The sequence below is a fragment of the Gopherus evgoodei genome, chromosome 5, assembly GCF_007399415.2.
Source record: "Gopherus evgoodei ecotype Sinaloan lineage chromosome 5, rGopEvg1_v1.p, whole genome shotgun sequence".
In the NCBI taxonomy this organism is placed as follows: Eukaryota; Metazoa; Chordata; order Testudines; family Testudinidae; genus Gopherus; species Gopherus evgoodei.
In genome coordinates this window covers 36,120,343-36,399,781 of record NC_044326.1, presented here as the reverse complement: position 1 = coordinate 36,399,781, position 279,439 = coordinate 36,120,343, and the positions used below count along the sequence as shown (strand labels likewise).

The window sequence follows — 279,439 nt, the reverse complement described above, 5'->3', positions numbered from 1 at the left end:
TGCAGGGCACTAATATATTAACTAGTGTTTAGTGATTGGCGCATGCAAGAAGTGTGAAGGGTAAATATGAAAGTTTCACAAGGGCGTGAGTAAAATGGAATAGTTTCAATATTGTCCTCCCTTCTGATGTTCTGCTATGTTGTAATGCTGGGGTCTGATCTGCACTGTAAATCTACTTAGTCACTGCTCTAGTGAAAATCAGCATGATTACTATCCATGTGAGAAGTACACACCTTAGCTTCCCTTGTTATGGAGCATGTAGACTAAAATAGTGAAGGGAGGGCTACAACTCACAGAATATTCCCTATAAAAATACATTGCATGAGTTGATATGTACAGTAAAATACCACCCAGCCACATGGACAAAAAATTTATAGCAACTGACATTTAGTATGGCTAGAAATTCCTGCTGAATAGAAGCAAATCCCTGTCAGTGACACATTGAGGATAATATGGAGCACAACGTTGCTGCTTACTTACAACACCTATATGGAAATATGGACTGAGATTTTCTTCTGATTTCCTTATGCTGTTAAGCCACAATATTCATATCTAGCACCCATTTGCTGACACACCTACTGAATCATGTGGATTTGTTCTCAGTATTATTCATTAACCATTCATTTTTTTCTAGTAATGTATGGATCACTATGGCCAAGTGCTTCCGTGTGAGTCAAGGGAAAGTTTCCTAAGAAGCAGGAAGTGGAAGAAAGCTGCTGTTTTTTGGTCACTGGTACTACAGGCTTATTTAGGCTCAGTGACGAAAAACAGGAGGGTGTAACTTTGTCAATAGAAGGAGTGGACAGTGCCCTAACTAGTTCTTCAGTGCATCTTCTTCTTCCAACTATCATCACTTTTGCTTTGCCTGGCCTGAGTTTGAACCAGCTGCTCCTCATTGAGGAGTGAGCTATTGAACACATTGTGAAGTCTTAGTGGTGACACTGGTGGCATCTGTAGAGAATGCGATATGGTTGGCTGTCAACAGTGCACATTACTGGCCACAAAGTCTGCGGCATCTCACCATTTTTTAATTGTTCTCATGAAGCCCAATTAAGGGGAAATAGTATGGCTCTCTGTGGGAGGGATCCCTCAAGGAAGAAGAGCATTTACCCATTACCATTCTCTGGGTTTTGCTGAAAAGGAATTGTGATAGTGTGCCATCTGTTCCAATCAAACAGGCGGATTATCAGGATCTTTGTGATCTACTCTGTTGGAGGCTGATGAGAGGTGCAGTAGTATAAGCATGAAGATGAGATCTGGTCTAGTTTGGTGTTTTCTGCCTTTGTTTGTTCCATTCAGATTCAGGTGAATTTTTCAGGAAAATATAGGGGCTATCCACAGCAGTTGGTGTTTGGGTTTGAGGTTTGAACTATGATGTCTGGACTGATTAGTCAGCTCATTATGTGAAATCGCTCTGCCTCAGACTGCCCTATTGTCCCCAGGTTTCATGGGACTGTGCCACTTTGACCCACAATTGCCTCCACCCCCTTGCCCAGTTGAAACAGCTCCTATTCCACAGGGCTGGCTGGGCTCAGTTTAGATCCTGGTGCATAGGTTTGGCCCAACCTCTCTGACAGGGGTCGGGGGTGGCCAGGCCAAATTTGAGAGAATGGCCCTGTGACCCCATGCATCAGGGTCCAGGTTATAATACCTGGATCCCAGCCAGTCCCACAGGACAGGAGCTGCAAGAGTTGCCCCTGGGGAGGGGACGTGGAGAGTGCCGGCCTGGGTCCAACACTACATTGTGTGGGCCTGAGTCCAACCACCCTTTTCCCAGACTTCCTAGTGCCCCCAAAGTGTGGCTGCTTTAGCCTTTAGTTTATGGTGCAATGTGGGAAAACTTGATTGTCTATCGAACTTGACTATCCCAAGGACAAAGAAAGTCAGTCCATGGGATTGTAGGATACTTTTGGATGACTCACAGTCCACAAATCCAATAGGGCTGTGTTATCACTATAAAACAATAGGGCTTGAACCCTGGCTTGACTCAGGCTCTTACCCTCCACCTGAGCCCTTGGTTAACATGATTTGTGTGTAGACAGAATGGGAGTTAGGCTTGAGCCTGAGTTTGAACCCTGGGCTTACACTGCAGTGTAGACATACCCTTAGTTCCTCAAGAGCTTTTTCCTGAAGTAATGTGAGGTCTGTCCCCATCAATAAATTCAATCTTTTCCCCAAGAGAATCTTTTGAAAATTGTGATTGTTTTATGGACATTTCCTCTGTATTGTGCACATTTATTTTTACAAATATTCATTTCTTGCATGCACTATTCCCCCCAGGGAAAGGATGAGAAAGCGAATGAATGAGAACATGACACATAGTCACATTGCTTAATGCACTTCTGCAAAGTGCTCTGATACTCTACTGTGATGAGTGCAGTATAAGAACCTATCTAGACAAAGCTAGAAACAGTCATTTACCATTTCCTTCCATGGTTCCAATATGGAAATCAAGGAGAGAAATAAGCAGTGGAGTGTTTAACTTCCCCTGGATTTAAAATGTACTGAGTTTAATGCTCTGTTCTAGATATGAATAATTATCAGGACACAGTGGAAAGTGGAGAAAGAAGGTAAACCTCCCAAATAATCCTGGTGAGAAGAAAGGTCCACTTGAAAGTGACAACAAAGGAGCCAAAAGCTCAGAGGTGAATGATGAACAATATGGTCCAGATGAGGAGACAGAAGAAAGAGGAGTACAGCAATATGCAGAGAGAAGAGCAGTAATGTGAAGTCCCTTGATGAAGCTTCATTCTAAGAGTCTTTAGATCCCCCTGCAGCACCTGTCTGAAGTTAAGTGTTTGCTTAAATGCTTTGCCAAAGTGAAGCTTCAGTGAACTTTCATAACGGATTTGAAAATTGTCCACATGAGGTGGACAGTACAGGGATGGGGTTTACAAACTCCACACTAAGGCAGAGACAAAGGAAGGGCTGGAGCAATACTGGCTCATGGAGGCCCTGCCCCCTCAGACATTGTTGAGCATGGTCCTGGGAGAATAGCAGGATAAAAGGAGCATCAGGAACCCCAGGTGGGGGGCCGTTTCCTGGAGGAGCACTGTTCTGCAGCAACAGGAGAGGGAAGTTCTCCTAAAGGTACCTGACTGTGATTCTTCCCCCCACCCGTCCCCCAGATGCTCCCCAGGAGAGAGGAGGAACTGTGAGCTAGGATTTGAATAGGCAATAGGCATCAGCCCTAGACTGGGGTTTGGAAGTAAAGACTAATGCCACTGCGTGCATGCCCCAGACTGAGATGCAGTGGTGGTAGGAAGTGGCCCAGGGAAGAGCAAGCAAACAGGCTGGACAAACTTAGGCCAGTGCATGCTGTTTCATTTGCAGGGCCCAGGGCATGGACCTGCTGCAAAGAGAGGGCCCAGGTCCCTTTTCCCACCCCAGAGCTATGCCTATAACCTCAAGAAGGACAGGACGAGGAGTTACCACCAAAGGTCACTCCAGCTACCACCTCATCCAATGGTCAGGGATACCTTGAACAAACAGAAAGGCTTAGGGTTGCCAACTTTCTAAAATAGCACAAAACCGAACACCCTTGCCTCACCTTACCCCTCTTTTTCCCCGAGCCCCACCTCTACCGCATCACTTCATAGGCCCTGTTCCCCGCTCACTCTATCCCATAGAAACTTGCCAGAAAATGTCCACGTCCACAAAAGACAGGTGCAAAGTACTTTACTTAGGAAGGAAAAATCAAATGCACAACTACAAAACAGAATAACTGGCTAGGTAATAGTACCACTGAAAAAGGATAATAAATTGAATATGAGTCAACAATGTGTTGCGGTTGCCAAAAAAAAAAAAGGCTAATATAGTTCTGGGATGGATTAACAGGAGTGTCTTATGTAAGACAGAGGAGGTAATTGTCCTGCTCTGCTTGGCACTGGAGAGGCCTCAGTTGGAGTACTTGTCCAATTCTGGGCACTGCACTTTAAGAAAGAAGTGGACAGAGAAGCGCAACAAAAACAATAAAAGGTTTAGAAAACCTGACCTGTGGAGAAAAGTTAAAAAGAAGTCGGCCTATTTAGTCTTGAGAACAGAAGACTAAGGGGGGTACTGGATAACAGTATGCTAACACGTTGAGGCCTGTTATAAAGGAGATGGTGATCAATTGCTCTCCAGGTCCACCGAAAGCAGAACAAGAAGTGCTAGGCTCAATCTGTAGCAAGTGAGATTTAGGTTAGCTATTACGTAAAACTTTCTAACTATAGAAAGTAGAAACTACAGAGGGCAGTTAAGCTCTGGAATAGGCTTCCAAGGGAGGTTGTGGAATCCCCAGCATTAGAGGTTTTAAAGAACAGGTTGCACAAACACCTGTCAGGGATGTTCTAGACTTAACTTAGTCCTGCCTCAGCACTGAGTACTGAACTAGATGACCTCTCATAGTCCCTTCCAGCATGCCTCTTACGCAGCATGTTTAATGCTGTGAAAATCTATGTTGGTGCACATTCCTCCTAAGATTTCCTTTGTTGTACCTACGCTGATGCACAACCCCATATCCTTTACAGTTTGCTGTTTCAAACTAGAGCTCTTCGACTCAGAACTATTTTTCCTTTGGCAACCACTGCATATAAGTAAATGTATATATTTTAAACATCTCTTTATTTTTTTATTCAATGCACTGCACTCTACTAGAGCAAGATGAACATTCATGCCAGGTTACAAAGCCAATGGTACAGAATCCCAAAAGATTGTATAAATTCTTTGAATTTAAAAAAATAATTTTTAGGAACCTTGTGCCTCAACAGTTACTCTTCACAGAAAATTCACAACCGGTTAGAAAAATAGAATTCAACATCCTTGTGCATTATAGACATAATAGGAATATATTTAGCTACATTGTAATCTTTATTTTAAGGACTCACCTCCTGCATTAGCAGCAAATCGCAATGTAACTTTAACAATGGAGCCACTAACATGCCTCCATAGTATGAAGTATACATAGTTACAAATATAATTTTTAAAAGCTATGTTACAAAATATACAGTATGTCCTTTTTACATTATAGATAAACATTGCATAGTTTTCAAATATGTAATGTAAACAACTCAATCACATAAAGACATTTACGATATAACTTATGAAAATGCTGTACACTAGAACAATTATAAATTAAGTGTAAATAGCAATTATTAGAGTCTGGGAAGGAATATGCTGGGACATGTGCTATCAACTTTTAAGTAAATGTCTCCACTGAAATCCATGAGTTCTGCCTGAAAATAAAGGCACATGACACAATGTATATAAAGAGTGAAGAAGGCTAAACAAGAACTGAATGTGGGACAGGAGAATAGTTACAACAAAGAAGCCTAGAGCACTGATATGTCAAAACATAATTCCTCCAGTTCCTTTGTAGCAACTGCTTTTCCTAACTACCCCTGGTGTTTTGATGGAGAGCTTGTTATGCTTTTATTTAAAACAGTAAAACAAAGAGTCACTCTGTTAACTGAATAAGGAGAAGCAGGAAACGTCTTCTATTTCAAAGTTAGTCAATGAAAAAATCTTACAGAATTTCACAAGAACGTCTAGATATTATTCTAATAAGTCAAAAAGCTGAGAGTAGGAAATGCACATAAGCCTATAAAGACATGTGAGAGCACATTAGAAATGTGAGGGGCAGACTAGAGATCTTGTTCATATGAGAAGAGTTGTTCAAAGACAACGAAGTTCAACAAACATTAACATCAAGAAAACAAAAAAAGGAATAAGCCGAAACGGATGGCTGGTCCTAACTCTGAGTTCTCTACTGAGATCCAGGGGAGCAGAGTTAGGCCAACAGTGAGTCCTTTTGAAAATTCTATCTGGGCTAATAGATACAAATCACAACTATGCTTAGCATCTTGTCACTGGCTCACAGGAGCAGAAAAAATCCAAAGCTCAGTCTGAATACAATTTAATATAAAATGAAAAAGCAGACTTTACACAACTTATAAACATGTCAATTTAAAAATGTGAAGAACTTATTTTCACCCTCAAAATGTACATATTTACATTATAACTGAGTTCTGCCTACTAAATTACATAACATTAAGAAAATAGCAAACTTGTTCAGAAGTAAATCTATTTTAGCAGCACTGAGTAGCTATGCTACAGTGAAGAGTCTTGTCAGCATTTCCATTGTAAGTTTCATTTATAACTCAGCTATATAAACTAAAAATTAGCATAGAGCCAGGGCTGTGGTTTTTCCACCCCTCACAACTGTCAACCTTCATACATTCCAACCCTCACCCACTATATCTCCCATGATTTGGTCATTTTTAAATTCTATAAAGCCAACAAAAGTGTACTGATTTTTGAAGGCTTTGCAGTACTCAGAAATGGCTCATTCTGAAATGTTGCAGTTTGTTGTCAGTCCATGATGTGGACTAATCTGCACAGGCATTTACTAAAACATTAATACCCACAGAGAATGAGGACAAGGGACTTCCCACCATGTGATGTCCGATTACTTTACCTGTGGATGTTTATTAGAGATTTGGATTCCTAATATGCACATGCATAATAATGACAAATTCATCCAGGCACTATGCTGATTCCAACCAAGACTGACACAGGCCATGCCGTAAATGGTTACAGTTAACACACATGTTCTCTACAGTTGGTGTTAACAGCTTTCCTTAAGAATGTGTGATCTTAGCATAAGCCCTGCAGTCGGCATAATGCTGAATTCCAAATGTCCTTGCTTTTATTGCTCTAAATCCAACCGTTACTGCTATTTTAAAAGGCTGTTTTGTAGTTTACTAAAGAGTTTCCAGCAAGCCCTTCAGTAGGCACTCAATCCTTAACTGATTTATACTTTCAAACGACAAGTGCACCAGCAATTTAAAATAGTTACATGTTAGCCTTTAGTTAGAAGTCACAAAATACAGCATCTAAGCTCTCTAACATTACAGGAAATGAATATATGAAAACATTTTCATTTTTCTGAGTTTTTGCCTCTTCCAAAAACTTTGTGGTATCATCAGGTGAGTGTAGTTAAATATCCCTCTAATTCAGAGAGAATGTTCTGCACATTACAGCATGTTTTTTTAAGTTCATATGTCTCAATTCACTGGAGCCATTCTGTTAATGGGACTGCATATCAACATTTATATGTTTGGTACTACTGGCCTTGAATTAACATATAGTAGATCCTCCAGATAAAAATCCATCCTTAGCTTTTTACCTGATCTTAGACTTTCTGGGAACCCTGTAGAATTTTTTCTACTGCATTCCTTGATGAGTAGTATTCCACTGGATACAAGAACCTAACAGAGTTTTCATTCATTCCTCAGTATACTGCCCAAACTGATTTTCAAGAGATTGATTGTCTTATACTGTATCTTTGCTATTACAGATTGATCCCCTCCTAAAAGGCTGTGTTGTCTGAGTAGGTTTTCTCAACACCAGCCGCTGGTTGTGTCTTTGTAATACAATTTTCTTCATCCGCCAATTCAACCGTGTTATCATAAACTGCCACAGCCTTTTCCTGCTTGTCTTTGGCCAGCTCATCTTCCGTGTTGCCTTTGCAGCATTTGCAGCACTTGTTGCAGAAGCAGTATCTCCCACAGAAGGAAAGTGCAGAAGTTATCACATTATCCCATGGCTTCAAGGAGTGCATCCACCTGGGAAGGAAATCCCAGTTTTGGAGCTTTGTAGGCAGGATATTTGGCCGTTTGGACTGCAGAACATTAATCACAATCACCACAATCAAAGCAAGTAGGATGGGACCACAAATGCCCAGAAGGACCTGCCAGCCAGCTACCGACAAACCAAACACAGCCAACGGGATCAGGAGGAAGCAGACGATCAGATAAAAAACAGCAAACCATCTGTACTTGGCTGTTACGTTCCCCAAGCCCTTTGCGAGGCGGATTGGTAACCGGGTGAAAGGTATTGGGTACCACAGAATAATTCCAGAAATATTGAAAAAAAAATGACACAAAGCAATCTGAAAGCAAGCACATTTTAAGCAGTTAGTTAAAGTGCCTTTAAATACTGTGACCCAAATATCAACAAACCTATGATCTTCCTCAGAGTCTGTATTGTCTTCCCTCACTCCCCTCTTACTCTATTATCACACTTAAGAGTTATGTTTAGTTTTAGGTTATACGGTCTTGTCTGTGTCCTGGGAAGCACTATGAACACTTTGGGTACTACATAATTAATAATGATCAACAATCAGGATAATATTTGGAAAATATCCAGACTTCTGTGTATTTTTGATCAGTCATCAACATAAGACAACTAAGTTACATCTGACTTGGCCTGAGGGTCTGATTCCTTACTCTCACACTAGCAAAATTCCCAGGGAAACCAAGGAGCCTACAACAAGAGTATTAAAAGGTCATTAAAAGTGTACAATGGACAGCACATCCACATGCACAATGATACACAGAGCTGGCCAGAGAAGCTCGGTGAGAACCTGATTCTGTTGGAATATGTGGTTTCGTCAGCATCAAAATGCTTAATGAAACTGGGTATATTTTGCCATAATATCATTGGGGGTGGGGGGAAAGTTTTCAACAAATGTCCCATTTAGACATTTTTGGAACAAAACATTTTGATTTTTTGCATTGAAATTACTTTTCATATCTAAATTTTTTTACTTAAATAAAGACATGTAAAAAGTTGAAATCAAAAGGAAACATTTTTCAATGACCCAAAATATTATTTTGAATTTCCCATTGTGGACAATTTGGAAATTTTGGGTGTTTGCTCTGATTTGGAACAAAGTCAAAGCTCAATATCTCCAAATCCTTCACAAAACAGTACTCCCATCCTCCACACAGCTCTGCTGAGTAGTTCTACCATGTAGCCCTTCACCCCTGTGCTAACAAAGCCAGCCAGCTCAAACAATAAGCAATTTCTGTTAATCAACTGAAAAAGATACAAGTCCATATCAATGACAAAGGCACACAACTCTAATTTTTTTAATGTAAAAAATGTGTGCTTACAAGGAAATAAGATGCTGCCTTAGACTCCAGCAGTCTAATAAGTCAATAAGGACAAATGCAAAGCACTCCACTTAGGAAGGAACAATCACATATACAAAATGAGAAATGACTGCCTAGGAAGGAGTACTGCAGAAAGGGATCTGGGGGTCATAGTGGACCGCAAACTAAATATGAGTCAAGAGTGTAACACTGTTACAAAAAAAGCAAACAACATTCTGTGTTATATTAGCAGAAGTATTGTAAGCAAGACTACATGCATCCGATGAAGTGGGTATTCATCCATGAAAGCTCATGCTCCAAAATGTCTGTTAGTCTATAAGGTGCCACAGGACCCTTTGCTGCTTTTACAGATCCAGACTAACACGGCTACCCCTCTGATACAAGACATGAGAAGTAATTCTTCCACTCTACTCCGTGCTGATTAGGACTCAGCTGGAGAATTGTGTCCAGTTCTGGGTGCCACATTTCAGGAAAGAAGTGGACAAACTGGAGAAAGTCTAGAGAAGAGTAACAAACATGATTAAAGATCTAGAAAACATGACCTAAGAGAGAAGATTGAAAAAATTGTGTTTGTTTAGTCTGGAGATGAGAAGACTGAGAGGGGACGTGATAACAGTTTTCAAGTACATAAAAGGTTGTTACAAGGAGGAGGGAGAAAAACTGTTCTTCTTAAACCTCTGAGGATAGGACAAGAAGAAATGGGCTTAAATTGCCGCAAGGGTGATTTAGGTTGGACATTAGGAAAAACTTTAGGAAAAACCTACAATGTGACAGTCTCCATTCCAAATGAGCACATGGAATGGAAACTTTCACACTGTATTTGAAAGAAAAACTTAGAGTTTAATGATCTAAAATTAGGAGATCAGATAATTTCTATTCCAGAATACTGAAAGAACTGGCACATGAAATTGCTAGTCCAGTAGCAAATATTTTTAATAAATCTGTGTATTTGGCAGTAGTACCATATGACTGGAGAATAGCTAGCATTGTTCCGCTATTTAAGAAAGGGAAAATAACTGATCCGGGCAATTACAGAGCTATTAGTCTAACCTAAATGGTATGCAAGGCTTTAGAACAAATTACGAAGGAAAGGATAATAAAATTCATGGAGGTAAATGGAAAAGGGAGGTAACACAACATGGCTTTACCAAAAATAAAGTGTGCCAGACTAACCTGATTTATTTCTTTGAGAAGAGAACTGATTTTTTAGATAAGGGACATGCAGCAGTTTTAATACACTTAGACATCAGTAAAGCATCTGACATGGTACCACATGGAAAATTGTTAGTTAAGTTAGAGACGATAAGGATTAGTACAAGGAACTGGCTAAAGGAGAGAAGGCAATGGGTTGTGCTGAAAGGAGAAATATCAGACTGCAGAGAGGTTACTAGTGGAGTTCCTCAAGGATTGGTGTTGGGGCCAATATTATTTAATATTTTTATTAATGACTTTGGTACAAAAAGTAGGAATGTGCTAATAAAATTTGCTGTTGAAACAAAGGTGGGAGGTATTGGCAATATCTGAATATTATACAGGAAGATCTTGAAGACTGGAGTGATAGAAATGGGATGGAATTCAATAGTACAAAGTGCAAGGTAGGATTCAATAATAAGAATTTCTGTTATAAATTCAGAGTTTATCAGTTAGAAGCAACAGACACTAAGTGTATTGCTTGATCATAGGATAATTATGAGCCACCACCAAGATGTGGCTGCAAAAAAGGCAGGTGCAATGCTAGGCTGTGTTATGCAAGACATTTCCAGTAGCGATAGAGAAGTATTAATGTCATTGTACAAAGTACAGGTGAAACCTCATCTGGAATACTGTGTAAAACTCATGTAAAACCATGTTCAAGAAAAAAATAATTCAAACTGGAACAGGTGCAAAGAAGAGCTACTAAGATGATTGGGATATGGAGGACCTTCTATGAGATGAGAATGGAAGTGCTTGGCTTGATTGGCCTAGCAAAATGAAGTCTGAGAGGGGGTAAACACCAGGGAGCATGAAAAACTATTAAATTTAAAGGACAAGGCTGGGACAAGAACATATGGGTTATAAGCTGGCCACGAACAAATTAAGGCCGGAAATTTAAAGGTTTCTAACCATCAAAGAGATGAGATTCTGGAACAGCCTCACAATAGGCGTTATGGGGCAAAACATTTAATTAGTTTTGAGAGATGGATAAATTTATGAGTAGGATTGTATGCTGGGATTGCTCGTGATGGTGGGGGGTAAGGCTCAACAGCCCTGAGGGTCCCTTCCAGTTTATGTCTTCAGTCAGTCACCTGAAGGGGTGACCTCAATGTATTCTGAGGTTTTTTTCTTCTTCCTCTGAAGCGTCAGAGATGGGACACTGGACAGATGGTGCTTTAAGGTGGCACTGAGCATTCTCTCACTCAGGTGCTTGCTCACATGCTCAGGCTCTAGCTGATTGCAACATGTGGGGTTGGGAAAGAATTTTCCCCCAGGTCAGAGGGTGACTTTGTGGGGGTTTCACCTGCAGAGAGGTTACTAGTGGAGTTCCTTTGCAGCATGGGGTGCACTTAACATGCTGGGATCATCTAGATATGTCTTGCTCAATCAATTCCCTGCCATGGTGAGGGCTTCCGGCACTGATACACCTCAGTCTCCCCCCTTCTCTGCCTGTGCCACATAATAATTTAGTCTCTTGTGGGCTACAGAACTTTCATCTAATTTTGATTGTTGGGCTTAGTGTGGCGGTGTTGGATGATATTAATGGTCTGTGATACACAGGAAGTCACCCGAGGGCCAGGTCTACACTAACAACTTAAGTCAACCCAGTTGTGTCACTCAGGAGTGTGAAAAATCCACAAGTAAGTCAGCCTAACCGCCCCCTGTTGACTGTGTTAGGCTGACAGAATAATTCTTCTGTTAACCTAATTAACGCCCCTCAGGGAGGCAGCAATGGGAGAAACCCTTCTATTGCAGCTGCGAGTGTCTATGCTGTAGAGGTTTAAGAGTGATATAACCTACATGATCTGGTGGTCCCTTCTGGCCAAAACATGTTTGGCATATCTGGCATGTAAATATCTTGCGATGCCGGCTACAACAGTGCCATGAGAATGCTTGTTCTCACTTTCAAGTAACATTGTAAACAAGAAGGGGGCAGCGTTATCTTCTGCAAATGTAAACAAACTTGTTTGTCTGAGTGATTGGCTGAATAAGAATAGGACTTGGTGGATTTGCAGGCTCTAAAATTTTGCATTGTTTTATTTTTGAATGCAGTTTTTTTTTTACATAATTCTATATTTGTAAGTTCAACTTTCATGTAAAGAGATTGCATTACAGTACTTGTATTAGATGAATTGAAAAATACTATTTCTTTTGTTTTTTACTGTGCAAATACTTGTAATCAATAATAAATATAAAGTGAGCACTCTACACTTTGTATTCTGTGTTGTAATTGAAATCGATGTATTTGAAAATGTAGAAAACATCCAAAACTATTTAAAGAAATGGTATTCTATTGTTGTTTACTAGTGTGATTAATTGCGATTAATTTTTTAATCGCTTGACAGCCCTAATTCAAACATATGGTTTTGTTTTTTAAACGATGTCATAAAATGATTATTTAACATGATATCAACTTAACTGGACTTAGCCCAGCTTGAGATTGCAGCTGCTTTATCTTGTGCAGAGGCAATAAAATGACTACTGTTGTTATTTCCCTATTTTCCAAGCATGTCAATAACCCTTTCAGTTTATTAGAGTTATTGAAATGCATTGATACTTGATGTAGAAAGGTAAATTCAGACATCACCATATACCTGGAAAATCATTTACCTTTTTAAAAAATAGGTTCCCAAACCTAGGCTCCTAAAATCAGCGGTGTGCTTTTCACAAGGGCTGAGCCAATAATGAAGTCAATGGGAGCTACTCAGTGTTCAGCATTTTTGAGAACAGGCCATCAGTGTAGATGTCTACATTCTGACTTTAGAACCTAACTTCAGACTCTAATTTCTGAAAATCTATAACAGAATCAAGCCAATCTCAGGAAAGCCATTGTCAATTCTGTGAACATATAATGTATCTTTTTGCGCTGGTCTCAGTATTTGAAACTGATGCGTGACCCTTAATAACCTGAAGAGCTCAGGTTTGAAAGGCAATAGTCTGGTACTAATGTGGGATATTTTATACCAGCATGATTAGAGCTATATCCTTCTTACGCCTTAATCCTCCTTACTCTGGCAAAATTCTCACTGACTTCAATCTGTAAGTAATAATAAGCATGATTTATACTGACCTGTAATGAATATCTTAATGTACTGCCTGGACTTGCTAAAGCCGCAAGTATAGCAGTCGTGGTCGTACCAATGTTAGACCCTAACGTAAGTGGGTAAGCACGCTCAATACTTATAACACCAATACCTAAAAGAAGAAAATAGGACTGAATATTTTGGACTGAAAAATATAAAATACGAGGCTTTAGAAATGGAACACCAAAGAACTTACCAACGAGCGGCGTAATAGCAGATGTGAAAACAGAACTGCTTTGAACAATGAACGTCATACCAGCTCCAACAAGCATCGCCAGGTATCCGGTTACCCAAGAAAAAGGATATGGAAAATCTGAAAAAGAAAAAAGGGAAGGCACGATTTTTAGAGTCACAAAATATTTATGCTCTATGTAATACAGCTGTGAAAATATTATTATTATTTCTTATTTATTAGATGTTAAAGCTACTTGGGGCAATGACCATTTTTTGTTCTATGTTAGTACAGCACCTAGGACAGCGAGGCCCTGGTCTTTGAGTAGGGCTCCTAGGTGCTACCACAGTGCAAATAATAATAAAAGCATTTACATGGAGATCAACACAACAATGTGTAGGCGCCTTTCAAGTTATAAACTGAAATAACAAGGCCTACGGTTTCCAAATTTCAGTTGCCTCAATTTTGGCAGCTTCAGATGCCTTCAGTGAGCCTGTTTTTCAAAAAGCACTGAGAGCCCATCCTGTGAAAAATCGGGTCTCTTTAATGTGTCTCAAGCTGGGCACCTCAAAATCACTAATAACTTTTGAAAATATAGACCTAAAGACCCCAATTAGAGAGCTAATGCACCATGTTTCCCTGAAGCCTGCAGTTTTGATAGTCAGCTATGAAATCAGGACTTAATCAGTTGGGAAGAAGTGAAATAAGAAACCCAAGAAACTGACAAGTTCCAAATTAGATGTAAACATGGGAACTGACTAATTTTTTTCCTGAGCCGCTGCTGCCCTCTACCCCAGAGGAAGGAAGGGCCAGCAGCAAATCCTGTCTGTTTAACCTTCTCCCCATGCAGAGCACCATCTCTTCTTCCTCAGTCAGACCTCTGTCAGGGCTGCCTCCCACTGCTGGTGAGGCCCACCTCTCTCCTCAATCTAGGAAGCAAAAGGGGATGGTGGCAAAAGCTGCACCTGGGCGAATGACCTAGCACAGGGGTAGGCAACCTATGGCATGTGTGCCAAAGGCGGCACGCAAGCTGATTTTCAGCGGCACTCACACTGCCCGAGTCCTGGCCACCGGTCCAAGGGGCTCTGCATTTTAATTTAATTTTAAATGAAGCTTCTTAAACATTTTAAAAACCTTATTTACTTTGCATACAACAATAGTTTAGTTATATATTATAGACTTAGAGAAAGAGACCTTTTAAAAATGTTAAAATGTATTACTGGAACGCAAAACCTTAAATTAGAGTGAATAAATGAAGACTTGGCACACCACTTCTGAAAGTATCAGAGGGGTGGCCATGTTAGTCTGGATCTGTAAAAGCAGCAAAGAGTCCTGTGGCACCTTATAGACTAACAGCCATTTTGGAGCATGAGCTTTCCTGGGTGAATACCCTCTTCGTTGGATGCATGCACTTCTGAAAGGTTGCTGACCCCTGACCTAGCACAAAGTGGCTTTTTAATGAGACAGGTGGTCATAGAGATTGAAGCTGGCTGCTCAGTCAGGAGAGGGAAAGGGAATTATCCCTTTTTTCAGCTAGCTCTAACAGTAACATGAGGTGAAGGCCCCGTGCCAGAGGAAGCTGTCAGCACTTCAGTGGTATTTACTAAGGATATACATCTAGTAACCCCTAGGATTCTTACAGCTAATGATTATACAGTACATCAAAAACAGAGTCTGGACTTTGGTTCCTACGGCTTAATCAGCCACACTTCACAAGTGAAACATTCACTCATTGATTTATAAAAAGAAATGAAAGAAACACACTGACAAGTTGAAATATTATCCTAGAATTTCAGCTTATATTACTTCACTCGTGCCATCGCTTCAGCTCAGTCAGTGCAAAGTGTCAATTAATGTGTTTATTGCCACAGTTATTCATAGTTAAATAGAAACAACACATAGTTACCGGTATTGAGCGTCTTCTTGATAACTGAGGCCACTTGTCCTTTAAGCACAGAATTCAGTAACTTAACTATCAGCACCAAACAGGTGCACAAAATTATCAAAGACCCTGCAAGCAGGATGAGACCGACAGCAAGATCAGCAAGATTTGTTCCTACGAAGAGATGCTGGCCTAAAAAGGAAAAAGAAAGTCAAAGTAAGACTAGCCAGAATTGTATTTCTGTCACTAGGCCATACTACTGTTCTTCCATAAATAGGCACAGTGGCATCAATGTCAAAGGTAGCAAAAAATCCTTACCTCATTGTCTGCCCAGTATGGGTGTTTTAGGGGTGGGGGGGATCTGCTATGGACATGGCTGTAAGATATCTAGCATCCCCACACAAAGGGGCAGACAGAGACAGAAACATGTCCATGTATGGGCAGTCAATCTCCATGCAACTTTGCGCAAGGGAGCGATACGCAAAGGCAGGAGCAAATCTTAGTATGTTCTTCATGGCAAGATGAGTGTGTCACCCCTTCTCTGCCAAATGGTACTCACATGCCAATGAAGATGATCAATCAAAATATCCAAGAAATCACTCTTGTAAAGTAACCCTAGGAACCTGTCACTGGACTTGTAAGGTGTGAAGTGACATGGAAAACCTGTCCTGATTTTAGGGCTCCTAGCAAGAGATCTATGTGGGGTCTGAATGATGCAATGTTACCAAAAGGAAATTGGTCAATAACTCCAGAGGAGAGGGTCTGAATGTATGCAGCTGTCAAACTTCATTTTGCTTGTATCCCTTTATAATGATCTGTTGTTCACTTCACACAAAATAAGTATCTAAAACCCATAACTTACAAATAAGTGGTATTTCTACTTACATTTTTTAATATTTTCTGTGAGAGACACATTTTTGATGGTCCACGTCAAGTTTCCATCAGTCCAGCAAAGGTCAGGGGATGTGCAGTTTTCTGAGACCGGAATGGTGACATTCTGCATTGTCTAGATATTGCCATGCAAAACAGACAATTTAATCAACTACATCCTTTGCATTAAAAACTAACATGCACGGGTTTTCAAGAACTGCAACAAAGCATTCATATAATAAATGAAGAATGGTGAACAGGGCTAAGCTCAGTCTATATATAACTAATGGCACCCCACCAATGAAGAGGCAGACTTGCTTGTATTTTGAAAAAAGGCTGAGACTTCATTCAAGTTAATTAAAGTAATATGGTGGGGTGGGAAGGCTGTAGAATTCTTTGACAATCCCTATCCATCTCACTGCTTCCTTGAATCAAAGAAACTTATCTCCACTAGGGTCCTTAATTGAAAGTAGTGCAGGCAGTGCTGCCTATTGGATAGAGCACTTGATTAGGACTCAGGACACCTGGTTCTACTGCCACCTTTTCTTGTTGGGTGACCTTGGGCAAGTCACTTCACCTCTCTATGACTCAGTTTCTCCATCTGTAGAATGGAGATAATGCTACTGATGTCCTTTATAAAGCACTTTGAGATCTACTGATGAAAAGTGCTATAGAAGAACTAATTACTATTAGTGGGGACCTGTACTGGACCCCACACTTGTTCACCAACCACAACCTCGCCTGTGAGGAGGGAAGTGACAAGTTCAGTCTCTTGCCGTGCTGTCTGTGGTTTGCCAAGGCAGTCATGTTCTGCTATTTCAAAGCAGTAACCTCGAGTAGATCAGACTCAGCTCTAGTGGATGCAAACAGGATTCTTCATTCAGGGTGGCAGGCACACGCAGACCCTGATTCTTCAGTTCACAGAGAAACAGTGTTATATAATACAAGGTCTGCAAATCCTAGCCAGATTAAGAAACCATGGAATGGATTGTTTGCTAAATTGTACAGCCCAAGAAAGTGGTTACCAGCCAGTTAGACTTTGAACTCTGACTTTCTGAGCCACTGACATTGTGACTGTTACCAGTCCACAGACAAGTTTTTCCTTTTCTGTTATCTCTCACTTTGTTGCCCCTACAGCCAGTGACAAATTGTCTGTACCTATGCTTGTAAGGGGTTTATTAAAACAATTTTCTAACATTGTGTGTTTAAATGTACCAATTTAACAATATTTTTGAATGACAGCACAGTAGGGGTTCGTGTAGATGTGTAATCTCTTCTTTCCTTTCCTTCATATGAATTTTTATTCATCAGAGACACCGGACTAAGCTTGCAATTTAATAAATACAAGAGAACTTATTGTCTAGGATTTATAGTAGTCTCTGAAACCAGGGGTTATTGTAAGTAAAGCATGAAACCTTACAATGTTTAATGAATCTCCTGCAAATTCAGCAGCAATTACTGCCCATTTATTGCCAAATGCTACTTACTGTATTATTACAACATTACCACTCTCAGCAGAGCTTCTGAAATAGCCACTGGCAAAAGCAAAACCAACCATTTAGTATTAGAGCCAAGCAATATGCTGTTGTTGTAGGACCTGATTCTAATATAATTTCATTGAGAAGTATCTTATTCCCCAGCCCGTCCCACTGGTTTCAATGAGATTACTCAAGGAGTAATCAGAATCTAGCCTTTAGAATATATGTTTAAAGAGGTGTGCATGGTCAACTTTTTAATGGACCAGAACCTGCTCCTCTTACTCATGCTGAGCAGTACCTTACTCTGAAAATAGTCTCACTGAAATCTAGTACGGTAGTTCTCAGAGGAAGTAAGGATGACAGAATCTAGCCCATTATAAACTGATATTGGGCTGTATTCTATTAAACAAATGGGATTTGAGTGCAAAAATCAAAAGGGAAACATGATCTACTGGTTTTTACGGGGTCATTGCTTTGCAGAAGGGACTATAGAGAATCTAACACAACTCTTATCTTAAGAACTATTTTTAGAGCATTTTGCACTGGTGAAAGATGGTAGATTGATAGTCCTGCTAAGTGACATTTTGTATTTGTCAACAGAAAAGTTACTATATGGGCAGGGACAGTGCAAGCTTCCCACACTGCCCTGTCAATACACCTCAGCCCTGATCTGGAGTTACCAAATCTGTCCGAATAGCTATTCAATATTTGGCCTCTCTGCTGAGACGGTTTGTTTAGTTTGTTTTTAAATTTAATTGTTTCCTTGAGTTGCAGTTCTAGAACAACAAATGTATCCATGCACATCAAACTGTATGTATTTCATTATATCCCTCTTCCCACATGCTCCATGTAATCACCTATCTTCTTAGTGGGAATTTTCAAAGACGTGTTTGACAGTTGTGTGGCCAAATCTCATTGAATATTAATGAGAAGTGAGTGCCTAACTCCATTAGGCTCATCTGAAAATTCCAACACTAGATTTTAAATTCTTCAGAGCTGGAATTGTGTCTTCTTATGCATTTGGGGCCGCTGACTTGGAGACTTTGGGCATTACTGTAATACATATGAGAAGTGATAACATTCTCATTAAGAGCACCAAGGGATCTTTAACAGACCAGTTTTTATTTAAATGAAGCACGGAACAAGATCCATATCCTGTAGTCTTTAATCTAGCAAAATGGATATGGATGTTAACTTCTGAAAGAAATTCCTTTAATTGGGAGTTTTGCCTGAGTTATGAATTCTGGTTAAGCTCCAAGTCAGGTTGGTCACAAAGCAGTTTTCCAAGAATACTAAAATAGGCAAAAGACTGCACTAATGCACATCAGAATAAACTAGTTCTGTATTGGTTTGTCAGATCAACTCACTGGAATCCTGCCATACTGCAGTGGTCTCATGCTTGAATATTTAGCTTTGCTATTTATATCTTCACCTCAGTGTTTTATGTCAGGGGCACTATTCTGTTCTGCTGAAATTCATGCTTCATTGCAGATGACTTTCACCTCTTTTTGTTAATTATTTTTACTGTAGTAGCACCAAAAGTCCCCAGTCATAGGGACCCATGGTGCTTGGCATTGTGCAAACACCTAATAAGAGACAGACCATGCCCTGAAGAGCTTACAATATAAATGGACAAGACAAAAAAGGGGTGGGAGGAAGGTATTATTATTATCATCGCTGTGTTGCACATATTTTCCACATGCAGGAAGTCTGCAGCAGCACCAGAAATTTAAAATAATAGTGGATTTAGGAGGGTTTTCTTTTTCTTTTTGATTCAAGACAATCACAATGACAAATCAAAAGGTGTACAGCATTGTTCAATGTCAGACACACTAGGCCAAATTCATACTTAGTACAAATCCTTAGACTTCAGTAGAGGTACAAGAATGTTAGACATTGTTCATTTATTTTATGCAACAAATAAAACTAATCACAAAATAATCTCACAAACTGCATATATTAGAATACCTTACCCAACTACTGTAAATAACATTAGTAGTAACAGAAAAATATCTTTTTTGTGCTGTGGATGTATTTATAATACTGTCAAACTATTTCCTTCTATATGAAGGAGTGATAGTTAAGTGACAATATCTTTCCTTAAGAGCACAAAAGCTATTTTAACACAATACTTACCACATTTGTTTTAGTTTTGCACCAAGTTTTTACCAGGGATTTGTTTTTTGCTCCTTCCTCATTTGTAGCAATTGCATTTATTACTGATTTATCAAGCTAAAAGAGAAGAAACAAATAGAACACAGTAATTCCAGTCTGTAGTTTGGATCTGTAAAATTAGAGCCAAGCCTGCTCATCTAACTCCTCCAAGTAGTCCCACCAATAGGTCTGCTAACATGAGTAAAGCAAACATGACCTTAGAAGTGGCCTGATCTCCTGCCCAACAAGAAATACAAACAGGGGTTTATCTCCTGGAAAAATAATCTTCTTTATAATCTGAAACATGCATCCTTTGCCCCATGTACTAGACCAAATCAGCCATCAGCTACCCCTCATTTAAACAAACACACATGGTTGATTTCATATAAACTCAACTTCTCCACGTATCAATTTCCCTGTTCACTCTATTTTTCATCAATTGCCTAACTCCCAAACAACCTTCCCACAAGTGCCTGCCTTGGGTGTCAGCATTAAATTGACAATTTTTTCTGAAATATTTGAAACATGCATCTAATACATAAGATTTCAGGAAATGTGAAACAAAAACATAAAATAAAATAAAAAATGAGCTTTTCTGTCATGAGTCCAGTAATACTAACATGCAGCCTGGCAGCCTCAGAGCAGTTTGATTAACTGAAGATGAATCAAGCAAGAGGCCTCATTAAAGTGAGAGCTTACCTGGATGATAAGCTTTGTAAAAGGATCTGTGATGACTTTTAGCAGCTCAGGAGCATCTTCGCCACTCTCAAGATTAAAGGACTCAACTATAACATTAGTGAGACGATAAAGATAACCAGACACTACTTCCAGGGGCAACAACACAAACACTGAGAGCCAGTTAAAGAAATCATGGACTGTAGCTCCAGCAAAGGCCCTGCAAAAAGAAATTTAAAAAGATGATTTGCAGTTTGAATAACACATACAGATAAAGGATGTAATCATATGGGTTGGAAAGGAGCCTGCACTGAGGCAGGAATGATTTCATTTTTGGGGCCACAATCTGCCATCCTGTCTCACAGTGCACAGAATCTTACATGCAATTGACAAAATGGACCCTGAGGAATTAAAACATCAAAGGAGAACTGACAAATGAAGCAATTCTCCCTGAAAGAGGGGTGTCATGTCTTGCCTTAACTATTTCCAGTGAAAGTCACTGCATAATCTCTATTAGCTCATTCCATCACTCAACTCTAGTTATACTGTTTTCCCCTAATACTTAGCCTGACTTTTTCCTGCTGTAGTTAAAACCTTTCTTCCTATCCTTACCCAGCAGTGTGAATTATGTATCCCTATCCTCTTTATAGCAATCCTGTAAATATTTGCAAACAATTACTGTAGATTTCCCTTCCCGGCTTTCTTTTCTGCAGACTGAACATTTACAGTTTTTTCCCCATAGGTCTTCTTTTCCAAGTCTTTAATCATTTATTAATCTCCTTTAATTCTCTCCAGTTTGTCTATATATGTTTTAAAATGTGGTTCCTAATACTAAAAACCTAATGCTGTAAGCCAAGGAAACATGTTTTCCAAATGTTAATCTGTTTGATACCTTAGGTATGCAATATTGCTTGAGGGTAGAATATTAGTGGAAGTTGGAACATTAGAATTGGACAATGGAAATGGAAGTCAAATCCTAGTGAGGCAAATAGAAAGGAGCACAAACACTGTCAGCTTAAGTACAAGAGTGTAATAAGAAAAGCCAAAGAGGAGTTTGAAGAACGGCTAGCCAAAAACTCCAAAGGTAATAACAAAATGTTTTTTAAGTACATCAGAAGCAGGAAGCCTGCTAAACAACCAGTGGGGCCCCTTGATGATCAAGATATAAAAGGAGCTCTTAAAGATGATAAAGTCATTGCGGAGAAACTAAATGGATTCTTGGCTTCAGTCTTCACGGCTGAGGATGTTAGGGAGATTCCTAAACCTGAGCCAGCTTTTGTAGGTGACAAATCTGAGGAACTGTCACAGATTGAAGTGTCACTAGAGGAGGTTTTGGAATTAATTGATAAACTCAACCTTAACAAGTCACCGGGACCAGATGGCATTCATCCAAGAGTTCTGAAAGAACTCAAATGTGAAGTTGCAGAACTATTAACTAATGTTTGTAACCTGTCCTTTAAATCAGCTTCGGTACCCAGTGACTGGAAGTTAGCTAATGTAACACCAATATTTAAAAAGGGCTCTAGAGGTGATCCCGGCAATTACAGACCGGTAACGTCGGTACAGGGCAAATTAGTCGAAACAATAGTTAAGAATAAAATTGCCAGACACATAGAAAAACATAAACTGTTGAGCAATAGTCAACATGGTTTCTGTAAAGGGAAATCGTGTCTTGCTAATCTATTAGAGTTATTTGAAGGGGTCAACAAACATGTGGACAAGGGGGATCCAGTGGACATAGTGTACTTAGATTTCCAGAAAGCCTTTGACAAGGTCCCTCACCAAAGGCTCTCAAGTAAATTAAGCTGTCATGGGATAAAAGGGAAGGTCCTTCCATGGATTGAGAACTGGTTAAAAGACAGGGAACAAAGGGTAGGAATTAATGGTAAATTCTCAGAATGGAGAGGGGTAACTAGTGGTGTTCCCCAAGGGTCAGTCCTAGGACCAATTCTATTCAATTTATTCATAAATGATCTGGAGAAAGGGGTAAACAGTGAGGTGGCAAAGTTTGCAGATGATACTAAACTATTCAAGATAGTTAAGACCAAAGCAGATTGTGAAGAACTTCAAAAAGATCTCACAAAACTAAGTGATTGGGCAACAAAATGGCAAATGAAATTTAATGTGGATAAATGTAAAGTGATGCACATTGGAAAAAATAACCCCAACTATACATACAATATGATGGGGGCTAATTTAGCTACAATGAGTCAGGAAAAAGATCTTGGCGTCATCGTGGATAGTTCTCTGAAGATGTCCAAGCAGTGCGCAGAGGCGGTCAAAAAAGCAAACAGGATGTTAGGAATCATTAAAAAGGGGATAGAGAATAAGACTGAGAATATATTATTGCCCTTATATAAATCCATGGTATGCCCACATCTCGAATACTGTGTACAGATATGGTCTCCTCACCTCAAAAAAGATATTCTAGTACTAGAAAAGGTTCAGAAAAGGGCAACTAAAATGATTAGGGGTTTGGAGAGGGCCCCTTTTGAGGAAAGATTAAAGAGGCTAGGCCTCTTCAGCTTGAAAAAGAGGAGACTAAGGGGGGATATGATAGAGATATATAAAATCATGAGTGATGTGGAGAAAGTGGATAAGGACAAGTTATTTACTTATTCCCATAATACAAGAACTAGGGGTCACCAAATGAAATTAATAGGTAGCAGGTTTAAAACAAATAAAAGAAAGTTCTTCTTCACACAGCGCACAGTTAACTTGTGGAACTCCTTACCTGAGGAGGTTGTGAAGGCTGGGACTATAACAATGTTTAAAAGGGAACTGGATAAATTCATGGTGGCTAAGTCCATAAATGGCTATTAGCCAGGAAGGGTAAAGAATGGTGTCCCTAGCCTCAATTCATCAGAGGATGGAGATGGATGGCAGGAGAGAGATCACTTGATCATTGCCTGTTAGCTTCACTCCCTCTGAGGAACCTGGCATTGGCCACTGTCGGTAGACAGATACTGGGCTAGATGGACCTTTGGTCTGACCCGGTACGGCCGTTCTTATGTTCTTATGTACGATGCAGCCACACAGTGAGTATTATTTGGACTGCTAGCAGGCACTTGTCATTTTTTTATTCTTTTTTTGAAATATGAATGTATCGATCCATTTCATCCACCACAAAAGCGATGTGAACAGTAAGGTTATTAACAGAGATATGATTATTAAAAATTATATTATGAAGCAACTTTTTCAATTTACTTTAGCAACTAAAGTTTCTCCCTTTTATACATTATTTAGCTCTAACAAACTATTTGGTAGGTGATGTGTATGTCGTTGACAAAGACTGGTAAGATTCAGAGGGACAACACATAGAAATATGTTTTGGGTAAATGTATTTCACGCATCTGGTTATATGCACATATTCATTATTATTTGTACTGAATGACAAGGTGCTAAAGTCTCACTCCCACCCCATTTTTACTGCTCTCTATCAGTAAGCTAGCAGAGTACCTTTGTAGTGTCAAGATAGTAATCCACAAACCGGTAATGGATACAGTCAGTGGTTAGAATGTTTCACTTTCCTCATTTTACCATATCTTACTTACTGTGGAGTTGACAGACGTTGAAAAAAACCATAAGGAGAGTAAACAACAGGTAGAAAACATTTTATCTACTGTGCAGACAAAGTTTTTCTTTGCCCGTTATAGAGATACGGTGAAATGAGGGTAGAAAAGCAGGCACTCTTCAAATTCCACTTGCTGGAAAGATTTTACTAGCTCCTGTGACATTCCTGATCTCTAAAAAGGAGGATTCTATTAAGCAAGAGTAGAATCTCTTAGAACTGTGGAACTTTTCAATGGAACCACTATGCCTCTTTTCAGATGTATTTTCAATTAGACTACCCTATGTCTAGGTTGTACTGTACTTTATAGTGGCACATAGCTGATGAACAAAGGACATGGTACTTACTGTACTACCAAAGCTGACTGCTTTATGAAGCAGAAAGCTACATAATTGCCATGTAATTATGTATGATGACTAGGCAGGACACAGCCTATTGAGGTCTATCACAAAATTCCCCTTGATTTAAGTGAGACAGGATTACATTTTCAAGATTGTTGACTAAATGTTGATTTATTTTAATTAGTTTATATCCAAGAATATAACTGAAACTGCACAATAACTCATTAAATGTAGCTTTAGAAAAGTACTTTCACCTTTCCAAATTATAAAACATCCCTTTGGACAATTAAACTGTAAGGTGGCTACTGTGGTGATAAGAACACAAAAGAAAGCCTGCTAGAGGAGGTGAAAATAGGCTCTGAAGGGCTAAGATTAAAGCACAATACCTTCTAAATTCATTCCTGTCTCCAGCTTGCATGAGTGCCACAATTGTGTTTGTGACTGAGGTACCAATATTTGCCCCCATTATGATAGGAATAGCAGCCTTTACACTCAGCACTATAAAGTAAAAAAGGAGCATTAAGAGAAAATCAATTCTTCAGCACACATTTTACATTCATCCTATAGAAGTCAATGGGAGCTCTCCCACTGACTTCAATGGGATCAGGATTTGTCCTGTTAAGTAACTGTAATCAAGCACTATAATCTAAACAAGTTATTTTATTAAAGCACCTTGAGAACGTGCTACATGATTAGTCTGATTATTCGAAGGTCATGCTCTGCATCTGCAGCATACTGGTTTTCTGCCACTGCCACAAGATGTGAAAGTAGTAGAAATTCTGTCATATCTTAAGCATTATCCCACATGCAACTCTCACAGAACTAAACCTCAGAAGAAAACCAGTTACAGTAACTTTGTTGGTAGAACGAAGTATGCAAGTGCTGCTGAAGTTAACAAATCTAGTGTCAGTGAACCAAACAAATTTTACACAGTTGCGGGGTCGGGTGGGAGGGCTGGTTTTCTATGCTATGTGTCCATTTTTAATTGCTGTCCATTTCTTATTTTGTATCAGGATGAAATAACAGTGAGGTTGTTTTCCTGCAGTCCCTTTCCTCATTTCCAATGTTTTTATACCTGGAGGTAAAAAGTGCTGAATGTAAATGTCTGAGGGTGATCTGCACTAGCTTATTGTAAGCAGACTTACATGTAGAAGACACCATGCTGACTATAATGGATGAGGAAGTGCTAGAGCTCTGCACCATGACTGTCACCAAAACTCCAATCACCAAACCAGCAACAGGATTTGACAGCACAGATCCATCTCGAAAAATGTCCCCTGCTGCTTTACCTGTGTAAAGGAATTATTTTAGTGAGAAAGTGCTGTGTATAGTCGATAGTAAATAAGACAGCATTTTGTGAAAGATAGTAAAAACAATATGCATGTGGCCATGCCTGTCAGTCTAAAGTGATATAACCCAGGGATCCAAGTTCAGATCCTGAACATAGTTTCTAGCCTTCTGAGTGATCAGGGAAAGCAACAAAGAATCCTGTGTCACCTTATAGACTAACAGACGTTTTGGAGCATGAGCTTTCTTGGGTGAATACCCACTTCCTCAGATGCATGTAATGGAAATTTCCAGGGGCAGGTATATATATGCTAGCAAGCAAGCTAGAGATAACGAGGTCAGTTCAATCAGGGAGGATGAGGCCCTGTTCTAGCAGTTGAGCTGTGAAAACCAAGAGAGGAGAAACTGGTTCTGTAATTGGCAAGCCATTCACAGTCTTTGTTCAAATTTGACACCATCAGCTCAGGATTGAACAAAGACTGTGAATGGCTTGCCAATTACAGAACCAGTTTCTCTTCTCTTGGTTTTCACACCTCAACTGCTAGAACAGGGCCTTATCCTCCCTGATTGAACTGACCTCGTTATCTCTAGCTTGCTTGCTAGCATATATATACCTGCCCCTGGAAATTTCCACTACGTGCATCTGAGGAAGTGGGTATTCACCCACGAAAGCTCATGCTCCAAAACGTCTGTTAGTCTATAAGGTGCCACAGGATTCTTTGCTGCTTTTACAGATCCAGACTAACACGGCTACCCCTCTGATACTTGAGTGATCAGGGAACACCTTACATTTTTCTCTTTCCTTTGGTTGACTGAAAAATCAGCAACGTTGATGGGCCCCAGAGAGAACTGTATCTAGCCTACTTTGTCTGAGGGAAGGCCATCAAAATTGGGAAAGGGATTGAGGTTTGGGAGAGAAACCCCTGAGGGAAAAAAAAGATTAATAGCTTTATAGACTCTAAGGTCAGACGGGACCATCATGATCATCGTACAAAGATGTAGTTAGTCTTAGGGGGATCTTCAAAAGGAGCAGCTGTCTGAGGCACAGATATGGGTAGAGTACTGATAGGTCCAAATCCCTCTATATTTTGCCTTACTTTCAGCATGACCCTGTGGTGGTGGCGGCAGTTACCTGAGCCTGGGGCACAGGAAAACTGGGATCATGAGAGCTTTCAATAAGCATCCAGTTTTAAATCTCTCCACAGTAAAAAGGTTTTCACATATTGAAGATAACATAACTACACCTGTGTATTTAACAATCACTAAAATGAAAGGGACTTCCAAAATAAACTGGGATCACCAATCTCTAATGTCAACACCACTCTGGAATTTTGGAAATAAAGGCATCCTGCAACAAAGGGAGATCAACATTCAATCACAGAGGCCTCCCTCTGTATATTTAAATGAGATGAGTTCTCGAGGTTGATATTCTTTAATTAGTTACTTTATTTTGAATTGAATTAGATTCAACAGCCCACCCAAAGCCTAACCTGATACTTCATAAGAGTTTTCATACCTCCTACTAACTGGAAGGCAGAGCTCAGTATATCCAAGGAACACACAAAGAAGTAGAGTAGTCCAAGCAAGGCAATAAACTTTGCTATCGCTGTGAGTACACTGATGATTTTTCCTTTGTTATCCAGGTCTGCAAAACATAAGTGTTTGTGTATCAAATATTTACGTATTTGGCACTTCTTTTTGAACTATTTAGCACTTCTAGCAAGTCTCCCATCCATAGTCCATGGAGTCAAGGATACTGTTGTGAGCTCTGTGGATGATAAACCCAAAGGAATGCTCTTGTTAATAAAATTTTAACTACAGCATCACTGCACATAAAAGCTTTTCATATACTTTAAAGATTCAGTGAAGTTTGAAATTCATCCTTTTTTTTTTTACTGTTCACTTTTAGGTTTTTACCACATATAATGGGGTTAATGAAAGGCTGATATTAACATACTGCTTGACAGCTTTCATCCACAGCTCTCACAGTGCTTTAAAATGGCGGGTAAATGGTATTACAATCTCATCACCCACAGGATCTGAGGAAATATTATAGCCCCATTTTACCAATGGGGAAACTGAAGCAGAATGGTTAACACCAACATTTTAAAACCTGTGTGCCTAAGAGGAGGATTTTAAATTCATTTCTCCAGAAACTAACATTTGAGAAGAAATGGCTAAGATAAAGAGCACAGAAGATGAGAAGAAATAAAGACATGTAGATAAGTTGCGTATTGACAGGTTGTACCTCCCCACTTGACCCCAGTGTCCTGAAGCACTGGCATACTCCAAGGGTCTTCTTCTTGCCCTGGCTCATCTATCAAGGCAATGTTGGAATGTGCAGGCTGAAGTCCACCTTTACTTCGAAGTGAACCCACATTGTCTGTTGAAATAAAACACAAACAAACCAAATTGATTACTTGCCATCTTTCTCCATAGCACAACTGTAAGGTTTTTATAGCCGTGTAAATTATATGGGAGCAGATATTTACCTTTTGTTTTTTCTCCACCTTTTTCAGACATGGCCTTGTCTTGCTTAGAGGAGTCTTCAGTATAGTTATTGGGTTGAGAGTTTTCCAACTCAGGCCAAGGAGCCATGATCTGACACTAAAAAAATACATAGATTAATGTCAGAGTCTGATGAAAACACTCTTCACTGTATGACAAGAGAAAGGATTACCTCTAAAAACAACAGAGAGAAAACAACTCATCCTTGAACTCTGTTCTTTTTTAACCTTATTGAATTAATGCATTTTATTTGTGAAACCATATTTTAGCTTTACTTGTGAAACTTAGGCCAATACAAGCTATACTGTTATGAGCTGCATAAAAGCTTGTTATGATTTGAATTAAAAACTTGTTCAAGCTGATGTGTGAACATGCCCGTCATTTAAGAGGTTGTAAGAGACAGCTGAGGAGTCACACCTAAAACAAGATCTAACAGAGTCTGCCCAGAAACGAACACCATGGGGGCAAGAGGTTCCTCTGGGTATTGTGACTGGGGAGGTATGAGAGAGTGAGGGAAGGTAGAACACACAGAAACTGAGACCGCACAAGAACAAAGAGAGACAGAGGCAAAAAGCAAGAAAGCCAAGCAGTAGCCTGTGAGCACGGTGTGACCCTGGGTAAAACTAGAGAGAGAGCTTTTGGATCTGTTGGCTCAAGAGGCTTGGAGCTGTAATCTAAAAAACTGCTCCTTTTGTTCTTGGTTCCTCCTGTGTTTGGAGAAACAGGACTTAGTCTCTTTTACCCAATCTTGTTTATTTACAAGTAATGTACTATCGGACTCCATCAATTTCTACTTCCAACTGGAAAATCCCAAGGGCCCCAAAATTTGACTAGTCACTTGGCTCAAAAAGGGGCAACACTGGTGTTAGCCTTGGGATCCAATTTCCAAGGAGAAAGAGTGTGAGCTGGTATTTCTGCTAAACCAAGATGGAAGGGCCGTCCTTAGGTATACACCGCATATGCAGCTGCATAGGGCACCTGAAAATTTGGGACACCCCTGGGTCTTAATGTCCACCCTCCCGCCTGTTCCTATCCCTATTCTGACCCTTCCCACAGGTTCCCACCACAGCTGGCTGCTGCAGCCTGGGGAGTCTTTCTCGGGAGAGGATCTAGTACTTAAAAGTGAAAAAGCCTTCAGCCTGCCAGACCTATTAGCACAACATTGAAACTGTTAAAGAGCCATTCAAGTGGTGATGAAGCCATTTAATAGGCATTTGCCAACCTCCAGGTATATACTGTCAGTTTCTGAATTTAATGACAAAAACAGTTGTGCATGACTGTAATATTTACCCAGAACATGTTAGTCTACAGGACCTTAGTTTAAAATTTGCTTTAAAAATATTTCATTAGTGTGTTGCTGAAGATTATAAAATCACATCACTAAAAAATCCTTGCATAGATTTTTAGATGCACAATCTGGGTATTCATCTTTAGCCTTAAATGCTTGGATCTTCAGACATATAGTTTTCTAAATAAATCCTTCAAAAGGCCACCCTTATCTAAAATACACATGCGAATCCAGGCAGCTATCAGGCATAGGGGCAGCAGTTTAATAATACTGCATAGGCCCCATAAATCCTCAGGACGGCCCTGCAAGATGGAACAAATACTGGGGATGCTTGCAGAAATCAGAAGTGGCCAGCTGAACTTAAAACAAGACCTGAAACAGGAGCTGGAAGCTTCACAAATGGAATTGAAGCAGCACCTGGAGGTTCACCAGAAAGGGCTCAGAGATGACTTGCAGACAGAAATGAAACCTCTGTGGGAGCAAAAACTACAAAGGGTCCGGAGAGATTGATCTGGACATGTCCATGCTGGAATAGTGATGAGGTGACCAGCAATCTGACTGGCATAGATCAGCAGTTCTTCAGTGAAATAGTGGAAGCTAAGCAAACTTTAGACAAGCTTCAATTTGCCAACCAAGACGAGCTGCAGCAAGGACTTATGGAGCTAAAAATTCACCTCTGGAAGGAAATCAAAGGGTCACAGACCAGTGGAAGGCAGCAGCGTGGAGAGGAATTGAGCTACCGAGCACACTTTGTTAAGATTGGACATTTACAACAGTTTTCTACCCTGTTTGTAACCTACAGAGGCCTAGGAGGAGAGGTCAGGCTGTCCCAGCTCAAATAAGGCAAAATCTTTGATAAAAAAAAACTTCCGGGGAGGTTTTTTTGGCCCAGTTTAACCTTATAATTGAATGGCTGGGAGGAAGGATAAAGAGGAGGGTTACTAGCAGCAAGCTTGGGGGGCCCAGCTCTGATTGTGCTGCAGAAATTACCCAGACCTTTGACCTGTTGTTTGGATCTAGCCATTACCAGAGCTGGCCAGGGCACAGCTAGGAGCTGGAAGGAGAGGGAATGAACCTTCACCTGAACTGGGAGAGTACGTGTAGAGACTTGTGTTCTTGGCATACCAGATACTACAGAGACCTTCCAGGATACACTGGCATTGGACCAATGTATAGATGTTCAGCTGGACTTGGACTTGCCAATCAAGATCAGCAAAAGGAGACCAAAGACCCTCCAAGAGGCTGTGAAATTTTCCCGTTGAACTTGAAGCTTTTCTTTCAGTAGTGCACCAGAAGAGAAAGCAGCTGCTAGTGACCAAGATGGAAACTGATTGTCATGAGCCCTGTAAGTACAGCTCTGTATCCAATATGTATGATGAAAGAGGGAATTTAAATTTGGTAGATGACAATATTGAATGATTAGAACAAATGATAAACGTGGTTTGTAAAAAGAAGAAATTGCCAATAATGCAAAAATAGGTCAGTTAAATTCTGCTACTGTGCCAAAATTGGCCCAAAAAGAAGGATTATTATAAATTTAAGGCAGGTCTAAAGTGTCTAGTGAAAGCCTTTCTCCTGGACTGGGAAACAGGTGACACCAAGTTGAAGGAGCAAAGCTTATGGAGATACAAAGATCAGACCCAGAGTTTTGGTTTAATAGCCCAGATCTAAGCAATAGTAAGAGGAGTTTGGCTATCGAGTACATATTACGATCTGTGTTGTGTATAGGGATAGTTGACACAGACTCAAATATAATGGTTATTAGACCAGACATGCTAAAAAGGCTACCCAACTCCCCAGACAGTAACAGATGCTTAGAGCTTTCTAGAGAACTGCTCCTCTTACAGAAAGTTCATTTGTGGGTTTCCAACTATTGCAAAACCACTGCATAGATTGGGTGAGAAAAGGAAACAATTTCAATGGTCAGCAAAGTGTGATGTAGCATTTTCAGAAGTGAAAAGCCTCTTGTGATGGTGCCTTGCTTGGCCTAGCCATGTTTCAAAACCCCCTTTGGAAACTGGACACAGATACTAGTGCTTATGATTGGAGGAAAATATTGACACAAGAATACAATGGACTTGAGCGGGTGGTAACTTATTATAGCAAAAATCTAAGTTCCCCAGAGCAAAATTACTGCACTGACCAAAAGGAACTCCGGCAGTGGTTAAATCTACAGAACGTTTTTCTCACTGTTTGTATGGGAGGAAGTTTATGGTCAGGACCAACCAATGCTTCCCTGCAATGGCTCTTTAGATCCACGAATTCTAAGGGACAGCTTGTCAGGTGGTTGGAAAACCTGCAGTGCTAAGATTTCAAAATCACATGCAGATGTGGCCATAGGCATAGTAATGTTCCTGCCTTGTCCAGGCAGACTTGTTGGGACACTAATTTGAAAACACTGCCCCAAGTGGGAGAGCAAGGAATTAGTTGCTCAGTGGAACAGGTCTGCCTCTCTTCCTCTATTTGCAGAAGTGCTCAGTGTTCCCGGTTTATCCTCTGGAACAATGGGGATAGGGTTGCCAGAATGGAACCCAGAACAAACTAAAAACTTACCAGAGAGAGGATTCTGATCTCATGATAGTGTATAATTAGAAAATCAACTATCAAACACAGCCACCCTGGAATATGGTCTCCTCCCACAGTAGCACCATTAAAGCTTCCTAATCATTGGGAATTTAAATACTGCTGGACATTTTGGATTTGCAAAATCTTAGCCAAGCTAAAAGAAAATTTCTGTTGAGTAAAATGAAGGCAGGACATAAAAAGTCAGTGCAGGAAATGTGATGCTTGCTTTACAAAGAAGGGTCCCCCTAAAACTGGGAGAGCCCCTTTGCAGCAGTATCTTGTGGGAGGCACCAGTGCAGAGCATTGCCATTGATGCTCTTACGCTGTTGCTTGAGGCAGAGGCTGGCAATCAATATTTGCTGGTAGCTATAGATTATTTTTAAAATGACCTGAGGTATATCATTAAGAAATCAAGAGACTGTGATAGTAGCAGAGGTCTTAGTGAAGGTATTCACAAGATTTGGGACCTCAAGTGAGTTACAGAGCAAGGGAGTAACTTGGAATCCAAAGGTTTTCAACAGGCTTGTGAGATTCTAGGCATCCACAAAAGCACACTCACAATCTGATGGGACAGTGGAGAGGTCAATAGGACTTTTGAGGTTCAGCTGGCTACATCTGTAGAGCACCACCAAAGGGACTGAGCCCAGCATATTCCATTCATTTCGATGTTATATAAAACAGCAATGAGAGTACAAAGTGTTCCCCAGGTTTGGGCATGAGCTATGGACCCCAGAAAACCTCTAGTATGAAGTTCCTGAAAAGGAACAAAGGGAATGGAACCCAAAACTGAAAAAGCTAACACTTTTGCTGGGGAAAATTTGAGGATAGCCTCTGATAAAATGAAAAGCCTCTGTGACATCATGGCATATAGACAATATTTTAGAAGCAAGGACGTGGTCTGGTTTCACATTCCTAGAAGAAAGAAAGGTAGGACCCCTAAGCTAGATAAACCTTGGGATGGACCCTATACAGTACTGTCCCAAATAAACAAAGTGGTATACAAAATAGAGTTGGGTCCCAGGACTAAACCCAAAGTTATCCAGAAGGACCATCAAGGGCAGTATCAGAGAGATAGGATTTCAGCATGGTTGCTTTCCAAATTGGAGAATGTAACTGTGGATGCTGAGGCTGGGAATGTTGTGACAGTAATGAGTTCCAGCCCCAGACAGAATGAGCAGGAACTGTCATAGACAGCAGTTCCACAGAAACAACAGACACACCTCAGGAGCACACTGAAAGGAAATCCAGGGAGAAAAAAGTCCCCAAACAGATTTGGGTGGGAATAAAATTATTTTATGTTGGTGAAGTGAAATTACTCTGACAGAAAGACACTGTAAATAGTTAAGCTTGGGTTTAGTCCTGGGACCCAACTGCATCCTGTATGCCACTTCATTTATTTGGGACACTCCTGTTCAGGGCCCATCTCAAGGGTATGTAAATAGCTACGTTTGTATCGTTTGTAATCATTTGTGTTAAATTATTCATTTTCTTTCTGTTTGGGATGGGTTATTGGGTATCACCATTTTAGGCCTCATTGGGAGGATGAGTAAAATGGAGCTGAGGAGTGTTATGAGCTGTGTGAATTCTTGTTATGGGCTGAGTTAAAACCTCATTCAAACTGATGTGTGAACATACTCTTCATTTAAAAGTGTTGTAGAGACATTTATAGGCCACACCTAAAACAAGGCCCAATAAAGTCTGCCCAGAAATTAGTACCATGTGGACTGGGGTATTCCATGGGGTATTGTAACCATGTGTTTGTGTGCAAAAGGGTGAGGGAAGGCACAAGACACAGAAACGGAGAACTCGAAAGAGAAGCAGAGGCAAAAAGCAAGAAAGCAAAGCAATAGCCGGTGAGCACAGTGTGACCTGGGAAAAGCTAGAGAGAAACCGTCAGGTTTGTTGGCTAATGAGGCTTGGAGCAGTTTGCTAAGGAACTTCTTTTGTTCTTGGTTCCTCCTGCAATCAGAGAAGGAGGACTTTGTAAATTCCTTGTAAATAAACAGGATTGCACAACAAGAATACCAGACTCCATCAATTTCTACGTCCAACTGGAACAGCCCCAAGACTCAAAATTTGACTAGTGGCTTGGGATGAAAAAGAAGTAAACAAAATGATTTCCTCCTTCTGTTTGTAAATGTGTTTAGTTTTGGCTGCTACTGAAGCAAAGAACGTCATGCTTTCAAAACTTTAAGTATACCGGTTGTTTTAATTCTTCATGCATTTTGCCTCCTGTAGAAAACAACTTAAATTTTTGCTTTTAACTTTTTTCCTATTTTCTGGTGCTTAACTGTATAATTGTAATCTTGAAATAGTATTCCAGTGTATGGATCTGAAGAGGGACCTGCTATTTTTATTGTTGACTGAATATGTGAGAATTACAACCCTGCTTTCTCCATTTCCATCAATCTTTCCAGGATGTCTTAATTCAGAAGTGACAAAGAGTCCTGTGGCACCTTATAGACTAACAGATGTATTGGAGCATAAGCTTCGTGGGTGAATACCCACTTCGTCAAATGCATGTGGTGGAAATTTCCAGAGGCAGGTATAAATATGCAGGCAAGAATCAGTCTAGAGATAACGAGGTTAGTTCAATCAGAGAGGATGAGGCCTTCTTCTAGCAGATGAGATGTGAACACCAAGGGAGAAGAAACTGCTTTTATAGTTGGCTAGCCATTCACAGTCTTTGTTTAATCCTGAGCTGATGATGTCAAATTTGCAAATGAACTGGATTTCAGCAGTTTCTCTTTGGAGTCTGGTCCTGAAGTTTTTTTGCTGCAGGATGGCTACTTAACTCTGATACTTAATTCAGAAGCCAAATCATATGGCCCATTTGTGCCATTCAGGCACATTCCTATACTCTGGGTACTGATCAGGGTTGGGTCTTGTCTATACTTGCAGTTTAACTGTTTTTAGCATTGGTTCAGCCATATCTGTTGCTGACAGCTGTTTTTAACAAAGGCTAAATTACTGCATGTAGATAAAGCTTCAGTGTTATAAACTTCCATATAGACAGTTACCACCATGTGTAATGAAAGAGGTGCCGGGGCTCAAGCAATTAGGTGCCAGGACTCAACAATTTTTTACATTAATAACTGATGCAGCAAGCCCAGAGGTGCCTGGGCTATGAACTGCCAAGCCTAGACCTCAGCCCTGGTAAGCCCTGACACAAATTAAGCACTGGACAGTTACAATTATAGCATATAGTTATAAGAAAAGAACCATGGTAGAGCCCTTCTAGCAAAAAACATGGCTAAATATTGCTAACATTTGAGCTTTACTTTCAACAGGCCCTTTACAAAGTAAGGATATTCCAGAAAGTTGTTCCCTAAAGGCTATGTGTGTAGGAAATATTTGCTAAAATATCACTTGGCTGCTACCACCAATTCAGCTCCAACCTTGGTAACACTAAAGAAATTATTAACATGAACAAAGCTGTGGAAGTAACTGGAATTTTAAGTTCTGTATTGTATAGACCTGCTCTGAGCAGTTACGTACCTCAGGGATAGATATACAAAGGGATTTAGTTGCCTAAATCCAGAAATCAGATCCTCAAAACCACTGCAGAGTTGCCCCCTCACCCTGTAGGTGCCTAAATTCTTTAGCTGTCTAAATTTCTGCCAGTAAAGTTCTCTGGGTGCCTAAATATCTGCTGGTGGACACATGTAAAAGCACCTCTGCTCTGATGCCTAACACCTAGCTCATATATAAGCCCTGGCTGGAGTCTGAAACTAAGTGTTCCCCTCCCTATCTTGCCTGTAGAACCAGATCAGGGCCCACATAAAATGAGGAGGAGGTGGTGCTCCTTCCCCCCTTCTATCAAATATCCCAGTTGTTAAAGCACTCATCAAGGATGCAGGAGAACCATGTTCAAGTCTGAACTTTGCCTGATCTGGAGCAGAAACTTAAATCCAGTTCCCGTCTCCCTGAGGAGTACACTAACCACATGGATAAGGGTAGGTGTCACTCAATTGCTCCTGTTGAAGCTATTCCACTTTGTATAAATAATTAAATGGTCACTGGGCCAGAGAGAGAGTGAGAATTTCTTGATAGCCCAGTAGCTAGGGCATTCATGCAGGAGGGAGGAGAGTCAGGTTCCAGTCCCTCCTTCAATGGCTATTTGTGTTTAACCATGGCTTTTTTAGCATAGTATCATGACACTCATAAGGAAAACATTCTCCTCCTTCCACATTGGTCAGGAAAATTATGGTAATAGCTTGATAGCAACAACTGTGCCTTTACACAATTGTTATTAGAAGAGTTTTAACAGTAGTGTTGACATAGCAACTTGGAGGGCACAAAAAGAATGATCTTTACACAGCTGGAAAAAACACTCTTGCTTGTTTCAACAGTGTGTTTCCATTTGCCTGGAGCCATTCTCGTAGTCCCACGCATGTCAGAACAACCCAATCCTGTTAGACAAGTTGCATTAGTATATGTTAACTTCAGCATTAAAACAGCTTGCAACAAAATTGCTTAGCAGTAGCAACCCTCCAAAATTTAAATGCAAGCATTAAAAAAGTATCTAAATCCAGGTTTAGGGTTGGACTGGCCGCTTGTTTTCACCACTCATCACAGGTCCTATCACCTACAAAATAAATTTAAAACTGTTGTGCTATATTCAAATTCAAGGTGGAACTCAAGTATTCAGCCTCCCCTATTACTGAGGCAGCATGAAAATTAGACCGGTGTGATCTCCAGAGGTACGAGGGCTTGAAAACTCCACCTGGTGAATAGCCTCTTTCATCTCACTAAAGAAGAAATCTTCTAAGCTCAAGAATTTGGCAGAACAAATTTTCATAATGAAGATGCCTCATAGCACTAAGGTGTCTGGAGTTCCACAGGTAGGTCATTTATTTTTATTATTGCTTCTTTATATTATTATTTCATTATCCTGAAGCACACTGAGCGAGTTGGGGTGGGGGTGGGAGAGTGAAGAAGGGAGAAGGTGGCAGAGGAGAGGTGCTATATAGCTAAATATATACATAAAATTATTAAATGTGATGTCTGATCAATGTCCAAGATGGGGAATATAACCTGAATACCCTAATTCCTAGAAGTAACTCCCCTCAGCAGCTCTGTTTCCAGAAAGGGTATCACAGTAGCAGCCAACTCTGACTGCCTGATGTTAGCAAGGGTCTCTGAAAGTGTCATCAAAAGATGTCCACTTCCCCCATCCCCAACCCCTAGCTAAGTGAAACAGTGAGCATCTGAGCAGGTAACTTTCAGCCACCAGACAGACTGATTAACAGAATTCTGGCACACAAGTACCCACAAGTTGATTTAATAAAGGTCTTTTCTCATTCTGATGCAGAATGTGAATATTATCACTGCAATATTGACTTCCGAGTTTACTGTCTTCCCCAAGGGTAAGCACTGAAACGTTGGGAACAATATTCCGAAGAAAAAGTAGACACTGCAGAGAAACTGAAACCTAATGTTACAGGGCCTCACAGTCCACTTCCTTGTCCCTTATGTTATTTACACTTGTGTAAAGTCAGTGAACACCTCCATTACCACATCAAAATAGTAGCAGTTTATATCTGTTTTGCACAGATATAAATGCCTATAAAAAGTGTAAGGGAATGGAGAATCAGTTCCACAGTCCTTAACATAATATTTACTTTAGGCATGATTTTCAATGCTACTTTGAGAGGCTCCCACCTATAATGATGCAAGCACTGAAACGGAAAAGATTTCTTTTTTAAAGTAACATGTCAAAAGATTCTTTGCACACCATATGAAAGTATTATTTCCAAGGTATGAAATTTAATGCTCATGCAAGCTGTGATCCAATCTGTCTCAGTGAACCTTGCAATATATCCTCACAAGTCATAAGCGTGTGATCCTATAGTTGTAACTCTTGCTTCTGGTCGTGCCCACTGTGTGCTAATTGCTTTCCAAATATAAACGAAGGCAAAGTCCCTTCCTTAAAGAGTATAGAACATCAGGACAAAAAGTGGAATATTTTGAACCAACATTGAATCACGAGTGGCCCATGGACATATGCCAGCAAAGGGTGAGCCCACAGTTTGCATGGAAACTTACAGTGCCACAATCACAAAAATTCAACTCTCTGGTGAATAACTTGAGCAGAACTAGGCACCATGGAATTATCCTGTATTATACTCCCAAGTGTCTCATTAAACCACTTCCACATTTTCTGTGTTGTACAGTGAAACTTTCAGTAGTTTTCAATTCTACAGTAAAAGCAGTCGCAAGTCTATTTATTTTGCTGGACTTAACACACAGAGATATAAACTACCAATTGCCATGTGTCTACAAAGCATTGTTTGTACCTTTCCATCCATGACAGTTCAGTGAAAGGGCAAGTTGTACTTGAAAGAAGTACTGGGAAGCAGTAAGGTTTAGAGAAATCAAAATTACAGGGGAACTGGATGAAGTAAAATTGAGATGAAATGCTGGTTGGGGGGGGAAAGGGGTTTTCTCTGTGGAGAAAGTACCACTACCTTCATATGCAATTATTAATAAAACGAGAAACAGCTAGACTATCATAAATGCAAATTCTTTCCAGATCTTTCAAACTGTTTCCAAGACAAGATACAGAAAATCCGTTTCATGCAGGCTATTCAGACTTTCTTCTAAGTATCCTTTTTTTTTACTTTTCTACATATACATAATACTTTATAGTAATTCACCATGCTGTAGAGATTTTTAGTTTTAAAAATGGCATTTTTACAGCTAGTCTGATATTTAGTGCTAACTGTGTGAATCAATACTATTTCATAACCTAAACATCTTAGTAGCAAGTATGTATTAACCCTTGTCAGCATACACTTTGAATAAATATTGAATGTTTCTTTAAAATGTATAACTAAAGATAAAACTTAAGACTTGTAAAGGCAAGAGGGGGCCAGATTGTCAGATAGTGTAAATAGGTGTAGCTCCAGTAAGTTCATTGGAGCTATACCCATTTATATTAGCTGTGGATCTGGTCCAAGACTCTGGTACATTGCTGCCCAATTCCCATAAGCGTGATAGAACAGGTAATAATTTAAATACATGCAAACAATGCCTCAAACTCACTCGGAACAAGTTTCTTCTTTGCTTTAGCAACAGTGACTTCAGTGGGACTATTAGCATGAATAAAGAGATCAGAATCTAGCCACGATGTAAAACCTCTAAACATCTCTTTATAGATGGGAAAATATAAGGGATGGATGCTAAATAATTATATATTTTTTCATTTCTATTGAGCCCTTGGACCCCCGGTTGCCTCACAAAATAGAATCTAAAGCATGTTAAAACTAAACCATACATAACATGAAATAATAAATTAAATGAATTTCTAAGCCAGTACAGAAATAAAGCAAATCCCAAGTAACAACCCATCAACTCATGAACAAACAGTTCTAAAGATACTGCTTTCTAATAGCCATAACCACACCAACTGTCATATAAAAGACTTCAATGAACTACCTGGCAGAAAGATACCTAAATAAAACAAGTTACAATTCTTAAAAATTGAAAGGAAAAAAATTCTTAATAGTAAACAATGAAAATAAAACAGGATCCTACCAGTACTTAACCTGAAGCACATAGTAAAGAATCTCAAGAAAGGAAAAAGTAATGATATTAAAAGGCTTGCTGATCTAATAGAAGAGCCGCTAATAAAAGTTCCTCTGATATCCATGGACTTCTGTTTCCTGTCACATTAGTTCAGCTAACCATATTAGACTAATGTACTCCTTTTACCTCAGTGTATCAAACTGAATTAGCATAAGACAACGTATCCTTGACAAATCGCCTGATACTGCAACAGTGCTGCACATAGACATTACACTATTATTTATACTAACAAAGTGAAAAAAGGGATATCTTTAAATAATGCTTTATTGATAACATTCCGGACTTTTTTCCCCACTATTGGACACTACTCTTCATTGTGCTGTATTTTAAAATCTCACCAAATAAAAGATTCAGACAATACTTTCCCCAGGCTATAGACGGGTGAGTTAATTCTTACTCTTTATCACTATTCAAATAACTTTTAGTTCCTTTTTAGGATTTGACAAAAAATATAGTTACTTTCTAAACAAATATTTATTATATCACAATGTATACATTTTTATCATCTGTTTCAAAATATTATCAGTACAAATTAAAGAATAAAAGCTGAAAAAAATAAGAACTGAATGATACTGCATTGTGCAATTCCACTTCTCTTTATGAGCTCTAGTTGCTGCTATCTCATGTGAGCTGCAAAAAATTCTGTGGAGATTCTGACTTGCAAACTAAGGTAAAGTTTTTAAAAAGGAGAGTTTGTCTGAGTGGTTTTTACTTACCACTTCTTTCTTCCCAGACAATAGAGTGAACCAGGTATCGACTGAAACCTACATTATATATAGACGTAGGTATTGAGCAAAGTCTACTGTCATCACCACACACTCACATTCCTACCTTACACTCTGGAGGCACTGCCTACCTGCAATTTAATGATCTCAATCAGCTCTTTCCAGCACGGCAGTAACCAACGGTACTAAACTTCAAATTGTTTCACGCTCATCATATTCTAGGAACTGTCTCATCAGCATTAAGCAAGCGTAGCTCATATGTTCCTGTGAATGCGGTGGAGCTGTTTGTTCCACTCTGACAAATTGCTGGACACCTTAACACTCAGTAATTTCTCTAATAAGAATTTTCCAAAAATATTTTGTGGTATCAGAAGTCTAACAAAAGGGTTCTGATAGGGATATGGTACTGTTATCTGTCTATTCATCTATCTATTAATCTTTCTATCTGTTTCATCTGCCTATTGATCTGTCTAAGAAGAGAAGTGGAGAATCAGATAAAAAACAGTCTCATTGGGAAACCTGTGAGAATCCCTTTCAGAACAAAGGAATCATTTTCATTCTTATCAGTGCTCAGTGTTTCCAATTAAAGAGAAGCTACAGTGATCATTAGCATTTTGGCCATTGTTGGTGTGGTTCTCATTCTTACAGAGATTTAAAGATGTGAGACTGCTCCTGGTAATTGTATCCTGAAGTCTAGAAAGTAGGACAGGTATGAAGATGCTTCGTACGATATAAAAGATTCATGAACTATACAAACAATTGACTCAAGTTAGACCAAGAGCCACTATACAGGACTGGGTTTATAAGGAATCTGGGTACTGACCAGGCAACATCAAATATTGCAATTAATGTTTGCTTTACAGAACTGTTCACTCTTAAAGAACACCTTCACTTGGAAAAGTGACTATGTAAAGCAGCATCTTACCCAAGAGATCTGCTTCCTGTGTGTATGCAGGTCATATCTACTGATAAAAATAGCTTTTCACTCCAGTTAGCTGCAGCGACAACGCAGCTGAAAAGGTGTAAGCTGGATTTTATATATTATCAACAGAATTATTTACTAAATTCTAAGTTGTTAAACTCATGCCATCCTCTGGAGGCACTGGGGTGGCGCAGGGGTGAGTAAGACATATTTTGAAGACAAGGGAGCAAATTTAAAGATAGGTGTAACCAAAAGCCTAATTACCCTTAATACTCATAATGATTCACTAGGAGCAAAGTACCCAGCTTTAATCTCAGATCCCAGACGGAGCTTGCAAAGTTGACTATTAAAAATATGTTTTTATTTGTGAAAGCTGAAAACACTTGAAATGGAAATAAATGACTGAAACCACACCTGGAAACCCATAATGCCATTTTTATAGTCACTTCTCCTACTAGAACTGCACTTTAATTTTACATACAAATAATTTTAATTGATCCCCCACTTGTAGAAAAATACATATTAGAATAGCTTAAAATAGGAAGATCCTTGTGTCCTGTGAACTACACATATATCCTCCTTTGGTTTACTAAGTGTAAAGCACCAGCTCTGGTATTGAGAAAGTTCTTAGTCATTCAAGATTTAAATTCATGGTCAGTGTTCAACCAGGTAGATGCCTAACTTTTTAACAGTTGGTTTTTATTCAAGATACTTTGTTCTGGCTGTCACACACAGAATGATTCTTGTAATAGGCTATAACAGCCTTTTCAGATTTTAGGAAGGTGACCCTCCTGGACCAGTATTTTGCTATTCCAGAAACAGTAGGTTAAGGAAGAGGAGCTGGTCATTGAGGGAGAGGAAGTGGTTTCAGGAAGGCAGTCTGAAGCTTGGGAAAACACTTATTCCAGCCTGCGTTTAGGGCCCAAGAATGATACTTCATGAGCAGAACGGCTATAACTCTCTGTCACAGGGTAAACGGGACCTTTAAGAGTATGTCTGCACAGCTGCTGGGAGCAAATCTGACAGCCCAGAACAACAGACTTGTGTTACCAGGGCTCAAGCTAGCTCACTAAAAATAGCAATATGGACATTCCAGTTTGGGCAGGAGCTTGGGCTCTGAAGCCTAGGGACAGGGGACTTCAGAGCCCGAGCTCCAGCCCACGTGTCAAACCAATGTCTACACAGCTAGTTAGTATGCTACCCCAAGCCCTACTAGCATGAATCTGTCAATGAGGTCTGCAAGACTCTTTCCCAGCGGATGTGTAGACATATCCTAAAAGGGAACTGCTCCAGCTCATCTACACTGTGTTAGCAGCCTTGATGGGGCATGATGAAGGACAGGTGTCCATATAAAGAGCCAAAAGAGAATGGGGGGTTTGGGGAAGCTCAGGAAATTGTAGAGTGAGGAAGACTCTTGCAGGCAATACCCTGACACCAGGGGAGTTTTGAAGCCAGAGCCACAATGTTGAGCTCCAGCCAGGTAAGCCTGGGAATGGTAGTTGAATTAGTTGAGAGAAGACGGGCCCCTTGTTGGAAAAGAGGGGCTAGGCTAGGCCCAGTTTAAACCTGGTGTAAAGACTCAGTATTTGAGTTAGACTACAAGGTGAAAGAGATCACTGAGCTCTGTTTGTTGCCAGCCTGAGTGGAACTAGTGAATGGTGAATCAAAGGGATCAGAGAGAAGAACAGCCCAGAAGGAGTGCTACAGGGTTCCCTTAGTCAAGAGGGAAGGATTTAGGGCCATTGGAAACTATGCACAAAATTATATAAACTAGATCCCCACCCAAAAGGGGTAATTTTGTTTGAAACACTGTGGACTGTTCAGTTTTTAAGGGGCCCTGATGGGAGGAAATGGAAGCAAAGTGTGGCAGAGTGACCTCTGGTCGAGACGGGGCAGCTGACCTGGCTGCATTCCCTTTTCCTCTCAGTAGTGAAGACTCAAGGTGTCTGTTAATTGTACTAGCAATCTCTCTGGCTGAATTGTCCCAAGGCTGCTGGGACTGGAGTCCAGAGTCCTAGCAAGATCTGATGAGAAATGGAGATGGACATAAAAAATAGGGAGAGACCTGGAAGCTACAGGTAATACTGAGGGCAAGTAACACAGATTTCTTAATTTTTATCAACTAGAGATTACTTTGAAGCAGATGCCTTTTTTGATCAACTGACCAAAAGGATGGGGACAAACTGGAGAGAGTCCAGCAGAGGGCAACAAAAATGATTAGGGGTTGGGGCACATGACTTATGAGGAGAGGCTGAGGGAACTGGGCTTAGTTAGTCCGCGGAAGAGAAGAGTGAGGGGGGATTTGATAGCAGCCTTCAACTACCTGAAGGGGGTTCCAAAGAGGATGGAGCTTGGCTGTTCTCAGTTGTGGCAGGTGACAGAACAAGGAGTAAGGGTCTCAAGTTTCAGTGACGTAGGTCTAGGTTGAATATTAGGAAAAACTATTTCACTAGGAGGGTGGTGAAGCACTGGAATGGGTTACCGAGGGAGGTGCTTGTGGAATCTCCATCCACAGAGGTTGTTAAGGCCCAGTTTAACAAAGCCATGGCTGGGATGATTTAGTTGGGGTTGGTCCTGCTTTCAGCAAGGAGTTGGACTAGATGACCTCCAGACGTCTCTTCCAACCCTAATCTTCTACGATTCTATGACCCTATTTGAAAGGCGTGAGGAAAAAAGTCTCTGGCAAGGAAAGAGTTAACTCACAAATTCACTCCATGGATGTGGTTTTCTGTTTTGTTTGACCTGCCACAAGGTCCGTTAGTTATTCTGCAGAAAGTAGTTACTCACAATTCCAGGTACTTGAAAAAAACACCATTTGAAGTCCTTTCGTGTTTGTGTAGAAAACTCACCTCAAACAATGGCTCATTTACAGGCTGCCAGTAAGTTATGTGACTTATGAACTCTGTCAAGTCACAGTTTTTGTCATCAGGAGCCTATAAAACAGTCGAGAAATATGTCTGACATGCATACATACCACAAAATGCTACAAGCTCTCTGACAACATCCCCAAACAAACTGGAGATACACAGGACTTGCAGTGAGAGCAAGACAAATATAAATCCGTCTGTCCCCAAGGGACAATATTCATTCCTGAGCTTGTGCACATACATTCCAGTAGAAAAATGTGGATCATATACAGTTAAAATAAAACTTTAAAAATCAATCTAAAAATTGACTAACATGAATCCTAACAAAGACATCATAGCAGCACAAGGCTTATATCTATCATTAATAACATTACAGGATCACTCTGGTCATATTACTAGATATGAATCCCAAAACAATTATTATGCATTGTCAAGATAGCCCTCTCCCACCAGGAAGAAAATTACCTCTTATGCAATATACCAATTACATTAATCTTTTAAGGTTCTACTAATCAGAACAATATACTGCCATGCATTTATTATATAAATGAAGTAAGGCTGATGTCACTATCTTTACCAGATAGCCATGTGGCTCACTGTTGAGGAGGTTGTAAGATTCAGAGTTTCTGAACACAATGTCCACTGAAACTTGCTCTGCCAAATTCCGGCCTCTGATCTGTGTTTGGAAAGGGCACATATTTGGCCTAAAATGTCCTCCTTTCCTCTCCTTTCCCCTAGCCACCCACACCCCCAGTCGTAAACAAAACTGTTGGCTATATGAAAAAAGAGCCCCATGCTGATTGCATTATGGATAATGATATAAACATTATTTGGTGCAGAGCCAGCTACAGTCAGCCCTGAAACAACCTGAAATAGTGCTCTTTCTTGACATCCATAGTACAGTTTTCAGGGTAGAATTTAAACCCAAATTATCTATTTCATTTAAATACAGAATACTTTTTGGGTGATATTTAAACAATTTTTTTTGTTAAAAACGGAAAGCACAGTGAATTGAAGTTGGTATGTATGAAATTCTGCATTCACATACTCTTCAGTATGCACTGGGAAATAATATTTAGACCAAATTCTATCCTTGGTAGTACCTGAGGTTTCCACTTCAGTACATATATGCCTTGGAGAGCAGATTCTTGATGCTGTAGCCTTTGTACTTGTGTATTAAATTTGTTTTTTCCTTTAATAAGTGCAAATTTGTCTTTGATGTTATCATTCTTACAGGGCAATATTCTACTTATAGTTTCTCACATGACTTTACTGTCAGCTGTGTTAGATTGCAAAAATATACTGAGAGTAGTATTTGGCCCAATATGTTTCTATTGTATTCAGAAAATAATAATGGAGACTTCCTGAGGCTAATTTAAGATTACATAAATTATGTAAAGGCTACATAACCTAGTGGACAAAGTATCTGCATCACATCACACAGAGTAGTGTGTTACTAGGATTGCCAATAGTCCCTTATTACAAGGGAAGTCCCTTATTGTTTCATCTCTGTACAACAAGATCGGGAGTTGCTGCATGCTGCAAAAAAGCAGCAAGAAATACCACTGGTGAATGTAGATGAGTACTTTTATTATTATTAATGATTATTATAATAATAATAATAATATTGGGAGGATAGGTAGGGCAGGTGTACTAAGAAAACAGTCTCTTATTTTTTGAATACAATGTTGGCAATCCTATGTGTTATGCAAAATGTAATTGCATTGTAGTTTAATGTTTTTTAACACATAAACAGTACCCAAAAATTCTTCAGAGTTATTGCAATTATACACATACAGTGCTCAATAATGTCAGAAAGAGAGAGCATTTGACAGGTATAGTCAAAGGGGGGAATGATGAGATATGAAATGAGTGGGAGAGTCAATGAAGTGAAAAACCACAGGAAGGCTTTTCCAGACAACAAGAGGAAAGAAGGCTTTCACGCCAAATGGTACAAGATTTTCTGATTGGACAGAAAGGAGGCCAGTGTTAGACGACCAGAGCACTAGGGGGAAATAGAGAGCATCTTTTAGCAAGTCCATGATAGCTTTTAATAACGAGAGGACAAATTTGAACAGAATCCTAAAATAAATGGGGAGTTAGAAATAAAGTTGCTTGAGGATGGAGTTGATATTGCATTTCTTTGTATATATGAGAAAGTGAATAGAAGCAGTCTGCATGTGCTGGGCTCTGGAGAAACAAATGGGCAGAGACATGCAACAATCAAGGCGAGAGGAAAGGAAAGCATGCATACTAATTTCAGAAATGAAAGGCCTGGGTCAAAGAGGAAGTTAGAAAAGATAAGGAGCATCTGATGATCTTCTCTCTCTAGAAAAGGCTCATAAAAAGGCTGAAGGTACTGAAATAGTAAGGAGGAATATGAAAAAAGCATAGCAAACTGAGAAAATAATGGAAGCCACAAAAGAGTTGAACTCCTGTAAAACTTTTCTTACAATTTTTATTAAGATTCCTATCAAAACAATAATTAGATTAATTTATTTCTAACTCTTTTCTGAAGTAAAAACAGTATCCAGTGATTCAGAATAATACTCATGAGAAATAAAGCCAGTTTAGGAAAAATTGTAGCCATATGGATCCCAGGTTGTTAGAGAGACAATGGGGCTTAGGTAAAATCTTTTATTAGACCAACTTCTGTTGGTGAGAGAGACAAGATTTTAGTTTACACAAAGCTCTTCTTCAGGTCTAATAAATGTACTGAGAGTGTCACAGGTAAATACAAAGTGGAACAGATTGTTTAGCATAAATAGTTAACACATATTGCAAGGGACCGACCATTCAGTGTGGCCAGTTATGACTTCTGCAATAATAAGAGACTGGAAAATGGAGTAGGGGAGGTTATAGATCACTGTAATAAGCTATAAATCCAGGTCTCTATTAAGTCCAAGATTTTTAGTGTCTAGCAAAGTTATGAATTTAAGGTCCCAGCCCACGCTCATCTTTTGACAGTTTTCTGTAGGTGTCCTTTGAGGACAAGGACTGAGAGGTCAGATATGGAGTAAATGTTTTACGAAAAGTGTTTGCTACGGATGACACAGTGTTTGTGTCATATCATTTTTCTATGTGAGTTCATCTGAGAGCATACTGATTGTCGCATTTCACCAACAGAGTTGTTATTGGCATTTACTGCACCAGATGAGGTATACCACATATTGTGATAGGCATAGGTAGGACCCATGGATCTTGAAAGGTGTGTTCCCAGGGTTATTGATCATCATGGCATTGGAAATATGTCTGCAGGTTTTGCACCTGTTGTGGCACAGTCTGGTGTGACTTGAACGTGGTGGGTCCTGGTCTGTGCTTGCTTCAGATGATAAACTGGGAGAGACTGGGGGGTTGTTTGAAGGCCAGAAGAGGGGATTTGGGAAAGATTTCTTTCAAAATGTGGTCCCCATCAAGTATGTGTTGCAATTGTTTAATGTTACCCTGTATGGTTTCCAGTGTGGAGTAATAGGTGAGAAGTAGGGGTGTGTGGTCAGAAAGGGTCTTCCTTCTGTATTGAAGCAGATTCTCTCAGGGTATTTGGGTGGCCTGTTCCATGACACAGCTGAAACTCTGTAGTGCGTCTGGTGAAGATGTGCCATCCTGTCAGCATAATTACTCCATCTCGGCAAGAAGTGACAAGGCACCAGTATGGACAATGCGAAACTTGCATCAGTCGGGGGGGGTGGAGGGGGCTTTTTCACACTCTTGAGCTATGTAAGTTAGGTCACTTAAGCGTTAGTGTAGATCTGCCCTACATCTGGCTCATCTCTGTGTTAGTTAAAGGTTTAACAATAACAATAGTTATTGTTAAAACGTATTAAAATTATAAGAATGTGTGTAGTGTTTTGACTTTATTGAATGCTAGTGAGCTCCTGTGTGCATTAATCTCACTCAGAATGTCTGTATCCCATATTGTAAAGTACTATTTGAGCAGCTGTGTTGTGAGCCTCTGTGACTATGTAAATCACCGAACAGGAGAGAGACAGTAAGAAGCATGAAATGCTGGTCTTCATCAGAAGATGTTAAATAAATAATTGGAGATATACCACTCTCCTAGAACTGGAAGGGACCTTGAAAGGTCATTGAGTCTTGCCCCCTGCCTTCACTAGCAGGACCAATACTGATTTTTGCCCCAGATCCCTAAGTGGCCCACCTCAAGGATTGAGCTTACAACAGTGGGTTTAGCAAGACAATGCTCAAACCACTGAGCTATCCCTCCCCCCTGACAGGAAAGACCAATCAACACCAAATGGACTATTGTGGGACATTGAAGAGGACAAAAGACTTTGTTGTTCTGCTTTCTTTACCGTGAAGATGAGTCATGCAAATGGATTCCTCCCATCAGCCAAATTTGCAGCTTAGAGTACATAGCAGGAGGGGGATAAGAACCCCAAACTGAAGGAACTGTTTTTCCTCTATGCTGCTTGGACTTTGAGGTTTTTTCTAGGCATAAGCAAGACATCCCCAGCTAAGGATTAGCCCTAAAGGACATATAGAGCTTGCTTATTATAGAAGATTTTATTAACTTTTGAAATTTAAGATTATAAACTCATTTGTTACATATGTTTACCTGCTTTAGCCTTGTAAATAACTCTAATTTCCTTTTCCTATTTAATAAATCTTTATATCACTTATTATAGGATTGGCTACAAGATTCATCATTGGTGTGAGATCTAAGGTGCAATTGACTTGAGGTAAGTGTCTGGTTCTTTGGGACAGAGAGTAATCTGAATACTGCTCTGATTCTTGGTGTAAGGGTCCAATATATCACAAAAGTATGTTCACCTAGGTAGTGAGATAGATCGGAGTACTCAGTAGAACTGTCTGTGACTCCCTGCTAAGGCTGTTACAGTGCCTGACAAGTTTATACTTGATAACTGGTTGGTGAACCAGTATAGGGTGCTGGTTCACCAACCAGTATAGAACTTAGGGTTTGTATCCTGGTTCCTAACTGTCTGCCTTGAGGTTGGTGCTCACACTCTGAAGTCACCACAGGCAAAGTGTTACAGAGTGTCCTTGTCTGAAGGTGGTTTTAAGTGTGTTAAGGTATGTATTGCAGACTTTTCCTCAGAGCATCTTCTGTGGTATCCAAGTATCTTGTTGTAAATAACAGATTTTGTGGTGTGTTTCTTGGTCCAGAACCCCTCCCCAATTCATAGTACACGAGGTGTTACTGAGTTACACAAATAGGCAAAAGAAACAGTCCTCTCCCCTCTTTTTCCCTTATGAGAGAGGGGAACCTGGTTGAAAACAAAGAAGGGCAAAGATTGCCTGTCTGTCAGGCAGTCTTTCTGGATTTAGGTCTATGAGCTTGGTCTATCAGAGTCTATTACCCCTCAGTGGGGCCTACCTTCTGCCCCTCTGCTTGGGGTATACTGCTTTACAGCTGGTCTGTGCAGCTTCAAGAGTGGTATAGCCTGCAACTATCTCCTTCTCAGCTGACCTGTCTTGTTGTCTGTAATCCCTGAAGTGAAGCAGCCCTCTTCCTGCTCACCACCCTTCCTTTGGCAGGTTTCCCTTTTTTAAACTCCTCACCTCCAGGCAGAAGAAGTCCTGCGGGTATGCCATTAGTTTTGAACATCCCAGACGAATTCATTAATCTCTTCTCCACCAGAGTGAGAGTGTGTCCCTTCACAGGGTGACTACTGGATCTGTGAAGATAAGTGTGGTGATCCATGGGTTTCCTGTATATAGTTGTCCCTGGGGTTCCATTGTTGAAGCTGATTGTGTTGTTCAGGAAGTTAACTCTGCTGTGGGAGTGTTCTAGAGAGAGTTTGATGGATGATGGTGGTTGTGTCATGGTGGAATTTTATAAGGGAGTTTAGGTCATCTGTGCAGAGGATGAAAATATCACCAATGTATCTCAAGTATATCATTGGTTTTGTGGTGCATTTTTAACTCCTTCTGTCAATGGAGAGGTGTTAACTAGCCACTTTGCCTTGAATAGTCCCTTGAAATGTGTGTTAACTACTCATGCTAAACCATCTGTACCACCGTGTATTTAGCTGTGACACTCTGAGTACATTTCTCAGATCTGAAGAAGAGCTCTGTGTAGCTTGAAAGCTTGTCCTCACAAACAAATCGGTCAAATAAAAAATATTACTCTCATCCACCTTGTCTCTCTAGTGTAGGAAAAGAACAGTTCTGCCATATGGTATAAAGATGTGATATCTATAAAAATAGCTAAACTAGAAAAATGTAAGCCTTTAAAGGTGAGATTTCAAAAACAGCTAAAGTGATTTAAGTACATCCAAACCCAAACTGTCAAGTTAAATGCGACATAATTAGGGCTACATTAGTTTCATTCCTAATATTCATAAATCCTTTCACATGAACTCTAAATGAGGGAGGGGATCAAATTAGTTTTAAATGTGTCTTATTTAATGTAAGCATTTAAAAGGTCAGTGCTTTTCTTTTTACAAAATTATTTCATTGGTAATTTAAGAAAAAAATAAAGAAAATACTATGCAATGAGTAAGATATTTAAATGAATGCAATAGCCATGAGAATCAATGAAATAATAAAACATTAAAATCTTTTGCTTTTTGCTTTTAGCGCTTTTTTCATGTTGGTTTGGTTTGTTTGTTTGGTTTTTTTTACACAGGATCAGCCCAGTACATGACCTCAAGATCAGTTTACACTAGTTTAAAATGGTATCTACAAATGTTGTTTCAGTAACAATATCATATATGATCCTTGCTATATCACCACTGCACAAATGCATCTGTGGTATACCAAATTTTCATGTAATTTTTCTATTTGCAATGTAAAGTTATTTTCTCCATCAAAGCTGTGTTTGACAATTCTCTCTACCATGCTGAATAAACTAGAGGTTATTTGATTTTCATTTTGAGTATTAAATATTTTGCAACCAATAGATATGTCAGTACTCACTTCTTGATGTTCACTGGAACATATCATTCATTTACTAATTCTAGAGTACAGACATTTGGACAGATAAAACTATAGGGTTAGAAGGGCGAGAGGCGGAAGCGGAGTAGACGGGGTAGCCGCGGTCGTCGATCCCATGCCGTGAGGACGGGAGGTAAGTTGATCTAAGATATGTCGACTTCAGCTACACTATTCTCATAGCTGAAGTTGCATATCTTAGATCGATCCCCCCCCCACACACACACAGTGTAGACCAGGGCCTAGTCTAACCCCCTGCCCAAGATGCAGGATTGTTGTGTCTAAACTATCCAAGACAGAGGGCTATCAAGCCTCCTTTTGAAAACCACCAGTGAAGGAGCTTCCACAAACCTCATGAGGCAGTCTGTTCCATTGTCCTATGTTCTTACAGTTAGGAAGTTTTTCCTGAGATTTAATCTAAATCTGCTGTGCTGTAGTTTGAACCCATTTGCTCTTGTCCTGCCTTCTGTAGCAAAGAGAACTACTTTTCTCCATCTTTTTAATGGCAGCCTTTCAAGTATCTGAAGACTGTTATAATGTCACCCCTTAATCTCCTCTTTTTCCAAATCACCATACCCAGTTCCTTTAGCCTTTGCTCATATGGCTTTTATTCCATCCCTTTGATCACTTTGTCACCCACCCTCTGGATCTTTTCCAGTTTCTCTATGATCTGTGGAAAGAACTTTGTACAAATTCTGTAGTGTGGCTGAGCATGCTTCTGCCCTCCAGGAATGGAAGTGGGGTATATGTACAGTGTTTGTTTAAAACACCCAAATCCACTAGCATAAAATAGCTTAATTTTTCACAGCAGCAATGTCAGCAGAAGGTTAAAATAACTGGTCCAGCTACATGTTTTAAATAATTTTTAATCATGGTTGCTTTAATTTTTTATATTTTAGCTTAAATGCTTGAGCAGACTATTTAAGAAGTATGAACCAAACTTCTTATATAAAAACTATAAAAATTACTGTTTTCCATGAGATTCTTTGGGGAGAGGGGTATTTTTAAAGACTAAAGTAACCCAACATATTTCCTCTCTTCTTCACCATTCCTCACTCCTCTCTTTCTCTCTCCTTTCCTTTTCATCTCTTCTCCTGGAATTCCAAAAATCTAGGAAAAAGCAATATTTTTTCATTGTTGACATGGAGACTACACATTGGACAAAAACTAGCTGTCTTTTTTCTCTCTTTTCCCCAAAGCACAGGACATGTTGCGGTAACCATGGACAGAGGTGCTGAACTGAGTTCCTAAAGGACAGGGAAATTGCTAGCACATCACAGCTACTGGGCATGATGGAAAGACAACAATCTGCCTGAAGCACAGGGCTTTGAAAGCACAAACTTGTCTGCATGCAACTTTTAAAATGATTATTATTATTATTATTACTTTTAAATGGTTTAACTTTGCAGAGCATTATGTGTGTTCAACTCAATTTTTTACTGTTCTAAACCTTGAACACAGTGTGTTCATTGTTATTTATTAAGAAATCAGTGAAAATATCTTTACATTTATGGTTTTGAGTCTTACACAATTCACTGAAATGCCCAGCTTTCATTGTCATAAAATCCACCACGTTACTATACTTAAATCCTCACATAAAGTGTGATAAAATGCACATATGAAGCATGATAAAATCCTTGCACCACTGCAGATACACATGAAGTTGTGCACTAATCATAATTAAGCCTTATCAAAAGCAATACATTGTTCACATGCAGCCCCAACACTCAAGTAGTAGGGAAATGTATCGCTGACTGTCTGCCCCTGAGTAGTTACAGCATTCTACAGAGGTCGCCTCTCTGGCAGTTCAAAACATTCAGCAAATCTGTCCACTTCCTCCTACCATACAGCCACAAGGCTTTCTCCCTTGCTCTCACAAAAGGTTGTGCAAAACACAGCAAGCAGCTCTCATAAAGAAGCAGATATCTCATCGGCCCCGAACCCCAACAACAGGCTCCTTCATCTACCTGTTAATCTCCCAAATGCACATTCCAATGTCATTCTACAAATACTCAGGATACATTAAACAGCTCCTTTTTCTCATCCAAGTAAAAAGTAAGCCGCATCTCCCAGATGACTGAAAGAATGGCAACAACATCAATGTCTGCAATGACCATCGGAGTAAATGATTCTATTATCACAGGAGAAAACAGTTCAAATTTTCTAAAGTTCCTGGATCATGGACCTTTCCACTGTGATCAAGCAAACCTTGCAGCACCATGGTGAAATGGCCTTTCTATTGATGAACACTGAGACCTGGAATGGGAGAGCAAAGAATAGGTATGTGTCCCCACAACTGGGGAACCCCAACCACGGAAACCAGTTAATAAACTCCTGTATTTTGCCCAGCCAGATGACCTGGGATGACAGCACCTCCTTGATAGCTGCACACATAAAAAATAAATAGATGATGGGATGAAAGGAGAGGAATCATAGGAATTATTTAATTTGATCCCAACCCTCCGAATTTCAGTAGTTTCTCACATGGCACAGTGCAAAAAATCCCTGAATGCACACAGTACAGCCATGGAGCAATGCACCATGGGATGTCTACTTAGAAGCTGAGTGCTTATTTCAAAACTTTGCAGTGCTGTCTGGCTGCAACAATACAAACTAAAAGTACCATAACTGGAGAACAACAATATGGTGACTAACAAGGCACCTTAAAGACTAACAGATTTATTTGGGCATAAGCTTTCATGGGTGAAAAAAACCCACTTCTTCAACATGCTAGGATCTTGCAACTTATGGCAGTTTTCATAAGTTCATGAATCTCTACCAAAATGAAAATGCATCTGTGATGGCAGTTCATGGTGCAATACAGACTAATAAGAGGTTGTGTCACCATGTGCCCTGCAATCCTGAAGGTCTTGCAATGCTCTTACTGCTCAAGCTCCCAGCCTGGGATCTCACTTCAGACGTGGGTTTTTTACCAATGAAAGCTTATGCCTAAATAAATCTGTTAGTCTTTAAGGTGCCACTGAACTCCTCGTTGTTTTTGTGGATACAGACTTACACAGCTACCCCTCTGAATACGGTGAATACAAACCACTCATCCAACGGTTGTGAATCGCTTAATGTGGATACACAAAACCTGCAACAAGTTTCAAGTGCAGACATGCCCTATGGGGTTCTGATTGCCTAGTTGGCAGGAACCGACATTCCAATTGTGTTATTCAATTGAATCTAGAGAAAGAGATGAATTACTTTGAACACCATATCCAGTTAATATTATAACCATTTAACCAGAGGCAGGACAGGTCCATATTCTGAAATTTAATGTGGTTGTGCAAAACCAAATACCTTCTCCTTACCTTGAAACAAAAATAGACCACTTTGACTTATCCCATGATCTGGATGATGGAAGAATTGCACCCTCAGCAAGTTCACAGATGATACCAAGCTGGGAGGAGAGGTAGATAGGCTGGAGGGTAGGGATAGGATCCAGAGTGACCTAGACAAATTGGAGGATTGGGCCAAAAGCAATCTGATGAGGTTCAACAAGAACAAGTGCAAAGTCCTGCACTAGGAAGGAAGAATCCCATGCCACCAGTGTAGGCTGGGGACCAACTGGCTAAGCAGCACTTAGGCAGAAAAGCACATGGGAATTACAGTGAGACGAGAAAGCTGGTATGAGCAGCAGTATGCCCTTGTGCCAAGACGGCTAATAGTAATTGGGCTGTATCAGTAGAAGCACTGGTCAGCAGATCAAGGGAAGTGATTATTCCCGTCTATTTTGGCACTGTTGAGGCCACACTGGAGTATTGTGTCCATTGTTGGTTCCTCCCCCCTACAGAAGGGATGGAGACAAATTGGAGAGAGTCCAGGCGGAGGGCAACAAAAATTATTAGGGGGCTGGGGCACATGACCTATGAGGAGAGGCTGAGGGAACTGGGATTGTTTCTGTCTGTCAGAGAGGAAGAGTGAGGGGGGGGATTTGATAGCAGCCTTCACTACCTGAAGAGGGGGTTCCAAAGAGGATGGAGCTCAGCTGTTCTCAGTGGTGACAGATGACACGAACGAGGAGAAGTGGTCTCAGTTGCATTGGGGGAGGTCTAGGTTGAATATTAGGAAACACTATTTCACTAGGAGGGTGGTGAAGCACTGGAATGGGTTTAACTAGAGAAGTGGTGGAATCTCCATCCATAGAGGTTTTTAAGGTCCTGGCTTGACACGCATGGCTGAATGGTTTAGTTTGGTGTTGGTCCTGCTTTTGAGCAGGGGATTGGACTAGATGACCTCCTGAGGTCTTGTCCAACCCTAATAATCAATGATTCTATGTGGTGGTGTTTTTTTCAGCATGTCTAATGGCACAATATTTTCACCATTTTGTTATCAATAAAATTCTAAAGTTTTTTAAACCATACCCATAAGACACAACTTTCATCACAGAGAGTAGATCCATCTTGTTATAGCTGCAGAATTCCCTAAATTATAAGCAATGGAATACATCTTCTTAGATGGTGAAGAACTTCAGCAAGCAACCAAGATCATGGCAGTGGATATATCCCTAGAACTGGATGATCTAAAGTGAAATTTTATGTATCACCTCAGCTTTGCTCTTTTTCCCTCTTACAGTATTTGGAGCAGAGTCTTCCCTGTGGGGAACGCTGAAGGTTGAAATCCGTTCACTCTCTCACACACAGAAAAGCAAAGACCCTGAGATTTGGTGCTTCCTGTAAGCCCCTATCACTTATCTATATAGGTATAAGCATCTGGGCCAAGGTCCTAGCTGTTAAGCTACAGGTCATTCACACTTTAACTGCTCCTTCCCAGGGAGGTTACGTTAATAGCAGTTTTCTGGCAATGATGTCTGACAACTAATCAGCCTTATCAATAGGATAATTTAAAGCACATCCACTCTCTTCATCTCCACAGAAGCAGAGAAAGCATTTGACAGAGTAAACTGGAATTTTATGTTTGGCACTTAGATGTTGTTACATTCTGGGATGCAATCCAGACTGGTGAAGAGTTGTGTCACCTCTTACACTGTAACTCTGAGTGCTTCCATTGGGAAGCCTTGCTATTGTTCCTCTCTCCTGGGACATCCACAGTCAGCAAAAAATATGCCACACAGGGGCTACGGGGCAATAAACAGGTTGCTGGGGCAGAGCTGCTGAACCAGGGCTGTCTACCACACAGACACTCAGGGTGTGACCTGCGTGCTTGAAAGCTGGCTGTGAGATCTCAGGCTGGGAGCTTCAGCAGCAGAGCATTGCAAGACACCCAGCATTGCAAGGCACACAGTGACACACTTCTTATCAGTCTGGACTGCACTATGAACCACCGTCACAGATGCATTTTCATTTTGGTAAGAGATTCATGAACTTTATGAAAACTATCATAAGTTGCAAGATCCTACCATGCGTCTTCTAACCAACAGCCTTCAGGGGGTGTTGTTTCATTGGGCAGAGTTGACCAATATCCTGATTGTTTCTCACCCTCTGACATTTGCCACTAGTGAACACCCAAACATTACACAGTACTCAAATAGACAAGACAAATTATCCTTGGGTGCTGACAACATACTGCTTGAAGTCATCGACCCAGCCACTTCCATTCGTAATTACATGCCCATATTACAGAGTTGGGAGGATATCCGGTTTTAAAGATTAATTGAGAGAGATGGCATCCAGGACAGGGCAAGGTAACATTCTGGAGAACCTGCACTAAAAGCCTTCCCCTTTAGGTAATCCCCCAATGTACTGTCAATATTTTGACACAAGATGACAACAATATTTTCCGGACTTAGCCTGTGAAAAATCCAGTGAAATCAGCATACATATGTTCACTGAGAGGGTGAATTGGTAAATCTATACACTTATTTAGCAATTGAAACAAAAAACACTTTTTCATTACTATAAAGAGGGAAGAAAGTGTCACTTGACAAGAGTCCCAGAAAGAGTTTTCTCTTCTAATATCAAATAAGTAATGTAGGGATAATAGTTTTGTTCTTATTCTAAAGCCTCTCTCTCTCTTTCTCTCTGTGTGTGTGTGTGTGTCTCTCTCTCTCTCTCTCTCTCTCTGTTAATGGAATAATTTCCTGAAAACTATTTAAAGTGAAATGCTGCCTCTGACAGACACAGGAGTGAGCTTCCATTAACTTTTCTAGTAGTTGCATATGTGTACCTAAGAGCAGAATGTGGCCCTTAGTGTTTCAGTGGAATACCTGTTCCATTATTAAAATCAAATATGGCACTACCTTCAATAAGACTTCCTTCCAAAGTAAGGGCCCAATCCTGCAAACATTTATGCATGAGTATATTTGCTCACCTTAATAGTTACACTGATGCCACCTGTGCAAATGAAGTTACTCATGTGCATAGAGGTTTGCAGGATCAGACCTTACCTACCACTCAGCATCAGGTTGGCAGAATCTGGCACTAAAATTTTGCTATGGCACAATCCTGCCCGCAATCTTGTCCACAGATATACAGGCTTATAATAGTCTGGGTGTTGAAAATCAGCTATTGTTATTGGGCCTCAATGAACAGCAGCTGATTTCAAAGATACGTGCTTGTATTTCTGCTGGCAGGCAGTAATGGAGACATCTATTTACATCTTAATGTAAACACAGCCCTAGAACAACTATTTGTGGGGAAACATCACACAACTCTACCATTGTGAAATGTGTAAGGTGTAATACACTTGTGATTATAAAATAATTTCTATGCTCAGGAAAATATATCCTTACATTCTTAAAACCAAGCAAACCAACAACCTCCTAAACAAAGGTCTGCCCTGATTTCTAATCACCAAACGTTTTCAAAGCCAGACTTAGGGCCTGATTCTGCGAACACTTATCTATCAGTATAAACTTACTCGCAGGAGAAATCCTAATGAGTCTAATACAAATAAAGTTATATACCTGTATAAATGTTTGCAGGATCATGACCTTAAGAAGAATCTATTGTTGGAAAGATTTGTCAGAGTTGTCAGAACATTATAAAGACCACAGAAAAAAAGACTGTTCCTTAAAAAAGTCAGTTAACTACTTTCACAGCAATGGATCACCCATCAATTGATGCAGCTCAGCAAGCAATAATTACTTGTTAACTTATACTGGCGAGACAGTTTTTACCCGAAGTCAACAAGAGTGTTTTGGCATATATTAAGATTTAAACAGATGTGTCTGTTACAGCTGATGTGTAACTAAGGACCTACAGAGTCTGCAAAACTTTACCATTTTAGGTTAATGTCAAATTATGTAAAACACATTTACAAAGATGTTCTGTACTATCCTTGATCCCTAAACCTTGATCTGATTGATCTGCTATTTATAAATCCTCTATCAGTTTCATGTAGGAATCTGCCCTGTATTGTTCTAAATAACAAGTACAATAAAATTTCCTTTATCAGCCTCTTCTTCTGCTAATCTTTTCAAGGTTTTTCATATTCCACGCATCAGACTAGCATTATATTGCATCATTATGTGTATTTTCAAAATCACTTAGGGATTGTCTATTGTAGAATAAGAACATGCACACAGGGAGCTATTCTAGAATAGCTAGTCTGGTCAATTTCCGGTGTAGACAAGCCCTTAAAGAGATTTAGCTGACCCTTTGTCATAAACAGATAGTTAAGGGTTACTGTCTCTTTTACCTGTAAAGGTTTAACAAACAGTGAACCGGACACCTGACCAGAGATCAGGAAACAAGATACTTTCAAATCTTGGTGGAGGGAAGCCTTTGTTTGTGTTTTTTGGGTTTTGCTTTGTTCTCTCTGGGATCTGAGAGGGACCGGACGTACTACAGGCTCTAATTTTCTATTCAAGTATTAAGTGCAAGTAGAAAGGTAGTTTAGTCTTTTTAACTGGTTTTCTTTATTTGCTAATGTGTATTTGGCTGGAAGTATTTTAAATTGTATTTCTGTTGGAGGAGGCTTTTTCTCCAGTTTCTATAAGCTGACAGACCCTGTAACTTTTACCATCTAAATTGCAGAGATAACTTTTACTTTTTTTCTTTCTTTTTATTAAAAGTTTTGCTTTTAAGACCTGTCTGATTTTCTCCCCTTGTTGAGGCTCAAGGGAATTGAGTCTGCACTTAACAGGGAAGGAGAAGGGAGGGGGAAAGGGTGGAATCCTTTTGTTTTAGATTCACGGAGCTTGAATCTGTCTCTCTCTCCAGGAGCCCAGGGAGGGAACATCTGGAGGGGAAGAGAAGGGGAGAGAAATGGTTTATTCCTCTGTGTTGTAAGACTCAAGGAATTTGGGTCTTGGTGTCCCCAGGGAAGGTTTTTGTGGGGACCAGAGTGCCCCAAAACACTATATATTTTTGGGTGGTGGCAGTGTATCAGATCTAAGCTGGTAATTAAGCTTAGGGAATTCATGTTGGTACCCCAACTTTGGACTCTAAGGTTCAGATTGGGGAAAGATACCATGAAATCCTTTGTTTGTATTTTGTTTTTTTATATAAATACCTTGGCATGATCAACTATTATGACTGTTTACAGTTCCCTTAGAGCCTGATCCAAAGTCTACTAAAGTCAATAAGAGTATTTCTACTGACTTCCACAGGCATTAGATCAGGCCCTAAATAAGACATAAGTTAGGAAACACTATAACTGTCTGACTTCATTAGGCTCTCACCTGAACACAGTAAAACCTCTGACTCAGGTTTGTGGGTGCTTTAAGCATAGGCTAGTTTACTTGACTAGGGTATGGATTAGAATCTGGATACTGCTGTCACGTGGGCTGGAACCCACCTACTCTGCAGTGATGGTGCCGGCAAAATCACTTGAATGATGACTGTCCTCCAATCAATGCCCTTCCCACAATTCTCCCCAAAGGACAAACAAGTTCCCCTGTAATTGACACAAGTGTCTGGGAAAGAATCCCAGAGCATCTCAGCACAAAGAACCATGGGATATATCCCAGACACACATGGGCAAGTGCAGAAATAGTAAGCCCACAGTAACATTGGCATGGCTTTGCTGCAGGAACACTCACTCCTGGGCTGGGCTAACCCAGATGCTTAGACTCAGATGCCAATCATCCAAATTAACAATGCAATGAAAACATACTCTCCATGGTCAGGAGGACAGCTCTGTTGACCAGGGCAGAGGAGAGACAGAGCTAATGATCTTTTCTTTCTTGGCCCTTTTAAGACAATTTGCACCCCAGATGTGCTAGCAGGGAGCAATGTAGTTCAGGGATTGCAGTTCTCCTTGGTCCATGAACAGGGGTGTAATGGAGAGTGAGTGTCTATGTATCCCTCTGCCCTTAAGTATCCACACAAACACCCAGGACAATTAAGCTCAATATTTCCAGCTGAAGATGATGAAGAAAACAACATAGGGAAGAAATAGATACTTCACAGAGCAGCTGGCTGTCATTTGGGCCTCCTCCCAGCAGAGGGAGCTGCTGTGCTATTTGCCTAGCATCACAGGTGTCTGAGGCCCTGATTAGGAAGGGACTGAGGCTGCTTGAGGAGCAAGAGACCTCCTGGAATGGAAGCTGCCTAGTGCCTAGATAAACCCTGCCCTGCCACCAAGACTCCTCCCCCACTTTTCTGCCCCTCCCCCTCCCCCTCCCCGTCTCTTTCTCTCTCTCTCACACACACACGCACACACCCTTTTTGTTAATGACACTTTTTTCATTTCCTTCAATAGCAACTCAAAACATGCTGTATTTTTCTTGATTTAAATTTTGTAAAAGGGAAACAAAGTGAACTATGGTTCATGTTCAGCCATACTCCAGATCAGGGGTAGGCAACCTATGGCACATGTGCCGAAGGCAGCATGCAAGCTGAATTTAAGGGGTACTCACATTGCCCGGGTCCTGGCAACTGGTCAGGAGGCTCTGCATTTTAATTTAATTTTAAAAGAAGCTTCTTAAACATTTTAAAAAACTTATTTACTTTACATACAACAATAGTTTAGTTCTATATTATAGACTTAGAGAAAGAGACCTTCTAAAAACGTTAAAATGTATTCCAGCACACGAAACCTTAAATTAGCGAATAAATGAAGACTCGGCACACCACTTCTGAAAGGTTGCCGACCCCTGCTCCAGATACAAATTAGCAGGGAACTACAGATTTAAATTAGACAAAAAGTCAGGCCACTGACTGTAATTCAGCAGCACACACTGACATAAATCAAGACGTCATTTTTGACATTTTATTATTTCTTGTAATTTGAGTATAATGAAAGATAATAGTAATGGCTGCTTCATTGTGTTGCTTTTGATACACTGTCTAAGAATTTTAAATGGTTTAAAGAAGATGTTATAGGAGCTGCTTGGGAAGCTAACTAGGAAACACTTTTATTGGAAAATGTTGAATCAACAAAACCAAAACTTTTTGCAGAAAGGTATTGGGAGGGTTTCTTGGGTCCAGAGTATAATTTCTGGTCAAAATGAGAGACAGAAAAAAATCTAAATAGCCCACTGATTAGGACACTCTGCATGATTCAAACAAGGGATTTGAATTTGAGTTTCCTACATCCCAGGTGAATACCTTAACACCTGAGCTCTTGCTATCCCCACTGTGTTCTGGGGTGGGTACATATCCATGTATCAAGCATCTAGTCTATTCCCCCCTTCTCCATATTCTGGGGTAGATCTCTCTCTTGCTTGCTCTCTCTCAGAGGATTGTGGAAGTGAGTCTGAGGTGGGTGTGTTCTGCTGTCTCTTTGTTTCTTTCTGTTGGGGAAATGGGATTGAGGTTTATTGCATGTTTGTTTACAGGTCAATTTCAGGATTTCACTTTTTTAGCAGTTTTGTCTGCCTGCCCTTGGGGCTGGCCAAGATGACAGCGACCTCCATTTATTGTGGATTGTGAGGTTTAACCTGCAGCCCAGGGCTGCAGGTTTTGCCTCCAGACTGCCTTTGCGGAGAAGTGTGTTCCAGCTGTGGGGAAGGTAATTGGGTTTATAAATGTGAGGTATGGCTCCTGCATGTGTTTGTTGACTCATTAGCCTTGTTGAGCCGGTGGTCGTGGCGATTTTGTGCAGGGTATTCTTGTCCCTATAGGGCCCCTCGCAACACCTGTTGCTAAAGTCAGTATCACTAATGTTCCTCCTTTTTTAGAAAATGGACAACCGGCTGGAGACCTGGTGAGTTATGGTAAGATCACCAGCCCTATTAGGAAGATTCTAGAGGTTTGGCATGTCTTGTCCTTTCATAGGGAAGTTTTATGCTATTAAACAATGCTCCAAAGTTTTAAGTTTACATGAAGTATAGGATTGGTGTGTGTGATTATGTTGGGTTTGTTGCCTCTGAGGCCAGCGCCTTTTTTTGTTGTGGTAGTCTGAGACATTGGTTAATCATTGTCCTAAGAAGACTACTTGGTGACCCAGTGCCTAGGAATATGGGGGTTTTGAGAGGTAAAGCACAAGGTGGGGTGGCTGTGACAGAGACGGTGTCCAACAGGCTCCAGCTGTCTCTGGGGATGTTGGTTCTGGGCGGTCAGTGCCTCCTTTACAACCTGGGAGAGATGGTATTACTGGTTCTGTGGCTCCTGACTCAGTGGCCTCATGGCCTGCGCCTGATTGCAAAATGGAAGCTGAGCCTGTTGCTATGGAAACTGTCGCCTTAGCTGAGGATTCTGGCTTTTTGGCAAAGCCCCTGTGAAGGGGTGTTCACCAGGAAGCTGGCAACAGAAATGACTGCAGTGATAAAGTCTGTAGCCACCCTCTGCTTTAGAGACAGAAGGACGGAACACAGGGAGAGAGTAGGAGCCTGGCTCTGAGGAAGGGCATACCCAGAAGAGAGAACGGTGGAGAAGAAAGCTTGTGGGGTGGTGTGTAGGCAGTAGCCTAGGAAGAGAACAGCAAGATTGGTGACTTAGAGACCTTAGTTGCATGTTGTAGGGTTTCCTGTGCTGGGCCTGGATCCCCTACCAGCCACTGATTGACTGGCATTGCCTGTACAGTGAGTCCAGTGAGACTCTATACGCCAGGAGGGAAATCACATAGGGATCTGGCCAAAAGTTCAAGTGACAAAGAGGAAGCTGCAGCTCCTAGAGTGAGAGAGGGGCCACAGAGTGAAAAAGATGACAATGGGGAGAGACCACAAGGGGAGGCAGTGGACCTGGAAGAGAGCTAATCCACAGAACAGTGAGGAGGAGGCACCACCCACAGTGAGAGAACACCCTGTGACAACTGCAAAGTAAAAATGGTCGTTGAAGGTGGAAGAAAATAGAAAATAGCATAAACTCTGACAATGAGGGCGCTCCAGTTTCTGAGGGTGCTATAAAGCAGATTAGTTTGGTCCAAAGCAGTAGGGAAGCACACTGTTTGAGGTGTGGTTCTTTGGTTGGAGACATCGAGAATTTTCAAATATTAGTTTTGCCCCCTTCGTCCCTACAGCCCCGTACCTCTGGTCTCTCTCTCATCTCTCTCTCTCTCTCTCTCTCTCCCCTCTCAAGGTCAATAGTGACTCTGAGTCTGAGTGTGTGGGGTATGACGAACTCACAGATTCTTTTGGATCCTGAACTCACTGAGGTGGGATATACCCCGGATGCTATTGGTAGGCTTCCAGATTAGACTAACGGAAAACATGGAGTAGAGATGGCAGAGGCTCAGACAAGATTTGTTAGCTTTGATTTGAGAGCCCTGAAATATACGGAAATCCTGACAAACACGAGGAACAACTATGAAGTTATTTATCCTATGTTCCCAATGTGTCTTCGTTTAGATGAATGTTTTCAAAAGTGAATGCTATAGCTAGGCACTTAGTTCCAGATTTTTAAAGGTATCTAGGTGTTGGCTGCTTTCAGCATAGCAATGTCTAACTGATTTAGGAGTCTAAATATCATTTTCAAAAAGGACAGTCAATGGGATTTTGGCTCCTATGCCTAAATCCCTTTTGAAAATGAGACTTGCATGATTGCAGTGCTGAAGCCAGCGATACCTTTAAACAATCCAGGCCTTACATCCAAATCTAAGTACCAAAATGAATACACCTCTACCCCAATATAATGCTATCCTCAGGAGCCAAAAAATCTTACCACGTTATAGGTGAAACCGCGTTATATCGCATTTGCTTTGATCCGCCGGAGCACCGGGTCACGTTATATTGGGGTAGAGATGTAGTATGGGTTTCAGAGGTCTAACCACAACAATTCCCAGTGACTTCAGCTTCTTTATTAACACCACCAAACAGTTCATCAAATAAGGAAAATGGAGCATTTTTAGAGATTGCAACATAAAAAACATGACAATACCAGTATCACAGACTTGGATGAGGACTTCTAGAACGATGAGAGAGCCCTGCTGACTTTCCAGTGAAACCACATTTTTGTGGAGAACATTGGAATGGACTTATGATTTATGGGCCCACCAAACACATGCCTAGTATAACTCCATAGCCTTCAAGAAGTTATATGGAAGATCAGTACAGTTTTATATGTATTTGTGAAATACAGAATACAAAAAGCTTTTACGTGAGAAAAGCAAATTCAGCTTTAGAGCCACCATCAGGGGTTTTTCATTTGTTTTCTTCGTTTTAATTGCATGTATCTTTTAAAGACCAAATTTGCTAAACTCTTACATAAAAGCCTGGGAGTGCAAAGGGCATGGTAAAATTCATTGTCTTGTTGCATTATAATATTACAAGGTGCCGTAAATGGAAGCATGCATCATACAGTTGTTCTTTCACATTAGAAGAAGGATTAGGGAGGAAATTGCAGTGAATACAACTGCTAATCAGATTAGGAATTCTCACTTCACATTCACTGGACATTCAGGAAATTGTACCTATGAACGTTGTCTGTAGTGTTGGTGTAGCCATGTTGGTCCCAGGATATTCGAAAGACAAGGTGGGTGAGGTAATATCTTTTACTGCACCAGTTTCTGTTGATGAAAGAGACAAGCTTGTAAGCCATACAGAGCTCTTCTTCAGGTCTGGGATAGAATGTATCAATTTATAAGAAACTATGGTCTGCTTATTTACTTGACACACTGAAAGCACTTGACGTAGCATTGCATACAACAAGGCCTGAGGATGTGGGTAAGGGCTGGCAAACTAACATTGTAACCTAATGATTTAACGAAAGACATGCCAGGAGCTTAGAAAGTCAACAATGTTTATACTCCAACAGAAAAATCATGATAAATGAAGAACAAAACTATTTTTAAAAGTTAAAGTAATAACAGAGAAGGGTAAAATGTGTAGTATGCAAAAAAAACCTGGAGAAAACATGCATCAGATAGTACTACACCAACAATCTGATAAAAAAGATTACAAAACCAGTTTTTAAATTTCTTTAATTTTCCTCAAACATTGCTTCTACGGATTCTCAGTAGTGATGGTTTCAGAGTAGCAGTCATGTTAGTCTGTATCCACAAAAAGAACAGGAAGTACTTGTGGCACCATAGTAACTAGCAAATTTATTTGAGCATAAGCTTTCATGGGCTACAGCTCACTTCATCAGATGCATAGAATGGAACATATAGTAAGGAGATATATATACATACAGAACATGAAAAGGTGGAAGTAGCCATATAAATGCTAAGAGGCTAATTAATTAAGATAGCAATTATCAGCAGGAGAAAAAAATGTTTGTAGTGTTAATCAAGATGGCCCATTTCAGACAGTTGACAAGAGGTGTCAGTTGCCACCTTTAAGTCTGTTACTGAGTGACCAGAGAGGTTGAAGTGTTCTCCTACTGGTTTTTTAATGTTATGATTCCTGATGTCAGATTTGTGTCCATTTATTCTTTTGTGTAGAGACTGTCCGGTTTGGCCAATGTACATAGTGTACAAGATGGCAATTTTGCAACAGAAAAGCTTCAAAAACAGACTCCAACAAGAAACTGCTAAAATTGAATTAATATGCAAACTAGATACCATTAATTTAGGCTTGAATAGAGACTGGGAATGGCTGAGTCATTACACATATTGAATCTATTTCCCCATGTTAAGTATCCTCACACCTCTTGTCAACTGTCTGAAATAGGCCATCTTGATTATCACTACAAAAGTCTTTTTTCTCCAGGGCTGGAGCACCTATTGGGAAAAACTAGTTGGTGCTGTGCACCCACTCGCAGCCAAGCTCCCCTGCCCGCACCCCACCTTCTCTTCCTCCTCCCCACCCCCAAACGCACCGCGTCCCCGCTCCTCTACCTACCTCCCAGCGCTTCCCCCCAGCTGGCGCCAAACAGCTGAGAGGAGGTCAGGAACAGGAGGGGCTGGGGCAGGGATTTGGGGAAGAGGTTGGAATAGGGGCAGAGAGGGGGCAGAGTTGGGGCAGGGACTTTGGGGAAGGGGTTGGAATGGGAGTGGGGCAGGAAAAAGTGGAGATGCATTGAAGGGGTTGTGTGGGGGCGGGGCTGGGGGAAGAGGGAAGGGGTTAGCACCCGGGGGAAAGTGGGGAAGTTGGCGCCTATGGGTAGAAGGAAAAGGAGAGATGATTTGGGCTGTCCACTTTCCCTTCTTGTAGTTTTTTCTCTTCTTCAAGAAGCATCTCCAGCTGAGGTTCATGGGACAGAAAGTCTCTGTGGATGGGAACCCTAAGCTGTAGATTTTTTTGCCCACCTCCTCTTCCTGCCAAAAAGTGGCCACTTATACTGGTGATGGTCCATTTGATTTTGTTGACACCTGGCTGAGGTATCAGCATACCTTTTGTCTCTGGGGAATTGGTTTGTGGTTGCTCCCCAGACTTGGAACATGTCTTAGTAATACGATACAGAAGAATCTTCTAACGTCCCATACAATATTGCCACACATTTTACCAGGACAGTTGTGATCAGCAAATTATGAGTTTTCAAACAATACCTCAACAAGGCATACTTTAAACACAATTTATCCTAATCCTGTGAAAGGGCTGGACCAGGGGTAGGCAACCTATGGCACGCGTGCCGAAGGCGGCACACGAGCTGATTTTCAGTGGCACTCACACTGCCCGGGTCCTGTTTAATTTTAAATGAAGCTTCTTAAACATTTTAAAAACCTTATTTACTTTACATACAACAATAGTTTTGTTATACATTATAGACTTCTAGAAAGAGACCTTCTAAAAACTTTAAAATGTATTACTGGCACGCAAAACCTTAAATCAGAGTGAATAAATGAAGACTCGGAACACTGCTTCTGAAAGGTGGCCAACCCCTGGGCTGGACACAGGGGTACACATCTGTTCATGACTTTAATGAACATGTTACTGGTTTCATCTTGTATAATTTGAAGTGACCTTGTAGAGAGATTTAGGGGTAAGTTTCCTTCAGATTTGTTTTTAAAAATACATGCCATCTGGTGCAACCCGATCCATTCCAAAGGCAAACAACTGCTCTTCAGAAATATTTTTATGAGCATAAGGGACCAGTCATCTCTGGCTGGGATGAATTAGCATCAGCCTGGTAGTGGGTAAACTCCATCCATGGCAGATATGTCATCATTATTTTACCTCCAGTTTGTCACATTTGTAACTGGTACTCTATGGGTATGTCTACACTCCAATTAGATACCTCTGGCTTGCCCATGCCACCTGACTTAGGTTCAGGCTAAGGGGCTGTTTAACTGTAGTGTAGATATTTGAATTTGGGTTTGGGCTGCAGCTCCTTGGGCTGAGACCCTCCTTGCTAAAAAGGTCCTAGAGTCCAGGCATTCTGAATCCAGTGTCTTATGACTTATTACTACAATCTATGACTGCAGCGGTATTAACAGGCCACTCTACCTTGAATGATCCCTTAGAATATTATGCTAAACAAACTGTTCCATTGTGCATTTAGCTCTGATACTCTGAGTACATTTCCCAGACCAGAAGGAGAGCTCTGTGTGGTTCAAAAATTTGTCTCTCTCACTAAGAGAAGTTGGTCCAATAAAAATATTACCTCACCCACCTTGTCTCTCTGATATCCTGGGACCAACACAGCTCCACCTACACTGCATACAACATCATCAATATTATTTATACTGGGTCATATGTATGTTGAACTTATACTTTATATGGTCCACTGAAATAAACAAACAGTGCAATCAAATCTTGTCATGGTTGTTATTATGAGTTGGAGGTGTTGACAGTGATTACACAAAGAAATGCCATGCATAGGCTATACATAGCTATTGCAAAATTCAAAGAATTCAGCATAAACATTAAGGACAGATATTATATCTACAAATATGAAAAGATATGCAAGCGTCACTAATGTGTCTAGTTTTGTTATATTAAGAAGTGACAAGGAATTCTTTAATTTAGGTCAGACTGTGTAATACTAGATGCCAAGTCCTGCTCACCTGACTCATGTAAGTAGGCCCACTGACTTCATCGGAATTACTCCTGTCAGTAAAGCAAGTAGGATATGGAACTAAGGAGAATCACAAGATTCAGGTTAACATTCTTAAACACTTAATGCCTAAATTACGCCTAAATCCCAGTGACTTTCAATGAGGCCTAGGCTCGTACAGCTCCAATCCTGCAAATACTTATGCATGTGTTTAACTCTACTACCATGAGCACTCCTGTGCTAGCAAATATAAACAGTCAAGTAACACATACACTTGAAGAGCTACATTTTCAAAGTTCCCAAGTTCCAGGCTACTACTTAGTCCTTGTCTATATTGGTGGCAGCATGTAGCTACATGCTGCAGTGAAAGGCAGGCTACATCCACACTGTGGTGAGTAGCTACAGGCTGTAATGAAAGGCTCTAGCAGGAGGAAGACTATGAGCAAGGCTCTGGCAGAGAGAGCTGCTGGAGCCTTTCCCTGCTGCTTCCCCTTTGCCAATGTCAAGACTAGGGTGTGAGCAGTCTGAACTAGTGATCATAGCAGGGGCAGTCAGTCATAGTGGTCAGAGCCAGACTCAGCATCCAGGAACCAAGCTAGGTGTCAGAGATAGAGATCATCAACAGTCAGGTCCAGATCAGCAGCCAGTCAGGAAGTCTCTCAGTTCAGACAACTTCCTGTGCCTTCTTCTGGCTTAAACAGTATGGTCAGGCCAACCATAGGGACTCATCATTGTCCCCCAGACAGGATCCTCATGGGCAGTGCCTCAAGAAGGTAGGTCAGTGTTCTGCTAGCTCCTCACTTCTAGAGGTTCTAGAAGTGGCAACTAGTTGTAAGGGCTTCCTAGGAACCCATGAGCCTGGGTTTGAGACCTGTGTGCCCTTACAGCCAGAGTCTTTTGATGAGACAGCAGGACCAACATTACTAAAAAGAGCAGCATAGACATGGGAAGCACTGCTTGGGCATGCAGAGAGCCGTGCAGGGTATACACCCAAAGGTTATGGCATGTCTTTACTCGACTTGCCTAAACTGTGCCTCACCATCTACCCTGCTATTTATACTCAGCTTATCTTGGTATGTAGTGTACGTACTCTATACACTACCACAAGCATAGACCTGTCATTAGTTTTCATTAATCTTATAAATATTTATTTCTTTAACACCAACAATTTTCTTTCTTTATACAGTAAACAAGATAAAGACAATCCCAACACCAAAGAGCTTACATTCTAAAAGAGAGATGCAACACTGCAAATAGGCCCCCTCAGCTTCTTCCCAATGATAGCCAAAGGGAGTAATCCTTCTCCCCGTAGCCTAAGACCTTCTCTAGGGACAGAGGTTGATTAAGGATTCAGGAATTGTACCTGGCAGTCATACAGCTTGTCTGCAACAGGAGGCTTTCCTCCGTGGTTTTCAGTTGACTTTTAGTCGTGTGGTTTTCCATGGAGATAGGCTTGAACTCTGGGGCAAGGCTGATGTTTGTAACTGGGATCTAGAATACCTTCATCTGTGTTCTATATTCCTTTCCTTTCTCCCTCATAACACCAACAATCTGCAGCAAGGGATTGACAGTTCTCTCTGAATAGCTTGGCTTTGCACCAACCAAAGCTGTGGAGAAAACAAATGTTCTTGTTTACTTTTCAGCCCACATTAGAAGGTAATTAATACACCCCTCAGTTCAAAGTAATGCATCAAGTGTTCATTCCTGAACAAGAGTTCTATGGATCACCCCTTTCCTTTTCCACGATTCTGACCAACTCCCTCTGCCCCATGGAATAACTTTGCAATACTCAGGTAATACCTCCCATCAAATCCAAGTGTAATGAATGTCAGGACATGAGCCAAATTCTTTATCCATTTGGTTTTTACTAAGAGTTTTTGTTTTGCTCTTATTTAGATTTTGTCCTGCGTAATTAAAGCTCCCATCTGCCATAGCAGTAGGTGGTACAGGAGTTAGTATTAGCAATGAATATATAAATCAGACAAAAGCAATGCAGTAACAAATGGTCTCTCTACAGCATAATGGGGTAAGAGTCTGAATAAGGTCAATTAGGACTACATTTTTATTTTACATCTGGAATTTGAATTTTATTATTTTTGTTATAGTTTTCAGCCTCTGAGAGCCCACTGATCTCAAGCTGGGAAGTAGATGAACCGCAGATGGGGTTAAAGAGACTCAGATGTTTTATGATCTCATCTGTTGACAGAAAGCTAGATTATTTCCAGCATCAAAAGTTGCAACATTCTGCTAAATAGATCCCTTGTGAGCAATGAATACACCTAGTGTTTCCCTTCATTTTTTTTTTCAGTTTACACTGAATCACAAAACAGTCTTTCAGAGTTTTGGGGGATTCAAAAGAAGTCACCTAAGGTGGAAATCTATACAGGGTTCATTTTATTACAAAATAAAAATAAACAATGGAAAATACAAATGTTTAAGTAACATGCAAACCTTAAGAACTACATATCCAAATCTCTCAGGTCCCAAGGTATCACTTTGGGTATGTCTGCACTACCCGCCACATCGGTGGGCAGCGACCGATCCAGCAGGCGTCAATTTACTGCGTCTAGTCTAGATGCAATAAATCGACCCCTGAGCACTCTCCTATCGACTCCTGTACCGCGAGAGGCGCAGGCAGAGTCCACGGGGGAGTGACAGCTGTTGACTCACTACAGTGAGGACACCGCGGTGAGTAGGTCTAAGTACGTGGACTTCAGCTACATTATTCATGTAGCTGAAGTTGCGTAATTTAGATTGATCCCCCTCCCCCACCCAGTGGAGACCTTAATCTTATAATCATTACTATTATTTATTATCTTTAACATCAACTATCTCTGCACAACAATAAATAAAATAAAGGCAATCTTTTCCCCAAATGTTTATGTTCTAAAGGAAAGACATATAGAAGACAGAGCACACTGGAAAAAAATGATCCAGTCCAATAGATGTGTGGTAATACTCAACAGTGTTAAGTACAGTGCCAAAAGGCGGATCTTTGCCTATGTAAAATAATGAAGAGTCATAACACACCTGTGAGGTAGATAAATATTATGATTGACCTAGGTGTCACAGTTCATCTGTGGCAGGGCCTGGAATATTAGCATGCAGGAATCCTAATCCCCAGGTCACAGATCAGAAATCTGTTTTCTCCCCCTCTAACAGAGGTGCATCTCTCTTGACTTTGCCTGGATAACTGAGAAGAGAATTGAACTCTTTACAATTACAACTTAAGGTGAGTAACTTTCCATCTAACACCCCAAGGAAAGAAAGCAAACAGCTTCCTGAGAAAAAACTTTACATAAACTGTCTTTTCAAACTTGAGTGCCTCAAGTAGGTTGCTTGATTGTTTTCAGAACTGCAGGCCTCCAACTTGAATTTATCTGTTGGTACTCACCATGTCTGAAAATGAAGTCTTATTTAGGTGCCTAAATATGGATTTAGGTTCCCAAGTCTGGACACCCATATTTAAAAAATGTAACTGTGCCTTTGCCTGACATCAATCCAGGTTCAAACTGATGCACTGTGGCTGTCATGGTATAATTCCCAAATCTGAACCTTAGAGTCCAAAAATATGGGGTACCAGCATGAATTTCTCTAAGCTTAATTACCAGCTTAGATCTGTTAAGCTGCCACCACCCAAAAATATATAGTGTTTTGGGGCACTCTGGTCCCCCCAAAAACCTTCCCTCCTCCTTTCTTCCTCCCAGCTCTTTCCCACCCTAGGTACACTAGGAGATCACCCTGATTCAAACTCCTTGAATCACCACACAGAGAGGAATGTTACCTCCCCTCCTCCTCTTTTCCCCTCACCCAGAGGCAATACAGATTCAAACTCCGTGAATATAAAACAAAGGGATTTCACCCATCTCCCTCCCTGTTAAGTACAAACTCAATTCCCTTAAGCCTCAACAAGGGGAAAAATCAGACAGGTCTTAAAAGCAAAATTTTTAATAAAAGAAAAAAAGAATAAAGAAAATCACTGTAAATTCAAGATGGAATATTACAGGGTCTGTCAGCTTCTAGAAACTGGAGAAAAAGCCTCCTCCAGCAGAAATACAATTTAAAATACTTCCAGCCAAATACACATTAGACCTCTACCAGCCAGATACACATTTCCAAATAAAGTAAACCAATTAAAAAGACTAAACCGCCTTTCTACTTGCACTTACTACTTGAATAGAAATTTAGAGCCTGTAGTACGTCCAGTCACTCTCAGATCCCAGAGAGAACAAAACCAAACCCAAAAAACACAAACAAAAGCTTCCCTCCACCGAGATTTGAAAGTATCTTGTCTCCTGATTGGTCCCCGGGTCAGGTGTTTGGTTCCCTGTTTGTTAACCCTTTACAGGTAAAAGAGACATTAACCCTTAACTATCTGTTTATGACAGTGGCAGAGATGAATAAATGTAGGCCTGGATTGTGATATCCTTACTCACACTGAGTGGACACTTTCTCAACAAGTAGTCCCACTGACTTCATTGGAACTACTTGCGCTGTAAGATATTATTCGGTATGAATACGGTTGTCATAATCTGGCACAAATTAATTACTTAGTACTTATAAACTACTTTCCATCCATAGATCTCAAATCACTTACAAAGATGGTAAACATTGTTACAGTTCAGGCAACTGCGCCTATATTCCCCTCTCCTTGGTCCCTGAGGGACATCCACTCTAAGCACCTGGCTCCTCAGCCATCACCTCTCCTGGACAGAGACCCACATCTTTCCCTCATGACTGGGTTTTTTCCGGTACAATACAGTTCCCTGGACCCTGCCTACATTGTATTATTCCAGTAAGCCAGACTGCTTGAACAGACCTGCATCTGCACTTTACCCTCTCTCCAAAGGCTCTAAATAGCATAATTGGCCATAGTTATGTTACCACACAGCTCTGTCTAAGCAATTACATTTATTCTTAAAGTGAAAGCATTAGAGAGAAAACATAAGGAATTAATAAAAACCTACACACATGTTAATAACCCTACCAGAGATCACCCCCTCAACTCCAGCGGGGGCTCTGCTAAGAGTCAGTCCTTCAAACCCCAACAATAGGTGTTTCTGTGGTTACAAGTTCACAACAGGATTAGCTCAGAACAAACATACAGACTGGGCAAATCAGCCTGTTTCTTTATATAACTTGGGCCTTTGATTTTCAGATTCCAGGAACAGGTAATCAGCAGACAATGGCCCTTCAGGCTGGAGCTTCAAAAGGCTGGACTTTTTGCATAACTGGGGGAGGACAAGAAGGAATGTTCATTAACGTCTCCCTAAATATTTCCCAGGAAATCCTCTTCACATATTTTGTCCAAAAAACCATTCTCGTCTGCCACATTATTCAATATGGTCCATTGATCTTCCGGGCTCATAATAATACATAACCTTTGCATTTAATATAATGGAATCCAAAGATACTCAAACTTAAGTTTTTTCAAGGATATTTTGCAGGAAATTGCCACGTCTATCACAATCATTATTATTTCCATCTAACAGATGGGAAAAATAAGGCATTGAGAGTTTACGTGACTTGCGCACAGAGAAAGGCATTGGCAGAACTGGGAAAAAGAACCTAGCTCCTTTGATTTCCAAACCAGTGCCCACTGTCCTCTATGCTTTACCTTTTAGAGAGACTCAAGTCTTGATTTAAAAACTTCAAGGGGTGAAGAATCCACCACATTTTAGATACGTTGTCCCAATGGTTACTTACCTTCACTGTTAAAGTGTGCCTTATTTATGTCCAACTTCAGCTTCCAGCCACTGGATTTAGAATATTTCCCTTGGTGTAATGAAAATTAAATAATATCAGATATTAGGCAAGTCACCAATGCAGAGTACTTCAAGCCACAACTGTTAACTGAAGAGTTTGTAAAGGAGAAAAAAAAAGAGTTTAGTCCAGAACAAATCATTCTACCAAGAGTTTTATTTCAGACCTGGCAGTTGTAAGAGAATCTATGCACAAGAGTGAGAGAGGATTCTATTCTCACATTTTGTTTTTTTCCTACTGGGTCTGGAATGATTATGAACAGAATGAGTTAAAATGAAATGGATTTTTGAAATGTAAATAGAATTAAGTTTACAGAGATATGAGATATGACATCTGTAAAATGGAAGAAAAATGCGTGAACCATTCTAAAGGGGACCCATAAACACTAGATAAATATGAATTGTTCTATGCCTTCTTTGTATTACCTACTGCCTCTGGTAAGCTTCTCATACTACCAACTTTTTTCCATGTTGGATAAAATTTTAATTCATCTCAGTCACATATTTACATTCAAGACCTGCTCAGTAATGATTGAAGTTATCCATCGGTTGATCATGTATCAGAGGGTAGCCGTGTTAGTCTGGATCTGTAAAAGCAGCAAAGAATCCTGTGGCACCTTATAGACTAACAGACGTTTTGGATGCAGATGCATCTGAGGAAGTGGGTATTCACCCACGAAAGCTCATGCTCCAAAACGTCTGTTAGTCTATAAGGTGCCACAGGATTCTTTGCTCCTTCATCGGTTGATCATCTGTTTTCATTTCTGAAGGGACAAGTGTTCAAAACACATGAACCCCCTTCACACTGGGAACTATTTGCTATCCCTGAAGGTAGTGTCACCAGGAAGACACTGAAAAGTTGAATTATGTACCAACTATTAATAAAATATTAACATGTATAAACACTATTCAGCACAATCGGTTTAAACCAGTTTGACAACCTGAAAAAGCCAACGGTAAAAGGAACTTATTTCTTCCCCTAGCACACTTAGTTCCACAGTTCTACATGTGATGTTTCTCACCAGTTAAAGGAAGCCACTGATTATCCCCTCAGAGTTGCTCCCAAGCAGTCGGACAGGTGTGGGGAGAGCCAGGCGTGTATCCTGACCTCCCTTGCTGCAAGGAATAGAGTCCAGCCTCTTCCCAACCTGGAGAGATGTCTGTGGGATTGGGAGAACCTGGGGTACCTGGGAGTGCAAGGGATCAAGAGAAGAGAGTAAGCCGGAGGTGAAATGGGTACCTGAAGCCTAAAAGGATTATTTGGGGGATCCTGGAGCATCCTCATCCATTGTGCCTGTCACCCCTTGTGCCCCATCCCAGCCTGTTCCTTGTTCAGTGGGTCTTCCCATTCTCACCTCCTTGCAGACAAGACTCTTGCAGACAAGGCCAGCTTCTGCCTCCTCTTTCTGCCTCCTTTTTCTACCTCCTCTGAGCTCTTCATGTCTTGACAGAAACTGGCGGGGCATCAGAAGGGGTCAGAATTGACATGCAGAGGAGGAAAGACAGTCTCCCCAGCCTTCTGTGCCCATACCATATTAGGCCCTGCTGACCAGGAGGAGTCATTGCAGAGGAAATGCTTGTCAGTGCTGGATGCAGGAGAAAGGAAGTGAGGCAGGAAATATACAAGAAAATTTCATGCAGCAATTTTCATTTTTGTATTTACAAGTCTAATTAAAAATGTAAGTCAATATTTTCAGGCTACCCCTGAAGGCAACAGGCAAGCTACTGCTTGATGAGCTTCAGGGAGAATTCCGTCTCCCTGAACTCTGCATAGCGCAGTGCAGCTCCGCACACACCCCAACACGGGGCTGCACGCCAATGGCACAATTGAGACCTTCGTGAGCAGTTACTCCTACTACTAACCCTTTGCAAAGGTAAAATGATTGCTGGAACAACCACCAAAAATGGTAGCCCTATCCTACTGTAGCTACTCCAGCAAAGCTCCCATCAAATTCAGTGGAATCAGCCTCAGACATCAGGTTTTCTATAATTTATGCATAGTTCCAAGTGAGATCCGTTCCTTCACTGAAATATACTACAAATTATGCCCTTTAATGTATGAATTTATTAATCCGTCTGAAGTCTGAACACATTGCTGATTAGTAATGGTCCTCCTGTTTTATATCCTTAGCCCATGTAAATTAAACTAGGATTGAAACTAGTTTCTGCCCTAATATTGGAATGAAAAAAAAGAAAAAAATCTGATTTTTAATTTCAGGTATTGAAATTAGACAACTAGTTTCACTACCAGAGCTTTTTTCCTTGGTTGGTTGTGTGGGGGTGGTATTTGTTTTTTTTGCCAAAGACTCTTCCTCTGTGAAATAGATAACACAGTAATGAGAGGAGTTGGGTTTCACAAAACTAATCTGGATTTCATCTCAACTAAACTTTCTTCATATCACTCTTGGAAACAGTGCAGATAAATGGATATTTGAACAGCAAATAAACAAAAGTACTTTTGAAGAGAGATACCTCTTTCCTAAAACAACAAAGCCCTTATCAAGGACATCTTTCTAGCAACATTAAAGGCTTGAGATATCTTTAGTCTTTAAAATTTTAGATTTTATTTTATTTTTATTTTCACAGAGGTACATGTGTACTAAAGCTTCTAATACCTCTGAAGAAAATAAGGAAAATAGTTGGCAGAGCTCCTCATACTACCTTTAATTATAGGAACTATTTAGATTTTAAACAAGAGCTTAAGTTGTGAGGAGAATACGCTTAGTGGATAGATAAGAAGAGGCTGTAGCTCACTGGAAAAGTAAAGCATACATTTGTATTTGGGGTCTGGAGCTTTATTATGGAATGACTGGTTACATATACATATTTTCTATAACTGAAAGTCTTTGCATACAGAGTTAAAACTGGTTGGGCAGGGAGACTGGAACTGTTGAGCAAAGAGACTGGGAGCCAGTGAAGGAAAAGGGGGTGGAGATTGGGAGCCAGTGGTTGCAGGGGGTAAAAATGAGATCAGAAGAGGAGGAGAGGAGAGACACTGGGACTGGCTGGACAAGGCAACTGCAGCTAGGAATTAGTAAGAGAAGGGAAATGCGGGGAGGGGAGGGAGGCAGCTCTGACAAGCAGCTGGGGTGTATGAGGAAATGGGAATGGCTGAGCAAAGATTGGAACACAGAGCCAGGAGTGGGGGAGACTGGGGCAAGGAGCCAAGGAAGCGGGTGCAGGGGAGACAGATTGTATGAGGACTCCAAGGAGGGAGACCAGGACTGGGAGCTAGTGTGGGGGAGGGAAGAGAGAGATTGGACAATGGGCCAGAAAAGTGAACTGGGACTGGCATGGCAAGGAGGAATGATTGGGACTAGGACAGTTAGCCCAGAGAAGGAGACTAAGACTAGGTGGGCCAGGAGATTGGGACTGGAATGAGAGGCCAAGAGGGGAGAGACAGGACTGGAACAAGGAGAGGTTGGAGGCGAGGAGGCAGAAGGCATCAAGCTTGGGGAAAATGGGCAGAAGGGTCTCTGCCCCTTAGGAACACATTTCCCTCCAGAGCCTGGAATGGAACCCAGATTCCTGAGTCTCACCATTCCTCACCATACTCCCCTAGTGGCGGGTCCCCATAGAGGATGACAATCTGCTGTGGCTATCATTTTCTCTGTTCGTTCAAGTGGCAGAGGTCTGTCCAGTGGGTCTGACCTGCTGATGACTCATGTGGGTGTCAATATGATGCCACTTGATGGAATTTCTGTTTTTTCAGTTTGCTTTTTTTTTAATTAGCAAACTACACTAAAAAAAAACCTACATGAAAGGAGCATTATTAAGGTTGCTAAATCAAGGTGTCAAAAGCTGGGAAATGCCAGAATTAAGGTTATCTGTGCAAGCTTACTCAGCCCTGTTGCATATATGTGTTATGATACCATCTTCAATTACATAATCACATACTAGTTTTTCTATAGGACCCCTGCCTTATTCAGTGCATGGGACGGACCTGCTCTAGATATTGAGCAGTGTTGTGAAATGAAGGAGGTTGTTGTCTGTAGAACCCATGCCTCATTTGTTGCAGATGTTGGAAGGTGTGTGGTGAATGAGGCAGGAGATTGCAGGAAGAGAAAGGAGGGTCTCATATTACCCTGGAGAACTGAATTCTATCCCAGCCTCTGCCAGAGTTCCTGTGTGATGTTGGGCAAGTTGCTTAAACCAAATTTTTGACAGGTGGTCACTAACTGTGTGTTCCTCATTTTCTGTGTGCTCAACTTGAGACCCAGAGGTCTGATTTGCAGATGAGCTGGACAGTTACTGCTGCAATTGAAGTTAATAGAAGCTGTGCTTGAATATACAAAGTACCATATAATGCTAAGAACTCTGAAAAATCATGTCCTAATCATCTCAAGTTAGGCACCCAAAATTAGTGAAAACATCTGACCTTAATTTCTGTGGCCTCAGCCCCCAGCTGTAACATGGAAATAATGCCACATTCTCACCTCTTAGTGGTTTTGTGAAGATAAAATAGTTAATGTGAACTGAACTTGGCATGGATGTGAATGCGATATTAACTGGTAATATCTTGACCTTTGTGTTGATAAGAAAAGCAGATGAACAACCTAAACTCAAGTGAATAAAAAGATATTGTGGAAGCATTTTCCCATTTTTTTAAGTAGGATGAATCAGTGTAGATAACCATTCACATTAGTATTTATAGAAGTTTATAATAGAGGGAATAATACATTCCAAGCTATACAGTTTGAGATAACATCTTCTGAGATCACTTTTTGCAATCTTTTGCCTTAACAAATATGTCCTGCTGATACAGACACTTGTGAATTAGATTACAGTCTCATTGGATGACATACTGTATGTGTCATAAACAGATGGTTAAGGGTTAAAATCTCTTTTACCTGTAAAGGGTTATGAAGCTCAGTGAACCTGGCTGACACCTGACCAGAGGACCAATGTGGGGACAAGATATTTTCAAATCTTGGTGAAGGGAAGTCTTTGTTTGTTTTGTTCATTGTTCGCTCTTGGGGCTAAGAGGGACCAGATATACACCCAGGTTTTCTCCAATCTTTCTGAATCAGTCTCTCATGTTTCTAAATAGTAAGTAATAGCCAGGAAAGGCAGATTAGTCTTATGTTTGTTTTCTTAACTTGTAAATGCGTCTTTTACTGGAAGGATTTTTACCTCCGTTTGCTGTAACTTTGAATCTCAGGCTAAGAAGGTGGGGAGGTCCCTCTAGGCTATATGAATCTGAATACCCTGTAAAACATTTTCCATCCTGATTTTACAGAGATAATTTTTACCTTTTCTTTCTTTGATTAAAAGCTTTCTTTATTAAGAATCTGATTGATTTTTTCCCTTGTTTTAAGACCCAAGGGATTGGGTCTGAAATCACCAGGGATTGGTGGGGGGAAAAGGAGGGTGGGGGAAGGTTAATTCCTCTTTGTTTTAAGATCCAAGGAGTTTGGATCAGTGTAGCCTCTCAGGGTAACCCAGGGAGGGGAAAGTCTGGGGGGAAAAAGAGGAGGGGGAAGGCTAATTTCCCCTTGTGTTCAGATCCAAGGGGTTTGGGTCTTGGGGTCCCCAGGGAAGGTTTTGGGGGAACAGGAAGTATGCCAAACACTATATTTTGGCTGGTGGCAGCATACCAAATTTAAAGCTGGTAATTAAGCTTAAAAGTGATCATGCAGGTCCCCACTTTTTGGACGTTAAAGTTCAAAGCAGGGAAAAAACCTTGACAGTATGTTTGTTCAGTGCTAAGCACACGACTAGGAACTTAATAAATAAACAATTATAATACTACTTAAGCATGTGAATGATACTCATTGTACCCAGCACGTGCTGTCTCATGCACTAGGTACGGTCAGAGAGGAATACAGACATTCTGGCACTTTAAAAAAAATGCAATCCCTGCCAGTGGTCAAACTCCACTTTGAAGGCATTAATCTCTAGTAGAGAAACAAGGGCTGTGTGGGCTCCTCATTGAACTGACCCCAACTCTGAATCTGTGGAAGCCATTACTACCTGTGCACGCTGTAGGAGGGAGTAGAACAGGTGAAACCTGTGAGGTAGGAGGAATGTGAATTGGTCTTGACAGACATAAGAGGCACAAACTAGTCTCATAAAGAAGGAGCAATCTGGCTTTGTCAGACAGAGGAGTGTTTGGTTACACTGGGTGGGAGGGAAAAAAAAGATTTATCCCATGATCATACTTAGATCGCTGGGATTGTTGAAGGAAGTTGGATGGTTGTGAGAGATGTGTACTATCAAGTACTTTTCAGTCTTTGCCAGTGGGAAAATACACCTAGTAGTTAGTTGGAGTAGGAGGGTAAGAGTCCTGTCTGTTCATCCCTGTCTCTGCCAGGGGCTTTCTGCATGATCTTGGGCAATTTGCTCAATGTGTGTGTCTTGGTTTCCCCATTTGTAAATGGGGATGTTGTGAGGCTTCCAAATGTTATGTTAGCAAAGTGCTCTGTTCTAGGGAAGTGTAAAGCATTAAATTACAATTAATAGTAGTCCAACAATCTCGCTGAAAATGCACATGCACTATCCATCTGACAGGTTGAAACCTCCACTGTCCTTAATAACTGCAGACAGATGAATTAACTCACAGCTTGTTAGATGCCCATAATCACCACATGTTGGTATCACTCAATGATGCTCAAATCAAATAAACAAGAGGGTGCAGTTTCTTACTCTGATCTGCAACCAAGGACCTGCTTTAATTAAAGTTACCTAGATGATTCACTTAGGATCTTAATACTCTGAGATTACACTGGAGTACATTGAATCTGTTGCTGTCAGTCCAGGATTTTTTTGCTGCACTCCTCACCATAGAAAGTCAAGAGACTTGATGTTGGTGTGATAATTGTTACACAGAAAGGAAGAAGCAGGAATATTATTTATGTTTCTGAATGGGAGGATACAGGGAAGTGTTCAGAGTATTTCTCTGTCTTCACGAATGAAGTATCAGAAGCACTCTGTGCACAGTTGCTAACAGTTAGATGAATAGATTCCAAATCCAGGTGGGACCATTGTGATTATCTAGTCTGACCTCTTGTATAACACAGGCCATAGAACTCCTCCAAAATAATTCCTAATTAGACTTGTAAGTATTATGCTGCAGCAGCCACATGAGAAGAAGCCCAAAGAGGTCAGATTTAGTCTAGTTTACATTTTTGTAGATGCCTGTTACAAAACAGAGATTATTTATTTGACAGTGGATCAGTACTTCCTTAAAAATCAGTGTTCGCCCATACTACTTTAAAGAACAGATCTTTCATTATGTCCAGACTTGATTTGCATTGCATATCCTGTGAACAAAAATTCTCTGACGCTGATTTATCCACCTACTCTTGGAATCTTTTATCCTTAAGATCCAGGCAAACATTACACACCTTTAAACCTACCTAATACAGTAAATAGTACGTATAAAAAACAATAGACCTTAAGCTTACTGCCAATTTCTTTTTTTATCAGCTGAATACAGGCATTGGTGGTCACTTTAGAGTTAATTTCATTTTCTGGCACTGATAATCTTACCAACAGACTCAGGTACAGCCTCATTTTTTAAACAGCAAACACAGACACACAATTTCCTCAACTGAATTCGACAGTGGCTAAGAACTGAAGTTTGTTTGACTCTCCTGTCAAACAGGGCTAATGTAAGAAAAGGGCTAATGTTTTTATTGACATTTTGTTAATTTCGTGTTAAAAAAAACAGTCCAGGAAAAAAATTCCCACAGCACAGTCCATGCTCAGAAAGCCTCAATATTCATGGAAGGCAAGCATGAAAGGATTGGGAAACCAGCTAACATGAACAATTTTCCATTCACTGGTCTGTCTGTTGAGAATGTTTTTTTTAGATGTGCCCAAAATCCAGAAGAGAACACATGGGTGCTTCTTTCTTCTTGGCAGTCAAGAGATTAAATTTTCAAAGGTAGCCTCTAACTGAGCCTAGAATAAAATGAATCTGGTATGAATTTCCTTATCACTTGTTCCAAACAGCCTAAAATTCCTCCTTGAAATTTTTTCAGAACAAACAAGAGGCCTAACTACATTGAAATCACCCTTATTTTGTGTAAGCCTTGCCCTTCCCTCTCTAGTTACTTTTATCAAGTCAAAAAGGCAGGTTTGTGGATTATAAAATCATGTGAGAACAATTGCAAGAGCTCAGCTAGTCTCAGTGTAATTTTTTATTGAAACTTTGTAGAAAGACATTTCTCTATGGTGCAGAAAACTCTGCCGTTAAATCTTGGTCATTCTTGAGTTCCTTCACTAGCTCCCATTCTCAAGGTACAAGGTTTCACATTCTAGGCTCTGCTTAACTCTTCCCCCACCTACATCTCTTCCCCATTTCCTTCTACACCCGCCACCCACTCCATATGCTCTGCCCAGGCTAGTCTCTATTTTTCCCTTTGACACTTTTGTCCACTCCCAAGTCTGGGCTTCCTTTTATTCCACCCATTACAATTGGAACAGCCTCCTAATTAATAGTTACCAAGCACCATCCCTTCCTTTAAAAACTCCTAAGGACACACCTGTTCTCTGAAACATTCTAGCTCTAAAGATCCCACCCCATTCTGTGTTTGCTCTGTAATGTATTGTACTGGCTTGCGACTTGGACTGCAAAATTTGTTCTTTGGCACATTTGGCACTATATATGGTACATGATAAATAATTATACTCTGATATTTTCACACATCTCTCCTCCATTTCCTACATCTCTTTATTGTCTATCCATTATAATTACCCTTTGAATTTGTTACCAAGTGTATGTTCTGAAACATTATATATTTAACCATTTAGCACTCAGAATTGTCATGTGACAATGGTAAAGCATTATAAAAAGTGTCAGTTTCTTAATATTTTGTTAGAATACTGATTTTAAAAAAACCGAGAATGTATATCCTTACCTCTTTCCTCTCCCCTTTTCATTCTTACATAAACAATCTACAATAAGAACTAATATTGAATAAATTATACAGCTAGATGAGTCACTCATCATCACATAATTAGATCTACCACCCATCTTTTGGTCTTGAGGAGGGTTTTGTCCAGTGGATTCACTTGGATTATCAAATCCGAAACTGCAGACTCTTCCTCAGTAGGTTTAAAACACCTCTCAATACAGTTATCTCCCTTCTTTAAGGTGTGTTGTGAGTCAGAACAATTCAGCTGGTTTGGAACCTGATGAAGAGGCTGTCCACTGACTAATCTTCCTGAACACCAAAAAAAGAAAACCTGCCTTTTAACTTTTCTATGACTTTTTGACTTATGGGTCCAATGAAAAATGGAATTGAGAGCGGGTCAAAAAAATTCCATCACATTTTTTGTTGAAAGTGAAATTTTCACTAGAAGTGTCTATTTTCCACAAGATTTTTTAGATTTTTGTTGAAAAAATGAAAACTTCCAAACTGAAAAAAATTAGATTTTTGGCCACAGAAAATATGTTTGTTTTCATTTTTATTTTTTGTGAGTTTTCTTTATGAAACCTTAAAAAATTTCAAGAAAAAAATCACTTCTATTTTTGTTGAAATTTCTCACTAGGGAAAAAAATGTCTTCAATCAGCTCTAACAGAATTTCTACAAACTATTTTGGTTTCATGTCTCAGTATTGGCCTATGACCTGCGCTTCACAAAAACATTGCACCTCCCAAAACTCACCTATCCACATGCCCCTTGCACTGTGAGGAGCACAATTCTTTCCTGGTCTTCCTGCAAGTGAACAGCTTATATCCTGAAGAACTGAGGTATGGGATCTAAATTATTTAACTTATTTATCTTACCCTGTAAACAGTCATTGTAACATCAGGTATGTTGGCTGCAGTGAGGGCAGTGTCATTCAGGAAGAAATTGTTTCAGGAAGCCACAACCCCTCTTTGAATTCTTTGGCATACTTAGGCCTGGTCCACACTACACAGTTAAATCGATTTAAACAGCGTTAAATTGATTTAACTCTGTACCCGTCCACACTACAAGGCACTTTAAATCGATTTTAAGGGCTCTTAAAATCGATTTCTGTACTCCTCCCCAACGAGAGGAGTAACCCTAAAATCAATATTACTATACCGATTTAGGGTTAGTGTGGACGGAAATCGAAGTTATTGGTCTCATTCCTTTAATGTAGCTACCCAGAGTGCACCGCTCTGGAAATCGATGGTAACCTAGGACCATGGACGCACACCACCGAATTAATGTGCCCTAGTGTGGATGCATAAAATCGATTTTATAATATCGGTTTTATAAAACTGGTTTTAGTAATTTCGATTTTATGCTGTAGTGTAGACGTAGCCTTAGAAGGCATTGAGAAAGAATGGATTTTCCCTTTATTATCTAAACTAATCTGAGATACTTGAAGCTGGGAATATTTTTGGATTGTTTACATTTCAGATCAAGACATTAGTTTCCATCCAAACACTGGAGCAGCTTTGAGTATCCAGTAACGAAAATAATGCCTCCCTTACATTGTTACTTTATTAAATGACTGAAAGCAATACAACAATATTATGTCTCAACAGGAAATGATCAGCACAGCAAAGGCTGAAACATCTGAATCAGAAATTCTTTCACCATAATGCAGATAATGTCCATATAGCAATAGATATTCTGTTCTTAGGCTGTCAGTTTCATTTCCAGTGGATGGTATCTATAGTTCTGAATGTCTCCAAAGCTGCTCCAACATAAAACTTTTTTTAAAATTCAAGAATCTCTCAACTCCGCAAAAACAGTGTTTGGGAAGCCTACTGTGTTGCCCATACTAATTTTTCCACTGGTCAGATTGGTACTATGGAAAATAATCTTTTCCCTGTTTTATTCTACAAACTCTCACAAAGAGAAGAAACAAACTATTGGAAATAAAAGTAACTTTCTTTTTTTAAAAGACTACAGATTTAGTCAATCACAGATACAGCCTGCTATATATCACTCTCAAATCACCAACTACCAATTCCAACAAAATCATTCATCAATGGGACTACTCACATGCTTTAAGTTAAGAGCATGCTTAAGTGTTTTGCCAAGTCAGGATGAAATGACTCATGTGTTTTAATGTGAGCACATCGTAATTGGACAAAATCAGAGCTGGTCTGAACCTTCAACCAAAACTCAAACTAAATCAAAATTTTAAGATGGTCAGAAAAAATTTGCATGGTTATTTTTTTCCTCTCATATGTCTCAAAGTTTATGGGGGGGGAGGGGTGGATAAATTGACAAAATTACCAAATTTACCAAAAATGCATTTTGGGGGGCACCAAAATTATTCATGAATTCAGAAAATTGTTTCAGCCAAACTCACTCTGACTTTTCTCTTGGATATATACATTTCCAATCAACATGTCATTTCATTTCATTTCAAAACACTATTGAAAACATTTTGTTCAACCTGAACAACATTGTTTTGGTTTTTCATTTCAAATAGAAAAACGGGGGGGGGGGGAATAGTTTGGGTTCAAAACAAACAAATGAGCCAAACCAAAAAATTAATTATTCATTCGGGTCTACACGTTACTCAACTTTCTGTTTTCATCCAGATCCAGACCACAAAGCATCTAAACAACAAGAGAAAGTCTATTCAACCCAGCTAGAAACAGGAAGCTGTGCTTAATATGCATAAGCCCTGCCAAGTAGTATCAGGCTAAGTACTGTTAGGCCTCAAACTTCCAGAAGCTATAAGAAGTGAGTTCAGTAGAATCCTGCAAGCATAAGCATAAGCATAATTTATCTAGGAAGCTTTATAGATTAAGAAGGAAACTTGGTAAAGGTTGATACAGACTTGTGGTTACTATGCTCTGCAACCAGACACCTCTTTAAGCTGATTTAAGGTTTTTTAAGTCTAGCAAGTTGACCACAAGTAGCCACAAAAAAGAAAAATGAGCTGGTCACAGGTGCACAGTTCATTAGCTCAAAACAGCCGCAATTGCCACCCTGTAAAATTTGGCCACCTTGATTGGTTGACTTGTTCAAAAGCATGGCCAGCAAGTACTGTAGAAATAAAATGCAGAAGTGCATATATGTGTGTGTGTGTGTTGTTGACCTAAAAGAGATCGCTCTTTGTCAGGCTCACATACACCCCCTGAACCAAAGGGACTTGCACTTCACTGACTATCTGTGCCTGGCCAGTGCAGAGAATGGTCAACTGAAAGGTAATGTATCTTTGGATAAAAACAGGGTGAGGTATTAGGTAAAACGGTCTGATAATGCTCGAGCTGCTTAATCTTAAATCTGTATTAATACTATAGGTGAAGTTTATCAATAAATTGTTTAAGTTGTTTAAAAGTAGTAGGAGTTAATAGTAAATCATTATATAGCAACAGTATATGTATTTGTGCCTTGCTGGAAACGGTCACGGTGTGGGCAAGGTCAACAGATTATAAATCATAGTAACGTTGCAAGTCACTGTGCCTGTCTTCAGTATAAGTTACCATAAAGTTAGTATGGTAACTAACTTTATGGTTACCGTGCCCGTTTCCAGCAAGGCACAAATATATATGTGTGTGTTAAGATTTGTAAAATATAGTTAATCAATATATTAGTATCACATAGAGGATTATATGCTATTGGAGGTGAATATAACGTCTTTAAGGTTGTTAGCTAATCAAAAATAGCAGCATTGCATGTTCTAGTAACTGTTTCCAATGTTAATTGTCTGTCATATATTAACTTCTAGGAATAAGAAGTTAATGCATAATATTACCTGTTCTTGTGCCTGTCTCCAGTATAATTTGTCATTTATATTAATCCCCACTCAGTGTTGGTCTTTAATTCTGTTCTTCTTATTCTGTCTGTGTTGCCTTTATAGTCGTAAATCATTAAAAGCCTTTCTTGAGGAATGATTAGTTGTTAGTTTCTCTTTTGCGGACTCTACTCAACCTCATTACATCTGTGTTGGGTGGTGGGAAGTAGCGAACACCAGGAGCCCCACTAAGGCCCTAATAGGAGCCCCTTTAGGGCTCTGATGTGTGCCTCCTCCTTCCATTAATCTCCACAGAAGCCTGTTGGATAAGTTCAGATAAGCATGCAAAAAGTTTGGTGATTTGTGTTTTCAATTTAAAGCTACAGAAAACAGTTCTAAAACAATATGATGCTGGAAATGCAAGAATGTGGGAGAGTTTCCAAAACAGGTCATGTATGGGGCCTAACAGTGAGAGAGTCTCTCTTCAAATATTTGAGATAATTTGCCAATGGGAATCCAAAACGCAATAAGAAAGAAATGCATCCAATTACACTTAGTTTCTTTTACTTATCCATCAGTGTGAGTGGTTTTGATTTATTCACAGACATCCGTTTGAATGCTAAGACATTTTGCTAATCAGACATGTTACTGGAAGCCTCAAATTCTTTGAGCTCCATCATCCCTTCTGCTTTTATGCTTTCTGCCATCTACAGAGTCATCATCACCATCCTTTTTACAGTCCTGAAGACAACCCTTGGTATTGCAGCAGTAAATATTCAGGTGGGAGGTGTAACGTTGCACTCCATATGTTTTATGGAAATATATTTATGTGTGTGAATATAGTGTAACTGGAATATGCTTCATGCAAAAGGTCTCTTGTAAGGTATCATTACAAAGCTTATAATCTACTGAGTGTGTTCGTGTTTTTCAGGTATCTAAAAGGGTGTCATCAGGAGGAGGGAGAAAACTTGTTCACCTTAGCCTCCAATGATAGAACAAGAAGCAATGGGCTTAAACTGCAGCAAGGGAGATTTAGGTTGGACATTAGGAAAAAGTTCCTAACTGTCAGGGTAATTAAACACTGGAATAGATTGCCTAGGGAAGTTGTGGAATCTCCATCGCTGGAGATATTTAAGAGTAGGTTAGATAAATGTCTATCAGGGATGGTCTAGACAGTATTGGTCCTGCCATGAGGGCAGGGGACTGGACTCGATGACCTCTCGAGGTCCCTTCCAGTCCTAGAGTCTATGAGTCTATGAGTCCTATTTGTATGAATGTATCATTCTTGTATCTAAAGCTAGAAATATGAAGTATTACTCTGAAGTCCTATTGTGACTATGCAAAGGGTGTGCTATTAATGGTGGCTTGTAATCTTCATGGCTCCCATTAATTAGGACAATTGGTTGTAAACGGCTCTGTTTACTTGCAAACCTTCCTGGATACGTGCAGGCCAGCCCTGAAAGAATGGAGAATGAGGTCTTACAGTGACATATGATCATGTCGCCTGGTACTGAAATCCATCTTAAATCTGGTGCTTTTCCATTTAGAAGGAAGGACAAAAAGATTCCACCCTTGTGCCAAAGCTATAAAAGGAGGTGGAACAGAACAAAGTGGGCTGCAGTCACGAGAAAATCCCTAGTTACCACCTGAGCTGGAACTAACAAGAACTGTACTGGGGAAAGGATTGGGCCAAGACTAAGAATCTAGTCTGTGAAAGAAGCTTATTGGAACATCTCTGAGAGTGAGATTTACCTGTATTCAGTTTCTTAAATGTATTAGGCTTGGACTTGCATGTTTTGTTTTATTTTGCTTGGTAACTTACTTTGTTCTATCTGTTATTACTTGAAACCACTTAAATCCTACTTTTTATACTTAATAAAATCACTTTTGTTTATTAATTAACCCAGAGTAAGTGATTAATACCTGGGGGAGCAAACACCTGTGCATATCTCTCTATCAGTGTTATCGAGGGCAGACAATTTATGAGTTTTATAAGCTTTATAGAGTAAAACGGATTTATTTGGGGTTCAGATCTCATTGGGAGCTGAGTGTCTGGGTGCTGGAGATAGGTGATTTGCTGAGCAGTTTTTGGTTAAAGTTTGCAACTTCGAGGATGTGGACCAGATCTGAGTCTGTGTTGCAGTAGACTAGCATGTTTGGCTCAACAAGGCAGAGTTCTGGAGTCCCAAGCTGGCAGTGGAAAACAGGCTCAGAGGTAATTCCAGCACGTCAGGTGACAGCCTCAGGGGGGATCTCTGTGACTGAACCCATCACAGAAGGAAAAGGAATCTTGCAGCATTTTTCACACATGTGGCAGTGGGCAGCTCAGATCTAAAGTAACATTAACTCAGTCTCTGCATCAGCACATCCCTCAGAGGAAGTTTGCACAGGACGCTTGGTCAACAACAGCACAGTTTTTTGATAGCCCAACATTCTGCAGGACCATTTCCCATTTCTCCATATTTCAGTCATCAAAAGGGTTAGGCAGCCACCTCTTCTGCCTGCTCAGCAGACACTGGGCATTTGCATACACTGGGGATTTTCCCCAACTTCAAACATTGGCATGGTTGTATGAATGCAAACCGTAGTATGTAAAGGAAAAGTTGCTATTTGCACCAGTTTTAAGCAGGAGTTATTAGGAATTTCAACAGTGCAGCTATATTGATAGCTACCCACCAGTGGCTGAAACCGTGGCAAATCCAGAGTATAGGTAAGGCCATCATCATAATCCAAAGAGCAGAGGGAACAGTAGGGACAAGGAAGTTTGCATATCCCATGATCCAGGCCACACTATAGTTGTTTCCCAATCTGTAAAACTGTGATAATAATACTTCCCAACTTCACAGGGTATTGCAAAGAAACTGATTAGCATCTGTACAGCATTTTGAGTCTCAGATGTTGTTGGACATGTGCAAATTATAATTAATTACCCTAACTGGAGTTTGACAAGGACACCAAGTTTAACACCTCCACTCTGCAAAAAATGTTATAGGATCTTTAACAACCACAGATGGTCAGAATCTCAATTTCATATCTTATCCAAAAGCAAGCACCTGCAGCAGCACAGGGTCAAATAACACATGCTAGATCCTTATTTTAGTGAAGGCTTACAGGGCAGAATGCCACCTACTGAATCACAAGCACCACTCCCTTCAGCACCCATGTTTTTTCCTTGAAGGAAATACATACAACTCCTGACTCAACCCAATAATACGTAGTTTGTGAAGTCTGATATAGCCCACAGTAGTTTGGCTGAATGCCATAAATTTACATTTTAAGGACTGTGGTAACTTTGAAGTTAGTTATTCACTTAAGTAAGATTATATTTCAAAATAGGTTCATCATGAAATAATTTAATATAATCGCCATGCATCCTGGTTAAAAATCCACAGAGCTAGATTATGAAACCAGTTGCAATGGTCACACAGCTTATCAAAATGACAGGAGTAAAAACAAGGAAGGAATTGGCATTCACATTACAGTACCATGGTGTTGCCACCATTTCCTATTGTATGCATCCCAAAATACTGACATCTAAATGAAAACAGGAGATTCAAAGTTAAGACGAGTACATAGCTAGACATGGGCAAAAATCAATGGTGATTGTTTTGGCTTTGCAAATCATCAGTCAGGTGTTGATTCTGCAAAACCAAGATCAGAATGGGGTTTGGACCTGCATATTATTTTAACTGCAAAGTTCAGTGGAAGTAGGTGGCTACAAGAATCTGATTTCAACCCCTCTCTAATCTTAAATCTTCTTTAATGTCTTGTTCATTTGAATCCAAATCTTAGTCTTAGGCTGGCCTTTCTGAGGTGGTGGGGGGTAGGAGTACTTCTGAGGAAGCATACTCAGTCCCTTGGGTGTCAATGAGGGGGAATTTGCTTGGCACTGCAGTGAACCATCTGGCTAGCTCAGGAAGTGGTGCTGATTAACTCCAAAGGAATGAAGTTCAGGATTCCAGTCAGATGAGGGTCATGGGGTGGAGGAGAATAAAGAAGGAAAATGGTGAGGATAGCCTCTCGCTAGCAGCCACTCTTATGTTTACACAATAGGTCATCTCAGTTCAATCACTGACTGACAGGCATGTTGCATCTTTTCAGTTGATCAAAATTTCATTTTGAGCAACAGTTAATAAGAGATCCAATGGTCTCTTTCCCATTCTAGACAGTTTTAACCAGTAGGTTTCAGAGTAACTCAAGCAAAGGACAGAGATGTAGCCACCCCTGAGATAAAGTCCCATCGATGAATAAGGGATTTGGATACACTACACCTTTGGAGGGGGTGAATAGTGAGCGAACAGGATTGTGACAGGAACACTATACGCTGGAGGAACCCAAGCTGCTCAGTTTTAGTAGGGTCCACATTGCACAATATATAATCTTCACATTATTTGCATGAGCAGATGCCAATTCCAGCTGAGTGTGACTACACTGAAAATATTCCCCCACGATCTTTTGACACCTGAACACTTAAAGATATCCTATTGTATACAATTTGTTTACTGTGGAGGCAGCACAATCACAGCAAGCTGAGAGTTAAATGCTGGTACTTCAAAAGATGACTTTCAATAGGGGTTGGGCACATAATTCTCTTAGGTGCTTTTGAAATTCCTACCCTAAGAATCCAAAGGAAAGTTAAGTAAATATTGAGTTTAATAAGAACTTAGCTAAACCTCATGTGTGCTATTACTCTTATGTGTCGTCTAAAGTGTGCTAAGCACTTTACAAAATAAAAGACATTCCCTGATCCAAGTGTTTTAGATTGGAAATAAATAGGAAGTATTGAACTTACACAGAACTTTACCCCCAAACTGTCCAGATACATCACATTGACATCAGCCAATAAAATATGGAATCATTACATTTTCAGAACCCCCTCTCCAGTGGATTGCACCCTGTATGCATGACGATGTTTCCAGAAGCTATTGAAAACTTCACTTTTCCAAACTAATCTTTTATGGGAGATTATCAGCATCCTATTCTACACAACCATAGATACAATGATGCTAGTTACCTCTATTTCAAGGACGACATTGACAGTCATCATTTGTACTAATGGGTCTTCACATGACTCCATATACCAAATCAGGAAGAACGAAATTTACCACACTGGCCACAGAGCCGGATTGAGCTGTATGTTGTTTCCATACCTGGTGCTGTGCTTCCAGATGCTCAAACAAAATTCTCCTCAAAGTTGTGGACACTCACCCCTACAGCAGGGCATCATGTGATACAACCAATTGCCAGTTGCTCAAAGGTCAAGTCAAAGATGTTCGTTTTGAGTAAAAAAATTTCAGAGTGTCTTTATTAAAGCTTTATTTATCAGACTTGTTTTGATAGATGCATCAGAGGCACACAAATTACATGGCCAGTCCATCTCAGTTGGGCGCAGATCAAACCAGTCCTTTCACCAGGACTTCCATGTTGGAAACCCGGTACTGCCATTTGATGGCCAGCAATCATTGTAGGTGTCACAAATTAAAACTGTTCTTATTGTGCTGCTGCTAACTGGACCATGTTACACACCTATAGAGCAATGCTGCGAGAGGACAACAGCTTTATAGACTTTGATTTTTGTCCATAGACAGTTTCCACATTGATTCCAGATTTGGTGATAGTGGAGACCATATGTGGCATTGGTTTTCTCAATTTGTGCATCCACTTTGTGGTCAATTGTTGCTTTGTTGTTCAACATGCTGCTAAGATGAGCAAACTGTTTGACAGTATGTAGTATGCTTCCTTCCAAGCTTACTGATAGGTCTTGGAAAGGTTATTGAGGAGCTTGCTGGTACATAACCTCCATTTTTATTTGGCTGATGGTGAAGCCAAAGCTATGAACTGCCACACTAAAGCACTTCAGGGTGTACCATCAAGGCACAGGCATTGGTGTAGAGCAGTTCCTGCATGATCACTTCTATCACCAGGCTGTTCTGAGGTAGATGGGAAAGACTGAAGAGCTTTCCAGTGCAGAAACATTAAAAAAAAGTCTTTGAAGAGCCACAAAGATCTTCCTCTAGCACCACAGCAAACAATAGACCAAAAAGATTAGGAGCAAGGATACATCGTTGCTTCACCCTGTTTGTGAATGGAAATGAGCTGTTAGATCACCATCAATGCTAACTCTTCCAGACATGACTTCATGGAATTGACAGACAAGATTCATAAATTTGTCTGGACAGTTAAATTTAGCGAGCAACTTCCAGAGAGAAGTCCAGTTGACTGCGTCAAATGTCTTCGATAAAGTGAGAAACACAAGTTGGTGCTGTTCACAACATTTTTCCTGTAACAGCTGAATGATGAAAATCATGCCAACAGTGCTTTGCTGAGCACAAAAGCTGCCTGATGTCTCAGACAGAACTTTGTCAATTATTTGGATCAGGAATCAGTTCTGGAGGATCTGTCCAAGAATCTTGCCAGCCATGGAGAGCAAAGAGATACTGTGGTAATTACCACAGTTTCTCTTTGAGCTTTTATGCTTGTAGATAGTGATGTTGGCATCTTTCAATTTCTTGAAGCCAGACATGTGGGAAAAATTTGAAAAGCTTGGCAATGAGAAGATTTCTTCCACGTTTGAAAACTTCAGCTGGAATGGCATTGGGACCAAGAGCTTTGTTATTTTTCATTACTTGAAAAACTTCAGTGCATGGGCTCATGTGGGTGGACTGGCAAGTGCTTTAGATGTGAGCAATTTATGGACATTATCCAGTGACTCATCAGAAACAGTAAATAACAGATTAAGTAATTCACTAAAATGTTCATGCCACCATTGGTGGATGGCAGTGTGATCTGTGATGAGAGATTCATGATTGACACTTGTTAGCAATATCAAGGCCAATCGGGTAGAGCCATACACAGCTCTAAAGGCATAATAAAAACCTTTAGCATCAAGTTTATCAGCAAGGTTCTGTACTTCATCCGCTTTATGGTCAAACCACATATTTTGCATTTGGAAGAGTTTGCGTTGGAACGTGCTGCAAGCTGCCCTATATCTGGCCTTTTTAGACTCAGAGCAGCTCAGTTAAGAGTGTGGCATGCACTTGTCACTTGATATCAACAAGATTGAATATTTCAGGATCATTACCATTGAACCAGTCTGCATGATGGCATTTCACCTCCCCAACACAATCCACAGTGTTACAGACTGTGTCATGTACGATACCTCTTTGGCAGACACATCACTGATCGTTGGAAGAGTTTCTAAAATAGTAGTTAGCAGCATTGAAAATTGTTTGGAGATTGCCAGATCTTTCACCTGGGCAGTACTTACATGCTTAACTGACAGGGTTTTATGCTTTTTTTGCCAGATAATGGGGGAAAGCTTTGATCAAACAAGCAGAAGACATCCAACAATCAGTTCTGTGTAATACCCAAGTTATGAGTACATTTTGTACATCCCTCTGTTGAACCACCACAGTCTATCACATGCCAGTGATGTAAGTGAGAGTTTGGTGTATTGTATTTTTGGTAGTTTTGTATTTGCTGGGGAGCAGGAAGACAGTGTTTATAATAAGTCTCATAAGCCCAACCCCTCCTGCGTGTGGCAGACACAGGGCAAGTAGGAAATTGCCTTGTAGGGTGAAGTATGGTGGTAAGCTCTGCTCACCGGGCCACTGCAGTAGCCATGAAGGCCTACCAGGATTTACTCCAAAATACCATCACTAATGGGACTCTGGCTGGTGTGACAGGGTTAGGCCAGATGGCTACAGGAGAGTGATCTTTTTTTTTTCTTGAATTCATGGAACAATAGAGGATCTCACTCTTGGGGTCAATTTAACACTTGGAAATTTTTTACTCTAAACTCAGGCTTTGTAGCCTACTGGATGGATTGTCTATCTGTGTTGGTGAGAAGCATGTGGGACCAATTCTCCAATGGGGTAAATTGAGGTAGCTCTGCTGAAATCACTATCTATCTATCTATCTATCTATCTATATGTATTATGACAGACCCAGGCCAGTGGGGTACAGGAGTCTGGTCCTATTGGTATCCAGGAGGTGGGCGAGCAAAGCCCACCCACTTCTAAAGGACCTCCCCCCAGCCTAAGGGGAGGATGCACAGGTCTGTGACACTACAAGAGAGTGACAGAAGGCAGATATATTAGCCCCAGGTTAAGTAGGTTCCCTTTCCTTGGGTAAGGTAACAAGGAAGGTAACAGAACAATCAGGAACTTTCTGGAAATAATTAATTAAGGCAGACAGGCTGATTAGAACACCTGCAACCAATCAAGAAGCTGCTAGGCAGCTAATCAGGGCACTTGGGTTTAAAAGGAAGCTCACCTCAGTTTGCAGTGCATGCGTGAGAAGCTGGGAGCAAGAGGCGCAAGGAGCTGAGAGTGAGAGGGTGTGCTGCTGGAGAACTGAGGAGTACAAGCATTAGCACACACCAGGAGGAAGGTCCCATGGTGAGGATAAAGAAGGTGTTTGGAGGAGGCCAGGGGGAAGTAGCCCAGGGAGTTGTAGCTGTCATGCAGCTGTTACAGGAGGCACAATAGACAGCTGCAATCCACAGGGCCCTGGGCTGGAACCCAGAGTAGAGGGCAGGCCTTGGGTTCCCCCCAAACCTCCCAATTCCTGACCAGACACAGGAGGAGTTCACCTGGACTGTGGGTTCCACCAGAGGGGAAGATCTCTGAGGTGAGCAAATCCGCCAATAAGAGCAAGACCAACCAAGGTAGAGGAGGAACTTTGTCACACTGGGTAGACCAGGCTTATAAGCCTGGCCAATTGGCAATCTTCTCATTGATAAAATAGACCTGAAGCCAGCAAATCCTTCAGTTGTCTAACTTACCTTGCCACTGGAAATGGCTGTTGGCCGAGAGAGTGTGCAAGTTGGTACACAACTGCTCATTCACTTGAAATAAATTCTTAGGCAGCTTTTGGCAATCCAACAAGTCCTGCAGCGATGGGGGGAAATGATGAAAGTGACAGGCAATAGACACTGGTGGGGAGTCGTAGTAATGAAGCTGCATGCAGCCAGGTCAAGATTTTGGTCACTCTACATTGGCATGGAGTGACGGTACTCCAGCAGCATCTTGATCAACTCAGGTGCTCTATTGGTCCATGCCAGGTGCTTCAGAAAGAATGAACAGAACAGGCAATCATCGAGTGATCTATCCCCTATCATCCACTCCCAGCTTCTGGCATTCAGAGGCTAGGGACACCCAGAGCATCGGATTGCATCCCTGACTATCTTGGCTAATAGCCATTGATGAACCTATCCTCCCTTTTTTAATCCTGTGATAGGTTTAGCCTTCACAACATCCCCTGGCAACAAGTTGCACAGGTTGACTGTGTGTTACATGAAGAAATACTTCCTTTTGTTTGTTTAAAACCTGCTATTTATTTCATTGGGTTCCCCTGCTTCTTATGTTACGTGAAGGAGTAAATAACACTTCCATGTACACTTTCTTCATATCAGCCACAATTTTATAGACCTCTATCATACCCCTCTTAGTCATCTCTTTTCAAACTGAAAAGTCACAGTCTTTTTAATCTTTCTTTTTTCTAATATGGCTAATTTATAGTAATAGATAGTCTGCAGTAGCAGCTTAAAGGGGGGTGGTATCAAATGGCTTGACTTCAAGGGAGGTTAAGCCAAATTAAATAAAGGTGTGAATTTATAGTGCCTTAGTTAAAGTACATTAAAATTCCACATGAATTTTCTCATTCAGAAGTAAAGTGGCTTTAGGTTGCTTTATCTTAATTCACTGTTTTGCTAGAATTTTGAAAAGGCAAAGATAACGTACTGCAAATGTAGCTGATTTGAGATGCAGGGTGGTATTTTCAAAATTAGCACAAGATAACACACCACTTATTTTTGCTGTGAGTGCCTGTGAAGCTAGTTAAGAGGGGGAAAGAACAGAGATTTACTACACAGTTCATTTAAAGACCAAACTTTGGATTTTTTCGGATTTATTTTGTACCCATTTTTAAAAATTGTCCAGCAAACTAAAGTTGACTGGGAATCAAAAGCAGAGTTGTATGTGTACAAACAGAAGATTTATGGGCAGGTGCTAATGCCAATCTAAACAGGAGGGGAAGAAAGGCATCCCTGTCAGGAAGGTAAATCCTCTGTTCCAATCAATGCCTTCTCACTGCTCCTGGTGTATACACCATCCTGTTCAAACAATCAAATGCCCCTTCAACACCCAGGAAAACAGCAGTGATGGCAGTATTTAGATCTTTTTCACAGCAAATTAACTCAAACTAAATTTGTATTTTCTAAGTTTAAAAAGAGGAGGGGATCTGAATTTATCATAATTTACATCCTGGCTCAGTTCCAACCTGTTTGCAAGGACTTTGGCATAGCTCTTACAACTAAAACAGATAAAGGAGATTGGCTGGTAGCGGTTGCAATTAGACTTTCTGATAGACTTCTTTGTAAGTGTAATTCATGTTTTCATTAAAACACTTGTTTAGGGTTTTAATAAAAAAAATTGGCTTTTCAGGTTGCTTTCCTGCATGGATTGGAGCTCACTAGTCTTTTCCTTTGGATATCATTAACTCTAACGGATTACTGGTTCCTGTTCTCAGTCTTTTTAGCTGCACCAGACAGTGATGTCCATTATCACTTCTATTATAAACTTTGCTTGTGCAGCCACCAGCCATAAAGATTAGCAGTCAGATTTCATTTGGGTGGGGGCAGGGATTGTTAGGTCCTTCAGAATATCCTCATTGGGGCTGTGACCAGGACTTTAGACCAGCTAAAAAGAGATTGTCTCTGTCTCGGTGTTACTGGACATGCTGGCACAGGACTTTGGTTAGTGCTGTGTATCTGCAAACACTCTGTAAACGTGCTCAATGAAGAGATAAGGTTGTTTCTTCAGTTTTAGACCAAGAAGTTCTCAGTAACTTAAACTTTACAGTATGTTATATGCTGTGAAAAAAATTGATTGCCAATACCCCTTCATTTCGGCTGCAATCAGCCCCAAAACTCTCCCCTCCTGTTTCCCCAAACTATGACAGGCCTCTTAATCCCACATTCCTCCCCTACTCTTTTCAAAGTATGGAATACATTTAAACACAGAGGTTGTTTAATTCTACCCCACCCAGGATCACATTGGCCATCTCACACTCTTTAAAATCTCTTTGGCAGTTACAGCAATTGTTAATATGGCAACGTATTTGATGTCTTTTTAGCTATCTTTAATGCTTACTAACAGCTAGAAAAGGGAAGAGAACAAGCATTATGTGACCAGCTGTCTAGTTGGTGATCCACAAATAAGTGGTCCATAGACCTAATATGAAAATGAATGGGTATTTATGCTGCAGCAACTGTGGTTCTTTATTATGGGTTGTCCACGGGTATTATATATCTGGTGTGCATGCACCCATAGACATAAGATCAGAATCTTTTCAAGTACCAGTGTTCACTGGGGCCACGTATGCACTCTGCATACTCTCTGGCTCCCTGTAGCTCAGGTCATAAGGCCCAGTTCCTTTGCTAAAACAGATGCCAGATTGGAAAGGGTGAGGTTTTAATGTCATTTATTCTTGTGGAAAACTGAGACAAGAAAACTTCCGTATGTGGTGGCCCCACTACAAAGGCCCGAGTATCTCCTATCTGTCTGATTGAGATTATGGCCACTAAGAAGACAGTCTTAATGGAGAGGTGGTACAAGAAGCAGGTAGCCAAGCATTTGAATGGAGGTCCCATCAAACTTGTTAGAACTATGTTGAAGTCCCAGAAAGGTGGAGGTTCTCCGACAGGAGGGATTTGAACTAGAAAGAGTATCCCTTATCCACAATCTCTAGGATACACTGGTCCAACATAATCTGGTTTCACGACTCCCAAAACAAAATTTAAGAACACTTCCCATAGAGGAGAGGAGAGGACAGGAGAGGAGATGGAATTGGATCCACTAGCTCTGCAAGGCTCTCGGCTGCACAATAAAACCTGCTGTTGTGAGGTAGATGGGCGGGTGTACAGCAGAGGAGGAGAAAGAGGCAGAGGGTCTCCTCAGATTCTCAGATAATATCTGCTTACTTTAGTAGAATGAGGACAGTTGCTTCTACTGCTAGTAATGCTGAGGCTTGTACTGTCTCTTTCTGGAAGCCATGACACAAGGTAACCCCTGAGTTCTTCAATGTTCATCAGTGTTTGTACTGAAAAGGTTGCAACCCTCAAACAAGAGGTCCTTGATTGTTATGTGAATCTCCCTCAGTGTTCCCAAGAACTGCAATCAGGAGGCCCTGCCATCATTATCACAGGATCCATACCCTTGGCCACTACACTGGAGATGTTAAATGTGGCCTGCAATGAGGTACGTGCTTCCATCTGTCCCTCCTGCACCAGAGATTTGATCTCCTCTCTGTTTTTCTTTCTGAAGTCTGTCAGCACATTGAGAAACAGGTCCCAGTTCAGGAAGTCATATTTGGCCAGCAGTACTTGGTAGTTCGTAACACACATTTGTAGACTGACTGAGGAATACAACTTCTGGCCACAGGGGTCCAACATTGTTTGGTTCCTTATCCTTGGGACATGCTTATGGGGATATATGGACTTCTCTTGGACATGGCTATGACTAGAGAGCCCAGTGTCAGCTGGTAGAAGAAATCCTCAAAGCCCTCAGAAGGATCTTCAGAGCACCTGTCTGCCAAAAGTCTCTGGCCAGTTCCAAAAAGCCAAGCACTGCCAATCTACCGGGGACCAACAAGTGAACCATGCTGCGAAATTTAGGAGATTTCTCTTGCACTCTCTCGACTGGGATTTTCAGAAAGTTCCTGAGAAGTTGCTGAATGACCTTATAGTCATCAGGCTGGATTAGAACAACTGAGATCTTGGCCTCATCTGGTGAAGAGGACAAGATCACATTTGGGACATCTTGGGTTTCTGTCTCCTGCAAGTTCTCCTGCTTGCTCCCTTTATTGGGTTTCTTAGGTGCCTGCTGAATGCAGTTATTCTCTTGAGGTCTACGAGGAGAGGCTGACCTTGTCCTAGGTTCCTCAGGGGCATTTGCAGCCTGCTGGCCGGAAACGGTGAACCATAGCCACTGGGAGCTGCGGGCGGTCATGGCCTGCTGACAGTCAATGTAAACAAACTGTCTTGCGGCCTGCCAGCAGATTACCCTGATGGGCCGCGTGTAGCCCATAGGTTGCCCACCACTGTTCTAGAGACTGTACAAAGGTCTGTCAGTGACCAGTCAGTGTTCAGGCACCATCAGCGCTTGTTGTGGGCTTTGGACTGCCTGCTAGGCCATATGTGCTCCCTGTCAGAGAGGGAGATCTACATCTCCGGTCACCATGTCAGCAATGCTTCTTCCATCCTGTCTTCAGAGGGTTCTGAAGGAGTGAAGAAAGTTCTGGCCAATTCCATAGTGGAGGAATGGGATTTCCTCAGTGTTGAATGGAATGTGGAGCCCAGGATGGACCAATAGCTTATCAAGGAGCTTGGAGAATAACACTGCATTATAAGCTCCTAAAAATAAGTCCGAGATCTAAGGGAATCATATTGAACATGCTGACGTACTGTAATCTGTAAAACTGATCAATATCATCAGAATGCTCCTATAATATTATTATGAGTAGAGGATGGATACATTAAACTAAACAGTTAAATAAATGGATTAATCATCCAGAGGGGTGGAGCGAGACCCTTGCACTCAGCAATGATAACTCTGAGGCAAAAGAAAGTCATCTAGGCAAAGGAGAGGAAAAAATGAGCATTTTATTGAAAGTGTACAGCTGCACCCAATGATAAAATATTCCATGAGGCTGAGCCATAATGTTGGGTAAGGTAAACCAATTTACTGCATGCTAGTAAATAAATAACTTACAGTATTAAGAATACAGCAATGCAGTTACTGTACTTGGAAAATTATCAGACTGTACTTAGTAGCAGCTGTATAAAGTTATAATAAAGATTTACAGTTCACACATGCACAGGGCTTAACTATGGTAACAGTGTGTGTTAGCATACAGCACTGATCTGACATTCATTAAAGACACACTAGACCATTATTAAAATGAATTATAATTTATTTGCTGAAAATGCAGTTTTGATCAACACAAAACTATTCATAAGTTTGTATCAAGTTCACTTAATATTTTCAACAGCAAACAAATTGTAATGTTTTGCTAATATACAATACACAACAAAACATTTCATTTCAACCTGACTCAAATTTTTTCATTTAAATTTTGGGCATTTTGACAAAAGCAAAGAGGACTAGATTCACAAACTACTTTGGGGAAGAAAGATAAGCTCCTTTATCCTGGTGATTGGGGTTCCCTCCTAGGACATAGGAGACCCAGGTTCAATTGCTGTCCCACCTTTTTGGGGCAGGGATTTGAACAGGGATCTCCTACATTACAGGAACATGCCTTAACCACTGGGCTATGGAAAATTCTGGCCTGGGGTTTTCTCAGCCTCTCCAGTTTTTATAAATAGTCATTGGAGCAGGGATACAGACTTGAGTCTACCACATCCCAGGGAGTAACCTGGAGTTTTGTGCATTTAGTCCTCCTTTGCTTTTGTCAAGATGCCTGAAATCTAAATGAAAAATTTCAAATTAGATCAAAATGTTTCGTTTCAACCCAGTGTGAAATTTTTTCTACTTTTCAAATCACTGAACATTTTTTGGGAAAGAAATTCATTTGCAGTTCAGCCCAAAGCAAAACTTCTTTGGATTTTTCAGAATTGCCAGTAACCCAAAACATCCATTATTCACCCAGCAAGTTCCAGGCTTTATCCTTGACCCCAAGTTCAGATTCCAGTTGTAATGGTTTTACAGTGATATTCTCCCCTCTGTCTCCCTGGCTGACATGTGAAATATCCACACACACAAACAGGGGAAACTTATAGACTATAAAGGGGAAACAGTAGAACAGTCTGCAAAGTGCTGTCAAATACACAAAATAAACTAACTGCAAAAATAGAGAAACATGTTTTCTTCTAATCTTAGGTTACACATGTATCAACACCAAGTAAAAAAAATTTCAGACAGAAGTGTGATTTACAAGTTGATGCACTCCCTCCAGCCAGCTTTAACATCTCAGAATATTTAACACAGAATGTTATTTCCTTCCCTCTGAGCCAGCATAATGAAAGGATGCACAAAATTGCTGCCGTGACACCTTTTGGCTGAGACAAAAACAATTTAATCAGCTTTGCGTTGTGTCTACAGTACTTTCTGGGTCCTTCTTGCCAATAATTTCTGGCAAACAGAATAGATTTCTGTTGTGCACTGGCTCATAAACAGTATATCTGATTCCATGATGCTTTCTCTCCCCTAGCAGATTTGTCAGTTTATTGAGTTATACAGTTAATGTTAGTATAGTCACTCACTGATACTACAAATGCCAACTTAAGAACTTGGAGCAAGTCCACCTTTTTATAGCTGATTTTTGAACTGAAAAAAAAGTGTAATTCTTTCACAATTGACTTCAGATTAACTTAATGGATAGGACATAAATCCTTTTTGACTAAATTAAAATTCAGGACACACTTTTGATATGTCCACCAGACACATAAAATTTTGAGAATACACTACACACAAACATTTTTTTAATATATATATGCATTTCTACTCATGATTAGTATCAAGTCACCAATATACAATTTAGAAGGAAACTGTCTGGAAAAAGGATCTGTAGCGAGGCGGTGTGGCTCCCCTCCTCCCCATGGAGGGTCGAGCCCCGCCAGGGGCTGGAAGGGACGGGGCCACAGGGCACTGGACCCGCCCCTCAGAGGGTCAGGAGGCGACCTAGAAGTATAAAAGCTGGCTGGCAGCACTCAGTTGGAGCCCGGCCACCATCGGGAGCAGACCTGTCGGAAGGTGCTCGTGACTGGGAGGCTGCTGAGGCCCAGGGCAGTGGCCTGGACTGGCCGGAGCTTCCCTGCGCCCACTATGAGGAGGAGCTGCCTCATGCCCACTACGAGGGGGGACTGCCGGAGTCGCCCCGTCCCTGCTGTTACCCCGAGGAACCCCCGGAGCAAGCCTGGCCGGACTTCCCCGAGGTACTGCCGGATCTACCACCCAGCCCCAGCCGGGAGGGGCCCATGCTACTGGACTTCCCAGGGGCCGACGCCACAGAACAGGTAGACTCAGAGGGGGGAGATTGGAAGTAGCCCGGGGGCAGCCGACCCCAGTCAGGCTGCAAGTGTACCTGAACCCATGTCAGTGTGTTGTGGTCAGGAACTCCACTGACCGTTAGCAGTGATAGCCGCTACTAGGGCCCTGGGCTGGAATGCAGTGGAGTGGCTGGGCCTGCGTTCTCCCTGCCATCCATACCCGGGTGGCAGAATCCCCCTCTCCCCAGCCTAAGGAGGCCATCAAGTCCAGCGACTGACTGCTCGACCATGAGCCACGAGGGTCGGAGCCTCTATAACTTTGTGTTTGTTGCCCCGCCCTATAACAGAAGGCCGGGGCCCTGAGCGATTGTGTAGTGTTGCTCAGCCCTGAAGAAAGGGGCTGACGTAGACGACGTGTAGCGAGGCTGGTGTGGCTCCCCTCCTCCCCAGGGAGGGTCGAGCCCCGGCCGTGCGCCTTTACAAGTGGCGCCTGACCAGGGACTGTAACCCTCGCCCCTGTAAGAAGGGGCTGATCGGAGGGTGGTAGATTACACCCCCTCCCAGCCAGGGAACGTGGAAATGGAGCGGCTATTCCAGCTGCTGGCGGAGAGCCAGAAACGACAGCAGGCGGCCCAACTGCTGCAGCAGCAGCAGCAGCATGCTGCCCAACTAGAGCAGCAGCAGCAGTGAGACGCCGCTCATCTCCAACAGCAACAGCAGCAGCATGCAGCTCAGCTGGAGCACCAGCAGCGACTGATGCAGCAACTGGGGAGCCAGCTGCAGCAACTTATCGGGCCTGCGCCCTGCCCCATTGACTGGACTCCACGAGAAGGCACCAGGGGTTCGTGTCCACCTGCCCCCCTGCGCCTGACCAAGATGGGCCCGGGTGATGACCCTGAGGCCTTCTTGGTCACTTTTGAACACGTGGCCCTCATCGCAGGATGGGCCCGAGACCAATTGGCCACTCTCTTGGCCCCATATCTGACTGGCCTGGCCCAGCTCAGATCTCATATCGCGGGCTGGCAGCGGAAGAGGCCAGGGACTATGATCGGGTGAAGGCTGTGATCCTGGACGCCTTGGACGTCAGCCCCGAAACCTTCAGGCAGCGTTTTCAGAGCCAGACCTACCCGGCAGGCGCCCGTCCTCGACTGGTAGCCCGGAGCTTGAAGGAGGCGTGCCGCCGCTGGCTACAGCCGGAAGCCAGGACAGCAGAGGAGGTAACCGAGCAGGTGGTCCTGGAACAATTTGTCCATATTCTGCCAGCCCGGGGGAGGGCCTGGGTACTCCGCCACCGGCCGGCAACACTGGCGGCAGCTGTCTCACTAATGGAGGGCTTCCTGGCTGCGGACGTTTCCACGGGGCCTACTTTTTGGCCATTCACCCCGGGGCCCAAGCAACCCCTTGGTGAGAAGAAGGCAAGCACCATGTCTGGGCTACAACACCCGAACCGTGGACCGGACACCTGGCCGGCACCCCGGACCCCATGCCCGGACTCCGCCCTGCAGCTTTTACCGCTGGCCTCCACCCCGGGGCTCCCGAGGGCCCGCCAGAGCCCCTCCCCAAAGTCCCGAGCAGATGCCCCAGAGCAGATGCCCAGAGGTCAGACCCTGCTTCAGACGTGGGAGAGCGGAGCACCTACAGCGGGACTGCCCTAAAATGGAGTGTAGCTTTGGGCAGGTCTGTGCAGGGGAAGGCCGGGCCCGACGACCACAGCCCCCTAAACTCACGGTCCCGGTGGTCTTTGGGGACCAAGCCACACGGGCCCTAATTGACTCTGGCTGTGGCCAAACATTGGTTCGCCAGGCCCTGGAACCCCCAGCCGACCGCTGCCTGGGCCCGATTCATCTACAGTGTATTCACGGAGACGTCCAACCTATCCGAGTGCTCGGGTCCGGCTAACTGTGAATGGCATCAGTCGACAGTTGATAGTCGGGTTGGTCCCCTGACTAGCCTACCCCGTGATTCTGGGGCGAGACTGGCCCACCTTCGAGGAGATCCTCCGGTCCACGCCGGCCTTGGAGGCCGAACCCCAGGAACCCCCGTCAGAGGCCATAGAGGACGCCAAGGAGGGTGAGGCAGAAGACCAAGAAGCCGATGGTCCACAGGAGGAGCCCCCCTCCGAACCCCGCTTTGATACGGACTTCTGCCGGGACCAGCAGGCGGAGACCACTCAGCCAGGCCTACGAGCAACTGGCAGCAGTCAACGGGTCGATCATCGATCCTCATCAGGCCACGCAGTGGCCCCACTTTGAACTCCACCAAGACTCATAGACTCATAGACTCTAGGACTGGAAGGGACCATGAGAGGTCATCGAGTCCAGTCCCCTGCCTTCATGGCAGGACCAAATACTGTCTAGACCATCCCTAATAGACATTTATCTAACCTACTCTTAAATATCTCCAGAGATGGAGATTCCACAACTTCCCTAGGCAATCTATTCCAGTGTTTAACTACCCTGACAGTTAGGAACTTTTTCCTAATGTCCAACCTAAATCTCCCTTGCTGCAGTTTAAGCCCATTGCTTCTTGTTCTATCATTGGAGGCTAAGGTGAACAAGTTTTCTCCCTCCTCCTGATGACACCCTTTTAGATACCTGAAAACTGCTATCATGTCCCCTCTCAGTCTTCTCTTTTCCAAACTAAACAAACCCAATTCCTTCAGCCTTCCTTCATAGGTCATGTTCTCAAGACCTTTAATCATTCTTGTTGCTCTTCTCTGGACCCTCTCCAGTTTCTCCACATCTTTCGTGAAATGTGGTGCCCAGAACTGGACACAATACTCCAGTTGAGGCCTAACCAGCGCAGAGTAAAGCGGAAGAATGATTTCTCGTGTCTTGTTTACAACACACCTGTTAATGCATCCCAGAATCACGTTTGCTTTTTTTGCAACAGTATCACACTGTTGACTCATATTAAGCTTGTGGTCCACTATGACCCCTAGATCTCTTTCTGCCATACTCCTTCCTAGACAGTCTCCTCCCATTCTGTATGTGTGAAACTGATTGTTCCTTCCTAAGTGGAGCACTTTGCATTTATCTTTATTGAACTTCATCCTGTTTACCTCAGACCATTTCTCCAATTTGTCCAGATCGTTTTGAATTTTGACCCTGTCCTCCAAAGCAGTTGCAATCCCTCCCAGTTTGGTATCATCCGCAAACTTAATAAGCGTACTTTCTATGCCAACATCTAAATCGTTGATGAAGATATTGAACAGAGCCGGTCCCAAAACAGACCCCTGCGGAACCCCACTTGTTATACCTTTCCAGCAGGATTGGGAGCCATTAATAACTACTCTCTGAGTACGGTTATCCAGCCAGTTATGCACCTTATTGCAGTCGATCAGGACCCCCGCACGCGGGAGCCGCGGACCCAACTGCTCGTGCCCCGCTGCCACCGACGGGCCGTGATAAGATTGGCTCACGAAGTGCCGGCCGCTGGACATCTAGGGCACGAGAAGACCTTTGCCCGAATCCGGACCCGGTTTTACTGGCCGGGGCTCTACGAAGACGTGAAGCAGTACTGTAATTCCTGCCCAGAGTGTCAGTTGGCCACCTCGCCCCAGGTACCCAAGATGCCCTTGGTCCTTATGCCCCTGGTCGAGACCCCATTCGAGCAGGTCGCCATGGACCTGGTGGGCCCACTCCCCAGAAGTGCGGCCGGGTTCCAGTACGTCTTGGTACTCGTAGACTACGCCTCCCGGTTCCCGGAGGCTATCCCCCTGTGGAGCATCACGATCCGGACTATTGCGGGTGAACTGGTAAAGATTTTTGTCCGCATGGATCGGCTTCCCCAACCCAAGGCCTCCTCCAGTACGTCCTCCAGCTGCAGGAATATCTTATTCAGGCGGGAGCCCTGGCGCAGGAAAACTTGAGGGTAGCCCAGGAGAGGCAGGGACGAAGCTATAACCGGGAAGCGCAGGTGCAGGAGTTTGCTCCCGGGGACTGGGTTCTCCTGCTCCTGCCCTCAAGCGAATCGAAGTTATTGGCCCCCTGGCAGGGGCCCTGTGAAGTAACTCGGAAAGTGGGGCCCATTACTTATGAGGTTTGCCAACCAGATCGACGGAAGAAGACGCAATTATATCATGTCAATCTGCTGAAGCCTTGGCGTGACTGGGAGGGTCTGCTAATCGACCCGTGCCCGCCTGAACTGGAGCTGGGCCCTGAGGTGGCCCAGACGGGGGATTCGACTGAACCCCCGCTGGGCAGCTCGCTCACGGAGGAACAGCACAAGCAGGCCAAGCGTCTCCTGCGGGCATTCCGGCAAACCTTTACGGCAATACCGGGTTACACGACCTTGGCCTGTCACACGATCCGGACCGAGCCAGGGAAGACCATACAAGAAACCGCCCGGCCGTTGCCGTACCGAATGCTCCAGAAGGTCGAGGAGGAGGTCCAGGCCATGTTGGCCCTGGTGGTTGTCGAGACATCCCAGAACGAGTGGAGCAGTCCGGTGGTCCTGGTGCCCAAACCAGATGGCACCTGCCTGTTCTGCATAGATTTCCGAAAGGTTAATGCTATATCGCGTTTAGACGCCTACCCGATGCCCCGGGTAGACGAGCCGCTGGGCCGCCTTGGGGAGGCCCAGTTTATTACTACTCTATACCTTAGTAAGGGCTATTGGCAAATCCCGCTCAAGGAGGCCTCCAAAGAGAAGATCACCTTTGCCACCCCCTCTGGACTCTATCAGTTTACCCGGATGCCCTTCGGTCTTCATGGGGCCACCGGGTAAATGGATCATCTCGTACAGCCGCATCAGGACTACGCCACTGCATATCTAGACGACGTGGTGATTTACAGTCGCTGCTGGGAAGACCATCTAAACCGGGTCGCGGCGGTCCTAAGAACCCTGCGGCAGGCGGGGTTGACAGCTAACCCCAAGAAATGCCGCATAGCCTGGCAGGAGACCACCTACCTCAGCTATACTGTGGGGCGAGGACAGGTAAAACCCCTTGTAGGGAAGGTGCAAGCCCTCGCAGAATGCCCGATGCCAACGACGAAGCACCAGGTGCGACTATTCCTGGGCCTCGTGGGGTATTACACGCAGTTCATTCCGCAGTTTGCGTCCATTGCAGCACCCCAAACTGGGCTGCTAACTAAGAATAGCCCCCGATAGATACGCTGGACCCCGGAGTGCGAGGTTGCCTTCAGGACACTCCAGGGCTGCTTGTGTCAGGGACCAGTCCTGTATAGCCCGGATTTTCACAAAAGATTTATCCTCAAAACAGATGCATCAGAGATCAGCCTAGGGGTGGTCCTGTCCCAGGAAGGGGAAAGAGGAGATCACCCGGTGCTGTACCTGAGCTGAAAACTATTCCCCCGGGAGTGGAATTATGCCATGATCGAAAAGGAGGTCCTCGCGGTGAAATGGGCCTGCGATGCCCTCCGGTTCTTCCTCCTGGGCACCCCATTCACACTCGTCATGGACCATGCCCTCCTCCAGTGGCTCATGAGCATGAAGGATAACAACGCCCGCATCATGCGCTGGTACTTGGCCTTGCAGCCCTGTGCATTTACCATCCAGCATCGGGCCGGCAAAGACCATGCCAACGCAGACTTCCTATCCCATCTCGAGGAGATGGAAAAGACTGGCCCCGACAGACAGGAGCCAGACTTGAGCGGGGGGACGTGGAGCAAGGCGGTGTGGCTCCCCTCCTCCCCAGGAAGGGTCGAGCCCCGCCAGGGGCTGGAAGGGGCGGGGCCACAGGGCACTGGACTGACCCCTCAGAGGGTCAGGAGGCGACCCAGAAGTGTAAAAGCCAGCCAGCGGCGCTCAGTTGGAGCCAAGCTGCCGTCGGGAGCAGACCTGTCGGAAGGTGCTCGTGACTGGGAGGCTGCTGAGGCCCAGGGCAGTGGCCTGGACTGGCCGGAGCTTCCCCACGCCCACTATGAGGAGGAGCTGCCAGAGCTTCCCCGCGCCCGCTACGAGGAGGGACTGCCGGAGTCGCCCCGTCACTGCTGTTACCCCAAGGAACCCCCGGAGCAGTCCTGGCCGGACTTCCCCGAGGTACTGCCGGATCTACCACCCAGCCCCAGCCGGGAGGGGCCCATGCTACTGGACTTCCCAGGGGCCGACGCCACAGAACAGGTAGACCCAGAGGGGGAGATTGGAAGTAGCCCGGGGGCAGCCGACCCCAGTCAGGCTGCAAGTGTAGCTGAACCCATGTCAGTGTGTTGTGGTCAGGAACCCCACTGACCGTTAGCAGTGATAGCCGCTATTAGGGCCCCAGGCTGGAATGCAGTGGAGTGGCTGGGCCTGCGTTCTCCCTGCCACCCGTACCCGGGTGGCAGAATCCCCCTCTCCCCAGCCTAAGGAGGCCATCAAGTCCAGCGACTGACTGCTCGACCATGAGCCACGAGGGTCGGAGCCTTTGTAACTGTGTGTTTGGTGCCCCGCCCAAACCAAGGGCTGGGCCCCTCTGACTGTGCCACTGCTCGGTCCTGCCCCAAAGAGCTCGAGCTGCATGAACTATTGACTGCTCGACCCTGAGCCACGAGGGTCGGAGCCTTTGCTACTGTGTGTTTGGTGCCCGCCCAAACCAAGGGCCTGGGCCCCCTTTAACTGTGCCACTGCTCGGTCCTGCCCCAAAGGGCTCGAGCTGCCTGAATTATTGTTGCTCAGCCCTGAGCCAGGAGAGCCTGAGCCTCTATAACTTTGTGTTTGTTGCCCCGCCCTATAGCAGAAGGCCGGGGCCCTGAGCGATTGTGTAGTGTCGCTCAGCCCTGAAGAAAGGGGCTGACGTAGACAACGTGTAGCGAGGCCAGTGTGGCTCCCCTCCTCCCCAGGGAGGGTCGAGCCCCGGCCGTGCGCCTTTACAAGATCATAACTCTCCTCTCTTTTTATGGACATCGTTGCATCTGAGAAGTTAGGATTTAGGTAGATACTTGAGGGGAAGAATTTTGGGTCCATGCCACAGCTCATTTGATTATTCAGATGATGTCTTCAGATAGAAATGAGACTTTCCCTAGAGACTACAACACTCAGGGCTTGTCTACACTTACCAGGGGATTGACAGGAGGCAATCAACGCATGAACGGTCGATTTAGCAGGTCTAGTGAAGACTCACTAAATTGACCGCAGGTCACTCTCCCGTTGACTCCTGTACTCCACCTGAACGAGAAGCGCAAGGGGAGTCGACAAGAGAGCATAGTGTGGACCTCACAGTAAGTAGATCTAAGTACGTCAACTTCAGTTATGTTATTCACATAGCTGAAGTTGCATAACTTAGATCAATATCCCCCCATAGTGTAGACAAGGTCTCAGGTTCAACACAATCTCCTGTGGCAGTGTGTCCTTGACTCGAGGAATCCAACTGTTTGGGTCTTGAGAGTTGCTGGGCACATATGTAGCACTCCCGTAGAGTGTACTTTTGTCATGGTACAATTCCCCACTCTGAACCTTAGCGTCCAAAAGATGGGGTACCAGCATGAATTCCTCTAAGCTCAATTACCAGCTTAGAACCTGTAGGGCTGCCACCAACCAGGAATTCCAGTGCCTGGTACACTCTGGTTCCCACAAAACCTTGCCCGGGGACCCCCAAGACCCAGACCCTCTGGATCGTAACACAAGGAAAGAAAACTCTTTCTCTCACCGTTGCCTCTCCCAGGCTTCCTCTCCCTGGGTTACCCTGGAAGATCACTGTGTGATTCAAACTCCTTGAATCACAAAACAGAGAGGACAATTCACCTTCCTCCCTCCTTCTCTTTCCCCCTCCCAGACTCTTCCTGAGAGAAAGTAATCCTGGCACAGAGAGAAATCAGCCTCCCTCTCCCTCTTCCCTCCTTTCTCCCCACCAATTCCCTGGTGAATCCAGACCCAGTCCCCTGGGGTCTCACCAGAATAAAAAAACAATTAGGTTCTTAAACAAGAAAAGCTTTTAATTAAAGAAAGAAAAAACAGTAAAAATTATCTTTGTAAATTTAAAAAAAATGGAATAGGTACAGGGTCTTTCAGCTATAGACAGTGGGAACACCCTCCCAGCCTAAGTATACAAGTACAAATTAAAATCTTTTCAGCAAAATACCAATTTGAACTCCTTTCAGCCAAATACACATTTGAACTCCTCCCAGTCAAATACACATTTGCAAATAAAGAAAACAACCATAAGCCTAACTTGCTTTATCTACCTAGTACTTACTAATCTGAACTTATAAGAGCCTGTATTGGAGAGATTGGAGAGAAATCTGGTTGCACGTCTGATTCCTCTGAGCCCCAGTGAACAACAACCAAACTAACAGCACAGCACAAAAACTTCCCTCCCTCAAGATTTGAAAGTATCCTGCCCTCTGATTGGTCCTCTGGTCAGGTGACAGCCAGGCTCACTGTTCTGGTTAACCCTTTCCAGGCAAAAGAGATATGAAGCAGTTTTGTTCTATTAACTCTTACTTATCTGTTTATGACAACTTTCAAAACAGAAGAGGAGAAAAAAGCTGTCGAGGTAGCCAGGTTCTAGTACATTTAGAGCTTTAGAAATAAGGAAAGGATGTTAACCTAGGCATGGAAGTGAATTAGAATTCTATAGTGTGATGTGTTCCTATCTGTTCATGTTGAATCACTTGTAGTTTCCAAGTTGCTTTTAGGTCAAACAAAAGTAGAATATATTGCAATAGTTCATTTCAACCTGACTCAAAATCATTAGCATCAACATGTAGTGCAATCCTGATTCATGAGATTACAGCGCAATCTCCTGGCCAGACAAAGGAAAGACAGCTCTAGCAACTGCTATTAACTGAGGGTGTGTTCAGAGCATTTGTTAACCTGTCAAAGTGTTTCCTCTTGCCAACCAATATCATGTTATGTCCCCATTTTATCTGGATTGAGCTTGATCCAGATCCCTAATACTGGGACAGCAAGAAATCAGCATTGCCTGTGCTTATAAGAAGATACAGAGGTAGGTGTTTTCAGAATATTGGTGGTACTGCAACCCATAGCACCTTATACTCTCCCCCAGTGGCTTCACATATACTGTCTCTCAAACAGGAGAAGTGACAAGATTGAGACCTGCAGAACTCTATAATGAGGGTCCTTGCTGAACAAAAGCAGCTGCCTATCATCAACTTGGTAGAATATGAAAGAAGAGAGCAAAGCCAGCTTGACACTCTTCCATTATTATGTATAACCAGCTTGGTGCCTTTGGCAGATCTGCATAATAGATGGTTTCAAAGTTGGTAGTTATCGCACTACTAGGATGGATGTTTGGCCTTTACGTATTTCTAGAAAATCCATCACCACACAATCTAAGCACTAAATACACTAAAATTAACATATCGTGGTCCAAAACAGACTTCATAATGAATCCTGCTTTTCTCATCTCCTAAACTCTCAGAATCTTTGCTTTGTTCCATTTTTTTGTGGTGCTTTTTTAGGATTATTGATGGGAGAGTGGGAGAAGATGGTGTGTATGAGAATGAATCTAATGGTTATGCTTGAATGTCAGCAATTCCTTATTTTTGATAATAGCATGAAGGACTATGGGAAAATAGATGGGTTTTGCAGAGTCCTCTGAAAAAAGGTAGAGTTTAATTTAGTCTACCGTTTCTGGTAGCTTGTTCTGAACTAAACCACTCTCAACCAAGAATACTTTGCGTCTGACTTTCACAAGCTTTGTTTTGGACTTTGCTATCTGAATTGTCCCTAAAAAATGCAACTGTCTTGATGGATCATGATGTTGTCAGATCCTAACAACAGGACCTTGAAGATTAAGACTAATTAAAAAGATTAAGATTAAAACCCGAAGCAGACAAGAGAAAGCAGCACAAAGTAAAACTGATGCTGATCTGCACAAGATCTGCTGCTAATAAACAACAAACAATATAGGACCTTATGAGTGATGAAACCACCTAATATAGCCTGCATCACTGAGACCCTCCTGGATGATGATGCAAGCCCAGAGCTAGTAGACTTCTCCCCCCTCCCCACCCCGGACACTGAGTACTTCACAGAGCTAGACAGGACAGTTAGGCAGGCCACCTTGCATTCATCTTCTCTGCAAAAGCTCAGTGGGATCAGTCACTTGATCCATAAAAACATAACTAAATTACTAATACTTATGGCTAGACTGTACTTCATAGACACAAACATGTTTTGGGGGGCATGTGGAGCAAATCTCTCCTGGCCTAGGGAAGTTATGGAGACATTTTGTCCAGGGACTGCACTTTTGCCTGGCAGTTTGAAGTAGAGTTGGGTGAATAAAAGATATTTTGGTTTGCTGGCAATTTTGAAAAATAAAAAAAATCATACCTGGTCAGACTACAAAGAAAAGTTTTAAGTGAATAAAAAATTTGTTTTGGATTGCATGAAATGTTTTGCTCAATCTGAAACAAAAGGTTTTGTTTCCTTGTAGAGCATTTTTAAATGTTTTTTGATTTTTAAAAAAAATGAAACTAAACTAAACAATCATTTTGAACCAAAACATTGAAACATTTCATTTCACAAGCATCAAAACAAAATGCTTAGATTTTCTTCTATTTTAGGATTTTTCTGAAATGAACAATTTAATTAAATCTATATCAATACAGTTTGATGCCATTAAATTTGCATTTTTTCACTAAAACACATTTCCATTGAAAAAGTTTCACTCAGTTTTACTTACAAGGCTGTACAAAGGAGCAACACTTCATAGGCATGGAAGACAGAATCTACCTCCATGTCTTTACAATATCCCATCTACAATCACAAGGGTTCTGCTTTCTGGAATATTTGTCATAGAGGCAGAATATTTTTCATCTTATCCTGGTTTTATCATATTGTCACTGACAAAACCTGCCATTTTTGCTGGTTCTAAAAAATGTTAAAATTATTATAATGATTTGATATGATATGCCTGATATCTTTAAAGTCATTTAATTTTCTCCATGTCTACAATGGCCTTTGGCACTCTTGGGTAAGGAAGACTGCCTCTTTTTCTGCACGTGCACATGACTTTGTATTCTACTCCTGGCTCTGTCACCCGAGTTACAGTTCCGTTTCTCTCTCTGAGGGTACGTCTACACTACGGGATTATTCCGATTTTACATAAACCGGTTTTGTAAAACAGATTGTATAAAGTCGAGTGCATGCAGCCACACTAAGCACATTAATTTGGTGGTGTGCGTCCATGGTCCGAGGCGAGTGTCAATTTCTGGAGCGTTGCACTGTGGGTAGCTATTCTGTAGCTATCCCATAGTTCCCACAGTCTCCCCCGCCCCTTGGAATTCTGGGTTGAGATCCCAGTGCCTGATGGGGCAAAAATCATTGTCGCGGGTGGTTCTGGGTAAATGTCATCACTCATTCCTTCCTCCGGGAAAACAACGGCAGACAATCATTTCACACCCTTTTTCCCTGGATTGCCGTGGCAGACACCATAGCACGGCAACCATGGAGCCCGTTCAGCTTTTTTTCACTGTCACTATATGTGTACTGGATGCCAACTGACAGAAGTGATACTGCAGCACTACATAGCAGCATTCATTTGCTTTTGCATGATAGCAGAGACGGTTATCAGTTGTTCGGTACCATCTGCTGCCATTGTAAATTGGCAATGAGATGATGGCTATCTGTCATTCTGTACCATCTGCTCCTATCATGAGTGCCCCTGGCTGAGGTCGGCCGGGGGCGCAAAGGCAAAAATGGGAATGACTTCCCAAGTCAATCCCTTCTTTATGGTATCTAAAAATAGAGTCAGTCCTGCCTAGAATATGGGGCAAGTGTACTAGAGAACCAGTGTATCAGAGAACCAGAGAGCACAGCTGCTCTGTGTCAGATCCTGCAGAAATGATGAGCTGCATGCCATTCACGGGGGTTGCCCCTGCAACAACCCCACCTGTTGCTTCCCTCCTCCCTAACCTTCCTGGGTTACCACGGCAGTGTCCCCCCCATTTGTGTTATGAAGTTATAAAGAATGCAGGAATAAGAAACAGTGACTTATTAGTGAGATAAAATGAGGGGGAGGCAGCCTCCAGCTGCTATGATAGTCCAGGCAGGACATTAAGTGGTGTGGGGGAGAGGAGCCCAGCATCCCACTGCTATGATAGTCCAGGCAGTTCAAAATCTTTTCTTTATACATGAAAGGGAGGGGGCTGATTGAAGCTCAGCCCCCAGTTGCTATGATGAAGACAGTTACCAGCCATTTTGTATCATCTACTGGAAATGACCAGGAATCATTCCTATTTTTAACCAGGCACCACCCCCCAGCTGGCCTCACCTGAGGCCAGCCAAGGGTATTCAGCAGCTATCAAGCATATTGTACCATCTACCACAGGGGAGAGAAGAGGAGCGGATCCTGCTCTTTACTGCCGCAGCATCGCGTCTACCAGCAGCATTCAGTACACATAGGGTGACATTAAAAAAAGTCAAGAAACGATTTTTTTCCCTTTTCTTTCACATGGGGGGGAGGGGTACATTGACAAGCTATACCCTGAACCACGCCGGACAATGTATTTGAACCTACAGGCATTGGGAGCTCAGCCAAGAATGCAAATACTTTTTGGAGACTGCTGTGGATTCTGGGTTGGTTGGAGTCCTCAGTACCCCTTCCCTCCTTCCATGACCATCCATTTGATTCTTTGGCTTTCTCTTACGCTTGTCACGCAGCACTGTGTAGCCTGGAGATTTTTTTCAAACGCTTTATGTAACGGAGCTCTGATAGAACAGATTTGTCTCCCCATACAGCGATCAGATCCAGTATCTCCTGTACGGTCCACGCTGGAGCTCTTTTTGGATTTGAGACTGCATCGCCACCCGTGCTGATCAGAGCTTCACGCTGGGCAAACAGGAAATGAAATTCAAAAGTTCGTGGGGCTTTTCCTGTCTGCCTGGCCAGTGCATCCGAGTTCAGATTGCTGTCCAGAGCGGTCACAGTGGTGCACTGTGGGATACCACCTGGAGGCCAATACCATCAATTTGTGGCCACACTAACCCTAATCCGATATGGTAATACCGATTTTAGCGCTACTCCTCTCGTTGAGGAGGAGTACAGAAACCAATTATATTGATATAAAGGGCCTCGTAGTGTGGACGGGTGCGCCGTTAAATCGGTTTAACGCTGCTAAAATCGGTTTAAACGCATAGTGTAGACCAGGCCTGAGACACCCATCAGTGACCACCTACTAGCTGAAAGACTTGAGTCAAGCTACCTTAAACGAATGGATATTTTATTGGCAACTTTGTAGGAAAAAAGGAAATATTATAAAGGCACAGCCTGTCTGATAGACATTAGGGATCAGAACTCTGACTGATGCCTTTGTAAGTACTTTAGTACCACAGAAATGGAGAAGGGCTCTTTGAACAGGCAACTTATCTCAGAAAATTACATGAAACTTTACCTACAGAATATCTATTATTAAAATCTTAATATTTATACAGCAGATAGCGGTCTAGTCTGCCCAACATTATTCTAAGTAGAGTTCAGCATTCCTTAAGATATAAGTAGGTTTTGAACCATTGGGATACAAATAATTTTTGCCTCAAAGACATTTTACTAATGTTTGGGTGTGCGTATCAATATACACGTTTGCATGAATGTAAACTCTGATAAACAAAGCTGACAGGACTTGTAACAGACTAGTTTAATTGGTGATTTCAGTATTCAAATAGACTAAACTACAGACTTGCTTTTTTTTCCTCTCTTTTTTTTCCACTCATCTCATGATTTTATATATATATATATAAATAGCAGCATCAATGCTGAGCAATGGTGTCAGAGTAAGAAGTGTGTCCCCACATAGATAAATGGATAAACAGCCAGACAACCAAAATTAACAACTGGCAGGGGGACATATACAGTAATAATTATTTCTAGATACTTAGAGCAACAGATACATTTTAGAACTCTTTATTATTAAATACAATAATCCAATGTAAACCATAGTACCATCTACATATTAAACAAGTTAAACTTTAAGGTGGCATTTTAAGTTCACTGAGCTGCTATCATTTTCTCACCCTGGCCCTAATTCCCTCAATGTCTATGACCAACTCTACAGTTAAAAAATAACTTACTTGGGAATTGCAACCAAATTTTCATAAACCTTCCAAAGTTGCCTAAGCATATCATATTCCAACTTTCATGCAGCAACATATGTAGTCACAAGTTCAGTCAGGACAAGTGGGTAAGGAGATAGTCACACATCTCATATTTTTATATTGGATTAATTTCCATCTGCACCTCAGCACCTAGTGTTCAGTTAGTCTTTCAATTATCTGAAACCAATAGGATAGTCTTTTCCTTACAGCTATACTAATATACATGCATGAATTAATATCTTTTCAGATAGGTCTAAAATCTATCCTGTTATCACGATCAGGGATGGTACTTTTAGGAATGCTGCTCCTGTCTTGACAGCTGACATAACTTTATGTTGATTTTTTTTAAAACATAAGATGAAACATGTTCTTGATCTTCCTAGACAGAGGTTAACTATTCAAGATCAGTCTTAGCCCTCTTCACTCATCATTTTCTGTGGAGCTTTTTGGCTCTACAAGAAGTTCACTATTTGTTTAGAAATAGACAACATGTCATTGTCATATAGGGCTTAATGAAGTTGGAAGCGGGTGCAGCTCCCATAGAAGTTAAACACCAGATGTATATGGGTCAGAAAATTGACATCAGTGGGAAAAATGGTGTAATTTGCACCTAATTAGCATTTGGTGGGCCTTTTCTCCCCTATGGATTTCTTAAGAGGATGTATGCAAAACAAAGTTTTAAAAGGCCTATTTATAAAAAGAAAGATTTTTCTATGTACATTTTTATAACAGGACTTTTTAAAATACGTAAATAAATCCAGCATACTGTCTTTGGGTTTTAAACATAACATGCTAAATGTTCAGAGTTACAGGGGATTTAAGCACAAAACTTAAGTTAACATCCCTTTGTGACTAAATCTTCTGCAATTCTGCATGCTAATGTTTGAAACTGCTGTACTTAGTGAGAAAATATTAAAGTCAAAAAGACTTTGGGGCATACCCACAGTTGGTTCAGGGTAACACTGCATACTACCATGGGAATTATGAGAGTGAAAGCAAAACTCAGTCATCTCTTCTCCTGGAACAGACATATAGACTGATGGGACAAGAGCATCAAACTGCTCTATTCTGCTCTTATAGCAACCCCTGCTGGCTAAGCAAAGAAGCATAGTGGCCTTTGTGTTCTCTTGTCAGCAGAAACAATTGAAGATGTGACCTGTATATACTAGGGACAAGGATACATTGCTGACATGGATTGAAATTTTTTACTTTTTCTCTCTCCACACCACTAATCGGGCCAATGGAGCATTAGTCCCATCAGAGATTTTCTCCACCCAGGAGCAGCAGAGGCAGAATGAGCCTTGTAACTACTTATGAGACCTTAAAAGGGATGTGCTTTCCCTAAGGAGAAGAGACAGCAAAACCAGAGGTTGCTAACAGCAGCAGCATCTCCTTCACAGCCTGAGGCCCCTTGTGATTACATAGCTCAGGGAGCTGTTTTTCAAGGATGAAAGTTTGACTTTTGGGAGGGGAAGTGCATGAAGCAGGACAAGTTCATTCGCAATGTGGTGGAAAAGGAGGGAACCAAGTAGTGGCCAAACAAATATGGAAAGATAAAATAAAGGGTGAACTAAAACGGTTGAATGTAACTAGATCAGAGTACAGGATGGTGAGCTTAGAATCAGCATGTGAAGAAGCAAATTAATTTCATAGGAACAAGGACAAATGAGGCCATACAGGAGGCTTTTCACTTAGCATCCATCTGGGCACCACACAACCTTAGATATTTTTAAGATCAGACAACAGAAGGGTGGCCATAAGAGGGGGAGCAGATGAATGAGGGGAGGAAAACAAGAATGGGGTGGGGGGATGATAAATGAATAAAAATCTTTAAAAAAAAAAACTACTAAAATTGTGGGCCCAAAATGACGTGCCAAATTTGGTCTCAGTATGTTTGCATCCATGCCTCCATCCCTTGTGTTTTCTTTGATTAGATTATTGAAATAAAGAGGCATTAACAAAGGTTAGCTAGGAAGAGTGACAGCAGAACTAGTTAGATATATAACAAAACCCCAAACCCTTGGGAGCTACAAAGACCAGTGACCACACTGATTACTTTGGGCCTGGTCCTGTAAACACTCACACAGGGAAGCAACTTTACTCACATGATTAGTCCACATTAAAGGAAACAGAACTAATTGCATGAATAAGTTACTCAGATGCACAACTATCTGCAGAGTTGTGTGCTTTGCTCTCATGTTACATCCCTTTCCAGCAGCCTTTATGTATTTTTTGCTCTTTTAGTTTGTAAGCTTTTCAGGCACTGTGGGCTGTCCGCATTGGGAACTTACATTTGCATAGCTGTGTGTCTTAGGTAAATCTACGCCCCTGACAGATGTAGCTATACTGACCCTACCTTGGTGTAGACTGTGCTAGATTCATGGAAGAATTCTTCCGCCAGCCTAAGTACCACCTCTCGGAGAGGTGGGTTAACTACAGAGATGGGAGAACCCCTACTCTGAAACTCTGCAGTGGCACAGCTGTACCTTTGTAATGTTTTAAGCATAGACATTCCCTGAGTGTTCCCAGGACCCAGCATGTTTCGGCTGTAGGGTGACCGGACAGCAAGTGTGAAAAATCGGGACAGCAGGTGGGGGTTAATAGGAGCCTATATAAGAAAAAGACCCCAAAATCAAGACTGTCCCTAGAAAATCGGGACATCTGGTCACCCTGTTCGGCTGCTACTGTAATATAAATAATAATGATTAAAGAGTGATGCCCTATTGAAAGAAGAGGAAATGTGGGGTGACAGGAAAGTGAAAGCCCAGCTGTTAAGCCAAGTTAGTTGCTCAGGTTCCATCAGCACATATAGACAGGAATATACAGCCTTACCTATAAAGGCAGAGAGCTGAAACTTGGAGCTTTGGAAGTGGAATGTGTACTTGGAAACTCAAAGCTTTAGCCATGTATTACAGTGTTAATCTAACATTTTAAAAGTCATAGCAGCCTCTTAATTTCAAAACATGTACTCAGCTCTGTTTTATCTCTATATTTTTATTGCAGTCTGGACATTGATGCAGTATATTATGTAAATAACATAGAGATCAGCAAATGATTTCTTCTGTTTTATTGTAAGTTGTTTTGTCCTTGACTCCATGTGACTGCAAGTGCTGCATATCTCTGTGAAAGATACCAGTGAGAACCAACACTAATAAACTGGTCAGGCGCAGCTAAAACAATCTATAAACATTAGACCAGTGGTGGGCAACCTGCGCATGCAGCCCATCAGGGTAATCCACTGGCGAGCCGCGAGACAGTTTGTTTACATTGACCATCCGCAGGCACGGCTGCTCATAGCTCCCAGTGGCCACAGTTAGCCGTTTCCAGCCAACGGGAGCTCCGGGAACGCGGCACACCAGCAGATTACCCTAATGGCCGCGTACTGGCCGCGTGCAGCCCACAGGCCACAGGTTGCCCACCACTGCATTAGACTGTTGTCATAAGAATGATGATGGACTCTCCTACCATGAGTTTCACAGATGAGCTACAGTCACTTATTCTGAGATGAGTCACAGTCACTAATTCTGAGATGAGACCAAAGATCTTTGTTGTCGCAAAGATAGTAGGGATTTAAAGCCAAATTCTGTTTTCAGTTACACCCAGCCATTTTCAATGAGATGTTACATATATAACTGAGGGTTGAATTTGGCGTGCAAGGATTTCTGGTTTGTTTCTGTTTAACCAATGCAACAACACTTGGATACCAAGATGATAGATACTATAGAAAAACCTGAAAGCCAACCCTGGACTACCCCTTTCTCTCCCACAGGGATCTCATCAAAAACATCATTAACAAGCATTGCCTCAAGTTTCTGTTCTCCAGTTTCATTTTATATATTCTCCAAAACCGATTTAAGGTTCCAACTGACCTTTCTTTGGCCATATCTCAGCACGTTTTTCTAAAAGATGTGCTCTAGGAATTATTTTGGGGAAGTTCTGTGGCCTATATTATACAGGAAGTTACACTTGATGATCATAATGGTCCCTTCTGGGCTTAGAAACTATGAATCTATGAGCAAATCCCACCACATCTAGAGAGAAACTCCGCAACTTTTAACAGTAAACAGCAAAACTACACAGCTATTTGGGGCAAGAAATGAAAAAAGCTACTAACTAGAATTTAAACATCAATAATGTTAAATTGTGTTTAATCTAACAGTATGCCCGTGTACCTTGTTATATAATATAATTTCAGGTTCTCAAAGGATTAATACATACTGAAATAAGCTCTGGAAAACAGGCCAATTTAAAGGAGATTATTTTTATGTATTGTAATGATAGCATTTCAACTCTCATCTGCTTTACTTCACCAGCTTGTTTTCTTACCTTAGAACTTTTTAAAAAATAATTAAAAATTAGTATTGATTACATATACTTTCATTTAAATGATCAACATGTAAAATGAACCCACCTTAAAAACAATTTAAATCCATATTTAAAAACAGTATCACATCATCAAATCCCAAAACTAACTCCCGATATTCTGAGGACTGACTAAAGGTTGGAGATGTGGAGTCTAATATAGTTGTATTACTGTAGGACAAAAAAAAAATAAAAAATATGTATCTAAAAGAGAAATCTGAATAATTTTATCTATTTTATTTTAATCTAAATCATTCCTGTCCCCCCACCAACTGATATATAGGAAGTCAATCAATTCCACATCCAAGAGATAAAGTTTATTATTCTTCAGTTCACAATGACATTTTAAGCAGCTGCTCTTTGAGCTTGCCTAAGGAAATGGTTAGTTACTTCATCAAAAATTTAGTTTAAAATAAATATCTCACCCGATATTTTGTTACCTTTGCCCCGAATGCTTATCTGTAAATACTGACCAGATAAGAGAAGAATGTGGAATGCATCCTAGGAAAGGCCTACAGCTTGATTAATAGACTCTCTTATAAAGGAGCTCACCTACGGGTGTCTGGGAGGTCCAGCAAAATAAGTCTCTGAGGAAATTCTTGAATTTAACCAATTTATTTTCAAGGAGGAGGCATCTTTTGGGCCCCAGTGCCTCCTCTGCAGCATAAGGGAAACCCAGCTACTTCTGCTACTTGTTAGGGATTGTGTATGTAGACACCAGTTGCTAATAGGTGTGCAATTATGTTGGAGGGCTGGTGGCTACTAAGGCCCAGCTGTTGGGGAATTTGGGTTTGTTCCAGTGAATTTCTCTTTACCTCCAGCTATGTCACTATAGAATCCAGTAATATTGATGTAACATAAGCAGAGCCCCAGGTATTCCACACTTCTGGGGCTCCTGAATTTGCTGCATGGAATCCAGCTTTTAGTTAAAATGTGAGTTTCTAGACTTTGTCATTGGGAAGAAAACTTCCTAAATATGAACTGAATGCGAAGTTGTTTTTAATACAAAATTGTTTTCCTGAGTCTACAGAGCATGAAACAACAGCTTAATGAGAGATGTTAACTGTTCCCCTTCTGCTCATGTAGTATTGACTGTGAAACTTACCAGTAGCATTGTACAATATTAGCTGGCCATTATTTTAGCAATATATCTAAACTAATTGGCTTTACCATTGTTACCGATTGCAGTGGCTGACACTTGAGCAGATGCAGTGGGTAAGATGGTTACTTTGGTTGGGATGAAGGCATTCAAGCATTTCCAGAAAAATTAAAGTCACCATAGATTCTCAACCAGAAGTACACGTATCCCTGGAGGTACATAGAGGTCTAACAAGGGGCACATCAACTCATTTAGATATTTGCCTAGTTTTTACAACAGACTACATAAAAAGCATTACTGAAGTCTGTACAAACTAAAATTTCATATAGACAAATATTTGTTTATACTACTTTATACACTATACATTGATATGTAAGTACAATATTTATCTTCCAATTGATTTATTTTATAATTTATATAGTAAAAATGAGAAAGTGATCAATTTTTCAGTAATAATCAGCTGTGACAATTGTGTATTTTTATGTCTGATTTTGTAAGCAAGCAATTTTTAGGTGAGGTGAAACTTGGGGGTATGCAAGACGATCAGACTCCTGAAAGGCATACGGTAGCCTGAAAAGGTGAAGGTATGTCTACACTACGGGATTATTCTGATTTTACATAAACCGGTTTTGTAAAACAGATTGTATAAAGTCGAGTGCACGCTGCCACACTAAGCACATTAATTCAGTAGTGTGCGTCCATGTACCGAGGCTAGCATCAATTTCTGGAGCGTTGCACTGTGGGTAGCTATCCCATAGCTATCCCATAGTTTCTGCAGTCTCCCCCACCCACTGGAATTCTGGGTTGAGATCCCAATGCATGATGGTGCAAAAATAGAGTCACAGATGATTCTGGGTAAATGTCGTCACTCATTCCTTCCTCCGTGAAAGTAATGGCAGACCAGGGCCGGCTCCAGGCCACAGCGCGCCAAGCACGTGCTTGGGGCGGCATGCCACTGGGGGCGCTCTGCCGGTTGCCGGGAGGGTGACAGGCGGCTCCAGTGGAGCTCCCGCAGGCTGCCTGCGGAGGGTCCGCTGGGCCCGCTGCTCCGGTGGAGCATCCTCAGGCATGCCTGCGGGAGGTCCACTGGAGCCGCGGGACCACCGGACCCCCCGCAGGGAAGCCTGCGGGAGGTCCACCAGAGCCGCAGGACCGGCGAGCAGCAGAGCGCCTCCTGCGGCATGCCGCCGTGCTTGGGGCGGTGAAATTGCTAGAGCCATCCCTGTGGCAGACAATCATTTCGCACCCTTTTTCCCTGGATTGGTCTGGCAGACGCCATAGCATGGCAACCATGGAGCCCGTTTTGCCTTTTGTCACTGTCACCGTATGTGTACTGGATGCCGCTGACAGAGGCGGTATTGCAGCGCTACACAGCAGCATTCATTTGCCTTTGCAAGGTAGCAGAGACGGTTACCAGTCATTCTGTACCGTCTGCTGTGCCATTGTAAATTGTTGATGAGATGACGGTTATCAGTCGTTCTGTACCGTCTGCTGCTGTCATGGGTGCTCCTGGCTGACCTTCGCTGAGGTCGGCTGGGGGCACAAAGACAAAAATGGGAATGACCCCCCAGGTCATTCCCTCCTTTATGTTGTATCTAAAAATAGAGTCAGTCCTGCCTAGAATATGGGGCAAGTGTACTAGAGAACCAGTGTATCAGAGAACGAGCGAGCACAGCCGCTCCGTGTCAGATCCCACAGAAATGATGAGCTGCATGCCATTCTAGGGGATGTCCCTGCAACAACCCTACCCGTTGCTTCCCTCAACCCTTCTGGGCTACCGTTGCAGGGTCCCCCCATTTGTGTGATGAAGTAATAAAGAATATAGGAATAAGAAACACTGACTTTTTAATGAGATAAAATGAGGGGGAGGCAGCTCCCAGTTGCTATGATGAAGACAGTTACCAGCAGTTCTGTACCATCTACTGGGAATGACTGGGAGTCATTCCTATTTTTACCCAGGCACCCCGGCCGACCTCACCTGAGGCCAGCCAGGAGTACTCACAGGCTGATGATGACGATGGATAGCAGTCATATTGTACCATCTGCCACCGGGGAGGGGAGGGGAGAGAGTGCTGCTATTCAGTGCTGCAGCATCGCATCTACCAGAAGCATGCAGTAGACATAGGATGACATAAAAAAGTCAAGAAACAATTTCTCTTTTCTTTCACGGGGGGGGCGGGGGGTACATTGACGAGCTATACCCTGAACCACCCTGGACAATGTGTTTGACCCTACAGGCATTTGGAGCTCAGCCAATAATGCAAATGCTTTTCGGAGACTGTGGGGACTGTGGGATAGCTGGAGTCCTCAGTACCCCCTCCCTCCCTCCATGAGTGTCTATTTGATTCTTTGGCTTTCCGTTACGCTTGTCATGCAGCACTATGCTGAGTCCCTGCTGTGGCCTCTATCTGGAGATTTTTTTCAAATGCTTTGCATTTTGTCTTCTGGAACAGACCTCTGATAGAACAGATTTGCCTCCCCATACAGCGATCAGATCTAGTATCTCCCGTACGGTCCATGCTGGAGCTCTTTTTGGGACTGCATCACCACCCGTGCTGATCAGAGCTCCACGCTGGGCAAACAGGAAATGAAATTCAAAAGTTCATGGGGCTTTTCCTGTCTACCTGGCCAGTGCATCCAAGTTCAGATTGCTGTCCAGAGTGGTCACAATGGTGCACTATGGGATACCACCCGGAGGCCAATACCGTCGATTTGCGGCCACACTAACCCTAATCCTATATGGTAATACCGATTTCAGCGCTACTCCTCTCGTCGGGGAGGAGTACAGAAACTGGTTTAAAGAGCCCTTTATATCGATATAAAGGGCCTCGTTGTGTGGATGGGTGCAGCGTTAAATTGGTTTAACGCTGCTAAAAATCGGTATAAATGCATAGTGTAGACCAGGCCTGAGAGTCACTGCCACAGACTATGCCTATAAGGAGAGAGGAGATCTAGTCCCTCCCACTTACTAAAAGGCTAAAGCTACCTCTAGAGCAGGGGTAGGCAACCTATGGCACGTGTGCCAAAGGAGGCACGCGAGCTGATTTTCAGTGGCACTCACACTGCCCGGGTCCTGGCCACCAGTCTGGGGGGCTCTGCATTTTAATTTAATTTTAAATGACACTTAAACATTTTAAAAACCTTATTTACTTTACATACAACAATAGTTTAGTCATATATTATAGACTTATAGAAAGAGACCTTCTAAAAACATTCAAATGTATTTCCAGCACAAGAAACCTTAAATTAGAGTGAATAAATGAAGACTTGGCACACCACTTCTGAAAAGTTGCCGACTCCTGCTCTAGAGCGTCAATAATCCAAGTACTTTCTCAAATGCCAAATCCCTGGTTATTGCCTCTTCAGCTGCCAAATCCTCCAGTCCCTCCACTACCCATCTCCAGCGACTTCTACAAATTAGTTCGGTGCTTTCACTACATACATTTCAGTATAGAACCTAGAAAATTTGTGGAGTGGCTCATCCCTCTTCTGCCCTTATGCATATATTGACCCACCCACCTCCAACACAGCCTGTCTTATAAATCCTCCCCACCCAGTCAGATTTGTCTCTTCCTCCTCCGACCAAAAGACCCTCCACAAATCAAATCAACCCCCAAATCAATACCCTCTGCCTTGGTACTTCTCTGCAGGTACTTCCCAGGCTGATTTCTCACCTACCTCCATGTCCTCTGACTGCAAGGCCGTGTTCCTTGTTGCTGCTGCCCATAGTCACCACCTATCAGCTCATCCTGCCGCACAGTGCAAGGGCATAGGCTGGAAGGTGGATGCTGTGGTTACTGCCCTCTCCGTAAGTGCCTTTGGCCCCATAGCACTGGATCCTCACTTGAGATGATAACAGTGCTGCCCGCCACCGCAGGGCCTTTTGGGCTCACAATGCCCAAGGCAGGAAGAAGCTGCTACCTTCCAAGATACAGAGGCAAGTGCGTGATGCCCCCTGGAGGCAGGGAGAATGTCAAGAGTCCTGGCTCTGTTGGTCTTAAAGATGCAGTCCTCATTAACACCATAGAATAAATTATTTTAAACCTGCACTTTTGCTGGGGCCAGAAATCTCTTGGGAGATTTCCTGGTATCATTAGAAGTCAGTCTGACATTATTGTACTATATTGCCTGGGTAGCTATACTAGAGCGGCATATAATTAAATACAAGTCACTAACCTAGAGGGTGAACATGGGTGTGAGATATTTTTATTGGACCAACTTCTGTTGGCGAGAGAGCCTAGCTTTTGAGCCACACAGAGCTCTTCTTCAGGTCTGGGCTGTTCTAGAGGGTGTCACACTTCTCGTTTCCCACTTCAACACCATTCTCTTTTTCTCCTTATTGTTCTCTCTTCCCTTTAAAGCTTCCCTTTCTCCATTCTCTTCCACTTCTCCTTCTGAGACGTTCCATATAGCAACACCTTTCTTCCTCTCCTCTCATTAAGGTTCGTCCTTCTTCTAATTACTCGAACCCCAAGGAGGGTCCTAACAGCAGGAGGTGAAGACTCCTTTCTTCTTCCCCCATTAGGTTGAGTTCACTTTCAGATGTTTTGTAACTACAAAAGCAGCAAAGAATCCTGTGGCACCTTATAGACTAACAGACGTTTTGGAGCATGAGCTTTCGTGGGTGAATACCCACTTCCTCAGATGCATGTCGTCTGAGGAAGTGGGTATTCACCCACGAAAGCTCATGCTCCAAAACGTCTGTTAGTCTATAAGGTGCCACAGGATTCTTTGCTGCTTTTACAGATCCAGACTAACACGGCTACCCTCTGATACTTGTAACTACAAGAATCCATGTTGGTTCCAAAATGGAGTTTTATGCCCACATGAACTATGGATTACTTTTCCTGCTCTTTTATTTCTCCTGGAGTTCTAAACAACATCCAGTCAGAATGTTTGTTTTTTTTCTTTTCCTAAGGGGTTTCCCAGAAGGGGTTTCCTGCCTTTTCTAAGGGGTTTCCAGGGCAAGTATATAAAAGACTGCACCGTACAGGGCCTCAGGGCTGTCTATCTAAGCGACAGTCAGGGACGGTCATGGGTCACGGGTCTTATCTGCAGGCATCTATCCATCCTGGTGGTAGAAGGGTTAGGGATTTTCTCCAACAGCTTCCTCATCTGTAAAAAGGAGAAAGAAGAAACCACATCTCCTGAGTGTCCCATCTGTTCTGCTTTCCCATGATCCCAAAGGAACATCAAGGGACTCCTTGGAACTCCTCTCCAAAGGCTTGCCATTAGCCAGAGGATTGAGGTCCCAAGCACCTGCCGTCGCTTTGATCTATGAAGAAGGGTTTTTTAGATTTGTTTATTGGATTGATTTTGAGGGAGTAATCACTGTATTGCACTATTTCGCTGTTTATTCCTCCTTTTATCTGCCCCGCTCTTTGTTATGAACCCTTCAATACACTTTATTTGATTTTACCTTTATTAATTGACTCCTTATTATTTAGGGTGGGATGGGTCCTCTTTGCAGGGGAAAGGATCCTACCAGATGACAGATGCTGGACAGGGAGGCCGAGCACGCGCGTGCACGCACACACACACACACACACACACACACACACACACACACACACACTCACTCTCTCTCTCTCTCTCTCTCTCTCCCTTTTGCCTTTCTGTCCTTTTCCCTTCTAACACCCTGTATCCTTTCCTTGAGGGCTACTACTGCAGCTCTCATCTGCCTAGGCCAGCAATGATACTGAGTGAGTCCTTGTGGCTGGAAATCAGCTCAATAAAGGAGCTAGCGCTGATGCAGATGGCCCATTTGAGTCTGCAAGAGAGCTCTTCTTAAGTGGCAGCAGGGAAAGCTTAAGCAACTCCTACATCCACAGATCAGTCAGGAGTCCCAACAAAATGGAGGTGACCTACTACCACAGATTGTGTGGGTGACAAAGCTTGGACTCGACAGCAGTAGGAGGACCATGGCTAATTCATGGGTTTGGTTAAAAAAACCACAGCGTAACATCTAGCAAGCACTAGATTTATATTTTGCAGGTTTTGTTCTGCGACAAAAAAAGGATAGAATTTTTTAAAATTAGATTACATGGACACTTTTGAGAGTAGAAGAAAAGGCTTCCTGCAGTAACACCACACAAAGAGTCTGAAACAAAGGAGCACATGCAGTTCATATAATTACACAATGCTTAGTGATGTGTCCATATTCTTGAGTAGTAGAGTTTACAAAAAAACATTTTTCTACTCTCAAAAATTTCTGAAAACATGAACAGGCAAAAGGTTCATTTCTCACACTTCCAAACTCAAACTGTGTCTAAATAAATGAATTTCATTATTCAGAGCCTTAAATCTGCATCCTTGGTAAGTAAAGCGGGTCAAGTATTTTTCAACAAAATGTGTGTGGTGAGTTTTTTTGTTTTGGTCTTTTTTTCTGAAAATGTAGATTAATTAAAACTGAAAAGCTGTGTGGGAGTCAGTTTCAACAAAATGGTTTCTTAGATCCATGATGGAATTGCTGATCATAAACCTCAGAGAGCCCTCCTCACAATAGCCAAAAGGCCCTCAGGTCAGGGCACGCCATTGCAACGTGGGAGATCAAGGTTCAAGTCCCTGCTCTGCCCTATTTGGGAGCCTGGCCATGAGGACTGCTGCTGCTCTCCCGTTGACTCCGCTTCCGCCTCTCACCCCGGTGGAGTTCCGGAGTCGACAGCAGAGTGATCGGGGATCTATTTTATCACATCCAATCGATCCCCAATAGATCGATCACTACCTGCCAATCCAGTGGGTAGTGTAGACGTACCCTTCGAAAAACAAACTGTGGCAAAGCAGAAAGCAATGCTTCAAACCTCATGCACTATAGCCACTTAAAAAGAAGGTGGATCCAAGTGACTTGTTTTCCAGAACACTCAAACTAGGCCATTTCACATTTCAAATCTAAGGAAGACTTGAACCGAGCCTGCTCTCCAGCAGTAGTAAATGCTGCAACAAGCAAGCCCACTCTGCAGACAGCAGCCTTTGAACTTTTAGTACAACAGGAGATGGGATGGAGCTGATTTTTAGGGAGCTTCATAGACTAAAACCTCTCAAACCACACCAATCACTTTACAGTTACAAAGTTCTCTCTGCCAGTAAAAGGCCCACAAACTTTCTTTAGAAAGTAAGAATTATACATCCAATAAGGGTCCATTAAAAAAACATATCAAATTACATATTGATAAGGTGGGAATGATAATTTCTAGACTCACTCAGCATTAGACACACCAACACAATCAAAGAAAAGCAATTTATAAAGAATAGTTGTATAAGTTTTATAGTAATTTTTTTTTATTTTAAAAAAAGTGTAGAACTGGAACACATGCGCAAGTTAACTTCCCCAATTCAAGTCACACAAAGTTTCACTCACACAGTTTTATAGTATTATGTATTTAGCAGCACTGTTAATTCAAAGAGTTGAGCTGCAGTTATAGAACAAAGGAGGCCAACTATTCAGCAACAGGCAAACAGTTTCAGATTTTAAACAAGTTTCTAGCTTTCACACTGAGCACCACAACACTGAAAATAAACATAAATTAGTAAAGGAAATGAATATGGCAAAACTGAAAGCATACATCGGACATACAAACACATCAGAATAGAAAAATATATTCTCTGTAATTATATAATTTTCCATCATAAAATACACAGGGGAAAATGTTCAAGAATTGTCTCATGCACCACGCCACAGGTTGCAATATATTTTTGTTGCATATAAAGTAACACAGACATAGTTGGGGTCTAACAACCTTAACGGGTGGGGGGGGGTTGTTTTAACAATTTTTGGGTTCCCAGTAACACAAGCAAGAATTACAAAAGTATGAGTTAAACTTTTGAAATGTGCACCAGCTAAACATGGGTAGCCAAATACCCAATGCACTTCTGCAAACCTGTGTGTTAGTCAAATACGTATGTAAACCTTGGCTTCAAGGGCACAGAGTGTTCGCACCCCTCAACTGGACATAAACATTAAGCACACATCTGAAAATTTGACCCCTAGAACACGTTTTTCTCAGGTAGGTAAATTTATGTGCTACATAGATTGGTTATGTCCCTTTAAAACTCCAGTTGTCCCCCCAGCTCCCCTTTCCCCACATATATTCAATATTCCAGAAAAACTATTGTGCTTGTTGCAAACTAATTGTAACAGAATGAACATTCAGTGAACACACTCTGGAGCAAGAAAAATGGGTTTTGTTTGAGGCATTGTGTAGTATATTCTACAACATCCACAACATTAATAGAATATTTGGCACAGAACAAAGAAAAATATCAATGGTTTGAAGTTAGCTTTTAGACTCTTCTCCTTTCTTTGTTAAAGTGAAGGCACAAATATCAAGGATCAGGTCAAGAATCCAGGCTTGATTCATGTTCTTCTGTTTCATCTGCCTCAGCAGAACCACCACACATACTATTGTGGTTAACTGCAGACAGAGTCAGCTCTTCATGTTCATCACCCACAATCGGAGTTGTTTCTTCCTCCTCCTCCTCTTCTTCTGCCTCTCCATCATCTTCTACATCCATCTCAAACACTCTGACATGACGGAGATTTGAACTTAGCTATGGAAATATTTAGAAATTTTCATTAATAAAATTAACAGAAAAAAAGTGATTTGAAAATCTTGGCCAATGCTTTTAAAAACAGCACTTACCAAAAACTTTGATTTTCTTTTAAATGGAGTGAAGTAAAGTAATAAGTTAGTGACAAACCTATTTCATTGCTATAGCAGATTTAGAATAAGGTAAATATGACTAAACTAAACTGTTCCAATCTACCTACACAGAAGCAAGGAAATATTTAAGTTGTATAATTATAATTTTTTCCACTCTGGAGAGAAGATGCAGGTTGTCTCCTCCTTTCTTTCTAAGGATCTTGTAGAAAACAAGTAAAAAAATGTTTTTTATATCAAAACAAGTTACCGTATATACACTCGATCATAAGCTGGTTCGTTTATAAGCCGACTTCCCCCAAGATGGATAAGTAAAAATAGAAAATTGTTATGACCCATTCATAAGCCGACCCTACAATTCAGGGGTCAGCAAACTTTGGCTCTGGGTCATCAGGATAAGCTGCTGGTGGGCTGAGATGGTTTGTTTACCTCAAGTGTCTGTAGGCACGGAGGTAAACCTACGCAAACAAAGTGTCCCAGTGTGCCAGCTGCTTACCCTGAGGGGCCGGGTCAGCAACCAGTGGGGAAATATTTTGGGTGGAGGAGAAGCTGGGGGTCAGGGGAGTAACCCCTGTGACCACCCCCCACATTACCCTACCCTTAGCCTGGGACCCCCCCACTCTCCCCATCCCATCCCTTCCTACCTTATCTGGGGAGGGCCAGGGGAAGATCTCTGTGGCCTAGCTGGAGCTGCTCCCGCAGGCTGGGCAGCGTGGCTGCAGCCTGCTCTGGCGGGCCAGACTGGACGGCACAGCCGCAGTATGTTCCAGCAGGCTGAGCAGCACAGCTGCAGCATGTTCCCATGAGCTGGGCTGGGCTGGGCAGCATGGCGGCAGCCTGCTCCAGCGGGCCAGGTAGCGCAGCTACTGCCTGCTCTGGGGGGCAGGGCCGAGTGGCATGGCTTTAGCCTGCCAGCCCCGGAGCTGCAGCTGCTTCGGAGGCTGCAGGGGAGAGCAGCGTAGCCTGAAGTGGAGAGACTCTGGACCTGCCTCTTCCCTTCTGGCTCTGCTGGCTGTGCTGCCCCTCCTTGCTACCTCTGTTGGGGGAAGGGGCTGTGTCCCACTTCTCCCTCTGTATACTCATTCATAAGCCGACCCCCTTCTCTGGTGCTTCCCTTTTTTACTAAAAAAATTTAGCTTATGAACAAGTATATACGATAAGTGCCCTAAGAGTAACAGATGCAGAGTATCAATCTCTTCAGTCACTGCACCAGCACACTATTTCCCTTAATGATTTATATGCTAGACTGTAAACATGATACTTACCACACAAGAAACTTTCCGAATGCCATTCACAGCAACATACTGAGCTTTCATATTCTCCAATACTCTCCACTGACTCTCCAAAAAGACAGTACGTGCAGGAATATCATCAGATTGCTCATCCAGCCTAGATGTAGTAAAAAACAGAAATTCATTGTTAGTGTGTGCAAGCAGCAACTCTACCAAGTAACCTTAGACAAAAATGAAAGAATTACCATTTTACTGCACCCCAGGCAACAGACTTATAAACATTGTGATTATCCTACTGCATATATATTCTATATTTCTGTTACTTAACATTTTTTTTTTTTTTTTTTTTTTTTTTTTTACAATATACCCAAAATCTCTCTTCTCCTCCTGAAACCATTATGAGAATATAAATAAATACGGGAAGGCATTGATCCTGCTCTTTCATTCCAAGGATAAGTTAGTTCTGTTCTTTCAGCAGATAGTGATAATACTCATAGGTACAAACACTGGGAGAATGAGGAAGAAATATTCCCTCAACTTTTTATTACCCTATCCCTCTCAGTGCAACTGCAGATCTTGTGCATTCACTCCTGTTCCTGAGTCTCTAGTACTCCAGTGAGTGGCGAGGCTCAAATCCTCTTACACAAAAGCAGACAAAGTTTCTACTTCCTCAGTACATTCTCAAAATTAGCTCTCCGATTTGTTAAAAAAATCTCAAATATGCACAAACATTAGACTTGGACGTTGTAATCAACTATAATCATCTTCCCTCAGAGGAAGAAAAGCGATTTTTTTCCTTTTCAAAATATGTGTGTGTTAAGTGTATAACTGTACACAAATCAGACACTTGTATAATCTGCTTTTCAGCTCTTAATTTTCAGGGGGTCATATTTTCGTACCTTTTATTAGAATTCAAGCTGAATTCCCTTTCTTGGTCCTCATCAACATACACTGAAGATAAAGGCAACTGAGCCAAGATTCTCTCTTTGCCTTCTTGTTCAGCATTCTCCTTAAGAACCACGGTTATAGTTTCATCATCATAAAAATGTGCATCTACACAACTGTAGAAGCTATAGCAAAAGAGATGTTGTGTTTAGTTGTATTCCATCAAGTTTTACAAAAAGTAAATGAATAAACTGAATGAATAAATACTGAAATATCTTAAAGTAAGTGATCAGTATTTATGTTTCACATTTTAGATCCAAGTTTTGCCTCAGTCCACAAACGAAGTATTCTTAAACTGGTATTGGACTATTGATCATAAAGGTCATAAAAATATGCAGTCATGAATCTACGGTTACAGAAAGCTTGGCAATCCACTGTTTTTATGGCAATGCCACGTGCAGGTGATAGATAATCAGGGCCAAAGTTTGTCTGATCCTTCACACAAAAAGACAGGGAATGGTAATACTATAAAACAGCAAGCCAAGCACCCAGGAAATATTTGGTATTACTGAACCATTGGGTATTGCTGAAACAGGTGTTGGTTGGTTAGCTCTGAAGGCAGCTGTATTTAGCGCTCCCTTGCTGGAAGTTGAAGTTGGCCTGACATGGCTTTTCTGAGATGTGGAGAGCAGACTAACAGGAAATCCTGGGAAGAGAATTCCCCAAAGACACTGCATTGAGGAAATTATGCCCAACCATTACACACTTCATGCATATTATTTGTTAAGATCTTATTTTGTGTCACTGTTTTTAAGTGTCAGTATTCCATGTTTAAGCAAGAGCAGTTTCAGAGCTAAACTAATTTTGTTTCCATCCAGCAAATTATGATAGTTTCCTTGAACTTGAGTTCAAGTACAAAGTAAGCCACCTGCCCAAAATCCTGTAAGTTACTTTATGAAGATCAATGAGGATGCAAGCAGGTGCCCAGGTCTGCCCACAAAGACCCTGATCCTGCAAGTTGCTCCAAGTGTAAACAGCTGAAAAAAATATTAAGTAGAATAAGTAAACCCTTGAAGGAAAATAATCTGATAAATTATTAAAGATCCTGTTTCCCAGATATACTAACCCTGTATCTGAGCTTTCATTTATACTGTTGTTCAAGAAGTTTCCAAAATCAACAGAAAGTAGTCCATTATTAGCAGACCTAAAGAAGGGAGAAAACGAGCTGTGTTACTCGTCCTTAAAGTTCCATGCCAAAATACCAGAATCCAAAGATTTACGCCAACTACTGGAACAGACTGCACAGCCTATTTAGATGTGAACAGATAGGCACGCTATACGTTGCTTCCACTCTCAAGGATGGGGTGTGAAGAAGAAAAGCAAAAAAGATAATATGGATGAAAGGACTGAAGTTACAGAATTGTGTTGCAGATCTTGGCATCAGAAGCTACTAACCACTGGAACAAAGCGATTGACTCTAAGAAATTAGGAGTATAACCTGTCTGTACCACTGAGATCATCTTCCCATTCTTACACATTGTGATAGACTTTGTATAGTTATTACAAAGCTTATCACAAGCTTCGAGTTGACCAAGATGAATATTTATAAAGTTAAGATGAAGAACCCACTTAACATTACCATTACTCCTCACTGAAAGGAAGGAGCAAAGAATACTTGACACATTTCCATTTGAATAGAGAAGCACACAATCATGGAAGAGTAAAATAATTCAATTCAACAATGAAGAGCAAGGTCCTAAGCCTGGAACTGGATCTAGATACATCTGGCTGCAGAATCAGGCCCCAAGAGCACACTTTCATTTCCAATCAGTTTCTTACCTGGAAACATCCGTGTGCCGCCTCAAAATGTAAATTTTAGAAAGAGAACTTTCTAACATAGTGAAGAGAACATAATGTAAGTTGGAGGATTTGTCATTCCACCTAACATACAAACAAAACCAAGAAGTTAGACCAAAACATCAAACATGGTAAATGAAATACAGTAGGAAGAGCAGTATACTTACATAAAGGGTAATTTAAATAATCGAGGTGTAGAGTCCTCACTAAAACAGCAAACCAAAAAAAGTCAAACGGTAACAATTACAATAATTCTTTGCTAATTAACACTAAACATAATGTAGGGGGAAAATGTACCTTTTAGATCCTTTGTATAAACACATGCAAACTGCTTGATGTACTGATTTTCCAATCACATCCTGAAACACATCATTTAAACATTCCAAAATACAGAAAAAAATATTCAGTTACACACACACACACACACACACACACCCCTTCCCCACTTTTTTTGAAGTCATCACAATCTACCTGAAATAGACTGACTCAGCCCAGTTCCTTCTGAATAAATGTCCTTACCACAAAATCTAGTATCACTTGACACACTTCTAAAAAATTATTTATTTAAACCACTGTACTGTTTCTTGGAAAATAAAATGAATTAAATTTAAAAATGGATACTAGTTGTGTGTGTGAGAAGCAAAGAACTGAACAGGCAGGAAGATTTAACCACCTTCTCAGCCATATGACAGGCTCGAGACACACTAGAAGGGCAAGCTGCATTACTGCCATCCATGTGGCACACCTCGTCTATGGCTAATTAGGGGACTTCAGCCCTTGGGGCCTGCAATGTGGCACCTTCAATGAGTACTAAATTCACTTTAAACAATTTAGAGTAATTAATCAGAAGATCAAAACAGCAGCAATTGTTGTCCCAAAATGCACACCGTTTGTAACAAACAGGACTTACAGCTGGTTTTTGTAGACACTGATCAATAATCCCCTCCATTCGCCTTTTGACAAAATGTAGCGATTTCTGAGGGTAATAGGGAAACAGCAGTGGACTTTCTGCAAACAAATAATTACGTTTTTAGTGAAAAATACAGTTTTTGTAAAGATACAGTTAAATGAGTTTGCATTCTAGCAGAAGCACAGTGTGGGTCTGGATACAGAAATCAGAACTGGGGTCTTGTTTGTCCTTTGCAGCTCTCTTCCCCACCCACTAATTCAAATGGTATAAACAGGGGAGTTGCATCCAGCCAACTGCTATCAATACATGTGTCATGAAGCATCCTGCTATATCAAAAATGTTTCTTTCCTCTTAGCGAATCTACTCTCTGAGCACAATGGAAAGGGAGAGGGATAGCTCAGTGGTGTGAGCACAGGTCTGCTAAACCCAGAATTGTGAGTTCAATCCTTGAGGGGGCCACTTAGGGATCTGAGGCAAAAATCAGTACTTGGTCCTGAAGGCAGAGAGATAAAATATAATTGAGAATGGTTCTGTGATTTTTTTTCAGCTAGTTTCTTAAGTACCCTAGGGTGCATTTCATCAGGGCCTGCTGACTTAAATACATCTAACTTATCTAAGTATTATTTTACTTGTTCTTTCCTTATTTTGGCTTGTGTTCTTTTCTCCTGGTTTAGTATTATTTGTGTTGTATCTGGTCATGGTTTACCTTTTTAGTGAAAACTGAAGCAAAATTTGCATTAAACACCTCAGTCTTCTTGATGGTGTCCATTATTAGCTATCCTTTTCCACTAAGTAGAGGACATAAACTTTCCTTCCTCTTCCTCCTAACGTGTGTATATATATAGAACCTCTCTGGATTGCCTTTTATGTCCCTCGCAAGGTACAACACATTTTTTCCTTACTTGTGCTGGTTTTTTTACTTATCAGTTTTTCCATTTCTTTAATCTTGTGCCTTTTGAGACAACTTCCAGCTCTCCTGAACTTCTTTTTCCCTCTGATTTTTCTTCTTATAGGACTTTACCTGCCAGTTCTCTGAGTTTGTTAAAATTCATGTTTTTGAAATTAATTTTTTTCTTATTCTGCTGCTCACTCCTTCCTATTCTTAGAATCATGAAACCTATCATTTCATGATCACTTTCACCCATTGACACAGTATAATCTACTTGCACTCATGCCTACACAGATATGACTAATATTGTCAGATCTGCACATGTATCTTGGATTCACAGTATAACAGCAGCATGCAATACCTTTAAGATGTGTGCTGTTTTGAAGAAAGTTAAACCACTGGTTTCCTTCAGTGTTGGGTGGGGATACAAGGTCATCATCTTCATCTTTCAAGTACTGGAAGAAATGACAGATCCATGCAGTAAACATTTAAAAACAAGATAATTACGACACGTTCACTGAAGAACTGTATTGGAGGAATGTGTGTCATATCTTCACTTAACTGACCTTTTTAAAAAAATAAATAGCCCAGTTTTGGGGCCTTCTTCCCAGGTCTTTAGAAAATGTTTTATTGTCCATTCTAAATCAGGTTACAGCAAGTTACTCAAAATGCTGTGGAACTTCTCATCAGAGATAGTTATAAACCGTTTATCTTTGAAACTGTAATTTCAAATTCTAATACTAATGGCCCCATGATCTGAACACATCAAGCAAACAGATTTCAATTTCATTCCATCAACATTAGTTTCAACTGTGTTCCACCTTTTTTTTAAATACACCACACAAATGAGGAAAATAATTTATAAGATATTAATCCAATTAATTTTCTTTTAAATTAATCTTTCCCTAATAATCAGAGAGATAAAATAACATCCTCCACTCTTAACAGATGTGTGTGTTGTGAGCAGCAGGAAGGGAGTTAGAAGGAGTGCTCTTTACTAACTACATAATCTTAATACTCTAGCTCCCCTGTTCCTCTTTCCCTAGCTGGTGCTCGTCCATATACCTTGTCTCTCTTATCTCAATATACAGCCTGATACTTTACCTGACCAACTCTCTCTACATTGAAGTATTTTCCTTTACGATTGTAGAGGTCTGGTGCCTGAACCAAACATAAAACAAATTTTAAACACAAAATACTGACCCAACAGTACTTAAGACAAGGGGAATTAGATGATTTTTCCTAGTGAGATACTTTAACAAAAACAAACAATTTAGTTTAACCAGACTTTTCCGGTCAGTCGTCTGAAGCAAGACAGAATTAGGGTGCATGCATAAAAGCACTCAGTAAACTGAAATACCTTACCTCATTGAAGTGTTCAGTAAGAAAATCAGCAACAAATGTGATATCTTTTTGAGTCATCTAATGGAAATGAAAAGAGGAGAGACTATAAAATAACTATAATTCAAACATACATAGAATGTAATAGGTTCTAAGGAGGCAGGTGACAAAAGACTACAGCTAGATATATATATTTTTTAAAGTGACTTTAACAGAGAGCTAAATGTTGGGATCGAGAAATGAAACATTCCAAGAAAGTCATAACAGCAACAAGAGGGCAAAGTGGGGGACTCTGCTTACTGTTTCAGATGTCTATACACAAATGTAAAGAGTGTGGGGAATAAACTGAAAGAACTGACAGTATTAGTCCATGAACTAAATTAGTTAATTGGCATCACAGAGACTTGGTGGGATAAATCTCTTAACTAGAGGGGTCTAGCTTGCTCAGAAAAGGTGAACAGAGGAACAAGGGAGATGTTACATTGTACATCAGGAATACACGCTTGTTATGAAGGTCCAGAAGGACGAGAGAGGGAGACCAACAGAAAGCCTCTGGGTGAAGATAAGAGGGTGGGGGGGGAAGAACAGGGACAATGTCATTACAGGAATCTATTACAGACCAACAAATAAGAAGTGGTGGTGGGTGAGGAATCTCTACAAAACACCACAGAACTATCCAAACATAAGACATCATAGTAATAGGGATTTCAACTACCCAAGCACCTGTTAGACAAGATAAATCAAAAGTGTCCAATAAATTCTTAGAATGTACTGGGGACAACTTTTTCTTTCAGTAGGTGGAGGAAGTAACCAGCCCTTTTAGACTTGATTCTGACTAACAAGAAGAAATTGGTTGTGAACCTGAAAGCACTTTGGGTGAAAGTGATCATGAAATGATAGATTTCATGATTCTAAGAAAAGGAAGGAGTGAGCAGCAGAATAAGAAAAAAATTAATTTCAAAAACACAAATTTTAACAAACTCAGAGAACTGGCAGGTAAAGTCCTATAAGAAGAAAAATCAGAGGGAAAAAGAAGTTCAGGAGAGCTGAAAGTTGTCTCAAAAGGCACAAGATTAAAGAAATGGAAAAACTGATAAGTAAAAAAACCAGCACAAGTAAGGAAAAAATGTGTTGTACCTTGCGAGGGACATAAAAGGCAATCCAGAGAGGTTCTATATATATACACACGTTAGGAGGAAGAGGAAGGAAAGTTTATGTCCTCTACTTAGTGGAAAAGGATAGCTAATAACGGACACCATCAAGAAGACTGAGATGTTTAATGCAAATTTTGCTTCAGTTTTCACTAAAAAGGTAAACCATGACCAGATACAACACAAATAATACTAAACCAGGAGAAAAGAACACAAGCCAAAATAAGGAAAGAACAGGTAAAATAATACTTAGATAAGTTAGATGTATTTAAGTCAGCAGGCCCTGATGAAATGCACCCTAGGGTACTTAAGAAACTAGCTGAAAAAAAAAAATCACAGAACCATTCTCAATTATATTTGAGAACTCATGGAAGATGAGTAACGTCCCAAAGAACTGACAAAGGGCAAACATAGTCCCAGAGAACTGACAAAGGGCAAATATGGTACCTATCATTATCTAAAAGGGACCTAGGGAATTACAGACCAGTCAGCCTAACTTCAATATCTGGAAATATACTGGAACAAAATTATTAAAACAGTCAATTTGTAAGCACCTAGAGGATAACAGGGTAGCAAGTTATCGCATTCATGTATTTGTCAAGAACAAATCGAGCCAAATCACCCTAATTTCCTTCTTTGATTTTAGTAAGGCTTTGGACACAGTACATGACATTCTCATAAACAAACCAGAAAAATGTGGTCCAGATGAAATTACTATAAGGTGGGTGTAAAACTGTTTGAAAGACTAATCAAAGAGCAGTTATCAATGATCTGCTATCTAATGGGGGCATGTGATGGGTTGGATCACAGAACCCCCCCTAGAAGCTGCCACCTCATGCGCCAAGACTACCCGTGTTCCTGTTTTCCCTGCCAGCTCAGGACTCCAGCACCCGGTCTTGCTGAGCCAGACACTCCCATCTGCTCCAACAAAGACCCAGGGTCAAAATTACTTGTCCCAAAGCTGCAGGTTTACCTGAAAGCAGCTCACAGAAGTATGCTTGTCTTTAGCACTCAGATGCCCAACTCCCACTGGGGTCTAAACCTGAATAAATCCGTTTTACCCTGTATAAAGCTTATGCAGGGTAAACTCATAAATTGTTCACCCTCTATGACACTGATAGAGAGTTATGCATAGTTGTTTGCTCCCCCAGGTATTAATACATACTCTGAGTTAATTAATAAGTAAAAAGTGATTTTATTAAATACAGAAAGTAGGATTTAAGTGGTTCCAAGTAGTAACAGGCACAACAAAGTAAGTCACCAAACAAAATAAAAGAAATGGGCAAATCTATGTCTAATCAAACTGAATACAATAATCTCACCCTCAGAGATGCTTCGGTAAGTTTTTTCCTCAGACTGGACACCTTCCAGGCCTGGGCACAATTCTTTCCCTTGGTACAGCTCTTGTTCCAGCTCAGGTGGTAGCTAGGGGAGTCTTTATGATGGCTCCTCTCTCCCTTTGTTCTGTTCCACCCATTTATATATCTTTTGCATAAGGCGGGAATCCTTTTGTCCCTCTCTGGGTTCCCACCCCCTCCTTCTCACCAGATTAAATATGGGATTACAGTTCAGGTGATATAATCACACGTCACTGCAAGACTTCAAGCCTTCATTCCTCCCAGCCTGACTCATAGGAAGGCCTGCCTGAAAACAGAACCATCCAGTCAAATGCCCTGGTTAATGGGAGTCATCACGATTCTAAACCACCATTAATGGCCCACACTTTCATAATTACAATAGGCCCTCAGAGTTATATTTCATATTTCTAGTTTCAGATACAAAAGTGTTACATGTATACAAATAGGATGATCACACTCAGTAGATTAAAAGATTTGTAATGTTACCTTACAAGAGACCTTTTGCACGAAGCATATTCTGGTTACATTATATTCACTCATTATCAAATTGTTATAAAATCATACGGACTGCAACGTCACACAGGACATACACAGTGGGGTCCCATAACGGTCTGTCCTGGGTCTGATACTTAAATAATGGAGTATGCTTATAGAATTTGCAAATGACACTAAGCTTGGAGGGGTTGCAAGCACTTCAGAGGACAAGATTAGAATGCAAAACCCTGATTAATTAAGAGAATTTATCTGAAATCAACAAGATGAAATTCAATAAGACAAATACAAAGTACTAGACTTAGGAAGGAAAAAATCAAATGCACAACTACAAAATGGGGAATAACTGGCTGAGCAATACCACTGCTGAAAAGGATCTGGGGATTATATTAGATCACAGATTCAGTGAGTCAACAATATGATGTCCTTGCTAAAAAGACAAATATTATATGGTATATTAACAGAAGTGCCGTATGTAATACACAGGAGGTAATTATCCTACTCTACTCAGCACTGGTGAGGTCTCAGCTGGACTACTGTGTCAAATTCTGGATGCCACTCTTTAAGAAAGATGTGGAGAAACTGGAGAGAGTTCAGATGAGAGCTACAAAAATGATAAAAAGGTTTAGAAACAATGACTTATAAGGAAAGGTTAAAAAAATTGGACGTGTTTAGTTTTGAGAAAAGAAGACTGAAGGGGAAACTTGGAACGGTCTTCAAATGTGTTAAGGTTACTACAAAGAGGATGGTGATCAATTGTTTTCCATGTGTACTGAAGGTAGGAAAAGAAATAATGGGCTTAATCTGCAGCGAAGGGGACTTAGAAAAATTTTCCCCCCCCAATATATCTAACCTAAGTATAGTTAAACACTTGAACAGGCTTCCAAGAGAGGTTGTGGAATCCTCATAAATGGAGATTTTTAATAACAGATTAGACAAACACCTGTCAGTGATGACCTGGGTATACCTGTTTCTGCCTCAGCAAAGGAGACTGGACTAGATGATCTCTCAAGGTCCTTTCCAGCCCTATTCCTATGATTTTATAGAATACACGTTAATAGTAGCAGAGTAGCAATTTTGCTAGTGAAGAATACTGGGAAGCAACAATTTTCTTCAAAACAAAGTGAAATCAAAACACAAAGCTTCACATTAGTAAAAGTTTACATGGGCAGCAACTGCTTTCATATAGCGTATAAAGGACTGCTGCAGAGAAAATCATGCAACAGCAGTGATATTAGCTTAGACCCAGAGAAATAGAAGGACTGCTGACGGGAGGGGCAAAAGTAGACACCCCAGTCAGGGCCAAGGTGTCCACTGGAGAGGGGAGCAGAGAGTAAGCCTCCTTCAAGAGGTGAAAAGATCCATTATACAGCCTACTCACTAAAATGGTAAACATAGTTTACTCAACTTCAAAGAGAAAAGTGAGAATTTTTTAAAAAGACTGTTAGACACAAGGCTGGCCACATTACAGCTGATAATGTGCAACTGACGGCATTTCATGCACTAACTATCCCAAAGGACTAGCATGGACAGCATCATTCTTTAAATTGAATTCACTTCAAAGAAACAACCTTAAAAGGTTGGTTTTTGTTTCTAACTGCACCAAACCACTGGCTACCTTCAGAATTAGAGTTAGCAGTGCAATATTATAAAAAGCATCTACTAGGAAGAAGTTACTACTACCTTGTTCAGCTCTGGAAGAACATGATCTTCTGACATCCTCAGCATGGCTGGGGAAAAATGAGAACAGCAAAAATGCTATTTTTCCAATACACTTAAAATTTTCCTAAGGTAAAATATTAAGATAAAGATGATAGAGCAGGAAAGTTTTCTTTTTAGATGCAATATTGACTAGAGCAGGGGACAAGGAATCAAGATTCTTAGGCTTTATTTATTAGTATGATTCAGTACTAATATAGGTTTTGAAATGAGGTGAGAGAATTATTTCTCTATTAAGTGACTGCTCTACATTTAAACTGGCCAAAAGCAGCCACTGTTAATATACAGGAGATAAATCATAGCCAGAGATTCCCTCCGCCTCCCAATTACCTATATAAAGGAAAAAAGTCACTTTAATGTGTATGAATTTCCAGGATGGCAATAAATAGGAAGTCATAACACCAGCTTCACAGCTGGATTTAGTCAGTCAATCTATTTTTTGCCAAATTTAAATATTAACTTCTTTTTTAAAAAGCTATTGAAGAGCTTATCACACTACATTTGTTAGAAGTCAACTCCACAGATTAACCCACACGCAAATATTTTTACACTAATTCTAATATGCTATGACAATTCCAAAGCAAATAATTAAAATATAAAGCAGATATGAAATACTTAAGATATATTAAGCTTACCCACATACAACCATCGGAAAAATGCTTTGAAGTTTTTCATACTACTGTCTATAACTCTGTATAAAAAAAGAAAATGAAAATTGGTAAGAGACTTGATCTAAACAAAGGCCACAAGCTGCAAGTTTATGCAGAAGCTCTAACTGTATTATAGGTGAGGATGGCAGCAATGCCTTACGCTTCCCATTACAAGACTACTTTCAGTTGTTTATAACTTTTCCAAACTTTAACTCTTTGAGCTAAACTTTTCTTGCTAGATGTCTGCCTCTGGCTGAATTGTTTCGGAAAATTTCAGCCAAACTGGTTCAGTCATTTTGGAGAAAAAGGCTAGGGAAAAATATGTTTCCCAGTTAAAAGATTCTGATGACCTTTTCTTTGATATGTTGTAGCACCCTCATGTTTTGGAGTAGGGACTTGAAATTTGGAAGGAGGGCAGATACTTGTGTCAGGGGTATGCCTTTTGCTGTCCGCATGAGAATTCACCCAATATTTTGTCAAAACTATAAGCCGGGGGCACGGGGGGTGGGGGGAAGACAGGGGAATCACAGCTCACAAATGCTCAGTACAGATTTGCGAGAGCCTAACAGCTAAAATCTTTGTAGATTCCATCCTCACTGAGCATGCTCCATCCCCTCAAAGCTCCTATAGATGACAGGATGGTGCATGTACAATCCCCACAGAGCAGTGGCGCATGCTCCCTCCAGTCCAGGGTTATAGCGGTGAAGTTAGAATTTTCTTGTAATTGCTGCTCCCAGCTACTCTAAACTAGGTACTGGAACTAAGAGCAGGGAAATCTCTCTCCTATGCTCTCAAAAATCATACTACTACCATCTAAACACTGTGGTGGAGGAAGCCATTTGATTCATATTCTACTCCTAGGGAAATTCTGTGCCACTGTGTGTGTGTGCAGAATTCACATCCACCGCAAAGTCCTTTGCTTCCCTGCAGAAAAATTACTTTCTAATAGGGAAGCTGCAAGAACAGTCACTCACCCCTCCTAGCAATGCAGGTACATCATTTCAGGCACTCAGAGCAGCCACTGGAAAGGTAAATGACCACAGGGCTGGGGACATCCCAGCCAGTGGCTCCTACCCTGAGTTGAGATCAGCTGCTAGTCCTGGCTGAGCTGAAGGTGGGGGGAGAACGGGACTTCCTCTTCTCCTGCAAGGAGTGGCCGGGGAGGGGTCAGACTCACCCCTAGAAACCTCCCCCAGCTGCAGGAAGCTCAGCATCTTCCCTTACTTCCTGCTCCCATCACTCCTCAGCCATGGGGGGAGCGGTCACTGTACAAGAGCTGCGCCCCCATCCACCCAACCCCTACATCTGGACCTCTGCATACTCAGACCCCACCCCCATCCACCCAGAACTCTCCCCCTCAGCCTTCAATATCCAAACCCCACCCCGCTGAACCTCAACCCCTGCATTTGGAGCCCCCCTGCACCCAGACCACCCCTGGCACCCAGAATCCCGCTGAACCCCTCTTTGAGTTACCCCCCCACAGTGAGCCCCAACAACTTTCATCTGGATCCCCCTGCAGAGTCCCACTGCTCCTGCACCTGGAATCCCCACCACTATGAGGCTCTGTGTATCCAGAACCCCCCTACAACCTGGACCCCACACTGAGCTGCCTGCATCCAGATTGTCCCACAAAGAAGCCTCTCACCCCACACCTGGATCTCCCCACACTGAGCCCCTCCACACTTGAGCCTGCCTGCCCCATACTGTGGTGCGCCTGGCATGGAGGAGCAGAACCCTGAATTGTTTCTGGGGGCAGGCCCAGCCCTTGCACTGTGTCAGGGTTGGGTGCAACCTCATCACCGAATCAGTGTTCCAGGAGGGGGGAGGCTATAGGGTGATCTCCAGCCTCTATGCAGCCAGTGGCCTGTGCTTCCCACTGCCATGCTGGAGCCTCCACATTTATTTATTGACAAATAAAACTTGCAGAATTTGCACATTTTAAAAATATTGTGTGCAGAATTTTTAATTTTTTGGCAAAGAATGCCCTTGGGAGTCAAATGCAGAGGGGATAAAAACCAGACAGGAAGGAGGGAAAGGAGTAGATTGGGACAAGGAGTTTGGTAAGACTAGGTCCAGAGGGGACAGAAACTGAGACTGGTTGGGTGGGGAGCCAGATTTCAGGGAAGGAACAAGACACAGATCAGATGAGGTGTTGCAGGGACTGGCTGGGCAAAAAGCCCGGGACAGTGAACCAGAGACAGGATGGAGGGCACGAGACTGACATTAGACAAGGAGCCCAGGGAGCAGGGCCGCCCAGAGGGGGGGAAGGGGGCAAGTGGGGCAATTTGCCCCAGGTCCTAGGCCTGGCAGGGGCCCCCACAAAAATATAGTATTCTTTAGTATTGCAACTTTTTTTTTTAATGGAAGGGGCCCTGAAGTTGCTTTGCCCCGGGGCCTCCTGAATCCTCAGGGTGGCCCTGCTAGGGAGGCAGACTGGGACCCAATGGGAAGGCAGAAAGGAGGAGAGAGATTAAACAAGGAACTGGGGTGAGGCAGAGAGGTATGGCTCAAGTAATGGCTAGGAAAGGTGTGGGTAATTGGAGAAATTGGTAGTCAGTGGAAGAATGGGATTCCAAAAGCAAGCCCAAATTGCTTGCTCCTTGCCCTAGAATTGGCTGGGCAAGGAGATGGATTAGGATGAAAAGTCTGAGGAGTGATGATTGGGTAGAGTAAAGAGAAAGGGACTGAGACAAGGAGACAGGGTAGGGGAGAGAAAGGACAGATAGGTTGGAGGGGATGGGGCAGAAGGGATCACAGCTGGGAGAACAGACAGAAGTGTCTAACCATTAGACCATACTCCCCTCCAGAGCTTGGAATGGAACTCAAGATTCCTAAGTTTCTCCATTCCTCTCGTTAGTAAATATCTGTGAAGCCCATTGGCAAAATGTGTGTCTCATCTTCTTGTAGTGCTGGTCCATACAGAGGGTAACAGCTTACTACTGCTGTTACTCCATTACCTCACATGGCAGAGGATCTAAAGGTTCCAACTCTGCTGATGATCCATGTGAGTATCAAGATGATACCACCTAATGGAATTTCTATTTTTTTCCGTTTACTTTTCTAATAACCTAGGAAATTGCACATACATAAAATATGTGAAAGGAAAATTAAGTTAGTGATATATACCTAAGTTTAAAACTACTCTGGTCATTGGAAATTACTCATTAAGAGAATTAAATTTTGTTGAAATATGAACTAAACAATATCAAAAATTTTATATTATTACCCACAAATTTAGCTAGGTTAAACGATTAATGTTAACTATTATTAAGGTTGCAAAGTCAAGTGCATGTGCTTGTGCATTATGATACAGTCTCCAGTTACATTTATTACATATTTTGGATGGTTTTCTACATTTTCAAATTTATTGATTTCAACTACAACACAGAATACAAAGTGCATAGTGCTCACTTCATATTATTATTTTTCCTTACAAATATTTGCACTGTAAAAATGAATTGAAAAATACTATTTCTTTTGTTTATCACCTCATACAAGTACTGTAGTGCAATCTCTACTTACAAACGTAGAATTACATATTAAAAAAACTGCATTCAAAACTAAAATGTAAAACTTTAGAGCCTACAAGTCCACTCAGTCCTACCTCTTGTTCAGCCAGTCTCTAAGACAAACAAGTTTGTTTACATTTATGGGAGATACTGCTGCCTGCTTCTTATTTACAATCTCACTTTCAAGTGACAACAGGTGTTCGCATGTCACTTTTGTAACCAGCATTGCACGGTATTTACATGCCAGATATGCTAAACATTCGTATGCCCCTTCGTGCTTCAGCCTCCATTCCAGAGGACATGCTTCCATGCTGATGATCGTTTAAAAAAATAATGCATTAATTAAATTGGTTACTTAACTCCTTGGGGGAGAATTTTATGTCTCCTGTTCTGTTTTACCGGCATTCTGCCATATATTCCATGTTATAGCAATCTCTGATGTTTGTTTTAAGAACACTTTCACAGCAGATTTGATAAAATGCAAAGAAGGTAACAACGTGAGATTTTTAGAAATAGTTACAGCACTCGACCCCTGATTTTAAGAATCTGAAGTGCTGTCCAAAATCTGAGAGGCGCGAGGTGTGGAGCATGCTTTCCGAAGTCTTAAAAGAGCAACACTCCAATGCGGAAACTACAGAATCCAAACCATCAAAACAGAAAATCAACCTTCTGCTGGTGGCATCTGAGTCAGACGCAGAAAATGAACATGCGTTGGTCTGTACTGCTTTGGATCGTTATCGAGCAGAATCTGTCATCAGCATGTTGCGTATGTCCTCCGGAATGGTGGTTGAAGCATGAAGGGACATATGAATCTTTAGCACATCTGGTACGTAAATATCTTGCGACTCTAGCTACAACAGTGCCATGCGAACATCTGTTCTCACTTTCCGGTGACACAGTAAACAAGAAGCGGGCAGCATTATCTCCTGCAAATTGTAACCAAACTTGTTTGGCTGAAGTAGGACTGAGGATCTAAAGTTTTACATTGTTTATTTTTGAATGCAGTTTTTTTTTTGCATGTAATTCTTCATTTGTAAGTTCAACTTTGATGATAAAGAGCTTGCACTATAGTCTTTGTATGAGGTGAACTGAAAAATACTATTTCTTTTTGTTTATCATTTTTACAGTGCAAATATTTGTAAGGAAAATAATAAAATAAAGTGACCACTGAACGTTTTGTATTCTGTGTTGTAATTGAAATAAATATATTTGAAAATGTAGAAAACATCAAAAATATTTAAATAAATAAATTTCAACTGGTATTCTATTGTTTAACAGTGCGATTAATTTTTTTGAGTTAATCGCATGAGTTAACTGCGATTGATCAACAGCCCTATTGAAAATTAAATTGTGTTGCAAATCTCCAAATAAATACTTACTGAAGAAGCTCGTTTGCTTTCAAGATGAAGGAGCCCACAGCAGTAATAGCATCTGCAAAGACAGCAATCCTTTTTAGTTTTCAAAATGAATATCAGTGTGATGAGTAGTAAGCCAATTACTGTACCTTCAATTCCTGCTGCGTCTAGTCCAAGAGATTCATATTTTTGTTTCCATGATGCCATTCCTTTCAGTTCACTCAGATGGTACAACAATGCCTCAGAGCCACTATTACAGAAAAGCATAATTTCTTTATCAAGTGGAGACTCACTGTTTAACTGACAAAATATTTTATACATAATATCTTACTCTTTTACTGCACTTTCTCATCCCTACGTTGTAAAATTCTTTCAAATATATCATTACTGTCATTTTACAGAAAGCAAGCATTCTGTCCAAAAGTATTACTTACTTTTTTTGAATCACAGCCCCCAGCCCCTAAACATCAGTTACAGCACATTTCCTGTACTGTGTTCGACTTTTCTAGCACTAATCAGTTATATAAATCAAATATTTTTTCCCTTACAGTATTTTAGGGAGAGAAGAGTTAATATTCAAATTACATTTTATAGTTTTCTGATGTCACAAAATACCAGACTAAACTCTTCATGGTCATGGCAAGAAGAGGTCATGTTTTTGATGGGGCTCAGTTTCTTTTAAACGAATGTTTACTAATAAATTTATCTCTGTAATTCATTATGTGTTGTACGACTTACCTCTGCAAGTGACTTATGACTAATTTTTGTATACTGGAGTAGGAAGACTCTATGGACTGACCAAGCTTTTTTAAACCCTGATAGAAAAGAGACATGCTTCATTACAGTATATTAATAGGACACTTATGAAAGATAGTGAAATAGACCATTTAAAGACAGTAAACATTACTATACCTTTACTGTTAGTTGGTTCATTAAAAGTGCTTGAAGTTCAAGGCTAAATGACAAAAATTAAAATAAGTGTTCTTTCTTTAATCTGAATATGCATTTACAAGTTGAAATGGAATATAAAAACCCAAGCTGCAACTACCTTGCTTTGCCCCACAAGAGCAACTGCATAAACTCATCCTGTACAGAAGTGGTTGTGTTCTTTTCCTGTTAATCAAAAATTACTGAAATAAACTGATTATTTTTATTTAATTACAAATATACAACATTAGAATGCAAACACCTCATTTAAAATACAGAGAAACAAAATACATCATTGAACACTGAAAATGCATTCTTGATCATTGGAAATTCAATGATTAAAATAGAAAAAATGTTCACTACTTTCACATTTATTCCATTAGTGATAAGAGCTTTAAACATTAATTTTATTAATTCAGAATTTATGTTACCAAACAATTTTTTTATTTGTTAAATACTTGCAAGGATTACAAAATTTATGCCACTCCAACATCATCTCATTGATATAGCTCCCTTATACATATTCTACTATACTTTTTCCTACTTGTCATAAAGACAGTGAGATGAACTGAGCTGCAGGTGCTCCAGTTCAATAGTTATGATAATTGGAATCTGTGCTAGGAAATTATTTGCTTATAAAAAATGGAATTCAACTTTAGCCACTCACAAATTAAGAGTATAAATATACTGTTCAAGTTGTACACTTTCATGGACAGGCTGGTCAATCACTAACAGAAGTATATTCAGTGGGCTAGAAAACACATATCTAATAAGAGGGTACTCAGCCAATAATTATATTAGTGGACAACCATCATTACTGCATGAACATGAATCCATTAAAATAATGAGATCTACAACAGTCAATTGGTAGATCATCATCGGACTAGAAAGTCACAGGATAATACTACTGAACCCTCAAACAATGCTTTTTCAACTTCAAAGCACTTGGCAATACATTAATTTCTAATGGACTCCAGCTTGCTTCTGAATTTACAGAGACCATTATCCTGTGATAGCTGTTCATTATACAAGATATAGACAAATTAAGAGAAAAGCAACAAAAATGATTAAAGGTCTATGAGGGAAGATTGAAAAAAAATGGGTTTGTTTAGTCAGGAAAAGAGAAGACTGAGAAGGGACATAACAGTTTTCAAGCACATAAAAGGTTGTTATAAGGAGGAGGAAGAAAAATCTTTATCTCTGAGGATAGGACAAGAAGCAATGGGCTTAAACCGCAGCAAGGGAGGTTTAGGTTGGACATCAGGAAAAACTTCCTAACTGTCAGGATGGTTAAGCACTGGAATAAATTGCCTAGGAAGGTTGTGGAATCTCCATCATTGGAGATTTTTAAGAGCAGGTTGGACAAATATCTGTCAGGGATGGTCTAGATAATATTTAGTCGTGCCATGAGTGCAGGGGACTGGACTACATGACCTCTCAAGATCCCTTCCAGTCCTATGATTTCTATGAAAGCAACAGAACTGACATATGAAATAATTTAATATAAATAAGAAAGCTATTCATTCTCTGCTTTCCCCAAATAATTGCTTATACCACAATACCTGCACAAATTTGGTTAGACGCGAGTCCATCTGCATCAATATTTCTTCCCATGCTTCACACATACATGTCAATGACAACTTTATATACTGCAATGCAAATAAAAGTTAGTGCAGTGACTTCTTTAAAATTCAGACAAAACATACATATGTTCTCATAAGAATCTTATCATTATATTTCTAAAGCTGTGCTCTATATTAACTTAAAAATCAGCCTAAATCCCTAGGTAAGCAAGTATTTTATACTAATAAGGTTAAAAAAATCCAATGCCTATAACAACTGTGGTATTAAAAAGAACTCAGAACAAAAATGTACCTGCAGTAGAGTTGAAATATGAGTAAATTTCCTGGCCATTCGAGTTACCTCAGGTAAATAAACTGATAGCAGACTGGTGTCCAGCTGTAATATGCAAGGCAAGCAACAGTTATAATAGGATGGTTTCTGTTACAATAGAAGCAGCAAAGAGTCTTGTGGCACCTTATAGTCTAACAGACGTTTTGGAGCATGAGCTTTCGTGGGTGAATACCCACTTCGTTGGATGCATGCTGTTAGTCTACAAGGTGCCACAAGACTCTTTGCTGCTTTTACAGATCCAGACTAACATGGCTACCCCTCTGATACTTGTTACAATAGACCGGATCATGTGCATTAAGGCAAAAACCACAAAAACCTTGTCCATTCTCCATTTTAAATTTTCCCTCTTTTAAACTCAACAGATAAAATAGTTGTTTAGATCACAGGTGAAGTACACATTTCCTTAACATATCTATGCCAATCCTTGTTATACATCTTAGAAATCTGATACTTGTTTTTTGTGTTTTGACTGGCATAGAGGCAATGTAATAGACACAGACTAACTGAGATCTTAACTGTAGTATTGTTAAATTATGTCAGTATGGAAAGGCCTGGCAATCTGAGTCACTATAACAGGAAACAGTACAACTGTCTAGTTGTTAGTTTGACAGAAAGGAGACAGTATATAAAAAAGCTTTAGAATATGGCTGCTGTTCAGAAAAATGCTAACATTTTAGAGCTTCATCACTGTCAGTCACGTATTACAACAATCGGAGTCAAAATGAAGAATCCAAAAAACCTAAATATTACATGGACTTTAGAGAAGGTGGAAATAAAAATAACATCTATCATTATGTAAATAGAAATGAGGACAATATATTAGAATTGCTTGATATGAGTAGTAAAAATAAATAGTTTAAATATTTTAACAGAACATTTAGAAAACACCACTATTTGTGTGCTTGCAGTCTCCATTTTACTCACCTGGAAATACGTAATCTCCGGTGCACTGTCTGGGGAAACTTGCACCTCTGTAATGACTGATAGTGATTTCAAATCACTAGAAAAGCATAATCCAAGGCAAGAACCTGCCACCTGAAAGAGTCCCATGTAAAGGGGTTAAAGTATCTCAGTTTCTCAATAGCCCCATAAGTACAAGAACATATACTACACTGATTTTTAACTACACATATGCTCTTATTTCAAACAGAAACTGAATTCTATTTCTGTGTAAATATCAACTGAAAAGAGAAAAAGTCTCAACTAATGAGAGGAAGCAAAAATGTGTGCTTACTGTTTTGTTTTGGATGATCAGTATTAAATCAGCGCACTTTGTTTCAAATTATACAGGATTTGAAGTTTTCCAGACAGAATACTAACAAATAAAAACCACACAACTATCCCTCGCTTTGGGTTTTAAGCACATTAATACTGAAGTTGCAATATTTTACACTCCCAAACACTGTGGTTAACTAACAAGGTGTATTTTAAGAAGAGAAATGATGCAGAAAGTACAAAAAACAAAACAAAAACACACACACCCCTGTTACTGTAGCAATCTTGTACATTCCATAAGCATAAACCTCGATGAATCCAGAACTGCCTCCAAGGACAAGGGCATTTAGCCTGATAACAAATAAGTCACAGAAATTACTCAGTGAATTGTTCAGATTTGGGGGGAAAAAATCCATTTTTACTGGATTATGACAAGCCTAGTCAGCCAACTAGTGATTTACTGTTTCTATTCCATATGAATACCTATTCTTAGAATTTAATATTTAAAAGTAATCAAAAAGTCTGTAGTGTGAAGATTATCACCAATATATAGTCAACATTAAAACAAGACAAAAATTTCAAATACATTAAAATATTGTTTAAACAGAAATTAACAGCTCTACAAAAAAGTTACTAGCTCCAATGCCATCAGTATAGATATATTAGATATGTGATGAAACAACATTTGATTTATACACACGCCCTAATTAGACATCTTCTTTCTGAAGAGTAGACAACATATTTACTCTTTGAAATCATCTTTTATATTCAGCTAATTTTACTTTAATTTAACTCTGAATATGTTCACCAGCAGTCACACAATGGCATTGCCCCACTCAATTTCAAATGCAATGAAAATTGAAAACAACTGTAGCACTTGAGAACCAGCACCAATGACAACAGCAACAGAAGAGGGAATTCCATGCAGTGGACAGGGCACTAGACTGGGCCTGAGAGACTGGCATTTTGTTCCTGACTGTAATGCTAACTTGCCGTGTGACCTTGGACAACTCCATCTTTCTGTGCCTATGTTTCCTCGCCCATCCTTTGTCTGTCCATTTGTATTGTAAACTCTTTGGGGTAGGTGATCTATGATGGGGCTGAATCTTATGCTGTAATTTTAAACTGAATAAGCATTGACCATATTTCCAAGTGATTTCAGGCCCTGCTGAAGTAACAAACAAAACATTCCCTGCAAAAACAGGTCAGAGATTTTTTTTCTGATTATATTAGAGGATGAGGAGGAAGCTGCAGTTAACTATTTTTAAAATGGGGAGAGACGGCTCAGTGATTTGAGCACTGGCCTGCTAAACCCAGGGTTGTGAGTTCAACCCTTGAAGGGGCCATTTAGGGATTTGTGGCAAAAATCTGTCTGGGGATTGGTCCTGCTTTGAACAGGGGTTGAATTAAATTACCTCTTAAGGTCCCTTCCAACCCTGATATTCTATGGTGTGTTTGATAGCATATTTCTCTAGCCTAAGAAGAGGACCTATCCAAGCTGCAAACGGGGGAGACAAAAAAAGGGTGGGTGGTGTTAAAGAATACCCATTACTTCTATTTGTTTTAAATAGGCTAGCTTTAAAGTGATTGTAATTACACTGCCATGAGACAAAGGGTGTTCTTTACAAGAATTTTTATGCTTAATGTTTATTAACCAGGTCTGAGGTTTGGGGGCGGGGGGTTTGCTAGTGGATTCTTTGGCAGAATGGAGAATTAGCTGAACTACAGTATCACAAAAAATTTAAACATGATCAGCTGAGAGATGAAGGGATTCTTTATCAGACTCCGGAACATTTTGGTTTTGCTTAACATGTATTTAACTCAAGATTAAGACAATTCAAAAGAAAGCTCTTTGTGAAATGTTCAGCCACCTCTCCCTCTCCTTCAATTAAAGGGTGATAAAGAGCCCACTTCAGTTCTATATTCCTTCATTGAGTCCTCCAGCAAAAAGAGAGACTTGATTCAATTAAATCCTTCTTTACATGTTATAAAAGACAAGAGACTTTCTTGCCATCCCTTTTGTAGTTGCCATTAAGAAAAAAAAGTTACAAATTATTTTAAAACCCAACTTCCTGGGTTTTGGTTTTTTTAAAAACAGATTTCAGAGAACAATACTTACCTTACATCACCCAAGAGCTTCATAATCTCATCTGATTTTTCTTCACTACAAATATAAAAATGTGTTTATGGTAACCCATAGGCAATCATATGTTCATTGTAAGAACACATATGAAGTCATTGGTTCTTACCTGAAAATTTTTGCAGTGGTACTGTAGCTAAATTGAAGTCAAAATAAAGTTTGAGAAATAAGTGCCTTCAGTAAAGATGTCTTCTTATTTACTTCAGAACAGTTGTGTACTATTAAACATAAAGAACACAAAAAACGACACCAAATGACAAATTAAGACATTTTTAATTTAACACCTACTTTTTTGGCAATGCAGGTAATTTAGGTAGGAGAAGGTTTGACTCATCCTCAGCATTATAAAATGAAGTGAGAACACTGAAAAAGAAGAAATTATTAAAATGTCTTTGCCTTCGCTGCCAGACTTTAAAAATAGTAAAAAGTTAAAAAAAAAAATGCCAGGCAGTAATTTAGATTCAACATATCATGTATGTTTAAAGAGTTACAAATCTCACAAGCATATCATTTGTTTTCTAAATACACCTCTACCTCGATAAAACAAAGTCCTTGGGAGCCAAAAAATCTTACCACGTTACAGGTGAAATCGTGTTATATTGAACTTGCTTTGATCCACCAGAGTGCGCAGTCTCCCCACGCCCCCGGAGCACTGCTTTATCGTGTTATATCCAAATTCGTGTTATATCGGGTGGCGTTATATCAAGGTAGCGGTGTATACACTTTTAAAAACACAATCACATCAATACAAGACGGCTAGTGAGCTATCATTTTGTTTTTATATCCTTTCCTTTTGGCTTAGCGTTTCCCACATAGAAAGGGGAAGAACACGTTTATATTTGCTAGTTCAGTGATTTGCTTCCCAAATCTTCCATCATTATTAATTATTTGCATTCCAACAATGTGTGGGGCCCTGATCACAGAGCACAGGACTCCACTGTGTTAGACACTGCACCAACACCAAATATATATATATTTCTCCTGCCCTGAAGAGCTTTAAATACTTCCTAGCACGAGTCTATGGGTCTGATCCAAAGCCCACTGAAGTCAACAGAAAGACGACTCAATCTAAAGCAAAGCCTTATTTACAACCTCATTTCAGGTTAATGTATATCCATAAGTTAAGCATCCAGCATTTTGTGTGTTTATGCTGGATGTATGAGGCTGCAATTAAAATTATGTAGAGATTACTCTAAAGAGAGATTGAGGAAACCCACAACATATTCTGCAGAAAGTTATTTATGAAGATGCTGAGTTTGGAAACAGGCCACGAGAGCATTAGTCTATGGTTAAAAGATATCCCCAAGCTTAATATTTCCTTTCCGGTTCAGGGTTTGTGCTTGAGGAAAGGGGGAAGAATGTCACACTTAGCTAGCCTCAATCCATTTTAAACAAAATTTTTGTTTATGGAATTTCTTGGGTTTTTTTAATACAGCCAGTGTAGAAGGGTTTGTGAGGATACACAAAATGGGTGCAGCATGTGGAACTATGGAGGGCACATATCATATCTGTGCAAATGTCATAGAGTGAACGGAAGCACAATTTACGACTAATGGCACACAAATTGCAAGACAACGGGGGTACTCTTATGTCCTGAGATACAAACGTAATGAAGACAGCACTTCCAATAGCTCTGGGTCTTCCATCAATGCATTAAAAATAAACAAATCACTACAATTCTTGAAAATGTGGATAAAATATTATTTTAAATTTATCACCTTCCATTGTCCAGATAGAATGAAGCAGATTACAGCAATAAGTTTGATATTGATTGATTATGAGAACAGCACCATTACATAAACTGAGCAGCAATTATGCAAGGCAATACTAGCTCATATATCTAAATAAATAAGCTATAACAAACTATAAATTAATAAATGGATGCATAAGATACTATTAAAAGTGTTCTTGTTCTTATAACTAGAAAACAAAAATATCAGACTTATAGCACTAGAACTGCTTTTTATCAATAAATATATGTAAAACCTACACTAGAAACAAAAAAGGGGATTTTTTTAATGAGGTGGTGGAAAAAGTGACTGAGCTACGAGACAAAGTTACTTTTTTTTTTGCATAACTACTATATTCCACTATTTAAAGTTTTAGAGCTACCTGCTTTCTTCAGTTACTTCCATCCAGTGCATGTAAGTAACAGGAGCATCCACTGAGAAGGAGTGTAAGCTTTCAGGCTTTTCTACATCACACAGGATCACACGCTTGGTATCAGCTAAGCCAAAAGCCAAAACTTGAGAAGTAACAGAATAACGTTAAACAATCAACACACAAAACATTGCAGCTACTTCAAACATACGACAAGCTAGGAAATGTAATGATTCTTCCATCATTAAACCCAAATGCTATATACAATTTCCTTCTTTTCTATTTATAGTACATTACTTTCACTTTTAATTTTAAACCATCTTACTAAAAAGTAGACTTGAAGTCAATCTTTTTATTTTAAAATGGCATATTGGATTACACCTGATAAATGACCTGATCCTGCAAAGACTTATGCACATGTTTAACCTAAATCCATGCTTAGCTTACTGTTACTCATGGGAGAAAACATAAGATAAGCATAGATGAAAGTATCAGCAAATTTGGTGCCAAAAACACATTTGAGAGACACTGTTCAATTAGCAAGGATATTTTATTGCAACATAACATAATTCTAAGATTCTCATAAGAACTCATCCCTACTTGATTAGAACACTGACACTAATATTCATTGGGCAATATTTGCATAAGGATTTACGTGACTATATTTATCTTTTTGAACTAATTCATTCCCAAAGAAAGCCAGTTCATAATATAATTGGAGATTCTGCTCATTCATATGCAGATGGCTGATTGACACGGAACATCTTTGCACTATTAAGAGTTGAAAATTGTGCCATGCAATTTGAATAATAATATTCTCATAATTGCAATCAGATTTTAGATTTCACCTGTTACTTCAGTGCCACAATAATCTGGCCATTCTTTATACATTACATCACACATCAAAGGGGTATCTTTCACTATCATTTTAAAAGTACTGCTACAAAAAATTAAGCTACCCTTTTCTTAATACTTTGTAGTGGGTATTTTCTTTTCGAGATAGTTGGTACTGTGTTCACTAAAGGTTTTTTTTTAATTTCCAACACTATTTTTATTGCAGCACAAAGCATCATATATTTAACATTACTTTTGCCATCTGGTCTCCAAGCAAGGGCTGTAACTTCTTTCCCTGTATTTTCATTTGGTGGCAAACTCCAAACTCGTTGAAAGTTTGCAAGTCGGTGAAGTAAAACCTGAAAAGCAGATAGATTAAATGTAGAACACTTGAACATCTTCCTCCTTTAACAATATTTTGTAAGTCAGCCACTAAAGATGTACTCTTTTTTATCAGCCTTAAATAAATCCCCACATCCTGAAGTCAGATCTAGAACTATTTGTATCAAGAAAGCAGTCATTCTACATACACACGCACATACACACAGTTCTGGGGCATACTGTCTACTACGAAGCAATGAAAAGAAGTTTTTGCTTAAGACCTGAAGTCTACAATCAACCTGGCTAATCGGAATAATATGGTATTTTGAGAGACCTCCCCATCACAGATAGTAACTGTGTTGTGGAAGCACTGCAGTTGATCTTCCCATGCATAGCCAGATTCATCATGAGGAGACCAAAGGGTAGAGCAGTGGTTTTTAATCTTTTTTCATTTGCGGACACCCAAAAAAATTTCAAATGGAGGTGTAGACCCTTTTGGAAATCTTAGGCATACTATGTAGACCCGCATGGGTCTGTGGACCACAGATTGAAAACCACTGGTAAACAGGGGAGTTTTTAACAAAAAGAATGTGTTGTGGAGGGAGAGAGGGAAACAAGGAAAACAGGAACTGAGAAAGAGAGAGAGATCAGAAAAAAGATAATTTAAAAAAAATGCTCTCTGATAGAAACAACCCTCCTACCCTGTCATAGTGGACAGCACTGCCATAAGATCAGAAGCAATATGTCGCAAACTGGCAAGGGAAGCTCTGAATTACCTTACCTCAAGACAGAAACTGAGATATACAACTTGTTGTTCCAGGACATACAGGCTGCCTCTCCACCACTAACTAGTTTTTGATGCTTTTAAAATTATTTGAAATATAAATTAACTTTTAAACACTTGTTAAATCACACACAAAAACAAGAACTCTGCTGGGACACATGAAAAAACCAGGCATTCTGCTGGGAATTACTATTTACTTAGACTGTTAAAAAAATAGAAAGGATAAAGTAAAGGCAAAAATTCTCCTATCACAAAGTATTTTTGGCCCAATATACAAGAACTACTATATTGTGGACAAAGGCCCACATATATAGTTAAAAAAACACAAAGAGACAATATACCCATTTCACCCCCAGCAGCAACTATTGCTCTTCACTTCCGGGGATCTTAACCTGAACATTTTGAAGATGAGTACAGAATCTTGTAGTGATGGGATGAACATTTAAATGATACTCCTTTTCCAGAACACATCTGAAGAACATCAGGATTGTGAGAGAACACAAGACAGGAAGAAAATCAGCAAGAAATTTTAAAAAACACTTTAGGAAAACAGGATGCTTCCCAAAGTCATCGGAGACTGAATATTTGAGATAGATTCAGATACAGCATGTTCAGGCATTGTGCCAGATTCTTCACACCACTGTTCCACTAAATTCTGCCTTGCAACACATCAAGCAGCAACTGTAAACCTTAGTCTCTCCTGAACAGATGTTGGCAACTGTCCCATGCAGCCAGCATGGAAGAACACAGTTCTTGGCTAAATTAGCTGTACAGCTAACAAAATGCCTTGGAACTGCCAACATGGTAAACCTAGGGCACTCACCAAGTCATTCTCATGTGAAGGGTTTAAACAAAAAGCCCACACTCATACAGATACATGCCACACTAAGACTGGAGACAGCTATGCACCACTATTCACCTGTCTGACAGGCCATAAGGAATCAGGAGGCATGTTTTGGATATGTCAGTAGTGGCCATTGAGGGTAACCAATGCTACCTCCCCGCACCGCACTGCCCAGCTGGCAAGGGGGAGGCTCGAGTTCTTTCCCTCTGGAGAACCAGGCACGGGGCACTGGACTGGACCCACGGAGCGGAGGCCTGTGTGGTGAACCCTAAGGGAACGGCTGGTGGAGGGGGCAGGCAGCAGGCCCCTCGCAGTGAGCGGAGACGGACTGTCAGCCAGGGAACCCCGCGGCTCCTAGCAGGAGAGAGCCCAGCAGCCCTGTCTAAGGAGGCGGTTTCTCTACCCACCATGTCCGGCTCCAGCTGCCCCCCGTCTGTCACACCCCCGCTCCCCCGGCCCCGCCTTACCTCCCCCACTTTGTTGGCAAGGGCGATGAGATCCCTCTTGGGAGACCAGGCCATGAAGATGATTTCCTGGGGAAGCTGCTTCTCCCCGACCTGCCGGAAAGCAGGCATGGCGGGCGGGCGGCTCCTGCACCACACACCGGCGCGGGGCTCGGGGCACAGCCTGCTCGGAAGCCCTCTTCTCTCACCCCCGATCTCCGCCCCGAGCCCGGGCCAGCAGACAGCGGGGAGCCCCGGTTCACCGGGCGGGTGCCCACACGACGCAGCTCCGCCCCGGCTCTCCCGCCTACCCGAGCTCCGGGCCGCCCTTCCCTTGTCCCTGCGCTGCCGCCGGGCTCCGCCTCCCAAGCGCGCCGTGCGGCGCGGCAGGGCCCCTGTGGCGGGGAGCCTGGCACGCGCCAGCGCCTCACGCCTGGGCTTGCACTGGGGCAGCTCCCAGCACACGGGTCGCTGGACCCAGCCGAGGCCCGCTCACAGCCCCGAGCGGGTGGCTGGCCAGAGCCCTGGGGCGAGCCCTCGCGTGCTGCCGGGCGGGGGCGGGGACCCCTCCGCTGCCGCTCGGGCCACAGAAAGCCCCTTCTCTCGGGAGGCGCTTGCGATACCAACCTAAGGGGCGGAGGATTTTAACTGGGTTACGCAACTGCTGCAGTGCCCTGTGTGGACGCTCCTCTTTGCGTGTTAGTGGGTTTGCACGGCTTCCTTTGAGAAGCCCTGGTCTGTACTAGGAGTTTAGGTCAAATTTAGCAGCGTTAGATCATAGTGTAGACATACCTTTAGGAAAACACTTTTCCTCCCATCCTGCTAAGGATCAGGCAGAGCTACACACACACACACACACACACACACACACACACACACACACACACACACACACACACACACACACACACACACACACACACACACACACACACACACACACACACACACACACACACACACACACACACACGTCTTTCCCAACAAATCAAGTGCCAAATGAAGCACTGCAGGACTTGGCATAAGTAAAGAAGAGGGGGATAGTGGGGAAGGAAATATGCCAAGGAGACTGAGGAAAGAGTCCATCAGAGGGAGCCTTACATTGAAAAGTGTTGTTAAGCTCCCAGCTTAATGCTTGTTCAAAGAGAGGGAGAGTTATGCAGGTCAGTGGTGGTCACCTTAACTTGATACAGCGGTCCAGGAATAAGGAAGAAGGCTTTACATTGGTGAGCTTTGCAGCACAAATAAGAATGTGAACAGAAATGAAAACACTTGTATGTGTGTGCTAGGGCAGCAATGGTTGCTGGGTAGAATAAGCTTTCCTCTTTCTGGTTTGGGGTAAAACTTTGTGAGGTCTAGCCTGCTAATAGTTTAGGGTGGCATTTTTGGAGTAGGGAGGGTTATAAGAGGTGAGGTGATGAAAAGAGCTGATGAGCTACCTAGGCCTCATTTCCAGTAGGCTCAAAATTGTAGGCAGTGTTGAACCTCTATGCTGACTTGCATTTGAAGAGCGGAGGGAAGGAAATACAAATCAGGCCTGCTATGCCAGTGTTTCTTATCCTAAGGCCGGTTCCTACCCAGTGCTATTAACCTTCCTCCTTTCATATGCAGAGGGAATGACTGGGCATTTGCACCTTAATTCTCACTATCTTTTGTATAAAATTCCTCATAAAGCAACCCTTGAATCCCTTTTTACAGGGAAGTACTTCCCCCCTCCTCTTCCTCCTGTGGGTGGAACATCTCCCTTAGGAGAATTTACTGGTCAACCCTTGTACTAGAGATCTGAAGTCCTAGTGGCTCAGCTGGATGGAGGATAAGAATCTAACGCACACACACTGTCTGGCTCACTCAGCATTGCCAGCATGTTGCTTTGGTAGCGGTAGCGAGGTTAGAATGAAGGTGACATGTTGAGTGAAAACCTCAGACTGTTGAGGCCTTTCTGAAGCCTTAGCACAATTAATAAACCAGGAGGAGAGGGGAAGTGAATGTTGAAGAAGAGTAAACATGACCCTGTGCCCTTCTAATTGAGTTTTTTCCAAAGTATATGGTTTTGCAAGATGGAAATTCTGGCAATAGTTAAATATTTCTATGTGAAATACAGCTTGTTACCTAATGGAAAATTCCCGCCTGACAGGCTGGAAAACTCCAAACTTAACATAGCTTCTGCTGAGCAGGAAGAAATCTGGACACTTGAATGCTCGGACGCCTCTCAAGTTCCCCTGCAGACAGAAAGCCAGCCATGGGACATTTGCATGACCCTGGGTAAATATGAATCTAGGGGGTAATTTGTAAGACATATGTAAGTGTTGGAGACTAAATAAAGTAGAGGCTTTGCGTGAAAGCACTTATGTTTGCCTGCTTGCATCAAATGTCTATTGGTCTATATGTCCCCATTATTTCAGGCCACCACCTCACAAAGAGTAAAGTTGCCAAGAACTTTGGGTTCAGCAAGACCCCAGGTAACAATAGAATTGGCTCCCAGTATTGTTTTTGGTGTAAGATCTAGAATGCAATTTGAGCTGGGTGAGGGCACGTCTGCAGTGCAAAAGTCAGTCAACCTAAGTTACATCGATGTACAGCTGCCGCAGTAATTGAATCAGTTTTACATGCCCTCACTACGTTCCTGTTGTCAGCAGCGTGCGACCTCACTAGGAGCACTTGACTGATTTAATTGCCAATGTGGGGCATCGTAGGATAGTTTCTGAGAGGCATCAATGTAAGCAACGCAGTGTTGACATTGACACTGCATTGACCTAACTGCATAGACTTAAGCACTATGCCTCTCATAGAGATGGAGTTAAGTGAGTGTAAGAAGGTGTAGTGGGTGAGTTACATTGGTGGGAGCTACATTTTAGTTTAGAGGCTTACAGTTAGGTCAACATAAGCTGGCTTACATTGACCTAACTCTGTAGTGTAGACCAGTCCCAGGCCCGATTCTGAGTGACTGGTCTTTTATCTGAAAGATCATATTAACAAACATTTACAGAAAAGCAAAAGTTGGCTGTAAAAGGTTTGAGCATTCAGAACAAGGTATTTGCCTGCTTTATAAACTTAGAAACAAACAAACAAAAACTTTAATTCAGTCTAGCACTCAACTTTGAAACTTACACTGCTACCAGGGCCGGCTTTAAGACCCGTGGAGCCTCATTGGAATACTCGGCGGCGGTCCGGGGCTTCGGCAGCACTTCAGTGGTGGGAGGTCCCCTCCGGGTTTTCCGTAGCACCAAAGGACCACCCGCCGCCGAAATGCTGCTGAAGACCCCTGGAGCGGACCCCCCTGCTGCCAAAGACCGGGGAATCGGGTGAATTGGCTAAAAGCTGGCCCTGACTGCTAGAAAACAAAATTGGTGTGAATATCTGATAATTAAACCTATGAACCAATCCAAAAAAATGTAGTATAAAACCCAAACTGATGTTTTGCAGTCAAGAAAGTGGAATAAACCAGGGTTGTAACCATGGGCGGTGGGTGAACTCCAGGCCTCGCCTATCTCCCTGGAACCCAGAGACACCCCCCCATGCAGCTACTAGCCTGCCCTCCCTCCCCAGCTGCCCCAACGCCCCCAGAAAGGAACACACACAAAATGGGAAATGACTACCTAGAAAGAAGTACTGCAGAAAGGGATTTGGGACTCAGAGTGGATTACAGGCTAAGTACCAGTCAACAGTGTGACACTGTTGTCACAAAAAAAGGCAAAAATAATTCTGGGATGTTTTAGAAGGAGTGTTGTCAGCAAGACACAAGAAGTAAATCTGCCACTCTACATCGTGCTGATTAGGCCTCAACTGGAGAATTGTGTTCAGTTCTAGGCACCACATTTCAGGAAAGATATGGACAAATTGAAGCTAATACAGAGAAGAGCAACAAAAATGATTGAAGGTCTAGAATACCTATGAGGGAAGAATGAAACTTGGTTTGTCTAGTCTGGAGAAGAGAAGATCGAGAGGAGACATAACAGTTTTCATGTGCATAAAAGGTTGTTAAAGGAAGAGGAAGTGGTTAAGCACTGGAATAAATTGTCCAGGGAAGTTGTGGAATCTCCATCACTGGAGATTTTTAAGAGCAGATTGGATAAATACCTCTCAGGGAGTCTAGATCTGTGGTTCTCAAATTGGGTGTCGTGAGGTTATTACATGGTGGGGTCACAAGCTGTCAGCCTCCACCCCAAACCCTGCTTTGCCTCCAGCATTTATAATAGTGTTAAACATTTTTAAAAGTGTTTTTAATTTATAAAGAGGGTCATATTCAGAGGCTTGCAGTGTGAAAGGGGTCACCAATACAAAAGTTTGAGAAACACTGGTCTAGATAATACTTAGTCCTGCCATGAATGTCGGGGACTGGACTTAGAGGTTCCTTCCAGTCCAACAATTCTACAGTACTTTTAAGCGTTACAGATCAACTTGAAAAAACAACCACCTTTCCCTCTACGCCCAATCATTTTCCACATTAGAAAATGTTTGAATAAATAATGTTATTTGGAAGCACAGAAACGGAGCAGACAACTCTGAACCCCATAATGATTTAGTACTTTTTAGTCTTGCAGAACTAGCACAGCTCTGGGCAAGTAAAATTAAATTTTCTTCTTGTTTGCACATCAATAGATGTATTATAATTGCAGATCTTTTAATACTGGTTATGTGCAGATGAGAGAAAAAAAACACAGAGCTTAACTTTCAGATTCCTAACGGAGTTTGCAGTAATAGCAATTAGAGATCATCATCTTTTAAAACTATAAATTGAGCATAAATATTATGAAATTTAGTGAGCCTTAAAAAGTCACACTAATCAGGACCATGTTTTCTATATCCTCCTTACATCTGTTTCAATCATCGTGTCCAAGAAACAGAGCAAGATGACCAGGGTCTGAAATTAGCAGAGAAACTTCTATTCCAAGATTTCATAAACCTGACAAATTATCCCTGTGGAAGATTTTGTTTTGCACATCTTAGCACAATGAAATTGTGTATTGGCAAATGGGAGAAGACAGACACAGTGAAAAAATTGTCAATGATGTCTTTGATATTTAATACTAAGTAGAAAATCAATTACTTGAATCAAAGTACAGTTATAAAAAGAGTTTATTTTCCATTGCATTGCTCATTTCATTTTCCTCTGAATTTGTTATATTCATGTCTAGCACAGCATCAAGAATAATTTGTATGAGTTTCCTTGAACTGGAGACTCATCACCGCTAGTAAATGAGGTTACACATTTAAGTTTATTTATTTAAAAAATCCCTCATTTAAAATTATAACAAGGGGCACTTGTCTAGGAATTTTAGGGACATTCTATAGCCGGCCTGCACAACATGCGGCCCACAGAGGCTCACTGTGTGGCCCGCGGCAGGGAATCAAAGGACTCTGGGCTGCCCGCAGTGACAGGGAACCCAGAGCCCTTTAAATTTCAGCCGCGGCCGGGATTCAAAGGGCTCTGGTGCTACCCGCAGAGATTCCCGCCAGCGGCTGAGATTTAAAGGGCTCTGGGCTCCCCGCCGCCACAGGCAGCCCAGAGCCCTTTGAATCCCGGCCGCGGTTCCAGCGGATGGGCTGGGGCTGGGATTTAAAGGGCTCAGGCTCCCTTCAGCGGCAGGAGCTCTGGGCCCTTTAAATCCCTGCCCCAGTCCTGCAAAGCTCCGGGTTCCCCCAGCCGCCGGAGCCCCAGGCCCTTTAATTTGCCCCTAACAGCTCCCAGCCACCTCTTCATCTGGGAGCCCCTGGTTGATTTAAAATCAAGTATCACCTCCCCACCCCCAACCTTCCTTTTTGGCCCACAGCTGTTTTGGTGGGGCGGCGCTGGGGAAGAAGGGTTTGTTTCTGCAGGGCTGGGCGGTGATGGGGCGGAGTGTTTCCGCCGGCTGGGAGGTCCGGGAGGGGGTGTTTCCGCGGGGCCGGGGGGTTTCGACCCTCTGCTGTTATCTTTGGAGTAATGTGGCCCTTGCGGCTTTACGAGTTGTGCAGGACTATCTATAGCCTGTGCTATAGAGGTCAGGCTAGAAGATCACAATGGTCCCTGACCATAGAATCTAAAAATCTATTGTTAAGTTTATCACTAAAATCCTAAAAATACTGTAATAGCTGCAGAGGAACAGCCTCTGTATTTCTGTTGTTTACAATGTTCCCACTGTGGCTAAAATTTAAAAACTACATATATCTACTTATCTAGAAATTATAAAGCACTAGTCTCCATTACTGCAGTGATACAATCAACATACCACTAGAAAAATAACAAAAGGCTGTTACACTCTCTCAGCACCAGGTACCGGGGCCATCTGTGTAAGAATTGGGTGGAAATGTTTGAAAAAAGGACAAAAATTATGTCTTGTTTTATAAGGTCAATACCAAGTTAACTGAAAGCTATTAAAATTCCTGTCCCTTTAACTTAATAGTCCTGTATATTATTATTTCACTTTTTATTTTAGCACAGCCATGTTTTACAATGTATATACACTGATTTCTATTTCCCATTTGAAAACGTTCACAAATTGAAAGAGCAGCTTGTATAGCAGTTTTGTCCTACTGCTAATTACACGTAGTAATTTTTAATTCAACCAGATTTTATCTGAAAGTTCATATTAATAAACATTTACAGAAAAGCAAAAGTTGGCTGTAAAATCATTCATAGTTTTAGGTAACTGGAGATTAACAGGCAAGAGCGTTTTTCTTTTTCTTGTTCTTGATTATTTTCCTTGCGAATGTAGCATGTTTCACATACGGTCTTTTAACTGTATCCATTTTTATCTTCTTGTTCTTCTTTAGCTTCTGATTTCTGTCAGCTCTGGGAAACAAAGAGGCAGACAAACCCATTACTACATGCTATCAAAGTACACTGAATTGTACAGTGTAGTAAACAAATATATAAATACAAGTTCATGAGCAAAAACTCAGAAGTATGATCACAAAAACAGCTATTAAAGGAAAATTTTCTTTGAAACTGGATTTGAGATTCTAATTCACCTCCCCAGTGATAAGTTTATTTATATATATATATATATATATATATATATATATATATATATATATATACACACACACACACACACACACACACACACACTATCTTTACTCAGTATTATAATTTTAGACCCAAATGACTATAAACTTTTAAAAGTATATATATGATCACAGATCAAATATAAAACATGGCAATTGTTGACATTGCATGTTCAATACAGAACTGCTCTGCTCACGTTACTATTGAAGAAATTGCACAAAGTTTAACAAACAAGAATCTGTATAGATACAGGAATTAAAATCTAAATAATCATCAAGTGGGATTCTTTTCTATCTGTCATGGGCATGCAACATGCTATCAACTAAAAACTACACAATCTTTGTACTAACAATTACATACATTTGCAGGTGTTTATATTAACTAACAAAGGAAGCCCATATTAATCCAACAGTTCAATGCACTAGAAATATGTGGAGAATAATAAAAAACAATGGTCTGTAAGAACTACAATATTCTAGTAAGATACGTGTCTTTCATCTCACCAAAACCTGCAGACATGCAAAGTTTCATAGAAAATCAAGGTCAGACTTATTTTAATGTAGATTTTACGTCTTTGAGGAAAAATATTTGAGGAAAAAATTATGAATGAAGATTTCCCTACATTTTGTCTATATATTATTCCATAATTAGAATTATTGGAAAATAGAAATGCTAGGCTAAGCCTTGCATCGATGATAGACAGCAAATTACACGTGCATCGATGATAGCAAATTACATGTGAGCTGATGTGGTATGGACACAAAATGCTAATATAGTTTTTGGGATGTATATACAGAGGCTTCTACTCATAGAACCACACTTTCTGCCATCTCACCTATAAAAAGGAAAGGTTAAAACACTATCACCCACTAATATGTTCACATGCCTTACTGAACTTGAGTAACTGCATGATCTTATTATGATCATCTGGGTTCTTCTGCTTAGGACAAAAAATAATGGATTTAACCTCAAAAAACTAAAACCTTACAGTAACTGTGGTTCCGAGACCAGGACCCATGTGGCCAAAACATCTCTAGGTGAATATGAACCCCATGTACACAAATCATATTCTTTTGGCCAACTGGTGACCATGGAGCCATCCAGTTAGAGTCCCTCACCTAAGTACATAAAAGCAGCACATTCCCAACTGCTACTCAGTTCCTTCTTACCACCCATGACAGTAAGATGGAACACAAGTATCCTTGTAGCTTTATCTCAGGGATTCTCAAACAGGAGGTCATGAGGTTATTACATGGGGGGGTTGCGAGGTGTCAGCCTCCACCCCAAGCCCTGCTTTGCCTCCAGCATTTATAATGGTGTTAAATACACAAAACAGTGTTTTTTAATTTATAAGGAGGGGAGGGGGTTGCATTCATTGGCTTGCTATGTAAAAGGAGTCACCAGTACAAAAGTTTGAGAACCACTGCTGTATCTTCTCTTATTGTTTAGTGTTAGCTCTACTTAGTGTTACATTATTTAGTAGCTAGTTCAGCTTGTTGGCAAATTAAAATCTTTCCCCACTTTTTTAAGTAGTTATCTTGGTGCTACAGCAGTGACTATGATTGAATCTAAGTTTCCAGACTTAGAAACTTTTCTGGTCTGTGAGGCCCTTCAATGATGGGCATATTAAAGTGCCCTTATTACTTTAGAGAGGGGTATGTGCCTGGAATATGCTCAATATGCAAATCTTTTTTCAAAACACACCCACAAAAGGCCAGACACATCTATTTAAAATTGTTTTTGTTAGAGTGCTCAATGTGAGAGACTTTGAAACTCTCTAGAAAGAAGCTCCTGTCTCTTTAAAGGTCACATCTACACTTTAGCTGGGGGTGCAAGTCCCAGCTTGAGGAGACATATGCTAACTCTGATCACACTAGCATACGAAAAATAAAATGAAGCTGTGGCACTGTGAGCAGGAAGCCGTGCCAAGTACTTGCCTCGCATCTCCAATGGTGCACTAGCTCGATCAGTGTTAGTGCAAGTATGTCTCCTTGAGCTGGGAATTATACCCGCAGCTCGAAGTGTAGACAGCCAAGTCTGACTCAGCCAGTGGTCTGGTACCCAAGACATTATGCCACAGTCATGGGTTTCCTAAGCTTCTTTAAGACCCAGCACGTGATCAAAATAGGCAGAGTCTATGTCTCAAAAGGTCAGTTAGTCAAATAGATTGAGTGAACGGCTCAACAACAGGGTGCACGTGCAGTCCCAATGGACAGCTGGCCAAAATATGATCTCACGTTCTTGAGGCAGTCCATGTGGACGAACACTTGAAGTAGTAGTATCTCCATTTTATAGACAAGGCTGAGACAGAGTTTAATGACTTGGCCAAAGTCACGAAGGATGCAAGCAGCAAACAGCATGTGAAATGAAAAAACCCTCAAAACTTCCTCAATTTATTCACTATCACAGACAATCTGAGGTTACCGAACAACTGTTTCCCTACCTCTATCAAATCATTTTCAAGAAAAAATAGTCATGTCCCACAACTGAGAGGTGCAGTGTCAAACTTACTTGCCAGCTCTGTCAGTCACAGAAAGATTAGGACAGGTGCTGCGTTTGTGACCTGCTCCACCACAAATAAAGCAGCCAGCTTTAGCACTCTCACAAGCGTGACCTCGAAGAGCACAGCGATTGCAAGTGTTGCAGTGAATCCAAGCTGAAAAATAAGTAAACAGGGATTTATGATTTTGAAAACTCACAAACATATATTAAAACTGAAATATGATTCTAACATCATCAAGAAGTTAATTGCTTGTTAATTAAAAAAAGGTATTTTAAGGTTTACGTTTAGTTTCTATTTCACTAGCCATTTTTTTGTTTTCACTAAATGTGCTGGGAAAAAACGAACCCATGACTTCCCCATTAATTCACTGCTTTTCTTTTAGTAAATAGAATGAATTGATAAAACTGTTCTGATTTAGTAGTACTATATTGTACTACTAAGCTCATCACAGGGATGACTGTCTTAATCTTGGAAATATGAAATAGCAGTTAAAGTAACCAAGGTGTTTTAAGAACCATGTATACATGTTTATAGAATTCAGCTGAGAAAGCTATATAAGAATTTCATGATTCTACAATAAACAGAAATCAGACTATTTTAATTCTTCTATAACTAATACAGAAGGAATTTACTGTGCCTTGATTCAACAACAAAAAGATATGTTTTCACACAGCTGAAATCTACCCAGACAAGCTGAATTTTGGGGGCTGTCTATGGAAGTTGGTTTTTTTGTTTGTTTGTTTGGTATTTTTTCACTGAATCATTAAGTCTTTTATAGTTTACTATTTTCATTTCTAGTTTTTGTTTTGACTTCTTTGGACTATAACTTATATAATAAGTGTGCTTGTATAACTTAGACAAATATTTTCTGTACTTACAGGGCTTTACACATTTTTTGCAAATAAAGCAATGATTCCATCGCCTTCCATCCTACAAAAAAGGATTTTGTAAGTAATTTGTTAATTTTAAACAAAAATATATTCAAACTTTACTAATGAAATATGTACTATCATTTTAAACTGTACTATACTCCCAGTCTTCCTGGCATACATCACTGAAATATTTCAAAAATATGGCATATGAGTGTACATAGGTTGCATACACAGATACCCTGAAAACACAGATCCTGAGCATCCTTTGGAAGCTGTGCCTTAAAGGGCAGCATATTGTTCCACCTTTCCAAATATAGAAAAAATGGTACATGGCATCATGCTTTTGATGGATGGGGTCATGAGGGTGAAGGGCAAATGTGTAAACTTCTGATGTCCTTCTTCCAACCCAAATCAATCAGGAAATGGAGACAGAAAATCACACAGGACCTGATCCATAGCCCAAATCAATAGAAAGTCTCCCATGCCACAAAAGATATACTGTCAATATGAGAACAGGTTTATAACAAGACAACAATATGCAAATACATCACTTTACAATTGCTAAAATTCCTTTCCAGAAAGAGGGACTTACTTTTGATGTACATGAATTGCAGATCTCACAGTGCTGGTTCCCTGAACTAACATATCGCTGACAAACAAAGCAAAACCTGAAAAAAGCAGTTACAAAAGCATTGGTCTGCTGTTTGCTCAAAGACCTTATCAATGGATCAATTCAACAAAAAGTTGCATGAGGAATGCAAATTTAGTTTGGTAAATCTAAAATCTCACTATCAAGCTATGGAATAATCAATTAGATTTTTTTCTGGTTTTTTTTTTTAAATATTGGCTGGAGTCACTTGAGCATATACTGTAAGCATATCCTTTTATACCTTACCTGTAACCCTCTTCCACAGGAAGTACTATCATACTTGGGGAAATGTTGGTGAAAATACGAACAGGAGACTGTTTACGGCCTGTCTTCCCATGTTTATAAAGTGCATGATTATCATAGTCTACCTAGAAAATGAAGACACAGGAAGAACACATTAATTAAAAATATCTTTAAACTTCCTACCAAGTACTATGCTAAAAAGTGACAATGGCATTTAGCATGTTTATTCCCTTTCTACACCCTCCAAGAAGTTCATGTTTCTGTGAGTTAGATTCCATCCCCTGTGCAAACAAAATAGCAAAATTAGATTATAAACTCTAGAGTAGATATTAGGTCATTGTTATTAATTAGTGTGATTATACTACTGGGGGTGACTGTGGGTTCCTACCACTTAAACTAGTGCATCTTCCCTTTTTATTAACCTTAGATCTGCAGTGCAAAAGTGTATTTAACAGTTGCTGTGGAGGAGAGAGATATCTCCCCTTTGTTAAAATAAGCCATTACTTAAAGGAAAACTGCATCCAGTTTGTTCAGCCTGGCAGTATGAAAGTTCACAGGCTAAGAAGCATTTCTCACCTCACATAAAAAAGTTGTAATTACAATTACTATTTCTGAGCCTAGTGCTGGAAACTGGTACCGTGCTACAGAAACTATCACCTTAGACATTACCAAAATTACAGAGACAAAAATGTAAACCGGTTTCCAATATATATATATATATCAGTGTTGAAAAATATTCACTTCTTTCCTCAGGCCATTGAACTGAAGTTAAGAGAGGTTGGAAACTAGTTTACTATTGCTTGTCTTGGGCTCTCGACAGTCAGTGCCACAATTTCACAAAAATAGACTGCAATCATGTATCAAACTTTCATAAGAGATCAAGCTCAGAATTAATTTTTCTATCTTAAAAATGTGCTGCATGGTTCATTTAAATAAGTATTTCCCCAAACCACCATGTCATAACTCAGTGCAGAAGCAAACACCAGCCCTTGTTACTAGGAAACTGGCTTAATTCAATAAGTAAGGCGAGTTCTACCTTCCTAGCTGTAATTTTATGTATCAATAGTGTGATGTACTCAGATGATATACTGATGAGTACCACAGAAATGTAATATTGTTAGGACACCTAAGTCATTTTACACAACAGTATTAAAAAGGATACACATAGTTCACCAATTTTAGTACAACACATAAAAACATTTGTTTCACAAGGAAAGATGTTTTAATATACTTCTAACAGACATCCATACAACACAAAATGACCTCACAGATACAAATCCTTTGATATAGTACAACACGCAAACAACTTTACGAATTACATTACTCATGGAGCCAAAACCATTTCATTGCTTTATCCTGAACACTTTGAACAAGCATTTGTGAAAGAATGTTTCCAATGGTATACAGATCCCATTTCTAGCCCTGAGGGATTGTGAGAAACAAACCTTCAGCTTTTCATTGGTCCAGGATTGAAAGTTACAAAATGGGTAAGATAAATTCCACATTTAGGGACAGTAAACTCTTGGGGCTTATTTATTTCAGACAGCTGTTTGAGTAACTCAAAGAGCTTGTCTACAAAGGGATATTCAGGGCAAGTCTATACTTAAAGTGCTGCATTCATGCAGCTGCACTGATGGAGCTGTGCCACTGTAGTGCTTTAATGAAGACACTATGTCAATGGGAGAGAGCTCTCCCATCAGCACAGTTAGTCCACCTCCCCGAGAAGCAATAGCTACTTTGGCAGAAAAAGCTCTCCCATTGACACAGCACTGTCTATGCAGGGGTGGGGTGGGTGTGTTGGGTTGGTATAAGTATGTTGCTCAAGGGTGTGGATTTCACACACACACACACACACACACACACACACACACACACACACACACACACACACACACACACACACACACACACACACACACACACACACACAGTTATACCGATAGAAGTCTGTAGTGTAGACCAGGTCATAGAAAAATTAATCTAAATTAACTAAAGGTGGGAATTTAAAATGGAGTTGCTAAACTGCATTAAATCCCTGTGTGGACACACTGATTCAGAATTAAAGAAGCCATATTCACTTTGGAAATGAATTAGGTTAAACCAAATTAAGGCCACTTTAATTCTAAATGAGAATGTCCACACAGAGGTTTAATGCAGTGTAACTAATCCACTTTAAATTCAGACCTTAGGGCTGTTCTACGCTGAAAATTTACATTGCTCAAGGATCTGAAAAATCCACCTTTGAGAGACATAGCTAGGTTGATGGAAGAATTGTTCTGTTGACCTAGCTAACACTTCTTGGGGAGGTGGATTAACTACAGCAACAGGGGAACCTCTCCTGTCACTGTAATGAACGTCTAGGCTGAAGCGCTGCAATGGTGCTGCTGTAGCATTTTAAATATAGAAAAACCCTTAGTTAATGATTAACTTTCCTGAATGACCCCATATGGGCAAACCCAAAGCTTTGTTATATTAAAAGCATCTCAAGTGAGAAGGATTAGTGGATAGCATGGCAGCTGAAGCGTCAAAGGAGCTTGATAAAGGCATCACACTGCTCCAGTTTATCTGAGAGATCACCAATATAAATGTGGCATATATGTATCAGGTACAGAAATAATTTGACAGATGCTGTGGTGTTTGCTCTACTGCACAATAAGGCATGAAGCTGAAGACAAATTGCCTTTTGCAAATAAGTATTCTGATTATCCACAGTTCATTTTAATTTCTTGTATGTGTAGTGTAAATTAAGAGCATTAATTAGATTTGGTCATACCTGGTAATCCATCATACTGAAGCTTGGGAAAAATTCAAGAATGCGAGACTCAAAGAAGTATGGAAATATCCAAAAAATGGGCAACTCTTTGCTGCTGTGATCTAATAATAAAAAGATTCAAATTTATTTTTTGTTAAATAAGGAAAGCAGAATGAACTGCATGAAAATTTACTAATATTTATGCACTCAATGCAATTATGTGTGAGACAATAGCTCACATAGAACCAATTCCATTAGGAGGGCAGAATGTTAGCCGGACACTATGGGTCTATCCAGCTCCTAGCAGTATCCTAGCAGTAAATTTACCTGGGTAGTTAGCTTCCATCTAGACAACCACCAAGGACAGGTGAAAGTGACATTGGTTTAATATCTTATCCATAAAACAAATGCAGAAGAAATTAAAAAAAAAGATGAATATGAAACTTTGTATAAAGAAAGCATTTGTTTCAATGTCAGGATATTATTAGTCATATTTTTGAAAGAGCACCTCAACCATTAGTTAAAACATACATCTAATTTAGCATATTAGTCTTACATCTTTAGAAACTAGAATGAAAATTTGTGTGCTTCAACAACTCAAGAGTCAGCTATTGTTTTAAACAGTAATTTATTATTACAGAGTGATGAAGTTATGAACTCATCTTATTTGCTTGTAACAAAATACCTTCCTCTTGCGTCTCTCTCCATGTTGCAATCAGCTTTTTGAAACTAAAAGCCAAGGGCTCCACCAAACCTCCAAATGGGGGATCAGTCACCAGTATGACTCCTTCACCTTTCTCTTGGTGCAAGAATTTTCTGCAGATTTCATGCGCAGCCTGCAGAAGATACAGGTTACTTTCCAGAAAAAGAGCTCAAAAGTTTAAGGACAGCATTGGGCATTATTAAAAAAATATATATTTTTTCTACTTTTGTAATTTCCTTTTAGAAGTCTGAAAATGTATATTGCCTTTTAATTTTTTAGTGAATTTAGTGTTTGTGAAATTTGTTAGATTAAGAACACTGAGTCCTTTATTTTTCATGGGCTAGATATAGTAAGAATAGCAACAGTTCGAGCTTCCTAACACTGCCTTTCTTATTGGGTCCTAACCTTGACCTGGAGGGATGGAGGCCACTCGGAGTGAGTAGCCACTCAGTCTCAATGCCCATTCAATATTTGCTCTTTTCCCTTGGCTGGCAATTAGTGCAAATTATGAATGCAGATGGTAAATAGCCACCCCACTAGAAATTAGGATAAAGTCACCAGTTCATTCCGTATCATTACCAAATCTATTACTTTCAGAAACCAATATTCCATTCTGGAGCTGGATTTCCACTGATAGTAGAACACTACTCTAGATGTGCAAGGCTAACATCCTAAACCAGAGGTCCCCAACCTTTTTCATCTGGCGGGCACTAGATGTCAAGCCACAGAGGACCGTGGCGGCTGACGAGCATCCGCCAAAATGCTGCCGACAAGCGGCAACGTCAATAGGCATCGCCACCGTCAAGCAGTGTCATCCAGAGGCGTCACCGCTGAAATGCCACCGATTTTCAGCGGCATTTCAGCGGTGACGCCTCTGGATGATGCTGCTTGTGGCAGGATTTTGGCAGATGCTTGTCCGCTGGCCAATACGCGGGCGCACTTAAACACCCTGGCGGGTGCCATGGTACCCACAGGCACCGTGTTGGGGACCTCTGTCCTAAACAATCATGTACAAGTACTGTTCCTTCCCCTATGAACCATGTCCAAAAAAGTGCAGTGGTTTAATAGCTTCAAATGATTTATTATACTATTATCTATACATTTCTATAGTGCCAAACATTTGAGACTCCTCATAAGTTAAAAAAATTAAACTACAATGGGATGTAACTATCCCTAATACAAAAAAAAAAAAAGTGTGAGATACAGTAATACTTTAATAGAATGATAAAGGATTGGATTTGAACCAAGAAAGCAAGGAAAGTTTATTATGGAACTGAAACCTCAAATAGCTAGTTTCATTCCTGAATGTTAGTTTTATTTATTATTTGAGTCAACGTTAAAAGCTATAGATATGTTGTTATAAGCTAGTAGCTACAGTTAACATTTATTGTGTAAAATTACTTGGATGAAGGTATTGTCAGAAACAATCTCAAATTTGTAGATTATATTATAGTATGGTTGTACTCTGGAAAGTGACCATAAATATGATGCTGTGGAGTTGCATTTTTCTTTTCAATGATTCCCAGACCGAAAGTGCTCAGTATAACTGTAAAAAGATGTTTTTACCAAGTGTCAATACTACATATTTGTCATCACTTCAGAGATTCAAGCTGAGATATTTCAATCTTGCACATTTGTAATACATCCTGCTCTCAGTGGACCAGCATAACCCCACTGTCTTCAGTGGGACTTTAATAATACATTCTGTTAGCGATCCACAAGTGGGAAGCTTCTTCCCTCTTCACGGTGTTAGATCTGCAAGACTAACTGGAGCAAAAAGCAATAGCCAGCAGATAGGACTCTGAGACACAAAGGGAATAATCTGCTGAGAAAGGTGGGGCCATTTTTACGAAGTCACTTCTCAGACAGGAGAAAATAACTTGTACTGATAAACTATTTTCAATTAAAGAGAAAAAACTAAAAAGTAGTTAAAGGAAAATAGGCAGTTATTCTTGGATATAATGGTATAAGTTACTGAAGAAATAGACACTGCTATTCTTTGATCTAAAGTAGAGTTTGCTGGGCATTACATTTTGGTAACTATTTTGTAATATTTTGGACCATATCAGTAATTTGAACAAAGTTCTACATGAACAACATACACAGCAAATTTGACTGGCCCTTACCTCTCCACCAAAGAAATAATGGTTAAACATATTATAGTGGCAGAAGTCTTCCTCTGTATAAAACTGTGAATACCTGTAAAGTAAGTTTTCAATGTAATAGAAAAGATATAAATAAATTCCTGTATGTTAGTAACAAGATTTAGGGAGAAAACTTGTGAACACAGGGCCATGACTGCTTAATTACAAATTATCTCGGCAGGCTGAATGCAGAAATACTTATATTGGCCAATCACTGAGCTAGTTGGAAAACCAGTATACTTCATGGATCCTGGCTAGGGGGAAAAAAGAATAGATGGCAAAAATTAAAAATAAAATAAACCACACAGAAAAAATAGTGTGTATGTTCCTCAGACAGACACTTAGCAAAACCTACCTGAAATCAATATCCAGCAGAAGGCTTTTAACACTGGACTCCTGTTCTCGTGACACTTTTAATTGGATCAACTCATGGAGCCTGAAGGAATTAAAGCAAAGCAGTTTTACATATCATATCATGAGTGCTTCAGAAAATAGTCAACTAGATAAAGAAAAAACTTATTTTTCAGATGAAATAACTTGAATTTGGGAGATTTCAGTTTGATAAATCTTTGAATGTCACTAATATTTAAAGTTAGAAAGACATGTCCCATTACCTGAAACACAATATCAGAGGTTAAAAAGCAGTGGAGATTGTTGAGCCCATCAGAATTCTCAACATTTTTTTTTTTCCTTTTTAATAAAAAGAGGCTTCTTGTGTGAAGGGGAAACCCAGTGCACTTCAGTGCCACTACCATGGAAAACAGCAAAACTCTACTTTCTAATGAAAGATGACTGTTGGTACTTCACTATAATATTTGTAAGGTCTTCCCTATCTGCATCTTCATAAGAACTTCATGAGCTGCTTTGGCAATACCAAGTTCAAACCAGAGCTCATGAAGGCACTTTTAATGTCACATACAGAGGGAGAGAGCCCTTCTGCTAGATACTCAATCATGTACAAAAAAGGACTAAGCAAATTAGTAACGAAGTATTTCTTGCAAGACATATTGATGTTCACTAACATACCTTGGTGTGCCAACACAGAGCACTCTTTTGAATCCTAGTGAAATAATAAGATCCAGCAGAAACTGACAGCTTCTATCTGCAAACAAATACTGTGCATTTGTCTTCTTATTCTTCAGTGGACACAAAAGTTGACTGGGCCTTTGTAAATGGCCAATAGAGAGATCACTAAGTACTTGATGGCCAGAGTGTTTTCCCCACTCCCTGGGCAATAGCAACTGCTGGCATTCTTGACAAAATTTCCTTTTTGATGTTGGCAATAAACCAAACTGCTTATACCTTCAAATACAAGATAAAATGAGGAACCAATTTTACAAAACAAACCATTGAATGAAAGTATGAAATTAGTCCAAGTATTCTATAAAAGTTTAAACAATAAAATAGCACTGTTTCAAAGGTACTGCACCTCAGTCAATTAATGGTTCAGAAAAAAAATGTTCAACAGCATGCTTGGGAAAAATCTTACTTGACAAGAGAAGGGTGTAGCATGGGGGCTAAGTGTGTTGTAAATCTCCCCAGGGGCTGGTCTACATAGAGAAGAACCTATTCCTACTACCAGCTAGAGAGCTACTCCTTTAACTCAAGTGGTAGAAGCCTTTTTCTTTTGGTGCTAAATGTTCAAATGACCTTAGTAACTGAAGACATTGGGCCCCCTCCAGACTTCTAGCAACAACACGGTCAGCAATACCCTTGGCCTGGGGCAAAAACTTCTTCTAAAAACTCTGGAGTAGGAGGACAGCAGGATCTTTATGAAATATTCGGTATCGTACGTTTCCTTTAGGCTATGCTATCCAGCTCACTTAATCGAGCAATTGGCTTTCAGTTTTATATTATTCTCTAATTGCATTCACCACTCGATTTGAACTCCTACTACTGCTGCTGACCTACATTATTTTTATTACCTTAGTGCCCACAAAAAATGTGCTAGGCACTGTCCACTCATACAAAGATACAGTCCCTGCCCTGAAGGGATGACAATTTAAGGAAACATTTCATGTAATTTTGTCTTCATAGTTGACTGGTTCTTATTTTACCAAATCTTCTCTGTAATTTTTCATATTTTTAATTAGTATAATGGAGGGATGACCAGTACATCGGATGTACCTAAATCAACTATATGCTCATATTTAGTAATGAAAATGCACATAGTAACAATACCTTTCCATGTTCTGTCTGTGTGACAAAGAGGGTTGACAACTTCTATTAACTTCTTCTCGCGCTGAAAGTCTAGCTTCTGACACCTGCAGATATAGAAAATGTAATCAAAGATGTGAACCTAGCTATGATATATGAAAAGTTCACACTTCTCTGTTGAAAAAAAGTATGGAATCCCAGAAGACCTAACATTTCTATTTCAGCACCTATCTCTGCAAAAGATTCTATTACTCAGAAAAATTCCCACAATCCCTGCGGAGATCATGACAGCATTAAACTTACTGGGAAGGTGATTCCGTGGAAGAATTCAAACATCCTATGAAAGGATAAATTCCCTTCTTTCCATCCTTCTACAGTAATAAAACCAGGAGTGGGAAATAAAAAATGTTCTTTTGCAGTGGAGAGAAGGATTTATCCACTGCTAAAGGATGCCACAGTCTAAATGAGATCCTAATCCCAGTAAGGAGTATAGCCTGGTCCTGCCACTGAGGACAATGAGAATTTTGCCATTGGCTTCAATAGGTGGAGGATCAAGGCCTTGTAGCTGTCCTGAAGGTATGACTGGCCCTCCCCAAGTATTTAAAAAATATTTATTTTATTCCTATAAGAAATTCAGACTTCCTGTCAGATTTTATTTAACTTTTTTAATGCAGCTGCAAAACATCTACAAAGAAGGGACAAAACTAGTTTATTTAAAGGACGCAATGGAAGGCAATGAAGTTTAATGGGCAGGGAACCAAGGAACCTGTAGTAGTAGCTTTGTAAAGTACGTATAATTCCTGTATGGACACACGTCTTTCCACTGCCAAACCACTTCACTCCACACAATCCAGTGTATAGGCATCTGCAGTGTATAGGTACAGTTTTCAAGTTAGACAACTTTTCCTCACTTCCAACCAGCTGGGTTTGAACAGCAGACCAAGGGGTGAAAGGCGTAAGAACCTGATTAATAAATTTCTGTGTTAATATGATCCCTTAAGAAGTGAGTTTTGAGATCCAATTTGAATCATGCACAGATATGCTGAGAATAGTATTGGAGAAAGAGAGATAAGTCACACATTCATGAACATGAAGAAATGGTACCAAGCCCAGTGGGAAGATATTGTAGCAAGCTATCCCCTCTGAGCTCCACCAATGCTCATCAATCCTGAGTTAACATTCTTTTTAAATTGTTTAAGCAAAGACATACAAATCAGAAAAGAACTGTGTTGTGTTTTGTAATATTCACATAGAGTGACATTTAACCTCAGGTATCAGAGGGGTAGCTGTGTTAGTCTGGATCTGTAAAAGCAGCAAAGAATCTTGTGGCTACCCCTCTGACAGATCCAGACTAACACAGCTACCCCTCTGATATAAGGTGCCACAGGATTCTTTGCTGCTTTTACAGATCCAGACTAACACGGCTGCCCCTCTGACGTCTGTTAGTCTATAAGGTGCCACAGGATTCTTTGCTGATTTAACCTCAGCTGTACTTTCTTTGAAAGCAAATCCTATTTGAAACCAGATCCCCACAGCTGCAGAGATATTTCACGATTTAGCCCATTCTCTTTGTCCAACAGTTAGAACTTTAGAAATAATAATAATTATTGCTTCTAAGATAAAAGAAATCTTCAGTTCAAATATATATACACACAAAAGAAAAAAAAACCATTTACTGTATCTTAAATAGTATTTTCTTACCTTCTCATTTTCCCATTGAAAAAAATTACACTCTTTCCTATCTCTACATGCTGAACAAGCATAAAATCTTCTTCCGTCTTCTTTTCCTTGGCTAATCTTTACAAACAGAAGAGTAGGACCTAAAGGAGAAATGGGCTGAGATCAGTACATTTAAAAGAAAAAAGATGCATATTTTCCATTTCCTACAACACTCGTTATAAGGGATTATAGAATTAAATCTGAGATTTATTTATGGCCATCCCTCCCCACCTCCCCTCTGCTCTGCTCCGCTCCAACTAGCCCGCATTCTCTCCAGCCCCTTCCCATCTCAAGTTGCCTCCCCATCAATCCCCGCTGGCCTCTACTCCCTCCAAGCAGCCCCCATTCTCCCCAGCCCCCCCTTTCCTTTCCTTCCCCGACCCTCCCTGCTTCCCTCCGCTCCCCTCCAACCAGCCCCCATTCTCCCCAACCCCTTCCCATCCCCTGAACTCCCCCCAGGCCCGCTGCCTTCAGCTCCCCTCCCGGGATCCCTCCCACAGGCCGGGCTCAGGACAGCGCTACCCCCCGACTCACCGTGCGGGCAGCAGGGAGCGGGCTGGCCGGACTCCTGCCCCAGCAGCACCGCTACCCCCGAGCCCCACACATTCCTCTCGGTTCCGGCCACCGCATCCTCCATGGCAACCTCCAAACCCCGGCGCGCGGCTGGCTGCCATGCCACCGTCCCGGCAGCCGTAGCGCACATCGCCAGCATAGGGCGGTGATCCCTGCGGGCGAGAGAACACATGCAAGCCCCACACCGCGTGAGGCGCCTGTAGCGCCACCCCGTGGCTGGAGGAGCGCCCGCCGCAGGTGGGTAGCTCCTGGGATTTGCACTAGTCAAATGACAAATTTCCTCAGTTGTGTCCCTTCCCTCGCCCCCACCCGCAAAGAGAGCTGCGGCTGCACCTGGGCGCCCCAGGTCCCATTTTGAAATTTATTCTCGCACACCTTTTAAAAACATTACCTCCTGGCTGGGGGTGGGGAGAGAGCTGAGAGTCCACCTAGCCCTTGGTTTTCTTGTTCTGCAAGAGCTGCACCTTGGTTCTCACACCTCTCATCATTCAGCCACACTCAAAACAGGCTTTTCAAATGTGGGTGTAATGCAGGGGAAATCTACTCCTTAGACTGCAAGAGGAACCAGCTGAACTGGAACAGTATTTTAATAGGTTTTATCAGATTTGTCTATATCCCTGCTCTTGGAATGTGACATCCACATGTTCAACTTATTTATACTTTTAAAAGTTACCTTTTAAATTGACATTTTTCATGCACATTAACTTACACAGAGAGAAAGGATGGTTTTGAACAAGTAGGCCTCCCTGTAGGCCTACTCTGAAATTTGACTTCAGCACAGGGAAAAGTTTCACTAGCAGCTGATCCCTTTGCACAAGAGTTGTTTTCCAACTTCGGTCAAACAAGTTTTTACTGCTGTGGATGCCTATTTTGCCTACAGAATCAACACAGCTGAGATTGGATGAACTGCATTGTATTCCTTCTCAATCAAAATTCTTTAGTAAGTGCTCATCACATACCTGCAACCCCACTGAATATAGGGAAGTTGCACAGATGTCACATGGAGCAGAATTTAGCCTGCACAACCTTTGTTACTAGTCATAGGGCTTGTCTACATCAGAAAGTTGCAGCGCTGGTGAGGGAGTTACAGCGCTGCAACTTTGAAGGTGTACACATCTGCAGGGCACCACCAGCGCTGCAACTCCCTGTTTGCAGCGCTGGCCGTACTCCCGTTTTGTCTCGGGTGAAGAGGATCCAGCGCTGGTGATCCAGCGCTGGTAATCCAATGTAGACACTTACCAGCGCTTTTCTTGACCTCCGTGGAAGGAGGAAGCCTCTGGTAATCAAGCTGGTCTCCTTTCCCGGTTTGCTCTCTCGTTCCCGGAACCCCCCTTGAAGCCGCCCAACAGCGCTGCAGTGTGGCCACATCTAACACCACTTGCAGCGCTGGTTGCTGTAAGTGTGGCCACTCTGCAGCGCTGGCCCTATACAGCTGTACTAATACAGCTGTAACAACCAGCGCTGCAAAATTTTAGATGTAGACATGGCCATAGATACAGGATAAGAAAATCCAGCTGGTCTCTCAGCTGCCAGGTGGAGGTTGTCAACTGGCAGATAAATACAGAAATCAGCTACCACAGAATGCCCTTCTGACTTGGACAGTTGCTTCTTTAAACAATATTAGTTCTGAAACTAGTGGGTGAAAAGCTTATCTCCCCCATGGTAAAAGTGCAGTCCTTGTGACTCCATAGGACCTCTGCTCCTTCTCAAATGTTACTTACACACACTTAAAACAAGGAGTCACCCTCAACTAAAATAGCAAAAAAAAAAATAAAAAATGGAAAATCCTACTCTCTTCCTTGGTAATTAAGGATATATCTACACAGCAAAGAAAAACCTGCAGCTGGCCCATGCCAGCTGACTCAGGCTTTGGGGCCATTTCATTGCTGTGTAGACTTCTGGACTCCTGGGCCCTGCAGGGTCCTAGAGTCTGAATTTCAGCCCAAACCCGGAAGTCTACACATCAATGAAACAGCCCCACTGCCCTGGCACTGCAACCCTGAGAGTCAGCTGGCACAGGCCAGCCATGGGTTGTTCTTTGCTGTGTAGATGAGTAAGTGTGGCATGCACATGCTATCTTGGACAACATATGGACACATTACACAAAGGGAAATGATCAGGTGATAATAAAATAAGAATATCTAACTATAGGATCATTAGCTAGAGTCAAGCTGCCTGCACTTCTTAGTTTCACAAGCATATTATTCACAGTATTTATAAAGTCAGCCAAAAGGAATTCTTGTTTGGTCCTTACTATTCATTGGCAGGAGACAAGTTGTAACAGAGCAGTAGCACGTGCGTTTATACTGTGACTCTTGATATAAGGTAAATGATAGAAACTGCAGAGTATTATTTTAATAACCTGTCAAGTGTTTATAGAAATGGCAGGATTCAGGACTCATCCTCTTCTTCTGTTGTTGGTGCTTATTAGATTAGTAAATATTCTTTACCTAATAGCTAAATATTGTAACCATTTTCAGAATACCAATTCTTGTTTCACTCTCATCATAGATGAATGGCTGAACAGCTTCTTCACAGCAAGTACTCCAGTCTCAACAGAATGTTAAGTACGCAAAATAAAGTTAGTATCCAATATATCCAACTGCTTATTAGAAACAAACGTAAGTTTGTTAGTATAGTACTAATGGCATTGCAAGTGTTTTTTGTTGTATTCTTTCCCATTATATGTAATATTGAAAAAATTCACATAATGTTCTACATGCATGTACATTTTATCTTGTAGAAAGTGGTTTGGATGCAGACTTCACTTACTCTTTTGTAAAGGCCCTCTTCCAGCTTAAGAAATAAGACACTTGAGTCACAAACTGTCCATTTCAGACTGACATTTATTGCAAGTAAGCATGCCTAGTACCTTAAATATACTCTTTAAAATTTAAGAAATTGTTCAGCTAAAAACTGAAGCCATAGAACCTTATAAAGGTGGCTGCCTCCATCTTATTTTAAACACCACAGTCCAGTAAGTTATACATTTAAGGCTTAGACATTTTAGTAAATCAAGTGAATTCCTGACATGCTACAATATGTACATCAATCCAAAATTATATAAAACAGTATACAAGGATTTTGTTCTTGGGATTAATAGTATTGCTTGGAATTATAAAATACAGCAATGTCTGAAATACTTAAAAACTGTAGGTTTCCTAAAAGCAACAATATTTGTAACAAAGGTTTTTCCCCAACCCCAGGTCCTAACCTTCAAGGACATCACTAAAGTAAAAATAATTTACCATATTACATAAGCCACAAATGTGGACGATGAGCCTATATTTTAAACTGTGTAGCTTCAACAGAAAAACAAATAAGTGGCAGACAAACATGGGGTTGCAAGGAGTCCAATGACAGTGTTGCTGTACTTTACACATTGCAATCTATTTTCTGCTTTTGCTGGTCCACAATAAATAAGGGAGAGTGTTTAAATTAAAATGTTGCAAGTGGGATGGCTCAACAACCAACACTCCAGTTTTTTCATCAATCAACAATGGTAGGGAACTACTTTGGTGTCAGTTAATATACTCCATTGAATTGTCATACATAGTGTTAGCAATCAACCCATCAATTCTAAACAAAACTATGTAGTATTTTGTTGTCATGATGGAACTATAGAATGCTACCTATGGAGACGATATATTACAGAAAATTTTCCGTAAGCTATTTAAATATACAAGTGATCCTTAAAAGGCTAAAGACCAAATTTCACCCAACAATACATGGACATAACTCCCACTGAGGCCAAATGAAGTTGTGTACACATATGAGGGCAAAAATTTGCCCTAATTCTGATTAAACTAAGATGTGCTTTTTTGGTCCTCAACTCAAAAACCTTTGGAGTATTTTTCAAGTTTCAAAAATTGCCACTAATGCACTTTTTTAAATGCATGACCATTTTATTTTAATTTTTCCAACTCACTAGGCTATGAAAACCCATGGAATAACTTATGACATCTGTAAGCAGTAACACTGAATAGCATTTTTACAATCAAAGAAAGAGAGAACATGCTGAACTTCATTTCTAAAGCGTAAATAAAAAAGATCAGTTTATAATTCTATGTGCTCACATTTATATCCAACAATAAGCATTTTTTCTATGTTGTATTCAAAAGTAGTGTCTCAGAATATGTAAACTAAGTTTTTCCTTTAGTATGAATTCAGCCTATAAAAATACAGTATAGACAAATTCCTCTCATTCCCTGACATAAGGATTCACAATTTTGACACAAAAATTGTAAACTTTGATTACATTCAAAATACAATTCTTAAATCTTTACATTTTCAAGTTAAGTTTTGAGGTTTTGGCAGTCAGCGTCCTCGGTATACAGCAGAATTACATTATTGCAGAGCCTTTTGTGTAAAGTAGCTTACTGAATTACAGACATTTACTTTCCTCTTGTGTTGCTACCAGGAGGAAAAGAAAGGCTTCCTGCTATGAAAGGTCTGTGTGAATGCATTACTCAGATGAACAATTCGGCCCTGACTTCCAGTACTACTTCGCTCCACAACCACACGTGGCATCTGAACTAGCTGAATTGGACTCCTTCCATCTTTTAATGCCTGAGTGAGGTTTAGTATCTGCAGAAATAAAATAAAATAATTGGTACCCAATGAAAATTTGATTGTAGGATTCTGGTAATTCTATTTTCTCAGTTATCTTTCTCCTAAAGAATCTCATTGTTTTAAAACTGCAAGTAAAACAACATAAGATACTACTGGGCAGCTGAATGTTCTGCTAATCTTTTCTCTTGAGAGCATACACACCAAACCCTGCCTTAAATACATCTTGTGAAGCAAGTTTTTTCTGAACTACTGGAACAGATTAAGAATGCAGAAATGCTTTCGGGTCTACATAGTCTAGCACATCTCCAAAGAAACCGGTATCTTAAAACACAGGAGGGCCATTAACATTTTCTTAGCTTAGAAGTCTGCCAGCTAAGATTTTAGCTATGAAATGTCTCACATCACAAGAGAATGATTACAGGCTAAATTAAAACCCACCTAAAATGCAGTTATCCTAGTTATTCCCTCATGTCTGTCATGAACCCTGGGAACCTTAGAAAAAAAATGTTCTGTTTCAATTTTACATTACAAGATGGGAAGTTATAGGGCATCTAGACTATGCTGAACTTTAGTGATGCTATTATAGCCTTTACACAGAGACGTGTCTAAGCTTTTAGTTACATGGATCCCTGAACGATACATGGCTTAAGAGAAGAGAATGTCTCTTAATGCAGCTAGTAACTGCTAGGCCTACTCAGTTTGTGCTGAATCCAATGACTCTTGTGAGTCAAGAGACATTTTGGTGTAATTCTTGAAATATCTTCAGAAAATTGCTTAGAATACAAAAAGGTCTAAGAATTTTTAAGAGAATATGGTACTGAACAGTAAAATCTTAGCTGGATCTCTATTATTATTTAAAAAAGGCTTTTCTAAACTAGAATTCTAAACTAGAAGTTAAAGGTTTTGCAAAATTATTTGGTTAAATAATCAATTTTCAGTGGCAAGTTACCAGCGTGTCATGAGAAGGTTACACACTTGAATCAGTTTGGTGCTTGATAAATACTTCCCAGTGATAACTCTGTGAAGAAGGGAATGTGACTTTCATACGTCCACACACCAAACTTCTTTCACAAGTTCTTTCAGAAACCAGGCCTAACAGTTCATTTTGACAAATATGCTTTTACTGGCTTTTTTGCTGGAAGAGCTACTTAATGTACCATATTTGGCCCATATTTGACTCAGAGAACATCAATGCCAGGGACTTTTATGAAAAAGGGTCAGATTAACCCCGTACAATGCCACTGTAAAACTGAAAGTGCATAACTTCTGCATTGTTCAGACTGAAATCAAGAGCACAAGGAAATCAAATTCATAGAGTTTAAAGCCAGAAGGGACCATTAGTTCATCCCATCTGACCTCCTATATATGTTAGGCCATTAAATTTCATCCAGCTATCCCTGTATTGAGCCTCATAACTGGTTTTTGGCTAAAGCATCTCTTTCAGAAAGGCATCCCAGTCTTGATTTAATGACATCAAGGGGTAGAGAATCTATCATTTCCCTTGGTAGTTTGTTCCAATGATTAAATCACTCTCACTGTTAAGAGTGTATAACCTATTTCTAATTTGATAACGTCTGGCTTCGGCTTCCAGTCATTGTTTCTTCCTTCTTTGCTAGATTTAGGAGCCCTTTCTCTTCTCCCTGTGAAGGTACTTATACACTATAATAAAGTCATCTCAATCTTCTTTTTGATAAACAGTTCAATCTATTTAGTTTAAGACTCTCACTACAAAGCAGTTTTCTCCAGTTTCAATCATTTTGTATGGCTTTTTGCTGTACCAGCTCCAATTTTTCAACATTCTTTAAAAAATGCTGAATGCAGAACTGAATAGAGTATTCCATTATGTCTCATCAATTCCTTATATAGAGGTAAAACTCACTTCCCTACCTCCAAGGATCACATTAGCCCTTTTTGCAATAGCATTGCATGGGAGCGCATGTTCAGTTGTTTGTCCACTATGACCCCTAAATCCTTTTCAGAGTCACTGCTGTCCAGGATACTGCCCCTTTCCTTATTCCTCTAACTTTGCACTTGGCTATATTAAAATCAGTTTGTTTTGACTTGGCCCACTTTACCAAGCAATCCAGATTATTCTGTACGTAGGGTGACCAGACAGCAAGTGTGAAAAATCAGGATGGGGGTGGGGGGTAATAGGAGCATATAGAAGAAAAAGACTCAAAAATCAGGACTGTTCCTATAAAACTGGGACATCTGGTCACCCGATCTGTACGACTGGCCTTTACCACCAGTCTGTGACATCCATAAATTTGAATCAGCACTGTATTTATATTTACATTCAGATCACTGACAAAAATGTTGACTAACATTGGGCCTAATACTGATCCCCATGGAACTCCTCAAAAAGTACCCCCGATTCAACGATGATTCCCCAATGACAACTACTTTGAGATCTGTCAGTAACTCAGTTCTAAATCCATTCAACGTGCGCTCTAGATTTTATAGTGCCCTTTTTTAAAACAAAATGTTATACAGTACTAAGTCAAATGCTTCACAAAAGTCAAAGGTAACTATAGATGCAACATACGTAACCCCCAAACTTGTAAATCTGCTAAAAAGAATCAAATAAACTCTGTTGACAAGACATACTTTCTGTCAAATCAAATCTTATGTTCAAGTCATACATACATTAATTAGCACACAGACTAGCACTTCAACTTAAAATAGTAACTTCATTGGGAGATCTACTGGCTTACAACGTTTTGACTAGCAAGCTAATATAAAATGTAATATTCTAAAGTTATGGTGGCAAAGACTTTGGTCTCCAAGAGGGTTACTGTATATTAAAAATGAACTCCAAAGCGATCCAAACAACTCATGACTGATGCAAAATCAGCATAACCTGTGTGTTACATGCTAGAGAAGCCAGCTAAGCAAGCAGGTTGTGTACTCCAGAGGTGCACAAGACAGGTGGAAAGAAATTTATCCATTTGATATTTCATTCAATAATTCTGGGAAGTAGGTATATCTGTGTTTACATAAACTGCTAAACTACTGAAAGTGGAATAATTCACTGTGTAAACATCATACTAAAAAGTATGCATTTTGATCAGAATCAGTCTCAATAAAACCGCTAGACAGAATTCCATTCTTTAAGATTGAATTGCAGTTTAACTGAAATGCACTTAATTTGTAAATCCCAAGGTGTAAACATGTGGTACAATGAATGATTTGTAAGTAGTTCCTGTTGCTCTGTCACACACTTAGGATGTGCTAGGTTTCCCAAAACTGTCTTTCAAGAAATAGACATACTGTTAAGGTCAAGTGACGTTTCCTCAGCATTCACATTTATCTCAAGTTAACTGCTAGTTTAATTCATTTTCTCAATTGCTGATTTAGCTGTATGCCAGTTTCTCTAAGTACAGTTTATTAATCAAAGTTTATCACTATATTTTGTTGAAAGTCCATAGAACCCTTTTTTTTACTAAGCTTTGATTTTAAAATATTATAGAGTCTGTTAGAGATGCTACATTAATAGCATCAGAAATAGAATTTCTTTAGCTGTAAAACACAGACAGAAAGACCAACATCAATATAAGCTTCCCTGCTGCCTCATTTCTATCCTAACGAATGGGAACAACTACTAGGAAAGAAACATTAAGTTCAGTCTTCATGGCCATTTGGCTAGATTTTTCAGAGATATTAATCACCCATAACTCCCTTTCAATTTAACAGCAGTTAGTTTCAGGTAGATCTGAAAAATCAGGCAACTATTAAGAAATACAGCAACAATCTTAAATATCTTACTAAGTGGTAGAATTTTTTAAATGGGTCATAAAGAATTTAAAAATCAGCCATACCTGTCCCCTCATCACTGACATTTGATTTTCAAAAGTAGCCTTGTCAAATCCTTTATCAGTCTTTATTAAAAATAAAAACACAGCAGTTATTTTCAAAACATTTTACCATTCTTAAAACCAGATGTATTTGGAAACACAATCTTATTCTAAGAATTGCACTGACCTTTTGTAAAGTTTTAAAGTTTATGGATTGAGACAAACCATAACTAGGACGGAAATTCCAGTAAAAAGCATTTATAAAATTAAGTGTAGTAGCTGGAAAAGATGACAGACTGGACTTGGACACTGTCAACATCAAAGTGAATTAGAAGTAGTTTAAGATACTACAGCTGTCCCCGGTTCTCTCTTTTTGTGATTTTAAAATGTGTCTCACTTATTATTGTGTGAAAGAACCATACAAGGTGACCTATATAAGAGAAACAGGGAAGCAGACTGTAAAATAGGGCGCTATAAACTGCGCAAAGTAACTGAAAATAGATTCTTTATTGTCTTTCAGTTTTAATTAATTAGGTATTACCTATAACAGTAAAAATATATCAGATATAAGTGGAGTATTTCTGTTGACAGTACCCTTCAAGAGAAAACAGGAACAGCATGAGCAGGAACAGTGCAAGCTTAAAACCACCTTTCCATAAATGTTACTCAACCCCAGTGTGCAGAAACTACCTATATGCGAGAAAGGACAGGTCTGTCTCCAGATCCATTAAATCCTTCGCATTTCTACTGTGACTAACAATGGGTGTTAGTTAGTGCCAATTTTGATTGTGGTGTTTTAATAATTTTAAGTCAGACAAATACGAAATTGCACTAATGAATGTGTTTCAGGACCTGACTTTTCCAATCAAAATTGCATGCTGAATGCGCCCCCACCCCCAGTCATTTGAGGTATTCAGCATGATAAATGTTCATATTTTACAAGATTAGAATTTATATAAATCCCCTTTACTAAGATTATAGTTGTGTTCATTGCTTTAATAAACAGAGTAAAAGGATGTGTGTATTCACAACAATATATGGTTTGAATATCTTAAAACTGATAAAACCTCTGTCTGGAAGCCCATTCATTTAATGGAATGACAGGTTTTAATATCGCTTTGAAGGTACATGTAAAATGAAATATTTTAAATATGTACCAGCTGCACTAATACCTGATATTACAGTGAAGCTTTTTCCCCAAGTATCAGAGGGGTAGTTGTGTTAGTCTGGATCTGTAAAAGCAGCAAAGAGTCCTTTGGCACCTTATAGACTAACAGAGTTTTGGAGCATGAGCTTAAGTGGGTATTCACCCACGAAAGCTCATGCTCCAAAACGTCTGTTAGTCTATAAGGTGCCACAGGACTCTTTGCTGCTTTTTCCCCAAGTTATTACTGTTTATTTGAAGTGCATGTTGCCAGGCACGTTAAGTGACAAATGTATTTAAATACATGTTTTAGTTATGAGTTTAGTGATTTTTAATTGATTATATAAAATGTAAGCGTAAGAAAGGAGGCTATTATCCATCAATAAAGTTGATTACCAACAATTTCAAACCTTTTGTGCACAATACAAGGGCATACATTTACAGAGGGGGATGTATGACTACTGTATGTCAGCCTATGTATCCCTTTTGCCATCCTAGCATTAGCGGTAAAGCAGTATCATATATTGTGAAATAATTAAGTAAAGCAATACAAGTTTCTAAGTTAGCTTAACAATTAAATTTTCCTTCCACATATAGTACTCAATTAACTATCCCCTCTCAATTAAAAATGAATTCTGAATCACCTTGAACAGTTCATAAAGATCTTCACAAAGATCCTGTACAAAATTCATGTCAGAAATACGAGGGAGAATCAAATCTCTGGTCTCTTGGGAAAAAGGAACCTTTGCTTGAGAAAGCCAAGCCCAATGAAATGGATCTAATGGGAAAAAACAGTTCAATTTCTTGATTAATTAACAGGTAAAAGTTAGAATTAAATGATCCAATATGGGCAGAAATCTTAGGAAATAACTTGCTATTAGGTATCAAAAATACTAAACCATCTGTCAGTCAACAGTTACCAGAAGTTATTTACATACATCATATTCCCAAATTTGTTTGCCACTATTACATTCACTGTGTTTGCCCATAATTACAAGTTAAATTTGATTGCTGTAAAGGCTTTATTTTTCAGAGAGACTACAGAAGAAATTTTAAAAAGGTAATTAGGGAAACAAATATTTACTAGAATAAAAATAAAAAAAGGTTACTTGTTCCAAAATAAAAGTCTCTACTTTCCCTATCTTCCCATCGGTTATATAGTTTGTCTTGGTGTGAAATACTGTCTATGATCAAATAAAACTACTTCTAGATTATTTGATTTAAAAATATAATCTAACTATAATTTTTAAATAAAGGTCAATCTTAATTTGCTAAGATATTTTCTTAAAAATAGCATGAAAAATAAAAATTAACAACTCTAGCAACTTTTTTCCTCAATGCTATCTGTGAAAGAACACAAGATTAAGTTTATGTAAGTTATATAATGCTTTTTAGACAAAAGCAGCTCTGCACCCCGGAGATAAGGCTTTTGAACTACACTGAGATGCATGTAGTATTTTTACAAGTAGTATTGCATCAATCTTGTCCAATTTAAGGAGGCTTATATGCTGAGATTAAAGAGCATTACTATTTTTCTGTTCAGTATACATTTTATTAATTTTAGTATCACAATACAGTGGATTCCACACGTAGCAACCTCTTAGTTCTCAGCAAAAAATTATATTATCTGGAACTTGCCCATAAGCAGAAGGCAAGTTTGCAGGGCTGCAACTAGGGAAGGAAGCGCTGGGACATACCTTCCCTGGCTGCAGACCCACACACCACCCTGCGGCCAGTGCCTGGCACATCTCAGTGCTTCCTTCCCTGGCTGCAGCCTCACAAGTCTGCCTGCCTTTCTTCCAAAAAGTATTAATAAGCAGCATGCCTGAGGCCAATAGCCAAATCCCACTAGGGATCAACTCTCAGCAAAATGTGGCTCTTACGCAAGTTAAGATTGGTATTGGTATTAATCAGCATCCACTGTACTTAATTTTGCTGTCCCAGATAAAGATTACCTTAACATAATAAGGCTGAAGTTGTATGTCACTTTGTATTTGTCTACTAATTTCAATAAGCATTACGAAAGGATGAATAGCAGCTTGTTTTGTAATAGGAAGAAATAGGACCATTCCCATTTACAGAAATAATCTGGGAATTTTAGCACTTGAGAAATTTTATGATAGCAAGCAGAAAGTGCACATGAAAGATGCATCCCTAAATCCCTTCCCACATATCAATTCATCCTATTAGTAACATCCATTAATGGTGGGGTGAAAAAAAAAAAAAAAAAGCTAGTGAATGACTACGAAGCACAAACATGTTCCAAAAAACAGTAAAAAGTCACTCAGTATTTGCTTATTTTCTCGAGGAAAAAATACACCATTGTTCAATAAAAACAAAAAAGTTACTATGGTGAAAATATAGTAAGTATTCTCAAATTACAGTCTGAAGACAGTTATTCCCTCAAATTGAAGATTAGAGAACTCAATACTCACATGCTCTCCACTCATCAGGATGTTTAAAGGGGAAAGCTAAACCATTATCTATTGCAGCAATTTTAATAACAGGTTCTTTACTGGTAGTCCATTGGATATCCTAGGGTAAGAACATTTCCAAGTTACTAGTAATTAAAATATCTATAAGGTATACACAGAATTAAGTATACAGTAAACTACTTTTTTTTTTTTTAATATAGCTGGGTTAGTAACACCACAAGTGCTTTAGACTAAACCAAAAAATAAATAAAAATAAAGGCGTTAAGTGGGAGTACTTGAAATGAGGCCAAGTCAGGTGCATACGGTTTGGATCCACTTATTCACCCCTGTAAACAGTATAAATGACCAAAAGCAACTACAGAAACTCCTCACTTAAAGTCGTCCTGGTTAAAGTTGTTTCAATGTTAAGTTGCTGATCAATAGGGAACATGCTCGTTTTACGTTGCGAAATGCTCCCGTCTAACGTTGTTTGGCAGTCGTCTGTTTTGTCCACTGCTTACATGAAGAGCAGCTCATTGCAGCTAGCTGCTGCGTGGTTAGAACAAGTGTGGACCAGCAGCCCCCCTATCAGCTCCCCTAAGTTCACTGTGCAACAGCTGTCCCTCCTCCCACTGCCATGTGCTGCTCCTGTCCTCTGCCTTGGAGCTGCTCCCAGAGACTCCTGCTTGCTGTACGTGGGAAGGAGGGAAGAGGGAGACTGATTGCCATGGTGTCTCCCCCTCCCCCCTGCTCCTGCACTCTGCTTATCCCATCTTCCAGGGGGTGGGGGGGAGGAGGCAGATACACCAGGGAAGGAGGGAGCTTCTAGGCAGCAGCTGCTGTCTCAGGGCTCAGCAAGCTGATTTAATTAACAAGGCAGTGTACTTAAGCTTGGGGTCAGCTACTTAAAGTGGAAATGCGCATTTTTTTCCTCTCACAGGCAGGGTGTGTGTCTCTGTCTGCCCTCCCTCCTTTCCTGCTGCCTTGCAGAGTGTTGTGAGAGTTAACCCTTGAGGGCTTAGTCAATTGCTAGTTCATTTAGCAGTAAGGCATTCCCTGGGAAATATCCCACCCTCTGACTCCTCCACCTCAACCAAGCTTCATAATCATCATCACTGCGTACCAGTATTAAATTGTTTGTTTAAAACTTATATTGCATGTGTGTGTGTGTGTGTATATATATATATATGTCTTTTGTCTGGTGAAAAAAATTTCCCTAACACCCTCATTTACATTAATTCTTATGGGGAAATTGGATTTGCTTAACATCGTTTCGCTTAAAGTCACATTTTTCAGGAACATAACTACAAAGTTAATTGAGGAGTTCCTGTACATCAAGACAGCCCAAAAGATCTAATTTAAATCAACAAAACCAAGACTAAGTATTAGATGAACAAAGCATATCAATAAAGTAGCTAAGATACTGCATTTGTATATGTTAGCAGATAACTTTATTGTTAAAGCACATGTGCTACAAAATGTTGCTTCCACTGCCATATGAAGTCCATTAATTGTTATATCCAGGGCACTCTATTTTAATTTGACCAGAAATCCACATATTTCACAAAAGGAGTACACTATCACATTCCTAGTTAAAGCACATTGTACATCAGCAGTCCAGCTAAACTGCTCAAATTTTATGAGTCAACCGACTAGTTCTGGAAAAAAAAAAAATTCTTACCTTATCTGAAAGATCAATATCATCATCTTGCTTTTCATATCTGACTAACCAGTTATCATTGCCCCTGTCTTCAAAAAGGGAAACAAAAGTTGTTGTGGGGACTTGCAAGTCTTTTACAATTAGCTGATCTTAAAATAATGTTGTAAAACTATTTGTTTCTATTGTGAACTGAAGATATTTATTAGAAGAACAAGGGAAAATGTTCACAAAAATATTTTTCCATCAAAATACACTTGTTTTAGAGTTTGTGGGGGAAAAAAACTAGTATTAGATTAACTGGAAAGATGTAAATATTCATGTTATTAATTCAAATTTTGTGTTGAGTCATGCACTAGTACTTCAATTTCCCTTTCTGGCTGAGCAAACCATGTAATATCAGGAAGGTCAGCAGAATTCATTATAATCTGTTTTCTCAGAATAAATTGGAGTTGGAATTTGGCTCTGGGCTGCTGATGGGGAAAGGGCAAGGCCCATCTCCAAGATAATCCATGTTTTAACAAATTTAGCTAAGCACACAAAGGGGAAAGGTCTACTTCTAAGGGAATTCTGCACCACTGTGCAAGCATAGAATTAATGCCCCCTGCAAATTCCCCCCCTCCATTGATTCTAATGGGGGAGGCAACAGGAAGCTGCAATTACACCTTTCGCCCACCCACGGCTGATGTGGTGCCAGAAGAGAGGGCAGCTGGCTCATGGGCCAGAGCAGCCAGCCACAGAAAGGGAAATGTCAGAGACTGTCTTCCTCCACAGTGCCAGGTGGAAACAACACAGGATATGGGGGGAGCACACAGCAGGGCACACAGGACTGCTGGGAGAGGTCACACAAATTGGAGGGGGGGGTACAGGAGCTAGTCAGGTGACAACACTGAGCCAGGGGAAGAATTGGAGTGGGGGTGCAGGGCCACATGGGAACAGGGGAGTAGGAGTGGTTGAGTGGGGGTTCAACGACACACGGGGACAAGGGCAGAGGTGCATGACTGAATGGGAGAGGCTAGGGGTCAACCATGGTCTGCATGGAGGAGGCTCCCCTAATCCTTAACAATCCCTTCCACACCCCCCACCACTAAACCCCCCCCCCCAAAACATAACCCTCTAGGTTCACTCCCATACTCCTTCCCAGCAATTACTTCCCTCTCCCCTCAGCTCTTCCATTGCCCCTGATTCCCCCAAGCCTTTTCACTGCTTGTGAGGGATGCAGGAAATACGTTTCTTTATTGTAGTTTAAATGAATTACTCAAAAGTTCTGTATTAATATGCCTAATATGTTACAGGCATACTTGCCGATAGGTATTTTGAAATAAATTACCAAAATAATTGAAACTAGCATGATTATATTGTGTTATTTTGACAAATAAAATATACATAATTTTACAATATCGTGCCCAGAATTTTTAATTTGTTGGTGCACAACTTCCCCAGGAGTAAAGGTCTATCCAAAGATGCTGAGAGGAGGGGAATAGAAGACAATCTTCATTCCTAAGAGGCCATTCTCTACCAAGAAAACACAATGGCATGTTGTAAATTCTTCCACAGGATCTGCTGGGTAAAAGGGGATTGTGTGGGGACAGAGGGGGATTGTGTGGTGTATTTAGATCCCTCATAGGTTTGGATAAGCATCCAAACTTTGAACATTTTGTTGTTCCACTATTGCTATTTTTGTACATAGTTTGGTTGTGTGGATGCTGCTTTACATGTTTGGTTTTGAACTTTTTCTCCTTAAAATAATATGGCACAGATCATGAAAATCCATAAAAGTTTGGGGACACTGGGATCAGGCTTGGAAACTGGCTGCCAGACCGTAACAGTGACCAGAAAGCACAATGATATCCTTATCTTTAAACTCCCTGAAAGAAGAAAGTATGAAGTGATATGCATCCTCAACAGGCTTTTCTGCTGCATCCCTAATAGGGGGAGGAAGGGAAAAGGAAATTGCAGTGGTAGGACCTGTAGAAGAGCAAAAGAAGGAACCCACTACTGGCACAGCAGTGAAGGAAATGTCCATACCAAGTACCTTCACATTCATGAGGAAATTGGGCACCTATATATCCTGCAACAGAACATCAGCCTCTAACTGCAAAGAAGAAAGTTTGCCCAGGATGAGATGTTGAGGGCCAAAGTCCACAGTTCTCCTCCAGAGCTTACTCGTGCCGAATAGGACCAGTTCTGAAGTAATATGCAACTGGGCTGCCACCTTCTTCCACTCAACAGAAAGATCTGGCAGCAGATGTTGCTCCTCTTCCTAGTTAAGAACCCCAGTGTGTCCCACACAGCTTGGCTAGCATATGGGAAGTGGAAGTTAAGGGCACAGGTCCTGGGAGACTTCCCTCTGCTAGTAATGGAGGAGAAACTGGACAGCAAATATCCCCAATTCACACCAAAAGGCTAATCCCTGGCTGGGGTTCTGTGCTTGACTTGCTACATATTGCTCTAGCCTTCAGTGTGCCTTACAAAAGCCAAAAATTGCTTAAATGGCTGCTATGATACTTGATACATTTCAAAGACAAAACTTTTGTAGCTACACTGGATTTCACAAGTTCATCTGCAAAAGGAGTTTCAGATTTGTGAAAAGCATGTGAAATGTATCAGAAGAATGTTACTTTCATTCAGCACAATTTCTGACTCAAATGAGCAAGCAGATATAAACTGGGGGACAGTAGGTTAGATACCTGTGTTTCTGATGACATAATCTAAAACAACCAATCTCTCAAACTGTGATTGAAATTGTTTCCTAGTATTCTCAGGTAAAGGATCAGTTTCAAATTTCCTGAGCCAGTACTCAGCTTCTTTATATCCTTCAACGAACAGCTGGAAGGAGCCAACCTGCAATTTTAATAACCTGCATTTAGAAAATGTAATCAAACAAGTGAAGGTTAAAAGTTAACTGAAAGAACTGACAATGTCCTTTTGAGTTCTGAACACAAAGCGTTTGACAGTACTACTCGGAGTATTAAGTCTACAAAATAGTCCCTTGTCCCAATTTCTAGATAACCACATTTTATAGGTTCAACTACAACTGACCTATTTCCATTTTCAGATTTCTTTATGATTAGAGTACTAGCATTCTAGCCTTAGTTTGCATAAAGCAGTATGTCAGAAAAGAATATTTTAATGCTCAAAACCAAAACATAGCAAGCATATTGATACATGATATAAATTTACAGAAAGAAAAGCAGCAGCTAAAAAGTTTTACCATTGTCAAAATTTGAGAGAAGTTCAATCCAGTCAAACTGGAACTACTTCAGGAACCATACAAGAGATGGCAAAAGCAAAATAGAATTGTTTCACAGCAGTAGTGAAGTAACTACAAAGGAAACAACAGAGGTTGACTAAAGTGACTGTATGCATATACCCTGATTCTAGACCAGTCCTCATTTTTCATATGGATCGTGGCATCTCAGAACTTCTTTTGGGATCCTTGAAATGTCCCAGTTCTTCTATTTCACCAGTCAAAATATTTGTTTTCTACATCTGTTCAATAATTTGCTCTATATTTACCAGGCATAAAACAGTCCAATGGATTAAGCGTTCACAGTCACAAACAGTGTTTGGAGTAACAAGAAAGTCAAATAGCTGTAGACACTACGCACTACTAAAACTGCTGTTCTGCTCAAAGTGAACATCTGTGATGCTTGGTTCAGTATTTCATGATATTGGAGAAAATCCTCCATTCTCACAAATATGCACCTTCTATGTCTGAGTCAGAGAACTGGCAGTAACACCACAATTTTTTAAAATAAGAGTACTTTTGTATGACTTATGACCCCCAAATCATTTCCACAATAGTACAGTATCTGAGGAAGAAGAAAACTGTGTAAAAGAAAATTGCGTGTGAGAGAGGGAACACAGCAAAGAAAGAACACTCAGGAGGAAAGAGAGGCTGTTTTTGTGTTCAGAACAAAAGGCTGCATGTTGCTATGAATCTATGTGAGTGGACAGAGAGTTTCTGGGAAATGCATGTGTAACAAGTGTCATTTGGAGTGCTGTTGTGGGTAGCCTGCATGTGGGAGCAGATAATGGGGGAAGCCCACATGTGTGAACTTGCTTGATTTGCAAGAAAACACATGGTGAGATTTTGGGGATGCAAGAAGAGCATATATATGATTTTATAGGTGAGGAAGTAGTGTGTGAGGCTTTGATCAGGGAGACAGGAGATTCTATAAGAAAGTGAAGGTGGGCATTATACAGAAATGGGGAAACCAAGAGAGGAAAGGAATGACAAACTAAGTGAGAATGACTGAAAACACTGGGCAGTTGGACAAGAAAACACAACAAGAAACATGGAGGGAAAGAGAAAGAACAATTATTACACAATATAGAAAAGATACTGAAGGGAAAATAGACTGCAAAGGCAGGAAAAAATACCTAGAAGAAAGGAAAGATGTAAAGAACAAATACAGTGGGGAGACAGTAAATTTTAGAATGCTCTTGGTAGAAAGTGTAGACACAAAATGATGCAGTAAAGTCACCAGATTTTAAAATGTTTAAATAGAGGGATAAAATATGATCCGCTTTGTGGACAGAAACTTGTTTAAAGCTAGCCAAAGCTGGCAGTCTTTTTGTTGAACAGGGGTATGTCTACACAGCAATGTAAGTCTAGGGTTAGTGGGATTCAAGTCAGCCAATTAGTGTCAAGGAACCCTGGGCTTGAGCATCTACACTGTATTTTAACCTTAGGCTAAAAATTTTCTGACCTGTGCTCGAACCCAGGGCCCTGGCATCCACACTGCAGTGCACCCAAGTCAAAGTAAATATATCCCAAAGTGCCTTGCGCCGCTCCCCCATGTTGGGACTCTAGCCCGAGGAATGTGGTGCACTGTGGGAAACTCTACTGTCCCCCCTGTTTTCTAACAGTGGTGATGCTATTGATGGTACTCCCATAAGGAGCACATAATCTGCATAATTAGCTCCCTTGGTGGCTGTCTCAGTATAATGACTGCAGTTTGAGAAAGCTTAATACTTAACTGCCGTCTAATCTGAAATGGGCTCTCCACCTCTAGGCTGAGTCACATTGCCAGGAAAATGCCCATGTGCACCAGTCTGGAGGATAATTAGGACACTGGTCTCTGGGACGATCAAAGGATTAAAATAAAACTTCACAATTCTTAATTTTTACAATAGGAAGTTCAATGAAGGCGTTTTCATTTGGTTGTTTTCTGTATTTATTTTTGTCTGTTTGGAAGTTTGACATAAAATGTAGATGCCAGAGGAAAAACACAAACACACACACACACACCACCCAACATAGCTGCTGCCAGTTGTGGAGCAGTTAAGTGCATATCCAGGGCATGGGGTACAGTGTGCTTCATCATCCCCTGGGGATCCCTTATCCCTGCCCCCACTGCACCCCAGGAGGCAGGGATAATGGATCCCCAGGATGCTGCAGGCAAGTTTTGGGGCTGGCTCCCACTCACTGCCCTCACAGTGGATGCTGCCTGAGTGCCTTTGCATATACAGCCCCAGGGAATAACAGCCCCAAGTCTCCAGGAGCAAAGGTCAGAGAATGGAGCAGGAACTAAGCAGCTGCCTTGCAGGGAGCGGGAGTAGTAGAGCTCCTGACTCAGCATTTCCAGGGGAGGGATGATCCCCAAACATTCTGGCAGCCAGGAGCTGCCTCCTACTGTCAACTTTGCTCTCTGTTCTGGGCAAGATCTGCGCAACAGCAAAGAGGAACCAGAGCCACCACCGCAAGAGGCTGCAGGGAAGATTTGAGTCTGTCACCCACTTGCCACTGTGAGTGCACACGTTGCACATGCAGCACCAGGGAGGGCACAGAGAGGCCAAAGAGCGGAACATGAACCGCGGGGAGCAGAAGCATCAGGCACCCAGGTCAGCACAGCCTGGGGAGGGATGACCCCCAATATCCTGGCAATCAGGAACTGCCTCCCACCTGCCACCTTTGCTCCCAGCTCCAGGCAAGCTCTATGCAGCAGTGGAGCTGGAACAGGAAGGGGGGAGAGCATTTGGCCAGGTGGTAATGTCGCTTCTGGCAGTTCTGCTTCTCTGCAGCCTGGAACTCGGATACATTTGGAGGACTTCTGGGACCCAAATCAAGCCGGGGCCACATGCACCCAGCAAAACAATATTGCTCAGACCCTACATCCCAGTTTAACCTGGGCTCGGACTCTCCAGCCCTACAGGATCCTGGGACCTTGGGTCCAAGCCCTAGGTTAGCGCAATTAACGTGTGGACACAAGGGGAGGGGGGTTGGCTTGAGCCTGGGCTCACTCTGCTGTGTAGACATACCCTAAACTAATACCAGCTTTCTTCTCCTGTGACTGAAGCTACCTATAAATGTCCTCTTTTTGATTCAGCAAAATATATCCTGCATAGCCAAGGCATTAACAAAATACTACAATGCAAAGCTTCTCAGAAGAACTTACCTTAGGAGGTAGTCCAATTCGATGAAATTTTTTACCAACTTTTGGCACTTTTTCTAAAGCATATTTTTTCCCTCTTGATTTTGCACGATCTATTGCACTGTAGTTAAAGGTCTCACTGACAAGCCAGACAACCTTAAAAATATCCAGTTAAACATGGCTCAAAATTGCTTATCACTTCAATTACAGATTTACAATAAGATTTCTAACAATCATAAATATGCCAAGGAAATAGCAATATTTAAAAACAAGCAAATTCAACGCAAAAAAAGCTGCACACATGCAACATTACAGATGGCAGAAAATTTAAATGTACATATAGGTCTGGAAATTCTAGACTACAGTTCTTAGAACTGGCCCTCTATTTTAACATACAATGCTTTGTATTACCACTATACTGAAAGAACTATATTAAAAGAACGTTAAGATTGCAAAGTCAAGCACTCAGAAGTTAGAAAATAATGAATTAAAGTTGTCCAACCTTATGCAACCTAATGTATATGCAAAGGGGACCAAATTATGTTGGTCTAACATGATCATGTACTATTTTTCTGCCCAGGACCTCTGCTTCTTTCAACGAATATGTAACTATTGAATATTTTTTAATCTCCTCATTCAATCATTCCCCCCCGCCTCAGGTCTTATTTATGCTCACCATCCAAACTCTGTACTGAATACAAAATTATTAGCTTCCTCGTGGGCATTACTATGGTGCTCTCACAAGTGTCTGAGTGTTTCACAAACATTAATGACTTTATCTGTATAATATTGCCATGAAAGTAGGTGGAATTATCCCCCTTTTACAGCTGGGAAATGTAGACCTGGAGAGAGTAATGTCAAAATTATCCAAAGTGTCTAGACACCTAGGCGCTGAATTTTCAGAGGACTTGGTATTTTTATAGAACTTTATACATTCAAAGCACAGCTTCAACTGACTTCAGTTGCAGTTCTGACCATTCAGCACTTCTTGTAATTTGGCCCCAAGTGTCTCACACTGAGCACCAAGCAAATGCACACACAATTAATGACCAAATAGGTATTCAATTTCCTCAACCATAACAATATCCTTTCTTTTCTTGCAGTCTCCTGCCTCATTCACTATTCACCACTCTTCCACCTTCTGCAATACACAAGACAAGAGGTTCTACAGACTACATCCTCCCTTTGCTACGCAGTCCTGATATATTCATACAGCACTATCCATCCTAGGCACTGAATTAGGGAACGGTTTTGAAGAAAAATAGTATGATCACATATTTAAAGACTGTCTCATAATACATATGCAAAAAGGAATGAATTAAAGCTGCAAGAACAATCTTAATTCTGGCATTTCCTAACTTCTGAGTGCTTGAATTTGCAACTTTGAAATAATTTCAAAGCAGCGTTTTTAATGCAATTTCCTAGGTTTATTTTTAAACTAAAAAAATGCCATCATGTAAAACCATAATCATCCCCCACATTGGTGATCAGTAGGATTTGGAGCTTTATATCCACAGTGCAGACCTCATCAGCTGAGCTAGAGGACAGCTGATAGCAATAGTAGGCATTATTTTCTGTGTGGACCAACCACTGGAGAGGGATGAGACAAGCATTTTCTGGTGGGTTAAACAGCTATTTGCTGGAGGCAGAGAAATGTGGGTTCCCTTCCCCAGGACTCCTAGGTTCCATTACAGGTTCTGGAAAGGAGCATGCTATAGTGATTAGATACAATTTTGCCACTGGACTCCAGCTTGCTCTCCCCGCACTTGGATTCTATTCAACCCTCTCTCACTTGGCTCATGCAATGCACATTAAATTGTTTTTTTCCAATATTAGTTTCTCTCTCTCAAGTTGGGGATAAAAATACTCAATTTAATTCTACACTGCCAATTCATATCCTGTTTATTTTGCACATTAGTAGTAGTGTACTAAATAAGAACTCTTTTACCTTAGTTTTAGGTACCACTCCTAATCCTAGTTTGGTGTCCACAAGATAGGCACCAGTTTCAGAAAGGTATCCCTGATTAGGAACAAGGCAGCCTCTGCCAAAGCAGCAAGGACAACAGATCTTGTGAAAGTATTTGGTCCATTTTGGATTCAGATGACCATAAGGCTCTTCAGATTTTGGTTTGAATACTCCAATAGTTTTCTAAGAAAAAAAATGCAAAGCTAAGTAACGTACTCACATAATAATCTGAAGTGTAAGAATTAGTCACAACAGTTTTATTGAAAAATTCACAACTTGCATTTTAAGATTTATAGACTTGGAAAATAGTTTGCCATCACTGATGATAATCTGCTTTGTACTTGTTCATTTTGGTCTAAACAAGGAGTTGAATAGATGTCTTCTCTCCCATAACACTTACTTGTGTTTCTGTGTGTCTTTCACAACTATACTGAAGAAAGTGACACACAAAAAACCTAAAAGTTAAATTAGAAAACATTTTTCTTTCCTCTAATCAAATTAAGTGTTTTTAGTGATAGTATATAAAAAAGTAATATGTTTTTTAGTTTGTTTGCAGCTAATTAAGAGGCTGTGTTGTCTTGTACAGCTGCTTCAGACTCAGTTTCTCATAGAGGACAATGCCTCAAGCCATCAAGTAATTTACCTTAAAGGGACACAATGAGCTTGAAATTGTCCTTATTGTTAAAAGTAATCTTAGGGTTTACTTTTAAGTTTCTTGTTAGAAATGTCCATCTGGCTCATTATGTCTCCAAGCTCAGTTTCAGATAAACCAGTATGCTGACTACAATAAGGTTCAAATAGGGACCATGTCTTCATTGTCTCTATACCAGTGGTCCCCCAACTTTTCAGGGTCACACCTCCCTTTACCCGTCCATGCCTCCCCCTTGCCCCGCTAAGGCAGAGAGCAGGCTCCCAGGGACGGGTTGGGAAGGGGGAAAGGGGGAAGCAGATAGAGGTAAGGGGACCAAGGCTGGGGCTGCAGATGGGGACAGGTTTGGGGCTGGGAGTAGACCTGGGGCCCCATCCAAGGACCGAGGCAGAGAAGAGGTGGGAGCAGAGTGGGGCTGGGTGGTGCTTCCTCCCTGCCCCCCCATCGGGGATGGCCCAAGCCCTGCTGCCCTCTCCTGAATATTCCTCTGTGCCCCCCAGAGCACACCCCACAGTTCAGGGGCCTCTGCTCTATACAAAGCCACATGCAACACTAAATAAACAGATTATGATAAATATTAACTGATACCATTTCTGAGAGGATTTCCCCCAGTATTTTTGAATTAATATCCACCTATAATTGAGCCTCCTGGTAATTCAGACATTATCCATTCCTATACCCCTTTAGTCAAGATCATCAATAAGCTTCCTCTGGGTTGGAAGCTAACTTCTTTCCCTACCGACTGCTGGTCCAACTAGATTGGAGAAAGAGGACCCCAACCAAATAACTAGTGTTACTAAGTAGTTAGTAATCAGCTTCAATTAGATGAGATTTAAACTAACTTCATACAGAAATCAAATATATTAAGTTTTGAATTAAAACAGATTCTCTTGCAAATTGCAACAAACCAAATTACGCTTGATGTAAATATACTTGTGATTTTACCAAAGTTCCTTATTTTCAATGCAAAATTACTTACTAGTAGCCAGAACAATATATTTGGTAATGGAGAGGCTGAGGAAAATCAGTGAAGAAGTGAGGGAAAGTTTAGAGGCTATAAAATGAAGAGGTAGAACATGATTATGAGTTCAGAGAACTGGGATATCTAGTATATGAAGAGAAAATCCGAGTTTCCATGTAGCTTCCAGAACTCTAGACTATTCTTTTGAACTATTTTCCAATGAGATCTTTTTAGATAAGCGTTAAGCTCATTTACCTACTCCAATTAACTTGACCATTTGCGATTTTGTTTTCCACATGCAAGCCTTTAAAGCCATTTCATTTGTATGTATATGTGCTAATGAAACACCCCACATTACTATAGACAATAGAACACTAATTCCCCACAGCATAGCATTTTTTTTTTAAACCAAACAGTTGAGTTTTGTTTTCTTTTTTAACAGCTGCACATAGCCTTGCCCGAAAATCATTAACACAAAAATTTCCTTTGGAAGGATATTTATCTATTTAAAAAAAAAAAAATCTGACAGAAAAATACGGTGGATTCCATTTTATTGATATTTGTAATCCTTTAACTTAATAGTCCCCAAACTTTTTAAGGCTCATCACCTACTTCAAACGAATTCTCCCTCCCCTCCCCCACATCACAGTTAGGAGCTATGGCCTGAAGCAGGGCCGCAGTTGGGGCCACAGCTGGGAGCCAGAGATGCAGCTGGGGGCAGGGGCTACGTGCAGGAGTAGGGATGGAGGTAGAGCAGGGCTGGGTGGCGCTCTCTCCCTGCCACCCATTGGGGCTGGCCTGGGGTCTGCTGCACTCCTGAACAAATAAAGGGCTCCTCCCAAAAAGTCCCACAAAGAAGATAGCCAAGGCTATCATAGGCCATTGGACAGTTGAGACTTGAGGGTGTTAGGCATTGTTACATATATATAGGACTGCTGGAATTCATGGGTGTTTTTGTGTCATGATTTCAACAGAGAATATCAGTTATGGTGCTGTAGCACTGACTGACCCCAATCATGGATCAGGGCCATATTGTGCTAGATGTTGTATACACAAAACAAAAAAAACACCCCTGCTCTGAAGAGCTTTTATAAGATCTGACATGGATTATGACGTGGATTATGATTATGATTTCTGTTTGTGAGTCTTAGCTCCTTCCTGTGAATTTGATGGAACTCCCCTCACAAGGTGTATGGGGTTGTTAGTTAGTTTTTTAACTTTTGAGGGCAGCGGGGTAGAGCATGAGCCAGACTTCCTAGTGATTGTAGCACACAGCTACAAGAAGTACTGTGTTCCAAAAGTTCTAGTCTCTTAAATTCAACTGCAGGAAGTGACGTATCACAGAAAGACAAGGTTGGATAGGTAATATCTTTATTGGACCAACTTCTGTTGGTGAGAAAGAGAAGCTTTCAAGCTTACACAGAACTCTTCTTCAGACCTGAAGGGCTCTGTGTAAGCTCGAAAGTTGTCTCTCTAACTAATAGAAGTTGGTCCAATAAAGATATTACTTTACTCGTTTTCTATCTCTAATATCCTGGGATAAGCACAGCTACAACACCACTGCATACATATCAGAAAGAAAAGCCGCTTCAAGATAATTAGAATAAGAATGAACAAGAACAAGATGCATCCAAAACCAGCAACCTCCAAACTCTGAGGAAAGATGGGTGGGCAAGCAAGAATCCTGCAAGTTGATCTTTTCATAGGAGCAAAATTAGTAAGTAATTTCCTTTCTCTAATGATATCATCTCTGCATGATGACCTCTCCAAAATCCAAAAAAAGATTAAGAGCTGTTCCAAGAATAAAGGAGTAAAAAGCTCCACTATGCACTAGCAACAAGGCAGTTGTATATAAATAACGAATGAATATTTGGCATGTAAGATGACAGGTACTTCAATTCAGGCACAATACTCAGCTGTAAAATGATTCTCCTGACCCAACCCCCACCCGCCCGCACAAACCACCTATGAAAACCCAACTGACAATAAAAGCCATCTGAAATAATTGTTTTGATTCATGACCAGCCAAATCACAGCAATTTGAAATGCAATCAGATAGCTATTTAAGGCATTGTCGTCTTGGTAACAGCACTGTCCAGCAGACTGGTGTCAGATGTTGGATGGATTTTCTAAATGCATCAGTCCACACTAAGCTCTTTTCTAGAAAAGTTCTTATACCACTATTCATCACAGTAACTGAGTATCTTTCAGAAGTGCAATAAATGACATGACTAACATCTATCATGTGTGGTCCATTCTCTCATCCTCTTCTCCGCACTGAAGGCTGGCGGGGGATGTGTGTGCAGAGTGGTTTTTGTTTTAGTAGGTCTTAAAAAAATATGCACACACTACTAGCTGTTTACATTAGATAACATGAGGTTGAAAAAATGCATGTCTCACTAGGAATGGAAGGTGGTGAGGTTTGTGATGGGTCCTTAGTTCCTGGGGGAATTGATTCCAGTCTCAGACCAACCTCTGAGGCAGCTGTGTCTCCTGCATTAATGAACTTTACTTACCCTTGTGGTGGGAAGTTCCACTGTGGCTGAGAAGTGGAGTTATCAACCAGTGCCCTCCTCCTGGAGGCGATCTTTTGGAAATCTTGAGCCCAGTCCACCGAGAACCTTGAAGATGAGGACAGACGCCCCAGATAGAAACCCAAAACCCTTTTATCAAACAACTGGAGAAAAACTTCAGTGCAACGGACATGTGGCAAGGGAAAAAATGTTGTCAGGTTTATAAACTCATTAAAGTGGAACTCTGGTACCACCTTAGAGAGGAATTTAGAATAAGTCCACAGCACCACCTTAACCTCATAAAATCTGGAAGAAGATGGGTTGGTCAAGACAGCTTGAAGAGTTCACTCACCCTGTAACCTGAAATCACTGTGATCACAAAAGTGACCCTCCCTGTAAAAAACTTGAGATCACAGGAAATGAGTGCTTCACAAGGAAGTTGCATCCACTTTTCATAAATCACATTAATATCCCAGACAGAGATTTTTAATCAAGTTCTTTTAAAATGGTCACTCCCCATACAAACCTGAGAACGAAGATCATTCTTTTGCGGATACAGGACAACTACCTGGAAGGTTGGCTGAAAACCTGATGCTATAACTACACTGTACAATGCTCAAGACCCATATGCCCAAGGTGACCACAGGTATTCAAGACTAATAGGCTCCTAAATCTGCTTCTAATTGGGAAGTCTTGGCAGATTACTGGTAAAGGCTGGCCAGCTAAGCATCTAGAACCTTCTAAAAACCCTTTGCTTTTTGGTGCTTGCTGAAACATCCCTTTGGCTTTTGGAAAAGCTGAGAACTTCAGATAGGGGTGATTAAGTTCCTTCAAAGCCAGCTGGCGATGTGACTTGCAAACCAAAGCCTCTCTTTCTGGTACACACTTGGGGTTAGAACCAGTCATTCACAAGAATGGAATCAGACCTTTGGATAACATTTTCAAAAGCACTGAAGTCACTCAAAAGCCTAAATCCTACTTCCCTGTCTCAAATCACCATGTACACATCACTCTCCTGAGCACAAGCTTCTCATGTTTGATTACAACATTCCTGCTAATACATCCCAGAATGACGTTAGATTTTTTTGCAACAATATTATACTGTTGACTCATATTTAGCTTGTTATACCTGGGGGTTATATAGTGTCTCTTTTCACAGTACTTTGTTCTATCCAGTCATTTCTCATTTTGTATGTGTGCAATTGATTGTTCCTTCCTAAGTGGAATATTTTGCACTTGTTCTGATTGAATTTCACCCTATTTACTTCACACCATTTCTCCAGTTTATCCAGATCATTTTAATTTAACAAGAGAGGCAAAGCTGAAGCTGAAATTTAAGAGACTCAAAACATGAGCAGGGAAGGAGAAAAATCCTTCTTAAAAGATAAAAATTTCTCTTTTAAATAAGACCTCTGTAAAGCTATTTGAAATAGTGCATCATCAAAAACATCAAAACATTCAAGTTTTTGAAGTTTATGGTGTCCTTTTAAGATAGAAAGTAAAGAATATCAAAATTTTACACAAGGTTAGAAGAATCCTTGACTGTTTTCAAATAGTAACAGAGATCCCATTCCCCATATATTTTGATTAAGCATCAGCCATTCAAGAGTGCCTGAATAAATTCCACTACTCAGGAATTAGAATTATTTTCAGATTATCTTGTTTTGCAAGATGTGGTAATGAGGCAAACTACCTGATCAAATTGATTTTCACAGCCGTGCTCTTAATGCACCAAAGTAAACTAAACTAACATGGCACCATTTATTCAAGAGAGATGCTTGCTTTGGTTAACAGTTAGAGAATGTCAGTTTCTTCCACCTTTTCAAATAAAATGAGTTGTGTTTACTGTGTCTGATTAGCGAATAATGCACTCACCTTCTTTGGATCCTTGACAAAATAGCTCCCACTAGATCCTTGGGAAATTCTTTCTGGAAAGACTCCACACTCTATAGCTTGTTCTGTTCTCAGCACAATTTCTGCAAATTCTGGATCATCCAAAAATAAGTTCATCTCTGCGCTACTTCCCACGTTTCCTGAAAAACAAAGAGTTATTCTTCTAAATGCTATTGAACTATATTAGACATTGTTTACACAATAGATGGCGATTAGGAAAAAATTATACCAGTTTTTCCTCCTTAGTTAGAAAAAGACACTAGCAATCAGTAGAGACCAAGGGTGAAATGCTAGCCTCACTGATGTCAGTGGAGTTTTGCTATTGATTTCACCGAGACTAGGATTTCACCAAGTGCCTACAAAGTATCTATTGTTTAAAAAAGTTAAGCATTAAACCTAGTTTGTGTCAACTTATCTGAGGTCAATATTGTAAAAATGTTTATCAACTTTAACACAGAATAAATACAAGGGAATATGAATAAAAATTAAATTTATTCACGTAAACAACTCATGTTTATTTTGTTCTTATAGACTTTGTTTCCAAAGGAGGGTAGTTCAGATGAGTGGACTAAAAAAGCTTTTATTGATCATTTTTACTAACATCTGTCCACATATGTAAGTTGGCCCTGTAAAGAAAGTTAGATGAGTAAAGCATTTCAAGCAGCACTAAATATTCAAGGATATAGTCCATTTAACAGCTTTGCTTAATGTACTTGTTCTTTACATTTTCAAATCCTCTGCCACAAATAACAGTATGATAATGTTAACTAGCTATCCATTAAGCAGATCATTTGCAACTAGCATTAACATCCAGTTTAAGTTCTGAAATATTTGTTAACAGCCAAACTTTAAAGCATTCAAATTAACTAATCACCAGAGGGTTTTTTGCACACCAATGAACATAGACATTACAGCTCTGTACAAGTGTGAAAAAAATCTAAGTACTATGAAAACCGTTTCCATGACTTAGCACTTCTCTTGCAATTGACACATTTTGAAATTTGTTTTTATCAAAAGCTTCAAAATCTGAAGTATCTGACAAGTTCTCCAAACATTTTTGTTTGTTTGTTTTTTAATTTTTGGACTATATTTTACATACATGAAGTTCTTATAGCTAGAGAAAATATTTTAGGGATTATAAGGCAAAAGTTAAGGCTGGTCTATCCATGGAGTTATACAAGCTGCTCCTGAATATTTCCATATGCGGACACTTATTCCAGAATAAGAGTGCCTTGTTCCTGGTAAGTGGGTTAAGCTCTACTAACTGCCTGACATGAAGGAAGGGGAAACAATCTCAAAACTTCTCTAACTGGAGTGAAAGGGGAGAGGGCAAGGACCCAGCAAACATGATGTATCAGGGCCCCAAATTTCTCACAACAGGCTTGTGTGTAGACAGGCCATTATTGAAAAAAGCTGTAAAAGCTTTGCTTTTCTTCCTTGTCTCCCACATACACCCTTCTCCTCCCTCTTTCTGTCTCACCACTATCTTCTGATTCTCATCCTTAATTCCTTCCCCATGGGAGAACGTCACACCGTTCAGTTCACTGGTGCTCAGATGTATAGAAGACATGTTCATATTACTGAAGTCAGAGTTAAGCTTTTGCATTATAACATGATTACAAAGAATGTGGTGTGTCTATTATGTATGTTACTATACATACTAAGTACAAAATTTTAGACCTTATCTTCAATGCATTCAATGGCATGTGCCCAGAATATCTAGATCACAGAAGGCTCCAGGATGAGGACAGCGCTCAGCAACTCCACTGCTCAGGAAACACAAAATTCTTTGGGGGGGGGGCAATGACACAGAATGAATGACATTTGACAGATGTTAGTCACATCACTTTCGTGCTAGTGGAAGCTGCTCAGATATTGCAGTGATGAAGGTGGTATGGGAAATCATACATATTTAAAGTGTATGGGACAATTATAGAAGATCAGAGTGTCAGTGAAAATGGTGTGAACATGATGTTTGGGGGCTAAAGTATGCCAAAGGATACCTTTACGGGGTATCCTTTGGCATATTTTAGGGGTTTGTGGATGGGGTTCCCTTTAAGCAATGCTAACTTTTCTTAACCAAGTTTTTGTTTGTGGGGGGATACACTATTCAACCATTTTTGATGTAGTCATCAATACTGTAATCAAATCTAGGCAGGCAGATCCCTGAAACTACACAGATCCCCTTTCAGCTTGGATACACTTCACTTCAGTAGGGCTTCATACTGGACCAAGGGTCCACCCACATCTAACTACAGAATCAGATTACTAAACAGCTTAAAATTCAAATGAGAGCCTGGATAATATAACTCAAGTCTTCTGAGCACCCTCAGCTTTTACATAAATCAACTTCACTTGCTTAGGCTTTGTCTAGATTTGGATTTGAATGTGCAATATTAAAACATGTTAGCTAACATGCACCTCTACCTGGATATAACATGACCGGATATAACATGAATTCGGATATAATGGGGTAAAGCAGTGCTCCGGGGGGGGGGGGCAGTGCTGCGCACTCCGGTGGATCAAAGCAAGTTCGATGTAACGTGGTTTCACCTATAATGTGGTAAGATTTTTGGCTCCTGAGGACAGTGTTATATCGAGGTAGAGGTGCAACACATTTTAAAGGAGTAAGACAGAAAGCAGCAAATACTTTAATACATGCTAAACTGATTGCGGGAGGGATCAGTGGTTTGAGCATTGGCCTGCTAAACCCAGGGTTGTGAGCTCAATCCTTGAGGGGGCCATTTAGGAATTTCGGGCAAAAATGTGTTTGGGACTGGTCCTGCTTTGAGCAAGGGGTTGGACTGACCTCCTGAGGTCCTTTCTAACCTGATATTCTATGAGTTAAAAAAGACTCTCCCTAGCCTATTCTTTATAGGTTCTTACACTGTGCCCACCACTATATCTGAGCTCTTTCCAGTAGTGCATTAAGCAACATGACTATCATCTGCCATATATTGTTCTCTCAGACTCTCCCTAGTGATAAAAATGTGTGCAGTTGAGTGTCATTGTGACAGTCTGTACCTTAAAACCACATCCTGGAACCTCCATATTCACCACAGTCATATGATTATGATATGCTCTGTACAATGCATGCCTTGTGAAGTATCATTTTAAAATCTTTCCTGATTTGTTGAATTTTACTATCATTGTATGTGAAGTTATGAAGTATTGCTATAGGTTTGTTACTGAAATGTAGTGTGAAGTTAGAAATGCCCACAGTTAGCTATTTAGTGGCAACAAAGGAGCAACTGACAAGACGGAGTTATATCATGACCAGCCTAATGTGTTGATTGCCCATCAAGAAGAATCCACGATCCCAGAGACTCAGAGAGCAAGTACGCAATGAGGGCTAACTAAACCAGACCTCACAGCAAGGATCTTTCTAATAGCTGGGAAAAGGTATAAAAGAGGGACAGTGAAATCATCTCTTGGCTTCTTCTCCATCCCCCATCTCAAAACCTGGAAAATTGTTTGGAAGATAAAACTCTGAACTGGGGAACCTGGTTCCAGGTTGGGAAGGGAATCCAGCCTGTGTAAATTGCCTGAAATATCTAGTGGGGTGAGAGACTGTTTGGTTCAAACCTTACTTAGATTAAAGGAACAGGAGTACTTGTAGCACCTTAGAGACTAATAAATTTATTTTACTGTAAGCTTTTGTGGGTTACAGCCCACTTCATCAGATGCATAGAATGGAACATATCGTAACAAGATATATATGCATACAGAGAACATGAAAAAGTGGAAGTAGCCATACCAACTTTAAGAGGCTAATTAATTAAGATGAGCTACTATCAGCATGAGGAAAAAAAAAAACATTTGTAGTGATAATCAAGATGGCCCATTTTAGACAGTTGACAAGAAGGTGTGAGGATACTTAACATGGGGAAATAGATTCAATATGTGTAATGACCCAGCCATTCCCAGTCTCCATTCAAATCCAAGTTAATGGTATCTAGTTTGCATATTAATTTAAGCTCAGCAGTTTCTGGTTGGAGTCTGTTTTTGAAGCTTTTCTGTTGCAAAACTGCCACCTTTAAGTCTGTTACTGAGTAACCAGAGAGGTTGAAGTGTATGTGTATATATATCTTCTTACTATATGATCCATTCTATGCATCTGATGAAGTGGGCTGTGGCCCATGAAAGCTTATGCTCAAATAAATTTGTTAGTCTCTAAGGTGGCACAAGTACTCCTGTTCTTTTTAGGGATACAGACTTACACAGCTGCTACTCTGAAACCTTACTTAGACTGTAGAATTTGGACTGCAAGATTATTATTTCTTATGTAACCAACTTTGATCTCTATGCTTGTTACTTATAATCACTTAAAAAACTCTCTTTCCATAGTTAATAAATCTGTTTTATATTTTATCTAAAACTGTGGTTTTGGTTGAAGTACTTGGGGAATCTCAGCCCAGGTTAACAAGGGTTGCTGCATATCCATTATCTTTTGTAGAAGTGGCAAACTAATTAATGAGCTTGCACTGCCCAAGTCCTGCAAGTGTAAGACAGTATATTGTAGGGGTGCAGGGCTGGGGTGATTGCCTGGTGCTAATTCTGTATAATTTGTGACTGACTCATGCTATTTAGATGGGTGTGGGGCTCCACATGCTGATGGCTGAGTGATCACAGCACCTGGAAGGGTTGGCTGCCTGTCACTGGCATAGCACTGAGATAGACAGCACAGGTTGGAAAGTTAAGGTACAGAACAGTCCCACAGTTCCAGATTGCACCTGGGGATCCCGTCACAGTTGTGTTTTGGAATTTTTTATACATAAATATATAGCAATGTGAGTGTACATGTTTGATAAGGCAAAGTCAAAGAAATGCTCCTTGCTCTTAAGTGTGAATGGTGGGTAAGTTTATTATGGTCCCAAGCTTCTGAGAGAATTAATTTCTGTCTACTGCACAGACTATTGCACAATCTTCCATCATACCAAAGAAGCAAGGCTATTGACAGTCTTCATTCTGGAGCTATAAGATCAATTCAGCACATATTAAAGGCAACATGCTTTATGTACACCTCACTTTTAAAATGTGTTATGTGAGAACACATGAGCTAATACATTTTAACATAGCTTCTTTAAAACTAAGGCCTGGTTTACAGTTAAAAGTTTTGCCAGAATAGTTATGGCAGTTAGAAATATGGAAAAAAAAAATCCTATCATTCCTCCTCTCCCATCCAAAAAAACTGACATAGCTATGCCAGCAATAGCCTGAATGAAGATGCAGTTGTGCAGGTTAAAATGACTTTTTTATTATAAAGTTTATTTCATTTGGGGAATTGTTATAAGATAAACTGGCAAAAGGATTAATTTTTCAGCTTTAAGCTGCGTCCCTACTAGCAAAGTTTGCTGGTATGGCTATACTAACAAACCTTTTCTAGTGCAGGCAAAGCAGTTTAGACAAGGCCATAAGTTTACACTCCTTTACTGACCTGGAGATGCTTGAAGAGAGATATAAAGTCCTAAGAAAGGAAACTAACAATTTGTTGGTTATTATTACTTTCTTGCTACAACCCTCTTTTTGGAACTTTTACATTTGGAATTACACCAACAGACTCTCTTACTTTCAAATTTAGACACTTTTCCCTTAAATACTGGGTTTCAAGGACAAGAAAGCAGTTATTAAAAATCAACTTCATATTGTCAGAAATTTACACACCTGACACACTAATACAAAGCTTCCCAGTCCTATAATAGGTCATAAAAACAAGCACTGGATCACTTTTCACAGACTGGAAAGTAAATACATATTATTCACAAGAAAAGGAAATTGGACAGTCCTTGAACAAACAAATCTGAAGGAGAAAAATGAGAAAACTTTAACAAGTTGTCAGGAATGGTAGACTGTTCCAAACACTGGATGCAGCATGACTACAGGTGTGAAGCCAGAACTTGAAAAAGATTACAAGAGCTGTTAAGTGAGAGAACTGAGAAGAAAACAGGAAGCAAGAATACATGAGACTGGATATATATAGTTGCAAGTCCCTCACATAGGGCCTTGCATACAGAGACAAGGAGTTTGATTTTTAAGTTAATTTACAGTAGCAGCCTTCCTTAAAGCACTGTTTAGAGCAGGGGTAGGCAACCTATGGCACGAGTGCCAAAGGTGGCACCGCAAGCTGAATTTCAGCGGCACTCACACTGCCCAGATCCTGGCCACTGGTCAAGGAGGCTCTGCATTTTAATTTAATTTTAAAAGAAGCTTTTTAAACATTTTAAAAAACTTATTTACTTCACATACAACAATAGTTTAGTTATATATTATAGACTAAGAGAAAGAGACCTTCTAAAAGGTTAAAATGTATTTCCGGCACATGAAACCTTAAATTAGAGTGAATAAATGATGATTCAGCACATCACTTCTGAAAGGTTGCCGAACCCTGGTTTAGAAGATGGTGGTCCCAAAAATGATTACATTGCAGTATGACAGGTTTCAGAGAAGCAGCCGCGTTAGTCTGTATCTGCAAAAAGAACAGGAGTATTTGTGGCACCTTAGGCCATGGCTACACTGGCACTTTACAGCGCTGCAACTTTCGCGCTCAGGGGTGTGAAAAAACACCCCCCTGAGCGCTGCAAGATACAGTGCTGTAAAGCCTCAGTGTAATCAGTGCTGCAGCGCTGGAAGCGCGGCTCCCAGTGCTGCAAGCTACACCGTTAAGGGATGTGATTTACGTGCAGCGCTGGGAGAGCTCTCTCCCAGTACTGGCGCTCCGACTACACTCACACTTCAAAGCGCTGCCGCGGCAGCACTTTGAAATTTCAAGTGTAGCCATACCCTTAGAGATTAACAAATTTATTTGAGCATAAGCTTTCACGGGCTACAGCCCACTTCATCGACTGCATAGACTGGAACATACAGCAAGAAGATATTTATACAGAGAACAAGTATCCTCACAGCTTCTATGGGTCATCTCGATTATCACTTCAAAAGTTTTTTTTGTCCTGCTGATGATAGCTCATCTCAGTCGATTGGCCTCTTACAGTTGGTATGGCTACCTCCACCTTTTCATGTTCTCTGTATAAATATCTTCTTGCTGTATGTACCAGTCTATGCAGCCGATGAAGTGCGCTGTAGCCCACGAAAGCTTATGCTCAGATAAATTTGTTAGTCTCTAAGGTGTCACAAGTACTCCTGTTCTTTTACACTGCAATATACTCTCCTACCGATTTAGACTAACAGTGAGTGAGAGTAGATTTTATGTAACAACCGACCCACGCATTACACGATGCAAATTGGAAGTGGTGTCCTGAGATGGAGCCTTGCTGGCATTTTCAAAGAGGTATTGGGTATGGAGACTCAGTTACCTCTGCAGATGACAGGGTATCCTTCCAAACAAACTAGTAGGGAAGGGACTGTCACTGCCTACCTATACTGTCCTCTGGGCCATGAGGACCCTTTTAGGGAAGGGTAAAAGGACCAGGAAGCAGGCTGCTGCAGCCTACCAGCGGGTCTGCAGCTTTCCTGACTCTTTGCTCACCTACGGGATAGGTCATGATTTGCTGCGTGGCCCAATGGGGGTCATAAACACCCCTGCAGGCAAGGATCCCCTCCAAACCTCCTCATGGCACCCCTCATCTTTGCAACATTATACTGTTGCCATTCCCTGAGCAAACAGAGGCCTTCAGTTAGGCAGCTCTTGCAAGCAGCAAAAATAGCTTTACAATGATCTCATACTACATCCCATCTCCTCCCTCTTCAGGTAAGCTCTCTCAAATCGCCTATCAATTACAACTTTGATCTTGTTCCAGTAACTGCTCCTGATGTTTTGTCCTTGGCTCACTTCTTCTAAAAATGTACTGAAAGTCAGTCAGTCAGTCATATTCCACAACGTGCAAGCAAGAAGAAGGAGGGCAAACCGTCGTTTTACACGGTGTGGGGGCAGGCTGTAGGTGTGTATGTACAGGAAGAATGTGAGGAAGCATCCCCCCTTCATGTCTCCTACCCTACCTAGCCAGCAGCACCTCAAAAAGGAAAGGAAAGGAAAGAGTAAGTGAACGCTGAGTCAAGGGATCAGCAAACTAAGGACAAGACATGAACGGAGGGGTGGTGGTGAGGAATCCCCGCGTTCCCCTGAGGGAACAAAGGCTAACAGCCAAGGGGAGCGCCCTGGAAACTGGGGGAGAGGAGCAGTCCCACCGGTGGGGGAGCCTGTGGACAGGGCTCGCCTGTACCTGCGGCGATGCGAGTCTCCCTGTCCCAAGAGGCACTGGCTTTCCGGCTCCGGCGGGTGGCAGACGCTCCTAGCAGCGGCTCTTCCTCACCATCCTCCTCGGGGTCCGTGTCTACGTTCCCGTCCTCTTCCAGCCCCGGGGCCCCGCCGAGCCTCACGGCCCCGCCGGGAGCTGCTTTCCCGTGGAGCCCCCGCGAGGGGGGGCTGTCCTGCAGCGCCGGCTCCGAGAGCAGCAACAGCCGTTCGTCTGGCTCCTCAGGGCCCGGCTCCGCCATTAGCGTCTGCGGCGGGCTGGGTAAGCTCCTGCGAGCCGCCAGGCGGGCTCACACGCCTCCGGGGGGACACATTGCGCAGGCAGCAACCCAGAATCGAACTGACAAGCTCCGCGGCGCCGCCTCTCAGCAGCCCTCACTGCACATGCGCACCATAGCCGAGGGACGTAGATACCTCGCCAGCCCTTAAAGGGCCAGCTACAGGGACAAGGGGTACAGCAGGGAAAGACTCAGCCGCTGAGCCCTCCCCCATCCTTGTCCCCCAGCCTACCAAGCGGGAGACACTCTTCAAACACCCACCCCGAGCGCACAAACTTCAACAGGGAGACCCGAGTTCCCAAGGGGCCTGCACGAACACTCTGGCACAGACCCACACACGGCTTCTCCGCTCTATTCCCCGTTGGGAAGCTTGAGTTGACAATATCTTTCTTTACACATTTATCATCTTTTATTCTCTTGCTCTGAAAGTGAATTTTGAGGCCAATGCACTAGATCCAGTAACGCTAGATTACCCACCACCACCACATACAAATACATTCAGAACGATCCGAGGCAATCTACAGTCCGGGGCTGGCTGCATTTTGTGAAATTTATAAATGAAATGATTACAGCACGGGACCTCTTACTGCAAAATGACACCCTAGAATCTAAGTTTTATTTTTTTGGAAGTTTGTAGCTCTCATGGTGGGGAAGAAAATGTTGAGTACAGAAATTGACTGTAACTGATATTATTGTCAGATGTCAATTTGCAGACAGTCTGAGACAATACTTCTAAGAAGTGTGAACTGTTCTCTTAATCTCAATTGATTATTAACTCAAAACCTAAATTTGGCAGTATCACAAACACTTATTTAATTGCTAACCATTTTAAGAGAAACATTCCACTATTTTGCTTTATTCTTGAATCCCAAACTGTTCTCTCCTCATTAGCACATCATAAGCAAGTCAATTTTCTGTTTAACTAAAATGAAGGCTATAAGTGGTGGGAAATGAGTCATTTTATGGAATTGTAAGCGTCTTTCAATGTACTACTTAAAAAACCTAAAGAAAGTTACTTTTTTCAGGGACTGATAAAATAACCAGTCAAATACCTGACTGGTCTGTTTTATCACATCTTAACTGCTGAATATGGATTTTGTATCATGTATCATTTGCTTACATTGCTATTAATATCTGTAATCTCATAGAATCTCTTCATATTTGCATTTCTCTTTTCATTTGTTTCTGCTGAAGATGAGCATAATGGACCAAGTTTATCCTTTGTGTAAACCCAAATGAATTGGCCTTTTATGCCCAATAAACAATTACATGGAGACAAAAAATATGGGACCTGATTTTACAGTGTTGCATATTATATAGTCATCAAGATCTGGATTATTTCAGTTTTTTTTCCATATATTTTTCATCAATTTGAACATTGATCTAATCCTTTAGTGTATCTCACTGTGTAGATATTTATAATGTGCCTCTTACATTACAGTACATTACTATTACAGTGCTGTCTGAACCCTAAAACAAAAAAATATAAAAAGAGGGTAAGTACAAATAGAAATAAACCCCTCTGGTAGCTCGCTCACATTCAGTGTGCTTTTAGCTTTAGGTTGGCGCCCTCTTGTGATACTTTCAAATACAGAACAAAATAAATAATGTCCCTTGTATGAAAACCAGATTCAGTGCATCACCACATTCCAGGTGCAACACAAAATATTTTAATTTCTAAGGGAAAAAATCTTTTAGAATGGCTCTTCTATGCTTAAACAGGCTGAATAACAATCTATTAAAAGTAAACTCTGAGCCAACAATTATTCAAATAGGTTTAACATTAACAACTTGTGAGATTTGTTGATGAAGTAATCAAGTTGATTAAAGCTATGGTTCAGTAGGGTCAGAGAGGTCACTATGTATGTTTCCCATGTTATTTAACCATCTAAACATAAAACTATGAAGTGGAAGAACCAGATAAGACTCCAAAAGTAAATTTTAAGGGGCCAGTTATATTTGCTCAAAACTAAACATCAGAAGTATGAAATCAGGAACCTATCCTAAAAGCTTACTTTAAAAAAAGTCTCAGTCAGTCCTTTATTTCTTAGGTATAAAAATAAACAACCAAACATTCTAAACTAGAAAAGATTTTGTGGAGACAAAATACATTGCTCCTAAAATCCAGTTCTCTTAATTCCTCTCTTTTAGTCCTTCCAACCTCAGCCTGACAGAATGAATTGTTCAGGCACTCCTCCGGCTTATAAAATGCAGGCAAGAAAGAAAAACAACTCTAATAGTGAATTCCACATGTCAAATACTGAATACAGTAAAGAGCTGACAAGCAATCCACAGCTTGGAATATTTTCATACTAAATTGTTATTTCAAATAATTAACCTTTTTTTTTTTAAAGTATCTGCTTGAGAGTCAAATTGAAAATTGGCTAAATCTCATTAATAAACTTCACTGTAACTAAACTGTCCAGTTGCAGAAATGATACTAAACATGTAAACAGAACTGGGCTGAATAAAAGTTACTCTAGCCATTTTAACCTAATTTCTCCTTGCTTCTTCAATCTAAACATTGTTTCAATGCATTGTTTGTGTTTAGTTTTACATTTAAATGTACTTTGCAGACAAGATATACCATATAATAAGGAACCACTCAGGAGAATCTAAAAAGGTGGTTTCTTAAATAAGGTGGTATTTTAATACAGATTCAGGATAAATTTATTCAAAAGCTAAAAGGAAAACCTATAAAAGAGTAAATTCTTATAGGACATTAAATATATCGTATCAGTTATTTAATAAAACAAATACATTTTAATACTTGAAATAATAAAAAAAAATGATGTTTAATGCATAAAAAGTCTTGTGTAATCCAAATGTAAAACTGTCTACAAGGTACCCACAGATGAAATCACAGTGAAAAATCTATTTTGCTGCTGTCTGGTGTTTTATAATACATTTAAAGCAACACAGAGAAGTATGCAAAATGCAGTCTTCTGTGCATAAATGGTGGCCCCAAACCTGCTAATAGTTACACACATGCCTAACTTCCAAGCATGTGAGCAATCCCACAAATTTCAACTCATAAGTAAAGATAAGCATATATTGTTGCTGGATCAAAGCCTTTGTACATACTTTACGCATCTAAAGTATTTCAGGTGGGCTCATAGAACTGCAGAGGTGCTGCTCTCTCTAGTTTTGGACGTTTTTAGAGTGCATTAAGAAGAGGTTTCAATAAAATAATTTAATACTGTAAATTGCATGGCAATGTCCTGAAGTGGGAGTTCTGGGCCTGGTCTGCACTTAAAAGTTTTGCTGGCATAGTTATGTCTGGGGGCCAGGCAGGTGGGGAATCACAAACTGTACCAGCAAAGTATCAGAGGGGTAGCCTTGTTAGTCTGGATCTGTAAAAAGCAACAAAGAGTCCTGTGGCACCTTACAGACATATTGGAGCATAAGCTTTCGTGGGTGAATACCACCCACTTCATCTGATGCATGCTGATGTTAGTCTACAAGGTGCCACAGGGCTCTTTATCGCTTTATACCAGCAAAAGCACTCTTTTACTAGCATAAGCTAAGAAGGTTTGCTGGTAGTGTTGTTCTGGTATAACTATACCAGCAAACCATTTCTAGTGTAGGTAAAGCCTTAATGAATGTGGGATCTTCTAGTAGAGGTTCCGAGTGAAATCATGCTGTTTCAAGTAATTTAATTACTTAAATACGAGGCTCCTGTGTAAGGATTTGAGATAGCTAGGCAGCTTTTTCCACTAATGAAACCAGTTTAGTTTTCTTAAAAAAAAACCCAACACTAAATATTTATTTTATTCTCCATTAAGTCTTTCTGTCTCAAGGACATAACTGACTTTGTAAATGCTGTAGAAAGGCACTAGCTGTGAATGCGGTGAAACAGGTACAAACTTCCACAGGGGTTCAATAACCCAATTATTAGACTTGTCTACATACAAAAATTGTACTGTGTTAACTATACCAGTATAGCTAAAGCTGCAAAACAGCCCTATTACAGATGTAATTATACCAGTATAAAGATGCTTATAGTGGTTGTGGCCTGGTCTACACTACGCGTTTATACCGATTTTAGCAGCGTTAAACTGATTTAATGCTGCACCCGTCCACACAATGAGGCCCTTTATATCGATATAAAGGGCTCTTTAAACCGGTTTCTGTACTCCTCCCGAAAAGAGGAGTAGCGCTGAAATCGGTATTACCATATCGGATTAGGGTTAGTGTGGCCACAAATTGACGGTATTGGCCTCCAGGCGGTATCCCACAGTGCACCACTGTGACCGCTCTGGACAGCAATCTGAACTCGGATGCACTGGCCAGGCAGACAGGAAAAGCCCCGTGAACTTTTGAATTTCATTTCCTGTTTGCCCAGCGTGGAGCTCTGATCAGCACAGGTGGCGATGCAGTCCCAAATCCAAAAAGAGCTCCAGCATGGACTGTACTGGAGATACTGGATCTGACTGCTGTATGGGGAGACAAATCTGTTCTATCAGAGCTCCGTTACAGAAGACGAAATGCCAAAATATTTGAAAAAAATCTCCAGGCTATGATACAGAGTCCACAGCACAGTGCTGTGTGACAAGCGTAACGGAAAGCCAAAGAATCAAATGGATGCTCATGGAGGAAAGGAGGGGGTATTGAGGACTCCAGCTATCCCACAGTAGTCTCCAAAAAGCATTTGCATTCTTGGCTGAGCTCCCAATGCCTGTAGCGTCAAACACATTGTCCGGGGTGGTTCAGGGTATATCTTGTCAATTTACTCCCCTCCCCCGCCCCGTGAAAGAAAAGGGGAAAAATCATTTCTTGATTTGTTTCTATGTCACCGTATGTCTACTGCATGCTGCTGGTAGACACGGTGCTGGGGCACTGAACAGCAGCATCCTCTCCCTTCCTCTCCCCGGTGGCAGATGGTGCAGTGCAGTAGGATTGGTAGCCATCCTCATCATCCCATGAGTGCTCCTGGCTGGCCTCAGGTGAGGTCAGCCGGGGGCACCTGGGTAAAAAATAAGAATGACTCCCGGTTATTCCCAGCAGATGGTACAGAACGGCTGGTAACTGTCCTCATCATAGCAACTAGGGGCTGAACTCCATCAGCCTTCCCACTTTCATGTCTAAAGAAAACATTCTGTACTGCCTGAACTATCATAGCAGCTGGAGGCTGCCTCCCCCTCATTTTATCTCACTAAAAAGTCAGTGTTTCTTATTCCTGCATTCTTTATTACTTCATCACACAAATGGGGGGACCCTGCAATGGTAGTCCAGAAGGGTTGGGGGAGGAGGGAAGCAACGGGTGGGGTTGTTGCAAGGGCAGCCCCTAGAATGGCATGCAGCTCATCATTTCTGTGGGATCTGACACGGAGCAGCTGTGCTCTCTGTTTCTCTAGTACACTTGCCCCATATTCTAGGCAGGACTGACTCTATTTTTAGATACAACATAAAGGAGGGAATTCTTATTTTTATTTTTGCGCCCCCGGCCAACCTCAGCGAAGGTCAGCCAGGAGCACCCATGACAGCAGCAGACAGTACAGAACAACTGGTAACTGTCTCTGCTACCTTGCAAAGGCAAATGAATGCTGCTGTGTAGCGCTGCAGTACTGCCTCTGTCAGCGGCATCCAGTACACATACGGTGACAGTGACAAATGGCAAAAGGGGCTCCATGGTTGCCATGCTATGGCATCTGCCAGGGCAATCCAGGGAAAAAGGGCGCGAAAAGATTGTCTGCCGTTGCTTTCACAGAGGAAGGAATGAGTGATGACATTTACCCAGAATCACCCCCAACACTGTTTTTGCACCATCATGCACTGAGATCTCAGCCCAGAATTCCAGTGGGTGGGGGAGACTGTGGGAACTATGGGATAGCTACGGATTAGCTACCCACAGTGCAACGCTCCAGAAATCGACGCTAGCCTCAGTACATGGACGCACACCACCAAATTATTGTGCTGTGTGTGGCCACATGCACTCGACTTTATACAATGTTTTACAAAACCGGTTTATGTAAAATCGGAATAATCCTGTAGTGTAGACGTACCGTCAGTTTATTCCCATTCCCTTATGGGAATGGGTATATCAGTATAAGGCACCTTGAATTGTGTCCACACTAAGGGTTATACTGATGTAAGTATTTTAGTAAAAAAAACAAGCATATCCCTAACCAAAATAATTATAATGGTGGAAGAACTGCACACAGCAGCCCAACATGCATGCTTTTAACTTTAAGAAATCCTATTAACCACAAAGGGGGACTAATAATAAACTTAAAGTTAAGCACCTATACAAGTTTGAGCAGCCTCAAGACCTAGGTTCATTTCTAGGCCCTGCAAGAATACAGTATCCTGCTTTTCCTCCCTTGTACAAAAAAGGGTTTTCCCCCCAAAGTTAACAAAACCCTTCACCTCTCTAATAGATTCAAGCCTGGGCAGGCTTTAACAAAACGGCAACTCCACAATACACTCCAGGACAGCCCAGCGCGCCCCTGCTAGTCAGGCCTAAACTAAGCCCAGATCCTAAGGGCGCTGCCTGAGTTATTTCCAGGCTGCCTGTGCCGCAACACCGGCCTGTGAGGGCCGAACTGGGCCTTTCCGAGCCCCTCTTTACTGGACGTTGGTACACCGCGCCCTGCAGCCGCGGCTCCCCAGTGCTGACTCGCCCTAGCGCACGGGCACGGAGGCTACATCTACAGTGGCTCATCTACAGTGGCGCTGCGGCCAGTATGCCCGGGCGCAGCAGCCTGGGCCCCGCGGCAGGTGCGCTTGCTCGGTCTGGCTGTGCTCAGGCCAGGGCATGGCGTGCGGGGCCCGCCTTCCCCCCCGCATGGAGACACCTGCCTGCACTCAGCTCCACTCCGCGGGCTGCGGCCGTTGCGGGCTGAGGAGGCAGCAGCGCCCCCGCGAGGCATCGGCGTAGAATACTCCGCGCATCAGAAGGGCGCCGCGCAACGCCGCACCCCAACCCACCCCCAGGGGCGCGGCATCACACGTTGTCCACGCACATGCGCACCTGCTTTTAATTATTCCCTGGGAGTTGACCGTGTCACCTCACGTGGTGTCGCGGCCCCTTGTTCCACGGCGTTGCGCTTGCGCGGTGCCGGCAGGAGAGTCTAGAATCTGAGCGTTTGTCAGTTTCTCCACCCACTTCTTCCGACATGAACATTGAGAATTTTGGCGCTAGCGAAAGGCTGGTGAACGCGGCCTACGTGCGGCAGGGGGCGCAGGGCCGGCGCGCGCATGAGCTGCGCCTGCGGGCGTTGCTGGAGCAGGTAACGGTCATTCCTACCCCACTCCCGCGGGGGTTCTAAGGTCGCTCCCCCAGCGTGCGCCCGGCCCTCAGCCGTTGTGCAGGGCGCACGCTCCCTCGTGCACACTGATTAGAGCTGTGGCGCTGAGCTAGGGCGATCAGACAGCAAATGTGAAAAATCGGGGTGAGGGTGGGGGGTAATAGGAGCCTATAGAAGATAAAGACCCAAAAATCAAGACTGTCTCTATAAAATCGGGACTTCTGGTCACCCTACGCTGAGCAGCCCGTCCCTACCCTCAGCCACCTGGGCCGGGTTGGGAGGCTCCCTGATTCCCCCCCCCCCCTTCCATGTGCCCTTTAGGGCAAGAGTGCGTGGGGCATAAGCTGACAGGTAGCCTGGTTGTGATTTGTCTTCCCCGTAGTGTACAGGAGCCCAGCCATTGGGTTGTGCTAAGTGCTGTACAAATACAGAATAAGCTCCTGGCCCTTGCCCCAAAGAGCTTACAAGCTAAGTGTAACTCCTGAGTGTGGGTGGACGCAGAAGGACTGGGAAACAGGAAGAATCTTGTCATTGTACTCGGTGCCATTCACCTGTGCCTTTGTGTAGGGCACATCCTTTTGTAAAGCACGTGGAGGGCCTCCAGGAAGATGAATTGATTTTTTTATGGCCTGAAGGAGCCATTATATTCATCTAGTCAGATCTGCAGAGATGCATGCTGGGAGCATTGATATATCCCCCCAAAATAACTACCCAGCACCTTGTCTGGCTCCAGCACTGTGCATCCTGGGCTTTGCTGGTATGTGTTCGAAGCAAGTTAGAGGTTTCTGTCTTCCTGTTTTTTAGCAGAGTGCTTTGCTGGGGCCCATATATTACCAGGGACTCATCTACACTACAAAGTTAGATTGATCTAACTACATCACTCAGGGTGTGAAAAATTCACTCCCCGGAGACACCTAGTTAAACCAGTCTGACTCCCAGTGTAGACACTGGTAGGTCAACCAAAGAATTCCTCTCAGAGAGGTGAATTAATTACAGCAATCAAAGAAGCTTGTCCATTGCTGTAGTAAGGCCTAGTCTATGCTTAAGGTTACCATATTTGAGCATTCAAAAAGGAGAACAGAGTTTGGCCCCACCCACAGTCCACCCCCACTTATCCCATGCTCCACCCCCACTCTGCCCCTGGTCCTGCTCCCTCCCTGCTCAGCCCCACCACCACACTCCTCCTCACCCCCTAGCCTACTGCTGGCTTGCTGCGTCCCTCCTCAGTCCCCCACCCACCACTCGCCTCCTCCCACCTGCCACTCACCTCACTTCCCTGCCAGAAATCCCCATGCCCACCCCGAGAACCCCTGCTTGCCACTGGCTCGCCACTTCTTGCTTCCTCACCCCACCCGCCCATCTGCGTCTGGCTCCATCGCTGCTCGCCTCTTCATTGCCCCTTGCCCGTCACCGCCTCAAGTCACCGCTCACCTATTCATCCTCCCCACCTGCCACTTGCCTACTCACCCGCCAGCCAGCCACTGTCTCCCTTGCCACTCGCCTCTTCTCCCCACCCTGCTCGCCTACTAACCCTCCTGTGGAGGTCCCTCTGGCTCCTAGGATCAGGGGCAGCCGAGGGGTCTCCACATGCTGCGCTCGCCACAGGTGCGAGCTGTGGCTCCCATTGGCTGGGAAAAGCACCAGTGGGAGCTGCAGGAGCCGCGGAGCAGGGCTGGCAGTCGCCAGCAGGGAGCAGAGAGCCCTCTGCCCCCCTCCCCCTGACCTGACCTGACTCTAAGAGCTAGAGGGACCTGCGGGGGGGTGAGGTGGGGAGTTCCAGCGGTGCTAACCTGGGGTGGCTCCCAGGAAGCATCCGGCAGGTCCCTCTGGCTCTGAGGTTCGGGGCGGAGTACTCTCTGCCGGCACCTGCAAGCCCCGCCCCTGCAGCTCTTATTGGGCAGGAGGGAGCTAGTGCTGCGTGCAGAGACCCCTTCCACCTGTGTGCCGAGGGGCCGCCCACACTGCTGGTCTTCTGCCTACGGGCAGGCACCGGGAGCTGCCCCAGGAAGCACTGCCAACCCCAGGACTTTGGACTGTCTTAGGGTTACCATACAGCCATATTTTCCCAGACATTTTTAGATATTTAAAAATTCCTCCTGGACAGCGACTTGAGAACTAAAAAGCTGGACATGTCCAGGAAAATACGGACATATGGTAACCCTGTCTATGCTACATGCTTAGGTTGACATAAATTGCCTTGTGTTGACCTAGCTGTGGAAGTGTCTTCACTTAAATTTGGCTCCTGCTGGTGTAAGTGCCTCTCAACACTGATTTAGTAACACCACCTCTGTGAGTGACATAGAGTCACAGGGGATGTAATTAGGTCGATGCAGTGTGAGTGTAGACACTGCGTTGCTTACGTCAACTGTTACTGGCCTCCAGATGCTGTCCCAAAATGCTCTACTCTGACAATACTATCAATACAAGTGCTCCTGGTGAGGATGTGCACTACCAACACAAGAAGCCACATGGGCGCACGCACAAAAGATTTAATAACAGGTCAACATAATTTTGTAGTGTAGATGTGGCCTAAGTGTCTCTGCTACAGTGGTGCAGCTGTTCCGCTGTAACTTTTCTAGTGTAGATTTACTTCATTATTTTTGCAAAATCTACTATGACTATATTAAAAAAAATTATTAGATGCTTACAAGCAAGAGGTACAAAAGAGAAATGAGGGGATGTCCAATGGGCAACGTCTAGAGCCAGTGCCATGTGAAACGCATAGCCGCTATCTGCTGCTCAGATTTTTACTGGTTTGTTGTCCCTAGGTCCAACTTGAGGGCTCCCTATTTCAGATTAACCTCTTCTTAGAATGGATCTGATAAATTTGAAATGCCCTTCCCCCTAACTCCCTGAAGTGGGAAGGAGATTTCTCTCCTCCCTTTCAGAACACTCACAGTGGCTGTAAGGGTTGGGTCTTCAAAACTCTATCCTTCTCCGACCCCTGAGCTTTCTTGCTGCCATCGAGAAAGGGGCCTGAGATAGGCCTAAAAATACAATAGGAGTAATAGCAGCAAAGAATCCTGTGGCACCTTATAGGCTAACAGACGTTTTGGAGCATGAGCTTTTGTGGGTGAATACCCACTTCCTCAGATGCATGTAGTGGAAATTTCCAGGGGCAGGTATATATATGCTAGCAAGCAAGCTAGATGCATCTGAGGAAGTGGGTATTCACCCACGAAAGCTCATGCTCCAAAACGTCTGTTAGTCTATAAGGTGCCACAGGATTCTTTGCTACTTTTACAGATCCAGACTAACACGGCTACTCCTCTGACAATAGGAGTAATGTTTCTCAAGTCCTTTCTCACTGCTCTGCTGTGCAGGGCCGGCTTTAGGAAGTGCGGGGCCCAGTTCGAACAGTTTCGACGGGGCCTCAGCAGGGATGTCCAAAAAAAAAAAAAAGCACTTAAAAAAAACCCCACCTTTCATTTCTTCCATGTATTATTTACTTTCCATGACTATATACACATAACAAAATTATATATTACATAATTACATCATATATTATAAATATCAAGTTCATTAAGAGGAACTTTATTGTACACCTCACCTATACATTTTTAAAACTTTATCTTCCTCACTTTTTGTTTGACAAAATCTTTCAGTATATTGCCTAACTCTAAGCTCTTCACCGTCACACCCTCTTCACCCCCAGTCCCCCACTGACTTGCTGCGTCCCTCCTAGTCAGTCCCCCACCCACCACTCGCTTCCTTTCACTTTCTCCCTCCCCTGCCAGAAACCCCTATGCCTGCCCCTAGAACCCCTGCTGGCTCACTGCTCGCCTCTTTGTCCACCTGCCGCTTGCCCACCCGCTCGCCCCCGACTTGCCGCTGCACCCCTCCCCCCGAGTATATTGCCTCATTCAAAGACCCAGGGGTCACAATATTACTGCACACAGCAATCAATCAATGCAATTGTAGATAAATCTCTGCATTATGCATTTTTGTATAACTTTTACATGACTTTGTATTGAACCTTGGTAATATGTTATAGTGGGCCCCAAGGTAGTATAATTAAGGTAAAAGAAAAATGTCTTTTTGCTAGAAGTAGAATGAGATCTTTCCTCCACTTTGTAATCAATTGTCCTATTGAATGAATGAGGTGTGAATGAGGAAGGTGTGGAAGGCAGGCACCTCCAGACAGCTGCAACCCTTGGAGAGGGGCTGGGAGCCAGACCAAGGAGCTTTGCCCAGGGCTGAGTGGGACGGAGTTTGGGTGCTGGGTGCAGTCTCTGGGCTGGGGCACGGGGTGGGGTGCAGGAAGAGTGGAGGGGTGCAGGCTCAGGGAGGGAGTGTGGAGGGGTGGGTGCCGTGCAGGCTTTGGGACAGAGTTTGGGGGCTGGAGGGGGGTGCTGGGGAGGAAGGGACTGCCATGTGGCTTCCTTCCTCCCCTGATGCCCCTTACCATAGCCTCAGTGGGGGATAGAGCTGCCCCTTCCCCAGTGTTTGCAGGAGTGGTGGCTGGGGGGAACCCAGTCAAACTCTGGTTTTACTCTTTCACTGATGGGCCACTTAAACCCCTTACAAACTCCTTCCCGCCTCTCTCACTCCCCTTTTCTACTGGGCTTGTTTGATCTTTTCGGTGGAGCCAGATGAAAACCACAAACCCCAGTGAGGACAGCAGGCTGGAAGACTAGACTGAACCCAGCCTAGTCCATCCCAGAGCCCAGGACTGAGGGCAATGTCCCTCCGCCCCCAGGCCACCTGCTTCCACTCCTGGCCTCTCCCAGCGCTGCCAGTGATTCTGTGTGCTGCATCGGGTGGGATTTCAAGCGGACCCCTCAACCCCCCGCTAAATTCACCCCTGTTTTGCAACCACTCTGCACCAAGAGCACCTTCCTTGGTGCCTTAGAGCTGCTGGATGGCTAGAAAGCTGAGCTGGGCATTTGATTGATCTAGAATATTATCATGCCCCCCCCCAAACTTAATATCCACACAGCTTTGGGGGGGGTTATTTACCCGCCCTCCCCCAGCCGGTCTATTTTATTGTTGCAGGGCAAATGAAGGAGCCACAGTTTAATGGAAATATTCAGCCCCTACAGTGGTCTTGCAGCAGGGAAAACAGAGTTGGTGGGAAGGGAACTGGTTTGGATAGGAGCCCCAGTCCCTTTCCTTTGCAAAATAATTTGGAAAGGGAATCAGATCATGCTGTGCCTCAGTTTCCCCTTCTGCAGGGAGATGGGGGGGAGATAAAAGTCTCAGCCTGCCGTGCCATGTTGCAGACCTTTCGCATTCTCCCCTCTTGATGTATTTGATTTCCTCCTCCAAACCTCCCTCTCTCTCTCACCTGGAGTTCACAGCACTAAGTACCGGCTGGGGGCTTTTTTCCTGGGTTACATGACATGATCCTAACTTTAGTTCTGAAACAGACACAGGCAGGCACAAACTCACCCTCAAATAGCAACACCACAAAAACCACAACACCAACCCAATATTACAAACTTACGGGGAATGACAGGGTCAGACACTCACCGTTGGAAGCCCCAGCAGCTGTTCAGGTGAGTGAGGTCCACTGCAGAGATTCCTGTGTCTCCCACCGGACCAGAAGCTCCCTCAGCATCTCCTCCAGGCTCCAGGTGACTGCTGGGGGGAGGGCATGGGAGGAAGGCTGCAAGCACGTGTGCCTTCTCTCTCCTCCTGACCTGTAACACCCAGCGGCTGTCTCTGCCTCAGCCTTCTGCCAGCCAGCGTCTCTCATTGCCTAGCAGCAACAGCTGCTGCTTCCGGGAGACAGCCGGCCAGCACGGGACCCCCTTCAGGGGCAGGGCCCAATTCGGGGGAATTGGGCAAATCGGCCTAAAGCCAGCCCTGCTGCTGTGAATAACTCCAGTGACCTTGCTGCTGCTGCTGCTCATGGCTTTCACAAGCAGTGGCCTAACACTAACATGGTTTGTGATGGTTTGACTGTTGCTCATAGAGTTTTGAATATCGATCGTGAAACTGACCAGTCTTTTAATTTAATTCTCATGATGCTTGGTAAAATTGTGAGCCTCACAAGTGTACTCTGTCTGGAGATTAAAGGGCTTGTTTACCGACCTGGGTTAAGAAATAAGGCATCTTTCTCTGGATGGAGTTAATCAGGGACTGACAAGCCCTGAGAAAGACAGCACTTTGTCAGTTTACATTTGGCAGACTATAACCATAAAATCTCAGCTTTTAGCACTTAGGCCATGTCTACACTACACAATTATGTCAACATAAGCCATTGCAGTTATTACGTCACTTGTGTGTGCATTCTCATCGGGAGCTCTTGTATTGCTATAGAGTGCAATGCACTATGGGGTAAGTATCCCACTGTGCAACTCCAGAACTTTTGGGAAGTTCTTGCAATGCCTGATGGGACCAAAACAAGTCATGCAGAGGTGACTAGGAGCATGGAGTCAACTTCCCATTCCATAATTTCATCTGCATCCCATAATTTTCACGCATTCTTTTCAAAATTCCACAAATCCATGTGTCCCTCCTCACTATCCGCCATCTCTGACAGAAGCATGGAGTCCGCACAGCTCTGCATTCTTGTCACGAGCATGTCAAGCATGGGCATGTGATCCTGCAGTATTTACAGAGCTGCAAGAGGAGCCACGGGGAATATGATGATTCCTTGGAGGCTAGATTGCTCTGGGACATAGAAAGAACCAGTTCAAGACTGTTGCTCCATGAATTCCACCAGTTGGAGATGGAATGTTGGTTCTGGGCCTGAGAAACAAGCACTGACTGGTGGGATTGCATCGTTATGGAGGTATGACATGATGAGCAGGGGCTGCAGAACTTTCAAATGTGCAAGGCCACATTCCTGGATCTGTATGCTGAGCTCTTCCTAGCCCTCCAATGCAGGGATGTCAAAATGAGAGCTGCACTAACAGTTAAGAAGCGAGTGACAATTGCACTGTGAAACTTGCAATGCCAGATTGCTACCAGGTAGTCAGAAATGAATTTGGAGTTGAGAAATCCACCACAGGGGCTGTTGTCATGCAAGTGTGCAGGGCCATTAATCATCTCTTGCTACACATGACTGACTCTCAGCAATGTGCAGGACATGATGGATGTTTTGCAGCAGTGGGGTCCCTGAACTGGGGTGAGGTGACAGATGGCATGCATATTCCTATTTTAGCACCAGACCACCTTGCCACAGAGTACACTGACAGAGAGGGCTACTTTTCTATGGTTATACAAGCCCTGATGGATCACTGGGGAAGCTTTACTGACATCAGTGTGGTCAGGGAAGTTGCGTGACGCGTACATCTTTAAGAACACAGGACTGTTCAGAAAGCTGCGGGGACTTTCTTTCCCAACCAGCAATTACCATTGGGAATGTTGAAATGCCAATAGTGATCCTGGGTGACCCAGCCTATACCTTGCTCCCATGACCACCTCACTGACCATCTCAACAGCATCAAGAAGCGCTTCAAATACAAGCTCAGCAGGTGCAGAATGACAGTTGAATGTGCCTTTGGTTGTTTGAAGGGTCACTGGCATTGTTTACTTATACGTTTGGGCCTTAGGGAGAAAAATAGCGGAATGGTTATAACTGCCTGCTGTGTCCTGTATAATATCTGTAAAATAAAGCAGAAAAAGTTTCCACCAGGGTAGAGGGTGGAAATGAAGCGGCTATGTGCTGAATTTGAACAGACAGCTACAAGGGCTATTAGAAGAGCACAACATGGAGCTATACGGCTCAGGGAGACTTTAAAAGAACATTTTAATAGTGAGACAGAGTAGTATGTTTTGCTGTAGTGTTCTCTACATGGCCTCTCTCTTTTGCAGCCCCAAATGAATCTTGCAGTGATTGCAGTGTGTGTAGCAATATAACTAGGGCCCTACCCAATTCATGGCCATGAAAAATATGTCAAGGACCATGAAATTGACCAAAATGAACTGTGAATTTAGTTAAGTATAAAATTGTCAATGCACCTGTTAATATTGTTTGTGAATGATAGTGCAGTAATGGGGAATTGGTTGCTGCCAGACCTGCTCAGCACCAACCAGCATATACTGTGAACTAATAAACATGAATTTTTTTCCAAAAATACAATTTTATTCTGTAACGTGAACCAGGCAATTAAAAAACATTTAAAACTTCTTAAGTTCTGTTCCCTTAATTTATTAAGTGGAAACAGCAATCATTTCCATTTCAGGTACAGGTACACCAACTGTGGCTTTCACAAGTCAGTGTATGTAAAGCTGTGATTTTCTTTAATGGTAAAGGTACTACACCAACCCCTAATGCCATGTGGAATGTTGAAGGGGGGTAATAAGGAGGTCCCAATATGCAGTTCTCAGTGGGCTGCAGAGGGAGGCGAGCACAGGATTGTTGAACCTTCAGGTCCACCACAGTCTTCAGTATCTCCATTCGCTGTCTGAGAAGCGCAAGCATCTGCTGCTGCACGTCCCTCTCCTTTTCCTGCACCTTTCTCCTCTCCACTCTGTGATAATCCTCCAGGCCCTATGCTAGTTCTGTAAAGCAGCACTGTTTGCAGGATCTCCTGGAACATGTCATCCCAAGTCCTCTTCTTTCTTCTCCTTATCTGGCTCAGGCATTCTGCGGGTGTGGAGGGAGAGACCCTGTAGGCTGCAATGGCAGCAGCTGCAGATACAAAACACAGTCACACATTGTCAGTTATTCACGACAGAAATTGAAACTCAAGATGCTGAACTCCCTCCCCTTGCTCTGCAAAAGTTGTAAGCACTACATTCTCACTTCTGCTTGGGAGTAATAGAGCACAGCACCAGTCACAGCACCAGCCATGGTGAGTATGGTCCTTTGGGGGCTGAGGAATAGCTTCTTGCGTTATTCTAGTAGTATAGGGCAATGGAACTGAATACTGGCACTGTTTTACACAGATGGTGGTAGTGATTTTAGCTATCTCACTCCTGAGGGTAACAGAGGCAGAGAGAGCACAGCTTCTGCTGGTGTTCTGTTGCTGCCCACGTTCACATGCTGATAACCTATGTACTGCAATGATGCCTGCTGAAGTAATCGCTGAGTGGCATGGGAAAGTGTCCTAGCGTGGTGGAAGAAACAAGGCAGCCCTTCCCAGAAACCTTTGGCAGAGGATTGCAGAGTACCTCCATGAAAGTTTCATCAGGATCTCTACAGAGAATTAATGAAACATCCTGGTGTTCATAAACAAACTGCTCCACGTGGCCCCCTCTGCCTAACTCTAGTGGGGAATGAAAAGCAGATAGCAACTCTGCCTCTCTTAGTTGCTTCATTACTTCTTTTAGCACAAGTGAAAAGGAGCGAATCCACAGAAGTCCTGCTGCTTTGGGGGTTCCATTCCTGTAATTTCAAAGCAAACTGCGTACTTACAGGGGTCCCTTCCCCTGCATCAGACTTGTCCATGTTTGACTGTTGGGAATGACGACTGTGGTGGAGTCAAAAACAGGTCTTGGCTCACAGCACAACTGGATCCCCTGGTTGTCTGTCCCCTGCATTCCTCCTCCTTATCTGCCTTTCTCCTTCTCGCTGTTCATGGCAGGGGTTTGTGACTCAGGCTCCTTGGAAGTATCCACAGGGCTCTTGTGGGTGGTGGGGGTGTCTCCGCTGAGGATGGCATGTAGCTCTTTCTAAAAATGGTAGGTCTTCAGCTTGGCACCAGATCAATTGTTGGCCTCCCTGGGCTTTTGCTATGCCTGCTGGAGCACCTTGGCTTCCATGTGGCACTGCTGCTGGTCTCTCCTGACCAATCTGCTCATAGATGTCCGCATTTCAATGGCTGGATCAGAACTGTGTCTGCACAGCATCTTCTCTCCACATGCCTAGGAGATCCAATATCTCCTGTCTGTTCCAGGCAGGAGCTCATCTGGACCATGTAGCCGACATGGTCAGCTGGGCAATTAAACTCAACAGTTGAGGGCTTCTAGCTATGCTTGCCAAGCTGGGCCACCAGGAAACGAAATTTCAAAAAACTGCATAGCTTTAAAGGCGGGGGGAGGGAGGGAAGGAGGGGGGGGAGGGCTTCCTGTCTACCTGACTCCTGGGCAGCAGAGTTCACAACGATAACCAGAGCGGTCAATTTGGGGCATTGTGGGACAGCTGCAGGAAGCCAGTAATAGTCTGCATAAGTAACACCATGTCCGCACTCTCACTACGTGGAGATAATTACATTGACCTTGACTCTACACTGCTGGGGGAGATGGTGTTATTAAATCAGCATAGTGGGGCATTTACGTCATTGAGAGCCAAATTTAAGTGAAGACACATCCACAGCTAGGCCGACATAAGCTGCTTTGTGTCAAACCTATGATGTAGTGTAGACCAGGCGTTAAATGAAAGTTTAAATTCTACGTAAATTAATGGCTTAGGCCCCATATTTGCCAGGAAAAGCTACCAATCTGCCAGTGGCAAGTGATTGAATGAATTTTTCAAGCCCTACACATTACTAAATATTTACTAACATTCTATAAAGTATTTATAATTGAAATGAAATTACACTTGTAAAATATATAGTACAAGTATTTGTTGTGATTCATTACCCTTGATTTTTATAATTTTTGTTCTATAACATTCTGAAATTAGTAATTAGAAGTGAGTCTTCCTGTTATTAATGTGGAATTTTGAGGTGCCTCCCTTACTCTTTCCTCGTGTGATCAGACCTAATTTTCTGATCATTTAAATGGACACTCATTTGTCTACATTTTTTCTTGTTATTGTGACAGATAACTAAGATTATTGAAGGAGACTAGTGGATGATAGTCTCTTTTTAGTGTTTAAAAACATACAGAAGAAGAGAATAGGTGTTGCATAGCTATTTGTTGCAGTGTAGTAATGCTTTGTGTTTTTTGAGTGCTTTTCATCTAAGCCAGTGGTTCTCAAACTGTGAGTCATGACCCCAAAGTTTGCCAGGACTGGTGTTAGACTTGCTGGGGCCCAGGGCTGAAGCCTGAGCCCCATCACCCAAAGCCAAGGCGCTTGGGCTTCAGCCCTGGCTGGCGGGCAGGGTTCAGGTTACAGTCCCCACTCCTGGGGCTGAAGCTCTTGGGCTTTGGCTTTGCCCCTTCCCTTCCTCCCTTCCCCCGGTCATGTAGCAATTTTTGTTGTCAGAAAGGGGTGCAATGAAGTTTGAGAACCCCTGCTCTATGCAGTTTACAAAGGTAAGTATATTACACAAAGGAATGCAAAGAACATTTGGCTGCAGTTTTGGTTTGGTCAATCTCACTGGTTCCCCTGAATAAGTAGTCAGTTTCTCTTGCTTTAGTGGGTCTTTTTTTTGTTTGTTTGTTTGTTAAAATCGTAACAAAGAAGAGAAAAAATAAGTAGGAAAATGTGTAGTACCTGAAATTACTTTTAACTTTCTTTGATTATTAGTATTCTTTACTTTGTTATCCTAGTTGTCTTTTACTTTATCTTCTCCATGCCCCTTGATCAGTGTTATAGACCTAATGGACTAAAACTGCATGTTGTACACCAAATATCCTATATATCCTTCATAAGGTGAATCTCAGAATCATAGAAGATTAGGGTTGGAAGAGACCTCAGGAGGTCATCTAATCCAGTGCCTTGCTCAAACCAGGACCAGCCCCAAGTAAATCATCCCAGCCAGGGCTTTGTCAAACTGGGCCTTAAAAACCTCTATGGATGGAGATTCTAGGTAACCCATTCCAGGTATTCACCATCATAGTGAAAAAGTTTTTCCTAATATCCAACCTAGACCTCAGCTACTGCAACTTGAGACCATTGCTCCTTGTTCTGTCATCTGCCACCAGTGAAAACAGCCAAGCTCTATCCTCTTTGGAATCCCCCTCCAGGTAGTTAAAGGCTGCTATCAAATACCCCCTCTTCATTTCTGCAGATTAAATAAGACCAGTTCCCTTAGCCTCTCCTCATAAATGATGTGCCCCAACCCCAATAGTTTTCATTGCCCTCCACTGGACTCTCACCAATTTGTCCAAATCCTTTATGTATTCCAGATGTGGCCTCACCAAAGCCAAATTCCCTTGATCTGCTGGCAATGCTCCTACTAATGCAGCCCAATATACCATTAGCCTTCTTGCAACAAGGGCACACTGTTGACTCATACCCAGCTTCTCGTCCACTGTAATTCCCGTGTCCTTTTCTGCAGAACTGCTGCCTAGCCAGTCGGTCCCCAGCCTGTAGCAGTGCATGGGATTCTTCCGTCATGAGTGCAGGACTCTGCACTTATCCTTGTTGAACCTCATCAGATTTCTTTTAGCCCAATCCTCCAATTTGTTTAGGTCACTCTGGACTCTAGTAAGAAACTTCCTGACTACTCTTTGCTGCTTCTGCTTATGCATCCTAAAATGCTGTACTTTGAGACAAATACATCTTAAATTTATTCTTTCTGGGAACATTAATATCAAATTGCATTGAATATAGAAGCAGTTTATTATGTAGCTTTTATTATTAAATGTTCCAATTTCATATTCTAGGAAGGGGAGACTAGATTTCTTTAAAGCTTTAAATCTCAGTGCATTAAAGAAGATACGAAAATTAACAAGACAATCTACTTAAAGAAATCTTATCAATTTTAATTATCCAAGTCTAGGCAGTATTTTTATTATAATTATAATTCCTTCTGAAGGGCAAGTGTCCTGAAGACGGGTGGGATGAAAGTACCATCGAACTCTTTCTTCATGAACTTGCCATTATGGATAGCAACAATTTTCTGGGCAACTGTGGTGTGGGTGAGAGGGAAGGAAGAGTGGCATCAGGAATGGTTGCCCGTCGGCATTACAGGTAAGTCTGATAAGCAGTTTTAATGCTACTGTTTTATTATGATTGTAAAGGGTTTCTTTTAATATCTTGCTATCAGAAAGTTTGAAAGCATTTGAAAAACAAAATTTCATTACTGACAATTACATCAGTTTGATATCATATTTTCCATTAGCAAATCATTGAAAATTTTAACAAGATTTTTTTGTTAAAATCCTCTCCTTTTTCACTATGATCTCACAGCTTCGCTCTTAAGGAAATTGTGATTGTTAGACATGCAAAATTTTGAATTGGTCACATGACAAAACAAGAAGGAGAAGAGACTTCTCTGGTTTAAAAAAATAACTTCTGTGTTACTTGTCCTTTAAAGTTCAGTTTACAGAGTACAGCATTAACTCATCTGTATATTATTCAAAACATCTTCTTTATTCTAAATATTATAACTAATTGGAAAAGATCCCTTGCATCCAAATACCTGCATATTGATTGTTGTAATTATTAACTCATGACAGAGATGAATTGACATGACCATAAACCAAACCTATTAAAAATGATTCAAAAGTAGGTTGAGCTATGGGACAGGGAGGGCTTCTAATAGCTTGAAGTCCTGAGTTTTCTGAGATTTGATGGCTGCTTTGGATATTGAATTTTAGAGACCCTGTAGACGTTGCTTTATCTAGATCCACTGTTTTGGGTTGCTGTCCTATGCCAATTATCTGCCTTCTATTGTTACGTCGTCTGTAATGTCAGCAAAGTGAAATTTACTGGAATCCCCATCTCTGACATACTAGCACAAGGACATATTGAAGACCAGATTTCTAGTAAATTCCACTTACACAAGTAAGCTCAGTTTGGCCCATCCTGTTTTATAATGAGAGACCTCCAAAGAAAACCAGGGAACTAAATTCCTTTTGCAATTGCGACTAAATATGGTATTTTCCTTCACTTCTTGTTCTAAATTGCAGTTCTTTAAATTTATTGCATGATTATAGGGATCTAATGGAGAACAGACCTGGAGGCATCACCGCTGTCTTCTTTCTCCCATTCCATCTACTTAATTCTGTAGTCAGTCTCTGGCTTGATTGAGCTATGGGATCAGGGGTATCTTCAGAGCATCTTTCTTCCAAAAGTGCTGCTATTTGGCTTCTCTAAAGGAATGTGGTAGACTGGGAGTTGAACATATTGCAAGTGACAGAGCTGAGAATGTCACTTATCTGTTGCTGGGCTGGGACAGTTCTGTCTGCACTTATGCCTACTAGCTTCAGTAGTGGGAGAAAGAAGGAATTCTTCTGAGAGGAGTGCTCAATTCCATCCCCACTCCATTCTCCTGTCAATTAGATAGGTAAGTCAAAGAATGGGGGGAAGTGTCAGGCAGTGGTTTGAGAGCACTCTCTCTCCTTCTCAGCCATATTAAAAACAAAATGAATGGGCAGAGTAAGCACAGCATCTAGAGACCCAGACTAGGAAAGAGATAGATAGGGAATATATAGACTGAGAAAAGGGGGACCAGTTAAGGGAAAGATATTGAGGGTATAGCAGGGGAACGAAGCATATTTGTAATTATAAAGTGAGGATTATGTGCAAATATTTCAATTATCAAGCCAATTAACTACTGCTGTAATTACACTGGAAGTGGGAGAAGAAAGCTTCAGATATAAAACCATCCTCCTAAAAGTTCTGAGTTCCCTCCAGTCCATCTGCTTTTCAGTGAGTGGATGTATTTGGTGGAGTCCTCACTGTCCCCAAGACAAAAATGGAATTCAAGTCATCAGTAGTTGTATACTGTTGCTGAGCTTTCGTAGGCAGCTGCAGCATTTCACCAGTGGGTGAAGTTATTTATATAAGTGTGTGGTTCATAAAGGGTTATATCATCCTTCAATCCTGAGAGGTACTAAATAATATTCCACAATTATAAATGTAATTTGAGTGGTATCAGAAAGATGCAAGAATGCGAAGAAAGATGGGACTGCACCGAATGAGAAGTAGGAGGTAGTAGAATGCTGGGTGCATAGGCACAAAATGTGGAGGGAAACAGAGCGTGTATTAACGTAAATGTTTTAAAATGTGTTTAACAAAGCATATGTAAACCACTTAATTGCTCTGTTGTTGTGAACTGTTTATCAGGCACAGCATCTGTAAAATCCAATGGGTGTACATTGCATTATATAATACTGATTTTTATTCTTCAAAAAGCACACTTTGCACACACTGCAGCCATGTTAGCATTTGTAGCACAATCTGAGGGACATCAAGCATTGCTGAAATTTCACAGCCCTTTCTTCCGATAAATCTACCTGGCGGATAAAGGAATCACTATTATAGGCCTTCTCAGTTACTCTGTTTAACAAGATGTTGTGTTTGATGGCTTTACTGTACAGAAGTGAGTGAAATAGTCCAATTTCACGTTAATATTATAGGGTATTATAATTCATTATCTGATTTTGGTGTTGCATTGGAGAAGACATTTTATTAATGTTTATCAAACCAAATGCTCTTCAGAAAACAAGAAATATTGCTTTAGGGCTTGAAAAATTCTTAATATATGTTTTCAACCTCTTTTGTTCAGGTTAATCCATGGAATTGGGAGGTCAGGGGATATTTCTGCTGTCCAGCCTAAAGCTGCAGGTTCTAGCCTTTTGAACAAACTTACTAATTCAGTAGTTCTGGACATTATAAAGCTGGCTGGTAGGTATGAAACTAATATTTTTTCTTATGTGGGTGCATGTAGCAGTTAGCAAATACTTTATGCTACTACCTGGTTTGTTTTTATATACAGGTGTCCGAACAGCGACCAATTGCTTTGTGGTTCCTATGGCAACTGGCATGAGTCTAACCCTGTGTTTCTTAACACTGCGGCACAAGAGACCAAAGGCAAAGTATATTATTTGGCCACGCATAGATCAGAAATCCTGCTTTAAATCTATGATAACTGCAGGTAAGAGGAAGAAGGTGGATTGACCATGCCCTGTAGCATTCTAACTACACATGTTTAAAACTCTCCTGTTGCTAGTGGTACTGGATTCATAAACTTGGTGTCTGGAAACAATAAAATAGACAAGTGTAGAAATCCAAATAGAATATGGAGATATGTAAAAGAGTAGAGAAAGATATTATCGCTTTACACAAAAAGGAAGTGAGGAACATGTCTAGAATGTCGTACTCAACTTCAGGCACCATATTACAAGAGACTGGAGAACTGGAAATAGTTCAGCAGAGGACAGCAGTTGAGTATTTAACTAGGTAGCCATGGCATTCTCTGAACATAGCTAATTGTATGGAATGTGATTTATTTATTTAAGATATTTGTAATACCTGGTTATATACAGAGGAGAGGTTAAGAAAAATAGATTTAGATGAGGAAAAAAGAGTGTAAGAAGAGCCATGACTGAGTTGTTCAAAACTTTGATGATTTAAATAAGGTGGATATCCCGAAATTAATGGAAGAATAGTGTCTCAGAAAAAAAAAGGGTAAGTATTAGATGTTTAGGGATTAGCAGTTGGATGCAGTGTCTCTTACCCCTACCTCACCAGTCTGAAACCAGCCAAGGTCAACAGTGACTAAGTCATAGCAATATGATGGTTTCAGATTGTCTAGTCCAAGTTCTTGTGGACAGGGATTCATTTCACAATTTCATTCCTCCATGACAGAGCTGAGGCTTGTTGTAAATCCAAGGAGGGAAGACCCCACTGATACTGCCATGCTAGAGTGGAAATTGATGAATTTAGCTCGGTCAACTCAATCCTATTGCCTTAGAAGTCAATAGGAAAATTCCCATTGATTGCACTGGGAGCAGGATCAGGCTTGATGGGAGTTCAGTACAAACTTCTTTACATAGATGGAAATTAATATGTGAAATGGACTGCTAAAACTGACAGCTTGGGATGTATGAAATTTAAATAAGACATTATTATAGTATAATTCCCAAATCTGGACCTTAGCGTCCAGAATATGGGTACTAGCCTAAAGTCTTCTAAGCTTAATTACCAGCTTAGATTCTGTAGCGCTGCCACCAATCAGGAATTTCTAGGGCCTGATACCCTCTGGTCCCCCCAAAATCTTCCCTGGGAACCCCAAGACCCAGATTCCTTGAGACTCACAACAAAGGGGAATAAGCCATTTCCCTTCCCCTCTCCTTTCTTCCTCCCTGGTTATACTAGGAAACCACCATGATTCAACTCCTTGAATCACCACTTCCCCTCCTTTCTTCCCCTAAACGCCAAAAGCAGGTTTTTCTTCCCTCCTCCCTTTCCTTTCTCCCACCAATTCCCTGGTGAGTACAGACTCCCTTCCCTGGAGTCTTACAAAAGATAACCAAAAAAAAATCAATTAGGTTCTAAAAAAAAAAGAGGAAAACTTTAATAAAGAAGGAAAAACATAAAAACTGTCTCTGTAATCAAGATGGTAAATATACAGGGTTTTTCAACTAATAAACAGTAGAAAGAAACTTTCTCCAGCAGAAACACAATTTAAGCTACTTCCAGTAAGTACACATATGTAAATGAAAAAAAAACAAATTAAAAGACTATGACCACCTTTTCTTACTTACAATTCTGAATAGATAAGAGACTGTAGCAGGGAGATTGGTAGAAACCTGGTTTCACCTCTAGTCCCGTCCAGGACCCAGAGAGAACAAAGCCAAACCCACAAACAAAGGCTTCCCTCCCACGAGATTTTAAAATATCTTGTCTCCTGATTGGTCCTCTGGTCAGGTGTTACAGGTCACTGTTTGCTAACCCTTTACAGGTGAAAGAGACATTAATCCTTAGCTATCTGTTTATGACAATTATAAATAATAAAAAGGGTACAAATGCTACAGGAAGAGGTGGCCAGATATAGATGATCACATGACTTCCTTCCATAATAGGAAGTCATTTTTTAATCCTTATTTTGCTTGGGGAGGATAGAAAAAATAAAGTAAGTTAAACTGTTTGTTTGCCATTCAGTTAAAACTGATGGTGGAAAAAGAAACAGAGAACACTGTGGTGCTTTTTTCTTTACATGTTAATTGATATACAAAGTATGGAGGCTAAAAGTAGTGAAACTTCTACACTTGCTAGATCCACTGTGGAGGAAAATATATGGTTCTACAAAATCACACCATATTTTAAGTATCAAACTAGTAATTTTCAAATGAGACTGTGTTCTGAATTTTAATAATAGTAGAGCCTTAAGTTGCAGCCCTGTTCATATAGTTAACATGCGTAATTGAGCTTTTCAATAACTCTGTAGGTTTTAAATGATGCCACTTTGTCATGTACTGAAAACAAATCTTGTGCAATTGGATAGTTCCTCAAGCAATGGCCCAACTGAAAAATGAATATACGTGCACAGAAGTAGTTTTTAAACCATTTATGATTTAGATGTGTTTAAATTTTTTTTCAAATGCACTGTATCTTGGGGTATGATCTTCAGTGAGGAATAGCTACATATAAAGTTTGCAGCTGTGCAGCTCAACTGTTTTATTGAGTCTTTGTGCCTAAACAAGTCTTAATTTTTTTTAATGTGATTCTTTTCTTCAGTGTTTGCCTAACTCAAAAATGGATTAGTAAACTTCGCTCAGATTTTCCAAAAACAAAAATTTCACTTCCACAATAAGACCAAATGTGGACATTTCCAAGCTCTGATGAGTATTTTGGAGAGTTGTGAATGAGTAAAAACAGGATATTGATGAAAGTTGAGTTGCAGCCTTAACTATAGTGTTTGCTACTAACTGGTTTTATTTTTAGAAGCAGTTTGATAAGTACTTTTAGCATTTTTTTCCCAGCAGTACTGTTTTAATACACCTGAAGTTTGGAATCTTGAAAGGAAGTCCTTTTGACTGATTTTCCCTGCCTCCCTCATCCTGAATATTAAAAAAAAAAATTAGGAGTGAAGGAGTTAATTAGCTTAAGTAAGGGAGATTTCCTTGAACCTGTTGCTGCTATGTGGTTCAGGTTGCAAAGGGTACTAGCGTTTACCTAAAGCTCAAGTTCTCCAGTGGGCACCAATGAAGTTGTCATTTATGTACCAGTGTTCTTAATGATTCTGAGCCTCTGAAGTAGTCTGTTACCAGAATAAATGAGTAGAAATAAAAAGCATCTGAAATTAAATCATAGCCAACAATCGTGCATCTAGCTTGAAGATATAGATGTATAAAGTTACTGTTTAATACACACTCTCTTATTTTTATTGGCTGGGTTAGGTTTTGAGCCAGTGGTGATAGAGAATGTATTAGAAGGTGATGAGCTGCGCACGGACGTAAAGGCGTTAGAGGCTAAAATCCAGGATCTTGGAGCTGAAAATGTTCTCTGTGTTCATTCTACTACATCTTGCTTTGCTCCAAGGGTACCTGACAGGTAAATAATCCTCACGTAATGCTTGGTAGCTATTACCAAGGTTTTAATAACTTTCACATTTATACTCATCTTCCTAAAATTGCTTAATTACCACCAATAGTTAATGAAGCAAAATAGATACCACAGTGAAAATTTACTTCCAGTTTCCTCCTGGAATTCAGGGAGCAGGAGGATGGAAACAATGCGACTTCTGCAAAAAAACATACCAGAAGAAGCAGAAAAGGAAGGATAAGAAATAGGGCAGATCTTCCTTGTCATACCTGGCTGAAGATGATAATGTCTCATTGCTTTTGGTGATATAAATGATTGTAGCCAGCAGTTTTTCCTGTGATTCCACAGAAGTGGGTAACAATTGTCTTCTGTGAAATCATACAACAGAAGCTGCTCTGCTAAGTCAGAGGTCAAATTTTCTTAGTTACAGTAGCCTGTGCTGCTGTCTCCTTTAGTTCAGTGATCCCAGATGAATTTTTCTCATTTGACACTTTTGATAGCCCAAGGTGGGGTGTCTGTCCACTAGTATAGCTGCAGCATTGCAAACCTGAAGTGTAGATGTACTGCACTGATATAAAAAGTGATTTTCCTCTTGTTTAGCTTACCTTGGGTTGAGCACTTACTAGCTGATCACGTGAAGCTGGCTCTCTGTTTCCGGCTGTTAAATCACATTAAAATAAGCTTAACATACATTACATTCTTTCCTAATATTACATTTCCATGAAAGCTATTGCTGTAATTGCCACATGGATGTTATTCTGTCACTGCTGACAAGGGAGATGAACCATACAGTCACGAATGGGAGATAATGAAGTCTTTGAGGCACTATATTAAGCTGTGGTCCACACTATGAATCTTTGAAAATTCTTGTTCTGGAAACTAGAAATTGGATTCTGATAGCTAAATGCACTTAGTATGTTGGGACAATTTTTCAAAATGAGACCAGTGATAGTTGTTTGGAAAACCTGCTTTTGTGAATGTAACTAGTGTCTGCATATTCAAATAGATAATAATAAACCCAAATACTGGGTTTTGCCAGTGTACAATTGTATATTTGTGGGCTCATTTGTGTTCACAGTACAATTTGTTTAAAGTATAGGTTTTAATAATATGGTTGAGATTTTTGAAAACATATAGTACCTTAACTTCAGCATAAGAATTGCTTAAATTTGGTATAATTCCAAAACAAAATACTCTTACTGCTGTCATAATTTTCTTTACTGCATCATGTGTATCTATTTTCTTTCATTAATTGCTTTGATACCTACACATTCATAGCTGAATATCTGAATTTAGAAATAAAACACTATCATCTTACAGTTGAAAAATGGCTAGTAAAAATACCTTTCACTCTATTATCCTATGTTAGTCAAAACTGTCCTACATTTTACTGATTTAAAAATAATACACTTATACATGTTGGTGGAAGGATAGTGTGGTAAATAATTCAGTCAGAATACTATAAACATTACCTGAAGATGAATTGGAAAATATATTGGCTAGTTTGAATCAAAACTACCAAATCAACTAGTCTGTTTTTGAACTAATGTAAATTTTGTTCACTCCTCTGCCTCGTTCTTTCCTTTTTTGACATGGTGGTGTTCTGTCCCTTGTGACTCTGAAATAAAATATACGATCAGGGGCTGCATTAGAGCATACTACAGATAGAGAGGGTTATGAGCTTTTTATTAAAAGGATACTGCCAGCCCTCAAAGACCAGAAGATAGATATTCGTAAAAGGAAGGTAAATCCCGTACAATGTTCCTGGAGGATACCTTTTTATATGTTTGTTTTTAAATATCTGACATTTTTGTTTTAATGCTGTCTAGAAGTATGCTGAAGTGTAAATTTTTAAACAAATGTCATGCTACATGGGATTTAACATTTTTATTTTTTAAAAGGTCAGTTTTTTTTAAAACCTACATTCATTGTGTGCCCCTTTCTAAGTACTGCCTCTCTTTTTATTGGAAAGAGCAGAGCTGTAACGAGGGATTTTAATGCCTGGGGCAAGTATATTTGTGCCTCCTAGAGGTGATGTGTGGAGGGGGCTCGCAGGGCCACAAGACCCTCTGCCCCTATATTTCTGCCTTCTGTTGAGGCGTGCTCCACAGTGTGAAAACCATTGCCTCCTGCCAGAAGCTGGTGGGCATTGCTTGGGCCCTGGGCTCTTTGCACTGTGTTTTCACATAACTTTTCAGTTGGATTTTGCACATAACTTTTCAAAGAGAATATTTTCAAAAATAAATATAAGGAATGTACACAAGTTGGGTGGAAATCAAGGGATTTTAGAAAGATTCCAAAATAATTGGAACCCTTTCCCAATGTACTAAAAGTGTAAATCTTACAAAATACCAAGAGGCCTGGAATGTTTAGTGAGCTCTGCAGGGTGAACCCTGCATCTATGCAAAGCTTTATAGATCTGAGGGGGGTCCAGAGGTCCACCCACATTTAGGCTCATGCAGAACTGAGCCTGTGTGGTAAATGAAAGTTTATTTGGATTGTGAGAAATCAGTTGCAGCAAGGTGCTGATCCATGGATCTTTGCAGTCAGCAGTAATAGGGCTACCTATTAAGCCTAAGGAAAAACTCTTTCGTTAGTAACAGTTTATCTGAGATATGAAAGCAAAGATCTTGGCCCAAATCTTGAAGTGATAGTTCATTGAAAAAAAGAGGAGTAGAAGATTCAAATTAGTGTAGAGGAAAGATTTATTGGCAGCTAGTAAAATAAAATGAAGATGGTAGAGAAGACCCAAACACAGAGAAATACCAACCACCCAGATATGGTACTAGCTAAGACCAAATTCATGTGCCTTTAAACTCAGCTGGAATCAAACATATTCTGGTTGTCCTCTCTTGGGGTCTGTATTTGGAAAAGCACTTAAGTCAGTGACCTTAAGAACATGCTCGCCTGTATTAAGGGCCTTAAGCATCACCCTCGGTGATCCCACAACTGCAACTTACTTTGTTTATTATATTGTAGTTATCTGAAGATACAATAATTTATGTGCAACATCATTTGACTTTCTATGCTATTTGCTTTAAAATTGTACACACCACTCAGCAGGTTCCAAAACACACATTATTAATTCAGGTTTATGTACAGACAAAGTATAAAACAAAATAATTTGATGTGACAAAGGTGCCAGATTGGAGTAATGGGAACCCAAAGTCTATTTCCCACAGAGTACGTATAGGATGAGCAGCAGGAGTGCATGATTCTCTTCGTAGATCTGTCAGTATTTCTCTCCTCTCTTCCGGAGGAACCGCTTGTATTTTCAAGAGGACAGTGTTACTTCCATGCCAGTTTACTCCTTGGCTCTGCTTAGGATGCAGATGAGAACCAACTGATTTCAGAGGTGCTGGTGGTTTTTGAAATATGATTACTAGGGTTTGTACTGAGACTACCAACCCATTAAACATAGGGCACTCAGTAGCTATCAGAGGGTAACAACTTTAGTCACTACCCAGCTGGGTTAGATTGAACTGGGAACCAAAAAGTGAAAGGTTCCCTATCCTGTGCTATTTCCAATCTCTTCAGACATTTCATTCCCCACGCAAATTTTGAAACTTCAGTCAAATCCTTTTTGAGGCACAGTGCTATAAATTAAAAAAAAAATACAGTAAGTTGAAACATGCTTCAAAAAAAATTTGAGCAAGCCCAATGAAATTTTGTTTTTGTTTTTGTTTGGGGGTCAGGGGGTGCTTTTTACCAAAAAGTTGTTTGGAACTGAGGTTAAGCATGAAAAAATTGAGCCCAACCCAAAAGGTTAGAGAGTGGGTATAGGTAACTGAGAATGTTAGTTAAATGGACAGGTGTTGTTTAGTAAACTGTCAGGTCACAATGGTAATACTAAGGTATGTCTACTTTCAGCTGGACGCATGCTTCCCAACCTGGATGAATAGTGACATGCTAATTCTCTTTGAGCTTGTATGCTAAAAATAGCGGTGTGGACTTTGCAGCACAGGTTAACCACTTGAGTTAGGACCGAGGGAATCAGGTGAGCCTGTACTGGAGCAGCTAGTGTGTGCCATCCCCCATGCAGTATTTTTAGTACACTAGCTCAAGGAGAACTAGTATGTATCTGTCTACCCAGCTGGGGGGCATACTCCCAGCTGCAGTAAACCCTAATATAATTGTGAAGAAGTTTCTTTTTCCCTCACTTGTCCCCATTTTGACCTTCTTGCATTAATTAGTCCTTAAATGGCCTGACTCATACCATAACTTCACTGTGTTCAGTTATAAGTGTTTTCCTAATTTGCACTTTTATGTTTGTAGACTGGAAGAACTGGCTGTGATTTGTTCTAATTATGACATTCCTCATATTGTCAACAATGCATATGGAGTTCAGTCTTCAAAATGTATGCATCTCATCCAGCAGGTATGAGGCTTGTATTTCAAAAAGACTTTTTAAATGATATATTTGTTAACCTTTGATAATACAATTATATAGAACTACAAAATGAACAACATGGGCACGTTCTGTCAAATGTTTTCGCAGACTTGAGTCTAATCCCAGGCAATTTTGCATGTCTGAGCAGATTCAAAGGACAGAGAGTACTTTTTTTGAGCTGCTTCCTGCTGCTGATAAAATCGGGTGGGCCAGGTTCAGCAGAATTGGTCTCCAGCAACCTTCCTACAAGAAAACCCCCTTTAGTCTAAAATGAAGGGTTATTTGGGCTCCCCACAACTTCTCGTAGTTGGGGGCTTGAAGCAACATTAATCAGCTTCTGATTATTATTCACAGTACAAAATCAGAAACAGACAAAGTAACATTGAAAGAACAGGAAGAAAAATAATTTCCCAGAAATCACTTGGGATTTTTTAATTGTCGGAAATATGGAAGAGTCTTCAGGGTATTGGTGATTCTAAATCAATAAAGTATACATAAATAATTTGTCCGAGATAATGCACCATGTGAATTTGAAGCTGAGGAGAGGCAAAATAGTAGAGGAAAGAGTAAGGAAAAGAAAGAGGTTAAGAGAAAACAAAAAAGTTGCAAACTGTTTTATCCTAAAATGTCATGCAGTATGTGGCCCTTTCAGCTGCTTCTGCTTCTTTTTCTAGTTTAAAAATTAAGATGGAAGCTGTTCGGTATTCCAGAGGTCATTTTTATAAAAGAAAGGGAGTTAAAATTGGCAACTGGGCAAGCAAACTGCTGCTGAAAGTGGGGAAGTTGAGGACAGAACCAAATAGTTCAGATAACTTTTTTAAAATGAGGTGGGGGGAAACTTGGAAGAAATTAACAAATAAATGTATGCTCACCTTTTCTCTACTGTCTGGAACATAACATTTTCCCCTATCTTTGCTTCATTTTACTAAAATACTTTTCATAGCGGAAGGAATATGTTTTGTCTTCTTAAACCTGCTTCCTAAACTTATTAAAACTATTATATGTAAAATCATGGACCATACTTGAATAGGAATTAAGACCTCTTCAGGATGTGTGAATTATTAGGCACCTTATTATTGATGCACTTCTGAGGTGGCTGAAGGAATATGACAGAAGTGCCACAACATCTTACCAGTGTCCACCTCATCCTTGCTTATTGCTGCAGCCTGTTCCCAGGAAGAGGAATAATTGACTGACATTGGATAAGCTACTTTGTTATAACGTTACTTAAAAAAAAACAAACAAAAAAACCTGTTTTGGGAGGATTGTTTATTAAATGGAAATTTCCTAATGTAATTCCTCATTTAATGTTGTAGTTATGTTCCTGAAAAATGCAACTTTAAGTGAAACAATGTTGAACAAATCCAATTTTCTCATAAGATTTAATGTAAATGTGGGGGGTTAGGTTCCAAGGAAATTTTTTGGGGGCAGACAAAAGGCATTATATCCTGTATAGTACTGTAGTATAGTTGGGAAGTGCCCCTCGCTTACCCCACACAGGCACAGCCTGCTGCAGGCAAGGATGCTAGGAAGCACCTTTGCTGCAGCAGCTTCCCCGGAGAAGAAAAGGCTCAGACTTCGCTGGGAATGCTCCACGCCCACATCTTCCCATCCCTACCCCACACCACATTTTCCCTCCCCATCATAGAAACTCAGGGTTGGAAGGGACCTCAGGAGGTCATCTAGTCCAACCCCTGCTCAGAGCAGGACCAATCCCCAGACAGATTTTTGCCCCAGATTCCTAAATGGCCCCTTCAAGGACTGAACTCACAACCCTGGGTTTAGCAGGCCAATGCTTAAACCACTGAGCTATCCCTCCCCCCAAACAGCTGTTTGGCGGCTTAGGGCTTTCTGGGAGGGAGAAGGAGGAGAGGTGACGCAGCTCTTCCCCGCTCCTGCCCCTCCCTCCCAGAAAGTCCTAAGCGCAAAGTGCTGGGGGGGAGGAGGAGGAGTGGAGAAGCCCTGCATCTCCACTCCTCCCACTCCCTCCCAGAAAATCCTAAGCATTGCTAAACAGTTGTTTGGTGGCACCTAGGATTTTCTGGGACGGCGGGGGAGGGGTGGAGACATGGCACTTTCCCACTTCTCCCCCTCCCTCCCAGCGCTTCCCTGCAACCAAACAGCTGTTTGGCGGCGCTTAGGACTTTCTGGAAGGGAGGAGAAGGAGTGGAGATGTGGTGCTTCCCTGCTCCTCCCCCTCCCTCCCAGAAAGTCCTAAACGCCGCCAAAGGAAGCGCTGGGAGGGAGGGGGAGGAGGCAGAAAAGTGGAACTTGTACAATGCTCCCTTGTATAGTTGCTGCTCTGCCACAGAATCTTACAAGCAGGCAGCCAAACGACATTATAAGGGAGCATTGCACAACTTTAAACGAGCATATTCCCTAATTGAGCAGGGACTTAACATTGAAACAGCCTTAAGCAGGACGATGTTAAACGAAGAGTTACTGTATGCAGCACCAGCCATAAAGCTGTTAAAACTCTTGTATCGCAGTAGTTGCAATCTACATGTGGTTTTTTTTGTCAACAGCACCTTCAGAAGTATAGATTGACCAGACTTCTGAGGTCTTTAGGTATTTTGATAACATTCCTTTTACTAGAAGTTGAGAAATGTTTTACTGACTGTTACAAAATGTCTAATATGGCTATAACTGAAAGATATTAGAGGAAAAGACATCTTTCAGCGTGTTTAATTTTGTACATCTGACTACACTTTTTGTATCATCATTTCTAATATTTCCCTTTTGTGTTGGTGTCACACATCAACAGGATAGAGGAAAACAGTTTATAATCCCTATTTTTTTATAAGAAATCACAGGCACAGGTAAAAGGGATTTTAATTTGGGTCTAATGCTTGAAACTACTTTTTTTTTTGGTAACTGAACTAGATTTCAGGTTGATGATGACCCTTTAATAAAATAATTTTATTGTTTAATCTTCGCAAGCATTTATATTTTTTAACAAAAAAGAACATTTGAAATGAGATTATGGCTGCTATATGCTCCTGAGTGGTTGAAGGCCCATCTCAACACGCTTGAGATGTGAGGATGGAAAACAATTACTGATGTTTTATAGTTTACTGGGTATATTTATTGTACCTACATTACAGTGGTTTTGTGAAATGTAATTGTTTGTGAAGCATTTTGATCTTCACATGGATGGGGCTGTGTAATTACTGAGTATTATCCTACAGCTAATGAGGGTTTCTTAACAGAGAAACTATATTATAGGCTAAACTTTCCATGATCAAAATGTTAAGAAACTTAATTTCCTGTGTCATCTCAAATGGAAAAAATTATTTGTAACAATAATCTTGTCAAGAAACACTGAAAAGCACAATTATGTGCATTAGTGTATTGGGCTGTGCATTTTTTTCTGGCTTGTAGCTAGATATTTCTTATGATATAATCTTAAACATTTAACTGAAGTCATTATTTCGGAGTTTGTTAACAAAAGAAATCTCTTTTCTTCAATAGAAATTATACAATCTAGGATTAATTAATTTTTAGCTATATTTAGAAGCCTATGCATTCCATGATAACAGCGGCAGAATTTGTCAATGGTAAGGGACGTCCTGGAGAACAATAGGCCCTGGGAAAGAAGTTCCAAGGTCCCAAACCACCATCATCCTCAAGATATTGGGATGTTGGGGCATTCCGTCCCTTCAATGCAATGATAGATATAGATGGAAGGGGAAGCTTCATGAAGTTAAGCTTCAAGCTTCAAGAAGCAATGGGCTTAAACTGCAGCAAGGGAGATTCAGGTTGGACATTAGGAAAAAGTTCCTAACTGTCAGGATAGTTAAACACTGGAATAAATTGCCTGGGGAGGTTGTGGAATCTCCATCTCTGGAGATATTTAAGAGTAGGTTAGATAAATGTCTATTAGGGATGGTCTAGACAGTATTTGGTCCTGCCATGAGGGCAGGGGACTGGACTCGATGACCTCTCGAGGTCCCTTCCAGTCCTCGAGTCTATGAGTCTAAGTTCCCAGGGCACCCGCTTATCCCTGTTGTCGCAGGTCAAGTGCACCCTGTGCCCTCTTGGGGTGGGATAATTATTTCTTCACGGTCACATCCTTACGATCACCCCTCGTCTTAGGGTAGTGTGGTCTAGCAGTAAAAGTCAATATGGCCACTCTCTCTCTCTCAAGGTTTTGTGGCCCAATAGCCAGAGTCAGGGTGTGGGACCTAATAGTCCAAGGGAATATGGCTTCCCTGTTTGGCCAGGGTATATCGCCCAGTGGTCAGAGTGAGTGTGGCCACCTGACTCAGCAAAGCGGTGTGGCCTGGCAGCCACAGTCAGTAGGGCCTGGGCCCATCCTGCTCCACCAGATCCCAGCTCAGAGGCTTGTCAGTGGCAAGTATAGTCACCACTGAATCAGCAGGGAATCTGCTTGAAACACGCTGACCCCACTTGGCACCACAGCTAGTCTCCCTGAGCTACTTCCTAGCTGGTTCCTGATGCCATGGTCCCAGGGTCTCTGGGCTCCTCAGTCAGTGCAACTCCCAACAGCTCCGCCACTCCTTGGTCATCCTTCAGACTCTCAAGGATGGCTTCTGCCATCTGGGACTTCTGCAGTTCCTGGGCTGGAGCTTGCAACATACATTCTCTCTCCAACAGTTAGCCCTGAATGAGCCGAGCTGCTCCCTTTTATACCTAGTCTCCAGCTGGAGCGTGCCTAGCAGGGTCGTGGGGGCGTGGCCTCCTCAGCCCAGGAAGTAGAATGAACTCTAGCAGTACCAGTGTGGGGCAAATAGACCCCATCACACTTGTACACACTCATTACCAATAGAGCAATGGATAGTGCATAGGTACCATGATGAATGCTAGAAGGATGGATCCAACAAACCAAAATGGAATGGGAGGATGAGGAGGGAAAAAAATCTTTTTTTTTTTTTTTTATTTGAAGAGGGGGAGAGATCTTGTTCCCAGTACCCTGTCAACTGCCCCAATTTTCCCTTTTCCCCAACTAAATGCAGGTGCTAAACCTCTGGCATTCATTTCCGCACTAGTAACATTTATGTAGCTTGATTTAGTGTATAATATATTGTGTGTTTGAGTATATTATACTTATTTCATGCTGCTGTAGACTTCTCAGCTAACTGCAGAATTCATAAATTTGTGGCTTTTAAAAGGCCAGAAAGGACCATTGTGATTTTTCTAGTCTGACCTCCTGCATAACACAAACTATAAGACTTCTCTGAATTCACAGCATTAGTGCTTCAGAAATCAGAGCCTTGCTGCAGTATTTACATCCTGTGTCTTGGAGAATACTTGACCCCCTGGTTAAAATGACAGTTTGTTTTCTTGGGGAGGAACTTGACTCCATTTTCAGTAGTGGAGTTACTTGGATCTTCATATTATAAGCAATCTTATGTGATACAACTAACTGAAATCTTGGTAAGGACAGTGTTTGAGTGTTCTCCCACAATCATCCACTGATTTTAATGGGACTTATATATCTGCACTGAGAAAAGACTACACTACACTATGGCCATTTATATATATAATAACCCCAATTAAGACTCAATTTGCTAAACTTTTGAAATGTTGTGGGTTACTGACTTTTATGGGAGTTACACAGTTAAAAATCCATGCAGTACTTTGAAAATATACCACAGTGTGTAAAACTTCACTTTAGTTCAGTGTTTTAATTCCTTGCAAAATAGGAATTAATAGTAGTGTCACAGATAGATGAACCTGTGGTGATGTATAGCAATGCAACCATGTTCTTGGCAAACACTACTAAGAAAAGAAATTTTGTTTTAGCTCTAATGTATTTTCCATGAGAGTTTTATTAATGTAACTTGCTGTCCATTGCTTTTTATACGTAATACAACAGGATGCTGTCAAACACTTGTTCCTAATGTGTATATGTATGGGGCGGGGGGGGTTGTGTTCTTTTTGTTTTGTTTTGTTTTGTTAGGGTGCTCGAGTAGGTAGAATAGATGCTTTCATCCAGAGCTTGGACAAAAATTTTATGGTTCCAGTAGGTGGTGCTATCATTGCTGGCTTCAGTGATTCCTTCATCCAGGATATCAGCAAGATGTACCCAGGTAAATAATTTACAGATTGATTCATCTATGTGAAATAACTGCAAAGAACTTGAATAATGAGAGAGAGAGAGAGAGAGAATTAAAGTAATCTGTATATCATTGCTTCAGGAAGAGCATCAGCATCTCCTTCCTTAGATGTCCTCATTACCCTACTGTCCCTGGGTGAAAGTGGCTACAGACAGCTACTAAAAGAGAGAAAGGTAAGCTTTCTGGCAAACAGCATTTCTTTTTCATTGTAAATATAATGCAGTCACAGTATAGCCCAGGAGCATTCACATATGAGTATATGCAGTTTGTCTGTTTATCACTGGATCCTAAACTAGAAAATTAGTATTTCAGGAGCCACATACCTCATTGTTCACAAATATGTGTGACTTTCAAAATAGATCATTTACTTTTGAAAGCAACAGCAGTGCAGATTCCAGACTGTTTCTGACTTTGAAAATAAAATTGCTTGAAATGTGGATCAATTTTTTAAAAAGTTCCAGTATTTGGCCTGACCATTTGACTTCAAAAGCACACAGCTCGCAGGAAGAATACTAATTGAAACTTGAAAACAGTTTGTAGTGGAGTTAATGGGAGTGGTTATTTTTAGGCTGGACCATCTAATTTCAGAAGCACTATCAATTTAGGCAAATACGTCCTTTGTGGCTGGGCCAGGCATTTTTCAGCCTGTCAGTAATACATGACCTCAAAGAAAGTTGTGAGGATTTAATTTTAGGTAGATATCTGTGTCTTCTATTTTGTTTTGTATTGGGCATGGTGTCTCTTGTCTATTTGCGCATGTCACATGTGTGAAATAAATCAGTCTGAACTTCATAGTCTCTCTTGTTCAAATATAATTCCATAGAACACCTTAATCACTAGATTCATAAACAAGGTGGTATACGGTAGTTAGCTATATTTTGATTAATGAACAAAAAAACTGGAAAGCTTGTGATTTGTTCAAATTATTAATATAATTATTGAATAAAGACATAGGGTTTACTTGCTGATGTAACTACCTTTCCTCCCACTATGTACTCTAGTTACTGTATAGGCTGGTCCTGAATTGTGTTTAACAATTTTAATATCAATTTTTTTCACATGAGCCACGTCCTACAAACTGAGAGCCACCTCATTATGGGGGAGCGAGGGAAGATAGCGATTTGCCTGAAACTTTCCATTACACGCTTATGTTTTTTGCTGCTTATAACTTTGCCAAACTTAAAGCATTTAGACTGAAATTTTCTGTTTGCTCTCTGCCACAGGTTGAGTTTTTTTTGTTTTGTTTTTGTTTTGGTTCAGCAGAAACAGTTGAGTCATTTCTGAGAACAAGTTTAGGAAAAAATAGGTTGTTTTGCAAATGTTAATTTCCCTCTCTTCTCTCCACAACTGTTTCTCTTAAGATCTGTAGCTCCTTCAGGGTTTGAAGAATGAACTGAAAATGTGATAGGGGGTAACTCTGGAGTCAGAGATTGCTTTTGCTGTTACTATAAAAAAATCACCTAGCAGAATCATAAGCCTCTGAAAATCCCTGTTTACACATGCTCAGTAGAGCTTGTGAGACGTTTACTTCTAAAATCTCTGAGTATTTCATGTGTGCTGAGTGTGCTTCCAGCTCCCAGTAAGCCTCAGCTGAATAGGAAAATGGAGATACACTAGCAGTGGCAGCCCCCCTTTTGGTCAAAGAGACGATGTTATGGGTGGGAACTAGGAGAAGACCATTAATTCAAATCTCTGCTCTTCCACTCATTGCTGTTAATAATTCTCTGCACTTCATTGCCTTTATTATTTAACAGGACCTTTATATTCATACCTTTAAAAGCAGACACATATGGATGTCCTATTTTACAGATGGAATAACTGAGAGGTTGCACAGGGTCATGTCTGGCAGAGCTAAGAATAGAATCCAGATCTCTAACAGGGCAGATCAAAATCTTATCCACTTAGCCACATTTTTCTTTCAGAATGAATGTTTCAAATATACATATCTGGCTGTGCTGCTGTCATAGCTAAGCTATAATCCCCTCTAGAACCAGGATTCAAACTCAGGATTCTTGATTTTTCAACCACCTTCTGCTGCGTAGCTAATGGTTGCATAAGCCACTGGCGAAGTGTGCATTATGTCCCCTCCCGTGGCTGGTCCACATGATTTTGCACCAGTGGTAAATGTTATTGCTGTGGGAAAACGCCTAGTTTGAGGATCTCGCAAAGGCTTAGGCATGAGCTGGATGCCAGACATATGGATTTAGGCAGATTTTTAGGTACCATGGGGATTCTAGGTGCTATGGGAATTTAGATGACAGGTTAGGGGTTTGGGAATTTTGACTATCTAAATTGTGGATTTAAAGTCTAAAGGCTAAAGTCACAGTTAGATATCTAAATCCCTTTCTGGATCTAGCCCTTTGTGTGCATACATTATGATTGTCTTTAATTACATGATCATATACTATTTGTTCTATAGGATTCCTGTCTCATTCAGTGCACCAGATGGGCAGTGAATGATGTGGAGGGTTGCAAAAATGGAAAAGATGTTCTCTTTAGAGCTCTAATCTGAGGTTCAAAATGAGCTGGGTTGTGTTCCTGACTCTGCCACAGACGTCCTCTGTGCTGTTGGCCAAGACTTTACATAATATATTCACTCATGGGGGCCTAGCTAAGGTTGCTTAGGGATCCTTGACTCTGCTATTTCCTAAATGTTGAGTGCTTGTCTTTGCCCCCTTAATATGTTTAACATGTTTTTTTGTATGTAATTAGCTAGACAGAAATTGGGGTACTTATCTAAACTTAACATAGATAGGTAGTTTTTATTTAAGTCATGTGTGGTGCATCTGTTCCACTCTTTGGATCTGCTCTAAATAAAACGGTGTTAAAACTGTTGTTTGCAGAGCGCTTTCAGGTGGTTTGTGGAGATCTGGCAGGCCACATGGTCCTGGATCCTACAACTTGTTTTCAGTTGTTTCTACAGGCTTCCAAGATCTTTGTTGTAGAGTTTGAGTGTCTGGAGAAGGAGGAGCCAGCCTAGCTGAACATATGCAGCTGCTATAAATATCACAGGAATGTTGCAGTTGTGAATAAAATTAAGAGTGGGACCTGGAGAGGGGAGGCGATCCAGACAACTAATGTTGGAAGACCCGTAGTGTATGGACTTTTTTTTTTTAAGTGTTACTTATGAAATAAATTGTCTAATATTTTTGTATTTTGGATATCTGTGTATGTTTTCATAAACAGTGTATGTTGGCATCAAAAGGAAATCAGTTTCCTTTTCTTCTACCCATTTGCTTAAATAATCATAAAAAAATAATTATGCCTTTCGGTAAAGTTAATTTTGATTGTGGCTTATAATGGTGATGAATATGTAATGTGGAGCTCTAGGAATTGTCCATGTCACAAATATGGTAATTCTTTAACAAATAAAATGTCTTAATGAATAGCTGTATGTTTCAAAAGTAGTGACGTTATTTTCCTGGAACTAGAATTCTAAAGTGAATAAAACATCAGATATTTAAACTTCATTCAATAGGCGGGTCTTTTTATTCAGAATGTGGCTATATGCTATAAACATATTTTATGTATAGTGTAAATATTTCCTTTATGGGATTTGTGGTAGGAATAAGAACCCTTCTTGTTTAAATGTGCTTGCTCCTGAACTGTCTAACTCTAATGGTGATAGTTTATTGTCTGTGCTCTGCCCAGGCAGAGCTATTATGCTCCCAGCAGGAGCTATTTATAGCTTGACACTGAGTACTTCTTTCTATATTGGTGCAGCCTACGCCTACTCAAAAAAGAAGTGAAGCTATAAAAAAACTCCAAGTCTTTTTTCTTTCTTTTCTTACCCTATCCTTATTCACATCAAATGTTACTTCAGGTTCTTTGAGCTCAACTCAAAGAACCTGAAGTGCCCAGATTTTTAAATAAAGAAGGATAATCTCTTGCAACAGAGGGAAGCAAGAACCAGACTACGTTCCTGCCCTTCACTGGGGAGAACTGTCTCAAGGTGTAAAATGCTATCTGGTGGCAGAGAGAGGAGTGTGCATGGAATAGGCAGGCCCAGAGGTTCGGGGCAATATAGAGGGAGTGGTTGTGTGACCAGGGGCAGAGCAATGAAGGGATCTAGCTAACTCGCAGGGCTCGGGACTAAGGGGCTATTTAATTGCTGTGTAGACGTTTAGTCAGTCTGGTACCCGGGCTCTAGGACTCCGCGAGGTGGGAGGGTCCCAGAGCTCAGGCTGCAGCCCGAGCCCAAACATCTACAACACAATTAAACAGCCCCTTAGCCTGAGTCAGCTGGCACAGGACAGCTGCGGTTGTCTAATTACAGTTTAAACATACCCCAAGGGTGCATGTATTTAGAGTGCAAGTGGCTGGTGCTTGGCAGCAGGTGAGCCTATATGAGGGATTGATGTGTCTTTAAGGGACAAATGCAATGAGTATGTCTGGGAAGGAAGAAATGATCACAAACACCTTCACCACTGTTTTGCTGTCTCCAGAGGGGAATGAAAGCAGTTTTTTTCTTTCTCCCCTCTTCTAGCCCTGTCACCTCCATTATCACACTTAACACCTAGTGGCAGAATTGCCTCATGCATTTTATATTAATTGGCCCAGGGACTGTCTCTTACTATGTGTTTACAGACTGCCTAGCACAATGGGTTCCCGATCTTAGTTGCGAACTCTAGGAACTACTGCAGGGGTCCCCAACGCGGTGCCTGCGGGTGCCATGGCGCCCATGGGGGCATCTACATGCGCCCGTGTCCTGGCCGGCCGTGAAGCACCCACCGAAATGATGCCAAATTTCTGCGGCATTTCGGTGGCGACGCCTCTCGATGACGCCGCTTGTCGCTGACAAGTGACATCATCGAGAGGAGTCGGCGCTGAAATGCAGAAATTTGGCGGCATTTCAGCAGGTGCTCCACCGCCACCACGGTCCTTTGTCTGGCGCCCGCCAGACAAAAAGGTTGGGGACCCCTGCACTACTGGAATGCAAAAAACACTAATAGACACATAATCAAACATGACAAGTACACCAATGTTTCCTCTGATTTTGAATTCTATTACTGTATTATGTAAAGGTTAGGTTTCTAAGAGGTGATCTTTTGGTGCTCTTAAATAGAATTTGATGCACAACAAGCATACTATGTGTCAGATTTTAAGGTGAAACCTATATTTTATATGTTTATTTCTTTGGCTGAACCAGACAATGTGTACCAAATGTAGTGGTAATATGATTCCTGACACCCATTGCTAAATATTACTCATGTTGAGGAGCAAATGTTAATTAGCACAGAATAAACATGACAACCAGGGAACCTAAGTTCCAGCATCTGTTATCTACACTGTGGAGAACTCCTTACTGATCTATCTGACCATTTGGTGTGTTGGTAATATCAGGAAGGCAACTACAGAGTATTGTGGTCAACTATTTAGGATTGTCCTTAGTTTTCTCAATAACCTAGTAGTCAAGACTTATTGGCTACTGGTGACACACAGCCGGCGTATGTTATTTCCTGCGTTTGAAATGCAATGCAGATTTTGTTTTGGTGACTAGGTGTTTCTAACTTTAGTTATTTAAAGAGTCACTCATATTCCATAATGACACATGAGTATGAAGTATTTAAAACTACATGAAAGAGAAAGGTACGATGGAGAAGAACATTGTGATTTGTAGCTGTTTTACATATGTGTTATCAAGAAAATGTAGATTATATTGATAAATAGGAATGTACTATCTATTGTCTCTACAGTTCAAAATAAAGTTGCTGCTCTACTTACAACTGAACTTAGGAATAGTGAGAGAAAATACTTGTAATGCATATTAGCACTGTTAAGTTTTCAAAATACTAGTACTCCAGTATTCTTTCACTTACTCAGAGGAGGGACGTTTGCTGCTGTCAGATTTTGTGAAGTGTTAGATTCCCATGTTATAGTTCGTGAGATTTTTTTTTTTGAGGTACTGCAGGATTTTCTGTTCATATGGAACTTTCAGATGCTTTGTAGAACCAGCATTGACCCACAATTTCCATGACTTTATCTCACTTAGCTGACATTAATGCATAAACTTCATATCTTAAATTATGTTTTGCAGTTATGCAAGCACCTGGCATGAGTAAATGGTAAAAAGCAGTATACATGACCAGTGTCTGCATTAGAGATGCATGGATGTAAAGGTCATGCAGAACGGTGTGCATGGTGGGATTTACATTGTTGAAAACAAAAACAATTAAGTATACAGTACGAGGATCACGTTCAACAATGTGTTATCTTCTTACTTGTGTAGTGGAGGGTTGGGGGGTTTTGGTTCGTTTTCTTGCTTTTTTCCATGCAACCATTTTTGAGCATTTAACCCTCTATTTGTAATCCAGTTTCCGTTTTTAAAACTGACATTAATTATATACCAGTGTTCAGAACAAATGAGATTTCAGCTTAAGCTCTGTCATTTCAGAAGTTGGACTCTGAGCAGAGGTGAAAGTTAGACTGTACGGTATGGCACGGTGTACCAGCAAGAGCCAGTGCGGGGATCCCTGGGCCCTTTAAATCTCCGCTTGAGTCCGGCTGCCAGAGCTCGGGTGGGGATTTAAAGGGCCCAATGCTCCTGCCACTGCGGGGAGCCCCAGGCCCTTTAAAGCACTTCGGGAGCTCCTGCAGCTGGGGATTTAAAGGGCCCGGAGCTCTGCGGTGGCTAGAGCCCTGGGCCCTTTAATTCACCACTGAGCTCTGGGGCTCCCAGCTGCCTCTGCAGCTGGTAATTCCGGGGTGATTTAAAGGCCCTGGGGTTCCCAGCCACAGCTGGAACCCCTGGGCCTTTAAATCTTCAAAGGCCCTGCCTCTTCTGGTTGAGGCCATGCCCCCGCTCAGGACTGCGGCTTATCGGTAAGTCGTTTAAGTTACCTTCACTCCTGACTCTGAGTTTTAGCAAGCTGTAGTTCTCAGTGATTGCAGAGGGATTTTCATTTTTAATCACTCCTTCAAATCCTTTGTGTTTTTCTCATGGATTCTTAAGACTAAAGAATGTCTAATCTTGTATTTGTAATCAAATGCCGACTATATAATTGTTGTAATCATTTCAGTTCTGTAATGTTGTCCAGAAGTGTCTTGAAACAAGTATATTGAAGGGGCTCTCTTTGGAACCATAATGTGTGTTAGTGGATTTAGTATGGTCTAGAAGTCATCTAAGCGTGGTCTGCACTAAGAATTGACATTGGTAGAGCTACATCCCTTAGGGGTGTGAAAAATCCACACCCCTGAGAGGCATACCTATTCCAGCCTATCCCCAGCGTAGACAGTGCTGGCCCAATGGAGCCTAACTACCAACTCTGGGGAGGTGGTTTATCTACATCATGTACTATATAGGTAATATCTACACTGAAGCGCTGCTGTGGCACAGCATCATTTTAATTTAGACATATTCCTAGAGACTGGTTTCAAAGGTGCTGAGCTTCTGCATTTCCCATTTACTTAAATTGAAGCGGTGGGTGCTCAGCCACTCTGAAAAACAGGTACAATAACCACTCTGTTTTAGCTTTTTAATGTGAAAAATAGGGATGGTATTGAGGTTTTGAGATGAATGGGTTTGTAAACTGCTTTGAAGATGCCAGGTGCTAAGTATTAATTCTGAACCTAAGATAGTTCAGATGTCACCAAAAAAACCAGACCCACATACCATAGCTTAATTCCTTAGGGTGAGATTCTCATACTATCCCAGCCTCATTATGCCAGGTAAAAGGGACAGAATAGCATAACAGGGCTCTAAAATCTCTATATCTGGCCAAGGAGGCACTGCAGAAGATAGCTGTAAGGCTGTCGTCTGAGAAGATACTTTGCAAGTCCTAAAATAGGAGTGGGATAGAGCTCTGGTCAGGAAAGGTGTATTGGGGGAAAGGTCACAGCATGTATAACTCTGGAGATTCTGGGCAGTGCTGCAGCTCACAGGGCAGCCTCAGGAGGTTGTCATAACTGAGGGTGTGTCTAGTGCTGCAGCTGTGCTATTGTAATGTAGATGCTTCCTACATCAACGGAAAGGGTTTTCAGCTGTCCCCATATTGATTGGGTACATATCACCTCAGGAAGGGATGCAGAGAGTTTCTTGACACCTTAAATGATTGCTTCTTGGAGCAGCTAGTCCTGGAACCCACAAGAGGTGGGGCAATTTTTGATGTAGTCATAAGCGGAGCATAGGATGAGGTCCAAGAGGTGAATATAGCTGCACTGCTTGGTAATAGTGACCATAATATAATTAAATGTAACATTTCTGGGGTGGGGAAAACAGGACAGCATCCCAACATTGTAGCATTTAATTTCAGAAAGGGAAACTACATAAAACTGAGGAGCAGCAAAGAATCCTGTGGCACCTTATAGACTAACAGACAGTCTGTTAGTCTATAAGGTACCACAGGATTCTTTGCTGCTTTTACAGATCCAGACTAACACGGCTACCCCTCTGATACAAAACTGAGGAGGTTAGTTAAATAGAAATTAAAAGGTACAGCACCAAAAGTAAAATCCATGTAAGCTACATGGAAACTTTTTAAAGGCACCATAATAGCGGCTCAATTTAAATATATACCCCACATTAAAAAACATACTAAGAGAACAAAAACGAGTCACTGTGGCTAAACAACAAAGTAAAAGAAGCAGTGAGAGGCAAAAAGCCGTCCTTTAAAAAGTGGAAGTTAAATCCTAATGAGGAAAATAGAAAGGATCAGGGTGGATTTGATTTAAATCAATCAGGAAGACTCTATTTAAACATGGTTTTCTACATAAAAGTGCGTTTTTGTTTGGTTGTTATAACCCTAATACATATTATTCTCAACTCAGAGATAGATGTAGGTTTCATTTTTAGAAGTTACACACTATATATTTTTAAACAGTGATTTATTTTGAAAACTTTTCAGATTAGTTTTACAGCTATATCAGAAAATGGATCCTTGTTTGGTTATTTAATTTACCAGAGATAATTGAAGGAGATATTTATGAAGTCATTGTGAGGTGAACTATCTCCAGTTCAAGAGGTTAATCATTAATATTTGGAGGATTTTCTTGCCATGCTGTATTAGGAGGAGACCATCACCAGACAGATATTTGAATTGTTTTATTTAACGAAAACAACAACATCAGGTATTCTGGATTTTTTTTTCTCCAACAGCAAATATATAATATTTTAACAAAAAACCATATGTCCCTCACTTCTCACATTTATCTCCAGACTTCTTCCTTTACTGTACTATACTATTCTGCCCCCAACAATCTTCTGTTCACTGAATTTTTTGAAACTTTGTACTTTTAGAGAAAGGTAAGGGATTGACAATGTGTACACAAATTTGCAGAGGGACAATAGAGCTGAGGTCTGTTATTTCTCACCTCTATATATTAATTTATTTATTTAAAAACGTTTTTGCTGTTAAAAAGCATGTTATCTCTGGAGACGCAAATTCACAGTCTGAGAACTGCAAAACTAAGCATCTCTGATGGTATCGTCAGACTGAGCACTGAATCCCATTGGGTACATTGTATAGATTATTTAGATTAATCTTTCTATCTGAGGCCTGAGGAACTCCATAAAACTGCGTCCTTAATCCATGGACTCTTGGAACTCATTTAGAAAACTTTCCTTAAACATTGCATTAATATATTGTCTCATACTATAGAATGAGAATTTATAATCCCTATTCCACGATGAGATATTTTTGAGCTATAACGTATCTTAATCAAAGCTATATTTACATAGGTTTTTTCTTCAAAAAACATTTGATCAAAAAAGTCCGATTTAAATAAAAAAAATTTTTTTTAAACCATTGGTTTTTACCCACCCTGGAAAGGAGCAAAACTCTGGCAAATGAAGTGTAAAAATATAATTAGGAAGGACAAAAAAAATTTGAAGAACAACTAGCCAAAGACTCAAGTAATAGCAAAAAAAAAAAATTAAGTACATCAAAAGCAGGAAGCCTGCTAAACAACTAGTGGGGCTACTGGATGATTGAGGTGTCAAAGGAGCACTCAGGGATGATAAGGCCACTGCAGAGAAACTAAATGAATTCTTTGCTTCGGTTTTCATGGTTGAGGATGTGAGGGAGATTACTAGACCTGAGCCATTCTTTTAGGTGACAAATCTGAGGAACTGTCCCAGACTGAGGTGTCATTAAGAGGAGGTTTTGGATAAATTGATAAACTAAACAGTACTAAGTCACCAGGAGCAGATGGTATTCACCCAAGAGTTCTGAAGGAACTACTAACTGTTGTCTGTAACCTATCATTCAAATGAGCTTCTGTACCAAATGACTGGAAGATAGCTAATGTGACACCAATTTTTAAAAAGGGATCCAGAGGAGACCCCGCTATTACAGGCCAGTAAGCCTAACTTCAGTACTGGACAAACTGGTTAAAACTATAGTAAAGAACAAAATTGTCAGACACATAGATGAACATAATTTATTGGGGAATAATCAACATGGTTTTTGTAAAGGGAAATCATGCCCCACCAGTCTACTAGAATTCTTTGAGGGGGGTCAACAAGCTTGTGGACAAGGGGAATCCAGTGGATATAGTGTACTTAGATTTTCAGAAAGCCTTTGGCAAGGGACCTTGTCAAAGGCTCTTAAGCAAAGTAAGCAGTCATGGGATAAGAGGGAAGGTCCTCTCATGGATTAGTAACTGTTCCTTATCTTTTAACCAAAGAGTAGGAATAAATGGTCAGTTTTCAGAATGGAGAGAGAATGGAGAGAGGTAAATAGTGGTATCCCCCAGGGGTCTGTACTGGGCCCAGTCCTATTTAACATATTTATAAATGATCTGGAAAAAGGCAAATAGTGAGGTGGAAAAATTTGTAGATGATACAAAACTACTCAAGCTAGTTAAGTCCCAAGCAGACTGCGAAGAGCTACAAAAGGATCTCTCAAAACTGAGTGACTGGGCAACAAAATGGCAGATGCAATATAATGTTAATAAATGCAAAGTAATGCACATTGGAAAACATAATTCCAACTATACATATAAAATGATGGGGTCTAAATTAGCTGTTGCCACTCAGGAAAGAGATCTTAGAGAACTATTCACAGTGACTCTGAACATCCACTCAGTATGCAGCAGCAGTCAAAAAAGTGAACAGAAAGTTGGGAATCATTAAGAAAGGGATGGATAAGAAGACAGAAAATATCATATTGCCTCTATATAAGTCCATGGTACACCCACATCTTGAATACTGCATTCAGATGTGGTTGCCCCATCTCAGAAAAGATATATTGGACTTGGAAAAGGTTCAGAAAAGGGGAACAAAAATGAGTAAGAGCCTGGAACAGCTTCTATATGTGTTGTATGAGTACAGGGCCTAGTACTGTGCAGCCTCTAGATATTACCATAATCCAATGCAAATACGATTTTTAAACCCACCATCTCCTAAGAGATAGAAAGCCCTTTGTGTTTAGCTTCTCAAAACTAGACGAATTATAGAATAAAAATATATAGTATGATTCAGCTATTTGTGAGAACACCTGTAGATAAAGTTTCTGCATTAAAAGGTAAAGATTCCAAAATTATTCATGTCCATAAAATAATTTTCCTCTCTAAAAACGGGTATGTGTGTATTATGCAATATGTAATCTGCACTGAACTGCACATACTGTAGTAGATGGCTTTATTAACAGGTAAACCTAGAAACCATAAATTCAATTTCTAAAGACTTTCCTATGATATCCATAGACTGGATTTTTGTATCACTATGGCACATTTCATGGTCTAACTAACATGAAACCGCAGGCTAGACTGATTTCAGTGAAGCTGTGCTAATTAACAGCAGATGAGGAACTATCCCCTAATATCCAGGTTACCAAAATTGGCTCCAGAAACAACACTGATTTTTTTGCTCACTTCTTCAAAAGTTTCTTGATAGTTTTATGTATACTTTTGTGAAGCTCGCCATTATGTCTAATGTGACTATGTCATTTGGCACTTTTGATATACACTAGAATTCTAGAATTAACTGAATTTTCAGTTTTCCCTTAGATGTCATTTTTTTAGGGGTTAGAAATCAAACTAGAATGCCAGAAGTGCAATATATGTTCATATAACAGCATTTACCTCAATAGCTAGCTAGTTTTCGTGGTGCAATTGTTTCACATTTTCATTCACTCTTTCCCCCTAGCAATTTGGCTGACATTTACTGTGTAAGTAATTCAGTACATCTTTTAGCATGATAAGATTTTTAAAAACTGAGTTACAGTGCCTACCACATAAAAAAATCAATTGTATTTAGCTGCATTTCTTTTAAGTAAGAATTCATTGTATATATTTGCTTGCGGTGCTTATAAATTTTCCATGCAGCAGAAAGCGATTTTGTTAATAGAGGTCAACTATAGACTTGACCCCCCCAAAATATTGCCAGATTTGAAAAGTCATTAATTTATTGTACAGTGAACTGCTTAGCTAACTATTTATTTATAGAAGATCTAGATGTTGTTAAATGGAAAATAAAAATTCTAAAATGCAAAGCATGCTCTTTTACAAAAACAGGAAAACATTTACATTTTTGTGCAGAAGTTTTCAGTCAGTTTGATGAAAATGCATATACCCTGCTTTCCTCTCCTCTTCCTTCATTCTTCCCTGATTCATCCAGTCCCTCCACATGCAAGTAGCAATTCTGGGCTAATTGAGTGGTTTAGATATCTAATCATAAATGAGGAAAATTTACTACTTTTAAGTAGATAAGTTAAGAACCCAGTTATATAAATTGGAAGTTATTTTATTAAAGGGACATTGTCAAATGTACTACACTATAGAGAAGTCCTCCAATGAGACGCTTAGAGTGTTAAATGGTTGGGTAATATCTTATTGTTCTCATCATTAACTTTCTCTCACCACCATTCTCCTTAATAAATGTATTCTGAGAACAGCCATTGTAAATACACTCCCTTGCAGTATTATCCTCTGTTTGCTGCAGAAGTAAATAGCCAATAGAGGGAACACAAAATAATTAACAAATCAGATTACAAAAATGATACTGATATAATAGATGAGTATGTTAGTGATGCTTATTTACTCCTGAGGGAATTCTGCACCAAAAAATTAAAAATTCTGCACACAATATTTTAAGTTTCTGCAAATTTTATATGTGAATAAATGTGGTGGCTCCAGCATGGCAGTGGGGAGCACAGACCACTGGCTGCACAGAGGTAGTAGCTCACCCTGCAGCCCCTCCTCAGACACAGACTCAGCAGTGAGGCTGCACCTGATCCTGACACAGCACAAGGACCAGACCTGCCCAGAAGCGGCACAGAGCCCTGCCCCTCCACACCAGGCACACCAGGTGTGGGACAGGCAGGTTCAACCCAGCAGGATCCAAGTGTGGAGCGACTTAGTGTGGGGAGATCCAGGTGTGGGATGAGAGGGTTCTGTGTGGAACAGTCAGTGTGTGTGGGGGAGCTGGATGCACAGCATCTCATTGGGGGTTCTGGGTGCAGGGGTAGTGGGACTCTGCAGAAGGGTCCAGGTGAAGGTGGTTGGGACTCAGAGGGGGAGGGTCTGGGTATGAGGGGATGGCACTCAGCGATGGGGGCTCGGATGTGTGTGGCTCAGCAGGGAGGTCTGGGTGCAGGGAGAGTGGGGCTTGGTGGGATGGGAGTTGGAGTTTGGAGGGCTCAGCAAGGGGTGGTCCATGTGAGGGGAGTGGGACTTCTTGGGGTCGGGGTTCGAGTGCAGGACTTCAGCAAGAGGTCTGGGTGCAGGGATCGGGGTCTGGATGCAGGGGTGAGGCTCAGTGAGGGAGTATGGGTGCAGGGAGTTCTGTGAGGAGGTTCTGGGTGTTGGGGGAATGAGGCTCGATGGGGGATACAAATGAATGGGTGATGGCAGCTACCCCACAGGGAGGTCTGGGTGCAGACCTCCCTGTGGGGTAGCTGCCATCACATGGACCCCTCCGTCTGCAGCTGAGGAGTGCTGAGGCAGGAAGAGGGAAAGGGCAGAGCTTCCAGCAGCTGGGGAAGGTTTCTGGGGGTGGGTCTGAGTTGGCCCCAGCTGCTCCTTGCAGGGGAAGAGGAAGTCTCATCCTCCCCCAACCCCAGTCCAGCCAGGACTAGCAGCTGGGCCCATCACAGGGTAGGAGCCACGGGCTGGAGCATCCCCATTCCCACCCCCTTATGTGATTTACCTCTCTGTCAGCTGTTCTGGGTTCCAGAAACAACATGCCTCCTCTGCTGGGGGTTGGGGTTTGGGGGGTGCATGACCACACTTCCCTTTTCTTCCCCATCGGAAAGTTATTTTTCTGAAGAGAAGCAAAAAAATCTGTGGGAATATGAATTCTGTGCACACGTTGTGGTGCAGAGTTCCCCCCACGAGTATTGTGGCAAGAAAGTGAACAACAAATGAATATGGTGTTTGTCTTCCACAGGGAGCAAGAAAAAGGTGCCTGGATATGGGAACAAATTTTACTTTTAAGCTTCTAAGAGGATACTGTAAATAAAACCAACTGCAAACTGTGCAAGCTGTTGTACTCAAACCATACAAGTATTGGGTTTGATTTCAGATTGCCACTGCAAAGCAGCAGTGATTTGCCACAAGTTTCTAGTCCTCCTCACTGCCCATAGAAGCCTCTTGAATGTTTTTTTTTCTCTAACTAGATGTCTCAAAAACTTCATGCTGTTGTCAGTGAACTTAAAGGTAGTTTGATTCATTTTGTTAGGTGGCATGACACTATTTCTCTGTTTTTGCTTGAATCCATCCCATGTGATTAAGAGGGTCAGCTCAGGAGCCATTTTCACTTGATTTCTCTAAGATAGAGGCTGCAACTGAAGTAATTCAGTGGCCCAGGAAAAGAAGGTATACATATTTTTCAGAACTGCTCCCCTAACCCATTTGGTTCTGTAAAATCTCCGAGGTGTTAACCTAAAATGGTATCTTTAATTTTATTCATAGATTCTAGGGCTGGAAGGGACCTTGAGAGGTCATCGAGTGCAGTCCCCTGCCCTCATGGCAGGACCAAATACTGTCTAGACCATCCCTGATAGACATTTATCTAACCTACTCTTAAATATCTCCAGAGATGAAGATTCCACAACCTCCCTAGGCAGTTTATTCCAGTGTTTAACCACCCTGACAGTTAGGAACTTTTTCCTAATGTCCAACCTAAACCTCCCTTGCTGCAGTTTAAGCCCATTGCTTCTTGGTCTATCCTTAGAGGCTAAGATGAACAAGTTTTCTCCCTTCTCCTTATGACACCCTTTTAGATACCTGAAAACTGCTATCATGTCCCCTCTCAGTCTTCTCTTTTCCAAACTAAACAAAGCCAATTCTTTCAGCCTTCCTTCATAAGTCATGTTTTCTAGACCTTTAATCATTCTTGTTGCTCTTCTCTGGACCCTCTCCAATTTCTCCACATCTTTCTTGAAATGCGGTGCCTAGAACTGGACACAATATTCCAGTTGAGACCCAACCATTGCAGAGTAAAGCAGAAGAATGACTTCTCGTGTCTTGCTCACAACACACCTGTTAATGCATCCCAGAATCACATTTGTTGTTTTTTTTTGCAACAGCATCACACTGTTGACTCATATTTAGCTTGTGGTCCACTATAACTCCCAAATCCCTTTCTGCTGTACTCCTTCCTAGACAGTCTCTTCCCATTCTGTGTGTGAAACGGATTGTTCCTTCCTAAGTCGAGCACTTTGCATTTGTCTTTATTAAACTTCACCAGATCTATCTGGTTCCAGTCAGAGAGGTACATGTCAGATGGTAGGATGATTGTCCACACATGGAGGATGCCGCTGTTTGTAGAAAGGAGGGTTCTTTGTCAAGTCCTAAAATTGAGGAGGATGCCATGCAATAGTCATGAGAAAGGATGATGGGGAGAGGTAGCAAGCAGGCAGTTGTACTGAAGTGAATGGTGAACAAAATTCTTGTAGTCAGGAGGAAGAACAAGCTGATACCTGATGACCAGGAATGAGGCTACCTAAACTTAAAAACCTCTTCGTTTTTGCGCCTTTCTCTCTCTCTCTCTCTCACCCACACACTCTACCTATGTCTACCAATGTGAAGTGCTGAAAATGACAACTCAGAGGCCATAGGAAGTGTTAGGTAGAGTGGTGTTTGTTCTGACTCTTGTCCATCAGTGTTCTGTGCTGAGGTGTGAGGGGAGCATCACTAACACTGAATTGTTTAGTTGGTGAAGACCTGAAGCAGCTGTGATGTGTGGGTTTTTTTTTCCTACTATCATGATGTTGCATATGCATTAGCTAGATAGGTAGGCAATTCACTTAGGCCTCTTTGCTTTCGGCATCCTTTTCAGTAAAGGAACTGTCTGATGAAATGACATCTGAACTCTTGACACCCATCTATAATGTTTAGAAAGCTTGAGCAGCAGCTGCAGGGTGACTAGCTGCTTGTCCCAGAAAGAGGACAGGGAAAGGAACTGTCTGCATGGCATAGATGACTGTGGAGGAGAATATAGTGTATGGCACAAAATTCATTCATACCCATATCGATGCTCTCTTGTTTAATGTAAAAGCAGATCAGATGCTGACCTATTGTCCTTCTTGTGCAGAAAGAGGGATTCTTCTAGGAGCTGATGGCAGTTGCAGCTCTCTAGTGACAGATGCCAAATTGCACTTCTTTTCTACACTACGACTGTTTCAGATTAAAACAGTACAAGCAGCAGTTTGGCATGACTTGGCCAGCAATGCAGGCAGAACAGTGTTCACCTCTCTGTTGCAACTGGTCCAAACCTCCCCAACTATTTACCTTTAAATCAATCAGAAAGCAAAAAAATCTGATCTAATTGGTTAACAATTAATATTTCAGTCATATGTATTCAGATCTGTGATGCTAAACAGTAGAAATATTCTGATTCATCACGGAACTGTTTCAGCTGGTAAGAAACAAGAATTTTTTTTTCAGATATTGATGGGAACAAAATGTGCTTTTTTAGTGTTGTACTGGAAAACTAAAAAAGATGGATGAAAGGAATGCTAATTCCTGTTTTCATGGGCGTCATGCAGGGTTACTTTTTTTTTTTTGAAGTTGCAGTTTACTAATATAATTTGTGCTCAAAGATATCAACATGTTTCACTAAAGGTTCTGCATCTTATATCATGAGTATCACAGCTATCGTCCTGTCTGCTGTAGTTGAATATGAATGATGCCATGGGAATTTTGTAAGAGTAGAGGTCTGTCCTGGTGTAGAGGGCCAAAATTTCCCTCTAGTCCCTCACTATGTATTGTTTACATTCAGAGCTATGCCATCTTCAACTCCAGTGGTGCTCTGTGTTATGTACATTTGAAGTGTTTTGGGCTCCTTCAAAATGAAGGACACTAAATAAATGTAAAATACAATATTCACCAGGAAATATAAAATATGAACTGAGGAATGATATCTCAACTTGTATTGTTTTCACTGAACCAGTTTGTCCCCTGTCCTGGTAAAAGATACTAGACAAGGGATTTGTGTGTGGCTATTTCTGCAAGGATTTCTTTGTGGCGATTCCTCAACAGCCTCTTGTTGGGAGGGCAGGGTTTGCTGACTTATGCTAAAGCTCTTGCCCGAAAGCATAGCAGACTGGCTGCAACCCTGCACCAGTTTGGCCTTGGCAGCTCCTCTCTAACTCCCTGGCAGTGAATGCCCTGTGGTGGTGAACAGTTTAGGTCAGAGATGATGTGGGAGTACAGGTGGTCTGCTATGTTTGCAGATGCAGCCTCTATCACAACAAGGCCACCCTGCCCATTCCCATTGCAGGACCCTGGAAGGGGTCTTGCTGCCACAATCTCCTCAAGAATGGATTACCGTTTCTATATAAATTCTGTGGAGCCAAAGAGGGATTGATAGGAATCCTAAGCACAGTTGCTGGCCCACATGGAGCTGCTTCATCTCATCAGGCAGGGAAGACCATGGTACCCGCTCTGTGTATGGAGAGAGATTTACACAGGAAGGGGCTTCCAGTGCAGCTCAAGGACACTGTCTAACCTGTTGACTCAAATAAATGGCTGATGCTTAATACATATGAACTGGGGACCACTTGAATACTTTATGGTATATTCTGGAGGCTGACAACTTTCTAAAATTGATATTAACTATTCAACAGAGAAAAAAAGAAAATTAATTGAAAATTGTTGCTTTTTTCCAGGAAATGTTTTCCTACCTTTCAGGTCAGCTGAGGAAGCTAGCAGAAGTCTACAATGAGAGGCTGTTGAACACACCACACAATCCTATTTCTTTAGGTAATTACTGTTCAGCTTTGAACTGAGCCAGCACTTCTGAAATCTTCTATATTTTTAATACACTTGCATACACAAGATGAGCTTGCATATGGTTGATTCCATTCCATTCCATTAATCTTATGCCAATACAAGTCCATTGAAATCAATGGACTCGCATCAGCCTAAAAGTGGAGTAGTGCAGTTAGTGACTCAGGCTCTGTATTTATATACATAACTGCTTGTGATCAAAATATGCTGTGTTTGATCATGAGAGTAAAAAGAGTGACAGCATTTAGTACTACAATTTATTTATTTATATACTGTTTAATAGTTATTTCAACCACAACTGCTTGGTGCTGAACCTCTGTAAAATAGACTATTAGTGAGTCCTTTTATTTACTTAGGATTTTCATTGTAAGCAATAACTCTGCTGAACCTGGAAAACTGGAACGTCTCTCCCCACACAGTATCTCAACTGTATAAACAGTCTAATCAGCTAATGAAAGGCTATCTTTAGTGGAAAACTGAAAAGAATTAAAAAATACTAGTAAGAATGTTCATATTAGTTATATTCTAACTCAAATGTTTAACCAGGGCACTGTTGTTAGATAAAACTTATCAATGGTTCTTTTCTTGTGAAAGAGGAGCTTTATTACAGTTGTTATAACATAGCTGTTTGTGTCTTCAGCTATGTCTCTAGAGAATCTAGATAAACACAGTGACATGGCTGTTACTCAGCTTGGATCTATGCTTTTCACAAGACAAGTTTCAGGAGCAAGGTGAGCATCTGAAATATTTTAAACATTTATCATATTCAGTGAAATTTGCTGTGCTGTGATGGTTCTTAGGACTTTACAAACTGACTGAGGAATAATGTGTACACATGTATCCCTAGCACAAATTTGAAGCTGGTTGTAAAGAGTCAGTGATGCATTCTTCATTCCACTGCTTTCAGCCTTCACTGTCTTGTTAGTTTAGTTTTCCCACAAGTGTCCTCATGCTTCCTCCCATGCTGCTCCTTATGCATGCAAGGAACTTCCTGTAAAAATTTGCTAAACCACTAACTACATAATGTCTGTCAAACCTCTCCTTAAAACTTGCCACTGACAGGATGCCTGCAAAACACTGTATGCTAGTTAGACAATTGGTGTGCTATGATACGACTACTGATTACCATGTTACGTTGTACTATTCCTGTCTGTTTGCTGTAGCACCTAATCTTAAGATTGTCCTTTTCCCAGATTATTCACAGTCCTTTTTTTGTTATATGTGGCAGTAGTGCCTAGTACAATGTGGTCCTGACCCTAATTGGGGCCTTCTAGGTGTGGTACCACAATACAAATTAGTAATAATGCATCTTTCACTAGCTGTGGAAGCAGTTACAAACTTCAGTTTTTGTCAAGCACAGTAATTTTAGAGGAATATTTAACATGGCTTCAGCTGTATTTTAAAAAATCATCTTTGTGCCAAAGATCCAGGAAATACATTGCTTATCTCTAATGTTGTTTGTTGCTTTTTGTAGTGTGAAAGAAAATCCTACTTTCCAGAAATAACTTCAGCCAGTGTAGGTGGAAAAATTTTAGTGCTAGACCGTACATGGCAAGGGAAATGCAGGCCAAATAATTTTTAATGATTTCAGTTTAAACCTTTTAGAAGAAGAGGATGATCTAAAACTTGTTTTGGCAGCATTCTTTAATCTGAATATTGCTGCTGTCAACTAACTTCTGCTACAGGGTTAGTCACTTTCTCTGGCAGAACTGAGTATTTTCACATCAGAAGACCATGCTTCATTAGCTTGGATTATTCCACTTCTTATACAGATGAACTACAGTATATCTGTATATACACTGCAGTAAAATGGGGTGTTTTTTGTTTTGTTTTGCCTGATGGTAAGTTTTACTTGTCCTGCTATTACAGTCCTCTTTGGGTAGATTGGTCTCCACAGATATCATCTTTGAAAAAATTCAAGGTTTCATCAAGTTCAAAAGTTCCAGTCCTATTTGTACCCATGCTGTTTTTTATAGTTCTTGATTTTAATGTTCTTTAATAATTGGTTCAATTCAGGTACTTTTACACAAACTTGTTTATAATTTACGCTTGTTGTTATGCATAGAAATGCTTGTAAATGATTTCAGAATACTGTGCTTCCTATAAACAGCCCTGAGCATTGTTAACTGAATTGTGATTGTTTGTTTCAGGGTGGTTCCCCTTGGATCTTTGCAAACAGTGAACAACTACACTTTCAAAGGCTTTATGTCACATACAAATAGCTATCCCTGTGCTTATCTCAATGCTGCTTCAGCAATTGGAATGAAAAAGCAAGATGTAGACCTGTTCCTAAAAAGACTGGATAAGTGTATGAAGACTTTTAGAAAAGAAAAGAGCAATAGAAAAGATGTGCCTGAAATGGATAACTGTACTAAACATACAAGTGTGGGAGAGACTGAATACTAGAGCAAGATGTGGATTTTGGAACACACAAAGTTTGGTGTGTGTGTTTGTTTGTTTTTTGGGGGGGTTGTTTGTTTTTTTGATTAGGTGACGTTTGTATCCTGTTTGTATTGTGGAATATGCAATACAGGGAGTGGAAATTTAAATTAAAAAAAAACTTGGATGAAATTCAGATTTTAAAAAAATTATTGGGTAACATTCAGTGCTGTGCAGACAGCAAACCACAAGGCTTTTGCACCTCTTAAAAACCCACTCAAGTACTCAAATAGGGCTTAAATGGTATGAAGGCTCTAAGGTGGGTCTTTCTCTAGAAGTGAATTTGCCCCATTGTGATTGGAGTTGGACAAATATCTGAAGAACATTTCAGTGAATATTGATTAATATTTTAAACTGGATTTGCTTTAGCAGTGTTTTGTATCCCTTCTGATTTTGCTATTGGTGTTCATTTAGCAAACAGTCCTTTTTTGCTCACAAAAATGTCTCTGGAACGAGTGTTCATGCATGTGTGAGTATTTGCTGATGAGTGCATTCACAGCCATTTCCTGCTACATCTCTTTATGGGCATGGATATTATTAAATGAAATTTTAAAGTAATGTGAGCATGAGATACAATGGGGAGAAATGGTTTTTCCAAGTCCCTTTCCTGATAGTAATTTGAACAGCTGAAAACAGGAGTCACATGTTCGAAGTCTGTACATGTTCTTAGCCAGGGATCACCATGGAAAGGCACAGACTCCCTATGGCAAAGTGAAATCTACAAGGGAGTGTAACAGAGCAATTTACAAGGATTCAGCCAATCCTCAGCCCCTGGAAAGACTTTCAGGGTTGAACAGTCCCACAGGAAGCATATGGGGGTAAACAGCAGGGAAAGAAGGGGGCTGCAGTAGGAAGGCAGTGAAATGGGAAGATCTCCCCTTCCTCTTGCATTTGATTTATGCCTTAATAATTGCTCTCCTGAATAGGAGAAATCAGCAGACCTGAAGTAATGGGAGATTGGTTCTCCTATGGGTCCTAAGGAGGAACAGCAGATGTTCATGGGGACTCCTAGGATGTTAGATTTACTCCAGCACTTTGATAAATTTGGAGACCATGCCTCCTAATTCTGAACCATCTCCTGTGGGTGGTGCTGCTGCTGCCCCAGCTATATTCAGTCACTGACTGAACTCGTTAGCCTAGGTAAAGGCTCATATCACTGAGTTTGCTTTTGTTGGCTTAGGCTTGTCAAGTTTTTTTCATTTTTTAAAAAGAAATTAAAACAGGATTCATGTGGTATATGCAGAGCGGCAATTTGGTTAAATTAAAGATATTCCAAATCATTTATTGGCCAAGTGGAGCGAGATCTAATGCTCAACTCAGTGGCATTTCTCTGTGTTTGTCTGTAATATGATAATTTTGGCATGCCACATCTGATCAATTTTAAAAATAATGGAACGTTCTAGGCATCCGTAGACACACCTTCTATTAGTTCTGATGGAAATCAGAACACCAAAAGAGCCTGATTCAGAGGAAAATCTGGGCCACACACTGCCTGTTGCCACAGGCAGAGGAATCTCTGCTGTCCCCTGTACATAGCAGAGGCAGCAGCTTAACCTGTTGAGTGGGGAGACTGTAGCCTGGACTCTAACAGAAATGAGAGCTTTCCAGGCATGGTATATATGGAGGGAAGTGGAGGTGGGGGTGGAGAGAGCCCAGTGCATGGGGGAGGAGTAGGGACCCAGAGAGGGAGGGGGCCAGGGTGAGGGTATGCAGCAGGGACCAGAGGGATGGGGCAGTTGTGATGGGTGAAGCAGGGACCCGGAAGTGAGGGAAAGGAAGATGGAGGGGGAAGGAAGCAAGGACCCAGAATGCTTTAGGGGGAGAGAGGGAGAAGCAAGATCTTCAAGAGTATGTAGGGATGGGGAGTGGTGGTGGTGAAGGAAGCAGGGGTCCAGAGTGGAGATGTGGGGAGAGGAAAGGGCTGTGGATGGGAAGTCAGGAGGGGCAAACCATAAATACTTGGGGGTGGAGAGCAAGGACCTGGAGAGTGGGCAATGGTGACTGGGAGTGTAACAGGGCATCGCAGGGCCACCTTGGTCCTGCCTCTGCTCTGCTTCAAAAACTACTCCAAGACTTTCTGACTCAGGAGTCACCAGTGCAGTTTATTTGCATGGTGCCATCCCACCACCTTCTCACCAGGTGTACGCCTTGGAGATTCCAGCCTTGAAAACTCCTTAGTCTCTGACTCAGGAGGGCAGAGCTACCACACTCCTTCCCTGGCTCTCCGCCCCCACCTCTGGGTCTGTATATAAAACCAGGCTAATCAGGCTGGCAGCTGTTTTTCCTTTACCAGTCAGCCACTGGTTTACCTCCTTTAATTAGAGCTGGAGTGACAAGGCTGGCTCAGTCATTCCTGCTGGGCACCCTGTCACAGGGAGGGAGGTATGCAGGGAACACACATAGACCAGAGCAATGGGGGTACACTCTGAGCCCCTGTTATGAGGAAAGGGGTGGAGGAGTTGTAGGGAGATCCTGAAATAGAGGATGATGCAGTATGACATACAAGGAATTTACTGCGGGGGAAATGGAGGAATGCAAGTAGCCCCTGGAGGCACACTGTGCGTGGCCTGCTGAAGCTATGAAGAATGTGGCCCACTAGTTTTACTTACACACACACACACACACACACACACACACACACACACACACACACACACACACACATATTTTCTTTTGTGATTCCATTGTCTGTGGTGACTTGGCATATTTTTACTTTAACATAATATCACCATTTAAATGCTGCATGCATTCTAGCCTCAAGTTAGATTTTTGTTAAATGTATTTGTTCACAAGCATGATTTGTATATGCCATTGTAAAATACTGTCATACAAACTAAGGCCCGTAAATTGTAGAATTCTGCCAGCCGGAACAGAACTGCCAGACCTCCTATTCTGACAATGCCGCAAGCCTTTGTGCCTCATTTGTCCACTTCTTCCATGGGCATCATAATGGCTTCTTTCCCCAACACTAATCTCTGTGCCTGGAATGCCCAGCAAGGGCCGCTGTTCTCTCTGCAGACAAATCTGTTCTTCAGGCTCACATTGAAGACTCAGCAAATGCCCTCATCGAGCGAGTCAATTTAATTTTTTTTTAAAAACCTTGTACCGTCATGATGTGCGTGTGCCTTAAACTAAATACCTCTGTGATCTTATTGCTGCTACTCTTGTTCTTCCTCACCCTGCTGTTTGTCACTCTCACTTGCTGTGTCGCTGTCATTTGTTATGTCATGTCACATCTTAATTTAGACTGTAAGCTCTGGAGGCCAGATGCTGTGGGTAATTTAATAACTTGAAATTAAATTTGATTTAAATAATCCAAACTCCAATGTATTTTTAAAAAACAAATGGAAAAGAATTACCAAACCTTTGTGTTGATCTCTTACAATGCAGAGCTAGTTCTGTAGAAAAGATGTGAGCCAAATTATTAAACAGAATGCCTTTAAAGGAAGATTAGAACGTCATTGACCACTGTCCACCAGTATGTATGATAAAGTAAGTAATATACATTCCAATTATGCACCAGTTACTAACTTAATCTTTCCATGTGTCCCTTATAAAAACCAGTTATGGACAAGGTCCCCTTAAGACTATGGGAAATACTACCCCTTAGAAGTGGGCAGAGTTTCACAGCACTGCTGCTAGAAGGTGATGATAGAATGAAGGCAGCTCTGTTTGGAGGTAGGGTGAGAGGGAAAAGCTGATAATGGCTGCCTCTCATGAAAATTTTGCAATGAGATTGTATGGAGAAGGGGAAGAACTCGAGAACCTTTGCCACACTGCACCCAGTCACAAAGTTCATAGGAAGGTAGGAGTGAACTGACATTTGACCTGATGATGATGTGGAGATTTTAATCAACTACACTTTCAACATGATGGAAGAAGTAAGGCCACGGGGCCTCCCACAACTCAAAGAAAACCAAATTAAGTGGTTGAGAGGGGGTGACTCTGTGTGTAGGAGGGGGCCAGTGCTGTTTCCTCTCAAGGTTTGTGAGATGCAGTGCTTTAGTTCCATTTTACCATATAATAACCTGTGCTAATTAGTTCCTGAATGTTTGACATGTCTGATTAATTGTGTATTAAGATCACCTGTAATGTCTTACTTTAAATGATCCAGGGCAAAAATACATAATAAATGTTTTAATATATTTGTCTTTGCAGCCTTGAATATTTTTGTCTAGTTTATGTAAATCTCATTTCAGAGGATCAGGCAAATTCTTCAAGTGTTTGTCACATATATTGCACTGTTGGTGTGTGCTATGTCTGTTGGGGGCCAACCCTACATCCTGAGTTTATTCATGCCTCCAACTGACTATTTAAAGGGTGGGGGTGTCCCCAACCACCTGGTTCCTTCTTACCACCTGTGGAATTTGCAATTTCTCGGCTTGCTTGCTGTGTGATCTATCAGATCTGATTGAGGGAAGGAGGGGATAATTATTAATCAGGCTTAGAGGGAGAGAGAAGGCAGGCCAGCAGGGCCAGGGTAAAGACCCTCTCTTCCCTCTCTTTTCTTTGGCAAAAGGCGATGATGCTTATTGTATGATACAGTGAATAGAATTGCTATGTGGGACTCTTAAGAGGGTGGTGGTTGATATAACACTAATAAAGTACATAGTGGTGGTTACAAATTGGAGGTGTCAGACCCATTTGTTCAGGGAGACAGGAGCAGAGGGCCACACTCTGTCACAGGACACCATCTCCAAATTTGCTGACAGGTTTCCTCAAGATGGCGGAGAGGCATTTAAATCCTTTAGTTTGAAGGGGCAACTTGCATGTACATCTCTTCAAGTAGATGATGCAGACACAGCGTCC

The 279,439-nt window shown here is 41.2% G+C and overlaps 5 protein-coding genes across 13 annotated transcripts; 1 reads left to right on the top strand and 4 right to left on the bottom strand.

The window, feature by feature from the left end:
* Positions 1-4,327: 4,327 nt before the first annotated feature.
* SLC34A2 (solute carrier family 34 member 2) lies at positions 4,328-40,477 on the bottom strand. 3 transcript variants are annotated; one of them, XM_030564976.1, is made up of 13 exons: positions 40,454-40,477; positions 28,139-28,253; positions 27,895-28,029; positions 27,163-27,291; positions 25,505-25,648; positions 24,746-24,857; positions 20,472-20,667; positions 19,755-19,850; positions 16,156-16,276; positions 15,295-15,462; positions 13,413-13,529; positions 13,204-13,328; positions 4,328-7,933 (listed from the first exon to the last, which is right to left on the bottom strand). In XM_030564976.1, exons 2-13 carry the CDS (start codon positions 28,242-28,244, stop codon positions 7,352-7,354), a joined length of 2,031 nt encoding a protein of 676 aa, XP_030420836.1. In that variant the 5' UTR covers positions 28,245-28,253; positions 40,454-40,477; the 3' UTR covers positions 4,328-7,351. The 3 variants fall into 3 exon arrangements, with proteins under 3 accessions (XP_030420836.1, XP_030420835.1, XP_030420837.1); XM_030564975.1 differs by lacking the exon at positions 40,454-40,477 and adding an exon at positions 40,314-40,360; XM_030564977.1 differs by lacking the exons at positions 13,204-13,328; positions 40,454-40,477 and adding an exon at positions 40,314-40,360 and having other exon boundaries at positions 7,573-7,933.
* Positions 40,478-129,300: 88,823 nt separating this feature from the next.
* ANAPC4 (anaphase promoting complex subunit 4) lies at positions 129,301-159,788 on the bottom strand. Of its 3 annotated transcripts, XM_030563304.1 has the most exons (28): positions 159,592-159,788; positions 157,429-157,534; positions 156,354-156,486; positions 154,530-154,604; positions 154,351-154,377; positions 154,221-154,265; positions 152,368-152,452; positions 151,811-151,921; positions 150,848-150,931; positions 150,535-150,621; positions 149,094-149,158; positions 148,958-149,000; positions 148,784-148,860; positions 148,195-148,295; positions 148,070-148,121; positions 143,167-143,222; positions 142,496-142,542; positions 137,836-137,892; positions 137,575-137,631; positions 136,832-136,925; positions 135,582-135,679; positions 134,969-135,030; positions 134,839-134,877; positions 134,654-134,755; positions 133,941-134,018; positions 132,829-132,999; positions 131,963-132,086; positions 129,301-130,587 (listed from the first exon to the last, which is right to left on the bottom strand). In XM_030563304.1, the coding sequence occupies exons 1-28, from the start codon at positions 159,697-159,699 to the stop codon at positions 130,375-130,377; spliced, it is 2,397 nt and encodes a 798-aa protein (XP_030419164.1). In that variant the 5' UTR covers positions 159,700-159,788; the 3' UTR covers positions 129,301-130,374. The 3 variants fall into 3 exon arrangements, with proteins under 3 accessions (XP_030419164.1, XP_030419166.1, XP_030419165.1); XM_030563306.1 differs by lacking the exon at positions 137,575-137,631; XM_030563305.1 differs by lacking the exon at positions 154,221-154,265.
* Positions 159,789-165,757: 5,969 nt separating this feature from the next.
* On the bottom strand, positions 165,758-181,020 carry ZCCHC4 (zinc finger CCHC-type containing 4). 2 transcript variants are annotated; one of them, XM_030563820.1, is made up of 13 exons: positions 180,832-181,020; positions 180,280-180,398; positions 178,603-178,685; positions 177,448-177,723; positions 176,777-176,857; positions 176,404-176,476; positions 174,260-174,410; positions 173,596-173,696; positions 170,826-170,947; positions 170,523-170,598; positions 169,937-169,988; positions 169,067-169,211; positions 165,758-166,339 (listed from the first exon to the last, which is right to left on the bottom strand). In XM_030563820.1, exons 1-13 carry the CDS (start codon positions 181,007-181,009, stop codon positions 166,204-166,206), a joined length of 1,593 nt encoding a protein of 530 aa, XP_030419680.1. In that variant the 5' UTR covers positions 181,010-181,020; the 3' UTR covers positions 165,758-166,203. The 2 variants fall into 2 exon arrangements, with proteins under 2 accessions (XP_030419680.1, XP_030419681.1); XM_030563821.1 differs by lacking the exon at positions 177,448-177,723.
* Positions 181,021-183,698: 2,678 nt separating this feature from the next.
* Positions 183,699-224,239, bottom strand: PI4K2B (phosphatidylinositol 4-kinase type 2 beta). Of its 3 annotated transcripts, none has more exons than XM_030563080.1 (10): positions 224,102-224,239; positions 208,796-208,953; positions 202,780-202,980; positions 200,856-200,987; positions 197,142-197,295; positions 194,476-194,543; positions 192,816-192,915; positions 191,025-191,158; positions 189,261-189,320; positions 183,699-185,457 (listed from the first exon to the last, which is right to left on the bottom strand). In XM_030563080.1, exons 2-10 carry the CDS (start codon positions 208,928-208,930, stop codon positions 185,284-185,286), a joined length of 1,158 nt encoding a protein of 385 aa, XP_030418940.1. In that variant the 5' UTR covers positions 208,931-208,953; positions 224,102-224,239; the 3' UTR covers positions 183,699-185,283. The 3 variants fall into 3 exon arrangements, with proteins under 3 accessions (XP_030418940.1, XP_030418938.1, XP_030418939.1); XM_030563078.1 differs by lacking the exon at positions 224,102-224,239 and adding an exon at positions 216,991-220,680; XM_030563079.1 differs by lacking the exons at positions 189,261-189,320; positions 224,102-224,239 and adding an exon at positions 216,991-220,681.
* A 43-nt stretch (positions 224,240-224,282) lies between these two features.
* On the top strand, positions 224,283-279,155 carry SEPSECS (Sep (O-phosphoserine) tRNA:Sec (selenocysteine) tRNA synthase). 2 transcript variants are annotated; one of them, XM_030563076.1, is made up of 11 exons: positions 224,283-224,532; positions 237,093-237,247; positions 239,790-239,908; positions 240,000-240,158; positions 243,406-243,559; positions 247,826-247,928; positions 253,864-253,993; positions 254,102-254,193; positions 272,071-272,164; positions 272,832-272,922; positions 274,342-279,154. In XM_030563076.1, the coding sequence occupies exons 1-11, from the start codon at positions 224,419-224,421 to the stop codon at positions 274,595-274,597; spliced, it is 1,467 nt and encodes a 488-aa protein (XP_030418936.1). In that variant the 5' UTR covers positions 224,283-224,418; the 3' UTR covers positions 274,598-279,154. The 2 variants fall into 2 exon arrangements, with proteins under 2 accessions (XP_030418936.1, XP_030418937.1); XM_030563077.1 differs by lacking the exon at positions 237,093-237,247 and having other exon boundaries at positions 224,420-224,532; positions 274,342-279,155.
* Positions 279,156-279,439: the final 284 nt, after the last annotated feature.

Excerpts from the sequence above, each read along its gene's own strand:
- ANAPC4 (XM_030563304.1), bottom strand. The coding sequence starts at position 159,699 with ATGCCTGCTTTCCGGCAGGTCGGGGAGAAGCAGCTTCCCCAGGAAATC. Across the intron at positions 154,266-154,350 it reads ACCACTGCAAAAATTTTCAG|TGAAGAAAAATCAGATGAGA; the intron begins GTAAGAACCAAT and ends TTATATTTGTAG. Across the intron at positions 152,453-154,220 it reads AAGCTCTTGGGTGATGTAAG|GCTAAATGCCCTTGTCCTTG; the intron begins GTAAGTATTGTT and ends ATTTGTTATCAG.
- ZCCHC4 (XM_030563820.1), bottom strand. The coding sequence starts at position 181,009 with ATGCTGGCGATGTGCGCTACGGCTGCCGGGACGGTGGCATGGCAGCCA. Across the intron at positions 176,477-176,776 it reads CTGCTGGATATTGATTTCAG|GTATTCACAGTTTTATACAG; the intron begins GTAGGTTTTGCT and ends CTTACTTTACAG. Across the intron at positions 166,340-169,066 it reads GTGACTGACAGAGCTGGCAA|AGCTGACAGAAATCAGAAGC; the intron begins GTAAGTTTGACA and ends TTTGTTTCCCAG.
- SEPSECS (XM_030563076.1), top strand. The coding sequence starts at position 224,419 with ATGAACATTGAGAATTTTGGCGCTAGCGAAAGGCTGGTGAACGCGGCC. Across the intron at positions 240,159-243,405 it reads TAAATCTATGATAACTGCAG|GTTTTGAGCCAGTGGTGATA; the intron begins GTAAGAGGAAGA and ends TGGCTGGGTTAG. Across the intron at positions 247,929-253,863 it reads GTATGCATCTCATCCAGCAG|GGTGCTCGAGTAGGTAGAAT; the intron begins GTATGAGGCTTG and ends TTGTTTTGTTAG.
- SLC34A2 (XM_030564976.1), bottom strand. The coding sequence starts at position 28,244 with ATGGCTCCTTGGCCTGAGTTGGAAAACTCTCAACCCAATAACTATACT. Across the intron at positions 27,292-27,894 it reads CACTGGGGTCAAGTGGGGAG|ACCTGGATAACAAAGGAAAA; the intron begins GTACAACCTGTC and ends TATGTTTTGCAG. Across the intron at positions 24,858-25,504 it reads CAGCATGGTGTCTTCTACAT|TGCTGAGTGTAAAGGCTGCT; the intron begins GTAAGTCTGCTT and ends TTTACTTTATAG.
- PI4K2B (XM_030563078.1), bottom strand. The coding sequence starts at position 217,264 with ATGGCGGAGCCGGGCCCTGAGGAGCCAGACGAACGGCTGTTGCTGCTC. Across the intron at positions 192,916-194,475 it reads ATATTGATCTTTCAGATAAG|GATATCCAATGGACTACCAG; the intron begins GTAAGAATTTTT and ends TTCTTACCCTAG. Across the intron at positions 185,458-189,260 it reads TGTCAGTGATGAGGGGACAG|ATACTAAACCTCACTCAGGC; the intron begins GTATGGCTGATT and ends TTATTTCTGCAG.